At 42.3% G+C, this 288,358-nt stretch overlaps 1 protein-coding gene across 1 annotated transcript; it reads right to left on the reverse strand.

The window, feature by feature from the left end:
- Positions 1 to 35,256: 35,256 nt before the first annotated feature.
- LOC146866644 (leukocyte surface antigen CD53-like) lies at positions 35,257 to 174,307 on the reverse strand. The gene is made up of 7 exons (XM_085616489.1): positions 173,888 to 174,307; positions 113,936 to 114,124; positions 108,145 to 108,219; positions 88,727 to 88,816; positions 78,662 to 78,772; positions 64,655 to 64,738; positions 35,257 to 35,328 (listed from the first exon to the last, which is right to left on the reverse strand). The coding sequence occupies exons 1-7, from the start codon at positions 174,305 to 174,307 to the stop codon at positions 35,257 to 35,259; spliced, it is 1,041 nt and encodes a 346-aa protein (XP_085472615.1).
- Positions 174,308 to 288,358: the final 114,051 nt, after the last annotated feature.

Below are 288,358 nucleotides of genomic sequence, written 5' to 3' on the forward strand. Positions count from 1 at the left end.
TGAACCTGAAGTTTGGTGCTTCCAATATATCTTAGGTCACAAGGGCACGTGAGAACATAAATAGCATATTCGGTTTTACATGTGAGTAATTTTTGTATTTTGTACTCTTTGTCACAAAATGGGGTGGTGTAGGTCTTGGTGTTTTTGCCATGAATACACGCTTTGCACGTTTTACATTTAAAAAAGCCTTTGTGTGTCTGTAGCCATGTAGTACTCTCAATAATTTCAGGGTTAGTGGTGACTAAACTATCCCTCATGGATGGTGCTTTGCTGTACGTAATGGACACACGTTGCGGCAGCAAAGGTCCTATTACTGGATCGTTAAGTACCAGTGGCCAATTATTTTGTACTATCTTTTGAATGGCTTTGTGTTGGCGACTGTAACCTAAAATCAAACGAAATTCTGGGGCTACAGGGCAGGTGGCAGACATGGAAAGGAAAGCTGGAGGTGTCTGTTTGTCTTTCAACAGGCTGTCCCGAGAGCACCTCATGGATTTAGAGATCGCCTGTGAGACAATGTTGGGAGCATACCCTCGAGCGAGGAATCTCTCTTTGCTCTCCAATTGGGCTTTATGTAAATCCACCTCATTGCTACATATGCGTCTTAAACGAAGCATCTCACCGTAAGGTATGCTATTTATCAAGTGCTTAGGGTGAGAGCTCTGGGCATGCAAGGTGGAATTGCCAGCTGTCTTTTTTCTGTGAAGGCGTGTCTCTAATGCATTATCATGAATATAGATTTGGGTGTCTAGAAATTCAACCTCAATTGCACTGATGGTGGCAGTAAATTTCAAATTCAAAAGATTGTGATTAATACCAGACACAAAATTAGAGGCTTGTTCTTTGGTACCCCGCCAGATAACAAAAAGATCATCAATATAACGAAGCCATTTGATGATATGGCTTTCAACAATGTACTTGTGTTCAGTTTTGAGTACCAGCTCCTCCCACCACCCCATGTGAAGACATGCGTAGCTGGGGGAGAAGCTGGCACCCATCGCTACACCCTGAATTTGCTGGTACAGTAAGTTATTAAACATAAAGATGTTATTGTACAGACAATATTCCATCATTGATATAATCATATCGCTATGTTGCAGATCATATGAAGGATTTTTTGCCAAGTAGTACTGGACTGCATTGATGCCATCAGTGTGTTGGATGCTGGTATAGAGCGAAGATACATCTAGAGTCATTAGTAAATAATCTTGTTGCCACTTTACATCCTTTGTTTTCCTGATGAAGTCACCTGTGTCACGCACGTATGACTCTAGATTTTTGACATGGTTTTGTAAAAAATAGTCTACATAGATAGATGTATTTTCCAGTAATCCATCCTTGGCTGTAATGATCGGACGACCTGGCGGTTTGTCTCTATTCTTATGAATTTTAGGAATAAAATAGATAGATGGAGTTGTAGGATTGTCTTTCTTGAGGAATCTATATTCATCTTCGCTGATAAGGTCTTTTCCTTTCCAAATTGCCAATTTTTTGTAAAATTTAGAGTAAGTGTCTTTAAGAAGTGCTGTGCTGCTGCGACTATAGCATTGTCGATCATTAAGCTGGCTGAATGCCTCTTTTTTGTATTCCTCCTGGGGCCAAAGGACAATATTACCACCCTTGTCGCTGTTGCGTATAACAATATTTTTATTTTTTTGAAGTTTTTGAATCAAGGTCGAATACTGCTGGTCTTGTTTGTTATATTTTTTCTTAGTATTCAACATTGATTTATTTAATTTTTTGATGTTTGCCGTGACTGTTTCATGGAACACGTCTATTGCATCTCGTGGGGCAATCGGATTGAATTTGGAGGTTGGTTTAAAGGGAGTCCGGATTTTTTGATTTCCTTGTGGTGGAATTTCCTTGACAGAAGGGAGATTCCCAAGTTCTTGTGTGATGTTACATTCCCATAGGTCAGTGAGGTCATTGAATAATGGTACATCTGACTGGGTTAGTCTGGATTGGAAATTGTCATCAACTTCAGAGATGTTATGTTTGTTCCGAGGGTTGTCATTCTGAAGAAGGAAATATTTTTTTAATTTTAGTTTTCTCACCCCTTTGTAGATATCCATCCTGGTTGATACATAATTGAAATCATTTTTTGGGCAGTAAGAAAGACCCAGACTTAAAGTACGGATTTCTTCAGAAGTGAGCTCCAGTTGAGAGAGGTTGATTACTGTGTTATCGTTGATGGTTGTAATGTTTATCATTTCCTCCAGTATCCCCGACCTCTTTTTTTGTTGTTGAAGGCGGCGTTTCCCTGCCTTCCGTCTCTGTTTTCGCTTGTAGTTTGCAGTTGTGCGGCGTGCTCTCTTTGTGGCCTCGGGCGAAGAGTCTGTCTTCTTTCTTCGCATAAAAAATTAAATTCTTCTCCTGGAGATGGTTTGACCTTTTGTTGTTCTCCCTGAGGCTGCCGCATTTCAGATTCAGATTCACTTCCTCCCGTTGAGCTGAGATCAGAAAAGGTGGTATCATTGGTAGTTCCTACTCTTTTTGTTGGATTGGATACAGCATTTTGTTTGTTGTGGGATTTGTTGATCTTAGAAGCCCGAAGTGAATCATACTTTCTGGCAAATGTAAAGATTTGTCCAAGTTCGTAATCCGTTTTGTCTCTGAGAAATTTAAAAGCTTTACGTTCTTTTATTTTCTCCTCTTCTTTTTTAAGTCTGGATATCATGTCTGTACGAAGTTTGATAACCTCCTCTGTTTCCCCGAATTTGTTGATTTCTTCATTGAGTTCATCAATTTCTTTCAAAAGCCTTGCCCGGTCTATATCAGCATATTTAATTAAAATTAGGACGAGTTTGCGTGAGGAATCCAGATTACATTCCGCCCACTCCCGCATGAGGTCAGGATTGGGATCTTCATACGTGGGGGCAGTAAGTATACGAAGGCCACGGGGGATACGTTCCACATCAATGTATCTTTGCAAAGATCTAGATTCCCACCATTTACTTTGCTCCATACGCATCTTTTTTTCAAGTATTTTGAATTTTTGTTTTGCCGAATTAGATTCGTTACTGTCAGTGTATTCAACTGTTGTGGCACTGCGAGAAGCCGCAGGGGCGTCCGAAAACATTTCCATGGCGGCTGCTTCTCTCTCTCGCATTGTGTCAGCCGACATCGTGAAGGAGTTGAGTTAAATGAATACAATATCACTTGACGCTTGCTCTGCACGTAAGGTACGGCTTGCTAAGCGTGTGATGCACTCTCCACCACCCCAGAATACCCAGCGTCCTACCTGATTCGGTCCGTAAACACCCGAGTCCTCCGACTTGCGTATCACCGACTATACAGGTTTCTGGATATAACGGGTTCTGGGGGGGTCCGACGCGTGATTCCTTTCTCGGACAAAGATGGCTCCAGGAAAACCTGGAACGGTGTTCTACTGTGCGCGTCGACCGTGCAACCAGTGGAGGGGTCCGTGGGTGACCGTGTAGAACGGGAACGGTCAATCACATTACTTCGATTCCAATTCGGTGACAATACTCCGCCGAACAAAACAGGACACAGACCCAAAGTAAGTGCTCAATTTGTTGTTTACTCCTTCATCGCCATGATGCGTTTCAGCTCGTCAAAGCCTTGTTCACATGACATGTCGGAGCCAATCCGTGTAAGTTATTTAAAGTGCAAATACAATTACGTAGCCACCTCACATGATTTAAAAGCCATGGAAATAGAAACAGTAAAATTGCCATATATATATATCAACAACAAGGTGCCTCTGAACACGAAGACGCCACTCCGATGGTGCAGGTTATAACTACAGCACCCAGCATGCCTCACTGGAGAGAGCATGCAATGGAAGGGGTATAAATTAACTGCTGTGGTTCGCGCCGTCATGTGCTGCCAAACTGCCCCATGAGGAAGAAGCAGTGGCTTTGAAACGCGTTGGGGAATTTGTTTAAAAACCGGACACCAATTGCAGTCTCAGAAATAAATTGGGTTTGTAACCTGCACCATCGGAGTGGCGTCTTCGTGTTCAGAGGCACTTTGTTGTTGACATTATACGCGGCGGCCTCAGCCGCGGAGGATGCACCGCCTGTCAGCAGGTCTGTGACGGCTGGGATCTCCCGGCCTGAAAACGGCGTTGGTGATTTCATAAATGTGACACTGCATTGGATGCCTGGGAGCCCACTGGAGGGCTGGAAATGAAGATGAAGGCATATATCGAAGCACAGTAACGGACCCCACTGGAGGGGACAGAATATAACTACAGCACCCAGCATGCCTCACTGGAGAGAGCATGCAATGGAAGGGGTATAAATTAACTGCTGTGGTTCGCGCCGTCATGTGCTGCCAAACTGCCCCATGAGGAAGAAGCAGTGGCTTTGAAACGCGTTGGGGAATTTGTTTAAAAACCGGACACCAATTGTAGTCTCAGAAATAAATTGGGTTTGTAACCTGCACCATCGGAGTGGCGTCTTCGTGTTCAGAGGCACTTTGTTGTTGACATTATACGCGGCGGCCTCAGCCGCGGAGGATGCACCGCCTGTCAGCAGGTCTGTGACGGCTGGGATCTCCCGGCCTGAAAACGGCGTTGGTGATTTCATAAATGTGACACTGCATTGGATGCCTGGGAGCCCACTGGAGGGCTTGAAATGAAGATGTAGGCATATATCGAAGCACAGTAACGGACCCCACTGGAGGGGACAGAATATAACTACAGCACCCAGCATGCCTCACTGGAGAGAGCATGCAATGGAAGGGGTATAAATTAACTGCTGTGGTTCGCGCCGTCATGTGCTGCCAAACTGCCCCATGAGGAAGAACCAGTGGCTTTGAAACGCGTTGGGGAATTTGTTTAAAAACCGGACACCAATTGCAGTCTCAGAAATAAATTGGGTTTGTAACCTGCACCATCGGAGTGGCGTCTTCGTGTTCAGAGGCACTTTGTTGTTGACATTATACGCGGCGGCCTCAGCCGCGGAGGATGCACCGCCTGTCAGCAGGTCTGTGACGGCTGGGATCTCCCGGCCTGAAAACGGCGTTGGTGATTTCATAAATGTGACACTGCATTGGATGCCTGGGAGCCCACTGGAGGGCTGGAAATGAAGATGAAGGCATATATCGAAGCACAGTAACGGACCCCACTGGAGGGGACAGAATATAACTACAGCACCCAGCATGCCTCACTGGAGAGAGCATGCAATGGAAGGGGTATAAATTAACTGCTGTGGTTCGCGCCGTCATGTGCTGCCAAACTGCCCCATGAGGAAGAAGCAGTGGCTTTGAAACGCGTTGGGGAATTTGTTTAAAAACCGGACACCAATTGCAGTCTCAGAAATAAATTGGGTTTGTAACCTGCACCATCGGAGTGGCGTCTTCGTGTTCAGAGGCACTTTGTTGTTGACATTATACGCGGCGGCCTCAGCCGCGGAGGATGCACCGCCTGTCAGCAGGTCTGTGACGGCTGGGATCTCCCGGCCTGAAAACGGCGTTGGTGATTTCATAAATGTGACACTGCATTGGATGCCTGGGAGCCCACTGGAGGGCTGGAAATGAAGATGAAGGCATATATCGAAGCACAGTAACGGACCCCACTGGAGGGGACAGAATATAACTACAGCACCCAGCATGCCTCACTGGAGAGAGCATGCAATGTAAGGGGTATAAATTAACTGCTGTGGTTCGCACCGTCATGTGCTGCCAAACTGCCCCATGAGGAAGAACCAGTGGCTTTGAAACGCGTTGGGGAATTTGTTTAAAAACCGGACACCAATTGCAGTCTCAGAAATAAATTGGGTTTGTAACCTGCACCATCGGAGTGGCGTCTTCGTGTTCAGAGGCACTTTGTTGTTGACATTATACGCGGCGGCCTCAGCCGCGGAGGATGCACCGCCTGTCAGCAGGTCTGTGACGGCTGGGATCTCCCGGCCTGAAAACGGCGTTGGTGATTTCATAAATGTGACACTGCATTGGATGCCTGGGAGCCCACTGGAGGGCTGGAAATGAAGATGAAGGCATATATCGAAGCACAGTAACAGACCCCACTGGAGGGGACAGAATATAACTACAGCACCCAGCATGCCTCACTGGAGAGAGCATGCAATGGAAGGGGTATAAATTAACTGCTGTGGTTCGCGCCGTCATGTGCTGCCAAACTGCCCCATGAGGAAGAAGCAGTGGCTTTGAAACGCGTTGGGGAATTTGTTTAAAAACCGGACATCAATTGCAGTCTCAGAAATAAATTGGGTTTGTAACCTGCACCATCGGAGTGGCGTCTTCGTGTTCAGAGGCACTTTGTTCTTTATATATATATATATATATATATATATATATATATGTATATATATATATATATATATATATATATATATATATATATATATATATATATATATATATATATATATATTATCTACTGGCGACCGCTAGTAGATAATGATAATATATATAGGACCGAGTTCCCATAGGAAATCTGTAAATTCTATTTTGAATAACTTTGGCGCCGGTTGACTTATCTTCGTCAAATTTTCAAAACTAATGGGGCGCTCCGCTCAACTCCTACCCTGAAAGTCTCGGGGTGATTTGTCAAGCGGGGGCTGAGAATAAAGGGGGGTCCCAAAATGCATTTTCCCCATGCATTTTCCCATAGGACGTTTAGTCGAAGGTACAGCCCGAACCGCTGAACAGAATTACTTGAAATTTGGAAAAGAGGTAGTCCTCAGGTCAGGCATGTGCCTTTTACTTAAATGGTGTAAATCCGTTCAGTAGTTCCTGAGAAAATCAAAAGTAAAATCACATATATATCTGGGCGGAGCCTAACCACACATCTCATTGTGAGATCTGATTGGCTGTCACCACTTCATCCAAGAAGTGTTGGCAGCCATCTTGGGACCAATATACATGATAACACCTCATTAAAAAGCATTGCAGTTAATAGAAGGTTTTAAGACTTTAGTTACATTATAAATCATTTGTTGATGGTACCATACTCATTTTAGGAATTGTGGTGTGTTCTAAGGTGATTTTACCATGTGAAAAAGCCTTCTGCTGTGATATCATGAATCATGTTTGAGAGAAAACTATTTTCTCATGCTTTTCCCACAGAGGTTTGGAAGGTGATCTATAAGCTAACTGAGAGCATATTTTCTGTAAATTCACATTATCTTTCTCAGTCATGTGAGAATGAAGTCTGACAGTCTCTGTAAAACATGTACATCCAACAAGGGCAGAGACTGTCAGTTGATTCCTTTGTGTTCTACTGCAGCTTCCCAGAGTGTTCTAAAGAACAACTAGATCGCTAACAGTCCTACTTATGACAAACGTATGGCACACCTGAAGCCATCTTGGTTGGAATAAAGTGGTAATTCTTAAAACGTTTAATTTAAAAAGGAACAAAATGAGGGGGTTCATTTTGCCATAGAAAGTATGATTAGTGCTGCAGAAAGAAAAATTAGGGCACATTTTGAGTGACTTCTCAAATCCTCTTCTATTTCATTAAACAATTCTGACATGCAGACTGAAACATGCACTTTCGATACCAGCAGCAGACTTCCCTGGTGAGCAGTAGCTTTACTACAGTGATCTAATAAGCAACTAGAGTGATAATATTCTGAATTTATGGCAAATTTGTGACACATCTGAATGCCTTCTTGATGGAATCAAAGTAAAAAACTGAAAGTATTTCCTACTGAGGAGACTGTAGTAAATGAGGAAATTAGGAAACATCATAACAAATAAGTCTCCCAAAATGGCCACCAGAGACAAAAGAGCCCAAATGTAGCCCAAATATCACCCAGATGTAGCCCAAGTATAGCCCAATGACAGAATGTCCCAGAGTGTTCTAACGAACAACTAGAGCGCTAACAGTATTACTTATGACAAAAGTATGGCACACCTGAAGCCATCTTGAATGGAATAAAGTAGTAACACTTAAAACATTTAATTTACAAAGGAACACAATGAGGGGATTCATTTTGCCATACAAATTATGATTAGTGCTGCAGAAAGAAAAATTAGGGCACATTTTGACTTCTCAAATCCTCTTCTATGTCATAAAAAAATTCTGACATGCAGACTGAAACATGCACTTTTAATACCAGCAGCAGACTTAGTGGTGAGCAGTAGCTTTACTACAGTGATCTAATGAGCAACTAGAGTGCTAACATTCAGAATTGATGGCAAATGTGTGACATATCTGAATACCTTCTTGATGGAATCAAAGTAAAAAACTGAAAGCATTTCCTACTGAGGAGACTGCAGTAAATGAGGAAATTAGGAAACTTCATAACAAATAAATCTCCCAAGATGGCCACCAGACACAAAAGAGCCTAAATGCAGCACAAATATCACCCAGATGTAGCCCACATGTAGCCCGATGACAGAAGTGTGCAAAACACTTATTTTTTGTGTATTTGCAGTTTTATATAGTGCAGACTTGTCAGGTATTGGAATGCTTTACATGAGCATTGGTTACATCACACAAGATCAAATTCATTTTGGTTGTAGACATGGGGAAATTAAGTGATTTGACCACAATCACAGAATAATGAGCTGAAGCAGAAACTCCAACCTGGTTCCCCAATTGCAAAGTCTGCAGCTCTGGAAGTAACACCACATCCTCTCGCCAAGGTGCAGCATTTAATCAAGTGGTCAACTGGATAAAAAAACATAAAGATTACAAATAATTTAAAAGTTCTTTGTCGCTATTTGAAAACTCAGAAAATATGTCCTCATTTTAGATTTTAGAGCACTAACCATAATTTTGATGCAAATAAGACCCTCTCATATAAGTAATTTCGAAAGGAAATACTCTAGGTATTACAGTTTTGATTACATCAAGATGACGTCAGGCGTTCCACACTTTTGTAATAAATATAGAATGTTAGCAATCTAGTTGTTCATTGGGATACTGTTGAGAGGCAGAGGCCAGGGGCACGGACTCTGAAAATTGAAGGCAGGTAGGAGAGTGCAGAGGCAACAATTTGACCACACTGGGCAGGCAGGAAGGGCAGTGGCAGCACAACAGACTATGGAGGGCAGTGGAAAGGGGGGCAGGGGCAACAAACCAACAATACAGGACTGGCAAGAGAGGCTGTGGCAATATAATAGACCATTTGGGGCAGAAGGAAGAGGCAGTGGTAGTACAACCATACATGCCAACAGACCCGTTTCAGCCAGGAAACGTCCAATGTTTTTAAGCTCAAATGGGCTTTATTTGATCTGTCTCCTGTCTACAATCTCCTCTTTTTCAAGGTAACTCAAAGGGAAAAATCAATACCCCAGTTTTTTTTCAAAATCTCCCTCTTACCAAGTTCAAAATGTTCGCAAGTATGGTACATTGAATCATGGTAGGCAGGAGGAATTGGGGTAGGGACATGGACTCGGATAACAGAGGACAGGAGGGACATGGAGAGGTGCACCAAACTGACCCTACAGGGCAGGCATCAGGGTTTGCAGCAGCACAATACACCACACAGCGCATGCGGGACGGGAGTGCAGCACAACAATCCATGGAAAGCAATAGGTAGGGGACAGGACCATGCACATGGACAACAGAGAACAGAGGGGAAACAGGCAATGGTAGCTAGCTGACCATAATGGACAGACAGGAGAGAAAGCTGCAGAATAACAGACCATAAAGGGCAGGAGGGACGGATCAGGGGCATTACAATGGAACAGACAAGCCAGGAGGGAGGGAATAGGGGGTCTGCACATGGAAACAGAGGGCTGGGGGCAAGGTGGCAGGGCAGGAGCAGCAAGATGACCATGGAGGTCAGGCAGGATGGGCACTAGAAACAAGACACACCATGGAGAGCAACAATGAGACTATGGTGGCATACACACAGACCATGGAGGGTAGGTGGGAGGGGGTCAGGGGCAGCTAGCTGACCACACAGGAAAGGTGGGAGGGGCCATGGCAGCACAGAAGACCATGCATGGCAAGCGGGAGGGTTAGTGGCAGCACAATGGCTATGATGGGCAAGAAGGAGGGTGCAGGGGCATGCACAAAGGACCATGGAGGATAGAAGGGAGGGTCAGGACCTGGGCACAGACAAGAGAGTTCAGGGGAAGGGGCCTCACAACAGACCGCGCGGGGCAGGCAGGAGGAGAAGTTGCAGCACAACAGATCAGGGAGGGCAGAAGGGTGTGGCAGTAAAATAGACCATGGAGGAAAGGAGGAAGGGGATAGGGGCATGGCATGTGGACAGGCAGGGTGGAGGTGGCAGGGACAGGTTACAGTCATCTGACAATGCTAGGCAGGTGGGAGGGGTGTGGCAGCTCAACAGAACACTCAGAGTAGATAGGAGTGGCAGGTCCATGGAACATAGTGGGCAAAAAGGATGGTGCAGGGGCATGCACAAAGACATCGGAGGGCAGGGGGAAGGAGAATAGGGGCAGCAAGCTAAGCACAGAGGCTAAGCAGGAGGTCAATGATGGGCCATAGAATTGGGCCATGGAGGGCAGGAGGAGCGGACTGGTACATCATGCTAAATGGAGGGCAGTGGCAGCACATCAGACCATGCATGGCAGGATGGAGGAGGCTAGTCCATTGATTCAGACAACAGAGGATAGAGGGGAGGTGGATGGGGCAGCAAGCTAACTGTTCAGAGAAGGTGGGTATTAGGAACTTTATTGTTTTTAAAATGTGTGTCTGTGCAAACTACTTAAAATATGAACAAGTATGCAGCATAATCTCACTTTTATTCAGGAAGAAGAGGACGTTTGTGACTGTGACTCCGGGCTCACTTGGCAGAAACACCCCCTGACCCTCCACCCCCATCACAAAATGTAATGCCCGTGAAAAGGGTAGGTGGACGCAGTGTTATATATAACATAGTCCTGAGAGCACGATTGAAAATGAAAACTAGATGTAGTATATGGTATAAACTATGCACCAAAAAGTGTGATATAAGATGAACCGGGGCGTGAAATATAATATGCAATATATTGTGCGCAATGACAGATTCATTGGAGAGCGCGAGATAGCACAGGCACTAGCGCGTGCTATGCGATATGCGCCTTGGAGTGTAATATGCACAGGGCAGTGTTGTGTAACATAACTAGTCTCTAAAGTTGTAATATAAAATATGTGCTGGCGAGTGTAACGTTGCATATGCACTGTGACAAAGATATGGATCCCAGATTGTAATATGTATGGCATAGCGCTGTGCGTTATAACATACACATCGAGGAAGGCACGTTAGATGGTGCAATATAACCCGTGCGAAGGCAAGTGTGGCATGACATATTCACGGGGTGGTGTTACAGTGCACATGGGCTAGAGAGTGTCATAGCATACGCACTAGCTGGTGGAATACAACACAGAGGTGTGAGGCAATCGGCGGGCACTGGTGGGTGTAACACAGCATTGGGCTCAGCCAGGAGCACGCTGTGACTCTCAAGTGAGGTTCGTCTCCTTTCCAGAGAGTAAAATAAAAAGTATTACACATCCGGCGGTGGATGTGTTTTTTATTAACCGTGAGGGGGGTTTCTTGCATAGTTTGGTCGAATTTTTGTCGAATCCCCTTTGAATGGCTTGGTGTGCGTGTATATTAAATGTGCCCGTCAATAGCTACCTATGTATGTATAAATAAACGACAAGGGTGTCTACTTAGAGAGTACCAACCGGCGGGGGCGCCGGGATTAGGCACGGTAGGGCGTCAGACACGTCAGAGCTTCACTAGCGGTGTAAATACATTCCATGTGGATTCATTCTATGCATAGTCGCCTTTTAATAAATATCACGCAAATCCTCATGGTGATAGGTACATACGGTTTGTCCAGCATGTCCTAGGTGTTTCTATAAATATATATATTTTTAAAATAATAAAAAACAAAGGCCGGCCCCGGGGGATGGGGTCCCCGGAGCCATAAGTGGCCTGAGGAGGGGGGCAACGCAGCCCCCTCCTAAAGAACTTAAATTAAAAAAAAGACCATGACCCCGGGGTTGGGGTCCCCGGGGCCGATTAAGGCCTTGGGAGGGCCAATGAGGGTGCAGGCCCTGGGGGATGGGGACCCCAGGGCCAGTAAATTAGAAAAAGAAGGGGGGCCACACAGCCCTCCTTCTTAAAAAAATAAAGTAAATAAAAGACCGGCATCGCGCTGGAGGCCACGCCCCCTCCTTGGAGCACTCTGCAAACGCGCCCCCTGGCCAGTTGTAAGTTGGGGAATTAATTCCCCTTCAATATTGAGGGTCCCTGAGGGCCAACTAGCCCAACAGGTATCTCCAGTGTGCGCCAGGGAGCTGCGTTGCAGACAGGTGTTCTGAGGCCACGCCCCTTTTTACACCTCTATGCAACGCAGCTCTGTGGCGCTTACTGGAGGTACCTAGTGGGCTAGTTTGACCCTAGGGACCCTTAGGATTCAAGGGGACTTAATCTCTCAACTTAGAACGGCCACAGGGAGCGTTTACACAGTGGTGAAGGGAGGGGACGGGGCCTGAGGTGACGTGTGCAAACACGCCCTATGGCGCGTTTTAAGTTGGGGAAATAATTCCCTTTCAATCCTGAGGGACCCTGGGGGCCAACTAGGTGCTTCCAGTAAGTGCCACTGCTCTGCGTTGCAGAGAGGTGGTGCAGGCCGTGCCCCTTTTTACACCTCTCTGCAATGGCGCTTACTGGACGTACCTAGTGGGCTATTTTGCCCCTAGGGATCCTCAGGATTCAAGGGGACTTAATCTCCCAACTTAAAAAACGGCCACAGGGCATGTTAACACAGTGGGGAAGGAAGGGGACGGGGCCTGAGGTGACGTGGCGCGTTTTAAATTGGGGAAATAATTCCCCTTCAATTCTGAGGGCCCCTGGGGGCTAACTAGCCCACCAGGTGCTTCCAGTAAGCGCCACTGTGCTGCGTTGCAGAGAGGTGGTCCAGGCCGTGCCACTTTTTACACCTCTCTGCAACGCAGCTCTGTGGCGCATACTGGAGGTACCTAGTGGGCTAGGTGGACCCTAGGGACCCTCAGGATTCAAATTAACTTAATCTCCCAACTAAAAACGGCCACAGGGCGTGTTTACACAGTATTGAAGGGAGGGGACGGGGCCTGAGTTAACGTGTGCAAACAAGCCCTGTGGCGCGTTTTAAGTTGGGGAAATAATTCCCCTTCAATCCTGAGGGACCCTGGGGGCCAACTAGCCCACCAGGTGCTTCCAGTAAGCACCACTCTGCTGCGTTGCAGAGAGATGGTCTAGGCCGTGCCCCTTTTTACATCTCTCTGCTACGCAGCTCTGTGGCGCTTACTGGAGGTACCTAGTGGTCTAGTTGGACCCTAGGGACCCTCAGGATTCAAGGGGACTTAATCCCCCAACTTAAAACGGCCACAGGGCGTGTTTACACAGTGGGGAAGTGAGGGGACGGGGCCTGAGGTGACGTGTGCAAACACGCCCTGTGGCACGTTTTAAGAGGTAGTTTTAATCCCCTGCCCTATAATATACTAGGGGCTTACAGAGGAGGTCATGCTGATCACAGGGGGACCCCAATGCATAGTGTTCCCTAGTGTATGTAGGTGTTTTCACTGTATTCTGAGTGTCTTTTAACATAGCACTGGCTCTAGAACTGGTTAGTCAGACTCAGTTACCACCAGTATCCGTCTGAAAAAGTTGAGGGTACAGGATGATTTTGCATCAAGGCTTCTTTCTGCTCTTATGTTTGTTCTTTCTGCACGTTATCCTTCTTCCTGCACTTTTCTTCGTCTTTGAGGACTTCTGTTGCTTCTTTCTGCATTTCTTTTTTTTCTTTCTGTGCGTTTTTTCTTCTTTCTTCACATGTCCTATCTCTGTAGGCATAGTTAGAAATTAGCTTTTAAAAAACCTTTAAAATTCACTGAAAAAAACATAGGTTTCAGGCACGTTATAGTTAGGAATTAGCATTTAAAAAACCTTAGAAATTCACTGAAAAAACCATAGGTTTCAGGGGCATTATAGTTAGCTGGACTTTTCACTCGTACAAAACCATTGTAATTCCCCCGTTATAGTTAGTTCAGCTAACTATAACTCGCGCGCCCGCAATGCACTGCTGATGACGTCACATATTACATCACTCATGACATGGTCAGTGACATCACTCATGACATCACTGATGACATCTCAAATGACATCACTAATGACATCACTGATGACATCATCCTTGTGATAGAGTGGCAGACCTCCTCTTCCCCTAATATAACCTTTGATATACACATTCAAAAATAGACACTACAATGTTCAAAACAATGGACATACCAATACCAGTTACAACAACCTATTCAGTAATTCTAAGATCCACATACACATCCACTCATTCACCAACAGTCCTATACAGTCACTCATACATGTACTCACTCATCATATGTACTCACACACCTATGCATCCTGTTACACAACGCCACTCATCCATAGAGTTACTCACACACATAGTCACTCATGCTAATAAAGAATCAAACATCCATTTACTTGCATACAGTTATACACACACCACCACACTTACTTCTACAGAAACTTACACATACTTAGTCTTTTAAACAATCACTTATAGAAACACATACTTATTCATACAGGAACTCTTTCAATCTCTCACTCTCACATATACTCACTTATATACACCAATAGTCACATATACTAGTTTAAAACATATGTAGTTACTCATAAAGACACTATTGAGACAGTCTATCACTCACTAACACACCCATGCACACACTCATCCACCCATACAGTCCTGCACACATGCTGTCTTCAACACATACAAACAGTGAGTCACTCATTCATGCACCTATGCACTACGTAATACCCCCACCGAACCATACAAACACTCAGACACTCATACTGATACTCAAAAAACCAACTAATAATCTATATAGACACTCATGTAGCTACTCACCAACCCATGCAGCCACTTATACACAAAGTGAGAGACTGATACAGATATTTACACATTTAAACATTACTCACTAAGCCATGTATTCACTAAGATACACTTAATCAGTCAGTTATACAATCAATTTTTCAAAAACAAATCATCCATTCAGACACTTATATACCCATTTATTCTTCCATCGACCTTGAGATATACATATATAAAACATATGTAATTTTCAGAAAAACACACATTCACTGGATGATGTCATCAGTGATGTCATTTGAGATGTCATCAGTGAGGTCACGAGTGATGTCACTGACCGTGTCATGAGTGATGTAATATGTGACGTCATCAGCAGTGCATTGCGTGCGCGCGAGTTATAGTTAGCTGAACTAACTATAACGGGGGAATTTCAATGGTTTTGTATGAGTGAAAAGTCCAGCTAACTATAACGCCCCTGAAACCTATGTTTTTTTCAGTGAATTTCTAAGGTTTTTTAAATGCTAATTCCTAACTATAACGTGCCTGAAACCTATGGTTTTTTCAGTGAATATATATATATATATATATATATATATATATATATATATATATATATATATATATATATATATATATATTATCTACTGGCGGTCGCCAGTAGATAGTTATAGTTAGGACCCTGTTTCCATAGGAAATCCGCAACATTCTATTTGGAATAACTTTGGCGCCGGTCGATGAATCCTCGCGAAATTTTCAAAATAGGTGGGGCGCTACGCTCTGCTCCTACCCTGAAAGTCTCGGGGGGATTCGTCAAGCGGGGGCTGAGAAAAAAGGGGGGTCCCAAAACGCGTTTTTCCCATGCATTTTTCCATAGGACCTTTAGACACAGCTACAGCCCGAACGGCTGAACAGAGTTACTTGAAATTTGGCAGAGAGGTAGCCCTCAGGTCAAGGAAGTGCCTTTTGTAGGTCTGGTGTAAATCTGTTCAGTAGTTCCTGAGAAAATAGCATTTAAATCAATATATATATGTGGGCGGAGCCTAACCACACATCTCATCCTGAGATCTGATTGGCTGTCAGCACTTCATCCAAGAAGTGTTGGCAGCCATCTTGGGACCAATATACATGATAGCACCTCATTAAAAAGCGTTGCAGTTAATAGAAGATTTTAAGACTTTAGTTACATTATAAATCATTTGTTGATGGTACCATACTCATTTTAGGAATTGTGGTATGTTCTAAGGTGATTTCACCATGTGAAAAAGCCTTCTGCTGGGATATCATGATTGAGAGAAAAATATTTTCTCATGCTTTTACCACAGAGGTTTGGAAGGTGATCTATAAGCTAAACTGAGAGCTTATTTTCTGTAAATTCACATTATCTTTCTCAGTCATGTGAGAATGAAGTCTGACATTCTCAGTAAAACATGTACATCCAACAAGGGCAGAGACTGTCAGTTGATTCCTTTGTGTTCTACTGCAGCTTTCCAGAGTGTTCCAAAGAACTACTAGAGCGCTAACCGTCCTACTTATGATAAATGTATGGCACACCTGAAGCCATCTTGCTTGGATTAAAGTGGTAACTCTTAAAACATTTAATTTAAAAAGGAACAAAATGAGGTGGTTCATTTTTCCATAAAAAGTATGATTAGTGCTGCATAAAGAAAAATTAGGGCACATTTTGAGTGACTTCTCAAATCCTGGCATGCGGACTGAAACATGCACTTTCAATACCAGCAGCAGTTTTCCCTGGTGAGCAGTAGCTTTACTACAGTGATCTAATGAGCAAAAAGAGTGCTAACATTCTGATTTTATGGCAAATGTGTGACACATTTGAATGCCTTCTTGATGGAATCAAAGTAAAAAACTGAAAGTATTTCCTACTGAGGAGACTGCAGTAAATGAGGAAATTAGGAAACTTCATAACAAATAAGTCTCCCAAGATGGCCACCAGAGACAAAAGAGCCCAAATGTAGCCCAAATATCACCCAGATGTAGCCCAAGTACAGCCCAATGACAGAATGTCCAAGAATGTTCTTAAAAACAACTAGAGCACTTACTGTCTTCATTATGACAAAAGTATGGCACACCTGAAGCCATCTTGATTGGAATAAACTGGTAACACTTAAAACATTTAATTTAAAAAGGAACACAATGAGGGGGTTCATTTTGCCATAGAAATTATGATTAATGCTGAAGAAAGAAAATGAGGGCACATTTTGAGTGACTTCTCAAATCCTCTTCTATTTCATTAAAAAATTCTGACATGCAGACTGAAACATGCACTTTTAATACCAGGAGCAGACTTCCATGGTGAGCAGTAGTTTTACTACAGTGATCTAATGAGCAACTAGAGTGCTAACATTCAGAATTCATGGCAAATATGTGACATATCTGAATACCTTCTTAATGGAATCAAAGTAAAAAACTGAAAGTATTTCCTACTGAGGAGACGGTAGTAAATGAGGAAATTAGGAAACATCATAACAAATAAGTCTCCCAAAATGGCCACCGGAGACAAAAGAGCCCAAATGTAGCCCAAAATCACCCAGATGTAGCCCAAATATAGCCCAATGACAGAAGTGTGCAAAACACTTATTATTTTGTGTTTTTGCAGTGTTATATAGTGCAGACTTGTCAGGTATTGGAGTGCTTTACATGAGCATTGGTTACATCACACAAGAACAAATTCATTTTGGTTGTAGACATGGGGAGACTAAGTGATTTGACCAGAATCACAGAATGTCGAGCTGAAGCAGAAACTTCAACCTGGTTCCCCAGTTGCAAAGTCTGCAGTTCTGGAAGTAACACCACATCCTCTCCCCTATGTGCAACATTTAATCAAGTTGTCAACTAGATAAAAAAACATAAAGATAACAAATAATTTAAAAGTGCTTTGTCGCTATTTGAAAACTCAGAAAATATGTCCTTATTTTAGTCTTTTAGAGCACTAACCATAATTTTGATGCCAATAAGACCCTCTCATATATGTAATTTCTAAAGGAATGCTCTAGGTATTACAGTTTTGATTACATCAAGATGATGTCAGGCGCTCCACACTTTTGTAATAAATATAGAATGTTAGCAATCTAGTTGTTCATTAGGATACTGTTGAGAGGCAGAGGCCAGGGGCACGGACTCTGAAAATTGAAGGCAGGTAGGAGGGTGCAAAGGCAACAATTTAACCACACTGAGCAGGCAGGAAGGGCCGTGGAAGCACAACAGACTATGGAGGGCAGTGGAAAGGGGGGCAGGGGCAACAAACCAACAATACAGGACTTGCAAGAGAGGCTGTTGGAGGGAAGATCTATTACGGGTCAAGGAAGCTAGGGGCGGTCCCCAGAGCCCCGGGAGCCACCACAGAACTGAGCAGGAGAGTGAGTCAGGGACAAAAGGGGCACCTTAATTTGAGCCGGGGTGCCTAGGAACGCTTGCTCCAAAAATGAAGAAAACAGACATATGAGACATGGAATTGGAGGCAGAATACAATGGCAGTTTAATGAGAAGATGCAACTTCAAAGAAACCGCAGAATAGAGACCTAAAGTACAAAATACAGAATCCAGATAATCATACAGCTGTCATGATATTCTCTGTATCTCAATTAATGGACTGACAGAGAGAGAGAGAAAACACATCTATAAATGCATCATGAGAAACAAGTTACACCAAGGAAAATGTTACCTAGGGACACTCACATTTACTCTTAGAGCAAGCATTCCTGCAATTACAATACAACATCTTTTAAATGCAAAAGTAAAGAGAACAATGGTTAAACATAACATGACATTTCATATAGGTAAAATAGAATAAGATACTTCAAGCAAAGCCGAGCAAGACATTTTAAGCAAAGGAAGACAAGAGCTCCCAGTTCTTGGGGAAAACCTGCACAGCCTGTTAACCTACATACAGACGGCGAGGTTGTCCGTCGATATCTGTGGGTGCTCCCTTTTTATATCATTTTGTGGGCTCCTTTGCACGCTACATCTACCTACGTATGCTACCCAAAAGCTTCGTCTGCAGATTTTACCAGACATTTCGTCATTTACCCACTTAATGCTGACAATGGACTGGGTGAAAAGGTCAGTCTCTCAGGCCAATCGCTTATCGTAAGTTCCATAGAGCAAGCAGAAAATAATGGGTATTGTACAGGAATTCAATATATTCATGTATAAAATCTCCTCAGTTCTCCTAACTTGACGCTCTGCGGTTGCCACTTCCTTAAAAGCGGGAAACCTGCCCAGGAAGCAAGTACCAGTCCAGGATGCAGCCTACTGTATGTCGACAGCTTCAGGGGGATGTTGAACTTTGATACCGAGCACGGAGCACTCGGGTAGGGTGGGGGCTACTAGTTTGGAGCAGAAGGCCTCGCAGACCTGCCTTCAGACTGCTATACACTAAAATTGCAGAGCTATGGTCAATTTAACAAAGAGGCCTACATATTGAACAGAAGGGCCTACACAGGGGTTTTATGCTGGCTGAGTGGTAAGGATGTCTCAGGATAATTATATAGCAACACAGGACCCGCTGGTCAATTTAATACGGCCTACAAATGCGGCTGGCAGGGCAAGGACAAGGGTCTCATACTTCAGGTGTGGACAGAACGGGCCAGGGGCCCCCTGTGATACAAAATCTACCCTCCTTCAAGGCTGTGGCAATGTAATAGACCATTGTGGGCAGAAGGAAGAGGCAATGGTAGTACAACCATACATGCCAACAGACCCGATTCAGCCAGGAAACGTCCAATGTTTTTAAGCTCAAATGGGCTTTATTTGATCTGTCTCCTGTCTACAATATCCTCTTTTTCAATGTAACTCAAAGGGGAAAATCAATACCCCAGTTTTTTTTCAAAATCTCCCTCTTACCAAGTTCAAAATGTTCGCAAGTATGGTACATTGGATCATGGAAGGAAATGGGATAGGGACATGGACTTGGATAACAGAGGACAGGAGAGACATGGAGAGGTGCACCAAACTGACCCTGCAGGGCAGGCATCAGGGTTTGCAGCAGCACAATACACCACACAGGGCATGCAGGACGGGAGTGCAGCACAACAATCCATAGAAAGCAAGAGGGAGGGGACAGGACCATGCACATGGACAACAGAGAACAGAGGGGCAAGAGGCAATGGTAGCTAGCTGACCATAATGGACAGACAGGAGAGAAGGCTGCAGCATAACAGACCATAAAGAGCAGGAGGGACGGATCAGGGGCATTACAATGGAACAGACAAGCCAGGAGGGAGGGAGTAGGGGTCTGAACATGTAAACAGAGGGCTGGGGGCAAGGGGGCAGGGCAGGAGCAGCAAGATGGCCATGGAGGTCAGGCAGGATGGGCACTAGAAGCAAGACACAACATGAAGAGAAACAGTGAGACTGTGATGGCATACACACAGACCATGGAGGGAAGGTGGGAGGGGGTCAGGGGCAGCTAACTGACCACACAGTGAAGGTGGGAGGGGCCATGGCAGCACAGAAGACCATGCATGGCAAGTGGGAGGGTTAGTGGCAGCACAATGGCTATGATGGGCAAGAAGGAGGGTGCAGGGGCATGCACAAAGGACGATGGAGGATAGAAGGGAGGGTCAGGACCTGTGCACAGACAAGAAAGTTCAGGGGAAGGGGCCTCACAACAGACCACACGGGGCAGGCAGGAGGAGCAGTTGCAGCACAACAGACCAGGGAGGGCAGAAGGGTGTGGCAGTACAATGGACCATGTAGGACAGGAGGAAGAGGATAGAGGCATGGCATGTGGACAGGCAGGGTGGAGGTGGCAGGGACAGGTTACAGTCATCTGACAATGCTAGGCAGGTGGGAGGGGAGTGGCAGCTCAACAGAACACTCAGAGTAGATAGGAGTGGCAGGTCCATGGGACATGGTGGGCAAAAAGGATGGAGCAGGGGCATGCACAAAGACATCGGAGGGCAGGGGGAAGGAGAATAGGGGCAGCAAGCTAAGCACAGAGTTTAAGCAGGAGGTCAATGATGGGGCATAGAATTGGGCAATGGAGGGCAGGAGGAGTGGACTGGTACATCATACTAAATTGAGGGCAGTGGCAGCACATCAGACCATGCATGGCAGGAGGGAGGAGGCTAGTCCATGGATTCACACAACAGAGGATAGGGAGGAGGGGGATGGGGCAGCAAGCTAACTGTTCAGAGAAGGCGGGTATTAGAAACTTTATTGTTTTTAAAACATTTTGTCTGTGCAAACTACTTAAAATATGAACAAGTATGCAGCATAATCTCACTTTTATTCAGGAAGAAGAAGACGTTAGTGACTGTGACTCCGGGCTCACTTGGCAAAAACACCCCCTGACCCTCCACCCCCTATCTCAAAATGTAATGCCCGTGAAAAGGGTAGGTGAACACAGTGTTATATAGAACATAGTCATGAGAGCACGATTGAAAATGAAAACTAGATATAGTGTATGGTATAAACTATGCACCAAAAAGTGTGATATAAGATGAACCAGGCGTGAAATATAATATGCAATACATTGTGCGCAATGACAGATTCATTGGAGAGCGCGAGATAGCACAGGCACTAGCGTGTGCTATGCGATATGCGCCTTGGAGTGTAATATGCACAGGGCAGTGTTGTGTAACCTAACTAGTCTCTAAAGTTGTAATATAAAATATGTGCTGGGGAGTGTAACGTTGCATATGCACTGTGACAAAGATATGGATCCCAAATTGTAATATGTATGGCATAGCACTGTGCGTTATAACATAGGCATCGAGGAAGGCACGTTAGATGGGGCAATATAACCCGTGCGAAGACAAGTGTGGCATGACATTTTCACGGGGTGGTGTTACAGTGCACATGGGCTAGAGAGTGTCATAGCATATGCACTAGCTAGTGGAATACAATACAGAGGTGTGTGGCACTCGGCAGGCAATGGTGGGTGTAACACAGCATTGGGCTCTGTCAGGAGCGCGCTGTGACTCGCAAGTGATGTTCGTCCCCTTTCCAGAGAGTAAAATAAAAAGTATTACACATCCGGCAGTGGATGTGTGTTTTATTAACTGTGAGGGGGGTTTCTTGCATAGTTTTGGTCGAATTTTTGTCGAATCCCCTTTGAATGGCTTGGTGTGCATGTGTATTAAATGTGCCCGTCAATAGCTACCCATGTTTGTATAAATAAACGACAAGGGTGTCTACCGGGATTAGGCACGGTAGAGCATCAGACATGTCAGAGCTTCACTAGTGGTGTAAATACATTCCACGTGGATTAATTGCATGCATAGTCGCCTTTTAATGAATATCACGCAAATCGTCATGGTGATAGGTACGTACGGTTTGTCCAGCATGTCCTAGGTGTGTCTATAAATATATATTTTTTTAAAATAATAAAAAACAGTGGCCGGCCCTGGGGATTGGGGTCAAAAAAATATAATTAGGAGACAGGCCCTGGGGGATGGGGTCATCAGGGCCAATAAATTAGAATAAGAAGGGGAACCACACAGCCCCCCTTCTTAAAAAAATAAAATAAATAAAAGACTGGCATCGTGCCGGAGGCCATGCCCCCTCCATGCAGCACTCTGCAAACGCGCCCCCAACAGGCATCTCCAGTATGCGCCAGGGAGCTGCGCTGCAGACAGGTGTTCTGAGGCCAAGCCCCTTTTTACACCTCTCTGCAACGCAGCTCTGTGGCGCTTACTGGAGGTACCTAGTGGTCTAGTGTGACCCTAGGGACCCTTAGGATTCAAGGGGACTTAATCTCTCAACTTAGAACAGCCACAGGGCGCGTTTACACAGTGGTGAAGGGAGGGGACGGGGCCTGAGGTGACGTGTGCAAACACGCACCATGGCACGTTTTAAATTGGGGATATAATTTCCCTTCAATACTGAGGGCCCCTGGGGGCTAACTAGCCCACCAAGTGCTTCCAGTAAGCGCCACTGAGCTGCATTGCAGAGAGGTGGTCCAGGCCGTGCCACTTTTTACACCTCTCTGCAACGCAGCTCTGTGGCACTTACTGGAGGTACCTAGTGGGCTAGTTGGACCCTAGGGACCCTCAGGACTCAAATGAACTTAATCTCCCAACTAAAAACGGACACAGGGCGTGTTTACACAATGGTGAAAGGAGGGGACGGGGCCTGAGTTAACGTGTGCAAAAACGCCCTGTGGCCTGTTTTAAGAGGTAGTTTTAATCCCCATGCCCTATTATATACTAGGGGCTTATAGAGGAGGTAAGGCTAATCACAGGGGGACCCCAACGCATAATGTTCCCTAGTGTATGTAGGTGTTTTCACTGTATTCTAAGTGTCTTTTAACATAGCACTGGCTCTAGGACTGGTTAGTCAGACTCAGTTACCACCAGTATCCGTCTGAAAAAGTTGAGGGTACAGGATGATTTTGCAACAAGGCTTCTTTCTGCTCTTCTTTTTGTTCTTTCTGCACGTTATCCTTCTTCCTGCACTTATCTTCGTATTTGAGGACTTCTGTTGCTTCTTTCTGCACTTCTTTTGTTTCTTTCTGTGCATTTTTTCTTCTTTCTTCACATGTCCTATCTCTGTAGGCATAGTTAGAAATTAGCATTTAAAAAACCTTTGAAATTAACAGAAAAAACCATAGGTTTCAGGCACGTTATAGTTAGGAATTAGCATTTAAAAAACCTCAGAAATTCACTGAAAAAACCATAGGTTTCAGGGGTGTTATAGTTAGCTGGACTTTTCACTTGTACAAAACCATTGAAATTCCCCCGTTATAGTTAGTTCAGCTAACTATAACTCGCGCGCCCGCAATGCACTGCTGATGACGTCACATATTACATCACTCATGACATGGTCAGTGACATCACTCATGACATCACTGATGACATCTCAAATGACATCACTGATGACATCACTGATGACATCATCCTTGTGATAGAGTGGCAGACCTCCTCTCACCCTAATATAACCTTTGATACACACATTCAAAAATAGAGACTAAAATTTTCAAAACAATGGACATACCAATACCAGTTACAACAACCTCTTCAGTAATTCTAAGATCCACATACACATCCACTCATTCACCAACAGTCCAATACAGTCACTCATACATGTACTCACTCATCATATGTACTCATACACCTATACATCCTGTTACACAATGCCACTCATCCATAGTTACTCACACACATAGTCACTCATGCTAATAAAGAATCAAACATACATTTACTTGCATATACAGCTATACACACACCACCACACTTACTTCTACGGAAACTTACACATACTTAGTCTTTTAAACAATCACTTATAGAAACACATACTTATTCATACAGGAACTCTTTCAATCTCTCACTCTCACATATACTCACATATATACACCAATAGTCACATATACTAGTTTAAAACATATGTAGTTACTCATAAAGACACTATTGAGACAGTCATTCACTCACTAACACACCCATACACACACTCATCCACCCATACAGTCCTGCACACATACTGTGTTCAACACATACAAACAGTGAGTCACTCATTCATGCACCTATGCACTACGTAATACCCCCACCGAACCATGCAGACACTCAGACTGATACTCAAAAAACCAACTAATAACCTATATAGACACCCATGTAGCTACTCACCAACCCATGCAGCCACTTATACACAAAGTGAGAGACTGATACAGATATTTACATATTTAAACATTACTCACTAAGCCATGTATTCACTATGATACACTTAATCAGTCAGTTACACAATCAATTTTTCAAAAACAAATCATCCATTTAGACACTTATATACCCATTTATTCTTCCATCGACCTTGAGATATACATATATAAAACATATTTAATTTTCAGAATAACACACATTCACTGGATGATGTCATCAGTGATGTCATCAGTGATGTCATTTGAGATGTCATCAGTGATGTCATGAGTGATGTCACTGACCATGTCATGAGTGATGTAATATGTGACGTCATCAGCAGTGCATTGCGGGCGCGCGAGTTATAGTTAGCTGAACTAACTATAACGGGGGAATTTCAATGGTTTTGTACAAGTGAAAAGTCCAGCTAACTATAACACCCCTGAAACCTATGGTTTTTTCAGTGAATTTCTGAGGTTTTTTAAATGCTAATTCCTAACTATAACGTGCCTGAAACCTATGGTTTTTTCTGTTAATATATATATATATATATATATATATATATATATATGTTCAAGTTACATCAATAAAGGTAAGAATAGGAAATCTATACTTACCGGTATATACTTACCTTCATGATATTCTGGAGTCAGTATTCTAACACAAATTATGTTCTCCTACTTATGTGCTGAAAAAATCGCCTGAGGTGAGTGACCTCACAAATCACTTGTTAGTATCAGCTTTATATAAAAAACCAAATAAGACCAGTTGTGGTGTAAAACACTGGTTTTTAGAAAATTTATTGCTTTGGTAATAATATAGCTTGAACAAGACACTGTATATGTTGTCTTAAATATATGTTATTAGCATTTTATTTACATTATTGGTCTGCCATGGTCTCTGTTAAACATGCTACAGGAAGGTTTCAGTAATGTCCAGGATCTGAGCCTCACATATCATTCAGTTGCTAAATGGCTCCATGAGTCAGACATGGTGAATTATTTGCCATATACCAGTAAGGAATGAGTTAGTCTCTCAGCAAGAAAACCATAGCATATCACAAGAACACTGCTGGCATTGAAAGTCTGAAATTTATAACACTTAGGGCTAGATGTTTGAAGCATTTTTGCAGTCGCAAATGACCCGATTCGCAGAATAGGGCCATTTCTGACCACAAAAATGCATTTTGGTAGTAGTAATACTTTATTTGGTTATAATTAAACAAACCAAAAATACAATAACACTGAAAAATATACTTTAAAAATACATATCAGTCCATTTGACTTCATCCCACATCACAAAAAATAAAAAAATAAAATGTATAAAATCATCTCATGTTGTATAGTAAAATCAAGTAAAAATACATCATCGTAAGATAAGAACGTCCATATTGCATTATACCGTTTCATAAAACAGCATTCCCAGAGAAGCAACATAAAACAGTACAATAGATCCAAAAAGTGGCCTTGCATTGTGCAACCAATAGTCATGTCCAAGAGACAAAAAAGTTTACAATTACTATGTCACAGTAAGGGTTCTCACTATAAATATGTTATATAAAAAAGTCACTGTAATCTAGGAGAAAGAGAAAAGAGTAAAAAGATATTTAAAATGCTTGATCGGTTAGCACAACTTTAACCAGTAGGCTTTAGAATTTATTGCATTTCATATGTATTAATCCCAAATTGGGATTCGAAAACATGTTGCTGAATTGCAATTTGGAGTTGCGAATACATACTGATTGGGTATTTGGAAGGGGCATGTTTAGGCCATCCCTTCCAAATACCAGCTCAGAATGGGATGTATGAATGTTTTGTGACTTTGGTGGCAAAATATTCGCACTGGGACCCCTTCCCCTTTGAGAATGTTTAAAAAAGGTTTTTTTAACAGCAGGCGGTGGTCTCATGGACCACTGCCTGCTTCACTGCCTGCTCTTTATAAAACAAAAATGAAACTTTTTATTATTATTATTTATAAACACATCCCGTTTTCCGTTAAGGTAAACGGGGTGCATTTATAACAAATTATTGCTTAATTTAAAAGCGTTCACAGACATGGTGTTCTGCTGACCCCAGCAAGCCCCCATCCCTGTGATTGCAGGGAATCCTAGTAGGTCACAGATTGTGACCTACCTCATTAATATTCATGAGGTAGGTCTATTTGCGACCCTCTACAAATCACTATTTAGGGAATAGGGGCTAGATAACCTATTTTTATATTAGTAATAGAAATGACCAAATAGCAATTCTCACTATTTGGTAATCGCAATTACTAATGTTCGTACGTCGAGCCCTGTATCATTTTTACTGTGGCTATTATGACTCATGCTAGAGCTTTGTGTTTGGTATGAAATGTATAAACAGAAGCAACTTTGGTTTTTGTCTATCACAAGACTGTCGGGTCACAGTGGAAGTCACCGGGAGGGTGACTCACTTTTGTACACCTCCTTTTAAGAGCAGCCACCATGTTAGACACGATGTTTGGAGGTAGGGACATGAGGCAATGACTACTAGGTGCAGTGAGCCTGAATGTCTGGACCATTGCTATTTTGTTCTGCAAGGACAGAGCTCTAGTTTGAGAGTTTGCTTTTGCATAGAAAAATACCATACAAGACACCTACTTGGCAAAGGTTCCTTGCCTTCATTTGAGCTACCAATGGATAGGCTCCATTGAGGAAAGAGATATTCGGTCAGGCGGGTGGAGAGATCTAAATCTAGCAGGTGGTCCTCATCCAGGGAACCAAAGGCAATGGTCACTGCTTATCTGGTGGTTCAGCGGGCCCCAACTAGATGTTAAAAGAAGTCCATAGTAACCTAGCAGTTCCAACACAGAGCAGAGATGCAATTTTACCTGTCAGTATTTAACTAACCATTGTTGAACCAATTATTTTCCCTATGGGGATGTAAAGACAAAGATGGTATGGTATTCTCTGCCACGATATCACTCAATTTATCATTTTTTCTTCAATATTAAAAGCTCCTTTATCTTATGCTGATATGGGTAATGGCAATAAAACTGCTTCTCAGCTAATTTACCATCTCCGTCCCAAACCATGTACACCAACGGCACCTAAACTCTGGGGATTATGAATTTATTTATTATTTATTTATTCGTTGAATTTGTAAGGCGCAACAGCTACCCAAGAAGGGTTTCCTGGCGCCAGAGCGGACTGGGTGGAATACAAGAAGCCTGGGGAGTTTGATGGTTGAATAGCCAGGTCTTCGGGGATTTGCGGAAGCGGGTATAGACTGTTTCAGTCCGGATGGCTGGGGGGAGTGAGTTCCAAAGAGAGGAGCCAAGATAGGCAAAAGATCTGCCTCCCATCCTTGATAGTTTGAATCTGGGTACAAAGAAGTTCTCCTGAGTTGATGAGTGGAGGTGTTGAGCAGGCACGTAGGTGATGACCAGGGATTGTAGGTACTGTGGAGCCATGCCGGTTTTAATTTTGAACATGTAGCTCAGGGCTTTGAACTTGATATGGTTCTCTACCCTGAGCCAATGTAGGTCCCGTATGTGGCTGGAGATGGAGGAAGCTCTGGGGACCCTGCAAAGGAGTCTTGCCGCAGAGTTTTGTACCATCTCTAACCTTCGAGCCACAGCCTTGTTGGACCCAAGGTATAGTACATTTCCATAGTCCAGCCTTGAGGTGACAAGAGCTTGGACCACTGTTCTCTGGGTAGGCTCCGACAGCGTCCAGATGATTTTTCTGAGCCACTTCAAAACGGTGAAGCATGTGGCAGTGACCTTGACTGCCTGGTGGTGCATAGTGAGTGAGTCGTCAATGGTTACGCCTAGATTACGGACGTAATCAGACGGCCGTGGTAGAGCTCCCATCTCACTGGGCCAGTGGAGTGGGCCACATAGATCGTTATTTTTTACCAAGGATCAAAACTTTGGTTTTTCACCATTTAGTTTTAGATAGTTGGTGTGCATCTATGAAGCTATTTTCCCTAATCCAAGCTGAAGGGGGGATGAAACACCAGTGTTTGCTTTAGAGAGAGAAACAAAAATCTGGGTGTCGTCAACGTAGGAAAAGAGAGAAAACCCAGCCTCTTCTGCAATGCCAGCTAAGGGTCTGACATATAGGTTAAAAAGCAAGGGGCTAAGGATGGAGCCCATAGGGTAAGCGATGATTGTCTGAGCTGGCAGTTGCTGAGAAAATTTGGAAGGTACGGTTATCCAAAATGGAAATTAACCATTTTTATGCTGTGCCACAGATGCAGAGTGACTTCAGTGTTTTGACTAGTATTGGGTGAGATACTGTGTTGAATGCTGCGCTTAGGTCTAACAGTATAAGCACAACAGTATCACCATCATCCAAGTGATGCCGCAGCCGTTCAGTGACCCCCAGTAAAGTAGTTTCTGTAGAGAAACCCGCTCGGAAACCAGATTGAGACGGATGGAGAATTGTATTGGTTTCTACGAATTTGGAAAGCTGGGAGTGGATGTGTTTCTCCAAGATTTTAGAGAAGGACGATAGCAAGGAGATGGGCCAATAGTTGGAGAATGTTGCGGGGTCGGCATTGGGCTTTTTTAGAAGAGGGGTCACCATGGCATGCTTCCAGGCTGACGGGACTAAAGATTCCAGTAGGGAAGCATTGAGAAGGTCCATAATGATATGCAGTTGGGGTGCCTCAAGCTGTTTGAGCACCGAGATTGGTATCGGGTCCTTGGGTTAGCCGGATTTCACCCTGTCAAGGAGAGTTTTAAAGGAGTCTTCGTTGAGAAGGGACCATGAGTCCAAAACATTGGGTGAGAAACCAAGCACCCTGTCTTGGTCATGGAATGTGTTATCTGCCATATGGGGTGAAGGTGTGAGCTGGGGGGAGAATTTCGGCTGTGAATGAGAGGGACTACCGCAATTAGTGATCTCAATGTCTGAGTAGGTATTCTCTACCTTCTGAACAAAGAAGAGTGCAAGGTCCTCACATTGATGTTTATTAAGGGGAAGGAGGGTCTCGCTAAGGTCTCTGAGAGGCCAACTGCTTGACTAAGCCAAAAGTGTTTTCGGACAGTGCAGAGAATCAGAGATAGTTGTAGAGACAAATGTAGCGCGGGCTGAGTTACAAAGATTATGATACAGTTTTTTGGCCTTTTTGTATATGTTTTTGGATTCAGGAGCATAGTCTCTTCTCCATTTCTGTTCCAGCATTTTACATTTGGCTTTATCTTTTTTAAGAGTGTCGGTGTACCATGGTGCCGGTGGACGATGATTGCTAATTTTTTTATTTGAGAGGGGAAGACAGGTGTCTATAGCAGTCAAAAGCCACTTATGTACAGTGTCAGAGAGCGCATTCACCCTTAAATCAGTGGTGGGTGTATTAGTACATAAAAGGTTATTTAGGGCAGTTAGGTCGAGGTTTTTCCAGTCCCTTTTAAATACACGTATAGAGGGAAAGGAGGTCTCAGAGTTGACCAAAGGTTTTAGACTGAACTTGGTTAAAAAGTGGTCCGACCAGGATAATGGTAGTGCAGAGGCAGGCTCTAGGAAATGACCTGCCTTGTGTGTGGGACCAGTGTTAAGTAGATTGATGTTCATGGCAGCTAAGTCAGAGACAAAGTTCGTACAAGACGAATTTCTAAGGTCGTCTAAGTGTATGTTTAGGTCGCCCAGAATTGAAAAATTGGCCGAGCTCATGATTAGAGGGGTTTGAAGATTAGGAAAGGAAGCCGCCCAGGGAGCTGAGGGTCCGGGAGGGCGGTAGACTAATATACCCGAGAAGGTAAAATTCGGGATTAGGCCCAGTTTAAATGGTGCTGCTTCGCAATTCGTGAAGGCTAAGGGTTCGAATTTGCACTGGAAGTCTTTTTTAAATATGATGGCTATGCCCCCTCCAATTTTATGACCTCTGTCTTTCCTAACTATGGCATAATTCGATGGCAGAGCAGTGGCAACATCAGGGCCCGTGCTCTCATGCAGCCATGTCTCAGTTAGAAATAGTGCGTCAGGTTGCTCGCTGGTCAGGAGGTCGAAAATGTCAGCTTTGTGTTTCGGGAGTGAGTGGCAGTTAGTGTTTAAAAAGGAAAATCCCTTGCCAGTTGGGGCCGCTTGACATGTTTTATTGGTTTTGCTTGGTGGTGTAGTTAGTGCTCTTAGGGTCACATCAAAAGAAAAACCACAAAGGGACATTTCCCCACCCTGCCGTCTGTTTGAAGAAGGGTACAGTCCCGGCAAACAAGGGAGCGGTGAGCGAGTAATTGGCAGGATGTCAACACTAGTCTGTCTGTTGGAATTGGGATAGGGTTCCTGGCTCCTGGTCCCGTTCGGGCGCGGGCAGGCACAAACGGGCTTGCCTTTGGCGCCCTTTTGGCGCACCCACTGCGCGCATCCGCTGTGCATAGCGAGTGGCAATATGTTAATGAAGGGGGAAGGATCAGCTGCACTTCATAGCTGGAAATCATGCAGCACAGAGGACACAGAGTAGCCTTGTATGTAGGGGCACAGTTGTACCTAACCTAAATTATTTTCTTTCTTGGAGGGATACATACAATCTATACAATTATTCGATCATTCTTTTCATATGGTGGATCTAGTTGCAAGAATGTGTATGTTGTGGTTGGTGCTGTTTTACCAGAATTCACAGATTTAATTATATAGCTAGTTCATACCACTCTTCAGGAGCTTGCTAGTGTACATATTTTACACATATGTGTGTATGTTGGTATGAGGCATAGAGCCTTCACGGTTAGATAGACTTGACATTTTGGTCTCTGCCACAGGGTTGCAGACAAGGGATGGAGATTACTGGGTAGGTTGGCATTGCCCAGGTGACGTTCTATCACATAGCTACAGTAGGCTCACCTCTTCAAGCCTATTAAGGCAGGGACAGCGTGAAACAAGCAGGTGTATTCATTGTTTCTCCAAATATACCAGTGAAAAATTAAACGTTTATTAGTTTATAATTTATTATTTTTCTTTATTTTATTGACAGCGGCTTCCATATGCTAAAAATATAATATTGTTTATTGCTTTAAAATGTTATAAAATAATCTGAAACTTGTGTAGACTGCAACAAATGTTAATCGTTTCCATATTATAATATAATGAAACAGTTATCAACCACTCAGAACATTAATATAAAAATTAAAAAATAACCTGTCGAAAGACCAGAGAAGGCATGAAACTGCACTGACATAAATACTATGTGCACTCATGCCTAGCAAAAACTCAGTCAGAAAACCTCTCCCACCCGACAGATTTCCCACAAGTCTAACATGGTGAAAGCTTTGGGGTGTGCATGCTCAGCTGTGCATGTTCCTACTGTTACAGTTCTGTAATGAGTGCTATCCACAGCATGAAAAGAAATGCTTTTCAAACTATACTCAAGGTTTGGATTAAGCACCCACTCTGCCAAAGTTGTGTTTACGGATTTAGAAAATTTGACTTCACTGCAATGGATCAAAATATTTGCCTCCCTTGGGGAAATTTCTTTCCCCACGGTGACACCCTATCCCCTGCACCTCCTCCAAATGTGGGTGTGATTCGTTCCCCTTTCGATCTTGAAAAGAGATTTGCTTCAGCCTTTGGAAGGGTAAAATTCATATTGTTTCCAGGTTGGAAATGGGACTGAGAGGAGTTTATGAAGGTCATTTTCACACTCTACAACAAAGAGAACCAGGAGTTATTCATGTCCAGCACACATGCTCCAAGTATCAATGATCTATTGAGGAAAGGGGTGTGGAGTTCCTCAAGGCAAGTGAACTGCAAAAGATTCAAGTTACAGGAAAAGGAATGTGCTCCAATAGGAGAATGGGCCCTCACACACCCAAATGGGTGTCATGCTTAATCATTGGGCTAGCTCCTTGTCGGGCCGGCGCTGCAGTGCACCCACTAGAGATCTTTTTCTTAGCTCTCTGGTGAATTGGGGATGTGGGCTCAAGTGTAAAGTGTTTAGTAGTGGTAAAGGGTGGTTTAAAATAGGTATGGTGATGCTCAGGATCAGACTATTTAATGATTGAGTTCACTAGCCTAATTAAAATGTTAACGTTAATTTAGGATATGATGGTCCTAGTTAGCTAGGTGAGTAAATTGATCTAAAACAAGGTCAACATGTTTCTCGCCTCAATATGTCAGGAAACGATCATGTGGCGATTCTTCAGGACCTAACAGAAACAACCTACACTACATTCTGACTGAATTCAATTGAGATGATTAGTATAAGAGTAATCAGTCACACAAGAGGGCAAACAGTAATATTGTACCTTAGAGTATCGAACAAGACCCCTTGAGATAGTAGCAGAGGAAACGCCTATTTGCATATTGGATGTGTAGTAGTGTCCGCCGTTAGACCTACCCCAGCTCGGAACTGCACAGTGCACACCCCTTTTTCAAAAGGTCATTTTCCCACCCCATGAGTGCAGATCACTCTGCAGTCTTGGCAGAGATCTCCACGCACATAAATGCAGTGCTTTATTTGTGAAGTGCTGATATCCAAGACGCTGCTCAGACACACTGTCTTACAGGTTTCTGTTTGCTCCCTTGGTGACAATTTTCTGTCTTTCTCTTCCTTCTTCTTTCCTGTTTGTGAGTTTTCTCCTTTCTTGCTCTTGGGAAACGTCTGATGTGGAGAAATAAGTGCCGGTTCCGAAAAACACCGGCTCAAATTAAGCACTGCATAAATGGATTTCCACATGGTAGGAGCCCTTTTTATGACTTCCTGGAAGATGTAAAACAGGAAAATTCCCACATAAGCTTATGCTTAAAACTTAGTCCTCCTGATCATTAAAAATTATGAAAGTGCTAGAAACCTGAAACCCAATGAGATGTGGTGTGCAAAATTATTAAAATAGCGATTATTCTATTTAAACAAAGGTTCCACCTTTTTTCCATGAAGCTGCACATGTTTTCAAAAAGTACGAAGGGTCAGATTTACAAGCCCCATGCGCCACGTTTGCGTCTCTTTTAACATGGGAAAAGTGACGCAAAAGTGGCACAAGGGGCTTGTAAATAAGCCCCGAACTACTTAAGTACTTTGTTTATGACTTCCTAGGATCTGTACTCATTAGTGTGAAGATTAGAACTAGGCAGCTTCTGTTCACCACGTTTTGATGTATTTCATCTGCTGACCAGTTTATTTGGGGTGCTATAGGTGGCCTCACTTAAGCTATATTGTGTTGTCCTTTCTAGGACGCCTAAATGTTTACTACAAAATATATGCTAGTTCAATAATAGCCATTTCTAGGTAAACAAAAACAAATTAGACCATTGTAGTTTGGTGATAATTACAACTGGTGAATTTACCAAATTGATAAAATGTTTTTATTAATGAAAAGATGACGTTTGTCATCAAACAATACGACTTAGTATGGATAGGCAGCTCGGAATGGAAAAAGAATCACCTTCAAAGTTCTTGCAAGTCTGACATTAATAATAATTGTAACAATAAATACTTTAAAAAATAAAGGACGGAAGTGGGTTTTGGGACAAAAAAAAGTGTCTTTGAAGTCTACCTTCTATTTCTATCCTGGCAGAAGAATACAGGAAAACATGGAAGGTCACTGAATAAAGAGGAACGCCTAGGTGGGTACAGGTTAATAAAAAAAGATAAAGGATGAGACAGTTGGGAAAATGAGGGGTTCCAAGCTGGTAGGTGAAGGCAGAACCAAAGTACAGAAACAAAAATGGAGCAACAAAAACATCATGGTTGCGGGAGGTAAGAGGAACAGAAGGAAAATGGAAGCGAAAACAAACGAAAATACAGGGTGAAGGAAGGGAACCACCCACTATCCTGTCACACCACAAAAAATAATAAAAGGAGGAAGACCAGGAGGAGAGCCCATACATTATTAAACACTGCTGATGAGGTGAGAGAGACATGCGAGGTCAAGGAACGATAAGGGATCTGGGAGAGGAGCAACAGCAGCAAACCACTTCATACCAGAAACAAATGTTTCGAATAGGAGGAAGTGCTGTAGGAGAAGGGTGGAAAGTTAAGATACATGTGAGATAGCCAGTTGTGTGAAGAGGGACAATGATACATGACATCTCAATGAACAACGTTTATGTGCAAACATTTGTAAAGGTGGGAGATTTTGCAAATGCACTGATGGGGGAAAGGCAGGGTGTTAGAGATGCGGGAACATATTCAAATTCTATAGGAAAACTAATGAATTCTCATAACTTCTGCTCTTTTAGATGTCTGTTGCAGCCAGCCATTCACAGGCTGGATTTTTAAAAATACCATTAATTTTTTGTAAAATTGAGAACATGGGTTTGATAGAAAGGATTCATCAGAATGGGGTTTCACAAGTCGTATTTCCATCCATATCACATACACCAATGCATAGCTCAGTAGATTAAAGCAACTACATTTAATTTGAAGATTTACTGTTTGAGTACTGGTGGGTACAACACAATACACTCTATGAATTTGCCAATTATTCCTCTCTGGATTTACCTTAGCATGGAAGTCAATATTACCTAGTCTGTGTTGTATCACTAGTACCATTGGAAAAGTTGTTAGGCCCACAATGCACTTGGGTGCTGTGTATATCTCATCTTCCACCACCCCTGCTGCTTTCCCAATTAAATCACTTTTTTTGGCCTCTGTATATACTGATGAGCTCTGACAATTTAGCAATTTGATGTTGTTTATGAGCCCTTATCTTTTAAAACGCTCACATTTGAATGAATGACAGTAGCTGTGGTTGTTCTCAATCACTTTTGTGTGCCCAAAAAGTATTAATTGCCCTGCTTTTATATTTCGGATACATTCACAAAGTATTGGAGTAATTATTGGACTCCTAAAGCACGGCCCTTCTGACTCCTACACAGATATCAATCCTTTAGCTTGGAAGTTCAATGCAGCTGACGCGGCCAATAGGAAAGGTATCTTGAAGAACTCGGAAGGTTTAGATTTTCATAGAACACAGTGGGATTGTAAATGAAGGGCTTCTGATCTTGGCTCTATTTTCCATATGATCTGCTGGTTTTGGCAATCTGGCAGTAGACTGTGAGTGCAAAGGACATGCCCAGCACCTGCAAAGACACAGAAACACACTAAAGTTACTGACTGTAAAGGCACTGACAAGAGCTCAGCACCATAAGGGGAAAATGGTTGCACCATTCAGGCAATGTTGGATTTTCACGCTAATTCCATAATTTAGATATTAGGTTACCAATGCGGGTTTCCACATTTTAAGTTACAAAGTTACCACCACCTCCGTTATGTTCTGTAATGTTGTATAATTGCATTTTTGCTGCAGTAATATCACTGGAATTTAAATTACAAACTCCTGGTAGATGCATAAACATCTGCTTCCACACGTTGTTTTTCTACCTCTCAAACTAATCCAAATGATCCCCTTCAAACCGGATCTAGGTCCGTGTTTCAATTTATGGATTTGAAAGTCACAGAGGAACCATTGCCTGGTTGATAATCCAGGCAGATCTCTTTACAGAACACTACATCACAAAGAAGTAACAGTTTACCTCCTGCGCTCTTAGACTCCAGCCCGCATGTGTCTCTGTCATACGAAGCAATTGTAAATCATGCTAAAATCATGAATCTGTGTATGAGGGATTAATGATACAATGGTATAGGGATTCACTTTTTACTCTTTGTGTGCACTCCTGCACTGTCAGGATACCTTAAACTCCCAAGACTAGGCTAACTGATAGAGCGCCACGTTATTCAGAAAATTGTAGGGGTGCACCATATTCACTGTTGGTCCGCACCCACATATTAATCGAAATTGTATCAAAGTGTGACTTAGTAATGTATCACTCAAATCTTCTTATATTAGTATGATTAGAATTGTAACCATACTTTTCATGAAGAGCAATATCGTAGTTTACTGCAAATGTATTTTAGTCAATGCATAATGATTGGTTTTCATGTAATGCAATGCATTGGGTTTAAATGTGCACCATATTAAAGTCTGCACATGTAGTTTGCTTATTCATATATAAAGTGTAATGAAATTAATGCTTGCAGTGTGATTTTAGAAGTGTGTGTTTAAACTGTGTAAAGGCCTGATCGCATATACGTTTAAAGAGAAAGGCCTGTTAATTTCTTATGTTAGCTAAATGCTGTAGGCCGAAAATGATTTCCCTTGGTAAGGCTTTGGGTTTCAGGATGTTAGCAAATCTTAGAGAAGTGGAAAGTTTCTCGATCTCATGTTTCTGTTGCAGGTTCAAGGACACTTAGCTCATTAGAGAGACTAGGCCTTTGTTTTAGGTGTTAGGATGGTACGAGAAGCCAATATGGGTGTACACCGGAATTTAGGGATGATACTTTCGGCAGAGAAGGTGCCTGGGACCCAATGTCAAGGTAACCGTCGTTGGATGGGATACAAGTTTCACTGGAAAAGTACTGGAAGAGGACCTGGCTGAAGAGGTGTGCCGGAGGGCATGTTTTATGTTTTTGGGATTAGAGACAGTGCCCCGAGGGTTGAGCAGTTGAGGCGTAGATGGGAAGCTAGTAGGAGCATCTTAGAGCGATCTCTGACTAAGTGAGTGCACTTCTAAGGAAGTCTTCACTGCTGACACCTTTTTACTCTCTTGCCTGGAAAGGAAAATGCTAAGTAAGGATGTCACCTTAGAGATATAGTAAAGATAGACTAACTGATTTTCTTTTAGGCTAATGACTTCTAATATAGAGACTAGAGTAATTATCGCATTTCTGATGTCACTGGAATTGATTATTATTCTTATTCTGAGTCGGATGAGACTCCTGCATAGAATTTCGTTTGTATTAGTGCCCATTTATTTTCTTCACCTTGTATTGAGGTGTTTGCACGTGCAGTTATTTTTGGTCGTAATAAATTCCTAAAAATTTTGATTTGGAGTCAGTGGTCCTTTCAGAGAATAAATTCATATATTGGTTATGTGTTAAAATTTGATTTCCTCCCCTCTACACTATTTAGTAGATAAAAAGATCCTGGCGACCTCAGAGGATTCTTGGTGATGGTAAGATAGATAAGAATCCAGCGTCATCAGTTGGTACCAGAGTAGGATGGTTATCTCTGATAGTGAGGGGAGATCTAGATCAAGATAAGAGATTCTAGAGGCCCATAGAATTCGAGGGATGGTGACCCATCAGATGGTGAGCGGCAAATGATGGCAGTTGACGGAGATTGATTGAAAGTAGCGGTGCGGCGGAAAGCAGCAGTTCGTGGAGGAGTAAGTATGAATAGGGTGATGTGTTTTGTAGATTGCGGTGTTGATTTGATTGTGTGATGTCTTGCGGAGTTGGAATGAGAGTTGAGTGATTGTGAGATCAGGCTGTGAGCGCGCGCGCGCAGCCTGGGGATTCTGAGACTCGACGAGTAGTCTGAGAAGTTGTGGTGTAGAAGACACCCAAGGTATATTTTGTTGACCATTGAAAGGGAATCGTGAGACGTCATCGATTACCCAGACCGAGATAGGGGGAGCGAATGCGTGAGTGCGCGAGTTACCGACGCTGGTCGTGGGTTGTTGTATGTGGAACATTGAGCGTTTGAAGCCTATCAGTTGAGGCGATAGTCCGGTCATTTCGCGGACAGACAGTTGCTAGGTTTGAGGTCAACAATTTCGAGAGACTGTCGTAGGCAGTCAGAGAAGTGATTGTCCGGTCGTTTGTGGACAGATAATTACTTCAGAGTGTGAAGGGGACAAATGCAAGGGTGAGACGTGAATTGTGAAGGAGGGGAACTGCTGCGAGCGGAGGAAGTGTGACGTCAGAAGGTGTCGCGCTGCGATAGGTAGGTTGGTGTGAGTCGCACTGCTATTGGTGGATTGACATCAGGAAGTGAACGAAAACATTGTGCGCGATCAAAAATGTGTTCATCATGAAATGTTTTAAGGTTTTCCGAGAATTATGTAGAGGTGATGAACATGTGGTTACTTGAGGGGGAGAAAAAGCCCCTCCCCAGGACACTTCAGCGCATAATATGGCAAAGAATGTGGGATTGCATACTATAATTTGGCTTGAAAATTGGCATAAGATGACTCATGGTGAAGGAGAATTGACTTTCCCATGATACGGTACTTTCAGGTTGGATGTGTTGTATCAGTTGAAATCTGTGATGTCTTCCTTGCGAACTCTGCCTAGACCAACACAGTTTGAGGCATTACATGCATGGATCAGAGCAGCGTATGACAGGAAAAGAGACAAAAGTCAAGAAAGAGTGAAGAAGTCAATCAGGGCATTCCAGGATGCAAGGTGGGATGCGCTAGAGAAGAGGTGGAGAGTGGAAACAATTGAGGGGGATAGATTGTACCCACTACTAGAGAAAACAGACAGCGCGAAGGCAAAGAGTGTAGACGAGGATGATAGCGATACGGATGACAGCTTGGTAGAGAGGTTGATGTCTGAAAGACCGCCTCCGTTCAATCCAGATTCCTATGAAGGAAAGTCGGCTCCAGCAGAAGGGGGCTAGTGGATTACAGACTCAGTCAGAGGTGAGAGTAGTAGGGAAAATCTCGACAAGAACGGAGGACATGAGAATTCAGTCTGTAGCGAGTACAGAAGATGGGAGAGGTGTGAGGTTACCGGATGCTTTAAAAGTACTGGTTACCATTGGACCCATTGTTTCGGTTTACGACCCAGCTCAAGAGAGAGTTGGTAGTCTAGCACAGTCAGCTGCTGGATCAAGGAGTGTGGTTGAGGGAAACGGGACAGTGAGCGGGATGGAGCAGACTCCGAGACCTATAGAATGGAGTATGCCATTGCCAGCCACCGCAGATTCCTCTAGGGGACAGGTGGATGCGAGACCGACAAGACCAAGGTCTTTGGCCGAGTCGAGATCAGATTTGAGAATGTGGGTACCGCCTGCGAGGAATCAGTGTGAGAGAACTGTAGAGAGTGAGGAACAAGATAATTCATGAAACCGACCAGTCTCTAGGAACATGACAGAAAAGAGTAGGTTTCGAGATCAGAGCTGCGAGTATAACAAACGGAATGGTGCATCTTGTCGAGAAATATTGAAAGGTGCCCTGAAAGGGAGGATGTTAGATGTAGTGAGAATGAAAGCAGAAGTAGACGAAATAATTAATGGAAATTTGCCTCTTGAAAGGATAGATATGTATGAACAAGATGAGTTACTTTTTGTAGCGAAGGATGTGATTCGCAAGGCAAGAAACTGACAGTTGGCCAAGAAGTATGAGGTGGATTTGTCCAAAATGAAGGCATTACAGGGAAACCATAGGTTGCAGTATGGTGGCCAAGAACTGGAAGAGAAAAGGGTCATGGGGCTGAGAACCCATATCAGAGACTTGATTATAGCGATGCGTGCATGGATCATGCTTTATAAATGGGAGGAAAGATGGTCCAAGAAGAAGAGTTCCAAAAAGATAGGGACGGTAGGCATAGGGAATTTTGAGAGGTACAGAATGGAGGGTACGTGCATGTGCCTTGGAGTAGGGGTGATTTGGCTGCATTCACGAACGATTTCCCTCGGCTGAAGGAGAAGCCTGTAGAATGGTACAAACAGGTCAATCCCTTTGTCAAGATCTCAAAAGTGTTGTGGATTGATTTGAACACGTTGTTTGACATCATGGTTCCAGGGGACTTATGGTCCGCATGTAATATTGCTGTTGAATGACCGACTTCAGAGCCAGAAAGGAATCCTATCACGAATGGTCCGTCACCTCTAGTTATGAAAAAGTTTGAACAGGTGATCACGTGGTTAAAATAAAAAATTTCGCCTCTGGATATTGATTGGGTAAAGATAGATCGGACAGTCCAAGAACCAAGAGAGACGGTACATGAGTACTATGAACGCCTGTTACAGGCCTTCAAACAGTACAGTGGATTAGATGCCTGAGACACAAAAGACATGGGACAGTTTGTTTCAAAGTTTGCGTTAGGGTTGAGGCCAGAAGTCAGTCTCATGATACAGCAACATCTGATTTGTTGGCAGAACAAGCCGATGGATGATATCTTGCGGTATGCCAGATACTGCAGTGATGAGATAGATTCTAGGCACAGGAAGTTAAAAGACAAATTGATGCTTGTTCAAATGCAAGCAGCTCAAGTTCAGCCTAGCGGGGGACGTTAGGAAGGAGACAGGGAAATAACCAAGGAGGAAATCAGGAGGAATCAGGGAAGACCAAAGCTAGTTGATCCTAAGACAGGAATGGATGTGGCGACATTGAAAAAGACCACTGCGTGTCATCTTTGTCACCAGACTGGACACTGGAAACATGAGTGTTCCTTGAATCCGATTAACCAAGTGCAACAGGAAGTAGAAACAATTCAGGTGCCTGTACCTGAAGCAGTCCCTACAGTGACTAGACCCAGGTCGATGAAAAGGGGAATGTTCAGTCCACAGGTACAAGTTCCCCAGCCACCTAGAGTTCAATATGTCCAGCAGGGAGCTCGGACTTATCAACAGATGCCCTTGTTCGAAGGGTATGAGAGGTTCAGCCCAGACCCGTTGGCATGACGGTGCCTGAGAGGGGAGGAGGACTGCACACTTGGAGCAGTCTTGGAGGTAGACCAGAGGGAACCATTTGTAGAAGCAGACGTTGATGGTCACCCTACCACCTTTTTGGTTGATACTGGTGCTACCCGGTCTACTGTGAGATCCGCAGTAGTCCCTAACCTACCCCACTCGGGACAATCGATCCAAGTTGTTGGAGTAGCAAACAAGAAAATGACCAGCACATTGACCGAGCCAATTCCTGTGAGAATAGGAACTTTCCAAGACCGACACCAGTTTGTTGTGTTTGACTCGAGACCAGTTTGCCTGTTAGGAAGAGATCTGTTGTGCAAATTAAATTGCACCATCTATTGCACACTGAAGGGAGTTGAAGTACAGACAAAGGATGATGATGCGACTTTTAAAGTTGCAAATCAACATTTGTGCATAGAAATGTACCCAGCGCTGACAGTGGAGGAACTTCCACTTGACTTGAGGGATTCTGTGTCACCCGAGGTGTGGGACTTCACCGGAGAAGAGATTGGGTTGATCAAAGTTATAGAGCCAGTGAAGATTCAGGTCAAACAGAACGTAGAATTCCCTAGGACACCCCAGTACAATTTGTCACCCGAGACTATTGCAGGGATCAAACCTGTAATCAAGTCTATGATCAAGCAGGGAATTCTGAAGGAGATCATGGGTAGCCCATGTAATTCACCTATCATGGGACTACAGAAACCGAGTGGGAAATTCAGGATCATGTAGGACCTGCGAAAGGTCAAGACGATAGTTGTTCCATGCTGTCCGGTGGTACCAAATCCATCTGTGATTCTGTTTCAGATTCCGTGTGAAGCTGAGTGATTTACAGTGATTGGCCTGTGTCAAGCCTTCTTCTTGATCCCACTCCATGAGGAGAGCCAATTTCTTTTTGCTTTCCAGCTGGAAAACCATGTGTTAACGTGGTGTCGTATCACCCAGGGGTACACAGAGAGTCCTTCGATCTTTAATCAGATCTTGAAGAAGAATCTTGAGAGTCTCGTATTGCCACAGCATTCCGTTCTGGTGCAATACATTGATGACTTGCTCATTGCCTCAGAAATAGAAGACGCTTGCAGGATTGATACCATTGCTTTACTGAATAATTTGGCAGAGAATGTGTCACCAGATCGCATTGAGGCAATCATGAACATGCCTGTGCCTACCACACAGAGAGAAGTCAGAATGTTTTTGGGGATGGTTGGCTACTGTCGCCAATGGATTCCCAACTTCTCCTTTGAAGCAAAGCTTTTACAGAGGCTGACGCACAAGGATGTGAGTGATCCGGTACCATGGGACAACGACTGCTTAATGTCGTTTTTAAGGCTGAGAGAGGCTATGTGTCGTGCTCCAGCTTTGGGAATGCCTGATTACAACAAGGCTTTCTCGTTGTTCTGTTGCGAGAGAGAAGATTGCGCATTGTCAGTTTTGACTCAGAATCATGGAGGTATCCGTAGACCAGTTGCCTACTTTTCAGCTACTTTAGTTCCAGTAGCTTCTGCGTTGCCCGGATGTCTCAAATCCATTGCTGCAACAGGTCTCAGTATTGAAAGGGGTGAGAGTATTGTCATGGGACACCCACTTACAGTTTATGTACCACATTCTGTTGAACTGTTGATGACAAGGACCAAAACACAGCACCTCACAAATAACCAATTAACACGCTATGAGCAAGTTATACTTGCCGCAGAAAATGTGACGTTGAAGAGGTGTTCTGTTTTGAATCCGGCAACATTGATGCACATTCCAAATGCAGATGGTGAAGATTATGAGGACCATGATTGTCTCGATGTGACTGAACTATGCACCAAACCGAGACTAGACATTGTTGATGAACCGCTCCCTGATCCTGATGAAACTTTCTTTGTGGACGGTTTGTGTTTGAGGGACAATGTTGGTCGACTAAGAGCAGCATTTGCTCTATGTACCATCACTGGAGTTGTTGAAGCTGTTTGTTTAGAGGGAGTACACTCCGCACAAGTAGCTGAGATCATTGCTGTGACCTGTGCTTATTTGGCTGCTGATCAGATTCGGATAACAATCTACACTGACAGTCAGTAAGGGTTTGGTGTGGTTCCTGACTTCGGACAGCTATGGTCACAGAGAGGTTTCATGACATCTTCAGGTTCGCCCATCAGAAATGGCGAATATGTGAGACAATTGTTGGAAGCATTACAGTGTCTCAAGGAAACTGCAGTTGTCAAATGTTCTGCTCATAGTAGGGGGATTGATTTTGTTTCACTGGGTAATAACTATGCAGATGAGGTTGCTCGTTTCTGCGCAGAACAAGGATGTATATTTACAGGAGGTTACACTGGAGAAAGCCAAGAAAGAACCGAGCTCAGCATGATGTTAGCCATGGCAGACACTTGGGAGGAATAAAACGATTGCAGGATGAGGTTACTGACCATGAACGAGATGGCTGGATGAGGTCGGGATGTGAGAAGGGAGATGTGGATGTGTGGGTCTCGAGAGATGGTCGAGCTGTGTTGCCGGAAAGTCTGTTGAGCCCAATGGCAAGATTGATACATGGTGCATTACATCTTGGCAGAGATGCAATGGTACGAGTGTTTAGACAGACGTGGTACAATCCAAAGTTTTGTGCGGTTGCTGAAGCTGTATGTCAGAGGTGTGTCACGTGTCAACAGATGAATGCAGGAAAGAAGACTGCCGTAACTTTGAGTCACATTGGGAGGTCAGGAAGGCCTTTCAATAGAATGCAGTTGGATTTCATTGAGATGCCAAAGTGTAATGGGCTGAGGTACATCCTAGTTGTGGTATGTGTGTTTTCAAGGTGGGTGGAGGATTACCCGACACGTAGATGTGACACACTCACTGTAGCTAAGCCATTGTTGAGGGAGCTTATCCCGAGGTTCGGTTTTCCGACCTCTTTGGAGTCGGACAGAGGCACACATTTCCACAGCGAAATCATGAAATTGCTCTGTGCTGCCTTGAATGTGGATCAGAGGTTACATTGCAGCTACCGACCAGAGGCTTCTGGGATTGTGGAGCAGGTTAATGGAACTTTGAAAGCACGGATGGCAAAAGTGTGCACTTCGACATCTCTGAAATGGCCTGATGCACTGCCCTTGGTTCTCATGAGCCTTAGGAGTGTTCCAGATAGGAGAACAGGGTTGTCACCTCATGAGATCCTGATGGGGAGGGCAATGCGATTACCAGCGATGCCTGGTACTGCTCTAATTAGCATCACTGATGACTTAATTCTCGACTACTGTAAGGGACTGGCTGACATAGTCCGTTCTGAGTCTCAGCAGGTACAAGCAGCAACTGTTCCAGCCTCAAGTGACCTGTGCCACGACCTGTGCCCGGGAGATTGGATGCTTGTTCGCAAACATGTGAGGAAGAGTTGCCTGGATGTCCGTTGGCGTGGCCCGTACCAGGTAATGCTGGTCACGGAACACGCCAGTGAAGTGTGGAGTGTTGCCGAACTGGGTGCATGCCTCCCATACCCGAAGAGTTCCAGCACCCTTGGAAGAAACAGCCCCTCTCGTAAATGAAAATCCAGCTGAGGTGGCAAGGCCATCTGAGAAGGCGGTCACTATAGGAGCTAAAAGAGCTTTACTAATCGAAGAGAGTCGTAGATTTCACATAGATTTGTCTAGAGGTGATTTTAAGCTTAATGCGTATGCGAGGCTGCTATACAAATATGTGGACGCGATGGATACGAAAGAATGTTATGTGTGCATGCAGTTACCTGCCTCAGTGGATGAGGGTATCAGATATCATCATCTTCCACTGACGTATGGAATTTCCTGCAGCTTGTTGCTTAGTATCTTCTATGACAGAGGTCAGTTTGAGTAGTTCTTTTCCAATTACGAAGCAGTGCTTCCTGAAGTTCCAGCTTACAAGCATTTTTATAAGTATGAGTATTACAAGTCAGAAGACAGACTCCGGAAGTATTTCATACCGTCTTTGGAACTGGATACGGCTTATGCTCATCGGCATAATTTGACCTGTTCATTGTCAGATGTTGAGAAGAAATTTGTAGATCTGGCAGAAGATAGATATAGAAAACTAACTCAACCACGAGATACAGGAGACAGTCCAGTAGATTGGACTAATGATGAAAGATTACACAGATCCAAAGGGAGTTATGGTCCCATAGCATTGGACAAGGAACAGAGAGGGAAGCTGTGTGTGAGACGTTATCAGACCTATTATGAAAAGGTTCCGGTAGGCCAGAGTACGTGTGATCATGTCTTCGCCATGGAAGATTCTGCTAAGAACTTTCTGCAAGGCTCAGTGCAATTGATTCCAACTGTTTATTATGTATGTGGAAAGAATGCCTATGTCAGGTTGCCTGCGAATTGGTATGGTACATGCTATTTGGGAATTATCTTTCCGAAAATCTACCATGCAGAAGATTTGGAGCTTTTGGAGAATGGACGGCATTCGAGAGCAAAGAGGGCTGCGAGTGCAGGAATTGTGATTGGAGACATCTTTGGAGCAATGATACAGAGTTTGGGTGTGGTCTTGAATGATATGAAGATCAGAAGATTGGCGACTGTGGTTGATGAGTTGTCAATGAATGCAGCAAAGTCATTGATACTTGTGGATGGAGAGATGTTATCGATAAGGACGATGGGTTTGCAGAACCGCCTTGCTTTAGATGTGTTATTAGCAAAAGAGGGCGGAGTCTGTAAATAATTGAAAGTTCAGGAATGTTTTACGTATATTCCAGATAACAGCAAGGATCTGGAGAAATATATAGACAACATTACCACGATCCATCATGAGATAGAGGATCTGACCGAAGAGGGTGTGTGGAAAAAGATCGGTAAAGGATTTGGTCGCGTGGGAAGTTGGTTTGCCAATTTGGGGAAAGGGTTCCTTGGCTTAATGCTAAAACCCCTCATCATTGTTCTGGTTTGTGTGGTTTGCTTGTGGGGATTCATCAGAGCTTATAAGTGGTACAGAGGAAACAGAGTCGAGAGAGCTCTCAGAGCGAGTGAAATGCGAATGGCCAGACTGCAGCACAGTCAATATCAGAACCTTAAGAATAGAGAGAGACTCCAACGGGGGAGGATGGCGACAAGTACTGTTTAGGTCGGTTCTTTCTCCAAGGGAGTTGTGAAATGGTGTGATGACATTTGTCATCAAAAGGGGGAACTGATAAAGCGCCACGTTATTCAGAAAACTGTAGGGGTGCATCATATTCACTGTTAGTCCGCACCCAAATATTAATCGAAATTGTATCAAAGTGTGACTTAGCAATGTATTATTCAAATCTGCTTATATTAGTATAATTAGAAATGAAACCATGCTTTTCATGAAGAGCAATATCGTAGTTTACTGCAAATGTATTTTAGTCAATGCATAATGATTGGTTTTCATGTAATGCAATGCATTGGGTTTAAATGTGCACATATTAAAGTCTGCACATGTAGTTTGCTTATTCATATATAAAGTGTAATGAAATTAATGCTTGTAGTGTGATTTTAGAACTGTGTAAAGGCCTGATCGCATATACATTTAAAGAGAAAGGCCTTTTAATTTCTTATGTTAGCTAAATGCTGTAGGTCAAAAATGATTTCCCTTGGTAAGTCTTTGGGTTTCAGGATGTTAGAAAATCTTAGAGAAGTGGAAAGTTTCTCGTTCTCATGTTTCTGTTGCAGGTGCAAGGACACTTAGCTCGTTAGAGAGACTAGGCCTTTGTTTTAGGAGTTAGGATCGTACGAGAAGCCAATATGGGAGTATACCAGAATTTAGGGAGGATACTTTCGGCAGAGAAGGTGCCTGGGACCCAAGGTCAAGCTAACCGTTGTTGGATGGGATACAAGTTTCACTGGAAAAGTACTGGAAGAGGACCTGGCTGAAGAGGTGTGCCGGAGGGCGTGTTCTATGTTTGGGGGATTTTGTATTAGGGACAGTGCCCGAGGGTTGAGCAGTTGAGGCATAGATGGGAAGCTAGAAGGAGCATCTTAGAGCGATCTCTGACTAAGTGAGTGCACTTCTAAGGAAGTCTTCACTACTGACACCTTTTTACTCTCTTGCCTGGAAGGGAAAATGCTAAGTAGGGATGTCACCTTAGAGATAGAGTAGGGATAGACTAACTGATTTTCTTTTAGGCTAATGACTTCTAATATAGAGACTGGAGTAATTATCGCATTTCTGATGTTACTGCAATTGATTCTTCTTCTTATTCTGAGTCGGATGATACTCCTGCGTATAATTTGGTTTGTATTAGTGCCCATTTATTTTCTTCACCTTGTATTGAGGTGTTTGTACGAGCAGTTATTTTTGGTCGTAATAAATTCCTAAAACTTTAGATTTGGAGTCAGTGGTCCTTTCAGAGAATAAATTGAAATATGGATTATGTGTTTAAATTTGATTTCCTCCCCTCTACACTATTTAGCAGATCAAAAGATCCTGGCGACCTGAGAGGATTCTTGGAATCCGGCGTCATCATAACCATAACTTTGTCAATAATTTAGAGAACATAGGGAATGATGACGCTGCCCTATGGCATGGTATAGTTTGTCGTACATGGGTGAAAACAAAGACAGTATATTTAGGAACGGCAAAGCACATTAATGGGCTACTCAGGCTGATATACAAAAGTTGGATTTTTTATTTGAGTTGCATTTTATACAAAACAGGGTAGTATCTTTCCAAGTAATTTCCAAGTACTGGCTTATACATTCATCTTCAGCCTCTAAATACAGGCATCTGTAGATCTCACAATACCTTCTCAGCCCCTACATTCCACAACCTCATTATACTCTCAGCCATAACATGGAGAGGAGGGCCGGGCTGGAAGCCTAAATCAGCCCTGGCAAAAACGTTCCACCCAGTCCGACAGTACAGGAGGCCAAGAAAGAATTGGGGCATGAGGGCATGGTAGGGTCATGGCAGCCATCCTGCTCTTAAAGCCTCCATTTGCCAGCAGGCCATCTCGAAAAGGCCAGCATGACACATTGACCAGACCGGCCCTGCACACCAGGATATTATAAAGAATGTGAAGGTGTAGAGAGTTCATTATCATGCTTATAATATGTTCAGGATCAGTCATCGCAAGGACACACAATCATCCTGGCTCCTTTTCTTCTCTACTCTTCAAGGAGCTGAAACCCATCTCTTCAAGCAACTCCTACTCCATGGGTAACCATCCAACTATGTAGAGCTCACCCTCACACCCTTTCCAACAGCTGCTCTACTCCTCTCACTGCATGCCCCCTCCACCCCTGTAAGCCTCACTAAGCACCTTCCACTCTCCACTGCCAATCCCCACCATTGATGTTGTAAATGTTTTCCCCCTGTTTCTCTCCTTCTTCTGGGCTACCACCCTTAAAAAAACCTCATGTGTACAAAATTTGTACAACACTCCATTGCTTTATAGCTGTGATTGCATTATATAAGTAACATAGAAAGATAGAAACATGCATGAATATATGTATATGTGGATATATAATTCAGTTTTCCCTTATTCGAGGACTCCACGGCACTCCGATGCAAGTTGGTACTTCCTTGCACCTTGGTGACCAAGGTGCAAGGAAGCACCGAAACGCATTGACATTACTGCTTACTGCCGGAGGTCAGGCAAATAAACATAATTGTACCATCTTGCACCTGAGTGCTGTGCAGTCCTTGAATAAGGGAAGCCGGAATCATAGATGCAAAGTCAGCGCACGGTGGTACGCTAAAACTGAGCATCACCGACGATCAAGCTGCTCGAAGGAAACATGCTGAAAACAGAGGACAAAAATGTATATATATATATATATATTCACTGAAAAAACCATAGGTTTCAGGAGCGTTATAGTTAGCTGGACTTTTCACTCATTCAAAACCATTGAAATTCCCCCGTTATAGTTAGTTCAGCTAACTATAACTCGCGCGCCCGCAATGCACTGCTGATGACGTCACATATTACATCACTCATGACATGGTCAGTGACATCACTCATGACATCACTGATGACATCTCAAATGACATCACTGATGACATCGCTGATGACATCATCCAGTGAATGTGTGTTTTTCTGAAAATTACATATGTTTTATATATGTATATCTCAAGGTAGATGGAAGAATAAATGGGTGTATAAGTGTCTAAATGGTTGATTTGTTTTTGAAAAATTGATTGTATAACTGACTGATTAAGTGTATCTTAGTGAATACATGGCTTAGTGAGTAATGTTTAAATATGTAAATATCTGTATCAGTCTCTCACTTTGTGTATAAGTGGCTGCATGGGTTGGTGAGTAGCTACATGAGTGTCTATATAGGTTATTAGTTGGTTTTTTGAGTATTAGTATGAGTGTCTGAGTGTCTGTATGGTTTGGTGGGGGGTATTACGTAGTGCATAGGTGCATGAATGAGTGACTCACTGTTTGTATGTGTTGAAGACAGCATGTGTGCAGGACTGTATGGGTGGATGAGTGTGTGCATGGGTGTGTTAGTGAGTGATAGACTGTCTCAATAGTGTCTTTATGAGTAACTACATATGTTTTAAACTAGTATATGTTACTATTGGTGTATATAAGTGAGTATATGTGAGAGTGAGAGATTGAAAGAGTTCCTGTATGAATAAGTATGTGTTTCTATAAGTGATTGTTTAAAAGACTACGTATGTGTAAGTTTCTGTAGAAGTAAGTGTGGGTGTGTGTGTAAATCTGTATATGCAAGTAAATGGATGTTTGATTCTTTATTAGCATGAGTGACTATGTGTGTGAGTAACTCTATGGATGAGTGGCATTGTGTAACAGGATGTATAGGTGTATGAGTACATATGATGAGTAAGTACATGTATGAGTGACTGTATAGGACTGTTGGTGAATGAGTGGATGTGTATGTGGATCTTAGAATTACTGAATAGGTTGTTGTAACTGGTATTGGTATGTTCATTGTTTTGAACATTTTAGTTTCTATTTTTGAATGTGTGTACCAAAGGTTATATTAGGTGGAGAAGAGGTCTGCCACTCTATCACAAGGATTATGTCATGAGTGATGTCATGAGTGATGTCATTTGAGATGTCATGAGAGATGTCACTGACCATGTCATGAGTGATGTAATATGTGACGTCATCAGCAGTGCATTGCGGGCACGCGAGTTATAGTTAGCTGAACTAACTATAACGGGGGAATTTCAATGGTTTTGTACGAGTGAAAAGTCCAGCTAACTATAACGCCCCTGAAACCTATGGTTTTTTCAGTGAATTTCAAAGGTTTTTTAAATGCTAATTTCTAACTATGCCTACAGAGATAGGACATGTGAAGAAAGAAGAGAAAACACACAGAAAGAAAAAAAAGAAATTCAGAAAGAAGCAACAGAAGTCCTCAAAGACGAAGAAAAGTGCAGGAAGAAGGATAACGTGCAGAAAGAACAAACAGAAGAGCAGAAAGAAGCCTTGTTGCAAAATCATCCTGTACCCTCAACTTTTTCAGACGGATACTGGTGGTAGTTGAGTCTGACTAACCAGTCCTAGAGCCAGTGCTATGTTAAAAGACACTCAGAATACAGTTAAAACACCTACATACACTAGGGAACACTATGCGTTGGGGTCCCCCTGTGATTAGCATGACCTCCTCTGTAAGCCCCTAGTATATAATAGGGAAGGGGATTAAAACTACCTCTTAAAAGGTGCCACAGGACGTGTTAGCACACGTCACCTCAGGCCCCGTCCCCTCCCTTCCCCACTGTGTAAACACGCCCTGTGGCCATTTTAAGTTGGGAGATTAAGTCCCCTTGAATCCTGAGGGTCCATAGGGTCCAACTAGGCCACTAGGTACCTCCAGTAAGCGCCACAGAGCTGCGTTGCAGAGAGATGTAAAAATGGGCGCGGCCTAGACCACCTCTCTGCAACGCAGCGCAGTGGCGCTTACTGGAAGCACTTGGTGGGCTAGTTGGCCCCCAGGGTCCCTCAGGATTGAAGGGGAATTATTTCCCCAACTTAAAACGTGCCACAGGGCTTGTTTGCACACATTAACTCAGGCCCCGTCCCCTCCCTTCACCACTGTGTAAACATGCCCTGTGGCCGTTTTTTAAGTTGGGAGATTAAGTTCATTTGAATCCTGAGGGTCCCTAGGGTCCAACTAGCCCACTAGGTACCTCCAGTAAGCGCCACAGAGCTGCGTTGCAGAGAGGTGTAAAAAGTGGCACGGCCTGGACCACCTCTCTGCAACGCAGTTCAGTGGCGCTTACTGGAAGCACCTGGTGGGCTAGTTAGCTCCCAGGTGCCCTCAGGATTGAAGGGGAATTATTTCCCCAACTTAAAACGCGCCATAGGGCGTGTTTGCACACGTCACCTCAGGCCCCGTCCCCTCCCTTCCCAATATGGGTAAACACGTCCTGTGGCCATTTTTTAAGTTGGGAGACTAAGTCCCCTTGAATCCTGAGGGTCCCTAGGGGCAAAATAGCCCACTAGGTACGTTCAGTAAGCGCCATTGCAGAGAGGTGTAAAAAGGGGCACGGCCTGCACCACCTCTCTGCAACGAAGAGCAGTGGCGCTTACTGGAAGCACCTGGTGGGCTAGTTGGCCCCCAGGGTCCCTCAGGATTGAAAGGGAATTATTTCCCCAACTTAAAACGTGCCACAGGGCGTGTTTGCACACGTCACCTCAGGCCCCGTCCCCTCCCTTCACCACTGTGTAAACGCGCCCTGTGGCCGTTCTAAGTTGAGAGATTAAGTCCCCTTGAATCCTAAGGGTCCCTAGGGTCAAACTAGCCCACTAGGTACCTCCAGTAAGCGCCACAGAGCTGCGTTGCATAGAGGTGTAAAAAGGGGCATGGCCTCAGAACACCTGTCTGCAACGCAGCTCCCTGGCGCATACTGGAGATACCTGTTGGGCTAGTTGGCCCTTGGGGACCCTCAGTATTGAAGGGGAATTAATTCCCCAACTTACAACTGGCCAGGGGGCGTGTTTGCAGAGTGCTGCAAGGAGGGGGCGTGGCCTCTGGCGCGATGCCGGTCTTTTATTTACTTTTATAATTTATTGGCCCTGGGGACCCCATCCCCCAGGGCCTGCACCCTAATTTTTTTTGTTGAAAAAAATAAATTTGGCCCTCCCAAGGCCTTAATCGGCCCGAGGACCCCAACCCCCGGGTCAAGGCCTTTTTAAAAAAAAATTCTTTAGGAGGGGGGCTGCGTTGCCCCCCTCCTCAGGCCACTTATGGCCCCGGGGATCCCATCCCCCGGGGCCGGCATTTGTTTTTCAATATTTATTTTTAAAATAGATTTATAGAAACACCTAGGACATGCTGGACAAACCGTATGTACCTATCACCATGACGATTTGCGTGATATTCCTTAAAAGGCGACTATGCATACAATGAATCCACGTGGAATGTAATTACACCGCTAGTGAACCTCTGACGTGTCTGACGCCCTACCGTGCCTAATCCTGGTGCCCCCGCCGGTGGGTACTCTCCAAGTAGACACCCTTGTCATTTATTTATGCAAACATGGGTAGCTATTGACGGGCACATTTAATACACACGCACACCAAGCCATTCAAAGGGGATTCGACAAAAATTCGACCAAACTATGCAAGAAACCCCCCTCACGGTTAATAAAACACACATCCACCGCCGGATGTGTAATACTTTTTATTTTACTCTCTGAAAAGGAGACAAACCTCACTTGAGAGTCACAGCGTGCTCCTGGCTGAGCCCAATGCTGTGTTACACCCACCAGTGCCCGCCAAGTGCCACACACCTCTGTGTTGTATTCCACCAGCTAGTACGTATGCTATGACACTCTCTAGCCCATGTGCACTGTAACACCACCCCGTGAATATGTCATGCCACACTTGCCTTCGCACGGGTTGTATTGCCCCATCTAACGTGCCTTCCTCAATGCCTATGTTATAACGCACAGCGCTATGCCATACATATTACAATCTGGGATCCATATCTTTGTCACAGTGCATATGCAATGTTACACTCCCCAGCATATATTTTATATTACAACTTTAGAGACTACTTAGGTTACACAACACTGCCCTGTGCAGATTACACTCCAAGGTGCATAACGCATAGCACGCGCTAGTGCCTGTGCTATCTCGCGCTCGCCAATTAATCTGTCATTGCGCACAATGTATTGCATATTATATTTCACTCCCCGGTTCATCTTATATCACACTTTTTGGTGCATAGTTTATACCATATACTATATCTAGTTTTCATTTTCAATCGCGCTCTCAGGACTATGTTCTATATAACACTGCGTCCACCTACCATTTTCACGGGCATTACATTTTGCGATGGGGGGTGGAGGGTCAGGGGGTGTTTCTGCCAAGTGAGCCCAGAGTCACAGTCACAAACGTCCTCTTCTTCCTGAATAAAAGTGAGATCATGCTGCATACTTGTTCATATTTTAAGTAGTTCGCACAGACACACATTTTAAAAACAATAAAGTTCCTAATACCCACCTTCTCTGAACAGTTAGCTTGCTGCCCCATCCACCTCCTCCCTATCCTCTGTTGTCTGAATCCATGGACTAGCCTCCTCCCTCCTGCCATGCATGGTCTGATGTGCTGCCACTGCCCTCCATTTAGCATGATGTACCAGTCCACTCCTCCTGCCCTCCATTGCCCAATTCTATGGCCCATCCTTGACCTCCTGCTTAGCCTCTGTGCTTAGCTTGCTGCCCCTATTCACATTCCCCCTGCCCTCCGATGTCTTTGTGCATGCCCCTGCTCCATCCTTTTTGCCCACCATGTTCCATGGACCTGCCACTCCTATCTACTCTGAGTGTTCTGTTGAGCTGCCACTCCCCTCCCACCTGCCTAGCATTGTCAGATGACTGCAACCTGTCCCTGCCACCTCCACCCTGCCTGTCCACATGCCATGCCCCTATCCCCTTCCTCCTGTACTCCATGGTCCATTTTACTGCCACACCCTTCTGCCTCACTGGTCTGTTGTGCTCTAACTGCTCCTCCTGCCTGCCCCGCATGGTCTGTTGTGAGGCCCCTTCCCCTGAACTCTCTTGTCTGTGCCCAGGTCCTGACCCTCCCTTCTATCCTCCATGGTCCTTTGTGCATGCCCCTGCACCCTCCTTCTTGACCATCATAGCCATTGTGCTGCCACTAAACCTCCCGCTTGCCATGCATGGTCTTCTGTGCTGCCATGGCCCCTCCCACCTTCCCTGTGTGGTCAGCTAGCTGCCCCTGACCCCCTCCCACCTTCCCTCCATGGTATGTGTGTATGCCATCATAGTCTCATTGTTGCTCTCCATGGTGTGTCTTGTTTCTAGTGCCCATCCTGTCTGACCTCCATGGTCATCTTGCTGCTCCTGCCCTGCCCCCTTGCCCCCAGCCCTCTGTTTCCATGTGCATACCCCTATTCCCTCCCTCCTGGCTTGTCTGTTCCATTGTAATGCCCCTGATCTGTCCCTCCTGCCCTTTATGGTCTGTTATGCTGCAGCTTTCTCTCCTGGCTGTCCATTATGGTCAGCTAGCTACCATTGCCTCTTTCCCCTCTGTTCTCTGTTGTCCATGTGCATGGTCCTGTCCCCTCCCTATTGCTTTCTATGGATTGTTGTGCTGCACTCCCGTCCCGCATGACCTGTGTGGTGTATTGTGCTGCTGCAAACCCTGATGCCTGCCCTGTAGGGTCAGTTTGGTGCACCTCTCCATGTCCATGTCCCTACACCAATTCCTCCTGCCTACCATGATCCAATGTACCATACTTGTGAACATTTTGAACTTGGTAAGAGGGAGATTTTGAAGAAACACTGGGGTATTGATTTTCCCCTTTGAGTTACATTGAAAAAGAGGAGATTGTAGACAGGAGACAGATCAAAAAAAGCCCATTTGAGCTTAAAAACATTGGACGTTTCCTGGCTGAAACGGGTCTGTTGGCATGTATGGTTGTACTACCACTGCCTCTTCCTTCTGCCCAAAATGGTCTATTATATTGCCACAGCCTCTCTTGCCAGTCCTGTATTGTTGGTTTGTTGCCCCTGCCCCCCTTTCCACTGCCCTCCATAGTCTGTTGTACTGCCACTGCCCTTCCTGCCTGACCAGTGTGGTCAAATTGTTGTCTCTGCACTCTCCTACCTGCCTTCGATTTTCAGAGTCTGTGCCCCTGGCCTCTGCCTCTCAACAGTATCCCAATGAACAACTAGATTGCTAACATTATATATTTATTACAAAAGTGTGGAACGCCTGACGTCATCTTGATGTAATCAAAACTGTAATACCTAGAGCATTTCCTTTAGAAATTACATATATGAGAGGGTCTTATTTGCATCAAAATTATGGTTAGTCCTCTAAAAAACTAAAATGAGGACATATTTTCTGAGTTTTCAAATAGCGACAAAGAACTTTTAAATTATTTGTAATCTTTATTTTTTTTATCCAGTTGACCACTTGATTAAATGTTGCACCTAGGGGAGAGGATGTGGTGTTACTTCCAGAGCTGCAGACTTTGCAACTGGGGAACCAGGTTGGAGTTTCTGCTTCAGCTCAACATTCTGTGATTCTGGTCAAATCACTTAATCTCCCCATGTCTACAACCAAAATGAATTTGATCTTGTGTGATGTAACCAATGCTCATGTAAAGCACTCCAATACCTGACAAGTCTGCACTATATAAAACTGCAAATACACAAAAAATAAGTGTTTTGCACACTTCTGTCATTGGGCTACATGTGGGCTACATCTGGGTGATATTTGTGCTGCATTTGGGCTCTTTTGCCTCTGGTGGCCATCTTGGGAGATTTACTTGTTATGAAGTTTCCTAATTTCCTCATTTACTGCAGTCTCCTCAGTAGGAAATGCTTTCAGTTTTTTACTTTGATTCCATCAAGAAGGTATTCAGATATGTAACACATTTGCCATAAATTCTAAATGTTAGCACTCTAGTTGCTCATTAGATCACTGTAGTAAAGTTACTACTCACCACGGAAGTCTGCTGCTGGTATTGAAAGTGCATGTTTCAGTCTGCATGTCAGAATTTTTTAATGAAATAGAAGAGGATTTGAGAAGTCACTCAAAATATGCCCTAATTTTTCTTTCTTCAGCACTAATCATAATTTCTATGGCAAAATGAACCCCCTCATTGTGTTCCTTTTTAAATTAAATGTTTTAAGTGTTACCAGTTTATTCCAATCAAGATGGCTTCAGGTGTGACATACTTTTGTCATAAGTAAGACAGTAAGCGCTCTAGTTGTTCTTAAGAACACTCTGGGACATTCTGTCATTGGGCTATACTTGGGCTACATCTGGGTGATATTTGGGCTACATTTGGGTTCTTTTGTCTCTGGTGGCCATCTTGTGAGATTTATTTGTTATGAAGTTTCCTAATTTCCTCATTTACCGCAGTCTCCTCAGTAGGAAATACTTTCAGTTTTTTGTTTTGGTTCCATCAAGAAGGCATTCAGATGTGTCACACATTTGCCATAAATTCTGAATGTTAGCACTCTAGTTGCTCATTCGATCATTGTAGTAAAGCTACTGCTCACCAGGGAAGTCTGCTGCTGGTATTCAAAGTGCATGTTTCAGTCTGCATGTCAGAATTTTTTTATGAAATAGAAGAGGATTTGAGAAGTCAAAATGTGCCCTAATTTTTCTTTCTGCTGCACTAATCATAATTTCTATGGACGAATGAACCCCCTCATTTTGTTCCTTTGTAAATTAAATGTTTTAAGTGTTACAACTTTATTCCAATCAAAAGGGCTTCAGGTGTGCCATACTTTTTTCATAAGTAAGACTGTTAGCGCTCTAGTTGTTCGTTAGAACACTCTGGGACATTCTGTCATTGGGCTATACTTGGGCTACACCTGGGTGATATTTGGGCTACATTTGAATTTGAAGTTAAAAGCATTTATTAAGCGCGCTTTTACCAAGCGGTTTCATGGCGCTTTATGTGATGCAGTGGTCATCAGCAGCGAAAGGCTAGGCAGTGTAAGCTCGCACAAATAGGAAGGTTTTGAGATCCTTCCAAAACTGTGCATAAGAAAGCGATGTGCGGAGAGCAGCAGGAAGGGAATTCCAGAATACTGGAGCGAGAACAGCGAACCTCGCTCCACCAGACTTCTGTTTCTTAAAGCGGGGAGTGGCCAAGAGAGCCATATGGGTGGAGCGAAGTTCTCTGCCCGGGAGGTAGGGCTTAATGACTGAGCATATGAACTCAGGAGCGGTGCCCGACCTAGCCTGGAAGGTGAGGCAGCCAAGTATAAAAAGGGCGCGCTCTCTCACCGGAAGCCAGTGCAGTGCTTTGAGCAGTGGAGTGGCCCGATGGTATCTAGGTAGGCCATGAATCAAGCGGGCAGCCTGGTTCTGTATCAGCTGTAAGCGGTGAATCGCATAAGCAGGAGCCCCATTATAGATTATGTTGCCATAGTCAATGCGCGATAGTACCATGGCCAACACAATAATCTTTAAAGCAGAGAAAGAAAAAAAACGGGAAACTTTCCTAATTATCCTAAGGGAAAAAAAACAAGAGGAAACCACTGAACCAACTTGTGAGTGAACAGAGAGTTGTGAGTTCAGGAGAATCCCAAGAGTTTTGACTTTAGGTACGGGAAGTGGGGGGGCACCGAGTGACAAAGGCCAGCAGGAGGGAGACCACGTACTGCAACCACCTCCGGTCAAGACCAACTCGGTCTTGTCCGGGTTGAGTTTGAGGTGGTTGCAGTTCATCCAATCCTGAATGAATGTCATAACTGTCTGGACATTAAGAGCAGATGAGGAAGAATGGGAAAGGTTGAAGATTAGCTGGAGGTCATCGGCGTAATTAAACACCGTGACCTCCAGCTGTTGTAACGAAAAAATGAGGGGGTAAATATATAGGTTAAATAAGAGAGGGGAAAGTGATGAGCCCTGAGGAACCCCGCACTCCACCTTACGGGAGGCCGCGGTGAAGTCGGCCAAATGGACCGCTTGAGCCCTCCCAGCTAGGAAGGACTCAATCCATGAGAAGGCCAAGCCTTCTATGCCCGCCGCCCTGACACGGTTAAGGAGGATGGAGTGGTCCACCGTGTCAAAGGCGGCGGACAGGTCCAGGAGGATCAGGGCTTGCGGAAGGTTGATGTCAATACCTTCACGCAGCTCGTCCATTACCGAGATCACCACCTTCTCCGTGGAGTGCAGGGGGCGAAAGCCAGCTTGACAAGGAGAGAGGCAATGGTTAGCCTCTACATGGGTGCTTAAGGTAGTCGTGACGTGGGTTTCAAGAACTTTTGCTAGGTAAGGCAGGAGGGAGATGGGGCGGTAGTTGGAGGGGGAGGATGAATCGGCGTCAGGTTTTTTTATGATGGGTATGACAACCGCTGATTTGTGTAAACTGGGGACAATTTCCTTCCTTAGTGAATCGTTAAGGAGAGTCAAGGGTGGGGTAGGGCAGGCTAAATAAATTTCCCTGAGGATATGGGCTGGGGCAAAATCCAGGGGGGAGACCGATTTAATCCGATGAAGCAGCGGGGGAAGTGTGTCATTGGTTAACAGCGGAATGAAGTTTAATTTAGGGGCCGTGGAGGGCGGGGAGGGATTGACAAATGTAGGGAAAGGCGGGGGAATGTTAAGTTTGATTTTGGCAACTTTGTCAATAAAGAACTCGTTGAGCGAGTTACAGAGGGACTGGGAGGGGGGAATAGTAGCCGTAGCTCTGCTGGATGATGCCAGTTCATGGACCGTAGAGAAAATTTCCTTCGAATGGGACTCTGCTGCCATTATCCTGCTCGTATAGAACTCGGTTTTGGCCTCAAGAATGCCCTTTTTATAGGTTTGTAAAACAGACAAATAGAGTGTCTTTAACACGGGACTATAAGTTCTTCTCCAAGCTCGCTCGGCTCTCCTTGCAGCTAATTTCTTTCCTTTTAGGTCTGGAGTAAACCACCGATTGGCTGCATGGGCCCGCTTGACTGTAAGCTGCCTCAGGGGGGCGAAATCATCACCCGCCAGGGTCAGCCAGTTGTTGATAGCGGCCAGTTGGGAAGTAGCTGCAAGGCCTGCAAGATCGGGACTAGTTTTGGCCAAGGTCGAACAGAGAGAGGGCATGTCGATTTTGCCCCATTTCCTAACCCAGGTGTTTTTGGGGAGCTGGGGTTTGGCCATCGGAGTCAGTGCGAGGAAAAAGGTAATAATGGAATGATCTGACCAAGAGCACGGGGATATTGTAGGGGATGTAGATGGAATGTTCAATGCCCAGATTTGATCCAACATATGACCATGTATGTGAGTGGAACTTTGAATGAGCGATGAAAAATTCAAACTGATCATAAGATCAGTAAACTCTTTAGATTGGGGACTCTCAGCAGGGTCATTGGGCCAGAAGTTTAGGTCCCCTAAGACTAGTACTGATGAGTTGTTAATCACCAGGGTAGCCAGGAGAGCCTGAATACTTGGGAGAAAAAAAGGGGTTGGTTGAGGAGGACGGTAAATTAGGACAAAAGTAAGGGGTGCCTGATGGAGAGTCGAGCGGGCTACGAGGTAGTCTACATCAGGAATAGAAGGGGAAGGGAGAATCTGAAAGCTGAAATCAGTCCGAGCTATTAGGGCCACTCCACCACCCCGTTTGCCCTCTGAGCGGTCCGCTCGAATGGCGGAATATGAAGAGGGCAATGCGGCTAACACATTGGGTAGGGAGTCAGCATTGAACCAGGTCTCTGTTAGAAATAAGAGATCTGGTTCATGAGTGTCAATGTAATCGAATAGCTCGTACTGATGATTGACGCAGACCTGGTGTTTAGGAGCGTAGCTGAGGTACTACATAGCGGAACAAGAGGGACTGATGGGGGTAGGGGAGTGATAGGAGGCATAATGGGTGATAAAGCTAAATGTGGAGAGATCGTGGGAGGAAGGTGAGGAGGGGGAGTAAATAAACCGAGCTGTCTCAAGTATGTAGTTACTAGGGGGTCAATGACTCCTGGGGCCCAATAAGAGCATAGTTGAACTGGCGGATACGTAATTAGACAGGCAGCGTCTCGTGCCCCTAGGCCCGTCCGGCCGCGGACGGGCGCAGACGGGCTTAACTCAGGCGCAACTCCGGCGTGCCTTCGTCGCGCCCGCTGCGCTCGTCCGCTGCGCTGACACATACTGCCCGATTAAATAGGGGCGGAGCGGTGGTGGAGGGGCAGGGCTGGGATGGAAAGTCAGCCCAACCAAAGATGGCGCACGCTGCCGCTGGGAGCCCGCAAGCACGACCAACCCAAGCTAGCAACCCACCTCTGAAAGCAGAATTAGGTTAGAACCTGCACAAACTTTGAAAAAAGTTAGTGGCAATTTAAAAATGCAGTGCAAACTTAATAGCGCCTCCGCTCGTAATCAGCGGGGCGGAGTGCAGGGAAGTGGTAACGAAGCTCTCCTAGCGTTCACCAGTCAGCCCACTGCCACCGGGCCACTGGCAAACACGAAGGGAGAGAGGATCGCGCTCCTAAATAGGGGCGGAGCGGTGGTGGAGGGGCAGGGCTGGGATGGAAAGTCAGCCCAACCAAAGATGGCGCACGCTGCCGCTGGGAGCCCGCAAGCACGACCAACCCAAGCTAGCAACCCACCTCTGAAAGCAGAATTAGGTTAGAACCTGCACAAACTTTGAAAAAAGTTAGTGGCAATTTAAAAATGCAGTGCAAACGTAATAGCGCCTCCGCTCGTAATCAGTGGGGCGGAGTGCAGGGAAGTGGTAACGAAGCTCTCCTAGAGTTCACCAGTCAGCCCACTGCCACCGGGCCACTGGCAAACACGAAGGGAGAGAGGATCGCGCTCCTAAATAGGGGCGGAGCGGTGGTGGAGGGGCAGGGCTGGGATGAAAAGTCAGCCCAACCAAAGATGGCGCACGCTGCCGCTGGGAGCCCGCAAGCACGACCAACCCAAGCTAGCAACCCACCTCTGAAAGCAGAATTAGGTTAGAACCTGCACAAACTTTGAAAAAAGTTAGTGGCAATTTAAAAATGCATTGCAAACGTAATAGCGCCTCCGCTCGTAATCAGCGGGGCGGAGTGCAGGGAAGTGGTAACGAAGCTCTCCTAGCGTTCACCAGTCAGCCCACTGCCACCGGGCCACTGGCAAACATGAAGGGAGAGAGGATCGCGCTCCTAAATAGGGGCGGAGCGGTGGTGAAGGGGCAGGGCTGGGATGGAAAGTCAGCCCAACCAAAGATGGCGCACGCTGCCGCTGGGAGCCCGCAAGCACGACCAACCCAAGCTAGCAACCCACCTCTGAAAGCAGAATTAGGTTAGAACCTGCACAAACTTTGAAAAAAGTTAGTGGCAATTTAAAAATGCAGTGCAAACGTAATAGCGCCTCCGCTCGTAATCAGCGGGGCGGAGTGCAGGGAAGTGGTAACGAAGCTCTCCTAGCGTTCACCAGTCAGCCCACTGCCACCGGGCCACTGGCAAACACGAAGGGAGAGAGGATCGCGCTCCTAAATAGGGGCGGAGCGGTGGTTGAGGGGCAGGGCTGGGATGGAAAGTCAGCCCAACCAAAGATGGCGCACGCTGCCGCTGGGAGCCCGCAAGCACGACCAACCCAAGCTAGCAACCCACCTCTGAAAGCAGAATTAGGTTAGAACCTGCACAAACTTTGAAAAAAGTTAGTGGCAATTTAAAAATGCAGTGCAAACGTAATAGCGCCTCCGCTCGTAATCAGCGGGGCGGAGTGCAGGGAAGTGGTAACGAAGCTCTCCTAGCGTTCACCAGTCAGCCCACTGCCACCGGGCCACTGACAAACACGAAGGGAGAGAGGATCGCGCTCCTAAATAGGGGCGGAGTGGTGGTGGAGGGGCAGGGCTGGGATGGAAAGTCAGCCCAACCAAAGATGGCGCACGCTGCCGCTGGGAGCCCGCAAGCACGACCAACCCAAGCTAGCAACCCACCTCTGAAAGCAGAATTAGGTTAGAACCTGCACAAACTTTGTCTCTGGTGGCCATTTTGGGAGACTTATTTGTTATGAAGTTTCCTAATTTCCTCGTTTACTACAGTCTCCTCAGTAGGAAATGCTTTCAGTTTTTTACTTTGATTCCATCATGAAGGTATTCAGATATGTCACACATTTGCCATAAATTCTGAAAGTTAGCACTCTAGTTGCTCATTAGATCACTGTAGTAAAACTACTGTTCACCATGGAAGTCTGCTCCTGGTATTAAAAGTGCATGTTTCAGTCTGCATGTCAGAATCTTTTAATGAAATAGAAGAGGATTTGAGAAGTCACTCAAAATGTGCCCTAATTTTCTTTTCTTTCTGCAGCACTAATCATACTTTCTATGGCAAAATGAACCCCCTCATTGTGTTCCTTTTTAAATTAAATATTTTAAGAGTTACCACTTTATTCCATTCAAGATGGCTTCAGGTGTGCAATACGTTTGTCATAAGTAGGACTGTTAGCGCTCTAGTTGTTCTTTAGAACACTCTGGGAAGCTGCAGTAGAACACAAAGGAATCAACTGACAGTCTCTGCCCTTGTTGGATGTACATGTTTTACTGAGAATGTCAGACTTCATTCTCACATGACTGAGAAAGATAATGTGAATTTACAGAAAATATGCTCTCAGTTTAGCTTATAGATCACTTTCCAAACCTCTGTGGAAAAAGCATGAGGAAATGGTTTTCTCTCAAACATGATTCATGGCATCACAGAAAAAGGCTTTTTCACATGGTAAAATCACCTTAGAACACACCACAATTCCTAAAATGAGTATGGTACCATCAACAAATGATTTATAATGTAACTAAAGTCTTAAAACCTTCTATTAACTGCACTGCTTTTTAATGAGGTGCTATCATGTATATTGGTCCCAAGATGGCTGCCAACACTTCTTGGATGAAGTGCTGACAGCCAATCAGATCTCATGATGAGATGTGAGGTTAGGCTCCGCCCAGATATATATGTGATTTTGATTTTGATTTTCTCAGGAACTACTGAACGGATTTACACCATTTAAGCAAAAGGCACGAGTCTGAACTGAGGACTACCTCTTTGCCAAATTTGGTGTAATTCCGTTCAGCAGTTCGGGCTGTAGCTGCGTCAACAGGTCCTATGGGAAAATGCATGGGGAAAACGTGTTTTGGGACTCCCCTTTTTTCTCAGCCCCGGATTGATGAATCACCATGAAATTTTTAGGATAGGAGCGGACCGGAGCTGGCCAAAAGTTTGGAAAATTTCGCGAAGATTCGTCAATCGGCGCCAACGTTATTTCAAATAGAATGTTGCGGATTTCCTATGGAAAATAGCTCCTAACTATAACTACCTACTGGCGACTGCCAGTAGGTAATATATATGTATATATATATTCACTGAAAAAACCATAGGTTTCACACATGTTATAGTTAGCGGAAATTTTACTGATAAAAAACCAGTGAAATTCCCCCGTTATAGTTAGTGTAGGCAACTATAACTCACGCGACCGCAATCCTCTGCTGATGCTAATACTGTATTTAGACACTTATTTGCCCATGTCTTCTTCCATACATTTTTAGCTATACATATATTTCAAATATTTTTTTTTCATAAAGACACATATGTCATCAGCAGAAGATTGCGGTTGCGTGAGTTAAAGTTGCCTACACTAACTATAACGGGGGAATTTCACTGGTTTTTTATCAGTAAAATTTCCGCTAACTATAACATGTGTGGAACCTATGGTTTTTTCAGTGAATTTGCAAGGTTTTTTAAATGCTAATTCCTAACTATAACGTGTGTGAAACCTATGGTTTTTTCAGTGAATTTGTACGGTTTTTTAAATGCTAAGTTACTTTACGCCATTCGTGGCGTGCGCGCTCACTTAACGCAGTTCGTTCCGTGCGCGCACGGTGCGCTTCGCGCACCGTGCGCGCACAGTAAGCACGCGGTGCGCTTCGCGCACCACGCGCCCACTTTACGCAGTTAGTGCTGTGCACGCACGGTGGGCACGTGGTGCGCTACGCGCACCGCGTGCCCACGTTACACTAGATGGGCCATGTACGCACGATGCGCTTCGCGCACCGTGCGCACATGGAGGACATATGATGCACTTCGTTTTGAAAGGTAATATTTTAATTTTTCGTAATTTTTATAAGTGGGGTGGAGAGAGTGTTGTTAATTTTTTCTTTTATTATTTTTGTTTAAAATATTGTGGTTTTTCACACCTCTGATAAGCCCTGCACATTTGTTGGCCTGCGGCCACCAAAAGCACAGGGGGTGGGGTGAGTGTGGATAGTGTTTTTTTTTTTACATTTTTTACCGTACGCGTACGGTAAGCGTAATCGGCGAAATTAGCGAAAAAATAAAAATTGCATTTTTGGCCTTGGGGGGTCTTTGGGGACTCCCTCAACATGGCTATGTGTGTGGGAGCTGTCTAAACAGCCCCTTTACATGTTTATTGGTTTTATTTAACAACCTAGCTCTCAGTGCGAGAGAGAAAATGGCGGCCGCCGCTTCCTGGTTTCGGCTGTTTGGAATGTTTACTAAGATCTAAGAGCCAATCAGAATCGCGCTCGCGCACGCCACCGTACGCGTACGGTAAGCTTACGGTAAGCGTACCGTAAGCTGGCTCAGATATATATATTGATTTAAAGGCTATTTTCTCAGAATCTACTGAACAGATTTACACCAAACCTACGAAAGGCACTTCCTTGACCTGAGGACTACCTCTCTGCCAAATTTCTAGTAATTCTGTTCAGCCGTTCGGGCTGTAGCCCTGTCTAAAGGTCCTATGGAAAAATGCATGGGAAAAACGTGTTTTGGGACCCCCCTTTTATCTCAGCCCCCGCTTGACGAATCCCCCCGAGACTTTCAGGGTAGGAGCGGAGCGTAGCGCCCCACCTATTTTGAGAAATTCGCGAGGATTCGTCGACCGGCGCCAAAGTTATTCAAAATAGAATGTTGCGGATTTCCTATGGAAAAGGGGTCCTAACTATAACTACCTACTGGCGACCGCCAGTAGGTAATATATATATATATATATATATATATATATATATATATATATATATATATATATATATATATATATATATATAGTGCAGTAGTACAGGTTTCTTCATTCTTACCTGAATAATAGAAATACAGATTATTCCGATTCCAACATATAGAAAGTTCGATTCAAACCATCTTTTCACTTGCTCCAGGCAACCCTAAAATAAAGAGATAGTTACGTTGCTGGGCAAAACACAAACATATGGCAACATGTATATGCCATAACATCCTCAAAGCACTGGGTGTGTCAGCAATTTATTAAGTAATAACACTGGTATTTTGGTTAACATTGACGTTTGTCATTTCCTTCTGTGGTTTCAGTCTTGCTTAATGATACTGATCAGATGGAAAGGTAGGAGGTGGGCGGGCCAATGGTTTTGTGTTTGGGGAAAAGAAAACTCTAGAGAAATGACAATGGAGATGAGGGGCATATAATATTCGGAATGAGTACGGGCAAGGGGTCTTTGGTTTCAAGTATGATGCAGAGACAACTGAACAAGAGGTACAAGACTTACTTTTGGAAAAACAGGAAGGACGGAGACCAATTATACAGTATAACAAGCACGAGAAAGAGCAGTACCGTGGGACATGGGGCAGGCGGACCTGGGGGAGGAACATATAAATTGGGACGAGGCCATTGTTCTGCAGTTGGTTTTGCAACATGAAATCTATCCTTTTGATTGGGTGTGTGTTTACCATTTCTGGAAAGTTTAATTACTCTTTTGCATCCCCTATAGAACATGTAAGGATTCACCAGTTCTGCTAAATGGCAAAAACCATCTCTTTTTCTCATAATAATATTAGTTTCAGCTGAATTTTCCCACAGGGAAATACATTATATTAAAAAAGCTATGAAAAGCACTAATGAAGTATTTCTGATTGTTAACAACACTAGGCCAAAATAAGGTTAGTCTCAGTGGCAGGGTTATACAATTTTGTTTTTAAAAGTGGGATGGTGCGTTCAAAGGTTAAAACAAGAATTATGTCACCTAAAAATCTCAGCATTTTAACTATTTTGAAAGATTCTTTATAACTTTATAAACAACGTGCTCAAGTAAAAACATGCATAAATAGTACAAAATAAGAGTAATTTTAAAAATGCCAAGGTTGTTTTTTTTAATAGCTGGATTTTTTTTTACAACCAGTGCCATTTTTTTAATTCCTAGATTATTTTAGATCTCGGTAACAAACAAGTTGAAATATTGAATAAGACTGGACTTATTTATCTGCAAACAAGATAAAGCTTTAGAAACAATTGTGCAAGTTTTCCAAAAAAGGCCCTTATGGGCATTTTTACCAACCCCATAGCACCACAGGAATGTCACTTTTTATGATGTTCATGTGGCAATAGGGGCTTTGCCTTATTTACAAGGTGGCGTTAAGCCACCTAACGTGGCTTAACACCGCCTTGTAAATAAGGCACCCTCTTACAGTATACTTATCGTGAAAGGGGTGGGCAATGGGTGCTGCGGTGGACGTTCTTCCGCAACACCCATTCATTTAGATGCTGCCCCCTATTTACAAAGGTGACGTAAGTAGGAGGCAGCACCAAAATTAAGACCATTTGGTTTTAACATGCTCCTCTCAAATCTGCCTTCAAAACTGTAGCAGCTGATGCCTCTTTTAGAGCTTTTCTCAAAAACACAAATCATTAATCAGAGCTTAAAACCTAAGCGTTTCTGAGAGAGTTCTAATTGGTTTACTAGGGGTTCTGAACGGTGAACAGTGGCACGTGCATTACCACCAAGTTGTTCTCGTGGAATGAAGATCCTTCTGAGAACTCTGAAAATGCGTCCAGCTTCTTTAAACTGTTTGTGGTCCTCATCTGGGCTGTTACAGTGAGGAAGTCTTCATTGTGCAGAAAGCACAAGTGCTGGGGCAACATTCCATTTATATCCGCTGCTGTCAGCCACACATCTCCCCTAACTTCTGAAACACGCTGGAAACCTTCAAACACTCTAGACCCATGGGAAAACCCCTTGCTGGAAAGTCCTCTTGCTGGAAAGCCCCTGACTGCAGGAACATGCTGGAAACCTTTGAACACTCTAGGACCAGTGAAAAAACGCATGCAGGAAAACCCCTACAAGCTTCAAGCTGTTATCAAGCATTGGCAGAGGCAAATTGAAACATAGTAAACACAATATGGCAAACTGCATTAGTAGATGTCTAAGACATATACCAGTTTTCCTAGTCATAAATGGTGGGGCACCATGATGTTTTTGATTGGTTCTTGGAGTTTTTTGCAGGCCCGAAAGCTTCATCCTGCTAATCATGGGTCATCACTACAGTCATAAGTGACTCATGGTTTCTTCACCCAGTAGATCTATTTGCTACCTCTGAAAATACTAACTGTCTGCCTTCTGCACTGTGAAGTAACTTTCTAAAGAATGTCTAGGAGATGCATTCCACCTTTGGAAATATGCATTTCAGCGTACTGGTAACACCAGCGAAATCGGGGCAAAAGCTTGGGATCATATTCGATTACCATCTCTCCCTTTGTGGCAATTTCAGCCAACTGTGTTACTTTAGTCAGATCCATTGGAAAGACTTCAGATATATTTCCTGCCTCTGGACACAAAGAAGTGGTGCATGCTATTGTCACACCCAGGCTTGATTACGCCAATGCTTTTTATGTTGGTGTCCCCAAATAGTTGATCAGGAGGATTCAACTGTTACAGATCATGGTAGAATGCCTTATTCTCAATATCCCTTGTCGACAATCCATCCCCGCTCAGATTCAATAACCTCACTGGCTCCTTGTTCACAATACCATCTAATTTACAGCTCCGGCAATCACATATAAAGCCCGATGGGCAATAGGACCCTCCCATCCATTCATTCATTTCCATATCTGCTGCTGACCACCTGGACCCTGAGGAACATAGCTCTTAGAGCTGTTGGTATGCCAACCTTTTAACACTCAGCAATATGCCCTCCTAGTTGACTGCTTTTTGGAGGACTCTGCTGTACTAGCAACAAGACAAGGTTTTACACTTGAATCTCCACAATTTACACCTCCATGCAGGGAGATTGAACAAAATCAGCTAAGGTTTAGATCTTCCACTGAATGAGATGAAGGCCATTCTTGGTGCTTCCCGCTCCTCCACTAAGTCTGTATATTCAGGCCTTCGGGCTACATTTGATGCCTTGTGTGCAGAGAAAGAAGTTGACCCACTACAGGCAAAACTATCTGATAATCCCTTTTTAATTTTTTTGTGTTTGGCCTGGCAAGGCTTTGCTTTGGGCACTGTTCATTTTGCAGCAGTGGGCCCCTAATTTGATCATAGCTTTTCTAATGTATGCTCTTTTCGAGCCCTTTCACAATTGTACACTTAGACCCTTGACCTTGAAAATTGTCTTTCTCACTTCAGTCACTTCTGTGCATTGCACAGTATGCTGCAGATCTTGTCAGTTCAATCACTGTATGCTGCCATTTTCATTGACAAGCTGTACTTAGGACATTTACATCCTTTCTTCTGCAAGTGCAGCTATCTTTATATGCGGGCAGTCCATCACGCTCCCTGCATTTTTTTTCCTCCACATTCATCTACAGAGGAAGAGACGCTCCACTGCTTAGACCTATAATGTATCCTTATTTTCTATCCAGACAAAAATAAGGACTACAGGGTAGATAAGCTGTGTGTTAGGTTTGCCGGTGCTGAGAAAATAATGGTAGTTCATAAACATACCTCATCTTGATGTATTGTTTTGAGCATCAAACTGTGTCATGCCCTGTCAAAAAAGAAGCCCCGGTCTTAGGGCATATCCCAACAGAGCAAAGCCTGCTACCACTGCCCCCACTAGAGATGTTCCAGTTTTTAGCATCTGCTATTGGGCCACCTGCACATATGCCCTTACTTTCATGAGGCATTACTGCATCTATTTTTAAGTCCACATGGTGGGCCATTTTGCCCACTCGGTTCTGCATGACTTCCTTCACTCCTCAACTCCACGTCCTTGGAGGAGTCATTGCTTTAGCTTCGATTCACAAGGTAAGGATTCGCAGACAACAATTTCCATTCTGTGAGTGGACTGTCAGGAATAATATGGTTCCAATCTATTTTTCGTACACTGCTACTAAAATAAATTTCTGTCACTTTTATTCTGTGTCCTTGGGTGAGGAATGGATGAATGATAAACGGGAGGTTGAAAAAGAAATAAAACAGCACAGGATCATAATGTTATTGATGTAATAGCAGCATCCATTTGGCTTATAGTAAAGTGTGATAAACAGAGGTGCAATGTCTGGCACTTTAGGATATTTCGCAAATATATTCAGGACCAAAGGACCAAGAGTTAAGTGCATTGAAGGAGAAGAGAAATCATCCTCTGGACAGAAAGACCAACCTAGTGTTGCTAACAATTTCAATTTTAAAGAAAATATTATTTTGAATACAGGTGATGGTGGTTAGAAATATTACGCCATATGACAATTGGGGGTGTGAGTATTTGGTAATAATGTATTCTGGCTCACCATATATGAGTATTGAGGAGGATGTTTGGAGGAAATCATTTGTAATAAGCTATGTAATAAAAAAATAGAATTAGGTACCAGACCTGAGAGTATAATGGAGAAGCAGTAGAAATGTTAGGTTACATAAATCTGCGTTTCAGACTTAAAAATTGAAGAGCAGTAGAAACATTGTATATTGCTCAGAAATGGCCATCCATATTAGAATGGTTTAACCAAGATAATCCCCACATTGTCTTAGGGCCCGATTCACAAATGTATTTACTTGTAGTAAAGTTACAAGTGTGGAGTTTACGCACTCAGGGTGGTGTGGCGATTCCACCAGAAGTGCGGAGACTCAACTGTTGTTACTTTAGTACATGTAAATGCCTTTGTGAATCAGGCCCAGTAATTTTAGCAGTGGTGAACAGGTACTGATTGCTTATGAAGAGGAAACTACAAGGAGTTGATTGCAAAAGACGTGTCTGATGGTGTTTAATGGAAAAACTGGGATAATGATGGGGTTTGACCATAACATTTTATTGAAGGAAGATGCCTGCTTCAAGGTCCACAAAGTTAGGCCTGTAATGACATTGTTGAGGGAGGGTGTAGTGAAAGAGCTGGAGAAGCAGATTTGATTGAGCCTGTTAAGGCTTCTGATTGGCTTGCCACCTTGGTGATTGCATGGAGGGCCTATGGCAAAATTGGGTTATGTGTGGATCTTTGCTACCTTAATAACAACACTCCATTGGCTAGGTTTACGTTACCTAAAATTAAGGAATTTTCAGCTACGATCTAGGGTGCTAAATGGTTTTCCATAGTAGATCTGTCATCCACTTACCACCAGATTCTGCTACACAATGACAGTAAAGGTTACCACATTTATTACACCTGGTGGATGTTTTCAGTTTAAGTGAATGCTGTTTGTATTGGCATCCACTGCTGCTGTCTTTTGTATGTGCTACCTTTTTGGCAAAGAGAAGGGTGTTTCCAGGACGATATTTGGACAATTGGAAAGGGGAAGAACATGATTCGAGATTGGTTAAGATTCTAAGCATTTTAAAAAAGAATTGTTCAACTGTGAAATATTCAAAATGTAAATTTGCGGAGAATAGAGTAACTTATCTGGAGCATGAAATCTGCGGTGTGTCAATGAAACCTAAGGCAAGCATTTTTGGGATTAGCAGAATTTTATGCTACGCATGTGTGGAAATGTGCAGAAAAATGTTTCACATAAACAATTATTGAAGAGTATAGTCAAGCTCAAATGGTCTGAATAATGCCAAAACAACTTCAAACTAATTGACAATGCTGTTGTTAATGCCCTTGCATGTCCTGGATTTATCCATCAGTGCCTTTAATATTATCACCACCAATACAAATAACAAGGATTTAGGTGCAGTTCTGACACAGTGTGGCAGCACTGCAAAAGAGGGTGTCCTAGCTTTCGCTTTTAGTCCCCTTTCCTTTCTAAAGAAAAATACTCAGTGATAGAATAGAATGCCTTAGCATGTGTATGGGCTTTGCAACACTTTAGAGTGTTTATTTGGGGACTACCATCACAAACCATTAAAAATTAATTAATCACAGAGTGTACAGTGAATACTTCATCAAGTATTCTAAGGATGGCTATGAACTTGCAAGATTATGTGTATAAGGTGGTGTAGGTACCCGGAACTGAATAAAAGCATGTATGGAAGATGATTGGGATAACTGCCATTACTGGTGCATTACAGTCAGTTAACAGCTATCAAATTAAAAGAATTTGTTCAAGAACATGAGAACAACCTTGTTTTGTGGAAGTTATGGAGCACACATTGAATGGCAGCCTAAAAAGAAATGTCTGAAGAGGATTTTAAACTAATCTGGGGAGCAAAAAATGATCACAACATTACTTAAATTAACTTATTAAACATCATTGGCAGTGCTCATATATAAGTGATCATTTTTTTAATAAGCATTAGGATTACAGGCCAAAACGAATTAGTCCAATAACCCATCAATCCATTACTTACGCCTGAGAAGCCTCCTTTATTGTACGGCAATACAATTTCCTAAAGAGAGGGCAGAGATGATGACACTGAGCACCAAGCAGGCTTTAGAAGGCACAAGATATCTGCCAGACTGTTTTTCTCATAAAGGTTACACAAGTACCAGACCCCGCAGCCTGTAATTCATAGATTTTATTTCTTCTGGATTTGTTTAAAGCAAATATTTAAATAAAGATTGACTTAATATAGTGTAAAAATTAAATATATAAATGTGTTTCTGATTGCTATAGTCTATAAGATTATTTAAAAATCTTGTTCTTGGTCTGTGAGTACTGAGCTTTTACTACCTTTATTAAGTCTTCCCATGAGTTCTATTTATTATATCGAGGTTTCTCAAAAAGGCAGCCTATTGCTTTTCCTGGTTGGGATAGTTGTACATTTCTGTAAATTAATTTTCATAATGATACTCATTAGCCTTTTCTCAGGGCTCAAAATAGCACAAATATTGATTGTCGGACTTGGCCCTTTCAGCAGGTTCAACACTGTTTTTTGCATTTTTCTGCCTTCCATGGTTGAACCCTTTTTTGTTGGCATTATGACTCTGTGCACTTTACCCCTGCTAACAAGTGGTAAAGTAATTGTGTGCTCTCCCTAAAACGTGGCCACCACCTAATTGGTACATTTAGTTTACCAATCAGCTGTAGGCCCTAGTGTGAGGGTGTAAGTCCCTGGTAAATGGTACTACATGTACTCAGGGCCTGTAAATTGAATGCTACCAGTGGGCGGCAGCACTTATTGTGCCACCCACTAACGTATTACCTCAACACTTGACTCAGGCCTGCTACTGCATCCTGTGGTGCAGTTTTAAACCAGCATTTTGACCCAGCAAAATAAACCTTTTGCCAGACCTAAACATTTTTTTTAAATACTTATAAATTACCTCAAGATATGCCCCAATCACCCGTAGGGCAGAATGCATGGCATTTAAAAAGTAGGACTTGTAAACGTAAGTTTTACATGTCCTAACAGTGAAAAACTCCTAAAGTCGTTTTTCAGTCGTGAAAGGCTGTCTCTCTCATAGACTAACACTGGTTTACCTAATAAATAATAAATTCAGTATTATTATTATTTAAATTATTATTTAAAATCTTATATAGCGCGCAGCTACCCTTGGGCATCCCGGCGCTTCCAGACAAACATCCGATGAGAGGTGGAGGACAGCGTTGACACATTATCCGGGAAACAAAAAGGTTTTAAGACCTTTGCGAAAGCGCAGTGTACAAGGCTCAGCGCGTAGTTTATGAGATCAGATAGAGAAATGTTGTTTTCATTCAAATTAATTGTAATATAAAATCCCCTTTAATGGTAAAGTCGGATATTAAGTTTCTATTTTGACAATAACACTTTTAGAAGGTTGGCATTTTTTCACCTAAACCTAACGTGCCTTTCTGCCAGTATACAGTGTCACAGGACTGTGAATGGCTCTCCTTTAGTGTATTGTGTTTTTCTTTCAGACATGGAAACAATAAAGGCCAAGGTGTAGGGGGTGAGTCTCCTTTACAGGATGGCTGAGGAGGAGTTGTGCCCTGCAACGGTTACACTTCAAAAGACCCTGCATGTAGAACACACAAAAGAAAAAGACTCCAGGTTTCTCATTGCCTTTGTCACCCTAGGCAGTGTGAAGCCAAACCCAGTGGAAGGGGAAGGACTGATCAAAATTCAGTTTGGGGGGGAAAAACAGGGACTTCCTCCACAGAAAGACTAGCACCTGGTATAAACGTGGCACCTTCAGAACCTCTTATCAGAATACTCCTGGATGTGTGTAAGACTCAGAAGAAGGACTGCCCTGCTGTCTGAAGAAGGAAGACTGGACCTGCTTGCCTTGAACCCAAGGTCCCCAGAAGTGACTCCAAAGGTCAGTTGGCTAATCTTCTGTCTGAGTTATAGGGACACAACGAGCTTCCAGAGGTCTCCCTGCAACTTCCCAGGTGACCAGCACCAACTTGACTTTCCTGAGCCGTGCCACTGGCCTCTGCTGGAGTGAGTCTTGGTTCACCAACAGTTTCTCCAGGTCCTGGACCCTTGGCTGGGGTCAGAGTGTACTACTGAACTTCAGGTGAATAATACAGACGTTTGGGCTCCTCGTGACCACAGAGTGGGCTCTTTGCATTGAAACGACCGTCTATGATGACCGCCCACATGAAGCTCAGGGGACACCTGCACTTTGAGCTGACAATGACAACCCATGACTGCCAACAGGAAGCTCTGGTGATAATTGGCTCTTCCTACCAAAATACAGACTGTCCACGACAACAACCTCCTCCTGACCCCCGCTAACGTGAATGCCAGGCCCTCCCGTGGACTTCAGAAGGTAACTCTTGAGGAGATTAACCTGGTCCCTGTATCAGACCCACAATCTATCACACTCAGCCTGAGCTTGAAACTGTGGCCCAGACCAGCATGATCAGATAACCATAAATGCTGTTTTCTGCTTTTTGATGCTATTTTCAACTAGAACTTTAAAAACTTATATTGCTGTTTCAACTCATTTTTGTTGTTTTGGTGCCATTTTATTTATTAAAATAAACTTGATTTGTCGAAATTGGAGTGTGATTTTTCTTGTGTTGTGTTTTCATTTTATTACTATTTGAGTGCTGCATAATTACTTCATACATTTCCTCTAAGTTAAGCCCGACTTCTTTTGTGCGAAGCTACCACAGGGTTGAGCACAGGTCTTTTAAGTGGCTTTTGTGGTTCACCTTTGACAAGGATTGTGTTTATTATTTGAGTGGGGCTTCAACCCCTCTCAACTAATAAGTAACTAGATTTCTTAAACTGATCATTAGCTAGAGCTGACAAAGGAGAAGTTCCAGGCCTATCCTTATTTGATAATGTGGGGGTTAGGAATTTAAGTGTAGAAGATTTTGGATACATTGAAATCCAATTTCATCCAACATGTTGCTTGCTGCCATTGTCATCATACCATAACGCAAGATAGAGTTGACCCTCATTTATAGGACATTCAATGATTTCCCAATTATATGTCCATCATAGGCTAGCATGAATCTTTGGAATCAGTTTGTCTCCATCAATGCATGTTCAGAAGAGTTGGTCATATGTAATTTCCATCTAAAATTGGAACCTGTTAAATGCCTAAACAAGGACTGACATTTCCATTTTCAATTTTTCTGTCATCAATGAACCATGGAAAACATTACTTCAAAAGCCATGGTCTTGATCTTGGTCTTAATTAATATCCCGATTGCTTGCTTTGTTGCAGACCTACCATGCTCTCAGCAGCCTCTATAGGCCTTCATGTGTCTATGAGAAAAGCATTCAGTCGTCAGATCATATGTCCTACTCATCCTTTCTTGGCCTAGTTTGGAGACTAGCGTTTGACTGAATGCAAGAGTTCCAGAAACAGCTATGTACTGTGAAAATAGAAGAGAGTATGTGAAAGACCATGGTTACTGCAAAGCTTACCTCTGACCCAATGTAGTTTGACTAAATAGTATAATAAGGATGCATCTGTACTTAGTTTTTTAAGTTCAGTCCAAAGCCAAAATATAATAAATCTAACAAAGATATGTAAGTGGTGATCAACCAAGCTCACCTTCAGATGCCAACATAGAGAAAAACACCACAATTCACTTGTTGAGCAGCCTTTTCATCTACTACTTCATGGCCAGATATAGCCTCTTCTCGCCCATCAATAGAGTCTTTCCCAATAACAGAAACTTCCACTGAATTAACTTCCCATTGATTTACAGCAGCTTTTCTAGAGAAAGACTGAACCTGCTGTATATTGGACAGAACTCTAAAGAATTATCAATGTGCTTCTTACAACCAGAACAATCAAAAGAAGGGGAAATAGTCTGTTGCTTTGAGGAGTTTTTGTTCCCACTCCCAACTACATTAATGTTTTAAACTTCACATACGTCATTTCCAACATTAAGATCAGTACCTAATTTGATTGAGTCAGCATTATAATTTCTACTTTTCTGAAAATAGAATAACATGTGAAAAGATATTACCAACTCTTCAAAGTTAGCTGCTGACTTTAATCAGTAAATGCACATGATTACACCCAAAAAATATAAAATGTTACAAGCAATCACCAATCAGCATGCAAAGTTGAAAATGTTTCTTTTAATATAATATTTGAAAGTACCACTGTTCAGCAGCCTACCTCCAAGCCTAACTGACCAACAGCTGATAGCCTTGGAGCAATTCATGCACCAATTGCCGTCTTCAAGTTGCTCCTCCCAACAAGGTTTTTTTAAGCACCCCTTCCAATCAAGTTCAGACCCACTTTTTGCAGCACACTCACACAATGCCCCAGTGCCGAGGGTATTACATGGGAGTGCCATCAAAGGAAACAGGAAAAGGTAAGCAAGAGGGATTCTGGAGCAATCCAATAGCACTAAACATCTGAGGAATTTAAGTGTATTTGTACTTATCACAAAGTTAGTGTATCATACTAGGAATGCGAAGCCCCAAGTCCCAAATTAAAGCGATGTGGGCCTAGAAGTCAGATCTAGCTAATGTAGCCACTTCTTAGTTTTGAAGAACACCCATTCAGGTGTGTGCCCTACAGAGTGTACATATAACCTCTACTTCTGCTTTTGTAGCTTATGAAAGAGGAAGGGTTGGCGTTAAAGTTTCAACCTTGGAATTTTTATCTATGTACTGTGGAGGTTCAGATGTGAATCCCATATTGTCACAGACTGTGCCGTTTCATAACAAAGACATTAACTATCTCATTTATATCAACCATGTGTTGATCTAAGAGATGTATTTGTAGCCACAGATTCAAGCCATCGCAGATGAATCAGGAACATCTGTACATGCTGTTTGGCTACCTACAAAGTGTCCCACATACATGTACATTCCGTTCACATGCCTTCAACTTTCACCTCTAGTCTCCTCACAGTTGAGGATCCACTAAAATGAAAAAGTAAAAAAAAAAAACAATTGGAGTCAAAGAGAGGTGTGCATTCATACATTCTATTGAAAAAGATGTATGTAGAATAGTTTCTCAGGGTACAAGGAATACAATTAATAAAAATTACTCATCTTAGGACTCGGAATTGGGATAGACACTTAAATAAGTGGAAGGTGAGAATGGGCATCCAAGTGAGTAAATATAAGTGAAGACTATGTTTTGCAGATAGTTTGTGTGGAGTCACAGATGTGCTATGTTATGCAGGTCTGAGCATCTCCCGTGTTATTATTTGAAGAGCTAGCCTTCTCATGAACGATTAACCATGTCATATACATAGGAAACTGAGTTTTTGATTGAGGGGGGTGAAGACCCTGCTTACACAACAACCACAATCACTGTCGGGATGAACAACAAAAGTCACTAAATTGACCTGTACTTAACCTTCTGGTAGCTTGGCGCAAAAGCAGTCAGGCTTAACTTAGAGGCAATGTGTGAATAATTTATGCAGCACTCTGACCGTAGTGAAGTGATAACACAACACAAGAATGATCCAAAACCAATTTGGAAAAATAGACCAAATTTTAATAAAAGTACATAAAAATAGAAAACATTCAATCAGCAGTAGAACCGGAGATATTCAACTTTAAAGTGTTAATATATATACAACCTAAAAGCAACAAGCACCACATGTGGTTATCTGGTTGTCGTAGACCGGGGTAAAACCACAATTTCAGGCTGACCGCTATGGAGCGTGGGACGGATACAGGGACCAGGTTAGTCTAGCTCAAAAAAGTTACCTTCTCAAGTCCGATGATGATGGAGAAGGCTGCGAGCAGCAGGGAGAGTGTCACAGATGTTTGTCTCTGTAGTGCGACGAGCAGGCCTGGCATCGCTGATGGTCTTCATTGAAGTGCGAATATTTGGCCAGGCTTCGCAGGCAGTGGTTGATGCAGGTTGTTGTTGCTATAGCGGGAAGTACAGATCTTGTGTTGCTGATTGTTGTTGGTGGTTGCTGTGGTGTGAAGAGTCGGGTTCACCAGAGCGTAGCGTTGGTGGTCGTCAAGGGCTGCAGAATCTCGGCATGAACCGGCTTTCTTTGCAGGGGAGTACACTCTGATGCCAGCCAAGGGTCTAGGACCTGGAGAGGCATTGTTTGGTGATCAGAGACTCACTCTAGCAGAGATCAACAGAACTCAGGCAGGTCCAGTTGCAGGTCAGGTAGGTCCAGTTGCAGCAGATTAGCTATGCAGTTGTAGGGAGGCCTCTGGAACTTGTTGTGTCCCTGTTGCTCAGAACAGGAGGTCAGCCAACTGACCCTTTGAGTCCCTCAGGTTAGCCTGGGATTAAGGGAGCAGATCCAGTCTTTTTTCTTGGAAAGCAGGGAAGGTCTCAAGCAGCAGATCAGTCCTCTGGAGAAGAAGGCAGGCCTCAAGCAGCAGGGCAGTCCTCTGGTAGCAGCAGTGCAGTCCAGTGAAGATAAAGGCAGGCCTCAAGCAGCAGGTCAGTCATCTGGGAAACAAGGCAGTCCTTCTTCTATGGTCCAACGTCCCCGGAGTGTACTGAAGATTGGTTCAGGAGGTCCAGTATTCATGCCTGGTGCCAGCCATTGAAGTGGGGGTGACATCCTGGATGCCTTCACATCTGGTACTGGAAAGGTCTTCCCTTCTCTTGTAAAGGCTCAAAGCAGTCTAGGATGACAAATGGCTGGTGTCAGGTTCCTTTGTGGGTGTGCTGGAGACAGTCCTTCAAAACGTAAGTGGGTCAATGAAAAGCTCCCCACCCTTCCATCCTAGTAAGATGACCTATTCTGCCAACATCTTGTCCCCCTTTGTCTCACTGTTGTGGAGGAAATACATGAAGGACAACTGCCAACTGTTCACAGTCATGTGGCTCAGGACACAGGCTGCAGACACAAAAATGGTTAGGACAAGAAAATGCCAACTTTTCTCACAGTGCCACTGAGTTAAAATCCCATTTTAACATTAAATTACAATTCTTTTGAGACCAAATGTGACATTTGTACCTGTTTCCAATCAAAAATGAAATGAGCACTTATTAAAAGCAATAAGGTAACCCTATGTTATCCTGTGATAGAGGTAGGTCTCACAGTAGTGAAAAATGGATCCAGTGAGTTTTTTGCTACCAGGACATGTACAACTTAAAAACACATGTTCTAACTTTTAAATCCTGTGCACCCTGTGATGTGGGCTGTTTAGGGCCTACCTTAGGGGTGACCTATATGTACTAAAAAGGAAGGTTTAGGTCTGGCAAAAGGTTTATTCTGCTAAGTCGAATTGGCAGATTAAAACTTCACACAGGCTGTGGCGACAGGCTGAGATATGTTTAGAGGGCTACCCAAGTGGGTGGCACAATGTGTGCTTCAGGGCCCCCAGTAGCATTTAATTTACAGGCCTTGGGAACATATAGTACTAGCTTAAAAAGAACTTTCATGTAATTTAAATGTGCCAATTGGGAGTTAGTCAATTTCACCATGTTTAAGGGAGAGAGCACAAGCACTTCAGCACTGACTAGCAGTGGTAAAGCGCACAGAGTGCCAATGCCAACAAAAACGAAAATGAGAAAACAGGATTGTTGACGACAAAAGGTTTGGGGGTGACCCTGCAGTGAGGGCCACGTCCAACATATATAACAAAAACAAATGTACATTTTACCAATATTTAGTTATTTTTCTCACCTCTTTGAAGTACTTTAGTGTAGAAGAGCAGTTTGAGACATTGTCTTCACAACACGATGATGGAATCTCAGATATCCAGTCAGACACGTTATACACACCACAGCACTTCAGCTGAAACAAGAACATAGTGCAAGGTTATGGCAAGTAAACATGTGAGACGGAAGGGGATGCATTTAAATCTGCAAGGTTTCAGAAAAAGATCCAGTAATGGACAGCACTGTCTGTAAATGTGTTCTCTGAATAAGTACGTTAGGTACTGAGTGAGAGAGTGCCAGAAATTAATGAGTTAAATGTGGGTTGTCAGTGAGAGTGCATACCAGATAGATAATGGTTTCTAGTGAAGAAATCTCACTTGACAATTGTCGCCATCCATATAGGAGTCATCATTATCAAATGGCCCATAACGTTGAAGGTCATCCTATTAATGCTTCATTGCATTTAAATCCAAATTGCTGGCAAAGGGTCCTGAAGCGACAATGATATTTGAAGACAATTTGAACAAAAAGTGGAATCTGGATGATTTCCAGTGGAGCCACGGTTTGGTAGTTGACTTTATCCACCACGCAAAGGATATGCGATAATGTTAACTGGTGATAATTGCTAACCATTTTCTTAGTGAAGATACTGAGCGTCAATCTATTTATGTGCAGATTAGCAACTGGATGAAAAACAACTGGATTAAATTAAACAACAAGAAGACACATTTTGATAAGCCTCCTGATAGGAAGCTGATTGATTGGAGCATCCATTACCTCAGATTTAAACTGTCTGACACTGATGATGCGTCTACATATCTGTTAAAATCTTATGTGTTTTCAATTGATCCTCCCCAAAATGTGCAGGTTCAGGTCAACGCAGCTATTATTACTGAAAGATCTTTTTTGGTGTCAGCCTTTTGTACAACAAGGTTATTTGTCCACAGATGCTATGTTCATTGTCTTGTCTGAACTGGTCTATATAATGCTTTATACACAGGTATTTTAAATGGTTTGCACAAGTTGCAAAGGAGTCAAACCCAGATGGCATGCACTGTGGCTAAATTGCCGTCTAGATCGTGCCTCATCACCTATGAGACAGCTGCACTGTTTGCCTTTGCAGTCTGTATGTCTTTCAAAATCTTGCCTATTACCCACAGGGCTGTCTATGATTTTCCCCTTCCTACATTAGGGTCAAGCTCATGTTTTGTGCATTTTAGGTTAGTCCTTTTTATATTTCTCCTGTCCGGTAGATGCGGCTGCTACCGGACAGGAGAAATATAAAAAGGACTAAGCTAAAATGGACAGATGGCAGCCTCTCCTCCGTCCTCTTCATCTTCTGGTTTCAGTCCTGGTTGGCAGCAGCAGCAAGAATCACCTGGGCAGCAGGCTCTCCTGAGCCAATCGCAACGGCTCCCCATTGCCGCATTGTGATTGGTCGGAGCACGACGGGTACAGGGAGGCTTTGCATGTTCCGCACCAGGCTGTGTAATGCAGCCTGGTGAGGCACATGCAAAGTGCACAGGATTGCTTGGCCGGCGCAAGAGGGCCTGCCAAGCAGTCATGCACACTTAGGGAATGCAAACCACTCCTTCTTCCTCTGCACTGCTCAGTCCCATCCCACACCGCGAGCCACTGACTTCCATAGGAAAAATACAATGATAATAACGATATGTTATTATCATTGGATTTTTCCTTTGGAGCAGTGGGGAGAGGCTCCTTTGCCTTAGCGGAGGAGCCGCCACTGCGTACTGAGATCTCTAGAGGTGGCTCTAATTGCTGCTTCCTTAGAACCCAAGTAAGTGGTCACAGTCCATGCCACTTAGTTATGGAATGTCTGACTGGATCCTGTCAGGAATCTATCAAGATTCTCACAAAAAGGACCGTACCATCAACCCTAGAACGATTAAGAACAGGTGATCTTACGAAAGATATAATTTTAGGGTGGTTTGCATTCCTTTCCTGGTCTTCTTGTGTTAGCACTTGGATACCTCTCATTCAGGTTACTATGTTGTTCATTTTATAAGTTTTCTGGCCATGCAAAAAAATGTAATGATAATTTACCAATAGCCCTGTTCAATGACTAAATCTACATCCAGGCTTGTGATGCAGCCTACATTTGTCTGCCTTTAATTCAGGGAGCATAAGTGGTGAAACACCCCATGTGTACACCTTTAATGTACAACAAATGTTCAGATCACTCCACTCCATCAAGCTCTAAACACCTCTCACACTTCATGTTCGCCTATTGGGTCCTCTGTGATCAAATGGGAAGCACAAGTGCAGCAACCCGCAAATAGATCAGGAACACTGCCTGATGCTGCATGTTCCCTTGCACCCCACTCCACTCCAGCACCACAGTATTAGGATGGAGATTTAAATGGTCTGCAGAAACCGCATGCTGCTGGGTGTAACATGTTCCCCTTTCTTATTTCTGCTGTGTTGCACAGAGCTGCACTGCTGGATTTCACACAGCCTTGTAAGAATGCGGATGGTTAGGAGGAGGTGGCGCGGTGGTTAGGGCAGGGCTGTGAGACTAGTGATGCGTTGTTCTCATGGAGGTAATGAATAGGAAGAATATATGATGGCACGCAATGTTAACCACCTAAAAGTAACCATCAAGGACACACCAAAGTCACTTGGGGATCCCCCGACTAGTCAGCTAGAGACTCGAGAAAACTATTCAAACTAGGAACAGCCTCTGGGTCGCCACCTGAAAATTATGACCCATTCAACTCTGGTCCTTGCCCACAGGGAGTTGCCAGCGATCGTCAGTAACCCAAAATTCTCCTCGCACCTGAATACAAATCAAAAGGACAGCAGGATGTCCTCAACAGAGCTAACATCATTAAATTATTAAAAGGAGTATCGGGACACAATACATTGGTATCTGAAGACATCGAGTACATCGAATTTCTCCCTCCAAGAGGGTTACAACCCTCAGAAGTAACATTTAAAATCTTCAACATGGGCCCAAGCTTTTCTAGCTAGCAAAGATATCTTCCGGTCATGGGGAATCAAAATCTACCCACATCATAAACCAGGCTATACTATAGTGCTAGCCAAGTTACCAGTAACCCAGCCAAGTTCTCGCCGGACCCCGAATGATGACAGAAACAAGCCGTACTCAATCTTAAAAAATGCTGTAGGCGATGCAGCCACAAAAGATAGATCATGGACCACACCCTCGAATTTCAATAAAGTTCAAGATTGGGGATGGTTGCCAGCAGCTCTGTCCCACAAAAGCTCAGCTTGACTGGATGGGCATTGCTCGCTAAAATTAAAACAAAATGAAGTTGTTAAACTTAGCAATCCCTACCCTCCACCTGTAACTCTTAACAACCTGCAGTTGCAGTCTTGCTCATCTCTATGCTCCTGGAACATTAGCGGTCTTCACCATAAAATGGCCTCATTAGAGACCCGAAATGTTATTCTCAGACACAACCTACTTGCCCTCCAGGAGACATGGGCTACTCACAACTGCCCCATAGTAGGATGCATCGAATACTGGAAACCAGCTGTAAGGCACTGTAACTATGGACGTCCCAAGGGGGGTCTGTCCATTTACATTTCTTGCAGTCTAAAAGGCCCAATTGAGTTACTAAACTTCAATGAGGACTAGCTGCTTGGAGTTAAAATCAATTCATGGAGACAACAGCACCCTCTGCTGCTTCTCAATGTTTACATTAATCCAAGCACACAAACAAAAAGGTCTCACTTAAACCGATTGCTCAAACTTTTGTTTGACCTGGCTGGGAACTTCCCTCATGCAGATTGTTTGCTTACCAGGGACTTTAATACCAACCTTTTCCAGGGAAATCTGGCGGATTCGGGAGGTCTCCTACCATTTCCAACGCCGGTATTAAAGGACCAGACCAAACCCACATCCCAATCATATTGTGGTTTAGGGGAGCACTGTGTGTTGTAACTTCACAGTGTCGGTTTCATCTTAATGAACGGTAGGTTCTCACAGGACATCCCACCGAATTGAACATGGACAAATGGTCGAAAGCATTCTTACTATACCATCTGTAACTTAGCCCTGTTTCCAAACTTAGAAAATTACAGCATCATAGCGCGATCTGAGAGTGACCATTGTCCACAAGTCGTTACTGTGACCCTAAACTCAGTCCATCATAATCCTGCTCCAATTACTCCCAGGGGTGTTCATACTGAAAACCTAAAATGTTTAAGATGGAACGACGACATTAGCATAAACATTATGAAGGAATGCCTCTTACTTACTGCAGGTTGTTTCCTGTTGACAGCCTCCCCCATCCCTGATTGGACAAACTTCTGTTCTCATCTGTTAAGCCAATTTCCATCCCCACCGCATTTCCATACCGATCTTCGCAGCACTCAGACCCCCACTTCAAATCAAACTGTGGTGTTAAAGAAGATCAGAAACACCGCCCTAAGGGCAGCCAGGAAGCACTGTGAATCTAAAGAACTATTGAACGAGTATAAAATTGCACCCAAAAATTACAGATGGGCATATCAAAAGGACAAGCAACATCACCTTGAACAATTTTGGTGCATGCTACTCTGGGAAAGTAAAAATCGGAACTCAAGAAAATCCTGGGCGCTAGTAAACAGTCAATCCAACGGAAACATCAGCCAGGGGAGTGCAAACATTGCCGAGGCAGAATGGGTAATATTTTTGACTGGCCATTTCTGGGCCAATGGAGGAGTGGAAACTACAGAAATCAACAATTCCACACTGATTAAAGATGCCCCTAAGGAGTGCCAGGACTGCTCACAAGAGTTGCGGCAACATCCCTGCGAGAAAATCTCTATCACCTAAACAAGGCTGGCTAAAATACTATCGAAAACAATATCAGATGGAGTGCCAGGTCCAAATGGCCTGCCACAGATCCTGTTTAAATCGAATATCCCTCTCTGGTCAAAGCAGCTAGCAATCCTCTTAGAATACTCACTAAGGAGTTCAATTATACCTGCTCCGGGCGGGGGGCAATAATCCACTTAATCTACAAGTCTGGCTCTCACTCGTCCCCAGACAACTACAGGCTGATAGCCTTACTGGACAGTGAGGTGAAGCACTTTGCTAGTATTCTACTCGAAGAACTGAGCTCTTGGGCTGACCTGAAAGGACTGATTCCAAAAAATCAAACCGGCTTCATCGCAAACTTTGGCACCATGTCTATTTACTGGCACTATCAATACTTAACGATAATGCAATAGTTTCATCCAAGGTGGTTTACTGTTGTTTTGTTGACTTTAAAGCTGCCTTTGACCGGGTCCCAAGGGAAGCACTTAGGGCCAAGCTAACAAAATGGGGAATCCCGGTCAAACTCTAGGAGGCACTAGTCAAATTACACACCAACACCAGTACAAGTCAAGCTTGGTACCAGCTCACATCTGTAACGAAAAATCATGATGACAAGGGGAGTCAAACAGGGATGTGTGCTAGCTCCCCTGCTCTTCAATCTATTCATTGCCGATCTCTCAGCGGAGCTAGATGCAATAAATACCCATCCCCCTAAGATTGGTGGTGTTCAGTTAAGCAACCTCCTGTATGCCGATGACCTCGCTCTCTTCAGCCTCACCCGAGTTGGGCTGCAACGACTGTTAAACAAAATATATAGTTACACCGCCACGAACAACCTGGAGGTAAACCTAAAGAAGACTCAAGTGGTCATATTCGGCAGGAAGCACCATGGGGGTGGTGGCTGGTTATATAACAACTCTGGACTCGCGGTAGGAAAATCATATAAATACCTGGGGATCAACATCGACTCTAGGGGCACTTTTGTCAAACATCGCAGTGACATCGCAATGAAAGCCATGGCTCTTCAAGGGAACCTTTTAAAACTTTCTAAAATATTGACAGGTCCGAGTTTAACTCCAATGTTGGACGTCATGAGAGCCAAAATAGGCCCCATGTTGTCGTAGGGCTTCGAAATTTCCCTGGGCAAACTCAGTACTACACTAAACCAACATGTGACCAAGATTTATAAAAGGATCCTACAGCTGCCATAATCTGCATCTGTTGCACAGATCCGATTAGAACTGGGCCTCCTAAACTACAAAATTCTAAGCACAGGTGCTTATTTAAAAATGTGCCACAAGCTAAGGCAGGCTGGAGCTGGTTCCCCCGAGTCATTGTTATGGTCAGATATTAGCTCTAGCAATGGTGGGTCACACAGTTGTTTTTTTAACGAATGCGTACAGCAATTATTAGCAAGCGACTTCTGGATCCTCAACCCAAGCAATACAGTTTTTAAAATAAGTATCAAGAAGCGCATCCGCATGTGCTCCTGTTCTTCTGATAAAGTGTCCCTCGCCAAACGCAAGCACGCATGGGCAGTAATCAACTCTTATCAGTTGGCCTCTCTTCCATCATACCTGCCCTGCACATACCCTGTGCATCTAAAACTGTGGTTTATGGCACTCATATTGGGGGAGTGGCACTTCCTGAAACATTTACCACTTTGGCGTCGCCCATCAGATGAGCTTCTGTGTAGGGGCTGCAGGGAATCGGTTGAGTCTCTGGAGCATGTTGCATGCCTTTGCCCAGCATTGCTGTTTTTGCGCAGACTAAAACTGAGGCCAGAGTGGAACAGATTGGAAGTTCGGTCTTGTAGGCAGGCTATCATCGCGGCATTGAATCCGGTGAACACTGCTTTAAATATTAGCTTCACACTCTTTATCCACCTTGCAAATCGCAAGCTTAACCAATAAATTCCAGGCCCTCTGTCAAAACCAGGGAGCGAGCATAGGTGGTTATAATAACTGTATATCTTTGAAGCTGCTCCCTAGCAAAACCAGTGTACTCTGCCCCAGCCACAATACGGAACTCAAATTCAATGACCTGTCATTGACTATTGACTGTTGTCACTTTGAACTGTACATTAATTTAGGGATGCTCTTTTATACGTTGGTGTTTTATCTGCCGCTTTTACAAGTAACCTCTATCTTTTATTAATCGTTTTTAATTGATACTACGCCGCCACGTGGTTTCACTTAAGCGATGGTTACTTTGTAGTAGAAGAAATTTTACATTAACAATTTTATTCTTTTATTTCAATTGAGAATGATGGGTGGAGCTTAGTGAAAAAGTCCTCCTTAAGTTTCGATTTTCTATACGTGGATTGTAATGATTTAATTAATGAAACAATAAAATATTTATACAACGGGATCTTGTAAAAGAATATTTCTGTCATCAGTATGCACTTGTAGTAATTACCGCCTTCTTATGCAAACCCGGTCAACGATGGTCTAGCCCCTGATTAATGGATTCATGGAAGGTGGAATAAGCACCAGAGGCCATGTTTGGTGGTATATAGACTACAGTGATATAGCTGCTATTTGCTGGGTATCTTGCATGTACTCTGGCTCTTCAGTGAGTCACCATGATTTCTTCATGCTATGAGAAAGCATCTCAGGGGTTCTCTAAGTTGTCTTGTTGTCTTTATCTTTGTTGTAGCATTCACTATTCCACTGGTGAGGTGAGCAGGACCTACAGAAAGGTTTATAAACACAGGTTTCAGGGGTTCACTCCCTGCGTCCTTCGCATGCTCACAGTGGTAGGTGATATTAGGCTAGGGGTGCTCTGATAGGGTCATGCCTGACTGCTGAGCTACTGGAAGGCTCCACTTTGCCTGGACCAAACTCAAAACTGCTGTTAGGCCAAGTCCCCCGACAAACAGTAGTGATAAGGCCTGTCTCATACTACTCTAAGGACTTCACTCCGCCTGTGATTTTCCTACAAATATTCTATTTTAGATAGAGGAGTCCACTGCTCTCTGGTTTAACAATTTGCTGGTGTCCCATGTGCCCTCTTTAAGTTTATTCAAAGGTATTTTCTCTTTCGGGCACAGAAGTGAAAATATCACATGCATTTTACCATGTTGTGTTGAGGAAACGCTCTTGGCGAACACTGAGGGCCAATTCAAAAAGGGGCTCCACACTCATGGCAGATGCTCCGCAGCCATGGCAGGGTTCCCGCACTCATGGCTGGACCTCCGAATTGCATTTTCTCAATGTGGAGGTCCTGCCACAAGTGCAGGCTCCCCGCCACAACTGTGGTCCCCTGCCACAACTGCGGGCAGCCTGCCACGACTACAGACCCCCCACCATGACTGGAGGCCCCCTGCTACGAGTGTGGAGGCTCTTTATGAATCAGACCCTGAGTCAACTTTAAAGTGAGAACTTGTTAGTTTACAATTTACGTTCATTACCAAAACGTACTACGTAAATGCTTTTCATTTGTAGTTTAAATATCAAGAAGTATTGTCCATAATAAAGTTTTCTTTTAAGGCTCCATGACCTAAATTTATTCGGATTTTATAGGGCTCCATTGTTAAATTGACGCTTCTCAGCCTTTTTATTAATATAATCAGATGAGTATTTCACGGCCCTTAGTAAGAATACACCTATTTTAGACACCTAAACGACGAAGTATTAAATATAAATAGTAAATAATGTACTAATAATGCATAACTGCATGGCATTGGCGAAAAACAGAGCTTGATATATTTGTTCCTTAATTTGTGACACTGACGCCCAGTGGTGGTTGGATTAGGGATGCGCAACCTCACTCCCTCTTTATCTTTTGGAGTTGTGAAGGGCATCGAAGAACACTGTATCCTTGTGAAGTGCTGGTTTCTTACAGTCTTGGTCATGTTTTTAAAGACAGTCAAAAGTAATTTGTAATTAAACTTATTACTAACCACTCCTTATTGTCCTCTGGCGCATATGAATGCTCACATTTACATGGCTGTAAATAGCTTGAACTTCAGTAACAAGATACCCTGACACCCTTAGATGTAATAAAACAATAAAAAAACAATATATATCGAAGGTCTAAGTACTCTAGTAATCAGAGCTCTGATGGGCATATTTACAAGCCCCTATCGCCACAGGAACGTCACTTTTAGTTACGTTCCTTTGACGATATGGGCTTCGCCTTATTTACTAGGCAGAGTAAAGGCACCCTTTCACGCTATACTTATTGATTTTGATGCTACTCCATATTTACAAGGGCAGCGTAAATAGGAGGCAGCGCCAAAATTAAGACCAGGAAAAGCCTTGTCTTAAACAGACAACAAATAGACATTTTTCATTTCTCCTCGTTTTTGCTGTTTCTATGTGTGCTACATTGTGCGCCAGCGCAGGAGGAAACGCACAGCTGCAACATATCCTTGTAAATACGGTGCAGCCCTGCGTTTTGGAAGTGTCGGAGCATGGTGTTAAACCAAGGTGGCTAACACCGCGCTCTGCCACTCCCTAGTAAATATGCACCTGAGTATGTTTGTGTTTTTTTGTATCAGGAGCAGAACTTTGCATGAGTCTGGTATTAACCATGAAGAGAATTACCAGTGAGTCAGTGTATTTTCAGAGGTTCAGCACTGGGTCAACTTGGAGAAAACTAGCTGGGACGTGGATGGCCTCAAGGAATCCGTTCGCTGGTGGAAGTGTGATCCCCCCAGGAACTCTGTCCATGCTGACTTTGCCCTGGCATACAGTTCCACTGTCCCAAAGTCCGGTCCCTCTTCCAGGATGAGGTGCTTTAGGCTATTGCCTGATTCACCGATTGTCCTCTCGTGCATTTCCCCAGTAGGCGCACATAGGGGTCTGCTGTCAGAGCTGGACGGGCTGCCATGACTTAACCACATTCCTGTGTCCCCATCCTCCTGCAGCGTGGGGCTGGATTGAACATTTTAGCAAGGAGTGATTTTCGTTTCCAGTCCTGCACTCGCCAGGGTCCTCCTGAAGGGAGATCTTTGCTCTCATACACATCCATATCAGAGTGATTCATCTGTGAGGTCCACTCTGGCTTGTGCTGAGACACACGCTCAACCCTCACTTCACACACACAGAGCACAGCATATGCCTCCCTCATCCGTATGTCCTGACAAGAGATCGAAACCCTGCGCCCCCTTCACTCCCTCAGAGCTCAGTAGCACTGGATACCGAGGGTCCTGCACAAACAGTGCACCTTCTACAAACACACATCCACGCATAAACCCCAGACTGTGGAAGAGAACCCTGTGTAACCATGCACTAAGGCAACACTCATGGCAGGACACAACTTTGGTAAAAATCTGGTGATATTGTCTCTACTTACTTTCTGCTGGATGGAATTCCACACTATCAGCGTGTCGTTTTTCTGCAGCTTGATGCTTTCCGGGAGTTCTTTTCCTAAATATTTTTCTAGCTGTTCGACCAAAGCAGACACAGTTGTATCAGTTAGGTAGAAAAAGTTAATGTTTTGCTAATGTTAAAGATGTGCCACCATACAGCTGATTCCCAAGCATTCTAAAAAACATATGCAGCTCCGCAGTAAGTCTGGGCAAACGTTATAAAAAACGTTCAGCAAATCTTGCAATGCAAAGCAGATGAAACTTTGAAGTATGCAGCAAATGGTTTTCCTGCAGAATGGGCGAAACTGTGCACAGTCTGCTCAGTCAGTCATTCCTGTCCATGTGGCACTGAGGCCAGCATAAAATGGTAATGCAATTTAAGGCCATTTCATAGATGGTATACAAATTGGCCTCAAACCAGTCAATCAAACACTGCATGTCTCGCTTGACTAAGAGTGAACACTCAGAGATTGCATCATCACTGAGCCCATCAAAGGCAGTGGAGTTGTGGAGTGGGCATGGACTCCCAAAGCAGGGCACTTGACTGCTGCTGGAAGAATGGACATGACACTTAATGAGAGTACTTCGGAGGCACTGTCATCCATTAGAATAATCCAGTGGCTGTATATCTATATCTATATCTATATCTATATCTATATCTATATCTATATCTATATTCACTTAAAAAACCATAGGTTTCACACATGTTATAGTTAGCTGGACATTTCACTCGTAAAAAACCAATGAAATTCCCCCGTTATAGTTAGTTCAGATAACTATATCTCGCGCGCCCGCAATCCACTGCTCATGACGTCACATATTACATCACTCATGACATGGTCAGTGGCATCACTCATGACATCACTGATGACATCATCCTTGTGAAAGAGTGGCGGTCGCGCGAGTTATAGTTATCTGAACCAACTATAACGCTGGAATTTCATTGGTTTTTTACGAGTGAAATGTCCAGCTAACTATAACATGTGTGAAACCTATGGTTTTTTAAGTGAATTTGCAAGGTTTTTTAAATGCTAATTCCTAACTATAACATGTGTGAAACCTATGGTTTTTTAAGTGAATTTGTAAGGTTTTTTAAATGCTAAGTTATGTATGTATTATTATATTTTTTATATATTTATTTTACAATAAACTACCTATGTATATAGTTATAGATTGACTGTATCCTGTAATATGGAATGGCTCGTTTAAAATGTTTTTTTTTTTTTAAGGTTTTTTACCGTGCGCGCACGGTGCGCGCACTCCGCGAATTTTTGAAAAAAAAATAAAAAAAATGTTCACCCCTCGGGGTCCTTCAGGGACCCCCTGACAAAGGCTAGGGTGTAAGGAACTCTCTACCCTGTCCCCTTTTCACGTTCTCAACCTTTCTTTTTCACTGTCACACACCAAACACACAAAATGGCGGCCGACACTTCCTGATTGCGACCGATTCGAATGTTGACTGACATGTAACCACCAATTAGATTTGCGCTCGCGCACGTTAGGGTGCGCGCACTGTGCGCGCTTATAGATATTTATGTACTTTTAAATGCAATTTTCTCAGGAACTACTGAACAGATTGACACCATATATGCAAAAGGCACATGCCTGACCTGAGGACTACCTCTTTGCCAAATTTCAAGTAATTCTGTTCAGCCGTTCGGGCTGTACCTTCGACTAAAGGTCCTATGGGAAAATGCATGGGGAAAACGCGTTTTGGGACCCCCCTTTTTTCTCTGCCCCGCTTGATGAATCACCCCGAGACTATCAGGGTAGGAGCTGAGCGGAGCGCCCCATTAGTTTTGAAAATTTCGCGAGGATTCGTCAACCGGCGCCAAAGGTATTCAAAATGCGCGGTGCGTGCACTCCGCGAATTTTTGAAAAAAAAAATAAAAAAAATGTTCACCCCTCGGGGTCCTTCAGGGACCCCCTGACAAAGGCTAGAGGGTCAGGAACTCTCTACCCTGTCCCCTTTTCACGTTCTCAACCTTTCTTTTTCACTGTCACACACCAAACACACAAAATGGCGGCCGACACTTCCTGATTGCGACCGATTAGAATGTTGACTCACATGTAACCACCAATTAGATTTGCGCTCGCGCACGTTAGGGTGCGCGCACTGTGCGCGCTTATAGATATTTATGTACTTTTAAATGCAATTTTCTCAGGAACTACTGAACAGATTGACACCATATATGCAAAAGGCACATGCCTAACCTGAGGACTACCTCTTTGCCAAATTTCAAGTAATTCTGTTCAGCCGTTCGGGCTGTACCTTCGACTAAAGGTCCTATGGGAAAATGCATGGGGAAAACGCGTTTTGGGACCCCCCTTTTTTCTCAGCCCCCGCTTGATGAATCACCCCGAGACTTTCAGGGTAGGAGCTGAGCGGAGCGCCCCATTAGTTTTGAAAATTTCGCGAGGATTCGTCAACCGGCGCTAAAGTTATTCAAAATAGAATTTTCAGATTTCCTATGGAAACATGGTCCTAACTATAACTATCTACTGCCGACCGCCAGTAGATAATATTTATATATATATATTCACTGAAAAAACCAAAGGTTTCAGGGACGTTATAGTTAGCTGGACATTTCCCTCGTACAAAACCCTAGAAATTCCCCCGTTATAGTTAGTTCAGCTAACTATAACTCGCGCCCCTGCAATGCACTGCTGATGACTTCACATATTACATCACTCATGACATGGTCAGTGACATCACTGATGACATCACTGATGACATCTCAAATTACATCACTGATGACATCACTGATGACATCATCCAGTGTCTGTGTGTTTCTATAATCTTTAAATATGTTTAATATATATAGGGAAAGGCATATTGAAGAATGAGTGGGTGTATAAGTGTCTGAATGGATGATTTACTAGGTGCGTGACTGCCTCTATAAGTGAGTGATGAAATGTATCTTACTGAATGCATGGGTTAGTGACTAAACTGTGTGAATGTCTGTATCCGTCTGTCTGTTGGTGTGTAAGCGGCTGCATGGGTTTGTGAATAGCTACATGAGTGTCTATATGAGTTATTGATAGGTTCTCTGAGTATCTGTATGGCTTCCTGGGTGTTTGTGGGGGTGGGGTGTGTGTGACTCTGTGCATAGATGTGTGAGTGGGTGATTCACTGGGTGCATGGTTTCAAGAGTGCATCTGCTGGTGCCACATGCCAGATGGCATATGCAGGCTCTGCAGTGGGACCTGAAGTTCCAGTGGTGTATAGGTGTGTTAGTGAGTGAATGTATATATCAGTGGTACATGTGTGAGTAACTACATATGTGAAAGGCAGTATATATGTGTGTTGGAGTATATAAATGGCTATAAGTGAGAGTGTGTGATTGTGAGAGTGGCTGTATGGATGAGTGTATGTTGGTATCAGTGATTGTATAAGAGCGTAAGAATGTGCTGGTATTTGAGTAATTAAGCTGTGTGTGTAAAACTGTGTAGGTGAGTAAATGGCAGTGTGATTAATTATTTGCATGACTGACTAGGTGTCTGAGTACCTCTATTGATGAGTGGTGGTGTGTGAGTGTCTATATAGGTGTATGAGTGCATATGATAGTCCTGTACTGAGTGACCATACGTATGAGTGACTGTACGGGTGAGTGAGTGGATGTGTGTGTAAACCTAAGAATCAATGAGTGGGTATGTAGTTATTGGTGTTGGAGTGTTTCTGGTTTTGAGAATGGCAGTCTGTAATTTAGAGTGGGTGTATGAAAGGTTATATTAGGGTGTGAGAATTTGCATCAATTTATCACATGTATGATGTCATCAGTGATGTCATCAATGATGTCATTTGAGATGTCATCAGTGATGTCATCAGTGATGTCACTGACCATGTCATGAGTGATGTAATATGTGAGGTTATCAGCAGTGCATTGCGGGGGCGCGAGTTATAGTTATCTGAACTAACTATAACGGGGGAATTTCTATGGTTTTGTACGAGTGAAATGTCCAACTAACTATAACTTTCCCTAAAACCTATGGTTTTTTCAGTGAATTTCTAAGGTTTTTTAAATGCTAATTTCTAACTATAACGTGCCTGAAACCTATGGTTTTTTAAGTGAATATATTTTTATGTATACATATATGTATTTATTATCTACTGGCGGTCGCCAGTAGATAGTTATAGTTAGGACCGAGTTCCCATAGGAAATCTGAAAATTCTATTTTGAATAACCTTGGCGCCGGTTGACTTATCTTCGCGAAATGTTCAAAACTAATGGGGCGCTCTGCTCAGCTCCTACCCTGAAAGTCTCGGGGTGATTCGTCAAGCGGGGGCTGAGAAAAAAGGGGGGTCCCAAAACGCATTTTCCCCATGCATTTTCCCATAGGACCTTTAGTCGAAGGTACAGCCCGAACGGCTGAACAGAATTACTTGAAATTTGGCAAAGAGGTAGTCCTCAGGTCAGGCATGTGCCTTTTGCTTAAATGGTGTCAATCTGTTCAGTAGTTCTTGAGAAAATCAAAAGTAAAATCACATATATATCTGGGCGGAGCCTAACCACACATCTCATCGTGAGTTCTGATTGGCTGTCAGCACTTCATCCAAGAAGTGTTGGCAGCCATCTTGGGACCAATATACATGATAGCACCTCATTAAAACTCATTGCAGTTAATAGAAGGTTTTAAGACTTTAGTTACATTATAAATCATTTGTTGATGGTACCATACTCATTTTAGGAATTGTGGTGTGTTCTAAGGTGATTTTACCATGTGAAAAAGCCTTCTGCTGTGATGTCATGAATCATGCTTGAGAGAAAACTATTTTCTCATGCTTTTCCCACAGAGGTTTGCAAGGTGATCTATAAGCTAAACTGAGAGCATATTTTCTGTAAATTCACATTATCTTTCTCAGTCCTGTGAGAATGAAGTCTGACATTCCCAGTAAAACATGTACATCCAACAAGGGCAGAGACTGTCAGTTGATTCCTTTGTGTTCTACTGCAGCGTCCCAGAGTATTCTAAAGAACAACTAGAGCGCTAACAGTCCTACTTATGACAAACGTACGGCACACCTGAAGCCATCTTGGTTGGAATAAAGTGGTAACTCTTAAAACATTTAATTTAAAAAGGAACAAAATGAGGGGGTTCATTTTGCCATAGAAAGTATGATTAGTGCTGCAGAAAGAAAAATTAGGGCACATTTTGAGTGACTTCTCAAATCCTCTTCCATTTCATTAAAAAATTCTGACATGCAGACTGAAACATGCACTTTGAATACCAGCAGCAGACTTCCCTGGTGAGCAGTAGTTTTACTACAGTGATCTAATGAGCAACTAGAGTGCTAACATTCAGAATTTATGGCAAATGTGTGACACATCTGAATGCCTTCTTGATGGAACCAAAATAAAAAAATGAAAGTATTCCCACTGAGGAGGCTGCAGTAAATGAGGAAATTAGGAAACTTCATAACAAATAAATCTCCCAAGATGGCCACCAGAGACAAAAGAGCCCAAACGTTGCCCAAATATCACCCAGATGTAGCCCAAGTATAGCCCAATGACAGAATGTCCCAGAGTGTTCTTAAGAAAAACTAGAGCGCTTACTGTCTAACTTATGACAAAAGTATGGCACACCTGAAGCCTTCTTGATTGGAATAAACTGGTAACACTTAAAACATTTAATTTAAAAAGGAACACCGTGAGGGGGTTCATTTTGTCATAGAAATTATGATTAGTGCTGAAGAAAGAAAAATTAGGGCACATTTTGAGTGACTTCTCAAATCCTCTTCTATTTCATTAAAAAATTCTGATATGCAGACTGAAACATGCACTTTGAATACCAGCAGCAGACTTCCGTGGTGAGCAGTAGCTTTACTACAGTGATCTAATGAGCAACTAGAGTGCTAACATTCAGAATTTATGGCAAATGTGTGACATATCTGAATACCTTCTTGATGGAATCAAAGTAAAAAACTGAAAGCATTTCCTACTGAGGAGACTGCAGTAAATGAGGAAATTAGGAAACTTCATAACAAATAAATCTCCCAAGATGGCCACCAGAGACAAAAGAGCCCAAATGCAGCACAAATATCACCCAGATGTAGCCCACATGTAGCAAAATGACAGAAGTGTGCAAAACACTTATTTTTTGTGTATTTGCAGTTTTATATAGTGCAGACTTGTCAGGTATTGGAGTGCTTTACATGAGCATTGGTTACATCACACAAGATCAAATTCATTTTGGTTGTAGACATGGGGAGATTAAGTGATTTGACCAGAATCACAGAATGTTGAGCTGAAGCAGAAACTCCAACCTGGTTCCCTAGTTGCAAAGTCTGCAGCTCTGGAAGTAACACCACATCCTCTCCCCTAGGTGCAACATTTAATCAAGTGGTCAACTGGATAAAAAAACATAAAGATTACAAATAATGTAAAAGTTCTTTGTCGCTATTTGAAAACTCAGAAAATATGTCCTCATTTTAGTTTTTTAGAGCACTAACCATAATTTTGATGCAAATAAGACCCTCTCATATATGTAATTTCTAAAGGAAATACTCTAGGTATTACAGTTTTGATTACATCAAGATGACGTCAGGCGTTCCACACTTTTGTAATAAATATAGAATGTTAGCAATCTAGTGGTTCATTGGGATACTGTTGAGAGGCAGAGGCCAGGGGCATGGACTCTGAAAATTGAAGGCAGGTAGGAGAGTGCAGATGCAACAATTTGACCACACTGGGCAGGCAGGAAGGGCAGTGGCAGCACAACAGACTATGGAGGGCAGTGGAAAGGGGGGCAGGGGCATCAAACCAACAATACAGGACTGGCAAGAGAGGCTGTGGCAATATAATAGACCATTTTGGGCAGAAGGAAGAGGCAGTGGTAGTACAACCATACATGCCAACAGACCTGTTTCAGCCAGGAAACGTCCAATGTTTTTAAGCTCAAATGGGCTTTATTTGATGTTTATGTTTATGTTTATGTTTTTTCAATATTTTATTGCGCACGAATACCCTAAGGTGTCTCGGCGCATACAGAACATCCTACTGACCAAGGCATCCAAAGGGATTATTGGTTGAATAACCAAGTCTTCAGGATTTTACGGAACATGATAAGTGTAGGGGCAGTTTTTATGACAATGGGGAGGGAGTTCCACAGCCTAGGAGTTGCTACCAAAAAACGTCTGTCTCCTGTCTACAATCTCCTCTTTTTCAATGTAACTCAAAGGGGAAAATCAATACCCCAGTTTTTTTTCAAAATCTCCCTCTTACCAAGTTCAAAATGTTCGCACGTAAGGTACATTGGATCATGGTAGGCAGGAGGAATTGGGGTAGGGACATGGACTCGGATAACAGAGGACAGGAGGGACATGGTGAGGTGCACCAAACTGACCCTACAGGGCAGGCATCAGGGTTTGCAGCAGCACAATACACCACACAGCGCATGCGGGACGGGAGTGCAGCACAACAATCCATAGAAAGCAATAGGGAGGGGACAGGACCATGCACATGGAGAACAGAGAACAGAGGGGAAAGAGGCAATGGTAGCTAGCTGACCATAATGGACAGACAGGAGAGAAAGCTGCAGCATAACAGACCATAAAGGGCAGGAGGGACGGATCAGGGGCATTACAATGGAACAGACAAGCCAGGAGGGAGGGAATAGGGGTCTGCACATGGAAACAGAGGGCTGGGGGCAAGGGGGCAGGGCAGGAGCAGCAAGATGACCATGGAGGTCAGGCAGGTTGGGCACTAGAAAAAAGACACACCATGGAGAGCAACAATGAGACTATGATGGCATACACACAGACCATGGAGGGAAGGTGGGAGGGGGTCAGGGGCAGCTAGGTGACCACACAGGGAATGTGGGAAGGGCCATGGCAGCACAGAAGACCATGCATGGCAAGCAGGAGGGTTAGTGGCAGCACAATGGCTATGATGTGGAAGAAGGAAGGGGCATGCACAAAGGACCATGGAGGATAGAAGGGAGGGTCAGGACCTGGGCACAGACAAGAGAGTTCAGGGGAAGGGGCCTCACAACATACCGCGCGGGGCAGGCAAGAGGAGCAGCTGCAGCACAACAGACCAGGGAGGGCAGAAGGGTGTGGCAGTAAAATGGACCATGGAGGACAGGAGGAAGGGGATAGGGGCATGGCATGTAGACAGGCAGGGTGGAGGTGGCAGGGACAGGTTACAGTGATCTGACAATGCTAGGCAGGTGGGAGGGGTGTGGCAGCTCAACAGAACACTCAGAGTAGATAGGAGTGGCAGGTCCATGGAACATGGTGGGCAAAAAGGATGGAGCAGGGGCATGCACAAAGACATCGGAGGGCAGGGGGAAGGAGAATAGGGGCAGCAAGCTAAGCACAGAGGCTAAGCAAGAGGTCAATGATGGGCCATAGAATTGGGCAATGGAGGGCAGGAGGAGTGGAGTGGTACATCATGCTAAATGGAGGGCAGTGGCAGCACATCAGACCATGCATGGCAGGAGGGAGGAGGCTAGTCCATGGATTCAGACAACAGAGGATAGGGAGGAGCTGGATGGGGCAGCAAGCTAACTGTTCAGAGAAGGTGGGTATTAGGAACTTAATTGTTTTTAAAATGTGTGTCTGTGCAAACTACTTAAAATATGAACAAGTATGCAGCATAATCTCACTTTTATTCAGGAAGAAGAGGACGTTTGTGACTGTGACTCCGGGCTCACTTGGCAGAAAAACCCCCTGACCCTCCACCCCCCATCGCAAAATGTAATGACCTTGAAAATGGTAGTTGGACGCAGTGTTATATAGAACATAGTCCTGAGAGCACGATTGAAAATGAAAACTAGATATAGTATATGGTATAAACTATGCACCAAAAAGTGTGATATAAGAGGAACCGGGGCGTGAAATATAATATGCAACACATTGTGCGCAATGACAGATTCATTGGAGGGAGAGCGCGAGATAGCACAGGCACTAGCGCGTGCTATGCGATATGCGCCTTGGAGTGTAATATGCACAGGGCAGTGTTGTGTAACCTAACTAGTCTCTAAAGTTGTAATATAAAATATGTGCTGGGGAGTGTAACGTTGCATATGCACTGTGACAAAGATATGGATCCCAGATTGTATTATGTATGGCATAGCGCTGTGCGTTATATCATAGGCATCGAGGAAGGCACGTTAGATGGGGCAATATAACCCGTGCGAAGTGTGGCATGACATATTCACGGGGTGGTGTTACAGTGCACATGGGCTAGAGAGTGTCATAGCATACACACTAGCTGGTGGAATACAACACAGAGGTGTGAGGCACTCGGTGGGCACTGGTGGGTGTAACACAGCATTGGGCTCAGCCAGGAGCACGCTGTGACTCTCAAGTGAGGTTCGTCTCCTTTCCAAAGAGTAAAATAAAAAGTATTACACATCCGGCGGTGGATGTGTGTTTTATTAACCGTGAGGGGGTTTCTTGCATAGTTTGGTCGAATTTTTTTAGAATCCCCTTTGAATGGCTTGGTGTGCGTGTATATTAAATGTGCCCATCAATAGCTACCCTTGTTTGTATAAATAAACAACAAGGGTGTCTACTTGGAGAGTACCCACCGGCGGGGGCGCCGGGATTAGGCACGGTAGGGCGTCAGACACGTCAGAGCTTCACTAGCGGTGTAAATACATTCCATGTGGATTCATTCTATGCATAGTCGCCTTTTAATGAATATCGTCATGGTGATAGGTAAATACGGTTTGTCCAGCATGTCCTAGGTGTTTCTATAAATATATATATTTTTTAAATAATAAAATACAAAGGCCGGCCCCGGGGGATAGGGTCCCCGAGGCCATAAGTGGCCTGAGGAGGGGGGCAACGCAGCTCCCCTCCTAAAGAAGAAAAAAAAAAAAGGCTATGACCCGGGGGTTGGGGTCCCTTGGGAGGGCCAAATTAATTTTTTTCAACAAAAAAGATTAGGGTGCAGGCCCTGGGGGATGGGGTCCCCAGGGCCAGTAAATTATAAAAAGAAGGGGGGGCACACAGCCCTCCTTCTTAAAAAAATAAAATAAATAAAAGACCGGCATCGCGCCGGAGTCCATGCCCCCTCCTTGTAGCACTCTGCAAACGCGCCCCCTGGCCAGTTGTGAGTTGGGGAATTAATTCCCCTTCAATACTGAGGGTCCCTGAGGGCCAACTAGCCCAACAGGTATCTCCATTATGCACCAGGGAGCTGCGTTGCAGACAGGTGTTCTGAGACCACGCCCCTGTTTACACCTCTATGCAACGCAGCTCTGTGGCGCTTACTGGAGGTACCTAGTGGGCTAGTTTGACCCTAGGGAACCTTAGGATTCAAGGGGACTTAATCTCTCAACTTAGAACGGCCACAGGGTGCGTTTACACAGTGGTGAAGGGAGGGGACGGGGCCTGAGGTGACGTGTGCAAACACGCCCTGTGGCGTGTTTTAAGTTGGGGAAATAATTCCCTTTCAATCCTGAGGGACCCTGGGGGCCAACTAGCCCACCAGGTGCTTCCAGTAAGCGCCACTGCTCTGCGTTGCATAGAGGTGGTGCAGGCCGTGCCTCTTTTTACACCTGTCTGCAATGGCGCTTACTGGACGTACCTAGTGGGCTATTTTGCCCCTAGGGATCCTCAGGATTCAAGGGGACTTAATCTCCCAACTTAAAAAATGGCCATTAGGGCGTGTTTACACAGTGGGGAAGGGAGGGGATGGGGCCTGAGGTGACGTGTGCAAATACGCCCTATGGCGCGTTTTCAGTTGGGGAAAATATTCCCCTTCAATCCTGAGGGCCCCTGGAGGGCTAACTAGCCCACCAGGTGCTTCCAGTAAACGCCACTGAGCTGCGTTGCAGAGAGGTGGTCCAGGCCGTGCCACTTTTTACACCTCTCTGCAACGCAGCTCTGTGGCACTTACTGGAGGTACCTAGTGGGCTAGATGGACCCGAGGGACCCTCAGGATTCAAATGAACTTATTCTCCCAACTAAAAACGGCCACAGGGCGTGTTTACACAGTGGTGAAGGGAGAGGACGGGTCCTGAGTTAACGTGTGCAAACAAGCCCTGTGGCGCGTTTTAAGTTGGGGAAATAATTCCCCTTCAATCCTGAGGGACCCTGGAGGGCCAACTAACCCACCAGGTGCTTCCAGTAAGTGCCACTGCGCTGCGTTGCAGAGAGGTGGTCTAGGCCGTGCCCCTTTTTACATCTCTCTGCAACGCAGCTCTGTGGCGCTTACTGGAGGTACCTAGTTGTCTAGTTGGACCCTAGGGACCCTCAGGATTCAAGGGGACTTAATCTCCCAACTAAAAACGGCCACAGGGCGTGTTTACACAGTGGTGAAGGGAGGGGACGGGTCCTGAGTTAACGTGTGCAAACAAGCCCTGTGGTGCATTTTAAGTTGCGGAAATAATTCCCCTTCAATCCTGAGGGACCCTGGGGGCCAACTAGCCCACCATGTGCTTCCAGTAAGCGCCACTGCGCTGCGTTGCAGAGATGTGGTCTAGGCCGTGCCCCTTTTTACATCTCTCTGCAACGCAGCTCTGTGGCGCTTACTGGAGGTATCTAGTGGTCTAGTTGGACCCTAGGGACCCTCAGGATTCAAGGGGACTTAATCTCCCAACTTAAAACGGCCACAGGGCGTATTTATACAGTAGGGAAGTGAGGGGACGGGGCCTGAGGTGACGTGTGCAAACACGCCCTGTGGCGCGTTTTAAGAGGTAGTTTTAATCCCCTGCCCTATTATATACTAGGGGCTTGCAGAGGAGGTCATGCTGATCACAGGGGGACCCCAACACATAGTGTTCCCTAGTGTATGTAGGTGTTTTCACTGTATTCTGAGTGTCTTTTAACATAGCACTGGCTCTAGGACTGGTTAGTCAGACTCAGTTACCACCAGTATCCGACTGAAAAAGTTGAGGGTACAGGATGATTTTGCAACAAGGCTTCTTTCTGCTCTTCTGTTTGTTCTTTCTGCACGTTATCCTTCTTCCTGCTGTTTTCTTCGTCTTTGAGGACTTCTGTTGCTTCTTTCTGCATTTCTTTTTTTTCTTTCTGTGCGTTTTTTCTTCTTTCTTCACATGTCCTATCTCTGTAGGCATAGTTAGAAATTAGCATTTAAAAAACCTTTGAAATTCACTGAAAAAACCATAGGTTTCAGGCACGTTATAGTTAGGAATTAGCATTTAAAAAACCTTAGAAATTCACTGAAAAAACCATAGGTTTCAGGGGCGTTATAGTTAGCTGGACTTTTGACTCGTACAAAACCATTGAAATTCCCCCTTTATAGTTAGTTCAGCTAACTATAACTCGCGCGCCCGCAATGCACTGCTGATGACGTCACATATTACATCACTCATGACATGGTCAGTGACATCACTCATGACATCACTGATGACATCTCAAATGACATCACTAATGACATCACTGATGACATCATCCTTGTGATAGAGTGGCAGACCTCCTCTTCCCCTAATATAACCTTTGATACACACATTCAAAAATAGAAACTACAATGTTCAAAACAATGGACATACCAATACCAGTTACAACAACCTATTCAGTAATTCTAAGATCCACATACACATCCACTTATTCACCAACAGTCCTATACAGTCACTCATATATGTACTCACTCATCATATGTACTCACACACCTATACATCCTGTTACACAACACCACTCATCCATAGAGTTACTCACACACATAGTCACTCATGCTAATAAAGAATCAAACATCCATTTACTTGCATATACAGTTATACACACACCACCACACTTACTTCTACAGAAACTTACACATACTTAGTCTTTTAAACAATCACTTATAGAAACACATACTTATTCATACAGGAACTCTTTCAATCTCTCACTCTCACATATACTCACTTATATACACCAATAGTCACATATACTAGTTTAAAACATATGTAGTTACTCATAAAGACACTATTGAGACAGTCTATCACTCACTAACACACCCATGCACACACTCATCCACCCATACAGTCCTGCACACATGCTGTCTTCAACACATACAAACAGTGAGTCACTCATTCATGCACCTATGCACTACGTAATACCCCCCACCGAACCATACAGACACTCAGACACTCATACTGATACTCAAAAAACCAACTAATAACCTATATAGACACTCATGTAGCTACTCAACAACCCATGCAGCCACTTATACACAATGTGAGAGACTGATACAGATATTTACACATTTAAACATTACTCACTAAGCCATGTATTCACTAAGATACACTTAATCAGTCAGTTATACAATCAATTTTTCAAAAACAAATCATCTATTTAGATACTTATATACCCATTTATTCTTCCATCGACCTTCAGATATACATATATAAAACATATGTAATTTTCAGAAAAACACACATTCACTGGATGATGTCATCAGTGATGTCATTTGAGATGTCATCAGTGATGTCATGAGTGATGTCACTGACCATGTCATGAGTGATGTAATATGTGACGTCATCAGCAGTGCATTGAGGGCGCGTGAGTTATAGTTAGCTGAACTAACTATAACGGGGGAATTTCAATCGTTTTGTACAAGTGAAAAGTCCAGCTAACTATAACGCCCCTGAAACCTATGGTTTTTTCAGTGAATTTCTAAGGTTTTTTAAATGCTAATTCCTAACTATAACGTGCCTGAAACCTATGTTTTTTTCAGTGAATATATATATATATATTATCTACTGGCGGTCGCCAGTAGATAGTTATAGTTACAACCTAGTTTCCATAGGAAATCTCAAAATTCTATTTTGAATAACTCTGGCGCCGGTTGACGAATCCTCGCGAAATTTTCAAAACTAATGGGGCGCTCCGTTCAGCTCCTACTCTGAAAGTCTCGGGGTGATTCGTCAAGCGTGCGCCGAGAAAAAAGGGGGGTCCCAAAACGCGTTTTCCCCATGCATTTTTCCATAGGACCTTTAGAGGCAGCTACAGCCCGAACGGCTGAACAGAATTACTTGAAATTTGGCAGAGAGGTAGCCATAAGGTCAAGGAAGTGCCTTTTGCAGGTCTGGTGTAAATCTGTTCAGTATTTCCTGAGAAAATAGCATTTAAATGCATATCAATATCTATACGCGCGCACCGTGCGCGCACTGTGCGCGAGAGCGAGCGCAATTCTGATTGGTTGTTAGATGTCGGTAAACATTCGAATCGGTCGAAACCAGGGAGTGTCGGCCGCCATTTTGTCTCTCGCAGTCTGAGGGGGTGAAAAACAAAGGTGGAGAACGTGAAAAGGGGGCAGAGTGGACAGTTCCTGACCCCCTAGCCTTGGTCAGGGGGTCACAGAAGGACCCCCAAGGGAGAAAAAAACAAATGTATTTTTTTTTTTAAATCGCACACGGTCAAAAACCCTTCAAAAACTAAAAAAATGTTTAGAGGTTTATAGAAGATATTAACTATGCTCTTCAACTATATCCAAAATAAAAAAAAAAGCTGAGCCATTCCATATTGCAGGATACAGTAAATCTATAATTATATACATAGGTAGCTTATTGTAAAATAAATATTTAAAAAATATAATAAACATTCATATATTAGCATTTAAAAAACCTTGCAAATTCACTGAAAAAACCATAGGTTTCACACACGTTATAGTTACGAATTAGCATTTAAAAAACCTTGCAAATTCACTTAAAAAACAATAGGTTTCACACATGTTATAGTTAGCTGGACATTTCACTCGTAAAAAACCAATGAAATTCCCCCGTTATAGTTACTGCAGGCAACTATAACTCACTCAGATATTACATCACTGATGACATATGTGTCTTTCTGAAAAATAAATATTTGTAATATATGTATAGCTAAAGATTAATGGAAGAAGACATGGGTAAATAAGTGTCTAAATACAGTGATGTAATATCTGACGTCATCAGCAGAGGATTGCGGTCGCGTGAGTTATAGTTGCCTGCAGTAACTATAACGGGGTAATTTCATTGGTTTTTTACGAGTGAAATGTCCAGCTAACTATAACATGTGTGAAACCTATTGTTTTTTAAGTGAATTTGCAAGGTTTTTTAAATGCTAATTCGTAACTATAACGTCTGTGAAACCTATGGTTTTTTCAGTGAATATATATATATCTCAGGTCATCTCGGGCACTAAAAAACAGGAGAGATGTGTTTCTGCAGTTACGCTGCCTTTCGTAATCTGAAGCGCCATGATAGTGCTTGTATTTAACCATTAGGGCAACAATAGACATAAACAAATATACTTAAACAATATACTTCTCCTCACAGCAGGATAATACACCAATGGGAACATATTTCCGCATTTAAAACATTCCTGTAGCTCTTCAGTTATACGGCAACAACAATTATAACTCTAAATGAGTGCTCTTTAAAATAACGTCCAGCCAATGCCACTGAGGTGCTTTTCTTGTATTTAATTATTAAAGTTTGCTTTGTTTTAGAATTCCATTTAACATCTTGATGGTACACGTAAATACTGGACTGGAATCTAACTTGAGTCCTCCGCATGCTACATAACTATATAAAATTACACACTTAAAGCTACTTGTTTAAAAACAAACTTTAAGCAGAGTAATGTCGCCTTCCACACTTCTCCAGGGATTCTTGTCTCATAAATCATGTCCTGATCATCGAGGGTTACTCAGCCCTCGTAAATATCATGCTTTGCATTCAAAGTCTTATGAAAACGCTTCCCACTGGCATATTTTCAAAGGTGACAACTTTAAACTTAACTTAAATTCCATAATAAGTATTTTCAATGTGGCAATTTGGTGTGAACCAATGTTAACCTGTTTTAGGGAGTGAACACACATACTTTAGCACTGGTCAGCATTGGTAAGGTGCACAGAGTCCTAAGGCCAACAAAAAAGAGGCCAGCAAAAAGGAAGGAGTAAGGGAAAACATTTGGGGGAAAGACCACCCTAAGGCCAACAGGTTTAACACTGGTCCATTCTTTCTGTGGGTATTGTGGGGGTACAGATTCCAGGGTGAACTGTCCTTTAGTTTTTGTGGTGAATGTGAGGATGGTTTACCTATAATGATAAAAAACCAAAGGAAATGATGGACGGAGTGTTGACTGGGGGTGAGTGCTTGCAATGTTCAACACTCCGTCCATCATTTACTTTGGTTTTGCTTACCTATAATGATGCCAACAATACAAACATAAGAGATATCTGTTGCTAAATGTGGAGGGGGCAACTTTTTGAGGGGGCACTGTAAATTGGAAAAACATAAATACAGAGCCCCAAATGTGTTCTTAGGGTGCCTTTACCTTTTATATTCACTACCTTACACTTGCTTTGACTTTATCTTATTCTTCAAAGTATTGGTTCAATCCACATTTCTGTCCTCATCATTGTTTTCCTATCTCTCTTTCTCCATCTTTCTTCCCTTTCTGTCTTTCTCTCTTACTCTGAAACATTATCTGTTAATGAAAAATGAGCCTCAATCTTCTAAAATGAGCGCAGGTGCCTACCACAGACACATTAAGTGTTGGGTACGGCTGGGTAAGCATACCTCACACAGAGAGCACAGGCTGCCAAAGCAATAAGATCTACGTGGAAATATGCTGCACGTGGAATAGAACTTCTGGTGGAGTGGGCTGGTAAGTTTGTTCAATCCTTGGGTAAAGGAATTTTTGCACTGAACAAAGCAAACATTCTTTTAAGTGTAGCTTACAAAAGTCTGAGTCTTCTGCCTAAATCAGGAGTGTAAGCATGTGTACTTCTTGGCCCTTGGTTTCATAATCAACTTCACAATATCTGCAACTGTGCTGGATATTTTCCAAACATTGCAAGGATGCCATTCACTTTGTGTCCCATGCCTTGACCACTAATCAGTCTGACAAGTTTCAGCACTGTTTTCTGCAGTTGTTTGGGTCTCCCGTCACTCAATGCACCTGCCTCATATCTTTAGATGTTGCTTATTCAACTATGCGTTTCTAGTTACATCAATTTTTCACAATGGTGAATGTCTGAGGTGGTGCTGCTATGACTGAATTGTATCTTCATGCCACACAATCGCTGCAGTAGTAGACTTTTAACTAACTAACTTTTAACTCCAACAGCTCAATGATCGGTTCAACATTGTTCAATATTTTACTTGATATATTTAAGCCTTTTAGGGATTTAAAATTCCCCCAGTGTTTTATATATTTTCTTTACTGATGTCACCCACTTCATTTTTGAATGCAGAAATGTTCCTCCTGTCTTCTTTTATTGATTTTTTAGGACATTGTGAGGTGCTGGGTTATAGCTAAAGTGTTCGCGCCCACACAGGCACAGTCAGCTTACGTATGCTCGGCTAGTGCTGGCTGTCCATGTACCGAAGGACCCTATTTACACTAATGTCTGCAAAAAACTATTCTAGCAGGCCTCTCAGACAAAGGCAGAAGAGAGCAATTTTGAGAGTGTGTAGTTTGTGTTATGACTTGTGCAAGAGTTTCTCTCTTAATTATAAACTCCTATCCAAAGTTTTCAGAGACTATATTAAGAATTTTCAGAATGAGATTACAGATTAACCGCAAGCTGTTTTGAGGGCCATAAACACACTACCAGTGACCTCAAGTGACTGTGAAAATTGTTTCTGCAACATGAACTTGATAACGTCACCCATACAAAACTATCTTGGTATTGTATGTCTTTCTTCACTAATGTTCATAGATCTCATGAGCCCTCCTCTGCCTCCTTGAATTCCATTGCCATATGCTAACAGGTGGCTGACTGCTCATTACCATGTGGATAATACTTATTCTAGGAAGGTAGATCCTACTCGCCATCACAATAAAAGTACCTTATACATGGAAGTTTGTTTAAGTGAGTTTGTTAACCACATGTTCGGGATTCAATCATTTTAAAGGTCTCCGTATTACTCATTTCTTCTGGTTAAACATCCTGCTACACTATAGCATGGTCTGGTCTACAATCTCTGTGCTAATACAAGTGCAGAATATCCAGTTATAACTGTATCTTTCCTAGGGAATATTATTTACCATGCCCAGAATACCAAATACAGTTGCAACTTACATTTTTTTAGAATGGTCACAGTTGTACAATTCTCAGTGTATAGAATGGTGGTATGTTTTTAGGACAATATAACTTTATAGCCCCCGTAGCAGGCTATACCGGCTATTAAAGGCCCGCTCCAGCGTTAAAGGCCCGAGCCGAAGGCGTGGGCCTTTAACAAGGGAGCGGGACTTTAATGGCCGGTATAGCCCAGCTACGAAGGACTATAAGGCTATTAGAACATTCTGCCACTAGAGGGCAGAATGTTCTAACTAATTAAACAAAGGCCTCTCGGAGCCCGAGGGGATTCAAATCCCCTAGCGCTCCGAGCGGCCTTTGTTTAAACACCATTGCAATGTTGCTCTGCAGGCCTTACCGGCCCGTAGAAGCACGGAGCACTCCATTGTCTGCAATGGAGTGCTCCACCTTCCAATGTTCTAATATAGTTTTTAGTTTTGATATTCACAAATGCAGTTTCTAGTTTTGTTAAAGCAATGCATGAACTGTGCTTTTTTCTTAGTGCCATGTTTTGCATGCCTAGTTTGTAGATCTTAATGGCTTGTCTATTGTAGTTAGCCAGGCACAAAACTTCATACACATTTGGCTGTTCATTTCTTCAGACACGGAGCTCAAGTCACAGGTTAAGTACTGATCAGTTCTCATTTGTTAAATCTTGTAATGCTCTCAAATGTGCTCATGATGGACCTGCTAACCATATGTGTAAGGTCTTAAGAGCTGATGTAATTTCTTGTGATGACACTTCCTGTGATGCCAGGGGCAATATCATGTGCCAAGATGCCACTTTCATACTGCCTAACTTAGTTAGTCATCTCCAAGGGTCAGCACGTACTATTTGATAAGGGAAGGGGGGGTTGTATGGCCCACTTCCTGGGAAATTTTCAGGCCCTGGGGACCTCATCCCCCAGGTTTGAGTTAAAGATTGAGGGGAAGGGGTGAGCGGCCCCAATCCTTAAACCTCCTTGAGGCCCTGGGGGACCCCATTCTCTGGAACCAATTTAAAAATTAGGTGGAGGGGCATGTGGCCCATCTCCCCAAGCCTTTATCAGGCCCGCGGACCCCATTTCATGGGGCCATTTAATTAAAAGGTGAAGAGGTTTGCACGTCTTTGTCCCGGAGCCATTGCATGGCCCCAAGGAACTCCCCGCTATGGCCAGCTCTGTTATGGTGCCCCGGGCCTCCAGCCCGAGACCCTGGGCATGGTAGTATTATGCACACCTACCCTGCAGGAACAGAAAGCTGTTCAAGAATTAAAGCCATAGTTTTAAAAAAAAAGTAAAAACAACTATCAAACTGTCCCTCAAAAATCCCTTTAGAAGACTGTGAATCATGTTACGTCAATGAGAGTGGAAGACCCATTTTTCTGTTTGCATTTTAGGTAATTATTGCAAGAACTGCCTCCTAACCTTGCACAACTAATGGTCAGATATTTCAACACTCACCTGTGGCTCATAGATGAAGCGGCATACAGCCAGTATTACCTCTGCTAAGAGGATGATCAGGAACAAGATAAAGAACTAAGAGGAAACAAAGAGTACATTGGTTAAGAAGTTGATATGCCTCAGACCACTATATTCTGGGTTTTCAATGACTTACATACGGTGACGACAAAATATCTTGGCTACATTTCATGATATTCAATCCAAACATGATGCTCAAGAAAACATAGAATGCTTAGACGCATTATGAGCATGTTGACATGATTGCAATGAAAAACTCCCCATTGATAAATACCTCCTATGACAGAGATTGTGTTTTTTTCTTGCTATTTAATTTCAACTGTTTGGCACAGGGATTCGCTAGGTTAAAACAAGCTTGGTTATCTAGAGTGGACTGCACACAACCAATGAAAGAGAAAGCAACCCAATATTTATTTTGGATGGACACCCCGGAATGTTAAGATGGTTAGGATCATAGAGCTACTTGCTGACAATAGAGCAGATTCACAGGCTTGTGCCTCTGACATTGATACACTTTATATGAGATTGAAAAAATACATTGGGGTCTATGTATGAAATTTCCAGAAAAATGCATTTATTTAAGGTTACTGGGTACTGCTGACCATAAATCAGCCGATTTTGCCCTGTCATTTCTTTTTTGCACCTGGACATCATTTCTCCAAATGAATAAATCCCTTCTAATCCAGATCCATTAAATGTTTACTGTTTGAGTGTTTTCCATACCCTAATTTGCGCACTTATTTTGGCTTTTTGGGAACAAAGATCCTCAAAAAAAGATTTTGGTTATGTTGAAGCAGTAAGTTATCATCCCAAATTATCAATACCACCAGGATCGGTAATGTCCCATTTTGGGTTTCCACTGTATTCACCTGCAAACCCAAAAATTCTATTTTCTGAGATGGCCCTAAAATTGATTTCTTTATGTTTATCAAAAATCCTAAAACCTTCAATTTCTCCAAAATTTCCTTTAGATCTTTCTTCAGTCCTATCTGGTCCAGTGACATTAAAAAATTGTCGTCCAAATATATATATATATATATTTTTTTTTTTAAAGAATATAACTAACAATAAGAAACCTAGTCACACTTCCATCTATTACAAGAAGTGGCCCTCACAATACTCTCTTCACACTCATACTCTCAAAACTCAAACCGGAAACTAAACCAATTAACATTAAAATAGACGAATTCTAAAGGTACTTATCTCTCTTGGAGCAGCAATTAAAAGAGGAAGAATGTTCGGGTTTATGCATATTTATGGACTATTGTGTTCTGGTTGTAGTATTTCTAATTGTTATAATGTTCTTTAAAGGTGCTGCAGAGGAATAGCATTAAAAGATATAATGCACAATGTTAGCCTCCGCGTCTTTAATGAAAATTTGATTCTCATTACACTTTGTTTGGAGAATCGCTATTCTCTGAGACATATCAGGAGCAGGAATGCCCTGTAAAGAGACATCCAGAAGGCTTTGAGAAACAAAAGGAACGCTATCCGAAGGAGAAGAGAGCTGAAACCTGATTATGCCACTATGGCTCAAGAGAGAATGATTGTTATCGAGGAGCAGAGAGAAGTTGAAGCCGCCGGAAATACAGTACACACTGCTGAGTAGCTCCCCTAATACTAGCCAGAATGATTGCCTGATTACCCTACAGTCACATTTGCACTGGGGATCTGGTTAGGACTCTGTTACATCTTCTAGCACTGTAAGGGTTTTTTACCAAAGGCAAAATCCAATTGTTCTGATCCTCCATCCACTGCACCGTTAATTGTGAGTGTTGAAGTAATATAATAACCACTCTCATACAGCTTATATGTGAGTAACTCATAAGCACTATTAGGATATAATTAGCCATGCATGGCCTTGACTTGGCAACTGGAGTTGGTGACCTGACAGTGCTGTGAGTCTTTGTGCCCATCCTGATCCACGGATCATGTGCCAGCATCCTTTTGAGACAACCACAAGTTCCAGAAACATATCTTTCTAACACATCAGTGATCATCTGCAAGACCAGCAAAGCATTGCAGAGGCAGCACCCTGTGACTGCCATCTACCCGCACACGCATTTCAAGAAGTAGCTGCATCTTAAAAGGAAATCTCCTTCTGAAAGACAGTCACTGGCACTGATGCCAAGTGAGCCGACTCACCACTGAGCCATCAGCCCACTTCCTGAGGCCCTGAAGAGAACCTGAGCATTTAGCTAGTAAAGTTGGCTATTCAGGTTAAATTCTGCTGTGTTTGTAACCCTAAGCGTACCCACTTGTCTCTCCTCATACCCCCTGGCTGCACACATAAAGGTTGTAGTCTATTTACTGGACTAACCCAAAGCATTACAAGTGCCATAATATGTCTTAAAGTAACTGAATACACTGACTTCACAATATTAAAAGTCACCTTTTGATAAAAGAATAACACTGGACATTAAATTTATTGTGCATAATACATATGGTGCCTGAACTAGATATCCCATATCATCAAACCCTCCAATAGTAATGCTTGATTGTGCTCTTCTGGAAGTCAGACCTGAAAAGGAGGTCTTGACAATTTATGGAGCTCAGTAGAACATGGTTTCAGCATTTTCAAAGCCAGTGGCAGTACTAAAGAGAATGCTTGCTTAACTACCAACAGCCATATATGCACTGACGTACTGGTTAAGACTCAGTTATGACTTCCAGCAGCTAAATGGTTTTTGGTCAAGGTCAAATTGAACTTTTCTGCCCCACCATCGGCGTTATTGTTAATTGCCAAGACTGCAGTAGTGACCACTCCTGTATAGTTTATATGTGAGCAAATCAGGAGCACCAATAGTGTATCATAAGTATATTGTAACACAATTAGATAACAAAAATGTTCATAACCTGATAATTCGCAAAATACTATTATAACTGTTACCCGACTTGGGCGCAAGGGACTAAAGAATTGTGACAGCCTGGTATAGGGTACCAGGTATTGTTGGTAATTAATGCAGCACAATGAGAGCAAACAATGTTTGCACACACTCTGACCACGATCACCCTGTTTTTCACATTTTATCACATCATGCATGGGCAGTTTCCTGCTTGTGGAAAAATTGTGAGTCAGAGGACTCTAAACTGCTCAAACTGGGATCAAGCTCTAAAATAGGAACACATTACATTTGCATCTGTTTTAGCACTTAGCGGTCCAGATACCAATGTAAGTACACATCAGGGGGCTTTCCTGAGCTCTGAAGGCATGGAGTGTCACAATTTCTACAAAGGGGCTCGAGGGGGAATAGAGATCAGGTCTCCCCTCACTCATAACATGTCACACCACAAAATGGACCTGATCAATTACCAGAACAGTCAAAATTGGATTTCCTAATATCACTGTTTAGCCCCCACAAATGTGTGTGCTATACTGGCAGTTATATATATATACTGTCTCTTTCTGGAAATCCCTGTCCTTTTTCTATTACAATTTCTCTAAGTCTCCCCCTGCCTATAACCCAACATATGGTGTACCAAAGAGTGGTAAAAGTATAGAAAAAGTGATGAAAGGGTTTGGAGTGCCTCACGGAAGTAACCCAATGGGGACCCACTGATAGGTTCTCACAAGTAGGCTCAGGTTCTCATCATCAGCAACTACCAAACCGTAACAGAAAACTTGCAATAGATATGAAAGAAACACTGTGAATGGTGTGGTGAGTGTAAAACAATTGTGACATGAGCACTAGGATAGCTGATCACCGTTTCTGACCCCTAAACAATAAAGTGGGACCCAATCTTGGGGACCACCTTATCTAATTAAGAACGAGCTAAACGGCCACTAGCTATACTTTTTTATTCTGTGCCGTGGGTCTGCTCACATTTAAAAGACACTCTGTTGCCTCCTATCTATTTCTTCATAGAGGGCCAACGTGTTTCATTGCCTAATCAATCTTATGACAATTTCTTCAGGGCGAGGGTCAGTTGTCACCACACTGCAATAATATCATGTGTATATTTTACCTGGGGGAGACAAAGACAATAAAAACAAACAACACACCGTCAGGACATCATTTAGGAATCAACAGATCCCTTATCAATTACCATTGAAAACTCATCCTGCTGATATATATTTACCACTTGATTACCCAACATAGGCATACCGGCGACCCCCCTCTCATTTAAACTTTTATATATGTACGGTCACACTCCTTAGACATTCCTCCTCGACTGCTTGTCGTCAGCCTGGAAATCAATAAAGATGGACTATTGATTATCACTCCCAAATTCGTTGGTTATGTCCCCGGTGCTTTAATCCCATTTTACTCAAGAAACGGGTCACATAAACCCGTCTCACAGAGCAGAGTAGGGAGCTTATTATATTCATCTCCGTTATCGGGAATGCTTAGACCTCTAATCAAAAAACTTGTGTTGGAAGAAGTCGCCACCCCCTACCCGTGACTGCCGTAACACTGCAGGGTCCCTCACATACTTGTTACAATCCCATCGTGCTCTAAATGCTAGACCGGGTATCCCTCTGACCTATTCAGAGACGTCTGCCCGCCCAGAGTTACCCTGCAGTGTTACGGCAGTCACGGGTTGGGGGTGGCGACTTCTTCCAGCACAATTTTTTTGATTAGAGGTCTAAGCATTCCCGGTAATGGAGATGAATATAATAAGCTCCCTACTCCGGTTTGTGAGATGGTATTATGTGACCCGATTCTTCAGTAAAATGTGATTAAAGCACCGGGGACATAACCAACGAATTTGGGAGTGATAATCAATAGTCCATCTTTATTGATTTCCAGGCTGACGACAAGCAGTCGAGGAGGAATGCCTAATGAGTGTGACCGTACACATATAAACGTTTAAATGAGAGGGGGTCGCCGGTATGCCTATGTTGGGCAATCATGTGGTAAATATATATCAGCAGGATGAGTTTTCAATGGTAATTGATAAGGGATCTGTGGATTCCTAAATGTTGTACTGACTGTGTGTTGTTTGTTTTTATTGTCTTTGTCTCCCCTAGGTAAAATATACACATGATATTATTGCACGGTGGTGACAACTGACCCTCGCCCTGAAGAAATTGCCATAAGATTGATTAGGCAATGAAACATGTTGGCCCTCTATGAACAATAGATAGGAGGCAACAGAGTGTCTTTTTAATGTGAGCAGACCCACGGCACAGAATAAAAAAGTATAGCTAGTGGCCGTTTAGCTCGTTCTTAATTAGATAAGGTGGTCCCCAAGATTGGGTCCCACTTTATCGTTTAGTGGTCAGAAACGGTGAGCACGCGGATCAGCTATCCTAGTGCTCATGTCACGATTGTTTTACACTCACCACACCAGTCACAGTGTTTCTTTCATATCTATTGCACGTTTTCTGTTACGTTTTGGTAGTTGCTGATGATGAGAACCTGAGCCTACTGGTGAGAACCTATCAGTGGGTCCCCATGGTGTTACTTCCGTGAGGCACTTCAAACCCTTTCATCACTTTTTCTATACTTTTACCACTCTTTGGTACACCACATGTTGGGTTATAGGCAGGGGGAGACTTAGAGAAATTGTAATAGAAAAAGGACAGGGATTCCCAGAAAGAGACAGTATATATATAACTGCCAGTATAGCACACAAATTTGTGGGGGCTAAACAGTGATATTAGGAAATCCAATTTTGACTGTTCTGGTAATTGATCAGGTCCATTTTGTCGTGTGACATGGAGTGTCACAACACAAGCCAAGGACAGCAGTACTTTACTCAATAGGTGTTATCTTCCATCTGAGTTTAAGACACAGTATTCATAATAAAAAAAAGCGTGGGTACTTACTGACATGAGCAGGCACCTGTTTTCCTTAATGGCGCCCATGGAACCTAGGAAGGCCACAACCATTATAATGGTGCCAATGCTAACCAGGACATTCCCAATAGATATGGAGGGACTGTTTGGAAGTAGGACTCCATAGATATTGTGTATTAAAATGTAAATCCCAAAACCAAGGTTGGAGCACCCAGTGAGCTGTAAGAGAGAAGACACAACCAATGCAGATTATTAGTTACATTGTTTGATTGATGTAGACAACACATTTCTTTGGAAGGCAGTGCCGCAAAGGGGCTCGCTGTGATGGAATCTCTTGCTTTCCCGACAAGGCTGTGATGCTCTGTTACAGAACGTAAAGCCAGGTTTTTAAAGGGGCAGAGCTTAGTCAGTGAAATGGGGGGATATGAGGGGGCTAGAGTCTGAGATTTCCCAACAGTCACCGTAGTGCATCCTGAGTAAGGCCCTGATTTACTATTAATTTGCGCAAGGCTAAGGAGTGTCAGGCCTCCTGTTATCTATGCAGAGGGGGCACAACTGGGTAATAATAGCACTAGCACAAACACTCATACAATTTCACATAAAGTCAGATCCACAAAAATAACATGGTATGGGCAGCAGGAAAAGGTCCTGACAAATTAAACCAGGCGCAAGCAGAATACAGAATGTGATTCCCATCTCAACAGGGGTGGCTCCTCCACGTGTGCGGAGGAGCGTTGCCCCACTGCTTTCTCGCAGTGCGAGAAGCAGAAACATAAAATGATATTATGAATACCATTTCATGTTTCTGCTTGCACTGCAAGAAAGCAGAAGGGTTTGGTTGGGGGCGGGCGGGTGTGAGGTCCTGCTCCAGGCAGGGGAGGAGTGGCTTGCCCACTGTTGTGGGCGCTGACTGTTTGGTCGGCCCCTGGGCTGACCAAACCAGTCATGCACACTTTCCTGTTTTCTCCATGGAGGCTAAAACGGCCTCCCCATAGACGGCTGTGTGGTCGGTGTCCCAGCCAATCTCATCGCTGCCATTGCAGCATTGGGATTGGCTGAGGGGAGGAGAGGGAGGCTGCCTGCTTCCTGTGAGGAGCAGAGAGAGGAGACGAAGGTAAGTTCAATTCTTTTTTTTTTTAATTACCCCCCACCACTCCCAGCGCAACTCCCCCACCCCCTGTATCCCACCTGCCAGTCATGCCAGTCGCGACTGCATCTCAATCATGTTTAATTTTCACAAACATTTTGTGCAACCTACTTTTGAGAGGCTGCCATTGCGTCAAATTTATTTTAGATGGTGTCCCTTAAGTACAAATTTCAAGCAGAAAAACGGGGCTTGCCTTTGTGCCAAAGCTCAATGCTTAGTGTCGGAAATGACCATCTTTTGCTTGGTGTACCCCTGCATTTTTGCCTTGACTGTTTTTGCTAGCTGTAGAACTCTGTGCACTTTAATCGTGCTGATCTGTGGTAACATGCCTGTGCTACTCCTTTCAACATGATGATTTGGCATACCCATAATTGTCATATTTAACTGAACTATAATTCCCTGCTATGTGGTGTAAGAGTGTCCCAGTATCTGTAAGTTAAGTCTCACCAGTGGGCTGTAGGACTCATGGTGCCACCAACTGCATTGACAATGAACACATAACTGCAGGCCTGCCATATGTAGCACCACTCTGCAGGTTTAAACTGCAAATTCGACCTGTCAGAATAAACCCCATTCTAAAGGCCTGCAACCTCCTTTAAAATATTAATAAGTCACCCCAAGCAGGCCTTGCTACCCATAAATGAATTGTTTTGATGGGGGATTTATAAAGTGCAGGGCTACTGATAGCAAACAAAAAAAATTACATGTATCCAGGCACAGGTGCCCTAGCCCTAGAAGAGAAGAGACAAGTTTTCAATTGCCTTCTAACGATGGTCTTAGGAGGAATCTTATGCTCAGCATCGCACATAACATGTTGGAACGCAGCTCTTGACTCTTTGTAAATATGAGGCTGCACTATTTTTCCAATTGCACAATGTAGTGCTGCAGATATCACCTCAGTGCCACGCTCCAGGGATATTAGCCAATCTGATCCCTCAAGAAATGATTAAATGAGCAGGAGATCGGAGTACTTAAGAAGTTAGGAGGGTAGAAAGCTGGGTCCATTTAGGGGAGAAAAGTGATGTTTTGAAGAATAAACAACAGTGTTGAGGTCTTTCAATGTATCTAAGCGTTTGGGTGCCCGTGCATTGTACAAAACCAGCTAATTCCCCACCAATTGCAAAGCAAAGCGATCATACTTGGTATCCGTGCCTCCACAACTGTCCCTGACATCTGCCCACAAAAACCCCCAACAAGTAAAAATTGGTTGCTCTCCACACAACTTTTACATGGCCTGGAGGGGAGATAGTGCTCATGCCGCCACCTCAGAAGTAGTGGCAGTTCCGCAAATGTGTCCTTAGCCAAGGAATCCCACAGAAGTTCCATGGCTGGTGCATCTCAGGGAATTTCCATTGATTCCCTGAGCTCCAATGTGTGGGAGAAAGGGCTATTGTTTCTCCAGCAATCCACAGCATTTTAGGAATTTTTAGGATCACCATTCCTGGGGTATGCAAGAACCCCCTGACCAAAGCAGAATCCTGGTAATACAGTGAGTGCGCACTGTACTCACAAAGCAACCCACTGGATTTACATTTTATATGGGGGGGGGGATGCATTTGTGTACTATTTGTATCCTCAAAGAGGATAATCTTAAGGATTGCAAAGGTTCCTTGGAACCAGTGAATGGAAGAATCCCAGGAATATATCACGGCCCAAAGGGGCCAGAGTTCCCTGCAAGGTACGTTTTCTGCCAAGTGGTCATTCAGGGCAGTTAAGTAGAAGTAGTTTAGTTGAAAGCAGGTTTTCAGAAGAAATATGATGTACCTTATTCTTAAAGTTATTTGTGCATTTAAATCAAAGTTACGCACTGAAAAGGCTTTATTTATGAGTGAAAATATGCTTTTTTTTTAAAGTCACAGTAATTAGTTTTGCAAGTATATGGTTTTATTTACTCGAATATTTTTGTGTGGTAGGAAATCTGCTAGAAGCTTTGTTGAGGGGGCTGGGTATGCGTGTTATAGGTTGCAAATCCCCCCAGAGTTAGTAAACACCCACGAATGTACATGTTTGTTAGAGTTCACAAACTCCTCTCCAACTCCCTTCCCACCCAGAAACGTTTGGAACTACACTCCTGTTTAAGGCACGAGTAAATACATATCCTTAGTGTGAATACCCAAAAACTGGTGGGGATTGAGGCAAAATGTTTTTCCATGGGGGAAACATTTCTCTGTGGAGAAAAAAGTTATTAAGTGTATTTGCACTTCTTCTGAATTGTTTTACAAGTAAAAACGAAAGCACATATACCTGAAAATGCAAAATTAGAATGAGTACACCTGGAAACCTGTGCCTGGGGCATATTTCTAAGTGTAACCCAAAAACGGTTGTGAATTCCGAAAATTAATCGATATACATGCGAGGCTGTAAACCTCAGAGTGCGGCGTTATTACATTTTTGTAAATTAGGCTCAACATGAGGGGCAGGTGTTAAATAGCTTTATGTTTCGAAAAAAGGGTTAGAAGGTATTGATATTTATTCATTCATTCCTTTGTTTTCCCCTTTATTGTTATGTGTGTGTGGTTAGGGAGATAAATGAGAGCTTAGCATAGATGCTTCAAACAATTAGATGGACATACCATCGTGTCTCCAGTGTTGATAATGAGTAGGGCTATCTTATGCGTTGGTAGCGTTTGGTGCGAGAATATTTGTTGGCGACCCCCCCACCCTTCCATGACCTCCTTCTACATGGATTCCCTCACTGTCACCCTTCAATAGTGCCCCTCATATCTAGCCCATCTCTCACATGTATTTATTTTATGATATGATGTATATTAACCCGTTCCCAGCACATGACGGAACCTCTCCGTCGTGAGCCACGGGTGCGCTGTGCTCATGACGGAGTGGTTCCGTCATGCTGCGGCCGTTGGCGGCCGCTCCTCCCACGCGGCGCTAATTCCCCGCCTGTGCGGGCGATGAGCGCAGTGGGTGGAGTCATGACGGAACCACGCCGTCATGAGCAGAGCTCGCCCGTGACTCATGACGGCGTGGTTCCGTCATGAGCACAGCGGCGCCGTCAACCCCCCCAAACCCCCCCAGCGCTGCGGCGGAATTCGCGCCGCAGCGAAGGGGTTAAACACTTCTAAAGCGCACTTTTATTGGGAGGCATCTTGGTACTGAGACAGACAGTCCTGACACTTTCATATGTGTAGGGAAAAGAGCTAGGTTTGAATGACTTTCCGAAATCGAGAATGGTTTATCATGACTTTCATCTTGCTGGGTAAACATTTCAGCGGTGAGGAAGGAGAATGCTTTACCTCCAGTGGCGCAACACAGGACCCCCCCCCCCGCAGTCCCCGTGGTGCGGGGAGCCCCCAAGCTCCAGGAGTCCCCTCAGCACAGAACTCTGGCCAGAGACCTCCCGATTTAGTCCAGATGGAGCCCCTCCATGTACCTTGCAGGGGGCCCCCTCAAGTTTCGTTACGCCAGTGTTTACCTCCCCATCTGGGAACCACAACATCCCTCATTTTGAGCGATATGAGAGGCCTTCTCGACACCTACCAGCCATACATGTCCTTGATGGAACCGGGCCTGCAACGTAACGTTATGTGAATTCATACACAGGACCTTAAACATAGACTGTTTCCAGATTGGCAACAAATGTAGCCATTTTATAGTCTCAGAAATTGACTGGTGTCTTAATACCCACAGAGCCAAGCAGGCCTCTGCATTTTATGTCACCTGCAGTCTTGTGTACGGTGTCTAATTAATTCCCAAATAAAGAGCATTACAATAATCAAGATGTGATGATATAAGCGCGTGAACAACAGTTCGCCGTGATGAGACTAGGATGAAGGATTTTTCTTTTCTTAAGATATGTAAAATATAAAATCAATTTGCTGACACCTGGTTAATATGAGTGTTGGACTTAGCCCTTTCAGCAGGGTCACCCCCAGACTTTTTGCCCTCACCCTCCTGTTTTCTGAATTTGTTTTTGTTGGGTTTTAGGACCCCTCATGCTTTACCACTGCTAGCCAATGCTACAGTGATGGAGCTCTCTCCTTTAATCATGGTGAAATTGGCTTACACCCAATTGTCACATTTAATTTACTTGTAAGTCCCTAGTAAAGTGGTACTATATGTATCCAGGGTCTGTAAATTAAATCCTACGAGTGGACCTGCAGCACTTATTGTGCTACCCATTTAAGTAGCCTTATAAAACATCTCTCAGGCCTGCCATTGCAGCCTGTGTGAGGAGTTTTAAACTGCCATTTTGACCTTGTTGCAGCTAACATTATCATGACCTTCTGCTAAACATGAGTCTATCAGGAAATTTTATTTCTTTCAATTGGGGCTGCGGTAGTACCCATCTGCTGCACCGCACTGCTTCCATACTCACGTGCATCCTGACGGGGCAACAGAGGTCAAGATGGCCGCCACGTTAGCACTCACAGACAGCAGACCTCACATAGCCATGTGGCATTGTCACGTGGTGTCCCAGCAATCCATTTAAGCAGGGAACACCGGCCGCAGCTCACTTGACTGTGAGTTGGTGAGAGACACTCGAGAATACAGGTAAGTAGACTATGACTGTTGTTGGGATGCGGGTAGGCGAGAGCATGTAGTTTTGCACCGCTGAGGGCTTAGTTAATTAATTTTATGTCCATGTTGCTTTCAGTATTTAAGGAGGCTTGGGAAGCAAGCACTGATGGACTTTGCCATCTCTACATGACGATCTCTAAGGACTGAATATTACTAACATTTTGAACCCACTACCCCCTGAAGGCCGACAAGCACATCCAGAGGGGTAAGTTTCCAAGACAGTACATTGAAGTGTCATCTTTGGGAGTCCATGTGTGGACTAGTTTTATTAAAGGGAGAGGAGTACACTTAGTCTTTCCCTCTCATTACGGGTACACAGCTAAAGTTTGAAAAGCTGGTTCATTGGTAAGTACATGTAATAGATGCAGCAACTGCATAGAGTAGTAGCTAATCACATGTAGGGATGTAGGAAGTAACTGGCAATCTCATAATTTTGCAGATGATCCTTGAAAAATAACTCCTTCTGGGCTCAGAGAAGTTAATAGATTTATTCTTGTGAATTCCCAACCACCAAGTGTGAGTACCCCAAGAGTATGGCGGCTCACACATTGTACATTTTTTATTCCACACCATACTAATAAGAATTTTGTTTTCCTTTGAATAGGCTGTCACACTTCCTTCTTTTGTCCTAAAGAAGACTCTACTTGATGTATCTACAAACACATATATGTACAGGGTCGAAACGTCGACATACAACCATCTCATGTCCTGGCTCACTATAGTAATTATTTTAAAAAATAGGACTAGCTGAAGTGAAAGACCTGAAAGGGATGGAGGATTTATATTATTGTCTTGTTTATTGTTTGAATTTGAAAGGTCACCCATTTGTACTATATGTTACCACAGTCACCCATTGAATTGTCTATGTATTTGTTATTGTGTTTTCTTTGTCAGACAGCCCCTATTGGTATTATCTTTTTGTATAAAATTGTTTACACAATTAGCAAGAAAAATAGAAAAACAACACAAATAATTTAAAAAATATATATATTTTTGATAAAAACTTACAGAGGTGTGGTGCATTTATAGAAGTCTAGTACAAAATCACTATTTATTGTGAAACAAATAATCAGGTTCTGAACCAGTACCCCATGGTACTTACCCAACGGAACCTTTATAACTATTAAACCAGGTTCCGAGGGATACAGGGTACCCCATTGATATTAATGATAGTAGTGGACCTGCAGCACTTATTGTGCCACCCATTTAAGTAGCCTTTTAAAACATGTCTCAGGCCTGCCATTGCAGCCTATGTGAGGAGTTTTAAACTGCCATTTTGACCTGGCAAAATAAACCTGTTTTCGGACCTAAACCCTACTTTTTAATACATAAAAGTCAACCACATGGTAAGCCCTACACAGTCCAGAGGGCAGAGCATAGTGCATTTAAAATCTTGGACATGTGCTTTTAAATTTAACATGTCCTGGTCATGAAAAACTCTTACATTTTTTTCACTACTGCATGAACTTTCTCTTCCATAGGTCAACATTAAGTTAACATTGTAATTTAAAAATCATCTTTAATGGTAAAGTTGGATTTTAAGATACAATTTTTTTTTAAAATGCCACTTTAGAAAGGTGGCACTCTCCTGCCCTAACCATTTGGTGTCTTTAGCCTGTTCCTTGGTCACATGACTGGGTGTAGTTGACAGCTGGGCATTGTTTATTCCTCCCACGCACAGCCACACAATAGAAGAATTAGATGTGCCTGGTTGGGCCATCAACTGGGAGGATGAAGGTGGCGGAGCTGAGCACAGCCCCACTTGCAACTGAATAGGCGGTGCCCTGCCTTAAAACAAAGAACTTGTCACCACAACATTCGCTCATACAGCCAGCTTGGAGCCAGGGCAAAGGAGGCAGTAAACTTCCAGACCTTCAAAGGAAATTCTGTAGAAACTTCTCCTACTTCAAAGAAGGTACCAGGTATAAATATTGGACCCTCAGGCCCAGCTCTTCAGTACACTCCTGGACCTGTGGATACTATAAAAGAAGGACTACTGTGCTGCTCTGCTGACAAAGGGAGTGCTAAACTGCTGCCCTGCTACTTTGCTGCCCATCTGCCTGCTTTCCTGCTTGCTGAGAACTGGACCTACACCCTTCACCGAGGCTGAAGTGACTCCAAGAGTCAGTTGATTGACCTCCTATTCTAAGCTAAAGAGACATAACAAGCTCCAGAGGCTCCCTGCTGCCTGGACCTGCAAATGGACCTGCCTAAGCCTTGTTTGCCTCTGCTGGAGTGAGATCCTGATCCCCAAGAGGAGTTCCTCAGGTCCTAGACCATTGGTGTGGCATGAGTTGAGCTCTCTCCTCTGAAGTTTTGGAATCTTTGCAGATGTGAAAGGGCTAGTTCATGCCAAGATCTTGCCGCTTGTCAACGCAAAGCTCCAGTGAACTCGACTTTTCGAGCCACAGTGACCACCAGTGACTTCAAACAATATGAAATCTGCACTTCGTGTTTAAGCATCTACAACTCACAATGAATGCCAATACAAAGCCTCAGCAACGACAGCCCGGGATGCCCAACATGATCTTCGCACTATTAGTTAAGCCTGACTGCTTCATGCCAAGCTACCAGAGGGTTAAGCACAAGCTTGCTTCACCCTGACAGAAAGTGTGGCTGCTGATTCAGTAGGGTTTCACCCCCTCAACCAGTAATCCAATTTCCAACAACAAGCCATAAAACAAAGTTTTATAAAAAATTACTCCCAAATTTCTTGCAGAATCCATAGTCATGGGGAGAGATCCAAGATCAGCTGGCCACCACAGGCTGGGCCATACTTTAGGTGCTTTACGAAATGTCAAAACCTCAATCTTACAATCTTCTCTGCATTTTATTTCAAGCAATTTGCTTTCATACATGTTCCTGCCTCTCTCTTACAGTACTGAAAACAACACTGCTACTGCTGGAGCAGGGTTTTCTATTTAAACTCAAACTTCAGTTTATGTTTTATATGTCATAATTAAAATTACTAAGAACTACTTATTAAGTATTAATTTTGTCGAGTGTTTTGACTAATCAACCTCACTAATGAAAGAATTACACGTGGGAATGCAATTGTGTGGCTTAATTAATAAGTGAACTAAGTTGGTGAGCAAATTAATTAAATACGTGTGGCTAAAAGTGCTATCTGTTATGTGTTTGCGCTTTAAAATAATATGCTTTAATGCTTCTTTGTGTCGCAAATGGTTTGATAATTACATACACATAAGGGCATTAGTGGGAATTAACACTGTATAATCAATACGATGTAGTAACGTTGTTTTGTGTTTCTTTTAATTAAGATTGTCCATTTTGGCCTATTGAGAAATGGCCGACATCTACAGCCTGCATTTGAGTAGATGAAATATGAAGAGAGGCCTCGCTGAATATGGTTGAATGACCTCGGCCTCTGTCTGAGCTAAAAGTTATGAAAGGACAGCAGCTCTGGGCTTGACGCCAGATATCCTTGGAGGAGAGCAATTGTCACAAATGAACATTTTGATAAAACTGCCGGTGGCTTCACTATAATTCCGGAGAAGAGCATCCATGGATGTTGCGAATGTAGTTTGTGCTTCCTTTTTCCGTGTTTTTATTTTTGAGATATTCGAGAGCGGAGATTTTTCTAAATGTTGCGAGCTAACATCCTTTCCTGCCCGCTCTGCTCAGCGGACGCTTGGAGCTTGTTTGTAACTTTTAATGTGTAAGTTTTGGTATAAATATTGTTAGACTAGAGAGGGTCTAAGGCCACTTCTTCCTGAACTTATGCTCAAGAGGATCGATGCTGATTGAGAGGACGGCGACTCGGGAGACTTTACTGAGAGACCTGTCCTGACCTAAATACGACATTTAGCTAGAATAGGTAATTATGAGAATAATGATTTTACAATTGAATAACTTTTCATTTGAACTAATTTAGATAAAATAACTTTTGTTTGAATTCCAGTGTCGGGTGGTTATTTCTTTGTCATTTATTGAGATCTCAAATGTGTTCTTATTGTTTAAATCATGACTCGAGGCAAATCAATTAGGTTGCATTGACCTCAGATTAGATGCAGATTGATTTAGGAGTTCTCTCGTATATTCAGTGTGGATAGAGTAATAGAATGAATGTTAGTGTGATGGGCCCTAGCGTATGGTGAGTGTATGTGCGTATGACTGTGAAATTACTCTGTCCGTGGAAGTAGGGAGAATTTATAAGCTCCGATCTGCAGCAGTTTCCTGGTAGCAGTATGATGGTTTTGATTATTGTCTTGTTCTGATAGATTGCTTGTACATAGGCTTTCGGATTTATTGATTTATTGATTGATGTTGATACATGTACTAATACTAAATGTTGAAGTTGTTGTATTGAGTTATATGTAGTGTGTACGGCTTCTGGAACGAAGGGAGCTGGTGACGGTTCCGTAGTAGGGCAGAGGGAAGTGAGTGCTGCTCTCGGGAAAGACGGGATTGTTGGCCCTGTACGAATGCAGGGAAAAGCGTGTGACAATTGAAGTTGCGCGTCGCATTGTCTGGGTTCGATTCAGTGACATCGCCGTGTGTTACTACTAGAGACATATTTTCTGTATAAAAGGAGTGTGTATGGTAGCAAAGGTTATCTGTGAAACTCTGGTCTTAAGTCCCAGGGATCCGTAAGGTTTGCCGTTAAAGCTTACCGCTGGAGAAGTAATAGGTATTCTCTGAGCTTGTTTGAAGGACTGGGCAGAGGTAAGCGCTGCTTGGTTAATGTGTGTTATAATTCTGTAGTAGGACAGATTGTTCGCTGTTCTCGGGAAAGGCAGGATTCTGTGTAAATGTGCTACATTTTGTGGTGTGAAAGTGCGTGAATGTATGAGCATTTAGTTGATTGTGAAACTCTTAGGAGCAGTCCGGGAGAAAACAGTTAATGGATGCATGTTAGAAGGGCAGAGTAGAGGGATGTGCTACTGTGTCAACAAAAGTAATAATTCCGTGGTAGAGCAGAGGTAAGCACTGTTCTAGAGAGAAGCGGGATTCTTGTGAGAAAGGTCTTTTACTATTCTGTGGTTAGCGGAGCAGACAATGGAGATGTTTATATGTTGTAACTAATAGATTTTGTAGAATCTGAAACAGAGCCTACTGAGAAGGCTTTGTAAAGGAGGGGTAGATGAGTGACAGGAGACAGGAGTAGAAGCGACTGCAGCGACTACTGACGTCAAAAAGACCGCGCTGTGATTGGACAGTGGGTTAGAACAGCGAAAGCGTTGTGATTGGTGCGTTGGTGTGAGCCGCGCAGGGATTGGAAGGAGTACAGGGTGACGTAGACGCTCCGGGATTGGTGCGTTAGTGTGAGTCGTGCTGTTATTGGACAAAAGATCGTACAGTTGTAGTGAAGAATAGAGGGTTGTGGTAAACGCGAAAATGTATTACCAAACAGAGGAAAAGAAGAAGAAATCCTTGTTCAGTAAAATTAAAAAGTGGTTCGACAAGGATAAGGACATAATAACTAGAGAGGGTGAATTACTACCTCCGACAAGAACCCCTGCATCCTTCATGGTTGCGAAATATGGGTATCATACTTGTATTTGGTTAGACAATTGGGCTAAGTACACTAAAGAAGATGGTGTTCTAGCGTTCCCGGAACATGGTTCATTTAATCTGGCCGTGTTAAGAAATTTACGGGAAAAGATGATGTGTCTAGAGCCTAGACCAAGGCCGACACAGTTCGAGGCATTGGTAGAATGGGAAGATGAGGTGCATGAGCGGGAAAAGCAGAGGAGTGGAGGTAATTATAGTTACATTTTTGGGAGAAAATATGATCGTGAAACTCATCATGATCGGATGAGGAGATGGCGAGATGCTAGTATGTCAGAGGGATTGTATCCTATGAGAACTGTTGAGGAGACGGAAGGGAGGAAAGGTACGGAAAAGGTACCTGAAGCAGAGTTGAGAAGGTATGGGGCTAATGACTATGAGGATGAAGTCTTGGATGACATGATTTACAAGAGACCACCTCCATATAGACCAGAACCAGAAGTGAGAACACCAGTTGCTACTCCGATTAGAGATACTTTGAAAATCATTAAAACAGAAGTTGTGACCCCTGATCTGAAAAGTGGTAGCTCTTTCACGGAAAGGGAGAGAGAGAGAGAGCAAGAGACAGAGAATCAAATCGGGAATGAGAAAACAAGAGAGTTAGCAAGAACGACATCTGAGCTGACAGAGAAAATTAGAGAATTAACCAAGAATCTAGAAGCTGTTACAGTGCCTGTAACCATAGGTCCGGTTATGCCTATTTTTGATAAGCAAAGAATGGGTGAAAATGGTTTGACAGTTCCATATGTAGGAAATGGACTAGTTGATTCTTCGGGAGAGTCAGGAATGAGGACGGGAGAAAATCATTTGAGACAGTTGAGACATGACACATGTGGTGGAGAGTCAAATGTACAGCCTAATTCAGGATTGAATATGGGTTGTGTAGAAAGAAATATTATGATGGGGAAATCCATATTGGAACCACAGAGGATGGCAGAAAAAGTGAGTACAGTGAAAAGGTCTACAGAAATAACGGCTGAGGATTTGAATGATTGGTTGAAGGTTCTTCAAAAGAAGGATAAAGATTCTCAGGCAATTGATGTAGCCAGATTGCGTATAGAACTGGAGGAGCTCATAGCGGGAACAATTCCTACAGAAATGTTGAAAAATCATCATGATGGAGAGTTGTTATTCATGTGCAAGAGTATTACCTGGAGGGCTAAGAGTACACATGATAGGTTAAAAGGAATAGTGAGTGAAATGGGAGTTGACATGGATAAGGTGAAAGCTTTGCAGAAGCCTTACCGAGTGGATTTTTCTGATAAGGACATTGAGAATCTAAATGATGTTGGCAGAACAGGGCAGATTAAGGAAATGATTTCCTTATTGCGAAAATGGGGTGATGTGGAAAAATGGAAGGATAGGTGGTACAAGAAAAGAGAAGATTCAGTGGACAGGACTTACTCAGCATTTTCCATGAGAGAAAAGGAAAAAACAGTGGATGCCTATCCTATGAGAGAGATTCCGGGAGGAGGATATGTACATGTCCCATGGACTAGGCAGGATATTTTGTCATTTACGAATGATTTCCCTCGACTGAGAGAAAAGCCCGTTGAGTGGTATAGGCAGGTAGATAGGTTTGTGAAATTGTCAAAAGTGCTGTGGATTGACCTGAATAGTCTGTTTGATATAATTGTTCCAGCAGACTTGTGGGCAGAGTGTAAAATAGTTGTGGATTGGCCTGCTAAGGAATACCCGAGAGATCAGAAAACAGGGGCTCCAGACCCGGAGGTTATGAAAAAGTATGAGCAGGTTATTGTGTTCCTGAAAAATAAGGTACCCCCTAAAGAGACAGATTGGGTTAAAATAGATCGAACACATCAGGAAGCAAAAGAATCAGTTCATGCTTTCTATGAAAGGCTGATATTGGCTTTTAAACAGTTTAGTGGAGATGAATACCTGGGTGATAAGGATTTGAGTCATTTTGTATACAGATTTGTATATGGCTTGAGACCTGAAATCAGTGAAATGATTCGTGAGCACACAGTTGATTGGCAGAGTAAGAAGATTTATGAGATCTTGAGACATGCGAAATACTTCAGTGATGAAATTGAGGCGAAGCAAAGAAAACTGAAGGAGAAAGCAATGTGGGCACAGGTGAAAGTTGCAGAAAGACTTGAAGCACAGCTGGTTGAACAAGCAAATAATCCAGGAAATAGGCCTAGATATGGTACAGGGAAAGGAAAGGGAAACTTAGAAGAGGCGAAGAAGAGATTCCCATGTCACAACTGTGGACAATTGGGGCACTGGAGATCCGAGTGTACGAATCCACCATTAGTGAGTAATGAGAATAAATCATTGAATCAACAGGTGCAGAACGAGGGGTGTAATCATCAGCAGCAACAACAGAAGGTTGTCAAGCAGCAGAATCAAGAGCCAAAACCGCCTTTGCCACAGAACAGAGGGTCTCAAAAATATGAGAAGGACTCAGGTTTCTACAATGATGAACAGGTAAACAAACCGAGACGTACTAGTCCAGTACAACAATACTGGTTAAAGAATGAGGGGAGTGAGTCTGAAGGGGACTACTGACGGTGCCGAAGAGAGGAGGAAGAGTGCATACTTGGAGCAACTCTAGAAATAGACCAGGCAGGACCATTTGTAGATGGGAAAATAAATGAGGAAAGTGTTACTTTTTTAGTAGACACAGGAGCGACGAGATCAACTGTCAGGTCAGCAGATATAAGAAATCTTCCTCTCTCGGACGAAGCAATCCAAGTGGTTGGTGTAGCTAATACACATATCAAGACTCGTCTTACTGAATCAGTAAGGGTGAGGATAGGGACATTTTAAGATATGCACAGATTTGTGGTGTGCAACACTAGTCCAGTGAACTTGTTGGGTAGGGACTTATTGTGTAAAATGAATTGCACAATTTTTTGTACTCCGGATGGAATAGCCTTTGAGACACCGGATGAGGATGTCTTATAAAGGGTGACTCTGGATAATAGAGAAACTGAGATTGTTGGAACATATGCTGTGTTTAATCCAGATGATTTGCCTCAAGAGTTGAGAAACACAGTAAAGGCAGCAGTCTGGGATTTTACTGGAGAAGATGTGGGTTTGATGAATAATGTAGATCCAGTAAAAATTACAGTGACTTACCCTAATATCCCACAGTACAGACTGACACCAGAGATAATTGAAGGAATAACACCTATAATTGATAAGATGATACAGCAAGGTGTTTTGAGAGAATTACTGAGTAGCCCATGTAATTCACCAATAATGGGGCTGAAGAAACCTAATGGGAAGTTCAGGATTGTGCAAGATTTGAGAAAGGTTAACAAAATTGTGGTATCATGCTGTCCCATTGTACCAAATCCATCAGTGATTTTGTATCAGATTCCTCATGATGCTGAATGGTGCACAGTAATTGATTTGTGTCAGGCTTTCTTTTCAATTCCCTTGCATCATGATAGTCAGCCGATTTTTGCATTTCGGTTTGGACAGCGTATTTTGGCATGGTGCCAAATCCCACAGGGGTATACAGAGAGTCCTTCAATATTCAATCAGTTGCTGAAAAAGTCTTTGGAAAGTCTGATCATGCCTGAAAGCTCAGTACTAGTACAGTATATCGATGACCTACTTGTGGCATCGAAGACACGTGATGCTTGTGAAGTAGATACCATAGCTTTACTGAATCATCTGGCAGATGGAGGATTAAAGGTATCTCCAGCCAAATTGCAGTTTTGCAAGAAAGAAGTACATTATCTTGGACACAATATTGAAAAAGATCTGAGAAAGGTGACTATGGACAGGATCAAAATTATCAGAGGAATGAGAGCCCCAATGACCCAGAGAGAAGTGAGAATGTTTTTGGGGATGGTGGGGTACTGTCGTCAGTGGATAAGTAATTTTTCACTGATAGCAAAGCCATTGATTAAATTGACCAAAAGTGAAGTAAAGGACCCATTGGAATTGAATGCAGAACAAATGGCAGCATTCGAAGAATTAAAGAGCAGATTATGTGAAGCTCCTGCTCTGGGAATGCCAGACTATGAGAAGGAGTTTGAACTGTACTGTAGTGAGAGGAATGGATGTGCACTTTCAGTGTTAATCCAGAAACATGGACGTCTGAGAAGGCCAATTGCGTACTTCTCATCAACACTTGACCCAGTAGCTGTGGGTTTACCAGGTTGTCTAAAAGCAGTAGCTGCTACATGCAGAAGTTTGGAACAGAGTGAAGGTATAATAATGGGATATCCTGTAAGGGTGTTCGTACCTCATGATGTGGCAATTCTTTTGACAAGAAGCAGAACTCAATATATGTCACATAGTCGGCTGACTAAATATGAGAAAATCATTCTGGGGGCATCAAATGTGACTCTTGAGAGATGTGTGAATGTGAATCCAGCGACACTGTTGCCAGATGCTGATAATGTGAGTGTGAGAGATGATGTTGATCATGATTGTTTGGATGTGCTTGATTACTGCACAAAACTGAGACCAGACATAAGAGATCTGCCACTACCTGAGAGTGATCATGTGTTGTTTGTGGATGGATCATGTTTGAGAACAGAGGAAGGTGTGCTGAGTGCAGCATATGCGGTGTGTAAAGTCTCAGAAGTTATGGAAGCTTCATCTTTGAAAGGAGTAAAATCTGCTCAAGTAGCTGAATTGATAGCATTGACAAAAGCTTGCAAGATTGGGAAAAATATGAGAGTGACTGTGATGACTGATAGTCAATACGGATTTGGAGTTGTTCATGACTTTGGCCAGCTTTGGCTACAGAGAGGTTTCCTGACCTCGAGTGGAACTCCTATAAAGAATGCTGAAGTGATTGGGAAATTGCTTGAGGCGATACAGCTGCCTAAAGAACTAGCAGTTGTAAAATGTGCTGCTCATGGACAGGGAAATGATTTTGTTACCCTTGGTAATCGGTTCGCAAATGACATAGCACAGTCTTGTGCAAAGAACAATCATTCGATTAACAGGGGAAAAGAGAAGGAGATGTCTTTTTGTTCAGTGATGTTTACTAATGTCCTGGAAACATGGGATGAGGTGAAACAGTTGCAGGATGAAGCAGGAGATGAGGAGATGAGAGATTGGATCAAAGCAGGTTGTGCACCAAGAGAAAAAGATCATGTTTGGATCTATAGAGATGGAAGACCAGTTATGCCAAATTCTATGTTGTCAACAATGGCAAGAATGTATCATGGCCATGGGCACCTGGGGAGGGATGCAATGATTAGGTCCTTTAAACAAACCTGGTACAATGCAAAGTTCAGGCTGATTGCAGAGAGCATCTGTCAAAGATGTTTGATTTGTCAGCAATTCAATACTGGAAAGAAAACAGTGGTGAGCCTAGGAACAATAGGCAGAGAAGGAGGTCCTTTTACCAGAATGCAAATAGATTTCATTGAAATGCCCCAAGTCAATAGATTGAGGTATGTTCTGGTGGTAGTTTGTTTGTTCTCAAGGTGGGTGGAAGCATATCCGACTAGGAGAAATGATGGAATAACAGTGGCCAAGTTACTGTTAAGAGAGTTGATTCCTAGGTACGGGTTCCCAGTGACAATTGAGTCAGACAGAGGGGGACACTTCTACAATGAGCTGATGAGTTTAATTTGTGAAGCATTGAGCATACAGCAGAAGCTACATTGTGCATACAGGCCAGAGGCTTCTGGCGTTGTTGAACAGATGAATGGCACAATAAAAAACAGAATTGGCAAGATGTGCTTAGCTACTGGAATGAAATGGCCTGATGTCTTGCCTCTAGTGCTAATGACTATTAGATCTACTCCAGACAGAACTACAGGGTTGAGTCCACATGAAATATTGATGGGACGTGCAATGAGGCATGCATTCGTGCCTGTCAACAAGTTGATGACAATAACTGATGACATGATTTTGGATTACTGTAAAGGCCTGGCTGACGCAGTTCATTCTGTGTTTCACCAGGTTGGAGAAGACGCCACTACACTTGAAAAGAAGCAGGCCCATGATCTGAGTCCAGGGGACTGGGTGAGAATAAAAGTGCACAGAAGAAGAAATTGTTTGGTTCCAAGGTGGGGAAGGCCAAGACAAGTCATTCTGACTACGACGACTGCTGTGAATTGTGCTGGAGTGAAAAACTGGGTTCATGCAAGTCATACTCTGAGAGTTCCAAATCCAAAGGATGGGACTGGGAAAGAGTACTTTGAAGAGTCAGATTCCAGTGATGATGCAGATACTGAAACAGTGAGAAGAAAAAAGAATCCTGAAAGGGGGGAAAGAGAGTCAGAAAGAGAGTCAGGTGATTCTTTTTCTTACCAAGAGAAGCTTCAAGAGGAACACTGCGAACCTCAGAAGAGAGTTCAGATTCTGGAAAAGTGCTTGAGGTTCCGACGAGCAGTGAAAAAGAAAAAGAGAAAGAAAGAGAAGAAAAGAGTGATTCCACAGAGACCACACCTGAGTCAGATGAAGAGATTGAGGATCCACCTGAGATTACTTCTAGAGAAGTAGGGTCAGAAGAAGATAGAGAGGGACAGATTGAGGAAGATCCCCGAGGAGGTGTAGGGAACATTCATGATAAGCTAGGTGAAGGGACAAGTAGACAGCAAGAAGATTGCGTGTCGGAGACCCGAGGAGGGACAGTAGCAGGGAAATCTCAATCGGTGGAAAAGAAGACTGTGGAAAAAGAGAAAATCGTTGATGAACAAGAAGCAAATGAGACAGAATTGGATGAGAGTGAGAATGAGATACCAGCGGGTCGAGTTCTGAGAAAGAGAACTTGGATCGGAGAAAGAAACAATAGAGAAGTGAAACAGAAAAGAAGTGTAAAAGGAGATCTTTGGCCTAATAAGATAAAGAGGCTAAGATATCGACTGACACGAGTGAATTCATCGAAAGCTGTACAGGTGAACGAGGTGTCGAGTCAAAATCAAGCGAAAGAAGAAGAACGAAAAGAACCAAAAGAACCAGAGGAGATCAAAAGAATCAGAAAACCCAACCAGAAGTATAGGTCACCGGAATGGACGTATAATGCACTGTCTGAAGAAGAAGAAGAGGCAGAAAGTCAAGGAAATCCAGAGGGGACCTTACGGCGAGTGGTTGAGGAAGAGAAAACTGTTGGAATCCTGAAAGTTATCTTGACTGACATTGGAGAAGAGTCAGATGCTCAGGATATTGAGGATTTGATACAATTTGATGTTGCTGAAGAAGAAGTGAAAAGTGATGAAAATCCAAATTGAGTGAATTAGAGAAGTCACTTGGAGAAGAGTGAAGAAGAAGAAAACTAAAAAATTAACTAGAGATTCAGTAGTGGAGTAGTAGAGGCTAAGTCAAAAGACACTGTCAAAGTAATAAGATGGCTAACTCAGAAAATAATCAAAGTAGATGTACCTTCTTGAAAAGATGGTGTAGAATGTGCTGCTGCTGTACAGGACTATTAATGCTACTATGGAGTGTACTTGCTTTATTAGTTACTTTTAGAGTTACAATAGACACCTTTGGAATACATACTGAGAATATGACTAACATAGGGAAGAGTTCACAGAAAGTAGTGCCAACTAGAATTAGCAATATATACATACATAAGGATAGGTCAATTAATGATTTTTCTAGCAATGTTTTTTCAAACTTATTGTACGAATATGTGAAGACAATGGAGGTAAGGGATTGCTACGTCTGTATGCAATTGCCTGCATCTGTTTCAGAGGGAGTTACTTATCATCATCTTCCAGCTACATATGGGATTTCATGTAGTGTGCTAAGTAGTATTTTTTATCTGTTAGGGAAAATAGATTATGAGATGTCTAATAAGGATAACATTTTTGGGCAATTGCCTAGGAATAAAAAACTGAATCCTGCTAAAGAAGCTAACATTTTTGGTGAGATTTTTATTGAAACAGAAGAATTAACATTAGATTACATTTTTAGATACAATTTAAGTTGTAGTTTGAAAGAGGAGGAAAAAACTTTCCTAGACATGGTAGAAAAGAGGAGAATGAGCATGCATGAAAAGGCAGGAGGATATAAAATGAGTGAGACAGTGTGGGACATTGAGATGGGAAAGGAATTGAAGAATGGGGCCAGTCCAACTTTGGCTTTAGATGCACCACAGAAGGGTAAACTATGCATTACCAGAAGGAAATCTCTCTTTTTTTTTTTTAATGATTTTTATTGGCAATTTTCACAAAATTAAGAAGGAAATCTCAATATGATTATCATTTTGTTGGGACTAGTGAGTGCCATGATACATACTTTATTGCAACAGGATGGGGATTCAAAGGAGGAGAAGATCCAGTTTTCCCGGGAGTGTATTATATTTGTGGGAATAAGGCTTATTACAGGTTGCCTGACCATTGGTATGGCACATGTTATGTTGGCCTGGTCTTTCCAAAGATTTTTCATATGGATAGAATAGAAGATGCAGAACAAATTAATCTACTAACACGCTTTAAGAGAGAAACTTGGTCAGAAATTGTAGGAGATATTTTTGGAGCTTTGATTCCAGCAGTGGGAATTTCATTAAATGCATATGGAATTCGGAAGCTGTCAACAGTGGTGGATCGCTTATCGACAAGCACCGCTGGAGGGTTTCTATTGGTGAATACAGAGATGGTTGCCTTACGCGCCATGTCAATGCAAAATCGACTTGCCCTTGATATTCTATTGGCAAAGGAGGGTGGAGTCTGTGGAATGCTGAAAGTTCAACATTGTTGCACTTATAATCCTGATGAAAGTAAAGATCTGAAGGTCTATATCAAAAATATTACTGATTTGCACGAAGAATTAGTACCACTGGAAGCTGAAAGTATCTGGACTAAAATGGATAATAAGATGATTGCTGTTAAGAATTTTATTGCTAAGATAGGTAGTACCATTTTTGGTAAGATATTATTTCCATTGACTTGTGTGATTGTTGCTTTATTGATTCTTAGATTAGGGTGTTTATGTTGTAAATACAGGAGGAATAAAAAGAAAATAATGAGAGAAAATACTGAAAAGAGACAAAAGAGGTCAAAAAGAGACCCACAAGAAATTGAATTAGAAGAATTTAGAGAGAGCATGTATTTAGAAACTAAAAGAGATGATGAAAAAGAAACTGGTGTTTAGTAAAGCAAAAAGACATTTGATTTTCTCCTAAGAAAAGGGGACTACATTTTTTGGGTTGGATTTTTGTGGTGATCATATATCACCAAAGGGGGGATTGCTGGAGCAGGGTTTTCTATGTAAACTCAAACTTCAGTTTATGTTTTATATGTCATAATTAAAATTACTAAGAACTAATTATTAAGTATTAATTTTGTCGAGTGTTTTGACTAATCAACCTTACTAATGAAAGAATTACACGTGGGAATGCAATTGTGTGGCTTAATTAATACGTGAACTAAGTTGGTGAGCAAATTAATTAAATACGTGTGGCTAAAAGTGCTATCTGGTATGTGTTTGCGCTTTAAAATAATATGCTTTAATGCTTCTTTATGTCGCAAATGGTTAGATAATTACATACACATAAGGGCATTAGTGGGAATTAACACTGTATAATCAATACGATGTAGTAACGTTGTTTTGTGTTTCTTTTAATTAAGATTGTCCATTTTGGCCTATTGAGAAATGGCCGACATCTACAGCCTGCATTTGAGTAGATGAAATATGAAGAGAGGCCTCGCTGAATATGGTTGAATGACCTCGGCCTCTGTCTGAGCTAAAAGTTATGAAAGGACAGCAGCTCTGGGCTTGACGCCAGATATCCTTGGAGGAGAGCAATTGTCACAAATGAACATTTTGATAAAACTGGTGGTGGCTTCACTATAATTCCGGAGAAGAGCATCCATGGATGTTGCGAATGTAGTTTGTGCTTCCTTTTTCCGTGTTTTTATTTTTGAGATATTCGAGAGCGGAGATTTTTCTAAATGTTGCGAGCCAACATCCTTTCCTGCTCGCTCTGCTCAGCGGACGCTTGGAGCTTGTTTGTAACTTTTAATGTGTAAGTTTTGGTATAAATATTGTTAGACTAGAGAGGGTCTAAGGCCACTTCTTCCTGAACTTATGCTCAAGAGGATCGATGCTGATTGAGAGGACGGCGACTCAGGAGACTTTACTGAGAGACCTGTCCTGACCTAAATACGACATTTAGCTAGAATAGGTAATTATGAGAATAATGATTTTACAATTGAATAACTTTTCATTTGAACTAATTTAGATAAAATAACTTTTGTTTGAATTCCAGTGTCGGGTGGTTATTTCTTTGTCATTTATTGAGATCTCAAATGTGTTCTTATTGTTTAAATCATGACTCGAGACAAATCAATTAGGTTGCATTGACCTCAGATTAGATGCAGATTGATTTAGGAGTTCTCTCGTATATTCAGTGTGGATAGAGTAATAGAATGAATGTTAGTGTGATGGGCCCTAGCGTATGGTGAGTGTATGTGCATATGACTGTGAAATTACTCTGTCCGTGGAAGTAGGGAGAATTTATAAGCTCCGATCTGCAGCACTACCACCCGGGGGGCTTTCAGGAGGTTGATAATTATCAGGGTATCATCAGCATAAGATGATACCTAAAACCATGGGCTTGCACCAACTCAGCTAACAGGGACATAAAGATTAAAAAGAGTAGTGTTGAAGGCAGAGCCTTGAGAGTCTCCACAGGGTAGGGTGAAGGATTTCATTGTAACAAGTTTTCACGCTACCGTTTACATTCTCTCTGTCAGGAACATTGAGAGGAGTTTAAGGGGCATGCCTTTGATTCCCAGCTGGGATAGTGCTACTATATCGAATATGGCTGAGAGGTCTAACAGGATCAGAGCCGCTGACTCTCCTTCATACAAAATGTTTCTGATGTGATCAGTGACTGACACCTGGACCGACTCTATGCTGTGGCCCCTCCTAAAGCGGGAGTGGGTACTATCTGGAAAGTTCTGACCTTTCAGGACTAGTTAAAGGTTTTGATTGAGGCTGGTAATGGCAATAATGAAAGAGGCATATCGTTTTTCAAAACTTTATGATGATGGGCAGTAGTCTTTATTAGAAGAGGAATTATTGTCACTTCTTTCCAAGCTACAGGGAAAATTGCACTCTCTATGACTTTGTTCAGGAGTGACGTAAGATTCTTAGTGATGACATCAAAAACCAAAGGTCTCCTCATCCCAATGTAGAGTGTCAGAGCAGTGTACCTCACAAACACATTATACAGAGTCAATGAGTCATACATGTGTTTAAATCAATCTATAAGAAATGTTACTTATGAAAATGACAAGGTGTAAGAGTCACATGTCATTCACACTGGTATGCATTATAAGTTAAGATTGCTTGGTCTGGGGAAATGAAGGAGCAGATTCACTAAGTTTTCACACAGCACAGTAACCAAAGTTGCTGAGCTGCATGAAAAAGAGAGAGACCAACAGCACCATTAATACTAAAATATGGTGGTGGTGCTCTCTACTCTAGTGCCGATACACCTTAGACTGCCTTGTGCCTATGCCCACACTTGCATCACAGTGTAAAGGTGTGTGTGTGATTTCAAGCATGTTTTATACTGGAAAGATACCCTTCCAGGACAAAATTCAATGCTTGGACAAAATGTAACACCTTTTAACGTTGTTGTACAGTGCAGCACACATGCAAATTTGGAAAGGTTTGAAGAAAATACATCTTTTCTCCAACTTTATGCCTGCCTCGAGTAGACATAACTTGTAGACAAAAATCCCTTACTTCCAAAGTTAGTAGATAAGGTTAGTGTCAAAATCCATGGGTACTCTGTGTACCATCTAAAACACAACAAGAAGCTACCCTGATTTTAGTGTCTGATCCTTAGTGAAAGTTAAGGCACATTGAGCCGATGATTCAGGTGGTGTTGTATATCTCAAAAAAATGTATGGACTGGCCTCACACACTACCAGGTGTCATGCTTCATCATCGGCTGTCTTCGCCCTTTAAAAACCACGTTTGATAAAGGGCGGGCCTACACCTGGACACAGGGAGGCACTTCTAAAACTAAGTGGGGGCCCGTGCTCGAAAGAAGTGAGTGAGTGATGTCTAAAAATCAATCCACAGTCCTGCGTGAAATTTAATGATGCCAACTGTGCTCAATATTAAAAGAAATGGTGGAGACTAGGGGGTCTAGTACCCCATCTCCATATGTGTTGCCAGCATGTTTTTGCCACTACAGCCAGGAGGGTCCATGGCATTCATCAGGGTGTGAGTGAGACAGAGGGCTCCTATCCTGTCTCTAAGAGACAAAGATAAAACCACTTACATAGGCTGGCTTCTAGTCCAACTCTACCAAAACCTTTTTTCAGAACTCCCTATTGTAGGTGTAGGAATTCCTGGTCACCAGCGGGGGAGCAGCGAGGAAGGACCATAGGAACATCGCGAGGGACGCACCTTGGAGTAAGTTTGACCACAGGGGTCCCTCTACCCCTCCCTCCCCATGGGACATCCCTACACCTAAGCTGGAAAATAAAACTCCTGCCTTGCTGTGCCCTTTGAAATGACGAGAATGCTTTTCCCATCAAGGGCCCCACTGAGGTGTAATTTGTTTAAAAACTGTTGCTGGTGTAAGGGATCCCACGGGGGGAATACCTGGTTCATGTATTATGGACTACAGGCACCAGCATGCCATTATCCAGCCCAGGTGCGGGCTATAAAATCAGCGCCTGCGTGATTAAGTGCCTGAGAGCAGTGCTGTCGTTTACAGTAATTTTTCCTCTGATGAAGGAGCATTCATTGCCCTGAAACGCGTTAGGAAAAGATATTGACTCTGAACTTGGCAAGTTGGTTTCCTTAATAAATGACTTCATCCAGCAGTGTGCGTCTTTTCGCCTCAGGGCATTTTTTTGGATGGATATATATATATATATATATATATATATATATATATATATATTCACTAAAAAACATAGGTTTCAGGGGCGTTATAGTTAGCTGGACATTTCCCTCGTACAAAACCCTAGAAATTCCCCTGTTATAGTTAGTTCATCTAACTATAACTCGGGCCCCCGCAATGCACTGCTGATGACGTCACATATTACATCACTCATGACATGGTCAGTGACATCACTGATGACATCACTGATGACATCTCAAATGACATCACTGATGACATCACGGATGACATCATCCAGTGAATGTGTGTTTTTCTGAAAAGTTTAAATATGTTTTATATATTTATAGTGAAAGGCCTATGGAAGAATGAGTGGGTGTATAAGTGTGTGAATGGGTGATTTTCTAGGTGCGTAACTGACTCTATAAGTGAGTCATTAAATGTATCTTACTGCAGACTAGTGACTAAACTGTGTGAATGTCTGTATGTGTTTGTGTGTTGGTGTATAAGTGGCTGCATGGTTTTGTGAATAGCTATATGAGTGTCTATATGGGTTATTGATTGGTTGTATGAGTATCTGTATGGGTGCCTGAGTGTTTGTGTGGGTAGGGTATGTGTGACTCTGTGCATAGATGTGTGAGTGGGTGATTCAGTGGGTGCATGGTTTTAAGAGTGCATCTGTGATGGACTGTATGGTTGGGTGACTGTATGTAAGGGTGTGTTAGTGATTGAATGTATATCTCAGTTGTACATGTGTCAGTAACTACATATGTGAAACGCAGTGTATATGTGTGTAAGAGTATATAACTATTTATATGTGAGAGTGTGTGATTTTGGGAGTGGCTGTATGGATGAGTGTGTGCTTGTATCAGTAATTGTATAAGAGCGTCAGAATTTGTTAGTATTTTTATGAGTAAGTGAACTTGAGTGTGTTTAACTGTATAGGTGAGTAAATTGGACTGTAATTAATTATTTGCATGACTGACTAGGTGTGTCAGTACCTCAATGGATGATTGGCGGTGTGTGAGTGTCTATATAGGTGTATAAATGCATATGATTGTCCTGTACTGAGTGACTGTAAGTATGAGTGACTGTACAGGTGAGTGAGTGGAGGTGCTTGTAGACCCAAGATTCAATGAGTGGGTATGTAGTTATTGATATTGGAGTATCTATGGTTTTCAAAATGGCTGTCTGAAATTTTGAGTCGGTGTATCAAAGGTTATATTAGGGTGTGAGAAGATGCACTAATTTATCACATGGATGACGTCATCAGTGATGTCATCAGTGATTTCATTTGAGATGTCATCAGTGATGTCATCAGTGATGTCACTGACCATGTCATTAGTGATGTAATATGTGACGTCATCAGCAGTGCATTGCAGGGGCGCGAGTTATAGTTAGCTGAACTAACTATAACAGGGGAATTTCTAGGGTTTTGTACGAGGGAAATGTCCAGCTAACTATAACGCCCCTGAAACCTATGTTTTTTTTAGTGAATTTCTAAGGTTTTTTAAATGCCAATTCCTAACTATAACGCCCCTGAAACCTTTGGTTTTTTCAGTGAATTTCAAAGGTTTTTTAAATGCCAATTCCTAACTATAACGTGCATGAAACCTATGGTTTTTTCAGTGAATTTCAAGGGTTTTTTAAATGCTAATTCCGATCTATAACTTATCTCTAAAGATATCATGTTTAATGATTTTCATTGGATTTCTATATTTTTCAAATTCAGTGTGTCAATTTCATTAATTATGTTTTTTTAAAATTCTTTTTTATCACCATTTTTTAAATTAATTTTTTTAATTAATTCTTTTAAAAGTTAAAAAATATTATTTGTTTTTATTGGGTTTTTCAAACATATTTTTTTATATTTTTAAAAATATTTCTTTAACTATATGTTCAAAACTTTATTTTATATTTTTCCATGTTTTTGGATCCGCGCACCCTATACGCACCGTTCTCGATTCATACGCGTTAGCATCCGGGCATGGTATGTGTTGGGTACGTGTTTAGTGCGCGATCGCAATGCGACAGGTATGCGACTCCCAGCCTATACGCGACACGTTCAATGTACGTAACGCGACGATTACGCGCTTCCGCGATGCGTCATCTGCGTCTATGACATGGTAGGTGCGCAGATCCCGCGAAATATTTAACATTTAAAAAAACATATATATATGTATTTCATGTGAATATTAATTGAAGACAAACTCTAAACTAGTCTTAACACTAATATATTTTTACATCTAACCCTATAATTTTTTTGTAATTCAATTTCGCGGATGCGCGCTAGGTGCGTGCTGCGTAAGCGCACGGTGCGCGGATCCCATGTGACCTGCAAAAAAGGAGATTTGATTGGTTCATTACACTTCCTGTTCTAACTATTGAAAGACCCCACCCAATTCAATCATTCTTCTTTGACCTTCTTTGGAGGAGCATCTCTTTGCAGAGAAGAAGACTTTTTAGACTAAGTTTACACTTAGCTCTAACTTTTTTCAACTAAAAATGGCTTCAGGGCAGCAGGCATCACCTGCATCTCCTCATACATCTGAGGATGAATTTTTGGAGGAGGCACCACGCAAAGAACGTTTTTCTTCAGTGGTGTGGACATTTTTTACTTTTCCTGAGGGGCAGAATAAGACCAATGCCACCTTGGTCACATGCAAGATTTGCAAAAGAGTGCTGTCGCGAGGGGATCCTAACAAGAAATACTTGTGCGGCACGGCTAGTATGATGAAGCACCTAAGGACCCTTCATCCAAACAATCTTGCACGAGAAGAGTGCAAACGGATGAGAAACACTCCTGCTCCTGCGCCTTCCACCTCATCGCAGCCGAGCACTTCAGGAGTGCATCCATCAGCCCAAAATTTGGACATCCGTCCTCAATTTCAATTTTTAAAAGTGCTCTGCACTAAGTGCAATGTGACTTTGTGCTACGGTGAGCAGTCGATCGATCTGATCTGCCGCCGGCGAGAAAGTCACATTTGCTATTTTTTTTTATTTTTTTTTATTGTTCCCTGAAGTTCATTGTTTGGTTCCTACTGTTTTGGTTTTTATTTTTGTTTTGCAGAAAAACCCCAAAAAATTAAAAATTGTTCAGAAAACCCCCCCAAAAATATAAAAGAAGAATGAAGAAGAAAAAAAGTTCTTGTAAGAACTAACTTTCCTGGTTTAAAAAAAGAGCTAAATTTCTTTGTTAGTGTGTGAAAGTTTAGATAAATGTATGTGTAGTACGTAATTGACTGAATGAATGCATTAGTAGCGTATGGTGAATGTATAAGTGCCGAACTATGAGGAAGTGCTGCAGCATCACACAGTAACCTCTTTAAGTACGGTGTGCTGTAGTACTTCCGAAGCACAGGTATGCAACATATGTACATAAATATGTTGCAAATCTATGCTTCTCTCTGCATGGCTACTTAAACTGCAGCCATGTGGTGACACAGGCACCCTTGCACCATAGTGCAAGGATATCTGTGTCATGTGCTGTTTGTTTTTGTGCAGGAAGACACACCTTCCTGCACAAAAACAATCAGTAAAGGCATTTTTCTCCTTCAATGTATGCTGAGCATTGTAGCATGCATTGAAGATATAAAAATGTGGAGAAATGAAAACAATTCTCCTTGGTGTGCTTTCCTACACCAATTTTAGGATGGTGCAGCATTCACACACATATCGAGATTTATGATTTCTGATAAATTTAGACATTTGTCTTGTTCTATGAGTATTCAGTGCAATCATGCACAACAACACTTATGGAACACCCTTTCAACGCAAACTGGTGTGCATAATGAGGTTGTATTTACATGAAGTATAAAAAGTGCACAAAGTGCAATAACTATGTTACAAAAAGTGACATATTTCCAGTTTTAAAATTCCTTGCGAATGATAGAAGGTAAGCACAGAGTTTTGTCTGCAAAGATGTTCAAAGAAGAATGATTGAAATGATTGCGGTCCTTCTATAGCTACAATGGGAAATATTATGAACTCCTCAAATCTCTTTTTTTGCAGGTCACATGATATCTGATTATGGTCAGATTTTAAAACGACATAAGTATAAACAGAGTGTTTTTACAAACGTGTTTCAACTTTGTAGCTTTTTGAAGACCTCCTCATTCTGCATAGTGAGACTTAGTTAAACTTACCTTCACGGTAATAGCAATAAAAAATGGTATACATTTTTTTCAGATTTTCATTGCAATCTAAATTCATATGAATTGCTTATTTTAAAATTTGGATCTGTGAAAGAAAAGAAAAAAAAATTATAACATGTAAAAATACATTTTTAACAACAAAGCATAATTTCCACAAAGTAATTTGTTTGCCTTTTTTGCTGTTCTCAGAATATATTGAATTTCACTAGAAATAGTGATTTCAATCGTACTCATCACTGAACAGCGGGCAAAGAAAAAACAATCAGAAAGATTGTTAAAAAATCCCGACATGCTATTCTCAGTAAAATACCAGAAAATACAAATTACACATATATGAAATGCTTACGGCTAACAAAATTTTATAACTTTAACTTATAAAAACTGTAAATATTGCTGCATTAAAATATTCACTGAATCAATGACCACCAAAAAGTTCATAATTCAAAAATATACCTTTCCTTGAGGCCAAATGGTATTTTTGCACTCCTTCTTTATGTAAATTGTCCAATGGTTGTCCTATTAAATTATAATATTAAATTCCTCAGAGAGTGAATTATCTTCCTAAAACTTTGACTTAAAAAATATTAGGTAGGAATTTTGTAATTTCCTAGGCAAACGTTGTTTCAAAACTAACTGGGAATCATTACAAAGTGTCCAGCCTTTCTCACATTTTAGATAGGCAGTGTAATGTCCAGATGTGGTGGAAGGACCATCATGGAAAATTATTGCAATTGCTACAAAAGTCCTTCCTGATATTGATAGTTGTGCTGCTACAAATTGCTTTATTAAAGTATCCAGTTTTCTTCCGTCAGCTGTACAACGTTGCATCACTAAAATTATGTATTTTCCATATTTTGTTAATAATAATGTGGATAACATTTCTGATTTACATTGGCTACACTCCATGTTTTGATTTGTACCTTTAACTAATTTATTGAAAGACACTGATTTACAGTCTGGTAATGTTAAATACAGAAATCTCTCAGTGTCTACATTGGTGCTACATGTATACATGTAATTTTCACAATGATGTTCCCATTTGTAAGAAAGACCAAAAATATTTTCTATTTCTACACCTTCATTTTCAAAAATGGTAAGCATATACATTAAAAATTCCTGAGCATCTTGTTGGATATTTTGTGTAAATTGTGTAGAACCAGAACACACATCCAAAACACTACGAACATCTGAAACAGATTGTATTTTACTTCTATCTGTTGTAAATTTTTCATAAACAGAATGCAACAGAGAACAAAATCTTTTTTCCTGATTCTGCATAATTTGTTCTTGCAAACCTTCCAGATAAAAAACAACATTGACCACTACATTAGCATAGCAGTTGACACCAGAATTATTTTCAAACTGATAACCAACAATCTCTTCAACAGTGTCCAATTTCTTTTTACATGCAATCACAACATTATCTTGTTCGTATCCCTTCTTCACACCTTCAGAACAGATATTCTCTAACCTTCTTTTTCAACCAACCACACGCTTTTCAAATCCAGGATATTGACCTAAATTTGGTGCATACGCCCTTCTTAACCTATTATACTCTTTTACACAGTTTGCATCTGCAGTAACCTTTGTCTCATCAAAATCAATCAAAAACAAACCAGATAATGTTCTGACTCGCGACAAAGCAACATATGCCATACCCTCTTTAAATACAGTAGATCCAATGTTCACCAATGCACTGTCTACACTTAATCCTTGAGATTTATGAATAGTCACTGCATATGCCAGCGAAAATGGAAATTGTTTCCTACGAACATATAAATCTTTAACAAGCAAAAAACGAACTGAACAACGACCAATTTCTCTAACTTCATCAATCTGATCAAATTTAATTTTTAAAAATTCAATTCCTTCTTTTTTCTGATATTTCACAAAATCCACCACTTTATCCATTGCACCATTAACTAAACCTTTCTCTACATCCAAATTAGGCCTTAAAATTACCCGACAGTTTACACACACATATAGTGTCTTTTCTAAACCAGCAGTATTAGATATTTTTTTTTCTAAACAATCCAGTTTTGATCTCAACTTTTCCGTCAAAATATTAGTGATTCCTTCATGCCGTATTTTATCGATGGCTTCCATTTTTACAATTTCTTCATTTTCCAGTTTCAATAATTCTTCGTTGAATATGGAACACTCACACAGTTAAGCAAATCACTGATTTATTTTTAGCAATTTCCACGTACAATTTTGCAGGAACTGCATTTTCATTTGGAAAGACATTGCAAAGTAATCAACTCTCCAAAGCTTGTTTTCCTTGTTTTGAAAGAATTCCAATTCTTATATCTTGAAGAATACTTCCATATTCAGTATCATTTGCCTGTCGCATATTTGTTGTCAGTTCTTTGTATTCAAAATGAGTCCAAATGTTCACATTACCAACACTGCCAAGAGACTTTCTAGTATCTTCATGGGCTAGTGTTTTAAATACCAGTTGTCCTTTTACCCGAGTCAGTTGCAGTAGATCTCAAAAAACTATGACGTGTTTTCCTCCAAATAACACGTCATACTCTGTTTTAAGAATTTGATGCATTCTTAAATGCACAAAGGCACGCATAAAGTTTGAGACCATGCTCACCTCATCAATAATGAGAAGTTTCATTTTCTTCAGGACACTTCACAACAAGCTTCTCCAGATAGCTTGTGGTATTCCAATTTGTTCTCATGCTCTACTGGCAGCATTAGTAAACAATGTAAAAGTAATTCCTTTAATGTTATGTGCTGCCAACCCAGTTGGAGCAGTGACAACACAAGACACATGCGAATCAGTTGTTTTCTGTAGATAACTTGTAATTACCTTAATTAAGAAACTTTTTCCTGTTCCAGCTTGACCACTCACATACATTCGGATAAGTTGAAATGATGTACATGAGCACCCTCTATTTTCATGAAGTAATCCATGGTCAATCTGCTCTTTCACTTGCTGATATATTTGTTTCTGTTCAACATTTAGTTGTTCTTCCAAGTTTCCTAACTGTATTGCATCTTCTTGAGCTTGATACATTGCTGTTTCCACCTCATTCATTGCAATCGCTGCTTCATTTTCAACAATTGGTTGTCCTAGTGGATCTTGACTCAGTGCAGCAGAACTTTGACTGTCTTGAGAACTGTCTCTAGGAATTTCAGCTGCAATTGCAGCTTCTTGATCAATTTCATCATTCAACATTTTGACATAATTTACGAAAGCACTGCATTGTATGCTATCTTCAGAAGCATTAAATGAATCTTCATAGCTGGGAAAATCTCCAAGTAATTCCAGTTCTGAACGCCATGGTTTGAACATTTGCAAAAGGGCTAAATAGTAAAATTCCCTTTTGTCAGCAGTGTCGCAACTCAGTTTCGTGTGATTAATTACATTTCCTTTCCTTTGTTTCACCAGACATCCTTCGGAACCAATAACTGCATATTTTCCATCGTTGATGTTCTCTGTAGTATTACGTTTAAAAGTGTAGTTTTGCAGCACTTCATAGAGACACATGTTCTCAAGATGATGACTTCTATTTGGGTAGTATGTGTCCAATATATTCGTTTTCAAAATATCTGTACTTTCTGGTTCATTTTCTGCTAAATATTCAATTTCTTGAACAGATTTCAGTACCCGATTTCGCATTCCTGCAAGACCTAGACTCACACAAATGATTCTTCTACTTTTGGAATATAGACTTGCAGATGATAACCGATCTGAACATTCATATGCTCCAATTTCACGATGCGATAACATCTTCAAACTGAAACTGTATAATTTCTTACTTAGAGTTTTCTCGTGAGGAATCTCTTCCCACATTTCTTTCAATTCCGTCTTTTCTGATTTAGTAATGTAAGACGTTACATATCGAGCAACAGCGATGGAATTGTCGCAACATACTGAATATCCATGTTAGCGTTCCACATGGATAAAATAACTGGATTGTAGTCATTTATGTATTTCGATTCGTCGCTTCTTCTTAAGTTGTAGGTGTTTTTCGGAGACTTTCTTGTGATGGTATGTCGCATAGCTGACATAAAACTGTTCACTCTGCCTTTGGATAATACAGGACGTGGAAATCCAAAACGACATTTGGTATAGAACTTATCCTTTGACTTGTACTTTCGTCGACAGTATTTTTCACACCTGTGGCTTTGAAATCGTAAGACTTGTTGTTTTAAGTATTTATCTTCTCTGCTATTGGGAAGAGCACATGTAGCATAATCTTCAATGAAAGACAAAACAGTTTCATCTGAATCTGTTCCAAATTTGGGGGCGTCCTTGATCCATAACAACATATGTATGTGAGGAGCACCTCTTGCTTGATACTCCTTTCTCCAAAAGAAATCCACAACTTCTCTAAGAGGAGGATTCTTTTTATTGCATATGAAAGACATCATGGCTTCAAATCTATGATTGAAATATCTGCATACATTGACAGGATCCAAAGAGCACAATTCTCCAGGTGTCTTGTATTCAATATTTTTTATATGGAATTTGCCTCTCGAAGAAATTCAAGTAAATCATCCCAAGCATATTCAGCACAGCTTAGTGTAACAAACCATGTAGGAGTTCCCAAGTTCCGTAGCATACATTTCAGTTCTCCATGTCGACGGTACCAATATTCATTAGTCCCACGCTGACATGCCATCAGATTAATCAACTGAGATTCTAAATGATCATCTCTCTGATGCACTTTATCCATAAAATCCTTTGCAGTTACATTTTGAAGATGCATTCCAGTTTTTAAAATGTGATTTACTGCATATGAAAGTCCAGATAAGTCACTTTCAAACAGAAGATGAAACATATAAGGGACACATTGTCGAAATCTTGGATCTTCTGCATATAATCTTGTTGTGCGATATTCAGATACAGGAATCTGCACAGGACGTTCATCATATCGTCCACCTATTCCTGTTGGAAACAACTGCGGGAAACAACGAGCTTCCAAGCTCTCATCCCATACACTCATGGGACTTCCTGTTGCTTTTTTCATTTGAAACAACTCAATTGTATTCCCCATCACCTCTTTGGAATGAAGTGGATGTACACTGTAATGTTCATAGATCTCTTCACATCTGGACATGTCCACTTTTTCTATTTGTCCACTTATTGTTTCAGTATCTTCTGCTAAATCTATTTCTTCTTCTCCAACAAACACATTTCTATAGTACTCATTATTAACATTATTAACAGATACAATGACGCCTTTTGCACTTTTCTAACATCCACTAACTCTTGCCAAATGTTCTTATTCTTAGTAGGAACACCATTAACTAGAATGACTAGTGGCTCATTTTCTGCATGGTCTACACCAATAGTCTCAATATTTTTCCTTAAATCTAACGGTAAATACACAAATCTTCCTTTCAATCCTCTTTGCAACACTGATGGAGGTAATTTTCCTGTTTTGGGCTCCATATGAACAATAGCCTGAAACGGGTGAACACATTGTATGAGAATAGACTCATACGTATTTAAATCTATCAGCTCTGATGGAATAGCAACCAACTCTAGATTATTATGAGCAGCTCTAGCAGGCATTTTATTCTCATCTAATTTGTTATAACAATATTTGCAAATACGCTGTTCAGATCCCAAATCAAAACAATCCTCTACCAACAAATAAGTTGCAAATTCCATCCACTTATCATTACCTTCTATTTCACTTTTTAAATACAGATTGACACCCCTAGACTGATTTTTATAGTGACTTCGCCGACAACAAATACAAGAAACAGTTGGTCTTTCACCTGAAATTACCTTAAACTTTGTGATTTCATCCTCAAATATTTCTGTAATTATGGGTTGTTCATTGTCTTCAACATTTTGTTCTACTAATGTGTCCGTTTCTTCACTCTCTTGCTGAGGACCAAAGTAACACAACTCAATATCATCACAGACCTGCTTCACATCTGATGCTGACCCACGCAAAAGAGCACTGTTCAACTCACTTAACTTTAGTGCTGGACTTTTTGCATAATGCAACCTTCTCACTAACTTCCGCATTTGAGTATGATGTACTGCCAGCATTCTGAAATGGTGAAAAACACTTTGACAAACTTTCCTAGAAAGACAAGCCAGAGAATGACCTTGCAAACCAGTATGTTTCCTCACTCTGTAAGGGTCTAGTCCTTGCAACAGCTTAATCTTTTGTTTTACACTTTTTTTAGTATAGGCACGTAAAAAACTACATTCGTTTTCAATATATTCCTGTCGTACACTGCAAGTACTACTGCAATCCCAAGTGTACACAGGGTTTTTAGCACATCTCCCTAAAACTTCATCAGCTATAACTTCTTCTGCATTTCTTTCAACCATTTTCTCTTTCTCAATTGGACAACCGTCTCTAACCTCATAACCTCTACCACTGGTGTCAACTGCATACAATAATTTTTCTGTGAATAACTCTCTTCGTTAAAAAAAGGCTATGAACTGGAACTGTGTTTCCATTCTCCCATAAAAACATCACAACATTTTTTATTAATAACTCTTTTCCTCCTACTTTTGGCCTTCATTACATGGATTGGTTTATCTAGTGATTGAATTCTGTTTAATACTAAAATAAACAGTTTCCTTTTTATTTCAAAAGCCTTTTCCACAATGTTTTCAATATGCTTTTTCTTTTTATAAAATAAAGCTCCCTTTTTATATTTCTTTACATCTTTCAGCAAATTATGCACTACTCTCTTGTAAAATATTTTTTTGCGTAATTCCTTATACTGATTTTGTCTTCTTTTACCATACTTTGTCTCCTTCGACTGACCATTTGCATTTGTGCTTTTCCTCTTATTTTGAATTTTTTTCTTACTTGAAAACCTCTCAGTAGTTCCAGCATTATGTACATTTTGTTTGGTCCTACAAACATTTTTTATTTATTGCTTTGTAATCTTACCAGAAGATTTTTTCCTTTTAGCCACATTATCTTGTACATTCAATACTTGTGGTTGATGTTTCTTCAAGTAATCCTCCTGTCTCTGTTCTTTTCTTTTTCTTTTTTTTTCTGGCATGATTTCTCTATTTTAACGTTGAAAGACAGTATCTGTAAAAAAGAATCACAAATAAATGTATATTAATAAATTTCAAATTTATACTATTCTATTACTGTAGAAACACATTTTATATAAAAACTGACTAAGAAACTATAGCCCTGAAGCACAAGTGTGACAATGGTTAAAACACTACATGCATAGTGCATACTACTTTGAAGCAGTTCATGCGTCTAAAGCCTACCTCACTAAAAGACTACATGCTAACTGACTGAATGATTACAGTACTATAAGGAAACACACTGGGTGAGTGACAGGGTGTTTGCTAGAAGTGTATGAATACTGACTGGGGAATTGAAGGTGTGAAAGACAAGTGTGTAGGTGGTTAGAGGACTGCATGCATAGTGGATAGGGGTTTGAAGCAGTCCATGTGCTAAGGCCTGGATCGCTAAATGAGTACTTGGGTACTGATTGAATGATTACAGTACTGCAAGGAGCGTGCATGGGTGAATTTATAAGTGTTTGGGTTTTGGCACAGTGAATGGATTAGTACATGGTGCAGAATGGGTCACTAGAGGAGTAAAAAAGGAGTGACAGGGTGTTTGCTGGAAGTGAATGAATACTTACTGAGGAATTGAAGGTGTGAAAAACAACTGTGTAGGTGATTAGAGGACTGCATCCACAGTGAATAGGCATTTGAAGCAGTCTATGTGCTAAGGCCTAGCTCACTGCATAAATACTTGGGTACTGACTGAATGATTAGAGTACAGCAAGGAGAGTGCCTGGGTGAATTTATAAGTGGTGGTCTTTTGACACAGTGAATGGATTAGTACTTGGAACTGAATGGGTCACTAGAGGAGTGCAAAGGGAGTGACAGGATGTTTGCTGGACTATATGGATACTGACTAGGGAATTGAAGGTGTGAAAGACAAGTGTATAGTATGTTAGAAGACTGCATGCATACTGCATAGACATTTGAAGCACTCTATGTAGTAATGTATGGCTCACAACATGAGTACTTGGAAACTGACTAAATCATCAGACTACTGCTAGGACAGTGCCTGGGTAAAACTTTTAAATTTTCAGTTCTGGTGCAGTGAAGAGAATACTACATGGTACAGCACTTTAGTGTCAAACCCTCACTCATTTTATCAATGCATAACAAAAGACTAGCTTCTAATGCTACTAAAACAGTTATCTATGAGCAAATACACGATCTACCAAATGCTTATCTCACAGTGGTTCCCAAATGCACACAGACTCACAGTGTGATTCTAGACAACAACCACTATCCCAAGGAGTTTACAAAAACTCATTCACTACTGTGGAAGTGGTAAGGGAACTGCACACAATCTACATATTTCAGGACTACACTTTTGTGTCAAAGCCTGACTCATTTAATCAACGCATAAGCAATGGTGCCAATATCGGCAACAGTAGTCAGTTATCATGCAGAAAAAATACATCAATAAACCACATGACACCTTGTTAGTGGAGAAAATTGCTGCAGGTTTATTTGCATAACAAATATGCCAACATGGTGGGTTATCTTACGGGCGATCCCGGGGCAGGCCAACCCTTATGCCGCCTGCCCGCCTGATGAGCCAAATTACACCGTGGCCGTCGCCAATCGGTGTTTACCAATTCTTGGGAGGGGCCACCCCTCCCATCAGTGGACCACCAGTCCACTCCCTTACTCACGCCCCCCCCCAAAAGGTGGGCGGAGCGTTCCAGGCAGCCCCCGGTTGCTCAGGCCTACAACTGCCCGTAGGACTAACGGGGCGCCGTAGTACTTCCAGGGGACAACGCTAAGACATCCCTGGGTATCCTTGGCTTAGCACCCTTGTTGTGCTGCTGCATAAAGTACCCCTTGGTATCTTGCAGACTCTGGATCACCCTGTAACTCCTCCTGCAACACAAAACAATAGGTTAGAAATTATCCCCCCCAATCCTCTTAATTGTCCGTCCACAGGGTACGCGGTGGGGTGGGAAAGGCGAGACGGGCAGCGGACAAGAGACCGCCTAGTGGGTGGGGGACAGTATATGTACCCCTGCCCCCCCTCTCACTACCGGAAGTGGCCGGCAGGGAGTCCCCCTGGTCCCACGCCCAGGGAGCCTAGAAGGCCGACTCCAGTGCCTTCCTGTGGCACTAAGGCGGCCGCCCTGTTGAGGGGCCACTACATGGCCCCCCCGGGCAGCCTTGACATAGTACCAATATCGGCAACAGTAGTCAGTTATCATGAAGAAAAAATACATCAATAAACCACACGACACCTTGTTAGTGGAGAAAATTGCTGCAGGTTTATTTGCATAACAAATATGGCAACATGGTGGGTTATCTTACGGGCGATCCCGGGGCAGGCCAACCCTTATGCCGCCTGCCCGCCTGATGAGCCAAATTACACCGTGGCCGTCGCCAATCGGTGTTTACCAATTCTTGGGAGGGGCCACCCCTCCCATCAGTGGACCACCAGTCCACTCCCTTACTCACGCCCCCCCCCAAAAGGTGGGCGGAGCGTTCCAGGCAGCCCCCGGTTGCTCAGGCCTACAACCGCCCGTAGGACTAACGGGGCGCCGTAGTACTTCCAGGGGACAACGCTAAGACATCCCTGGGTATCCTTGGCTTAGCACCCTTGTTGTGCTGCTGCATAAAGTACCCCTTGGTATCTTGCAGACTCTGGATCACCCTGTAACTCCTCCTGCAACACAAAACAATAGGTTAGAAATCATCCCCCCCCAATCCTCTTAATTGTCCGTCCACAGGGTACGCGGTGGGGCGGGAAAGGCGAGACGGGCAGCGGACAAGAGACCGCCTAGTGGGCGGGGGACAGTATATGTACCCCTGCCCCCCCTCCCACTACCGGAAGTGGCCGGCAGGGAGTCCCCCTGGTCCCATGCCCAGGGAGCCTAGAAGGCCGACTCCAGTGCCTTCCTGTGGCACTAAGGCGGCCGCCCTGTTGAGGGGCCACTACGTGGCCCCCCGGGCAGCCTTGACATAGTACCAATATCGGCAACAGTAGTCAGTTATCATGAAGAAAAAATACATCAATAAACCACACGACACCTTGTTAGTGGAGAAAATTGCTGCAGGTTTATTTGCAGAACAAATATGCCAACATGGTGGGTTATCTTACGGGCGATCCCGGGGCAGGCCAACCCTTATGCCGCCTGCCCGCCTGATGTGCCAAATGACACCGTGGCCATCGCCAATCAGTGTTTACCAATTCTTGGGAGGGGCCACCCCTCCTATCAGTGGACCACCAGTCCACTCCCTTACTCACGCCCCCCCAAAAGGTGGGCGGAGCGTTCCAGGCAGCTCCCGGTTGCTCAGGCCCACAACCGCCAGTAGGACTAACGGGGCGCCGTAGTACTTCCAGGGGACAACGCTAAGACATCCCTGGGTATCCTTGGCTTAGCACCCTTGTTGTGCTGCTGCATAAAGTACCCCTTGGTATCTTGCAGACTCTGGATTGCCCTGTAACTCCTCCACAGCTCTGGGAGTGGCCACCGTCACAACCAGGACCCCCCACCAAGGCATATATTCCTACTTACATCCTGATGCTTCCAAGGCCTCCCCTAGGTCTAGTAAGAATAAGTCCATGCCCAACCCTGAGAGGTGCACCCCATCCACCTCCCAGCATCCTGTGGACTTGGCATGGAGTAAACCATGTCTGAGAAAGCCACATCCCCTTTGCTCCGTGAATGTACGCATGGCGCTGTTTACTTTCCTATGTGATATCTCAATGGCGTCCCCAGAGCGCGCACCTGCATGGCTGCCAGCCAAGGCATAGGGCTGGAGAACCTGCCCATGTTATTGTTACTCAACTCAATGGTACTAGTTTCATCGACCTCAGAAGGATGAACTGCTAAGTGGACCTGCCAGGATCTGAACCTCTGACCAGAGGTCGAACCCAAGCCCCTTTCAGTTCTGCTGCTCCACCTGCCTGTGAACTTGTATCCCAGGGCAGACTCCAGGCACCATAACCCATACTTGGACATGCCTGAGCTAGAAACACACATCTAAATGGCCTGCCAACCGGCTAACCACCAACATTGCAGTCCGAATGTTCGCTGACCACTCCCAAGGCAAATTGGCTTAACTGAAGCCACTGGTAGCATGCCAACAATTCAATCTTAACTATTACTGCAAAAAGTGCTCTGGTAGTTTGCCCGTATTAGTGCTCCATCCCCTCCATATCAGCTCTAACAAGGCAGCGTGCACCCTCTTGGGAATGGCACACTCACGCCCCAGCTGACAGAAAGTGCCTATTCGTGTGTAGCCCATGACCTTACGTTTATCACTGACGGTATACCAGGCTTATGTAGAAACTTAGCTGGCTCTACTGCTGAGTGCGCGTTGCACCATCACAAGTATGTCTTTGCCTCTTTAGTTTCTGGCTGCAAAGTTTGAGGACATTGCCAGCCCCAATCACAGGCGAAATAAAAGGACGCTTTACTGCTACCCATGTGAGCCGCTGCTGGTGCTAAAGAGGTACCAATAGCACCAGTAAACTAGATGCTGTACTATAGCATTAGAGGGCCATTGCAGCACTTCTTAAATTCCATGGCTAACCTACTCACAGTATGGCTGAGACAAGAGAGGCTTCAAATTTAAAGCCCAAAGAGATGATTGTTAGATAGACCCAACGGAATGGTCCTGTGAAATGAGTTAGGGACCACCACCACCACACCCGCCTGTGGATCAGTCCCGGTTTACTTTGTCATGTGCAGTAGCATAGCCAAAATTTGCTGGCATCTAACCTGTGCAGTGACCTGTTCTGTGCAGTCCCCCCCATGTTTCCACTGGGCACCTCTGCCTGCTGTGCCTGACCTAGTTACATAGTCCCCTAGCATGGTGGACTGCCAGTGAGACAATACATCACATGCTCCATAAGTACCGCTACCTGCCTTCGCTAGAATCTAGCCTGGCATCCCTCATGCCCAGATAAACCAAGTGATAGTGGCTGAACTCAGTTAAATGACCCGAGCACACATAAAACCCACAGGGACAGATGCGGTCCGTTAACCTGCCCCGCTAATCTGTGGATAAAAGCATGACTGTCATCAAATAAGTATTGCTACCTGTCTTTGTGCCTTTGCTAAAATCTTGCCTGGTATTCCTACCTGCCAAGATATACCCAGCGAAAATGGCTGTACTCGGTCAATTGACCCGCCCAAACATCAAACCCAGCAGTTTGGGCCAGCTAACCTGCCCCAAACTCTGCGGAAACAACAAATAAGCAGGAACTGACATAAAGGAGGGGGATCCCTGTTTGTACTTTAATATTTCATACTGCCCAACCCGATATGCCCCTTGGAAAGATCCCACAAACGCTTTGGATTTGAGCCTCACTCAGCACAACCTTTCATCCTGGACCTACCTCCAACATGACGTGTATATGAGCGCGCTGTCACCCTAGGGGGCCGCTGGCACTGACAGAAGTGACAAGCTGATGCATGATAACCTGCCCCCAAACTCCTCCGAACACCCATGTGTGCGCGCTAACCATCAACGTCTGCAAAGTTTCCCAACCCATATAATGTTTTACTTCCCTTTGCTCGAGGTGGGGCAGTCCTGTCCAAAGGAGTGTGTATTGAACCATATGTGTCCTGTAAGACCTATGATTTGAGTACCACTGACTAATTCATAGTACCTAGTGTTTTAATAACTAATATCAGATCTAACAACTTCAACAGGCATCCTCCGCTTACTTTAGGCGTGTTGGATTAAGGGTATCCAGTGAAAAGGAAGATATCTCCCTTGGCATGCCATCCCTTTAGTCCACATTTACAGCTTTATGCAGGTCGCTTAAATAGTATGTGTTTAATGCTAGTTAGTTTGAGTTCTGCTCTTGACCACATCCCTTCTAACCAACAGTGTTGGAAACCATTCATATTTGATTCTAGTAAAATTCGTCCCGGTTAACCTGGCACTGTTAGACCAAATGAACCTTTTAACAAACTTCCTAACCAAAAGTATATCATGTTGCGCAACATGGGACACTGTTATTTCATCCGTATGTACTTCTGGCATGTCGATACTGCCAAAGGTATCCCCCATAGTCCTGTTTAACCACTAAATGGAGCTGTACGAGGGAACAAAAAGTTACCAGTGCACCTCGCCCTGGGCCTGAGTATGGGGATGAGTCTATGTCAGATATAGCTGAAGCACGCTCCGTTGCATGAAAATTCTCCTCATATGCAAAGCTAAGTACTAGGGCAGGAATTGATTTTCATAGGAATAAACATATACCCCCAAGTCTTCATTCTATACGAGCGTCGTGTTAGTGTCTCAGGCTTGGGGAGGGGCAGCTCATACCTTATGAACACCCTGCTGTCTGAAGTCGCAGCTAAACTTCATTACAAGTGTGTGCTCGGACCTGTCTAAAGAAAATGTAAATCCATTACTACTGTTGTTCTGGAACCCAGAACCACTGCTCTCCATGGTTAAATAGCTTCCTGCTAATAATGGCTTCCTTGAAGAATGTTGAAAATTCTTGTTCTGCAATGAAGGAACTGCAAGAACAATGAGTTCCTTGCAAGCTACAACCTAGTTCAACACTCCACAAAATTACAACTATATCGCCATAAGCATGAGTAAGGGCAACCTGTCAAAGTATCCAAACGCACTAAGAATTCGAACCTTACCCTGAAAAGTAACATCACTGGCCTAGAAACGAGGCAAACAATGCAAGGGCCTCTCAGCCGCAGCCAGCATCCCGATGGGGCCCAGCTCACACATGTGCAACCCACATACCTCTGCCCAGCACTCTCGGAGTGTCCGGGGAGTCAGGCAGTTTTACCCCTTGCAGAGGTTAATCTTCTCCAAAGTAAGTGTGGCAATTAGGCCCATTCCAAAACACGTGGCCCAACACGCTCCCCACGGGCGAAGTGCCCTCGAAATGCCCGAATGCCCGGCTCCACACACCATACCCGTATGGGAAAGTGACAATCAACTTCCGTATTGAAAAGTAGTGATCCTTCCAATGCAAACGTATCTGTGGATAACAAACAATTGAGTAACTCCACCCTGTTACCAATTACTAACTTTAAATAAGGCGCTTCCTGAACAAAATCACTCTAAACAGCATCGCACCATCTCTGGAAATTAACAAATTCCTCACCGTGAGGAGATCTTGCCCCCCCTGCTTTGCCTTGAACCCTGACTTAGAGGGACTAGTCGCACCAAATGCTGTAGACCTTGCCTCTGAGGCACGTTTGCTGATTACTCTCAGCAGACCCGAACTGCTGAGCCCCTCAAAATAACTGCACTCTGTATGCAGATTAAAAGGTAATGGCGGTGCATAGCAAAGCATTTCATAGGAACCCGCTTACTGCCACTGGTCCAGCATAGCTGTGAGATTCAATTCACTTGCACCCTTACAATAAGTTAATAGTTGGTGTCTTTGTCCTCCCCCGGCTCAAAGGTCCTTCGCTAGCATGATTATACTGAGGAACGTGACCTGCCCTGCGCACCTACCGAACTGCTGGGGGAATCGCAGCGGCATTGGTGACCCGATCACAGCTGTGCACATGATTTGAATAACAATCAACCTTGGCATCACAGGGCGTGCTGTGTGGCCCAAGGACCGGCTACCAGGGTATCATCGGTTACGTTCATGACCGAGTGAGTGCAGCAACGTGAAAGCCTAGCCCAGAAGTGCGCCACTGGAGAGACCTGTAGGGTGAGAGATGACTCTAACTGTGATGGAACAAGCTATCAAATAGTACGACATTGTTAACCAAGTGTTAATCAGAGTGCTGGTGCCAAGCCAGATAAATATCTCACAGCAAATTGCCCAGTAATGATACAGGATATGAAAGGATCCTCACAGGTCAGATCGGCAGAGCAACATTACTCGTTCTCTCCCCCCCTTTTTGTCAGGACTCTATGACCTTAACTTACACCTGCCACGTCTGCCATAATGGCGCCCTTGCATTTCCTCCTCCTACAGCGGCACCACTGGCGGACATCACACTTAACGACCGTGGTGCCTTTCATCGCTTTCTTTTCCCGACTGTTTGGGCTCTCCTTCGGGTTTTTCTTAACTACCCCATAGTACGGACATCCATGTCAGTGAGACGCTCTGGAATTATACCACTCACAAGGTGACCACAATTGGTAACCGCTTGACCTATTTGTTGTACACAATTAAAGAATATATTGTTGTTGTCCGCACCATGAACATTATAAGCTGGGTGATATATAGGAACAGCATATCCTGGCAGGATATTCATGTTGTTCCTAATGTCCTTAATTGTGCCCATACAGTGGACATGGCTGTGGCCCAATAGCTTGTATGTGATGCACATGATGCACCTCTAACGTGTAACAAGACTGTAAGCACCACAAATAAATCCCTCCTCCTGCTGTATTCAATATCCAATAGAAATACTATATACTATTCTGTGAATGAGTGAATGTACTCATAACATTGTACATCACGATGTCAAACCCTTTCAGGTACAGGCGACTGAGGTGTCATTTATGCCTTTACATTTCCATGGTATCAGTTCATCCCTTTGTGGAATTCTACACTACACACCCCGTTTAAGTCAACAGATTTGCTGAATACCTGGCACGTACCAGCTGCTCACCCCCTCTAGGGATCAGCTTGATGTTCGTGCCCCACCCCCACAGATGTTATAATGTGATACCATGTAAATCTTAGGCGTTGTAGTGCAGTGAGGCAATAACAAAGTAGCAAGTCCTGCAAGCAGCTGAGTTGACGCCTCCGCAGGCAGGGTACAATGCTCTTAAATTAAAACTGCGAGTAGTTCTAGGTTCCGCCTATGAACGATCCAGCCAGCAGAAATCCAGAGGGCATCCTGCTCCCTGTTTCTACCTCTAGTATTGAGAGGCGCTTTCTCAAAGTCCCTCTCAGATCTACCTTTATCTCTACGCCTACGCAATGGCATAACGTGTATTTGTAGAGCGCGCCTACCCCGTGGGTATCTAGGCTCTGAATAACAGATGTTTCTTGTTGCCCAACACGAAGGTACTCTTTTATCACTATATCGTTGGTAAAGCATTGGAAGGACATCTGATCCCGGAGTCTGAGGGGCGCGTCATCCCATGGCATTCTTGACCAAGGGTTAGAGGAAACCGACCAAGAAATCTAGCGAGACGGGGGGTTAGGTGCCTTTTATCAAAATGGCCAGAGTAATCCGGTACTGCAGATACCGCGTCGGCCTCGCATGGCCTGCGGTCCACACGTGGCAATGCTTTGGAGTGATGCCAGGAGCATGAAATACAGCCCATTAGTTAGGCAGGGCCAAAATGACCAGAACATTTCATTTTCCTGAAGACTGCAATGCTACTGAAATCAATACTAAATAATGGAAGCTACACATATACCGAGTAGACTGGAAATAAGCTTGGACCCAGATTGCTTTCCATTTCCTTGTCCCTTGCAGGCCCCCCCCACACACTCCTCCTGGCGGAGCTGCAAGGGGAAGGACTGTAAGTTAAAATTGTGTGGTAAACTATACCCTTGATTTCATCAGAACGAACTGGCAGTGCCCCCACTGGTAAAGCGGGTGCTGCGTTGCCATGGCAACCGTCATGTATGTGTTAGCCTATTACTCGGGTTTGTCAGAAAGAACTGGTGTGTGCCGCCACTGGCAAGGCAGGATGATGCGGTGCCGTGGCAATCGCCGCGCGCCATGCCTCGTCGCTTGCGGCGCAAGTGGGCTTTTCCTAGCGGTGGTGGCACTTGTCCCTCTCCCTATGCCCCTCCTTCTGCCTGGAACGCAACTCATGGCACCACATGGGGAAACCAGTGCTAACTGTAGGCACGGGGAAATGGGTGATTTGTCCAGAGTCACCGGACGAAGAATGGACGCAACGCTCGAACCTGGCATTCCAGCTCCAAGTCGGCAGCTCACTAAATGCAATGTGCCATAGGTATGAAGGCATCATGGCGATTATTGCGGCAAGGACGGAATCACAAGCAATATTCAGTTATGTGCCTATAGGTGCTAGCCGTGTACAATACCATAGTCCGACGACGGGCGGAGCGCTGCACCTATAAACACTCACACGAGCCTTCTATCGGCCCCCTCGAGTCGGCCAGGTGCCTGGTCAAAAGTGCTCCCCCCCCGATCGACCCCGTAAGGCGCTCCAGCATGAGAATCGTTGAAGGCCCAGAGCGCCTCTTAGGCTCTGGCCGCGGTGTAGGGCTTAAGGCCTCTCACGGCTTTGAGCCCTTGACCGCTCCCTTGCGTTACCAGGGGGCATGGCACTTCCGGGGCACCAGCAGCAAGCACCGCTGGCCATGGACCAGGCCCGATTCCTACACCAGCGGGGGAAGGAGAGCCTTGGAGCATGGCTACTTCCAGCCCGCGCGGTCAGAAAGGTATCACAGCGGCCCCTGCCACCCCCACAAAGCAAGCACCGAGTCGAGGGAGGCCCCGGTGGGGGGTTTAGATAACCGTAGAGAGGGAGGGCTGCAGCGGCATGAGAACAAAAGGAGCTGTAAGCATGGCCTCCGGCAGGCCAAGGATCAATGCACAGCGCCGAAAGCGCGAGAGCAATGGCGGTCATGATAAGCTTGCTGCCCTCCAACCCTCCCCCGATCCAACCCACTGGGCACCCGCTGGGCCGAGTCCCGGCACGCCCAGAGCTGAGAGGCCAATACACTGCCCATCTGCTCCTGACCTCCTGGATTCCCAGCAAGAGGGCAGCGTGGCCCTGCTGTCCCCCAACCGCAAGATACCTGCAGGGGTTCATGTGCCACTAGGCACGGTGAAAGACGGCCCGGTTGGCGGGCGCTAGCACTTGCCCAGACACTTGCCTAGTGAGACGCAGCTATGGCCTATGTGTCAATCCCTTTCTGCACTCTAAACTGTAAACTTGTGGAGGAGGAAGGCTCGCGACGTCCCTGTGGGCCTCTGCTCACACCACACGGGGCTGGAGAAGGGGGGATAGCACGGAGCACAATTGGCTCTCCCCAACTGCAGCCCCAGCTCCCACAGACCCACACGGGGCCGGGGGCAGCCCGGCGGAGACGCCCGTGAGCCGACCAAACCTCCCCCCCTCCCCCCAAGGCCGCCCACAACCATGACCGGGCTGCCCTGCCCTGGACACAACCCCCAATGGGGAGATCGGGCTGGGGGGAGGGCAATGGTATGCACTCACCGGCGATGATGTGCAGCACCTCCCGGGAGACGTTCAGAAGGTGAGACGGGCAGCGGACAAGAGACTGCCTAGTGGGCGGGGGACAGTATATGTACCCCTGCCCCCCTCCCACTACCGGAAGTGGCCGGCCGGGAGTCCCCCCGGTCCCACGCCCAGGGAGCCTTGAAGGCTGACTCCAGTGCCTTCCTGTTGCACTAAGGCGGCCGCCCTGTTGAGGGGCCACTACGTGCCCCCCCGGGCAGCCTTGACATAGTGCCAATATCGGCAACAGTAGTCAGTTATCATTGACAAGATTGGCTTCTAATGCTACTAAAACTTGACAACATGACAAGTTTTAAAAGATTTATCTGTCAGAAAATACATGATGTTACCAAATGCTTCTCTCACAGTGGTTCCCAAATGCACACAGACTCACGGTGTGATTCTAGACAAGCACCACTATCCCTAGGAGTTTACCAAAACTCATTCACTACAGTGGAAGTGGTAAGGGAACTGCACACAATCTACATATTTCAGGACTGCACTTTTGTGTCAAAGCCTGACTCATTTAATCAAAGCATAAGCAAAAACTGCCTTCTAATGCTACTAAAACTTGACAACATGACAAGTTTTAAAAGAGTTATCTGTCAGAAAATACATGATGTTACCAAATGCTTCTCTCACAGTGGTTCCCAAATGCACACAGACTCAAAGTGTGATTCTAGACAAGCACCGCTATCCCTAGGAGTTTACCAAAACTCATTCACTACAGTGGAAGTGGTAAGGGAACTGCACACAATCTACATATTTCAGGACTGCACTTTTGTGTCAAAGCCTGACTCATTTAATCAAAGCATAAGCAAAAACTGCCTTCTAATGCTACTAAAACTTGACAACAAGACAGGTTTTAAAATAGTTATCTCTCAAGCAAATACACGATGTTACCAAATGCTTCTCTCACAGTAGTTCCCAAATGCACACAGACTCACAGTGTGATTCTAGACAAGGAACACTATCCCTGGCAGCTTACCAAAACTCATTCACTATTGTGCAAGGGGTAAGGAGACTACACACAATCTACATATTAAGATACAGCACATTAGTGTCAAAGCATGACTCATTTTATCAATGCATAAGCAAAGACTGGCTTCTAATGCTACTAAAACTTGACAACATGACAGGTTTTAAAACAGTTATCTGTCACCAAATACACAATGTTACCAAATGCTTCTCTCACAGTGGTTCCCAAATGCACACAGACTCACAGTGAGATTCTAGACAACAACCACTATCCCTAGGAGTTTACCAAAACTCATTCACTACTGTGGAAGTGGTAAGGGAAGTGCACACAATCTACATATTTCAGGACTGCACTTTAGTGTCAAAGCCTAACTCATTTAATCAACGCATAAGCAAAGACTGGCTTCTAATGCTACTAAAACTTCACAACATGACAGGTTTTAAAAGAGTTATCTGCCAGAAAATATATGATGTTACCAAATGCTTCTCTCACAGTGGTTCACAAATGCACACACACTCACAGTGTTATTCTAGACAAGCACCACTATCCCTAGGAGTTTACCAAAACTCATTCACTACAGTGGAAGAGGTAAGGGGAATGCACACAAACTACATATTTCAGAACTGGACTTTAGAGTCAAAAACTGCCTTCTAATGCTACTAAAACTTGACAACAAGACAGGTTTTAAAAACAGTTATCTGTCAGCAAATACACGATGTTACCCAATGCTTCTCTCACAGTGGTTCCTAAATGCACACAGACTCACTGTGTGATTCTAGACAAACAACACTGTCCCTTGCACTATACAAAAACACATTTCTTCATCTAGAAGGAGTACTACATTTTAGTGTAGAAACATAACTCATTTCACAAATTTATAAACAATGACTGTTTTCTAATTCTACCAAAATATAAAAACAGCACAGTTATCTGTCTGCAACCACATGAAAAACACAAGATTGTAGAGAAAAAAAGTACTCCCTACACTTTAGCAGGAGAAATACATTAGTCTGATTAAAATCAAAATGGTCTACATACATCCCCTCACAATTAAATAACTCACATTTCAAGTTGTTTTGTAGATTAAGAAGTATATCAGTCACACACCAGATATCAGTCACACACCAGATTTTGTTATACAGAATCTCTGCACTGTGCACCTGTCAGCAGAACCAAAGAATGGCAAAGTTTCCCTCTCATTTTCCCCACATGTAAACATCAAATCACATTCCTTCCCACATAAATTCAAAACCAAAAACACATTTCTATTGGTTAAACATTTCAACCCTTTCCAAATGACATAAATTTGAACCCTTCCCCCAATCTGCCTTCTGCCTGTTACCATAGAAACAGGTCATGGAACACTGTACTGAGCACACAGGTCACAAGTTCAGCACACAATGTTGCTAATCACGACAGCAAGTGTGCTTGACTTTTCAACATATCAGCTTATCATATATAATGTTCCTTACAATCAGTTTTTGTTAACCAATAAGAATCATACGTTTAAAAAACAGAAATATGCACCCTACCTTTCAGTGTAGAAGGTTGTCAAACATCCAATGATTTCTTGTCTTTTTTCAAAACTGCATATTAGCCACCATTTTAGAAACATCTTACTTTCCAAACTGCCATTTCATTTACAGAGACCATCTGGGTGCATCCAGACCTCCTTTCAAGATGCTAAGAGTGTGGATTGTGGGACACAGCTATATTTTCTGGAGCCAAAGGTATGCAGAAAACAAAGGCATTCACAAAGACCTAGGTTTGCCAAATGTAGACATTAAATGGATTGGACAGAGTGGGTTAAAGTGACACCAATTGATGCCATTGGTGAAATCCTTCATGAATATCCAACACCCTGACCTCATAACAGTGCACTGTGGTGGCAATGACCTAGGCACTATGACTGGGGTAGGTCTGGAAATGCTTCTGAAGGACACCTTTGCAGAACTGATTTCACTTTTTCCCAAAACTGCCTTTGTGTATTCTAACATATGCCAAAGGCAGAAATGGAACTGGTCCGATCATTTTTGTCCACAAATTGAGAAAGCTAGGAAACATGTGAATACATCTGTTTCTGCTTTTCTCCGAGACTATAGAATGGGGTCCATTTACAATAACAATCTGCGCTTTCATATGCAAGAGATGTATAGGAGAGATGGAGTACACTTTACTGATGAAGAAAACAGAGTCTTCCTCAACAACTTTAGACTCTGTATAGGTACTTACTTATAAGTACCAAAAACTCTCAATTAACACAACGGCTCTTTTTAGAACCACTAAAGAACCAAACACTTAAGCTTGATGTTTATCTCCCAAAAATTTCAGTTTTATTTCCTTGGATCCGCGCACCCAACGCGTTAGGAACCGCGCACCCAACGCGTGAGAATCCGTGCACCCAACGCAGTAGGATGCGCGCATTTTGCCGTTTTTTTTTTAGAAAGGGGGCCCCAGGGGGTCCTTCTGGGACCCCCTAAGCACCTCTAGAGGGTCAGAGTATTTCCACTCTGCCCCCTTTATATGTTTTACACACTTATTCCCCTTGCTTCTTCAGCCTCGCTTCTACCGAGGCAGAAAATGGCCGCCAACAGTTCCTGGTTTCGAATGTAGACAGACACTCGACAGCCAATTAGCATTCAGCGCGCGATCGGGAAGGTGCGCACTCAGTTCGTGGAGGGTGCGCTTACGGTGCGGGTAGGGTCCGCGGATCCTCCCCGGCCATAGATATCACTAACTTTTTTACCCTAATTTTCTCAGGAACTACTGAACAGATTCACACCATTTATGCAAAAGGCACGAGTCTGAACTGAGGAGTACCTCTTTGCCAAATTTGGTGTCATTCCCTTCAGCGGTTCGGGCTGTAGCTGCAACAACAGATCCTATGGGAAATTGCATGGGGAAAACGCGTTTTGGGACCCCTCTTTTGTCTCAGCCCCCGCTTGACGGATCACCGCAAAACTTTCAGGGTAGGAGCGGAGCGGAGCTGGCCAAAAGTTCGGAAAATTTCACGAGGATTCATCAACCGCCGCCAGACTTATTGGGAATAGAATGTTGCGGATTTCCTATGGAAAATAGGTCCTAACTATAACTATCTACTGGCGACCGCCAGTAGTTAATATATATATATATATATATATATAGATATAAAAACTCACTATAATGCTTCCAACAGGAACAACAGCTGTTTGTGTTTTTGTTTACAGAGAATGCCACCTGTGATCTGTCAGAAGAAAAGCTTAAGAGCGAAAGTATCTTTGTCCTCTGATCAGCCCACTTGGTCACGATTTCTTCTCTTTTTTGACCTTTGAATACTTACTTAGTTGGAGTGATATATATATATATATATATTGATAGAGACAAGCACCTAACATGGAAGCCTACTTGGGCAATATTTCACATGAGAAAGCGATCTTTTGTAATCGTTATGCTTAGTGTTGAGAAAGCACGTATTGTGTCATCATCCAACTTTATTGCGCATCATCAAATATTCAGGTCTTTTTTATGGTCAGTGCGCAAGCGTGAATCGCATTTCAGCCGATGTGCTATAGACCTTGTTCATTTAGACAATTATTTTTATGCTTTGATTCAAATTATTTATTTCTGACAGAAGCGGCACAAGGAAATAATTCATGTTGTTTAAATGCGCACAAATGCACTATCCTCTGTAAGCCCCTAGTATATAGGAGGGCAGGGGGATTAAAACTACCTCTTAAAACAGGCCACAGGGCGTTTTTGCACACGTTAACTCAGGCCCCGTCCCCTCCCTTCACCACTGTGTAAACACGCCCTGTGTCCGTTTTTAGTTGGGAGATTAAGTTCATTTGAATCCTGAGGGTCCCTAGGGTCCAACTAGCCCACAAGGTACCTCCAGTAAGTGCCACAGAGCTGCGTTGCAGAGAGGTGTAAAAAGGGGCTTGGCCTCAGAACACCTGTCTGCAGCCCAGCTCCCTGGCGCATACTGGAGATGCCTGTTGGGCTAGTTGGCCCTCAGGGACCCTCAGTATTGAAGAGGAATTAATTCCTCAACTTACAACTCGCCAGGGGGCGCGTTTGCAGAGTGCTGCAAGGAGGGGGCGTGGCCTCCGGCACGATGCCAGTCTTTTATTTATTTTAATTTTTTAAGAAGGGGGGCTGTGTGGTTCCCCTTCCTATTCTAATTTATTGGCCCTGATGACCCCATCCCCCAGGGCCTGTCTCCTAATTTTTTTTTTTTACCCCAATCCCCAGGGCCGGCCACTGTTTTTTATTATTTTAAAATAATATATATTTATAGACACACCTAGGACATGCTGGACAAACCGTACGTACCTATCACCATGACGATTTGAGTGATATTCATTAAAAGGCGACTATGCATACAATGAATCCACGTGGAATGTATTTACACCACTAGTGAAGCTCTGACATGTCTGATGCCCTACCGTGCCTAATCCCGGTAGACACCCTTGTCGTTTATTTATACAAACATGGGTAGCTATTGACGGGCACATTTAATACACATGCACACCAAGCCATTCAAAGGGGATTCGACAAAAATTCAACCAAAACTATGTAAGAAACCCCAATCACGGTTAATAAAACACACATCCACTGCCGGATGTGTAATACTTTTTATTTTACTCTCTGGAAAGGGGACGAACATCACTTGAGAGTCACAGCGCGCTCCTGGCAGAGCCCAATGCTGTGTTACACCCACCATTGCCTGCCGAGTGCCACACACCTCTGTGTTGTATTCCACCAGCTAGTGCATATGCTATGACACTCTCTAGCCCATGTGCACTGTAACACCACCCCGTGAATATGTCATGCCACACTTGTCTTCGCACGGGTTATATTGCCCCATCTAACGTGCCTTCCTCGATGCCTATGTTATAACGCACAGTGCTATGCCATACATATTACAATCTGGGATCCATATCTTTGTCACAGTCCATATGCAACGTTACACTCCCCAGCACATATTTTATATTACTACTTTAGAGACTAGTTAGGTTACACAACACTGCCCTGTGCATATTACACTCCAAGGCGCACATTGCATAGCACGCGCTAGTGCCTGTGCTATCTCGCGCTCTCCAATGAATCTGTCATTGCGCACAATTTATTGCATATTATATTTCACGCCCGGTTCATCTTATATCACACTTTTTGGTGCATAGTTTATACCATACACTATATCTAGTTTTCATTTTCAATCGTGCTCTCAGGACTATGTTCTATATAACACTGTGTTCACCTACCCTTTTCACGGGCATTACATTTTGCGATAGGGGGTGGAGGGTCAGGGGGTGTTTCTGCCAAGTGAGCCCAGAGTCACAGTCACAAACGTCCTCTTCTTCCTGAATAAAAGTGAGATTATGCTGCATACTTGTTCATATTTTAAGTAGTTCGCACAGACACACGTTTTAAAAACAATAAAGTTCCTAATACCCGCCTTCTCTGAACAGTTAGCTTGCTGCCCCATCCCCCTCCTCCCTATCCTCTGTGGTGTGAATCCATGGACTAGCCTCCTCCCTCCTGCCATGCATGGTCTGATGTGCTGCCACTGCCCTCAATTTAGTATGATGTACCAGTCCCCTCCTCCTGCCCTCCATTGCCCAATTCTATGCCCCATCATTGACCTCCTGCTTAAACTCTTAGCTTGCTGCCCCTATTCTCCTTCCCCCTGCCCTCCGATGTCTTTGTGCATGCCCCTGCTCCATCCTTTTTGCCCACCATGTTCCATGGACCTGCCACTCCTATCTACTCTGAGTGTTCTGTTGAGCTGCCACTCCCCTCCCACCTGCCTAGCATTGTCAGATGACTGTAACCTGTCCCTGCCACCTCCACCCTGCCTGTCCACATGTCATGCCCCTATCCTCTTCCTCCTGTCCTACATGGTCCATTGTACTGCCACACCCTTCTGCCCTCCCTGGTCTGTTGTGCTGCAACTGCTCCTCCTGCCTGCCCCGTGCGGTCTGTTGTGAGGCCCCTTCCCCTGAACTTTCTTGTCTGTGCACAGGTCCTGACCCTCCCTTCTATTCTCCATCGTACTTTGTGCATGCCCCTGCACCCTCCTTCTTGCCCATCATAGCCATTGTGCTGCCACTAACCCTCCCACTTGCCATGCATGGTCTTCTGTGCTGCCATGGCCCCTCCCACCTTCCCTGTGTGGTCGGTTAACTGCCCCTGACCCCCTCCCACCTTCCCTCCATGGTCTGTGTGTATGCCATCACAGTCTCACTGTTGCTCTTCATGGTGTGTCTTGCTTCTAGTGCCCATCCTGCCTGACCTTCATGGCTATCTTGCTGCTCCTGCCCTGCCCCCTTGCCCCCAGCCCTCTGTTTACATGTGCAGACCCCTACTCTCTCCCTCCTGGCTTGTCTGTTCCATTGTAATGCCCCTGATCCGTCCCTCCTGCCCTTTATGGTCTGTTATGCTGCAGCTTTCTCTCCTGTCTGTCCATTATGGTCAGCTAGCTACCATTGCCTCTTGCCCCTCTGTTCTCTGTTGTCCATGTGCATGGTCCTGTCCCCTCCCTCTTGCTTTCTATGGATTGTTGTGCTGCACTCCCGTCCCGCATGCCCTGTGTGGTGTATTGTGCTGCTGCAAACCCTGATGCCTGCCCTGCAGGGTCAGTTTGGTGCACCTCTCCATGTCCCTCCTGTCCTCTGTTATCTAAGTCCATGTCCCTACCCCATTTCCTTCCATGATCCAATGTACCATACTTGCGAACATTTTGAACTTGGTAAGAGGGAGATTTTGAAAAAAAACTGGGGTATTGATTTTCCCCTTTGAGTTACATTGAAAAAGAGGAGATTGTAGACAGGAGAGAGATCAAAGAAAGCCCATTTGAGCTTAAAAACATTGGACGTTTCCTGGCTGAATCGGGTCTGTTGGCATGTATGGTTGTACTACCATTGCCTCTTACTTCTGCCCACAATGGTCTATTACATTGCCACAGCCTCTCTTGCAAGTCCTGTATTGTTGGTTTGTTGCCCCTGCCACCCTTTCCACTGCCCTCCATAGTCTGTTGTGCTGCCACGGCCCTTTCTGCCTGCTCAGTGTGGTTAAATTGTTGCCTTTGCACCCTCCTACCTGCCTTAAATTTTCAGAGTCCGTGCCCCTGGCCTCTGCCTCTCAACAGTATCCTAATGAACAACTAGATTGCTAACATTCTATATTCATTACAAAAGTGTGGAACGCCTGACGTCATCTTGATGTAATCAAAACTGTAATACCTAGAGCATTTCCTTTAGAAATTAAATATATGAGAGGGTCTTATTGGCATCAAAATTATGGTTAGTGCTCTAAAAGACTAAAATAAGGACATTTTTTCTGAGTTTTCAAATAGCGACAAAGCACTTTTAAATTATTTGTTATCTTTATGTTTTTTTATCCAGTTGACCACTTGATTAAATGTTGCACTTAGGGGAGAGGATGTGGTGTTACTTCCAGAACTGCAGACTTTGCAACTGGGGAACCAGGTTGGAGTTTCTGCTTCAGCTCGACATTCTGTGATTCTGGTCAAATCACTTAGTCTTCCCATGTCTACAACCAAAATGAATTTGTTCTTGTGTGATGTAACCAATGCTCATGTAAAGCACTCCAATACCTGACAAGTCTGCACTATATAACACTGCAAAAACACAAAATAATTAGTGTTTTGCACACTTCTGTCATTGGGCTATATTTGGGCTACATCTGGGTGATTTTGGGCTACATTTGGGCTCTTTTGTCTCCGGTGGCCATCTTGGGAGATTTATTTGTTATGAAGTTTCCTAATTTCCTCATATACTGCAGTCTCCTCAGTAGGAAATGCTTTCAGTTATTTACTTTGATTCCATCATGAAGGTATTCAGATATGTCACACATTTGCCATAAATTCTGAAAGTTAGCACTCTAGTTGCTCATTAGATCACTGTAGTAAAACTACTGTTCACCATGGAAGTCTGCTCCTGGTATTAAAAGTGCATGTTTCAGTCTGCATGTCAGAATTTTTTAATGAAATAGAAGAGGATTTGACAAGTCACTCAAAATGTGCCTTCATTTTCTTTCTTCAGCATTAATCATAATTTCAATGGCAAAATGAACCCCCTCATTGTGTTCCTTTTTAAATTAAATGTTTTAAGCGTTACCAGTTTATTCCAATCAAGATGGCTTCAGGTGTGCCATACTTTTGTCATAATGAAGACAGTAAGCGATCTAGTTGTTTTTAAGAACACTCTGGGACATTCTGTCATTGGGCTATACTTGGGCTACATCTGGGTGATATTTGGGCTACATTTGGGCTCTTTTGTCTCTGGTGGCCATCTTGGGAGACTTATTTGTTATGAAGTTTCCTAATTTCCTCATTTACTGCAGTCTCCTCAGTAGGAAATACTTTCAGCTTTTTACTTTGATTCCATCAAGAAGGCATTCAGATGTGTCACACATTTGCCATAAATTCAGAATGTTAGCACTCTTTTTGCTCATTAGATCACTGTAGTAAAGCTACTGCTCACCAGGGGAAACTGCTGCTGGTATTGAAAGTGCATTTTTCAGTCTGCATGTCAGAATTTTTTAATGAAATAAAAGAGGATTTCAGAAGTCAAAATGTGCCCTAGTTTTTCTTTCTGCAGCACTAATCATACTTGTTATGGAAAAATGAACCCCCTCATTTTGTTCCTTTTTAAATTAAATGTTTTAAGAGTTACCACTTTAAAACAAGCAAGATGGCTTCAGGTGTGCCATACGTGTATCATAAGTAGGACTGTTAGCGCTCTAGTTGTTCTTTGGAACACTCTGGGAAGCTGCAGTAGAACACAAAGGAATCAACTGACAGTCTCTGCCCTTGTTGAATGTACAAGTTTTACTGAGAATGTCAGACTTCATTCTCACATGACTGAGAAAGATAATGTGAATTTACAGAAAATAAGCTCTCAGTTTAGCTTATAGATCACCTTCCAAACCTCTGTGGGAAAAGCATGAGAAAATATTTTTTCTCAATCATGATATCCCAGCAGAAGACTTTTTCACATGGTGAAATCACCTTAGAACATACCACAATTCCTAAAATGAGTATGGTACCATCAACAAATGATTTATAATGTAACTAAAGTCTTAAAACCTTCTATTAACTGCAATGCTTTTTAATGAGGTGCTATCATGTATATTGGTCCCAAGATGGCTGCCAACACTTCTTGGATGAAGTGCTGACAGCCAATCAGATCTCAGGATGAGATGTGTGGTTGGGCTCCGCCCACATATATATATGATTTTGCTTTTGATTTTCTCAGGAACTACTGAACAGATTGACACCAGACCTGCAAAAGGCACTTCCCTGAGCTGAGGACTACCTCTCTGCCAAATTCCAAGTAATTCTGTTTAGCCGTTCGGGCTGTACCTTGGACAAAAGGTCCCTATGGAAAATTGCATGGGGAAAACGCGTTTTGGGACCCCCTTTTTTCTCAGCCCCCGCTTGACGAATCCCCCCGAGACTTTCAGGGTAGGAGCGGAGCGGAGCGCCCCACCTATTTTGAAAATTTCGCGAGGATTCGTCAACCGGCGACAAAGTTATTCCAAATAGAATGTTGCGGATTTCCTATGGAAACACGGTCCTAACTATAACTATCTACTGGCGACCGCCAGTAGAATATATATATATATATATATATATATATATATATATATATATATATATATATATATATATATATATGCAAAAAATAAGCAGAGAACTCTGGGTAGTTCTCAAGTTTAGGTGGAAAGCAGTTCCTGTATGGAGCACTCTGAACACCAGCGACACTCTAGATCTGCTCACCTCAAATGTCTGTTTTTCTATCAAAATCTTTAAGCATAGGATTAGCACAGTGCCATCCACGCCGAGATAGAAAAGGACAAAGTCTTTTGCCAGTTGTACAGCAAAGTCTTTAAGCATAGGACTAGCACAGTGCTGTCCTTGCCGAGCTGAAAAATGACAAAAGCCAATTACCACTCCAGGCACAGTATTACAGCTTTGAATTGATAAAATACCAATCAAGCCAACCTGAAATGAGTAAAAGCAACCCCTGACACAGTGTTTCGCTCTAATTAGAGCTCTTCAGAGAGGTATAGTTTTGTCCAGACACAAGGGAGCACCCAGTATAAGTCAAAGAAATCCCCTTTCAGGCATAGAGTGACGAATAAATTATGCAAAAAATAAGCAGAGAACTCTGGGTAGTTCTCAAGTTTAGGTGGAAAGCAGTTCCTGTATGGAGCACTCTGAACACCAGCGACACTCTAGATCTGCTCACCTCAAATGTCTGTTTTTCTATCAAAATCTTTAAGCATAGGATTAGCACAGTGCCATCCACGCCGAGATAGAAAAGGACAAAGTCTTTTGCCATTTGTACAGCAAAGTCTTTAAGCATAGGACTAGCACAGTGCTGTCCTTGCCGAGCTGAAAAATGACAAAAGCCAATTACCACTCCAGGCACAGTATTACAGCTTTGAATTGATAAAATACCAATCAAGCCAACCTGAAATGAGTAAAAGCAACCCCTGACACAGTGTTTCGCTCTAATTAGAGCTCTTCAGAGAGGTATAGTTTTGTCCAGACACAAGGGAGCACCCAGTATAAGTCAAAGAAATCCCCTTTCAGGCATAGAGTGACGAATAAATTATGCAAAAAATAAGCAGAGAACTCTGGGTAGTTCTCAAGTTTAGGTGGAAAGCAGTTCCTGTATGGAGCACTCTGAACACCAGCGACACTCTAGATCTGCTCACCTCATATATATACATATATATATTTTTTTTTTTGCAACAAAGGACGCGGCACTCAAGACTTGACTAATTTAGAAATGTAATCTTGTATCAACAGCTCAGCCCGACGCGTTTCAGCCTATACTTGGCTTTTTTCACGGTAAGTGAGACATCATTCGTTTCCACCATTTATCCCATTTTTGCCTCAATGTGGCATTCTGGGAATTGTAGTGTACAATTATATTTGCAAACAAATTAACAGCTAATCTTGCCCATTTGTTATTTCTTTCGTAAATCATATATCATTGACATTATACGTTCAGGAATATATTACATGTAATTTTACCTTTCTCTGGTTTTATGGTATGTACCAATTAATTACGCTTTTCTTTGTCTGTTACGTGTTTTTCCTGAACAAAAAGCGCAAAACATCCTCAAATAAAGCAAAACATGGATCAAGTCTCCATTCACTACATGTGCAGGTTAATCATAAAGCTTATTTTAACTGCATAAAACATTTTTTGGGTATAGTACCGCTATCGATATTATTTATATCACTGTTTAAGCAATTGAAATCTTATGCGAAGTGACACTACAAATCATTATATGGATGTTAATTTCCTTAATCCAAATGTACAAAAAGTTCTTCCCTCTCGGGTTTTTTGTTTTTAATCGTATGATTAGCCGGGATTCGATTTGCCGCAGTTTTTTCATTCTGTTTCCTCCTCGTTCATCCGGAGGTATCATCCGTATCCCATAGTAGCTCATGGCTTTCCAGTTACTGTTTTGGCAGGATGCCATATGTTTGGCTGTTGCATATGACATGTCCTTATTTTTGACAGCTCTTCTATGTTCCAATATCCGCTTTTTTAACATACACACTGTACTTCCAACGTATTGCATGCCGCATTTACATTCAATCACATATACCACATGGGTTGATGTGCATAGAATTCTTTGTTCAATTTGGATGATTGATCCATTTGCATCATTGATGTTATTTTTGTTTACTCCAATCTTGCAGGCTTTGCAAACATTGCATTTTTTAAAACCTTTTTGTTGGATGTTTAGCCAATTTTTTTCTCCTTCTTCCGGCATTTTGAAATGACTAGAAACAAGTGTATCCTTAAGGCAGTTGGTTCTTCTGTAGGTTATCAGTGGGCGTTCTCCCAACATCTTTCGAATCTCTGGATCGCTGGAGATCAAGTGCCAATACTTCTGAATTTTGGTTGCTAGTATGCCACTTTCCCTGCTGTATGTTGTTATGAATCGCGGAGGCTCATTTTCTGTTTTCTTTTTGGAGTCTTTTGGTGTTAAGATTTCAGTTCTTGTTATTTTGTCAATTCTTTTTTTGCTTTTCTGTAGAATTCTTTCATTGTATCCCCTAGTTCTTAATCTGGATATCGATTCCTGAATCTTATCTTCCGCGTCTGTTTGTTTCGAGCAGTTGCGTTTCATCCGCGTAAATTCCCCATAGGGGATGCTAGCCAGCAATGTTTTTGGGTGGAAACTTGTCCCGTGTATTATACTGTTCGTTGATGTTTTTTTACGAAATAAGGTTGAATGAATTTGATTCTGTTCAATATAGACCTTAGTGTCTAGGAAATCTATTTCTTGCTTGCTTGTGCTGCATGTGAATTCTAAACCAATATTGTTATTACACAATTTTAGGTAGTATTGATTGCATTCCTGTGTTGTGCCATTCCAAATCAAGAAAAGGTCGTCAATGTAGCGTACCCATAGTATTATCTTCTCTAGATCTTCTTGGTTCGCCACATCCCACGCTATGGTTTTTTCCCAGCAGCCCATGGTGATATTCGCATAGTTTGGCGAAAAAGAAATTCCCATGGCTGTACCACAACGCTGTTTGGAAAGTTGCTGATTAAAGAGAAAAACATTGTTTGTCAGGCACATTTCAATCATGTGTAAGAGCATTCGGGTATGTTGTAGCTCGTTGATATTTCTTTGTTTTAAAAAATATCCGCATGCTTCAAGCCCTATTTCGTGTCTAATTGAAGTATGCAATGATACCACATCAATGGTAATCATAAGATATTCCTCATTCCAAGATATTCCATTAAGAATACGAAGAAAGTCACCAGTGTCTTTAATGTATGAGCTCATGTTTCTTGCTATGGGCGCCAGAAATTGATCCATATATCGTGAGACATTCTCATATAATGAGTCGCATGACGAGACTATTCTTCTCCCAGGTGGGTTGACTAGGGTTTTATGAATTTTGGGAAGGAAATAAATCGTAGTTGTTACAGGAAAATCCTTCGAGAGAAATTTGAGTTCATCCGCGTTCAGTAAACCTTTATTGTGCCAATCTTGCAGCTTACTGTCCAAATCCATCACCATTTTATTCATTGGATTTTTCTCAATCCTGCAATAATTTGTAGTGTTGTTCAGTTGTCGTAGTGCTTCACTGACATAGTTTTCAAGATCCATTATAACAATGTTACCCCCTTTGTTGGCGGGTTTTATTATTATTTTCTTATCATTTAGTAATGTACTGATTGCGTTTTGTTGTAAGATTTTCTCTATGATGCGTATTCCTTGTCTTTTGGATTTTCTCAAGTTCTTCAACAATAGCTTCAGAGAATAGATCAAATTTGTTACCAGGTGACAGCATAGGGCAGAACTTGGATTTCTTTTTTAATCCACTGTCTATTCTTTTATCAGTACTTAGACACGAAATAGGGCTTGAAGCATGTGGATATTTTTTAAAACAAAGAAATATCAACGAGCTACAACATACCTGAATGCTCTTACACATGATTGAAATGTGCCTGACAAACAATGTTTTTCTCTTTAATCAGCAACTTTTCAAACAGCGTTGTGGTACAGCCATGGGAATTTCTTTTTCGCCAAACTATGCGAATATCACCATGGGCTGGTGGGAAAAAACCATAGCGTGGGATGTGGCGAACCAAGAAGATCTAGAGAAGATAATAATATGGGTACGCTACATTGACGACCTTTTCTTGATTTTGAATGGCACAACACAGGAATTCAATCAATACTACCTAAAATTGTGTAATAACAATATTGGTTTAGAATTCACATGCAGCACAAGCAAGCAAGAAATAGATTTCCTAGACACTAAGGTCTATATTGAACAGAATCAAATTCATTCAACCTTATTTCGTAAAAAAACATCAACGAACAGTATACTACACGGGACAAGTTTCCACCCAAAAACATTGCTGGCTAGCATCCCCTATGGGGAACTTACGCGGATGAAACGCAACTGCTCGAAACAAACAGACGCGGAAGATAAGATTCAGGAATCGATATCTAGATTAAGAACTAGGGGATACAATGAAAGAATTCTACAGAAAAGCTAAAAAAGAATTGACAAAATAACAAGAACTGAAATCTTAACACCAAAAGACTCCAAAATGAAAACAGAAAATGAGCCTCCGCGATTCATAACAACATACAGCAGGGAAAGTGGCATACTAGCAACCAAAATTCAGAAGTATTGGCACTTGATCTCCAGCGATCCAGAGATTGGAAAGATGTTGGGAGAACGCCCACTGATAACCTACAGAAGAACCAACTGCCTTAAGGATACACTTGTTGAAAAATTGGGTAAACATCCAACAAAAAGGTTTTAAAAAATGCAATGTTTGCAAAGCCTGCAAGATTGGAGTAAACAAAAATAACATCAATGATGCAAATGGATCAATCATCCAAATTGAACAAAGAATTCTATGCACATCAACCCATGTGGTATATGTGATTGAATGTAAATGCGGCATGCAATACGTTGGAAGTACAGTGTGTATGTTAAAAAAGCGGATATTGGAACATATAAGAGCTGTCAAAAATAAGGACATGTCATATGCAACAGCCAAACATATGGCATCCTGCCAAAACAGTAACTGGAAAGCCATGAGCTACTATGGGATACGGATGATACCTCCGGATGAACGAGGAGGAAACAGAATGAAAAAACTGCGGCAAATCGAATCCCGGCTAATCATACGATTAAAAACAAAAAACCCGAGAGGGATGAATTTTGATGGAGAACTTTTTGTACATTTGGATTAAGGAAATTAACATCCATATAATGATTTGTAGTGTCGCTTCGCATAAGATTTCAATTGCTTAAACAGTGATATAAATAATATCGATAGGGGTACTATACCCAAAAAATGTTTTATGCAGTTAAAATAAGCTTTATGATTAACCTGCACATGTAGTGAATGGAGACTTGATCCATGTTTTTCTTTATTTGAGGATGTTTTGCGCTTTTTGGTTCAGGAAAAACACGTAACAGACATAGAAAAGCGTAATTAATTGGTACTATACCATAAAACCAGAGAAAGGTAAAATTACGTGTAATATATTCCTGAACGTATAATGTCAATGATATATGATTTACGAAAGAAATGGCAAATGGGCAAGATTAGCTGTTAATTTGTTTGCAAATATAACTGTACACTACAATTCCCAGAATGCCACATTGAGGCAAAAATGGGATAAATGGTGGAAACGAATGATGTCTCACTTACCGTGAAAAAAGCCAAGTATAGGCTGAAACGCGTCAGGCTGAGCTGTTGATACAAGATTAAATTTCTAAATTAGTCAAGTCTTGAGTGCCGCGTCCTTTGTTGCAAAATTGAAAAAAATTTGGGCCAGGATCCGGCCCCCACGCAGAGCACCCGTTCTTTGGAGCGCATGGAAGGTTAAGGATCACATTGCTGGCATATATATATATATATATATATATATATATATTCAATGAAAAAACCATAGGTTTCACACACGTTATAGTTAGGAATTAGCATTTAAAAAACCTTAGAAATTCAATGAAAAATCCAAAGGTTTCACACACGTTATAGTTAGCTGGACATTTTACTCGTAAAAAACCATTGAAATTCCCCCGTTATAGTTAGTTAAGCTAACTATAACTCGCGCGCCCGCAATGCACTGCTGATGACGTCACATATTACATCACTCATGACATGGTCAGTGACATCACTCATGACATCACTGATGACATCTCAAATGACATCACTGATGACATCACTGATGACATCATCCAGTGAATGTGTGTTTTTCTGAAAATTAAATATGTTTTATATATGTATATCTCAAGGTCGATGGAAGAATAAATGGGTATATAAGTGTCTAAATGGATGATTTGTTTTTGAAAAATTGATTGTGTAACTGACTGATTAGGTGTATCATAGTGAATACATGGCTTAGTGAGTAATGTTTAAATATGTATATATCTGTATCAGTCTTTCACTTTGTGTATAAGTGGCTGCATGGGTTGGTGAGCAGCTACATGAGTGTTTATATAGGTTATTAGTTGGTTTTTTGGGTATCAGTATAAGTGTCTGATGTTTTTATGGTTCGATGGGGGGTATTACCTAGTGCATAGGTGCATGAATGAGTGACTTACTGTTTGTATGTGTTGAAGATAGTATGTGTGCAGGACTGCATGGGTGGATGAGTGTGTGTATGGGTGTGTTAGTGAGTGAATGACTGTCTCTACAGTGTTTTTATGAGTAACTACATATGTTTTAAACTAGTATATGTGACTATTGGTGTATATAAGTGAGTATATGTGAGAGTGAGAGATTGAAAGAGTTCCTGTATGAATAAGTATGTGTTTCTATAAGTGATTGTTTAAAAGACTAAGTATGTGTAAGTTTTTGTAGAAGTAAGTGTGGTGGTGTGTGTATAACTGTATATGCAAGTAAATGGATGTTTGATTCTTTATTAGCATGAGTGACTATGTGTGTGAGTAACTCTACGGATGAGTGGCATTGTGTAACAGGATGTATAGGTGTATGAGTACATATGATGAGTGAGTACATGTATGAGTGACTGTATAGGACTGTTGGTGAATGAGTGGATGTGTATGTGGATCTTAGAATTACTGAAGAGGTTGTTGTAACTGGTATTGGTATGTCCATTGTTTTGAAAAGTTTAGTCTCTATTTATGAATGTGTGTATCAAAGGTTATATTAGGGTGAGAGGAGGTCTGCCACTCTATCACAAGGATGATGTCATTAGTGATGTCATCAGTGATGTCATTTGAGATGTCATCAGTGATGTCATGAGTGATGTCACTGACCATGTCATGAGTGATGTAATATGTGACGTCATCAGCAGTGCATTGCGGGCGCGCGAGTTATAGTTAGCTTAACTAACTATAACGGGGGAATTTCAATGGTTTTTTACGAGTAAAATGTCCAGCTAACTATAACGTGTGTGAAACCTTTGGTTTTTTCATTGAATTTCTAAGGTTTTTTAAATGCTAATTCCTAACTATAACGTGTGTGAAACCTATGGTTTTTTCATTGAATTAGCAAGGTTTTTTAAATGCAAATTCCTAACTATAACGTGTGTGAAACCTATGGTTTTTTCAGTGAATTTGTACGGTTTTTTAAATGCTAAGTTATGTATTTTTTTTTTTTTTTTTCATATTTTTTTTAAAAATTTTCTATCCTTTTTTTAAGACTGTGGTTAAATTTTTAAAATTCTATAATATGTTTTTTTAAAAAAAATTTATAATACAAAAAGGTAAAATTTATTAGCAATACATTTTTTCCTTTTTTTTAATTTTTTTTTTAGTACGCGTACCGTAAGCTTACGGTAAGCGTACGGTTTACGCAACGCCCGTAATTTTTCTACGCTGTTTGCGTATAGTTACGCAATTTGCGTAGCCGCGCGTACTCCGCGTGGGACGCGTACGCGTATACGCTACACGCGCACGTTACGCGGAAGTGTCGGGTAGGGACTGTTATGCGCATGCGCACAAGCGCGTGTCTTTTTTACGCGCATGCGCACTTTTGCCGTAAGCGCACCGTAAGTGTACCGTAAGCGTACGGTAGGTCATGTGATCATGAAACACAACTTTTGATTGGTTGAAACTACTTTCAGTTCTAGAACTCTCCTACACCACACCCATTCCCCTCATTTCTGCTTGTGATCCCTTAGGAGAAGGAGCTGGGTTGTCTTTGTGATACGATGGCAGACCAGCAGAGCTCTTCTGAGAGTGAGGCTAGCACTAGCAGCACTACCTTGAGGCAGAGAGCGAGGAAACAAAAGACCTCTTATGTATGGGATTATTTTACTTTTCCTGAAGGCCAGAAAAAGGTAAATGCACCCTTGGTAACTTGCAAGCTGTGTAAGCGTGTACTTTCAAGAGGTAATCCTGACAGGAAGTATTCCTTTGGGAATCATACCATGAAGAGACACCTCAAGGATGTACACAGAAGGACACATGCTCGACTTTTTGGAGGTAACCCTTCAGAAAGTCAACCAAGCACATCCACAGCAGCTCAGCCTGGACCATCATCTGCAGGGCTGACTCCTTCTTCTGCAGGTCAGGTGAGCCCTTCATCTGTGGGGGGAGCATCTCCTTTTGCTGGCCCTCTGGAAATTAACCCTCGATTTCTGAGGGTTGATATTCGATGTGCCTCTTGTCATGATCTAATTTGTCATAGGGAGACCAGTGTTTCCCTAGTGGACCTCAAAATAGATCAGCACACTTGTCACAGAGACTAAATTTCCCATTCTTTCTTTCCTCTCTCCCTGCATGAACACAACGGCTCTTTTAAGAGCCAACCTTATCTTTCATCTTTTTTTTATAGATATTTTTAAAAACTTTTTTTTTTTTTTTTTACCGTACGCGTACGGTGCGCGTAATTTAAAAAAAAAAAAAAAAAAAAACACTAAAAATCAATAATCACATTACAAGGACTTTGAAACACTACAATTATTATTATTGACTTACCATACCCACTCAAAAAAATATTTATTCATTTGTTTTTAAAAAAAAAAATTCCTTTAAAAATGGGTCTAGTTTTCGAAAATTTTCTATATCAATCTGAAAAAAAAGAAAAAAGTATTAATATTTTTTAAACATTTTAAAATACAGTACTCGTATTTACATATTTTTAAAAAAATATTTTTGCCTTATTTTTGCTGTTTTCAGAATATATTGCATTTCACTTTAAATTGTGAAAGCAATTGCATTCATCATTTAACAGCGGGCAAAAAAAAAATAACAATCTCAAAGATTGTATTAAAAAAGCCCAGAATCTCTTCTCACTTAAACTTAACATTACAGAAATGCATAATATTCTAAAAAAATATCATCAAAAAACAATACTTATTTCTTTAAAATACCGTCTGATATTTTTGTTTCAGAAGTATAATCACAATATTATATCTCAAATAACTCCACAATACATCTGATTCCATTTCCTTTAGGCAAAATAGTAATTTTAAAATTTTTTTTGGATTAAATTTCCAACGGTAATCCAATAAAATTCTAAAGTTTAATTTGTCCAGATCTCACCGATTCTCTGTAACATTTTGGTCCAAGAATTTTTTTTAAATAATTTAATAAGTCCACAATAGAATTGGTTACTTTTCCGCATGGCCAAATAGTAATTTTTAAAATCATTTTTGAAAAAATTTCCAATGGCACTCCAATAACATTCCAAAATTTAAATTGTGCAGATGTTACCGATTATCTCTAAATTATTGGTTTTTGAAAGTTTCATTAAAAATTAAAAAAGTCAACATTACAATTGGTTATCTTTCCATTAGGCCAAATGATAATTTAAAAAATCTTTTTTTTAGAAATTTCCAATGGTAATCCAGTAAAATAGAAAAATTATTTTGTCCAGATCTTGCCAAGTTTCTCTAAAATTTAGGTTTCAGGAAGATTAGATAGGAATTTGCTAAATCAAAAGGCAAACGTTGTTTGAAAATCAATTGGGAATCATTACACAGTGTCCAGCCTTTTTCACATTTAAGATAAACTGTGTAATGTCCAGAAGTAACAGTAGGTCCATCATGGAAAATTATTGCAACAGTTACAAAAGTTTTTCCTGAAATTGATAATTGCTGTCCTGTAAACTTCTTTATTAAAGTATCCAATTTTGAACCATCAGCTCTACATCGTTGCATCATTAAAATTACATACTTTCCGTATTCGTTTAAAATTAATGTTGAAAACATGTCAGATTTACACTCAGCGCATTTCATGCTATGATTAGCATCTTTAACTAATTTTGCAAAAGTGACTGTTTTACTGTCTGGCAATGTCAAATAAATAAACCTTTCATTATCAACATTAGAGCCACATATATTATAACAGTTTTCACAACTATGTTCCCATTTATAAGAGAGACCAAATACATTTTCAATGGGAACCCCTTCTTCTTCCAGTACCTGAAGAAAATACATCAAGAATTCCTGTGCATCTTGCTGTACATTTTGAGAAAACTGTGTTCGTCCTGAACATATATCTAAAAGTTTTCTAATTTCAGTAGCACTTTCTATTTGAGTTTTATCTTTACTCAGCTTTTGAAAAAGGAGACTCAGCTCAGAACAGAATCTTTTTCCCTGATTTACTATTATCTGCTCTTGCAAACTTTCCAGATAAAATGCAACATTCAGCACTACATTTGCGTAGCAGTTGACACCAGAGCTATTTTCAAAATGACATCCTACAACCTGTTCTTCATTTTCCTTTTTCTTTTTGCTTGCAATTACATCACTCCTCTTTTTTTTCCTCTTCTCTACATCTTCATTACAGATATTCTCATTTTTTCTTTTACGAGAAACTACACGTTTCTCCAACACAGGATACTGACCTAAATGAGGAGCATAGCTTCTTCTTAATCTATTATACTCCTTTACACAGTTTGTATCAGCACTAACTTTTGAATCATCAAAGTCTATCATGAATAAACCTGATAATGTTTTCACTCGTGACAAAGCAACATATGCCATACCTTCTTTGAATACAGTTGAACCAATGTTCACAAATGCACAATCTACAGTCAATCCTTGAGACTTGTGAATAGTTACAGCATATGCTAGAGAAAACGGAAACTGCTTCCTACGTACATATAAGTCTTTCACAAGCATGAAACGAACTGTACAACGACAAATATCTTTAACTTCTTCTATCTGATCAAATTTTATTTTTAAACATTCAATTCCATCTTTTTTCTGATAATTAATAAAACCCACAACTCTTCCCATAGCTCCATTAACTAAACCTTTTTCAACATCCAAATTTCTTCTTAAAAATACTCTACAGTTCATGCAAACATATAGATTTTTTTCTAATCCAGCTGTTTTTGAGATGTTCTTCTCTAGTGAGTCCAATTTATTTTTCAGTTTGCCTGTTACTGTGACAGTAATTCTTCCATCCTCAATTTTGTCCACTGCTTCCAATTTCCTGATCTCTTCCTTTTCCAATTTCAAAAGCTCCTCATTAAATATTGAGCATTCACGTAGAGTTGGCATTAAGCAGATGACACTTTTGTTTTCTGCAATGTTCTTGTATATCTTCTCTGCAACTATTTCTTCCTTTGGAAATAAATTATGTAGCAGCCGACTCTGTAATGCTTTTTTGCCAACATCTGTGAGTAGTCCAATTCTGATATCTTTCAGAATACTTCCATATTCTTCATCGCTTGCTTGCCTCATATTAGTAGTAAGTTCCTTGTACTCAAAGAAGGACCAAATATTTGTATTTCCGATGCTTCCCAATGACTTCTTCGTGTCTTCATGTGTGACAGTACTAAACACTGGTTGTCCTTTAACTGGAGTAAGTTGCAAAAGATCTCCAAAAACTATGACGTGTTTTCCACCAAATAACATGTCATAGTCTGTCTTCAAAATTTGCTGCATTCTTAAATGCACAAAGGCAAGCATTAAGTTTGATACCATGCTCACCTCATCAATAATGAGAACTTGCATCTTCTTCAATACTCTTGAAACTTCCAAGGATGCTTCTCCAGTTAGCTTGTTGTATTGTATTTTGTTCTCATGCTCCACTGGTAACATTAGCAAACGATGTAAAGTGATTCCTTTTATGTTATATGCTGCTAACCCAGTTGGAGCAGTAACCACACAAGACAAAGTAGAATCTGTTTTTTGCTGTAGGTAGCTTCTGATGACTTTTATAAGGAAACTTTTTCCAGTTCCAGCTTGTCCGCTTACATACATCCTGATTGGATGAAATGATGTGCATGAGCACTCTTTTTTTTCATGTAGAAATCCGTGTTCAATTTTGCTTCTGATCTCTTCATAAATTTGTTGCTGCTCTTGATTCAGTTGTCTTTCCAAATTTTCTAAGTCTATAAATTCTTCTTGAGCTTGATTCATAGCCGTTTCCACTTCATTCATGGCTATTGATGCTTCATTTTCAACGATTGGTTGTCCTAGGGGATCTTGACTGAGTGTTCCTGAACTTTGGCTGTCCTGAGAACTGTCTCTAGCTATTTCTGCTGCAATTGTAGTTTCCTGTTCAATTTCTTCATTTAACATTTGCAGATAACTTGAGAATGTACTGCATTGTATGCTGTCTTTGCAAGCATTAAAAGAATCTTCATAGCTTTGAAATTCTCCCAGTAGTTCATCCTCTGTACACCATGGTTTAAACGACTGTAAAAGAGCCAAGTAGTAAAATTCATTCTTGTTAGTAGTGTCGCAACTCAGCTTCCTGTGATTTATCAAACTTCCTTTTGTTTGCTTCACCAAACATCCTTCCTCACCAACGACTTTATATTTTCCATTGTTGATGTCTTCTGCGGCTTTCCGTGAATAAATGTAGTTCTGCAGCACTTCATAGAGACACATGTTCTCCAGATGTTGACTTCTCTTGGGATAATATGTGTCCAACATGTTTTATTTCAAAATATCTGTACTTTCTGGGTCATTCTCGGCCAAATATTCAATTTCTCCAACAGATTTCAGTACCCGATTTCTCATTGCTGCAAGGCCTAAACTTGCCCAAATTATTCTTCTTGACTTCGAGTAGAGACTTGCAGAAGATAACCTATCTGAACATTCGTAGGATCCAATTTCTCGATGCGATAACATCTTCAAACTGAAACTGTACAGCTTCTTACTGACAGTCTTCTCGTGAGAAATCTCTTCCCACATTTCCTTCAATTCTGTTTTTTCTGATTTCGTAATGTAAGACGTTACATATCGAGCAACAGCAATGGAATTGTCAGCTACATACTGTATATCCATGTTAGCGTTCCACATGGATAAAATGACTGGGTTGTAGTCATTTATATTTTTGGATTCTTCTTTTCTTTTTAGGTTGTAGGTATTCTTAGGTGATTTCCTTGTGATAGTATGTCTCACAGCTGACATAAAACTGTTGACTCTTCCATTTGAAAGAACAGGTCTAGGAAATCCAAATCGACATTTAGTGTAGTATTTATCTTTGCTCTTGTATTTCCGTCGACAGTATTTTCCACACCGATGACTTTGGAAACGTAAAACTTGCTCCTTTAACTTTTTCTCTTCTGTGCTTTTTGGTATAGCACATGTTGCATATTCTTCAATGAAAGATAACACTGCTTCATCAGTATCTGTTCCAAACTTTGGGGCATCCTTGATCCACAACAGCATATGAATATGAGGAGCACCTCTTGCCTGGTACTCTTTTCTCCAAAAGAAATCTACTACTTCTCCAAGAGGTGGATTTTTTTTATTGCAGATGAAGGACATCATAGCCTCAAATCTATGATTGAAATATCTGGAAACATTAACCGGATCCAATGAGCACAGTTCTCCTGCTGTCTTGTATTCAATGTTTTTAATGTTTGAATTTGCCTCTCGTAGAAAATCCAGTAAATCATCCCAAGCGTACTCCGCACAGCTTAGGGTAACGAACCATGTTGGTGTTCCTAAATTCCGTAACATGCATTTTAGTTCACCATGGCGTCGGTACCAATATTCATTTGTCCCACGCTGACAAGCCATCAGATTGATCAGTTGTGTTTCCAAATGATCATCTCGGTGCTGCACTTTCTCCATAAAATCCTTAGCAGACACATTTTGTAAATGTACTCCACTTTTTAAAATGTGATTTACTGCATAAGACAGTGCAGACAAGTCGCTTTCAAATAAAAGATGGAACAAATAAGGAATACTTTGTCGAAATCTGGGATCTTCAGCATATAGTCTTGTAGTCCGATACTCAGAAGCTGGAATCTGTTCTGGACGTTCATCGTATCGTCCTCCTTTTCCTTTAGGAAACAGCTGGGGAAAACATCGAGCTTCCAAGCTCTCCTCCCATACACTCACGGGAGTTCCTTTTGCTTTCTTCATCTGAAAGAGATCAATATTATCTCCCATAACTTCTTTTGAATGAAGAGGATGTATGCTAAAATGTTCATAAATTTCTTCTTCCTTTGACTTGTCCACTTTTTCAATTTGTCCAGTTGGTGTTTCTGTGTCTTCTTGTAAATCTTCTTCTTCTTCTTCTTCTATATAAATTGATTCATACCATTTGTTATTCCTTTTCAAATACAAATTTGCTCTTTGTACTTTCTGCACATCTACCAGCTCCTGCCAAATCTTCTTATTCTTTGTAGGTACACCATTAACCAGAATAATTAATGGTTCAGTTTCCAAAGTATCCGCATCAATAGTTTCCATATTTTTTTTCAAATCCAAGGGCAAATACACCACTCTTCCTTTTAAACCTCTCAGTAAATCAGAAGGAGGCAATTTACCAGTTTTGGGCTCCATACGTACTATGGTCTGGAACGGATGAACACATTGAATGAGTATAGACTCATATGTATTTAATTCAGAAAGTTCAGCAGGAATAGCATCCAATTCTAAATTATTATGTACAGCTCTGGTCGGCATTCTATTTTCCTCTAACTTGTTGTAACAGTATTTACAAATACGCTGATCTTCACCCAAATCAAAACAATTTTCTAGAAATATATATGTGGCAAAATCCTTCCACTTATAATTATCTTCATTTTCACTCTTTCTGTAGAGATCAACATTCCTAGTTTGTTTTCTATAATGAGTTCTGCGGCAACAAATACAAGTAAAATTTAGTCATTCATTAGAGACTATTGCAAATTTTGTTATATGATCATTAAATGTGTTACTTACAGAGGGTTCTACATTCTCTTCCACTTCTTCCTCATTTACTGTGTCCTTCTCTGCACTGTTTTGTTCAGGACCAAAGTAACAAAACTGAATTTCATCCACAACCTTCTCTACATCTGATACAGATCCTCGGAACAGAGCCCTATTCAATTCATTTAACTTTATTGCTGGACTTTTGGCAAAATACAACCGTCTCACAAACTTTCTCATTTCAGTATGATGAACAGCCAGCATCCTAAAATGATGGAAAACACTATTGCACACTTTTCTAGATAGACAAGCCAGAGAATGACCCTGCAAACCAGTATTCTCTCTCACTCTGCATGGATCCAGACTTTGAAGCACCTTAATCTTCTGTTTTATACTTTTTTTACTATATTCTCTTAGAAACTCTCGAAATTTGTCAATAGATTCCTGACGCACTGTGCAAATACTACTACAATTCCAAGTGTACACTGGGGCTTTAGGACGTCTCCCCATAGCCTCATCTGCAATCACTTGTACCTCATCTCTTGGAACCATTATCTCCTTCTCCATTATGCAACCATTTTTTACTTCGTAAGAACGACCTCTGGTGTCAACTGCATGCAGCAAACTATTACTTTGAAAATAGCTCTCTTCATTAAAAAAAGGTTCACTACTTGAACTATGCATCCACTTTCCTAAAAACACTTTACAAAAGTTTGTTCTGTTCACTACTCTTTTCCTTTTGCTATGTGATTTCAGTACATTAACCATTTTGTCTAATGTACGCATCCTATTCAAAATTAAAATGAATAGTTTCCTTTTTAATTCTAATGCCTTTGCTGCAATGGCTTCTATTTCTTTTTTTCTTTTATAAAACTTTGTCTTTTTCTTATATTTCTTCACATCCTTCATCAAATTGGACATAACTCTTCTCTGAAACATTTTTCTACGTATCTCTTTAAACGCCGTTTTTCTATTTATATAAATCTTTTCAGTTGCTGAAGGTATATTTGCATTAACTACATTTTCAATTTTTTCCTCTCCTTTTTTGTTCAAAACATCCTTTCGAGTACAGACATTTTGTACATTTTTCATTCTTTTGAATATTTTTTTTAGAAATTCTTTTTTCTGCTTACCAGAAGATTTTTTCTTTTTCCCAACATGAGCATCTTCTACTAACTTTGGTCCTCTAGTTGTCTTCAAATATAGGTTTTTTTTGTGCGTTTTTTGAACTCTGGATTTTGTAGGCATCTTAAATTTTGTCCAATGCTCTTCAGCAATACCTGAAAAAAACTAAAAAAAAATCCTTTATTTTATTTAAATATATTACTACATTTCTTTTCACAATAGTCACAAAACGTAATTTCTTTGCCAATTTGAATGCACACTTACTGCTCTTTTTTTTTGGCAAGTTAAAATCACTTTTACAGACTGACACATTATGAAACCACTTTTCAGTTTTTTAAAAAAGCCCATGTCCAGACTGCTTTTTCAGACCACCACCATGTGTATCCTCGGTGACTACCTACACTCCAGCAAGGGCAACCAGCCTTAGTGATGCTGAATGTATTTGCATTACAGACTGAAACCTGAAAACCCCACTCACTTCTAAATACTGTGCATGATTATACATGGAAAGGAGCTGGGTGTGTGCTAAGAGTCTGCTTCTTCCCCCAAAAAATCGCTCCCCCTTTTTCCTACTAATGCAACTGTGAAATCACCAGAGCAAAACGCAATAAATCTCTGCCTGTAATTCCTATTTCCACACAGAGTCATGTTTTCACATTAGTCCCAAAACGAAATTTCTTTGCCAATTTGAAAGCAAACTTACTGCTCTTTTTTTTTGGCAAGTGAAAATCACTTTTACAGACTGACACATTATGAAACCACTTTTTAGATTTTTTAAATTGCACATGTCCAGACTGCTTTTTCAGACCACCACCATGTGTATCCTCGGTGACTGCCTACACTCCAGCAAGGGCAACCAGCCTTAGTGATGCTGAATGTATTTGCATTACAGACTGAAACCTGAAAACCCCACTCGCTTGTAAATACTGTGCATGATTATACATGGACAGGAGCTGGGTGTGTGCTAAGAGTCTGCTTCTTCCCCCAAAAAATCGCTCCCCCTTTTTCCTACTAATGCAACTGTGAAATCACCAGAGCAAAACGCAATAAATCTCTGCCTGTAATTCCTATTTGCACACAGAGTCATGTTTTCACATTAGTCCCAAAACGAAATTTCTTTGCCAATTTGAATGCACACTTACTGCTCTTTTTTTTTGGCAAGTGAAAATCACTTTTACAGACTGACACATTATGAAACCACTTTTCAGATTTTTTTTAAAAAGCCCATGTCCAGACTGCTTTTTCAGACCACCACCATGTGTATCCTCGGTGACTGCCTACACTCCAGCAAGGGCAACCAGCCTTAGTGATCCTGATTGTATTTGCATTACAGACTGAAACCTCAAAACCCCACTCGCTTCTAAATACTGTGCATGATTCCACATGGTAAGCAGCTGGGTGTGTGCTAAGAGTCTGCTTCTTCCCCCAAAAAATCGCTCCCCCTTTTTCCTACTAATGCAACTGTGAAATCACCAGAGCAAAACGCAATAAATCTCTGCCTGTAATTCCTATTTGCACACAGAGTCATGTTTTCACATTAGTCCCAAAACGAAATTTCTTTGCCAATTTGAATGCACACTTACTGCTCTTTTTTTTTGGCAAGTGAAAATCACTTTTACAGACTGACACATTATGAAACCACTTTTCATTTTTTTTTAAATTGCACATGTCCAGACTGCTTTTTCAGACCACCACCATGTGTATCCTCGGTGACTGCCTACACTCCAGCAAGGGCAACCAGCCTTAGTGATGCAGAATGTATTTGCATTACAGACTGAAACCTGAAAACCCCACTCGCTTGTAAATACTGTGCATGATTATACATGGACAGGAGCTGGGTGTGTGCTAAGAGTCTGCTTCTTCCCCCAAAAAATCGCTCCCCCTTTTTCCTACTAATGCAACTGTGAAATCACCAGAACAAAACGCAATAAATCTCTGCCTGTAATTCCTATTTGCACACAGAGTCATGTTTTCACATTAGTCCCAAAACGAAATTTCTTTGCCAATTTGAATGCACACTTACTGCTCTTTTTTTTTGGCAAGTGAAAATCACTTTTACAGACTGACACATTATGAAACCACTTTTCAGATTTTTTTAAATTGCACATGTCCAGACTGCTTTTTCAGACCACCACCATGTGTATCCTCGGTGACTGCCTACACTCCAGCAAGGGCAACCAGCCTTAGTGATGCTAAATGTATTTGCATTACAGACTGAAACCTGAAAACCCCACTCGCTTCTAAATACTGTGCATGATTATACATGGACAGGAGCTGGGTGTGTGCTAAGAGTCTGCTTCTTCCCCCAAAAAATCGCTCCCCCTTTTTCCTACTAATGCAACTGTGAAATCACCAGAACAAAACGCAATAAATCTCTGCCTGTAATTCCTATTTGCACACAGAGTCATGTTTTCACATTAGTCCCAAAACGAAATTTCTTTGCCAATTTGAATGCACACTTACTGCTCTTTTTTTTTGGCAAGTGAAAATCACTTTTACAGACTGACACATTATGAAACCACTTTTCAGTTTTTTAAAAAAGCCCATGTCCAGACTGCTTTTTCAGACCACCACCATGTGTATCCTCGGTGACTGCCTACACTCCAGCAAGGGCAACCAGCCTTAGTGATGCAGAATGTATTTGCATTACAGACTGAAACCTGAAAACCCCACTCGCTTGTAAATACTGTGCATGATTATACATGGACAGGAGCTGGGTGTGTGCTAAGAGTCTGCTTCTTCCCTCAAAAAATCGCTCCCCCTTTTTCCTACTAATGCAACTGTGAAATCACCAGAACAAAACGCAATAAATCTCTGCCTGTAATTCCTATTTGCACACAGAGTCATGTTTTCACATTAGTCCCAAAACGAAATTTCTTTGCCAATTTGAATGCACACTTACTGCTCTTTTTTTTGGCAAGTAAAAATCACTTTTACAGACTGACACATTATGAAACCACTTTTCAGATTTTTTTAAATTGCACATGTCCAGACTGCTTTTTCAGACCACCACCATGTGTATCCTCGGTGACTGCCTACACTCCAGCAAGGGCAACCAGCCTTAGTGATGCTGAATGTATTTGCATTACAGACTGAAACCTGAAAACCCCACTCGCTTCTAAATACTGTGCATGATTATACATGGACAGGAGCTGGGTGTGTGCTAAGAGTCTGCTTTTTCCCCAAAAAAATCGCTCCCCCTTTTTCCTACTAATGCAACTGTGAAATCACCAGAACAAAACGCAATAAATCTCTGCCTGTAATTCCTATTTGCACACAGAGTCATGTTTTCACATTAGTCCCAAAACGAAATTTCTTTGCCAATTTGAATGCACACTTACTGCTCTTTTTTTTTGGCAAGTGAAAATCACTTTTACAGACTGACACATTATGAAACCACTTTTCAGATTTTTTTAAATTGCACATGTCCAGACTGCTTTTTCAGACCACCACCATGTGTATCCTCGGTGACTGCCTACACTCCAGCAAGGGCAACCAGCCTTAGTGATGCTGAATGTATTTGCATTACAGACTGAAACCTGAAAACCCCACTCGCTTCTAAATACTGTGCATGATTATACATGGAAAGGAGCTGGGTGTGTGCTAAGAGTCTGCTTCTTCCCCCAAAAAATCGCTCCCCCTTTTTCCTACTAATGCAACTGTGAAATCACCAGAGCAAAACGCAATAAATCTCTGCCTGTAATTCCTATTTCCACACAGAGTCATGTTTTCACATTAGTCCCAAAACGAAATTTCTTTGCCAATTCGAAAGCACACTTACTGCTCTTTTTTTTTGGCAAGTGAAAATCACTTTTACAGACTGACACATTATGAAACCACTTTTCAGATTTTTTTAAATTGCACATGTCCAGACTGCTTTTTCAGACCACCACCATGTGTATCCTCGGTGACTGCCTACACTCCAGCAAGGGCAACCAGCCTTAGTGATGCTGAATGTATTTGCATTACAGACTGAAACCTGAAAACCCCACTCGCTTGTAAATACTGTGCATGATTATACATGGACAGGAGCTGGGTGTGTGCTAAGAGTCTGCTTCTGCACCAAAAAATCGCTCCCCCTTTCCATCTAATGCAACTGTGAAATCACCAGAGCAATACGCAATAAATATCTGCCTGTAATTCCTATTTGCACACAGAGTCATGTTTTCACATTAGTCACAAAACGAAATTTCTTTGCCAATTTAAATGCACACTTACTGCTCTTTTTTTTTGGCAAGTGAAAATCACTTTTACAGACTGACACATTATGAATCCACTTTTTAGATTTTCTTAAAAAGCCCATGTCCAAACTGCTTTTTCAGACCACCACCATGTGTATCCTCGGTGACTGCCTACACTCCAGCAAGGGCAACCAGCCTTAGTGATGCTGAATGTATTTGCATTACTGACTGCAACCTCAAACCCTTAAAGTATTCCTTATTTTTACCAGTACACCTTAATTTATCATGAAAAAATTGTCCATATTATTTTACATGTTCCTCACATTTAAATTTCTCCCAAAACAGAAAATAATAAACACAACTTCTACAAAAGGAATTCCAATTCTATTATTCATTTCTTAATTTACCATATACATCCCCTCTCAAACTCTAAACTCACCTTTAAAATTAGTTAGTTGTGAAAGAAATGTGGCACTCAAACAGCAGATTATCAGAGCCAGGATCTCTGTTCTCTACACCTCTCTCCTCTCAGCAGAACCAGATAATGGCAAACTTTCCCTCTATTTTTCCACACATATACATGTAAGTTTCAAATCTCAGTGCTTCCCCCTTTTTTTCAAATGTAATCACACATTTCTATTGGTTGAAAACCAAGCCTTTTCCAAAAGTACCCTGCCCCCAACTTGACTTCTGCCTAGTACCCTTCCCCCAACTTGACTTCTGCCTGCTACCATAGCAACAGCTCATGGAACACTGCTGTGTGGAGTTAGGTCAGAAGTTCGCCACACAATGTTTCAATTCCACAGAGCAAGAGTGCTTGACTTTTCAAACCTAACAGCAAATCCATAGTACTGTTCTTTGGTAACACATTTTTTTGTACCAATACAAAACATGCTTCTATTAATTTACACATACAGCCTAGTTTTTATTCTAGAATGGTATGAAACAGCCAATCAGTTCTTTTTGTTTTGAAAAAAATATGTATGCCTCCATTTCCAAACTGTCTTTCTTTTCTTATTGCCATTCTACTGAAAGACACCTCCTGAGTGCATCCAGTTCTCCTTTGAAGATGTTCACAGTGTGGATTGTAGGGCACAGCTATGTCTTCTGGAGTGAAAAGTTTGCAGAGAAAACAGGTATGGTGAGAGACCTTGCTTTGCCAAATGTAGACATTAAATGGATTGGTCAGAGAGGGTTAAAGTGGCACCAATTGATGCCATTGGTGAAATCCTTCATGCAAATCCAACACCCTGACCTCATAATAGTGCACTGTGGTGGCAATGACCTAGGCACTTTGACTGGGGTAGGTCTGGAAATGCTTATGAAGGACACCTTTGCACAACTGTTTTCACTTTTCCCTAAAACTGCCTTTGTGTTTTCCAACATATGCCAAAGGCAAAAATGGAACTGGTCCAATCATTTCTGTCCGCAAATTGACAAAGCAAGAAAGCACGTCAACAAATCTGTTTCTGCTTTCCTCCGTGACTATGGTATGGGTGCCATTTACCACAACAACTTGCGTTATGACATGCAAGACATTTATAGAGGAGATGGTGTGCACTTCAATGATGAAGGGAACAGAGTCTTCCTCTTGAACCTTAGACTCTGCATCGGTACTTACTTGTAGGTACCACTTAAAAAATCACTTCATAAACACAACGGCTCTTTTTAGAGCCCCCTAATATCTAAACTCTTAAATCTGCTTTTCTTTTCTTTTATTTTATTTTTTTTCTACCGTACGCGTACGGTGAGCTTACCGTACGCGTACCCCGCGATTTTTTTTAAAATCAATAAATGTTTTCTTTGTACTTTTCTGTCCTTCTTTGACCCCCTCACAAATGTAAGGGGGTCTGTAACTCTCCTCCTTGCCCCCTTTTCTTGTTTTCACTCTTTTTTTTCTGAGTGAAACACACAAAATGGCGGCCGCCGCTTCCTGGTTTCGGCCGATTCGAATGTTTACTAAGATCTAACGGCCAATCAGAATCGCGCTCGCGCACGCCACCGCACGCGTACGGTAAGCTTACGGTAAGCGTACTGTAAGCTGGCTCAGATATATATATTGATTTAAATGCTATTTTCTCAGGACCTACTGAACAGATTTACACCAAACCTACAAAAGGCACTTCCTTGACCTAGGGACTACCTCTCTGCCAAATTTCTAGTAATTCTGTTCAGCCGTTCGGGCTGTAGCCCTGTCTAAAGGTCCTATGGAAAAATGCATGGGAAAAACGCGTTTTGGGACCCCCCTTTTTTCTCAGCCCCCGCTTGACGAATCCCCCCGAGACTTTCAGGGTAGGAGCGGAGCGTAGCGCCCCACCTATTTTGAGAAATTCGTGAGGATTCGTCGACCGGCGCCAAAGTTATTCAAAATAGAATGTTGCGGATTTCCTATGGAAAAGGGGTCCTAACTATAACTACCTACTGGCGACCGCCAGTAGGTAATATATATATATATATATATATATATATTGTAGATAGTTATAGTTAGGACCGTGTTTACATAGGAAATCTCAAAATTCTATTTTGAATAACTTTGGCGCCGGTTGACGAATCCTCGCGAAAATTTCAAAACTAATGGGGCGCTCCGCTCAGCTCCTACCCTGAAAGTCTCGGGGTGATTCGTCAAGCGGGGGCTGAGAAAAAAGGGGGGTCCCAAAACACGTTTTCCCCATGCATTTTTCCATAGGACCTTTAGTCGAAGGTACAGCCCGAACGGCTGAACAGAATTACTTGAAATTTGGCAGAGAAGTAGTCCTCAGGTCAGGGAAGTGCCTTTTGCAGGTCTGGTGTCAATCTGTTCAGTAGTTCCTGAGAAAATAGCATTTAAAAGCATATAAATATCTATACGCGCATTTCGTGCGCGCACCGTAAGCGTACGGTGCGTGCACCCTAACGTGCACAAGCGAAATTCTGATTGGTTGTTATATGTCTGTAAACATTCGAATCGGTCGAAATCAGGAAGTGTCGGCCGCCATTTTGTCTGTCACACTGAAAAGGAAAGGTGGAGAACGTGAAAAGGGGGCAGGGTAGAGAGTTCCTGACCCCCTAGCATTTGTCAGGGGGTCACAGTGGGACCCCGAAGGGCAAAAAAAAGATTTTAATTTTTTTAAAAAATTCGCAAGGTGCGCGCACTGAGCGCGCACGGCAAAAGTTTTTTTACAAAAAAGAAGATTAAGTGTTTAGATATTGGGTGGCTCTAAAAAGAGCTGTTGTGTTTATTGAGTGTTTTTTGGTACCTACAAGTAAGTACCGATGCAGAGTCTAAAGTTCAAGAGGAAGACTCTGTTCCCTTCATCCTGGAAATGTACACCTTCACCTCTATAAATGCCTTGCATGTTGTAACGCAAGTTGTTGTGGTATATAGAAACCATACCATAGTCTCTGAGGAAAGCAGAAACAGACTTATTGACGTGCTTTCTTGCTTTGTCAATCTGCGGACAATGTTGGTTGGACCAGTTCCACTTTTGTCTTTGGCATATATTAGAATATACAAAGGCAGTTTGTGGAAAAAGTGACATCAATTGCACAAAGGTGTCCTTAATAAGCATTTCCAGACCTACCCCAGTTAAAGTGCCTAGGTCATTTCCACCACAGTGCACAATAATAAGGTTAGGCTGTGGGAGATGTAGAAAGGTTTTCACCAAAGGCATTAATTGGTGCCACTTTAACCCTCTCTGACCAATCCATTTAATGTCTACATTTGGCAAAGCAAGAACTTTCACAATACCTCTTTTTCTGCAAACATTTCACTCCAGGAGACATAGCTGTGACCTATAATCCACACTGTGCACATCTTCCAAGGAGATCTGGATGCACTCAGAAGGTGTCCTTCAGTAGAATGGCAATAGGAAAAGAAAGATAGATGTAAAATGGAGGCTTACATACTTTTTTCAAAATAAAAAGAAATCATTGGCTGTTTCAGACCATTCAACACTAAAACTAGTCTGTATGTTTACATTTTTAAAAACATGTTTTGTATTGGTTCAGAAAAATGTGTTCCCAGAGAACATTAGTTTGGATTTGCTGTTAGGTTTGAAAAGTCAAGCACTCTTGCTCTTTGGATTTGAAACATTGTGTGCTGAACTTCTGACCTCTGCTCACACCAGTGTTCCATGACCTGTTGCTATGGTAGCAGCCAGAAGTCATGTTGGGGGAAGGGATCATTTGGAAAAGGGTTGACATTTGCAACCAATAGAAATGTGTGATTCCATTTGAAAAAATGTGGGAAAAACTGTGATTTGAAGTTAACATGTATATGTGTGAAAAAAGAGAGGGAAAGATTGCCATTTACTGGTTCTGCTGAGAGGTGTACAGTTCAGAGATTCTGGCTCTGATAATCTGTTGTGTGAGTGGCACATTTCTTTCTCAACTAACTACTTTTAAAGGTGAGTTATGAATTTGAGAGGGGATGTATGTGGTGTACTTGGATATAAATAATAGAAATGTGATTCTTCTTATAAAGTTGTGTTTTACATTTTATGTTAAGGAAGATATTTAAGTGCCTTGAACATGTCAGATATTATGGAGTATGTCTTCACCATAAGTTAAGGTGTACTGGTATCACCCAGAAATACTGTTTTGTACCTAGAATCACACCATGAGTCTGTCTGTACACAGGAATTTTTCACAGAGATTTAATTTGTGTTGCTCTTGCTCTGTTAGACTTGCACTCGCAGGAAAGGGGCAGCTTGTTTTCAAGAACTGTGATGGTTAGCATTCAGCAGAAATCACTTTTTCACAAATGAGAGGCAAATGCAAACACATTTGAAAATAGCATGGTACATTTTCCTACCACTTTAAAAGTTCTGTTTTACATTTCATGTTAAGGAAGATATTTAACTGCCTTGAACATGTCAGATATTATGGAGTATGTCTTCACCATAAGTTAAGGTGTACTGGTATCACCCAGGAATACTGTTTTGTGCCTAGAATCACACCATGAGTCTGTGTGCACACAGGAATTCTTCTCAGAGATTTAATTTGTGTTACTCTTGCTCTGTTAGACTTGCACTCGCAGGAAAGGGGCAGCTTGTTTTCAAGAACTGTGATGGTTAGCATTCAGCAGAAATCAATTTCTCACAAATGAGAGGCAAATGCTAACACATTTGAAATTAGCATGGTACATTTTCCTACCACTTTAAAAGTTGTGTATTACATTTTATGTTAAGGAAGATATTTAAGTGCCTTGAACTTGAAAGATATTATGGAGTATGTCTTCACCATAAGTTAAGGTGTACTGGTATCACCCAGAAATACTGTTTTGTGCCTAGAATCACACCATGAGTCTGTCTGTACACAGGAATTTTTCACAGAGATTTAATTTGTGTTGCTCTTGCTCTGTTAGACTTGCACTAGCAGGAAAGGGGCAGTTTGTTTTCAAGAACTGTGGTGGTTAGCATTCAGCAGAAATCACTTTCTCAGAAATGAGAGGCAAATGCAAACACATTTGAAAATAGCATGGTACATTTTCCTACCACTTTAAAAGTTGTGTTTTACATTTTATGTTAAGGAAGATATTTAAGTGCCTTGAACATGTCAGATATTATGGAGTATATCTTCACCATAAGTTAAGGTGTACTGGTATCACCCAGAAATACTGTTTTGTGCCTAGAATCACACCATGAGTCTGTGTGCACACAGGAATTCTTCTCCGAGATTTAATTTGTGTTGGTCTTGCTCTGTTAGACTTGCACTCGCAGGAAAGGGGCAGCTTGTTTTCAAGAACTGTGATGGTTAGCATTCAGCAGAAATCACTTTCTCACAAATGAGAGGCAAATGCTAACACATTTGAAATTAGCATGGTACATTTTCCTACCACTTTAAAAGTTGTGTTTTACATTTTATGTTAAGGAAGATATTTAAGTGCCTTTAACTTGAAAGATATTATGGAGTATGTCTTCACCATAAGTTAAGGTGTAGTGGTATCACCCAGAAATACTGTTTTGTGCCTAGAATCACACCATGAGTCTGTGTGCACACAGGAATTCTTCTCAGAGATTTAATTTTTGTTGCTCTTGCTCTGTTAGACTTGCACTCGCAGGAAAGGGGGAGCTTGTTTTCAAGAACTGTGATGGTTAGCATTTACCAGAAATCACTTTCTCACAAATGAGAGGCAAATGCTAACACATTTGAAATTAGCATGGTACATTTTCCTTCCACTCCCGCAATGGGTGAGGTAGTTTTTACATGTTCAAAAGTCCAATTAACCTTTACCACACATGTAGTCTTACATATATGTCTGCAGTCTTCATGCAGTTGTGCAAGCGGACATGCAGATCTGTGTTGCACCTGACAATACACGGTCTCCAGAAGCACGCTCTTAGCACACAGACAGGTGCTTCTCCTGCACTCTCATGCTTACTATTCAGCTCTGTGTGGTATTTCTGATAGCAGTGTGTAATGCTAACACATTCAACGTCACCAAGGCTCATTTCCTTTGCTCTACTCTAATCACTCACCGTGTAACACATGCTGATGGTCTCAAGTAGCTGTTAGGACATGTACTATTTTCTGTCTCTCTAAAACATAAGGAAAATGTGTCAGGCTGCCATAGTAATTATCACTTACTCTTCCACAGTAGTAAATGTGCTTTGAAATTGCCGAACCAAAATCGTTTTTTGCCTAGAATCACACCATGAGTCTGTGTGCACACAGGAATTGATGTTAGAGATGTAATACGTGTTGCTCTTGTTCTGTCAGACTTGCAGTTGTAGGAAAGGGACAGGTCATATGATAGGATTTGAAAAGCTCTGAAAAAAAATCGTAATGTATTAAAATTACATAAAGGTATTTTTTTTTTAGTTTCTTTCAGGTATTGCTGAACAACAGTGAAATTAATTAACCTCTTCTGTGCCCATGACGAGATAGTCTCGTCATGGAGCACGGTCGCGCTGTGCCCATGACGAGACTATCTCGTCATGAACCCCACCCACTAATGCAACGCCCGGCACAGGAGGGGGAAAGGGCGTGGCACTGAAGGGGTTAAAGATGCCTATAAAGTCAAGAAAGAGAAAAGAACAGCAACAACATCTATATTTGAAGAAAACTGGACCTAAAAAAATAGTTGAAGAACCTCATGTTGGAAAAAAGAAAAAGTCTTCTGGTAAGCAGACTAAGGATTTTTTTAAAAATATCTTCAAACAAAGAAAAAATGTTAAGAATATATCCACTGCAAATAGTGTTTCAAGTACAAAACAACAACAGAGTCGACAGAAAATACGAAAAGCCAATATTGAATCAGAAGTAAGAAAGAGTGACTTCACACGAAAAATAGATTTTAAAAACATTCGTAGAAAAATGTTTCAGAGAAGAGTGATGTTAAATTTGCTAAAGGATGTGAAAAAATATAAGAAGAAAACCAAATTTTATAAAAAAAGAAATATATTGAAACAATTGTTGCTAAGGCTTTGGAAATAAAACGAAAACTATTCATTTTAATTTTGAACAGGATGCGTAGATTAGAAAAATTTGTCAAAGCAATGAAGTCACAAAGCAAAAGGAAAAGAGTAGTGAAAAAAAATAACTTTTGTAAAGTGTTCTTAGGAGAATGGAAGCATAGTTCAAGTACTGAGCCATTTTTTAATGAAGAGAGTTATCTTCAAAGTAATAGTTTGTTGCATGCAGTTGACACCAAAGGTCGAGCTTATGAAGTTAAAGATGGTTGTGTAATGGAAAAGGAGAAAATTGTTCCAAGAAATGAGGAAGAAGTGTTAGCTGATGAGGTTATGGGGAGACGTCCTAAAGCCCCAGTGTACACTTGGAATTGTAGTAGTATTTGCACTGTGCGACAGGAATAAATTACGTGACTTCCTAAGAGAATATAGTAAAAAGAGTGTTAAACAGAAGATTAAGGTGCTTCAAAGACTAGACCCATGCAGAGTGAGAGAGAATACTGGTTTGCAAGGACATTCTCTTGCTTGTCTATCTAGGAAAGTTTGCCAAAGTGTTTTTCACCATTTTAGGATGCTGGCTGTTCATCATACTGAAATGAGAATGTTTGTGAGAACATTGTATTTTGCTAAAAGTCCAGCACTAAAGTTAAATGAGTTGAATAGGGCTCTGTTCCGTGGATCTGTATCAGATGTAGTGAAGGCTACTGATGATATTCAGTTTTGTTACTTTGGTCCAGAGCAAGAAAGTGCAGGAAATGACACAGTTATTGAGGAAAATGTGGAAGAGAATGTCGAACTCACTGTTAGTAAAAATTTTGAAGATGAAATTACAACATTTGCTATCATCTCTAATGAAAGACCAAATATTACTTGTATTTGTTGCCGGAGAAGCCATTATAAAATTCAAACAAGAAATGTTGATCTGTATAAAAAAGTGAAAAGGAAGATAATTATAAGTGGAAGGATTTTGCAACATATATATTTCTGGAAAATAGTTTTGATTTGGGTGAAGATCAGCGTATTTGTAAATACTGTTATAACAAGTTACAAGAAAATAGAATGCCAGCCAGAGCTGTACATAATAATTTAGAATTAGTTGATATTCCTGAAGAACTTTCTGATTTAAATACGCATGAGTCTATACTCATTCAATGTGTCCATCCGTTTCAGACCATAGTGCGTATGGAGCCAAAAACAGGTAAATTACCTCCTTCGGATTTACAAAGAGGTTTAAAAGGAAGAGTTGTCTATTTGCCATTGGATTTGAAAAAAAATATGGAAACAATTGATGCAGCTAGATTGGATGCAGATAGATTGGCAGGAGATGGTAGATGTACGAAAAGTACAAAGAGCAAATTTATATTTGAAAAGAAATAATAAATGGTATGAAACAATTTATATGGATGAAGATGAAGAAGTTTTACTAGCAGACTCAGGAATACCAGCTGGGCAAATTGAAAAAGTGGATAAGTCAAAAGAAGAAGAAATTTATGAACATTTCAGCATACATCCTCTTCATTCTAAAGAAGTTATGGGAAACACTATTGATCTGTTTCAGATTAAAAAAGCACAAGGAACTCCCGTGAGTGTATGGGAGGAGAGCTTGGAAGCTCGATGTTTTCCCCAGCTGTTTCCTACAGGAAAAGGTGGACGATATGATGAACGTCCAGTACCGAGTCCTGCTTCTGAGTATCGGACTACAAGGTTATATGCAGAAGATCCAAGATTTCGTCAAAGTATTCCATATTTGTTCCATCTTTTATTTGAAAGTGACTTGTCTGCACTATCTTATGCAGTAAATCACATTTTAAAAACTGGAGTACATCTACATAATGTGTCTGCAAAGGATTTTATGAACAAAGTGCAACAGCGAGATGATCATTTGGAATCTCAATTGATAAATTTGATGGCTTGTCAGCGAGGAACTAATGAATATTGGTACCGACGCCATGGAGAATTGAAATGTATGTTACGGAATTTAGGAACTCCTACATGGTTCCTTACCCTAAGCTGTGCTGAGTACGCTTGGGATGATTTACTGGATTTTCTTCGAGAGGCAAATTCAAATATTGAAAACATCCAATACAAGACAGCAGGAGAATTGTGCTCATTGGATCCGGTTAATGTTTGCAGATATTTCAATCATAGATTTGAGGCTATGATGTCCTTCATCTGCAATAAAAAAAATCCACCTCTTGGAGAAGTTGTGGATTTCTTTTGGAGAAAAGAGTACCAAGCAAGAGGTGCTCCTCATATTCATATGCTGTTGTGGATCAAGGATGCCCCAAAATTTGGAACAGATTCTGATGATGCAGTTTTATCATTCATTGAAGAATATGCAACATGTGCTATACTTAAGAGCACAGAAGAAAAAAACTTAAAAGAGCAAGTTTTACGTTTCCAAAGACATCGGTGTGGAAAATACTGTCAACGAAAGTACAAGAGTAAAGATAAATTCTACACAAAATGTCGATTTGGATTTCCACGACCTGTTCTTTCAAAAGGAAGAGTAAACAGTTTTATGTCAGCTGTGCGACATACTATTACAAGAAAATCGCCTAAGAATACCTACAACCTAAGAAGAAATGAAGAGTCAAAATATATAAATGACTACAACCCAGTCATTTTATCCATGTGGAATGCTAACATGGATATACAGTATGTAGCTGACAATTCTATTGCTGTTGCACGGTATGTTACATCTTACATCACTAAATCTGAGAAAACAGAATTGAAAGAAATGTGGGAAGAGATTTCTTACAAGAAGACTGTCATTAAAAAGCTATACAGTTTCAGTTTAAAGATGTTATCGCATCGAGAAATTGGATCCTACGAATGCTCAGATAGGTTATCATCTGCAAGTCTGTACTCCAAATCCAGAAGAATAATTTGGGTAAGTTTAGGCCTTGCAGGAATGAGAAATCGGGTACTGAAATCTGTTCGAGAATTGAATATTTAGCAGAGTACGAACCTGAAAGTACAGACATTTTAAGAACAAACATGTTGGACACATATTACCCACAAAGAAGTCATCATCTTGAGAACATGTGTCTATATGAAGTGCTGCAGAACTACATTTATAAACGGAATACCACAGAAGACATCAACAATGGAAAATATAAAGTCACTGGTGAGGAAGGATGTTTGGTAAAACAAACAAAAGGAAGTTTGATTAATCACCGGAAGCTGAGTTGTGACACTACTGACAAAAAGGAATTTTACTACTTGGCACTTTTACAGCTGTTTAAACCATGGCATTCAGAGGACGAACTACTTGGAGATTTTCAGAGCTATGAAGATTCCTTTAATGCTTGCAAAGATAGCATAGAATGCAGTACTTTCTCAACTTATGTTCAAATGTTAAATGAAGAAATTGCACAAGAAGCAACAATTGCAGCTGAAGTAGCTAGACACAGTTCTCAAGACAGTCAAAGTTCTGGGACGTTCAGTCAAGATCCTCTAGGACAACCAATCGTAGAAAATGAAGCTGCAATAGCCATGACTGAAGTCGACACAGCTATGAATCAAGCTCAGGAAGATTTAATAAACTTACCAAATATGGAACAACAACTGAATGATGAACAACAACAAATTTATGAGGAAGTCAGAAAAAAAATTGATCACGGATTACTACATGAAAATAAAGAGTGCTCATGCACATCGTTTCAACCAATCAGAATGTATGTGAGTGGACAAGCCGGAACTGGAAAAAGTTTCTTGATTTAAGTAATTAGAAGCTACCTACAGCAAAAAACAGATTCAACTTTGTGTTGTGTTGTTACTGCTCCAACTGGGTTAGCAGCATATAACATAAAAGGAATTACCCTCCATCGTTTGCTAATGTTACCAGTAGAGCACGGGAACAAAATACAATACCACAAGCTAACAGGAGAAGCATGTTTTGAAGTTGCAAGAGTATTGAAAAAAATGAAAGTTCTCATCATTGATGAGGTAAGCATGGTATCAAACTTAATGCTTGCCTTTGTGCATTTAAGAATGCAGCAAATTCTAAAGACAAACTATGACGTGCTATTTGGAGGAAAACATGTTATAGTTTTTGGGGATCTTCTGCAGCTTACTCCAGTTAAAGGACAACCAGTATTTCAAACCCTTACACATGAAGACACGAAAAAGTCATTAGAAAGTATAGGTAATGTGAATATTTGGACATACTTTGAGTATAAAGAACTCATTACCAATATGCGGCAAGCCAATGATGAGGATTATGCAAGTATTCTGAAAGATATCAGAATTGGACTAGTCACAGAACATGGCAGAAAAGCTTTACAGAGTCGATTGCTATGTAATGTGTTTCCAACAGAACAAATAGTTCCAGAGAAAATATACAAGAACATTGCTGGAAAAAATACTGTAATCTGCTTAATGCCAACACTAAATGAATGCTCTATATTCAATCAAGAACTTTTGAAATTGGAAAATGAAGAGATTGTCAAACTGGAAGCTGTGGATAAAATACAACATGAAGGAATAACTATTATATTGACAAACAAATTGACAAGTAAATTGGATTCTCTAGAGAAAAACATCTCGAAAACAGCCGGTTTAGAAAAGAATTTTTATGTATGTATGAACTGTCGAGTAATTTTAAGACGTAATTTGGATGTAGAGAAAGGTTTAGTGAACGGAGCTATGGGTAAAGTTGTGGGTTTTGTTAATTACCAGAAAAAAGTTGGAATTGAATTTTTAAAAATAAAATTTGATCAGATTGAAGAGGTTAAAGACATTTGTCGTTGTTCAGTTTGTTTCTTGCTTGTGAAAGACTTATATGTACGTAGGAAGCAATTTCCATTTTCTCTAGCATATGCTGTAACTATTCACAAATCTCAAGAATTAACTGTAGATAGTGCTTTTGTAAACATTGGATCTACTGTGTTTAAAGAAGGTATGGCATATGTTGCTTTGTCACGAGTGAAAAAATTATCTGGTTTATTCATGATAGACTTTGATGACTCAAAAGTTAGTGCTGATGCAAACTGTGTAAAGCAATATAATAGATTAAGAAGAAGCTATGCTCCTCATTTAGGTCAGTATCCGGTGTTGAAAACGTGTTGTTTGTCGGAAAATGAGATTTGAGAATATCTGTAATGAGGATGTACAGAAGAGAAAACAAAAAGAGAGTGATCTGACTGCAAGCAAACAGAAAAAGGACAGTGTTGAAGTGGTTGTTGGTTGTCATTTTGAAAATAGATCTGGTGTCAACTGCTACGCAAATGTAGTGCTCAATGTTGTATTTTATCTTCAAATTTTGCAAGAGCAGATAATTCTAAATCATGAAAAAAGATTCTGTTCTCTGCTGAGTCTCCTTTATGAGGAGCTGAGTAATGATAAAACTAAAATAGAAAGTGCTTCTGATGTTAGAAATCTTTTAGATGAATGTTCTGGATGTACACAGTTTACACAAGATGTCCAGCAAGATGCACAGGAATTCTTGATGTATATGCTTATGGTACTGGAAGATGAAGGGGTAGAAATAGAAAATATATTAGGTGTCTCATATAAATGGGAACATTGTTGTGAAAACTGTATGAACACATGCAGCAGTAATGTTGATTCTGAAAGGTTCATATATTTAACATTACCAGAGAGTAAAACAGTGACTTTTAGTAAATTAGTTAAAGATGCAAATCACAACATCGAATGTTCTCAATGTAAATCAGACATGTTATCAACGTTATTTTTACATAAATATGGACAGTATGTAATTTGAATGATGCAACGTTGTAGAGCAGATGGAACTAAAATGGAAACTTTACTAAAGAAGTTTGTAGGAAATCAATTATCAATATCAGGTAAAACTTTTGTTGCAGTTGCAATTATTTTTAATGATGGACCTTCTATAACTTCTGGTCATTACACAGTTTATCTTAAATGTGAAAAAGGATGGACACTGTGTAATGATTCTCAATTGATTTTCAAGCAACGTTTGCCTTATGATTTACCAAATTGTTACTTACTTTTTCTGAAACCAAAATTTTAGATACAAATTCCAGCTTCTGAAGAAACCATTATTTCAATTTTATAGGATTAACATTGGATATTTCACTTAAAAAGGATTTTAAAATTACCATTTGGCTTCAAGGAAAGGTAAAGGTAACAATTGTGGACTTGTTTGACAGATATTATTTTGGTGTACGTGCTTAAGCAGCAAGATTTACAGACGTTATTTATTGCAAATAGTTATTGTTCTTAGAAGGTATTTTTAATATATTTGTGACATTTCTATCAAGGTCTGTTTTAGTGAGAAGAGATTCAGGGCTTTTTTTAAACAATCTTTCAGATTGGTTTTTTTTTGCCCGCTGTTAAATGATGAAAACAATTGATATCACTATTTTTATTGAAATTCAATACATTCTGAAAACAGCAAAAAAAGGGCAAAAAATTGCTTTGATAAATATGAAAAAATATGTACTGCTTAAGAAAATGTATTGTTGAATATTAATACGTTTTTTCTTTTTTTCAGATCTTGAAAGAAAATTTAGGAAATGTAATCCATTTTACTTGCAATTAAAAAAAAACATTTAAAAATGTGTTTAAATTTAAAACAAAGGTGGAGAACATGGAAAGGGGGCATGGTAGAGACTTCCTGACCCCCTAGTCTTTGTCAGGGAGTCCCTGAAGGATCACAAAGGGTGAAAAAAAAGATTATTTTTTTTAAAAAAAATCCTAGGGTGCGCGCACCGTGCGCGCACCCTAAAAAAAAAATCGACAAATAGATTTAAAAAACAAGTTTTTGTGTTTAGATTTTAGGTGGCTCTAAAAAGAGCCCTTTATTTTAATGTAGGGACAGAGGAAGAGAAAAACGAAAAAATGAAAAAAACTATGGCCTGGTGCATAAGTGCTGCTCTAATTTCCTCTCAATGAGATCAATACTGGTCTCACCCAGAGAAATGAGAGTATGACAGTCCATGCACCGTGTATACAGCCTCCCAAAAGAAGGGCGTATATCCAGAGGTGTAGAAGTAGGAGAAGGCACCACCGCAAAAGAAGTGCTCGGCTGAACTGCCAATGGTGTGCTTGGCTGAGCTGTTGCGGATGTGCTCGGATGAGCTGCTGGTGGGTTTTCACTAAAAGCTCAAGCAAAAGTCGCAGGATGCACTTTTTCAACGTGCCTTAACATTGTGTGAATACTAAAAGAGTATTTCTTATTAGAATTTCCACGTGATAAGGTCTGGTGACAAAGAATGCTGATGACTTTTGGTGCATTCACCTTCTTTTGGCCTTCTGGAAAAGTGAAAAACTGCCATATGAAGGAGTCTTTCTGCTTCCTCTGACTCTGTCTCACAAGAGTATCCTGTTCACTTTCAGAAGATGGCTGCTGCTCTGCCATTGAATCTCAAAAACAGATTAGCTCCTTCTCCTAGTGAATAAGAAGTAAATGAGGGGAGTGGGTGTGGTGTTGGAAGAATCTGGAACTGAAACTACTTTGAACCAATGAAAAGTGTTGTTTCTTGATCACATGACTTGCCATGAGGGGAGTGGGTGTGGTGTTGGAAGAATATAAAACTGAAACTAGTATGAACCAATGAAAAGTGTTGTTTTTTAATCACATGACTTGAGGTGCGCGCTCGGTGCGCGCACGGCGGAGCAATTACGCATGCGCGAACGAGTACGCGCGCATGCGCATAGTATTACGCGCGTACGTAGCGCGCATACAAAGCACGCGCGCATGCGCGTATGTATACAAAGCACGCACGCATGCGCGAACGTACTACACGCGCATGCGCATACGAATTACGCGCGTACGTTGCACGCGTAAGAAGCACGCGCGCATGCGCGAACGTACTACGCGTGCATGCCCGAACTCAGCGCGCGTAGTACGCGCGCATGCGCGTACGTACCGTGTAGAGAACGCACGACGTACACATGCGTACGCGGAGAACATACGCATGCGTACGTTATCTACGTACGCATGCGTACTTAGTGCTCGCACCGAGCGCGCACTATGACGTACGCATGCGTACGTAGATAACGTACACATGCGTACATGAAAAACGTACGCATGCGTACTGGGTGCGCGCACCGAGCGCGCACGGTAAAAAAAAACCTTAAAAAAAAAAATGAATGAATTAAAATATATATAAGTTAATAGAAGATATTAACTATACTGTTCAACTTTATCCAAATTCAACAAAAAAAAAAGCTGGGCCATTCCAAATGAAAGGATACAGATAATCTATAAATATATACATAGGTAACTTGTTGTAAAAGAAATATATAAAAAATATAATAAAAAATTCAAAAATTAGCATTTAAAAAACCTTTGAAATTCACTGAAAAAACCATAGGTTTCACACACGTTATAGTTAGGAATTAGCATTTAAAAAACCTTGCAAATTCACTGAAAAACATAGGTTTCACACATGTTATAGTTAGCTGGACATTTCACTCGTAAAAAACCAATGAAATTCCCCCGTTATAGTTAGTTCAGCTAACTATAACTCGCGCGCCCGCAATCCACTGCTGATGACGTCACATATTACATCACTCATGACATGGTCAGTGACATCACTGATGACATCACTGATGACATCTCAAATTTTATAGTTTTTCTAAATTAATAGGGTATTCAAATATGTAATGTGTTTGAAGTAGTATACCTGCTATTGGTTAGACTGGAGTAGAAATAATCAATTTAACCCCACCGAGATCCAATGCTTTCCATACTGTTGTAGAGACTGGATTGGGAATAGTAAATGTAATCCCTTTGAAGTCCAACGCTTTCTCTAATGTTGCACAGGCTGGAGTGGGAATCATAAATCTTACCCTTCCGAGTCCAACACTTTCCCTAATGTTGCACAGACTGGAATGGGAATAGTAAATTTAACCCATTTGAAGTCCAACGCTTTCCCTCCTGCTGCACAGACTAGAGAGGGAATAGTAACCTTAACCCCTTCAAAATACAATGCTTTCCCTACTGTTGCACAAACTGGAGTGGGAATAGTAAATCTTACCACCTCGAAGTCCAACACTTTTTCTAATATTGTGTTGTTTGGAATGGGGATAGCAACTCTAACTACTGTGAAGCTCAACACTTAAACCTACTGTTGTGCTGTTTGGAGTGGGAATAGTAAATCTAACCCCTCTGAAGTCCAATAGTTTCTCTACTGTTGCACTGACTGGAGTGTGAATAGTAAATGTAACCTCTCCAAAATCTAATGCTTTCCCTACTGTTGCTTGGATTGGATTGGGAATAGTAGATTTAACCGCTCCAAAGTCCAACACATTCCCTAATATTGCATAGACTGAAGTGGGAATAGTAAATCTTACCCCTCTGAAGTCCAATGCTTTCCCTATTGTTGCACCGACTGGCAGTGGCATAACAAAAGTTGAGGGCCCCCCCCCCTGCAAGCTACATGGAGGGCCCCCATTCCAGATTTTAGTCGGAGCTCTCAGGCCTGAGTACGGTGCTAGCTCAGCCCCCCCCCGCACCGTCGGGGCAGCGGGGGCCTTTGTTACACCACTGGACAAAGCATGTGTTAAGGCACCTGCCTTAAGCGTCTGCCTCAGGAAATTGGCACAGTGTGAGGGAAACTCTTGCTTTACACCCCTAGTACGGTGTTTATTAAGGCTTAGTGCAGCGTGTGTGCTACAGCCGTGCGAAGAACTTCCAGCACACCCATCAGTAAAAGGAAGAGCAGCAGATGGTGAGGGAAACTTGCTCTTCATCCTGAGCAGAACGTTTAGCAGAGGATATCGCTAGTGTGTCTGTAACTGCTGTACGAAGAGCAAATAGCACTGCTGTGAGTAAGGATGATTTTTCTAGTATTCCGCTACTCTGTGTCTTAGGAGGAGGGGTTAAGAAGTGGCAGCAGAGCGCGTGTAGAAACGGTACAGTTTGCCGTCTGTGTCAGGTGCACTGTCAAAGTTGTGTGCTGCAGTTGGGTGAACTTCGTCAGCTACCCTGTCTCACCACGAGCACGAGTGATGGTTTTGTCGTTCACAGTGAGGCGCAGTGGTAATGAAGCATACACTGGCCTCAACCTGCAGAAGGGTGGCATAAACATTAAAATAAAAAGGGAATTAGTGTAATAATTCCTTTGTTCAAGTCACCTGATCAGGTCAAGTGTTCTTCATTGTGGGTGCTTTGCTACACTCTGGAGTGACTTCCTCTTTTCAAGAACTTCTTGTAAATTTCTCTGTAGTATAACTGCAGCTTCTTTTGGGTACAGTGCCACCATTATCTCCCCTCAGTGTGAGCCTAGTGGTGGGAGTGCCAACGAGGGTGTTTAGATCGTGCTCCAAGGGTCTCAAGATGCGCCCAGGTTCGCACAGTTCCTGATCCTCACAGTGCTCAACGCTCAGCCCATCAGACAGGCACACCATACGGATTAGAACGCTGGTACACAGTGTTCTGTGAAATGAAGCCTAAAATCACCATCCCGCAGCTTTTCAGCAGGGTGGTGTATTTCAGTGCTCTGGCCAAAATGGCTGCCCTATGCCACACTAACAGAGTAAATGTGTAAATGTGTCTGTAATGAAGCTGATCAGCATGCAGGATGGAAAGATAATGGGAAGTGGAATGCAGAACAGCAATAAACAGCATAACCATCAAGACCATTGTTTGGCTAATTGGGGATCATGCCCCTAACTGTCCATTGAAATGTAGGAGAAACAAAGGGTTTGGAGACAAGTTCAACAAAGTAGTAAAATTATGATTTCATGATAGACAACCTCTGAGTGTAGATGAAGTCTGTCTGCACTTGCCGCTGAGTGAAGGTTATTTTTCGAGGATGTGGGCATGGGTGCAGTGGAGGAGCCCACTGTTATATATCACACTGGCACACTCAGCTTTCCTCATAACAAGCAACAATCTGGCTATACCAGAGGTCCACGTGACAGATGCTCAACACCAAGAGGAAGAAGAAGTTGTTCCTTTCAGTACCAATCTGATTTTAATCGCAGTATTAGGTGACATGCTCAATTCCTCGGATGACGGCCACCCTTGTTTTCTCATCTACTATGGTAGTTCTTGACACTGTAGACCATGAAGCTCTCTTAGGTAGTCTCAAAGGCAGGATGTGTTTAGATGACACAGAACTGAAATGGTTTTAATTATACCACACAGGTTGCACTCACCAAATAAAGGTACACTAATCCCCCTCTTTGATTCTACCACAGTGCTCCATACTGGCACCGATTGCGCATCTTCTTAAAAAAGATCTTGACCTATCCTTTCAACAGTATACTGATGACACTCAAGTTTACCTTAAACTGGACGTCACTGAATCTACCTCCATGATTACACCTCCTCTACAAGTCACAGAAATGTGCACGGGGCAGAAATACTGAAGTCACTCAAAGCCTGAATTTCTGTTACTTCCCCCAAAGCTAGCCGTAAAAGCAAGAGTTTGTGGCTTGAAATCATTAACAATGCTGGCATTACTATAAAAGGTCCCCTCACTGCCAAATTCCTAGCATCCTTCTTTGGTGAAACCATTCCTCTCAAGGAGCATATTCAAAGCATGGCTAAACTGACAATATTTCAACTTCACAAACTCAAACACTTAATGCATAGACTCTTCCATAAACCTTGAAAATAACAGCAGTAGAGGATGTGGTCTAATGGCTAGGGCAGTCGACCTCAAATCTGGCAACAGAGTTCGAGTCTCTGCAATGACGCTCAACATCCTGTGATTCTGGGCAAATCACGTAATATACCCGTCCCTAACAAAAATGAATGTGCCCTTGCGTAACACAACTGGTGCTCATGTGAAGTGCTTCAATACCTTCAGGTCGAGTTAGCACTATACAAAATCTCCGAGGGGAAAAAAAAACAGCAGTGAATTTGAAAACTTTGACCACACCATAGCTCTGTTCACTACCCTTCCCAAAACCAGACTAGCTTTACTCAGAGGCGTGCCAAATCATGCTACGTGATTTGTGAGGAGTGCCCAAAACCAAGAACATGTCACCCAACTCTCACTTTCTTCAAATGACAGCACATTAATTATAAATAAACTATGAGAACTGCCTGCCTTGCCTACAACGCTCAACATCCCCAGAAATCTCTCAAAAAATACCATACCTGGGGAGTCACAAAACCTGAGATTCAAAAAAGTTCTCTCTGTACCCCACAGTTCAAGAGGTGTGCCTTGCACAGAGCCTCTCTTTTCAGGCAAATTTCCAAAAGTGCCAAATGCTCTTTTTGTACTCTCCAGTACTCCTTCCTCACCCATTACTGTTTTCAAACACCTCCCAAAACATACTAACTGAGAAACATTTTCATGTGACTGCAAATTGTTTCACCCAGTGCTTCTTTTCCTCCTGGTATTGCACAGCTCTGAAATTGTTTCATTAGTTTCCTCCAATAATACTTTCATTATATCATTTTGTACAGCGGGTGCCGGGTGGGTGGAGCTCAAGCAATAGAAAACACCAGTAAATAAATCAATAAATATCTTAGGTTTACATACCACATTTTAAAGAAACAGTGGTCCCATTCAAAATAGAGTAGCAATAAATATCACAATTACTAAAATAAGAAATTGGAGTTCAAACAATTGATCAGTGCAGATGATGAAATACATTTAATTATGATTAGGAACAAATAATAAACAATTCAATAAGTGAGCTCGCCGTGATGAGGTAAAAGGCAAATCAGCCGATTTCCTTAACCTAGGCTGATGATTTTAAAAAGTGACTTTTTAATGAGCAGTTGCAGATACGAAAAAGTCAGATCAGCGTCTCATACTCAATCAACAAATATACAATACAGTATGGAGTTTAGAGACGTAAGTCGACGACGTTTCGATCCCCATGCGAATAGTGGAATCTCTTCAGGACAAGGCAATGGTAAGGATGCCTGGGAAGTTAGCCTGGGTAGGTAAGGGTAATAAAAAGAGGGGTGGGAAGAGAGGGGAGGAGGGGAGGAGGGGAGGAAGCGTGGGAGAAAAAGGTTAGAATAAAACCTAGATAAGGAGTGGTAGTCGAGAGAGGAATAAGGAGTCATGATGCAGAGGAAGGGAAATGTACCAGAATGGAGAAAATGATAAGAAACCATGTGAAGAACCGTGTAGAAGGCAATATGATCGGGAAGGGAGAATATTGCAAGAAAGTGAAAAGGGAGAGGGTCAAGAATTTCTGGCGAGTAGTTATCAAAAATAGTAGACCGGGTTGTAGGGAAAAAGGTCGGTAGGTGAGAGAAAAGGGTGAGGGAAGAATGGTAGAAAAGGCCTAATGAGAAAGAATGAAGTAGATACGAAAGGTATAATACATCAGGGAGAATGAGGGAAGATTTAGCAGGGACAGTAGTGAGAGGCGGAGGACAGGGTGGACTTACGTGATAGAGATAGAGGAAGGATCGAGGACTGTATGCGGCGGAGGCACGAATGTGCGCACTTGAAACAATAATGAAACAGATATTAGGCAATCCGTGGCGTGTGGAGCCGGCCTATTGAGAAGGAAGGAACAAGGTAGGTAAGAAGGTAACCTGGATCAGGGTATGGGTAGAGATATCAGGGGGGCAGCAATGAGAGGCAGAGTGCAAGGTGGACTTACGTGATGGCAACGAAGGAGTGACCGAAAGCCGAGTAAGGCTCAGGTGCGAGGGCGCGCAAAGAAGGCAGTAACGATAGCGATGATCGGAAGTCCACGGCATTAAAGGCAGAATCGTCAATTCAAGGGTGGCCTCAGAGGGGTGAAGAGATGGATCCCGGCCGGGATCAGAGTACAATTGAGGAGAGAGGCCTTGGGATCTAAAAGGGGGGTGAGAAGGGCAGGGGGGTAGAATCGGACATGCGAGTATAAACGGGAGAGCGGGGAGTGTACAGAGGATAGTGCCGATTACCTTAGGACGGACCCTTCAATGAGACCGGGTCGAAAGCTTCAGTGAGCAGTGAAGTGTACGGGTCACATGACGCGGGCTCGGGGATGCAAGCGAGTAGGAAGAGCAAGGGGAGGGGGCGGGTTAAATAAGAGGGGGAATGGAAATGGTAGAGGTACTGCAGAGAAGGGGCGGCCATGATTGAAAGGTAACGGGGAAGATTGAAAGGAAAAATGAAGACCTGAAGGAGGACAGGTGTCTGGAAATAGAAATAAAGCGAGTGCAAAAGGGAGAGGTATAGAAAAACGGGGGAACTGAGTAATCAAACAGAAACAGGAGTAGTGGTGCACCATGAGGGAATTTGAGCCAAGGAGCGCCAAAAGATGGAGGGGAAGAGAGAAAATTATAATAAAATGAAGGGTTGTCAGGGAGGGGAGAGGCACAAGGATGGGAAAATAATAAGCCAGGTAATAATTAAGGGTGGGTGACAGCAAGGGGAGGGGAGAGTAGGCATAAGGGGACGATAAAAGAGGGCGAAATGGAAAAGCACAAAACTACATAGAATGAAATAAATGATGACAAGCAAAACACAATTAACAAATGCTCATAGGATGGTTAGAGCAAGTTAGACCAGTCCTCCAAACGGTTCAGCCCTGTGTGCAGGCTGTCAGTACGGATTATCCATTTTAGTTCTTCCTTATTCAGAATAGCAGCAATGTTAGTGTTTCTAAAGGGTTGTTGGATCACACTAATGACTTGCCACCTTAAATCATCTTCGGAGTGGTTCAAGCCAGTAAAATGTTCGACAAGTGGAGCATTGGCTGTTTTACAGCGGATCTGGCTTCTGTGTTGACAAATCCGGATTCTGATCTTCTGTGTCGTTTGTCCAATATAAATCAAATTACAAGGGCAAGTGATAGCATATATAACATTGGAGGTGTTACAAATGGAAAACTTACAGAGAGTAATGTCTATATTTGCATGCACAATTTGTTTTGTGTCTGTAGTGAGACTGCAGACACTGCAACCGGCGCATTTAAAGTGGCCGACTAGGGGTGGTAGATTCCAAAGCGTTCTAAGGGTAGTGTCATTTTTGGTGTCGGGGAGAGTAGCCCTAACCAGATGGTCTTTGATGCTTTTGCTCTTCTTGAAGTCGAAAAGAGGGCATTCTAACTTCAGGTTGCCAGCATTAAGTGTTGGCCAATGTTTCAGGATGAATTTTCTCACTATATTCGATAGAGGCGAGAATGTGGTGACACATACTATTTTCTCATCATTTTCTTTTGTTTTGGGACTGAGTAGGGTCTCCCTGGGACAGTACCATGCTCTTTTCAAGGCTATTTTGACTAGTTTGCGGGGATACCCTCTACTGGTCAGTTTCTTTGACAAAATATTAGCTTCTGAGAAGTAGTCTTTCTTAAAAAAGCAGTTACGCCGTATACGGAGAAACTGTGAGTATGGGAGTGAGTCGCGGAGGGCCCTTGGATGGTGGCTGCTGTATGATAGTAGGGTGTTTTTTTCGGTGGGTTTGTGGTACAATGTGGTATAAAGGCCACCATTGTTGGCTATGATGTAAAGATCGAGGAAGGCAATCTGGTGGTTACTGCTGTTGACAGTGAAGTTAAGACCATGGCTATGTGTGTTAAGCCAATGTTGAAATTATAAGAGATTGTCTTCAGTGCTATTCCAGATGAGGAAAATATCATCTATATAGCGTTTCCATTCAAGGATGTGGGTTCTGAATGGGTTATATGGGGATAGTATTATGTTAGTCTCATGTCAATCCATGTAAAGTATACCGAAATTTGGAGCGAAAACTACGCCCATGCTGGTACCTTTGACTTGCTGGTAGAAATGACCGTCAAAAATAAAAAAAGTTCCTAGTGAGGCAGATCTTGAGGAGGTGAAGAATAAAGGATGTCGGGACTGCATGGGGTTGTGATCTTGAGTTGAGGACCATACCAATAACATCAATGCCTTTGTCTTGGGGGATGTTAGTGTATAGTGCCTCTACGTAGAGTGTGCATAGAAGGCTAGAGAGCGGGTCAAATGGATGTTCCTCTACAAGGTTAACCATGGTGTCCTTGATGTAGCATTGTGTGGTAGGAACAAAATCCTTAATGAAGTGATCAATATATCTGACTAGAGGTTCAAGGATAGAGCCACCTCCGGAGACAATAGGACGTCCAGGTGGTATGGTGGCATTTTTGTGTATTTTCGGTAAAGTGTAAATCACTGGTATGCGCGGTGATTTAGTGTTGAGGTACTGGAATTCGTTCTTACTGAGGTAGTCCAGCGCCACCCCTTCTTCTGTAATGTCCAGAATGAGTTTTTGAATCTCCTTAGTAGGGTCAGTTGGAAGTCTTAAGTAATGGTCATGTATGGATAGTTGTCTAAGGATCTCTTGTTTATAGGTGTCAGTATTTTGAAGGACAATACCACTGCCCTTGTCGGCCGGTTTGATAGTCAGGCTATCCATTTGTTTAAGTGCCTGTAAGGCATTCTTTTCCGGTAGTGTAAGGTTGTAGGGGATGTATTTCCGTGTTTGTTCATGGACAGCAAGGTCTTTGAGAATGAGTCTCTCGACGGTGAAGACTTCAGCTGGTAGACTATGGTGTGGAGGGGAGAAGGTTGAAGGGGGCGGACGGAGGTGAAGGCTGTGGACGGTGTGTAGGGTTTGTTCAAAAAGAAAGCTTGGAGGCGTATTTTTCTAAAGAAACGTAACAGCTCATTCTGGAGTTGAAGGTAATCGGGTCTGGTCGTGGGGACAAAGGACAGTCCCTTACTAAGTATTGTGATTTCTTTCTCTGAAAGCTGGTGGTTCAAGAGATTAAATATCGGAATAGTGTTGAGCTCAGGCATAGTCTCAGTGGGGTTGATGTTTTTGGGGTGAGTGAGAGGACTGTGATGTCTCACCACTGGTAGTACATTTGACGTGTTTGTCTGTCGCCAGGGGTGCTGAACCAACGTGGAGGGTGGGACATTCCGCGGTTAGGTTGTCGACCCGGTTCTTGTCTTAAAAAATTAGAGTTGTTAGTTCTAGTTCTGAAAGTGCTTGGGCCTTCAGTGGAGTCAGAATAATCAGAGGATTCTGCCGAGGTATCGGAGAAACCAACTATATTCTGTTGTTTATTGAATCTACCCCAGGGTCGTTGTGTTCTAGGGCCCAAGTATGCTCTGTTTCCGTAGAAGTCTTCAACTAAGTAAGGGTATGTCCTTTCTATTTTGTAGTTTTTGACGTCGCGTTTGACTTTTATGATTTTTTAATTTTTTTCAATTCTATGGAACTCAGAGAGAGTTTTTTCAACTTTGTCTAACAGAGTTTTAGCATCTGTAATGCTACTATTGTCTTTTATCTGCCTTTCAATGTCTTTGATTTCTATCTCTAGGTTTTTTGGCTTTATTCGTTGGCTATGTCTATGCCCAAGACCATCCAGTGTCTTGAGCATGTAGTTCCAATGTGACTAAAACCAGTAAGGTATATTTTAATGTCAGTAAAGACCCCTGGTATATTGCGGACTTGCAGGCCTACGGGGATAGTGTCTGATTTCAGATACTCAGTAAGCATTCGAACCATCAACTGTAGCCTGATGAATTTTTTTGTGGATTTTTCAAGCTGATCAAATATGGTGTTTTCAGATGTACCTGTGTTCTCGGTAGAATCAGTAAACAATGAAGGACCTTCTAGTATTCTTTTAATGTAGTCATCAGAATACAAAGGTGCGTGTTGTGCCATGCCCCCAGAGACGGGGTGAGGAAGGGGGGAGGAAGTGAGCACGGGAGGAGGGGGAAAGGGGGGCCCACTAAGGACTTAAATAGGAGGAATAGTTAGCAATTCCTTGCAATCCAGCGATTGCGCTTAGGTTCAAAATTAAGACACAAGGAAACCCTGAAATTCAGACGGGACCAAGGGTAGACAAGTATTTTAAAGAAACAGTGGTCCCATTCAAAATAGAGTAGCAATAAATATCACAATTACTAAAATAGGAAATTGGAGTTCAAACAATTGATCAGTGCAGATTATGAAATAAATTTAATTATGATTAGGAACAAGTAATAAACAATTCAATAAGTGAGCTAGCCGTGATGAGGTAAAAGGGAAATCAGCCGATTTCCTTAACCCAGGCTGGTGACTTTAAAAAGTGACTTTTTAATGAGCAGTTGCAGATACGAAAAAGTCAGATCAGCATCTCATACTCAATCAACAAATATACAATACAGTATGGAGTTTAGAGACGTAAGTCAACGACGTTTCGATCCCCATGCGAATAGTGGGATCTCTTCAGGACAAGGCGATGGTAAGGATGCCTGGGAAGTTAGCCTGGGTAGGTAAGGGTATTAAAAAGAGGGGTGGGAAGAGAGGGGAGGAGGGGAGGAAGCGTGGGAGAACAAAGGTTAGAATAAAATCTAGATAAGGAGTGGTAGTCGAGAGAGGAATAAGGAGTCATGATGCAGAGGAAGGGAAATGTACCAGAATGGAGAAAATGATAAGAAACCATGTGAAGAACCGTGTAGAAGGCAATATGATCGGGAAGGGACAATATTGCAAGAAAGTGAAAAGGGAGAGGGTCTAGAATTTCTGGCGAGTAGTTATCAAAAAAAGTAGACCAGGTTGTAGGAAAAAAGTTCGGTAAGTGAGAGAAAAGGGTGAGGGAAGAATGGCAGAAAAGGCCTAATGAGAAATAATAAAGTAGATACAGAAGGTATACTACATCAGGGAGAATGAGGGAAGATTTAGCAGGGACAGTAGTGAGAGGTGGAGGACAGGGTGGACTTACGTGATAGCAATATAGGAAGGATCAAGGACCGTATGCGGAGGAGGCACGAATGCGCGCACTTGAACCAAATAATGAAACTGATATTAGGCAATCCGTGGCGTGTGGAGCCGGCCTATTGAGAAGGAAGGAACAAGGTAGGGAAGAAGGTAACCTGGATCCATTACTGTACAAAAACATTTTATATAAATACTGACTAAGAAACTATGTCCCTGAACCACAAGTGTGACGATGGTTAAAACACTACATGCATAGTGCATACTACTTTGAAGCAGTTCATGCCCTAAAGCCTACCTCACTAAAACCCTACATGCTAACTGACTAAATGATTACAGTACTATACGGAGACACACTGGGTGAGTGACAGGGTGTTTGCTAGAAGAGTATGAATACTAACTAGGGTATTGAAGGTGTGAAACACAACTGTGTAGGTGATTAGAGGACTGCATCCATACTGCATAGGCATTTAAAGCAGTCCATGTGCTAAGGCCTGGCTCACTGCATGACTACTTGGGTACTGACTGAATGATTAGAGTACAGCAAGGAGAGTGCCTAGGTGAATTTATAAGTGCTAGGCTTTTCGCACAGGGAATGGATTAGTACTTTGTACTGAATGGGTCACTAGAGGAGTGCAAAGGCAGTGACAAGTGATGGACTGTATGGATACTGACTAGGAAATTGAAAGTGTGAAAGACAAGTGTCTAGGTGGTTAGAAGACTGCATGCATAGTGCATAGGGGTTTGAAGCAGTCCATGTGCTAAGGCATGGCTCAGTGCATGAATACTTAGGCACTGAGTGAATGATTAGAGTACTGCAAAGATAGTATCTTGGTGAATATATAAGTGTTTGGGTTTTAGCACAGTGAATGGATTAGTACATGGTGCTGAATGGGTCACTAGAGGACTGCAAAGGGAGTGACAGGGTGTTTCCTGGAAGTGTATGGATACTGACTAGGGAATTGAAGGTGTGAAAGACAGTTGTGTAGGTGGTTAGAGGACTGCATGCATAGTGGATAGGGGTTTGAAGCAGTCCATATACTAAGGCCTGGGTCACTGAATCAGTACTTGGGTACTGACTGAATGATTAGAGTACAGCAAGGAGTGTGCCTGTGTGAATTTATAAGTGGTTGGGTTTTGGCGCAGTGAATGGATAAGTACATGATGCTGAATGGGTCACTAGAGGAGTGCAACGTGAGTGACAGGGTGTTTGCTGGAAGTGAATGGATACTGACTGGGGAATTGAAGGTGTGAAAGACAAGTGTGTAGGTGGTTAGAGGACTGCATGCATAGTGGATAGGGGTTTGAAGAAGTCCATGTGCTAAGACCTGGCTCAGTGCATGAATACTTAGGCAGTGACTGAATCATTAGAGTACTGGAAAGAGAGTGTCTTTGTGAATTTATAAGTGTTTGGGTTTTGGCACAGTGAATGGATTAGTACATGCTGTTGAATGGGTCTCTAGAGGACTGCAAAGGAAGTGACAGGGTGTTTCCTGGAAGTGTATGGATACTGACTAGGGAATTGAAGGTGTAAAAGACAAGTATATAGTATGTTAGAACACTACATGCATACTGCATAGACATTTGAAGCAATCTATTTGGTACTTAGAAACTGACTAAATAATCAGACTACTTCTAGGACAGTGCTTAGGTAAAACTTTCAAATTTTCAGTTCTGCCACAGTGAACAGAATAGTACATGGTACTGCACCTTAGTGTCAAACCCTGACTCATTTTATCAATGCATAAGCAAAGACTACCTTCTAATGCTACTAAAACTTGACAACATGACAGGTTTTAAAAGAGTTATCTGCTAAAAAATACACAATGTTACCAAATGCTTCTCTCACAGTGCTTCCCAAATGCACACAGACTCCCAGTGTGATTCTAGACAAAAACCACTATACCTAGGAGTTTACCAAATATCATTCACTAATGTGGAAGTGGTAAGGAAACTGCACACAATCTTCATATTTCAGGACTGCACTTTTATGTCAAAGCCTGACTCATTTAATCAAAGCATAAGCAAAGACTGGCTTCTAATGCTACTAAAACTTGACAAAATGACCGGTTTTAAAACAGTTATCTGTCAGCAAATACACGATGTTACCAAATGCTTCTCTTACAATCCTTACCCAAATGCACACAGACTCACAGTGTGATTTTAGACAAGCAACACTATCCTAGGAGTTTACCAAAACTCATTCACTAGTCTGGAAGAGTTAATGGTACTGCACACAATCTACATATTTAAGTACAGCACATCAGTGTCAAAGCATGACTCATTTAATCAACGCATAAGCAAAGACTGGATTCTAATGCTACTAAAACTTCACAACATGACAGGTTTTAAAACAGTTATCTGTCAGCAAATACATGATGTTACCAAATGCTTCTCTCACAGTGATCCCAAATACACACTAACTCACAGTGTGATTCTAGACAAGCACCACTATCCCTAGGAGTTTACCAAAACTCATTCACTACAGTGCAAGTGGTAAGAGAACTGCACACAATCTACATATTTCACGACTGCACTTTAGTGTCAATGCCTGACTCATTTAATCAACGCATAAGCAATGACTGGCTTCTAATGCTACTAAAACTTGACAACATGACAGGTTTTAAAATAGTTATCTGTCAGCAAATACACAATGTTACCAAATGATTCTCTCACAGTGGTTCCCAAATGCACACAGACTCACAGTGTGATTCTAGACAACAACCACTATACCTAGGAGTTTACCAAAAATCATTCACTACTGTAGAAGTGGTAAGGGAACTGCACACAATCTTCATATTTCAGGACTGCACTTTTGTGTCAAAGCCTCACTAATTTAATCAACGCATAAGCAATGACTGGCTTCTAATGCTACTAAAACTTGACAACATGACAGGTTATAAAATAGTTATCTATCAGCAAATACACAATGTTACCAAATGCTTCTCTCACAGTGGTTCCCAAATGCACACAGACTCACAGTGTGATTCTAGACAACTACCACTATACCTAGGAGTTTACCAAAAATCATTCACTACTGTAGAAGTGGTAAGGGAACTGCACACAATCTTCATATTTCAGGACTGCACTTTTGTGTCAAAGCCTCACTAATTTAATCAAAGCATAAGCAAAGACTGGCTACTAATGCTACTAAAACTTGACAACATGACCGGTTTTAAAACAGTTATCTGTCAGCAAATACACGATGTTACCAAATGCTTCTCTCACAATCCTTACCCAAATGCACACAGACTCACAGTGTGATTTTAGACAAGCAACACTATCCTAGGAGTTTACCAAAACTCATTCACTAGTCTGGAAGAGTTAATGGTACTGCACACAATCTATATATTTAAGTACAGCACATCAGTGTCAAAGCATGACTCATTTAATCAACGCATAAGCAAAGACTGTATTCTAATGCTACTAAAACTTCACAACATGACAGGTTTTAAAACAGTAATCTGTCAGCAAATACATGATGTCACTAAATGCTTCTCTCACACTGATCCCAAATACACACTAACTCACAGTGTGATTCTAGACAACAACCACTATACCTAGGAGTTTAACAAAAATCATTCACTACTGTGAAAGTGGTAAGGGAACTGCACACAATCTACATATTTCACAACTGCAATTTACTGTCAATGCCTGACTCATTTAATGAAAGCATAAGCCATAACTGTCTTCTAATGCTACTAAAACTTGACAACATGACATGTTTTAAAACAGTTATCTGTCAGCAAATACACAATGTTACCAAACACTTCTCTCACAGTGGTTCCCAAATGCACACAGACTCACAGTGTGATTCTAGACAAGCACCACTATCCCTAGGAGTTTACCAAAAATCATTCACTACTGTGAAAGTGGTAAGGGAACTGCACACAATCTTCATATTTCAGGACTGCACTTTTGTGTCAATGCCTGACTCATTTAAACAACGCATAAGCAATGACGGCTTCTAATGCTACTAAAACTTGACAACATGACAGGTTTTAAAATAGTTATCTGTCAGCAAATACACGATGTTACCAAATGCTTCTCTCACAGTGGTTCCCAAATGCACACAGACTCACAGTGTGATTCTAGACAAGCACCACTATACCTAGGAGTTTAACAAAAATCAGTCACTACTGTGAAAGTGGTAAGGGAACTGCACACAATCTTCATATTTCAGGACTGCACTTTTGTGTCAATGCCTGACTCATTTAAACAACGCATAAGCAAAGACTGGCTTCTAATGCTACTAAAACTTGACAACATGACCAGTTTTAAAACAGTTATCTGTCAGCAAATACACAATGTTATCAAATGCATCTCTCACAATCCTTACCCAAATGCACACAGACTCACGGTGTGATTTTAGACAATCAACACTATCCTAGGAGTTTACCAAAACTCATTCACTAGTCTAGAAGAGTTCATGGTACTGAACACAATCTACATATTTAAGGACAGCACATCAGTGTCAAAGCATGACTCATTTAATCAACGCATAAGCAAAGACTGGATTCTAATGCTACTAAAACTTCACAACATTACAGGTTTTTAAAAAGTTATCTGTCAGCAAATGCATGATGTCACCAAATACTTCTCTCACACTGATCCCAAATACACACTAACTCACACTGTGATTCTAGACAAGCACCACTATCCCTAGGAGTTTACCAAAACTCATTCACTACAGTGCAACTGGTAACGGAACTGCACACAATCTACATTTTCAGGACTGCACTTTTCTGTCAAAGCCTGACTCATTTAATCAAATCATAAGCCATAAATGTCTTCTAATACTACTAAAACTTCACAACATGACAAGTTAAAACAGTTATCTGTCAGCAAATACACGATGTTACCAAATGCTTCTCTCACAGTGGTTCCCAAATGCACACAGACTCACTGTGTGATTCTAGACAAACAACACTATCCCTTGCACTATACCAAAACACATTTCTTCATCTAGAAGTAGTACTACATTTTAGTATAGAAACATAACATAACTCATATCACAAATTCATAAACAATGACTGGTTTCTAATTCTATCAAAATATAAAAACAACACAGTTTTCTGTCTGCAAACACCTGAAAAACACAAATGCTTATCACAAAATGGTTTCTACATGCACACACACTGTCAATAAGATTGTAGAGAAAAAAGTACTCCCTACACTTTAGCAGGAGAAATACATTAGTCTGATTAAAATAAAAATAGTCTACATACATCCCCTCACAATTAAATAACTCATCTTTCAAGGTATTTTGTAGATTAAGAAGTATATCAGTCACTCACCATATTTTCTTTTACATAATCTCTGCACTGTGCACCTCTCAGCAAAAACAAAGAATGGAAAAGTTTCCCTTTCATTTTCCACACATATACATGTAAACATCAAATCACAATCCTAAACACACAAACTCAAAAGCAAACACACATTTCTATTGGTTAAACATTTCAACCCTTTCCAACTGAAATACATTTCAACCCTTCCCCCAATCTGCGTTCTGCCTGTTACCATAGAAACAGCTCATGGAACACTGCACTGAGCTCACAGGTCACAAGTTCAGCACACAATGTTACTAAACAAGACAGGAAGTGTGCTTGACTTTTCAACATATGAGCTTATCATATATAATGGTTCTTACAATCTGTTTTAGTTAACCAATAAGAATCATACCTTTAAAAAACTGAAATATACACCCTACCTTTCAGTGTAGAAAGCAGTCATACAACCAATGATTTCTTGTCTTTTTTCAAAAAACCTTGCCGTCGATCCGCGCACCCAACGCGTGAGAATCCATGCACCCAACGCGATAGGATGCGCGCACCGTGCGCGTATTTCGCCGTTTTATTTTTAAAGGGGGCCCCAGGGGGTCCTTCTGGGACCCCCTAAGCACCTCTAGGGGGTCAGAGTATTTCCACTCTGCCCCCTTTATATGTTTTACACACTTATTCCCCTTGCTTCTTCAGCCTCGCTTCTACTGAGGCAGAAAATGGCCGCCAACAGTTCCTGGTTTCGAATGTAGAGAGACACTCGACAGCCCATCAGCATTCAGCGCGCGATCGGGAAGGTGCACACTCAGTTCGGGGAGGGTGCGTTTACAGTGCGTGTAGGGTGCGCTGATCATCCGCGGCCATAGATATTTATTTACTTTTAACTCTAATTTTCTCAGGAACTCCTGAACGGATTCACACCATATATGCAAAAGGCACGAGTCCGAACTGAGGACTACCTCTTTGCCAAATTTGGTGTCATTCCGTTCAGCGGTTCGGGCTGTAGCTGCGACAACAGATCCTATGGGAAAATGCATGGGGAAAATGCGTTTTGGGACCTGAGTATCAGTATGAGTGTCTGAGTGTCTGTATGGTTTGGTGGGGGGTATTACGTAGTGCATAGGTGCATGAATGAGTGACTCACTGTTTGTATGTGTTGAAGACAGCATGTGTGCAGGGCTGTATGGGTGGATGAGTGTGTGCATGGGTGTGTTAGTGAGTGAATGACTGTCTCAATAGTGTTTCTATGAGTAACTACATATGTTTTAAACTAGTATATGTGACTATTGGTGTATATAAGTGAGTATATGTGAGAGTGAGAGATTGAAAGAGTTCCTGTATGAATAAGTATGTGTTTCTATAAGTGATTGTTTAAAAGATTAAGGATGTGTAAGTTTCTGTAGAAGTAATTGTGGTGGTGTGTGTGTATAGCTGTATATGCAAGTAAATGGATGTTTGATTCTTTATTAGCATGAGTGACTATGTGTGTGAGTAATTCTATGGATGAGTGGCGTTGTGTAACAGGATGTATAGGTGTATGAGTACATATGATGAGTGAGTACATGTATGAGTGACTGTATAGGACTGTTGGTGAATGAGTGGATGTGTATGTGGATCTTAGAATTACTGAATAGGTTGTTGTAACTGGTAATGGTATGTCCATTGTTTTGAAAATTTTAGTTTCTATTTTTGAATGTGTGTTTCAAAGGTTATATCAGGGGGAGAGGAGGTCTGCCACTCTATCACAAGGATGATGTCATCAGTGATGTCATGAGTGATGTCACTGACCATGTCATGAGTGATGTAATATGTGACATCATCAGCAGTTCATTGCAGGCGCGCGAGTTATAGTTAGCTGAACTAACTATAACGGGGGAATTTCAATGGTTTTGTACGAGTGAAAAGTCCAGCTAACTATAACGCCCCTGAAACCTATGGTTTTTTCAGTGAATTTCTAAGGTTTTTTAAATGCTAATTCCTAACTACAACGTGCCTGAAACCTATGGTTTTTTCAGTGAATTTCAAAGGTTTTTTAAATGCTAATTTCTAACTATGCCTACAGAGATAGGACATGTGAAGAAAGAAGAAAAAACACACAGAAAGAAAAAAAAGAAATGCAGAAAGAAGCAACAGAAGTCCTCAAAGACGAAGAAAAGTGCAGGAGGAAGGATAACGTGCAGAAAGAACAAACAGAAGAGCAGAGCCTTGTTGCAAAATCATCCTGTACCCTCAACTTTTTCAGACGGATACTGGTGGTAACTGAGTCTGACTAACCAGTCCTAGAGCCAGTGCTATGTTAAAAGACACTCAGAATACAGTGAAAACACCTACATACACTAGGGAACACTATGTGTTGGGGTCCCCCTGTGATTAGCATGACCTCCTCTGTAAGCCCCTAGTATATAATAGGTTAGGGGATTAAAACTACCTCTTAAAATGCGCCACAGGGCGTGTTTGCACACGTCACCTCAGGCCCCGTCCCCTCCCTTCCCCACTGTGTAAACACGCCCTGTGGCCGTTTTAAGTTGGGAGATTAAGTCCCCTTGAATCCTGAGGTTCCCTAGGGTCCAACTAAACCACTAGGTACCTCCAGTAAGCACCACAGAGCTGCGTTGCAGAGAGATGTAAAAAGGGGCATGGCATAGACCACTTCTCTGCAACGCAGCGCAGTGGCACTTACTGGAAGCACCTGGTTGGCTAGTTGGCCCCCAGGGTCCCTCAGGATTGAAAGGGAATTATTTCCCCAACTTAAAACGCGCCACAGGGCTTGTTTGCACACGTTATCTCAGGCCCCGTCCCCTCCCTTCACCACTGTGTAAACACGCCCTGTGGCCGTTTTTAGTAGGGAGATTAAGTTCATTTGAATCCTGAGGGTCCCTAGGGTCCAACTAGCCCACTAGGTAACTCCAGTAAGCGCCACAGAGCTGCGTTGTAGAGAGGTGTAAAAAGCGGCACGGCCTGGACCACCTCTCTGCAACGCAGCTCAGTGGCGCTTCCTGGAAGCACCTGGTGGGCTAGTTAGCCCCCAGGGGCCCTCAGGATTGAAGAGAATTATTTCCCCAACTTAAAACGCGCCATAGGGCGTGTTTGCACACGTTACCTCAGGCCCCGTCCCCTCCATTCTCTACTGTGTAAACACGCCCTGTGGCCATTTTTTAAGTTGGGAGATTAAGTCCCCTTGAATCCTGAGGGTCCCTAGGGTCAAACTAGCCCACTAGGTACCTCCAGTAAGCGCCACAGAGCTGCGTTGCATAGAGGTGTGAAAAGGGGCGTGGCCTCAGAACACCTGTCTGCAACGCAGCTCCCTGGCGTATACTGGAGATACCTGTTGGGCTAGTTGGCCCTCAGGGACCCTCAATATTGAAGGGGAATTAATTCCACAACTTACAACTGGCCAGGGGGTGCGTTTGCAGAGTGCTGCAAGGAGGGGGCGTGGCCTCCGGTGCGATGACGGTCTTTTATTTATTTTATTTTTTTAAGAAGGAGGGCTGTGTGGCCCCCCTTCTTTTTCTAATTTATTGGCCCTGGGGACCCATCCCCCAGGGCCTGTACCCTAATTTTTTGTTGTTGAAAAAAATAAATTTGGCCCTCCCAAGGCCTTAATCGGCCCCGAGGACCCCAAACCCTGGGTCATGGCCTTTTTTTTTTGTATTCTTTAGGAGGCGGACTGCGTTGCCCCCCTCCTCAGGCCACTTATGGCCCCGGGGACCCCATCCCCCGAGGCCGGCCTTTGTTTTTTATTATTTTAAAAAAATATATATTTATAGAAACACCTAGGACATGCTGGACAAACCGTATGTACCTATAACCATGACGATTTGTGTGATATTCATTAAAAGGCGACTATGCATACAATGAATCCACGTGGAATGTATTTACACCGCTAGTGAAGCTCTGATGTTTCTGATGCCCTACCGTGCCTAATCCCGGCACCCCCGCCGGTGGGTACTCTCCAAGTAGACACCCTTGTCGTTTATTTATACAAACATGGGTAGCTATTGACGGGCACATTTAATACACACGCACACGAAGCCATTCAATGGGGATTCGACAAAAATTCAACCAAACTATACAAGAAACCCCTCTCACGGTTAATAAAACACACATCCACCGACGGATGTGTAATACTTTTTATTTTACTCTCTGGAAAGGAGATGAACCTCACTTGAGAGTCACAGCATGCTCTTGGCTGAACCCAATGCTGTGTAACACCCACCAGTGCCCGCCGAGTGCCACACACCTCTGTGTTGTATTCCACCAGCTAGTGCGTATGCTATGACACTCTCTAGCCCATGTGCACTGTAACACCACCCTGTGAATATGTCATGCCACACTTGCCTTCGCACGGGTTATATTGCCCCATCTAACGTGCCTTCCTCGATGCCTATGTCATAACGCACAGCGCTATGCCATACATATTACAATCTGGTATCCATATCTTTATCACAGTGCATATGCAACGTTACACTCCCCAGCACATATTTTATATTACAACTTTAGAGACTAGTTAGGTTACACAATACTGCCCTGTGCATATTACACTCCAAGGCGCATATCGCATAGCACACGCTAGTGCCTGTGCTATCTCGCTCTCTTCAATGAATCTGTCATTGCGCACAATGTATTGCATAATATATTTCACGCCCGGTTCATCTTATATCACACTTTTTGGTGCATAGTTTATACCATATACTATATCTAGTTTTCATTTTCAATCGTGCTCTCAGGACTATGTTCTATATAACACTGCGTCCACCTACCCTTTTCACGGGCATTACATTTTGCGATGGGGGTGGAGGGTCAGGGGATGTTTCTGCCAAGTGAGCCCAGAGTCACAGTCACAAACGTCCTCTTCTTCCTGAAAAAAAGTGAGACTATGCTGCATACTTGTTCATATTTTAAGTAGTTCGCACAGACTCAGATTTTAAAAACAATAAAGTTCCTAATACCCACCTTCTCTGAACAGTTAGCTTGCTGCCCCATCCACCTCCTCCCTATCCTCTGTTTTCTGAATCCATAGATTAGCCTCTTCCCTCCTGCCATGCATGGTCTGATGTGCTGCCACTGCCCTCCATTTAGCATGATGTACCAGTCCACTCCTCCTGCCCTCCATTGCCCAATTCTATGGCCCATCATTGACCTCCTGCTTAGCCTCTGTGCTTAGCTTGCTGCCCCTATTCTCCTTCCCCCTGCCCTCAAATGTCTTTGTGCATGCCCCCTGCTCCATCCTTTTTGCCCACCATGTTCCATGGACCTGCCACTCCTATCTACTCTGAGTGTTCTGTTGAGCTGTCACTCCCCTCCCACCTGCCTAGCATTGTCAGATGACTGTAACCTGTCCCTGACACCTCCACCCTGCCTTCCCACATGCCATGCCCCTATCCCCTTCCTCCTATCCTCCATGGTCCATTTTACTGCCACACCCTTCTGCCCTCCCTGGTCTGTTGTGCTGCAACTGATCCTCCTTCCTGCCTCACGCGGTCTCTTGTGAGGCCCCTTCCCCTGAACTCTCTTGTCTGAGCCCAGGTCCTGACCCTCCCTTCTATCCTCCATGGTCCTTTGTGCATGCCCCTGCACCCTCCTTCTTGCCCATCATAGCCATTGTGCTGCCACTAACCCTCCCGCTTGCCATACATGGTCTTCTGTGCTGCCATGGCCCCTCCTACCTTCCCTGTGTGGTCAGCTAGCTGCCCCTGAACCCCTCCCACCTTCCCTCCATGGTCTGTGTGTATCCCATCATAGTCTCATTGTTGCTCTCCATGGTGTGTCTTGTTTCTAGTGCCCATCCTGCCCAACCTCCATGGTCATCTTGCTGCTCCTGCCCTGCCCCCTTGACCCCAGCCCTCTGTTTCCATGTGCAGACCCTTATTCCCTCCCTCCTGGCTTGTCTGTTCCATTATAATGACCCTGATCCGTCCCTCCTGCCCTTTATGGTCTATTATGCTGCAGCTTTCTCTCCTGTCTGTTCATTATGGTCAGCTAGCTACCATTGCCTCTTTCCCCTCTGTTCTCTGTTGTCCATGTGCATGGTCCTGTGCCCTCCTTATTGCTTTCTATGGATTGTTGTGCTGAACTCCCGTCCCGCATGCCCTGTGTGGTGTATTGTGCTGCTGCAAACCCTGATGCCTGCCCTGTAGGGTCAGTTTGGTGCACCTCTCCATGTCCCTCCTGTCCTCTGTTATCCGAGTCCATGTCCCTACCCCTATTCCGCCTGCCTACCGTGATCCAATGTACCATACTTGCGAACATTTTGAACTTGGTAAGAGGGAGATTTTGAAGAAAAACTGGGGTATTGATTTTTCCCTTTGAGTTACATTGAAAAGAGGAGATTGTAGACAGGAGACAGATCAAATAAAGCCCATTTGAGCTTAAAAACATTGGATGTTTCCTGGCTGAAACGGGTCTGTTGGCATGTATGGTTGTACTACCACTGCCTCTTCCTTCTGCCCACAATGGTCTATTATATTGCCACAGCCTCTCTTGCCAGTCCTGTATTGTTGGTTTGTTGCCCCTGCCCCCCTTTCCACTGCCCTCCATAGTCTGTTGTGCTGCCACTGCCCTTCCTGCCTGCCCAGTGTGGTCAAATTGTTGCCTCTGCACTCTCCTACCTGCCTTCAATTTTCAGAGTCCGTGCCCCTGGCCTCTGCCTCTCAACAGTATCCCAATGAACAACTAGATTGCTAACATTCTATATTTATTACAAAAGTGTGGAACGTCTGATGTCATCTTGATGTAATCAAAACTGTAATACCTAGAGCATTTCCTTTAGAAATTACATATATGAGAGGGTCTTATTTGCATCAAAATTATGGTTAGTGCTATTTTCTGAGTTTTCAAATAGCGACAAAGAACTTTTAGATTATTTGTAATCTTTATGTTTTTGAATCCAGTTGACCACTTGATTAAATGTTCCACCTAGGGGAGAGGATGTGGTGTTACTTCCAGAGCTGCAGACTTTGCAACTGGGGAACCAGGTTGGAGTTTCTGCTTCAGCTCAACATTCTGTGATTCTGGTCAAATCACTTCATCTCCCCATGTCTACAGCCAAAATGAATTTGATCTTGTGTGATGTAACTAATGCTCATGTAAAGCACTCCAATACCTGACAAGTCTGCACTATATAAAACTGCAAATACACAAAAAATAAGTGCTTTGCACACTTCTGTCATTGGGCTACACGTGGGTTACATCTGGGTGATATTTGTGCTGCATTTGGGCTCTTTTGTCTCTGGTGGCCATCTTGGGAGATTTATTTGTTATGAAGTTTTCGAATTTACTCATTTACTGCAGTCTCCTCAGTAGGAAATGCTTTCAGTTTTTTACTTTGATAACATCAAGAAGGTATTCAGATATGTCACATATTTGCCATGAATTCTGAATGTTAGCACTCTAGTTGCTCATTAGATCACTGTAGTAAAGCTACTGCTCACCACGGAAGTCTGCTGCTGGTATTGAAAGTGCATGTTTCAGTCTGCATGTCAGAATTTTTTAATGAAATAGAAGAGGATTTGAGAAGTCACTCAAAATGTGCCCTAATTTTTCTTTCTTCAGCACTAATCATACTTTCTATGGCAAAATAAACCACCTCATTTTGTTCCTTTTTAAATTAAATGTTTTAAGAGTTACCACTTTATTCCAATCAAGATGGCTTCAGGTGTGCAATATGTTTGTCAGTAAGTAGGACTGTTAGCGCTCTAGTTGTTCTTTAGAACACTCTGGGAAGCTGCAGTAGAACACAAAGGAATCAACTCACAGTCTCTGCCCTTGTTGGATGTACATGTTTTACTAAGAATGTCAGACGTCATTCTCACATGACTGAGAAAGATAATGTGAATTTACAGAAAATATGCTCTCAGTTTAGCTTATAGATCACCTTCCAAACCTCTGTGGGAAAAGCATGAGAAAATAGTTTTCTCTCAAACATGATTCATGATATCACAGCAGAAGGCTTTTTCACATGGTAAATTCACCTTGGAACACACCACAATTCCTAAAATGAGTATGGTACCATCAACAAATGATTTATAATGTAACTAAAGTCTTAAAACCTTCTATTAACTGCAATGCTTTTTAATGAGGAGCTATCATGTATATTGGTCACAAGATGGCTGCCGACACTTCTTGGATGAAGTACTGACAGCCAAACAGATCTCACTATGAGATGTGTGGTTAGGCTCCGCCCAGATATATCTATCTTTTTAACTCTAATTTTCTCAGGAACTACTGAACGGATTTACACCATTTAAGCAAAAGGCACAAGCCTGAACTGAGGACTACCTCTTTGCCAAATTTGGTGTAATTCCGTTCAGCAGTTCGGGCTGTAGCTGCGTCAACAGGTCCTATGAGAAAATGCATGGGGAAAATGCGTTTTGGGACCCCCCTTTTTTCTCAGCCCCCGCTTGACGAATCACTGTGAAATTTTCAGGATAGGAGTGGATTAGAGCTGGCCAAAAGTTTGGAAAATTTCACGAAGATTCGTCAATTGGCGCCAGTGTTTGCTTATGCATTGATAAAATGAGTCATGCTTTGAAACTAAAGTGCAGTACTGTCTTCACTGCACCAGAACTGAAAATTTAAAAGTTTTACCCAGGCACTGTCCTAGAAGTAGTCTGATGATTTAGTCAGTTTCTAAGTACTTATGTTGTGAACCATTCATTACCAAATAGACTGCTTCAAATGTCTATGCAGTATGCATGTAGTTCTCTAACCACCTACACAGTTGTTTTTCACACCTTCAATTCCCTAGTCAGTATCCATACACTTCCAGGAAACACCCTGTCACTCCCTTTGCAGTCCTCTAGTGACCCATTCAGCACCATGTACTAATCCATGCACTGTACCAAAACCCAAACACTTATAAATTCACCAAGACACTCTCTTTCCAGTACTCTAATGATTCAGTCACTGCCTAAGTATTCATGCACTGAGCCAGCCCTTAGCACATGGACTGCTTCAAACCCCTATGCACTATGCATGCAGTCTTCTAACCACCCAGACACTTGTCTTACACTTTCAATTCCCTAGTCAGTATCCATATAGTCCAGCAAACATCCTGTCACTCCGTTTGCACTCTTCTAGTGACCCATTCAGTACCAAATACTAATCCATTCCCTGCGCCAAAAGCCTACCACTTATGAATTCACCCAGGCACTCTCCTTGCTGTAGTCTAATCATTCAGTCAGTACCCAAGTACTCATGCAGTGAGCCAGGCCTTGGCACATGGACTGCTTTAAATGCCTATCCAGTATGCATTCAGTCCTCTTATCAGCTACACAGTTGTCTTTCACACCTTCAATTCCCCAGTTAATATTCATACACTTCTAGCAAACACCCTGTTAATCATCCAGTGTGTCTCCTTTGCGTACTGTAATCATTCAGTCAGTTTGCATGTAGTCTTTTAGTGAGGTAGGCTTTAGGGCATGAACTGCTTCAAAGTAGTATGCACTATGTATGTAGTGTTTTAATCATCGTCACACTTGTGGTTCAGGGCTATAGTTTCTTAGTCAGTTTTTATATAAAATGTGTTTGTACAGTAATGGAATACTGTAAATTTGAAAGTTATTAATATACATTTATTTGTGATTCTTTTTTGCAGATACTGTTTTTCAACGTTAAAATAGAGAAATTATGCCAGAAAAAAAAGAAAAAGAAAAGAACAGAGACAGGAGTATTATTCGAAGAAACATCAACCACAAGTTTTGAATGAACAAGATAATGTGGCTAAAAGGAAAAAAATCTTCTGGTAAGATCACAAAGCAATTTATTAAAAATGTTTGTAGGAGCAAACAGAATGTAGATAATGCTGCAACTTCAGAGAATTTTTTAAGTAAGAAAAAAAATCAAAATAAGAGGAAAAGTAAAAAAGCAAATGTTCAGTCAAAGGAGATAAAGTATGGTAGAAGGAGACAAAATCAGTATAAGGAATTACGCAAAAAAATATTTTACTAGAGAGTAGTGCATAATTTGCTGAAAGATGTGAAGAAATATAAAAAGAGAGCTTTATTTTATAAAAAGAAGAAGCATATTGAAAGCACTGTGGAAAAGGCTTTTGAAGTAAAAAGGAAACTGTTTATTTTAGTGTTAAACAGAATTCGATCACTAGATAAACCAATATATGTAATGAAGGCCAAAAGTAGGAGGAAAAGTGTTATTAATAAAAAAAATGTTGTGATGTTTTTATGGGAGAATGGAAACACAGTTCTAGTTCAGAGCCTTTTTTTAATGAAGAGAGTTATTCACTGAGTGAAAAATTATTGTATGCAGTTGACACCAGTGGTAGAGGTTATGAGGTTAGTGATGGTTGTCCAATGGAGAAAGTGAAAATGGTTGAAAGAAATGCAGAAGAAGTGATAGCTGATGAAGTTTTAGGGAGACGTGCTAAAAACAGGAATCTATTGAAAAATTATGTAGTTTTTTACGAGCCTATACTAAAAAATGTGTAAAACAAAAGATTAAGCTGTTGCAAGGACTAGACCCTTGCAGAGTGAGAAAACATACTGGTTTGCAGGGTCATTCTCTGGCTTGTCTTTCTAGGAAAGTTTGTGAAAGTGTTTTTCTCCATTTCAGAATGCTGGCAGTACATCATACTCAAATGCGGAAGTTAGTGAGAAGGTTGTATTATGCAAAAAGTCCAGCACTAAAGTTAAGTGAGTTGAACAGTGCTCTTTTACGTGGGTCAGTTTCAGATGTGAAGCAGGTCTGTGAGGATATTGAGTTTTGTTACTTTGGGCCTCAGCAAGAGAGTGAAGAAACTGACACATTAGTAGAACAAAATGTTGAAGACAATGTAGAACCTGTAATTACAGAAAAATTTGAGGATGAAATCACAAAGTTTAAGGTAATTTCAGGTGAAATACCAAATGTTTCCTGTATTTGTTGTCGGTGAAGTCACTATAAAAATCAGACTAGGGGTGTCAATCTGTATTTAAAAAGTGAAAAAGAAGATAATGATAAGTGGATGGAATTTGCAACTTATTTTTTGGTAGAGGATTGGTTTGATTTGGGATGTGAGCAGCGTATTTGCAAATATTGTTATAACAAATTAGATGAGAATAAAATGCCTGCTAGAGCTGTTCATAATAATCTAGAGTTGGTTGCTATTCCTCCAGAGCTGATAGAGTTAAATACATATGAGTCTATTCTGAGACAATGTGTTCACCCGTTTCAGGCTATTGTTCGTATGGAGCCCAAAACAAGTAAATTACCTCCATCAGAGTTGCAAAGAGGATTGAAAGGAAGAGTTGTGTATTTACCATTAGATTTAAGGAAAAATATTGAAACTATTGGTGTAGATCATGCAGAAAATGAGCCACTAGTCATTCTAGTTAATGGTGTTCCTACTAAGAATAAGAAAATCTGGCAAGAGTTAGTGGATGTTAGAAAAGTGCAAAAGGCATCATTGTACCTGTTAAAAAATAATGAGTACTATAGAAATGTGATTGTTGGAGAAGAAGAAATAGATTTAGCAGAAGGTAGTGAAACATTAAGTGGACAAATTGAAAAAGTGGACATGTCCAGATGTGAGAAGAACTATGAACATTACAGTGTACATCCACTTCCAGAGGTGATGGGGAATACGATTGAGTTGTTTCAAATGAAAAAAGCAACAGGAAGTCCCATGAGTGTATGGGAAGAGAGCTTGGAAGCTCGTTGTTTCCCGCAGTTGTTTCCAACAGATAAAAGGTGGACGATATGATGAACGTCCTGTGCAGATTCCTGCATCTGAATATCGGACAACAAGATTATATGCAGAAGATCCAAGATTTCGACAATGTATCCCTTATATGTTTCATCTTCTGTTTGAAAGTGACTTGTCTGGACTTTCATATGCAGTAAATCACATTTTAAAAACTGGAATGCATCTTCAAAATGCAACTGCAAAGGATTTCATGGATAAAGTGCATCAGAGAGATGATCATTTAGAATCTCAGTTGATTAATCTGATGACATGTCAGCGTGGGACTAATGAATATTGGTACCGTCGACATGGAGAACTGAAATGTATGCTACAGAACTTGGGAACTCCTACATGGTTTGTTACACTAAGCTGTGCTGAGTATGCTTGGGATGATTTCCTTGAATTTCTTCGAGAGGCAAATTCCAATATAAAAAATATTGAATACAAGACACCTGGAGAATTGTGCTCTTTGGATCCTGTCAATGTATGCAGATATTTCAATCATAGATTTGAAGCTATGATGTCTTTTATCTGCAATAAAAAGAATCCTCCTCTTGGAGAAGTTGTCGATTTCTTTTGGAGAAAGGAGTATCAAGCAAGAGGTGCTCCTCACATACATATGTTGTTATGGGTCAAGGACGCCCCCAAATTTGGAACAGATTCAGATGAAACTGTTTTGTCTTTCATTGAAGATTATGCTACATGTGCTCTTCCAAATAGCAGAGAAGAGAAAAACTTAAAACAACAAGTCTTACGATTTCAAAGCCAGAGGTGTGGAAAATACTGTCGACGAAAGTACAAGTCAAAGGATAAGTTCTATACCAAATGTCATTTTGGATTTCCACGTCCTGTATTATCCAAAGGAAGAGTGAACAGTTTTATGTCAGCTGTATGACATACCATCACAAGAAAGTCTCCGAAAAACACCTACAACTTAAGAAGAAGCGAAGAATCAAAATACATAAATGACTACAATCCAGTTATTTTATCCATGTGGAACGCTAACATGGATATTCAGTATGTTGCGGACAATTCCATTGCTGTTGCTCGATATGTAACGTCTTACATTACTAAATCAGAAAACACTGAATTGAAAGAAATGTGGGAAGAGATTCCTCACGAGAAAACTCTAAGTAAGAAATTATACAGTTTCAGTTTGAAGATGTTATCGCATCGTGAAATTGGAGCATATGAATGTTCAGATCGGTTATCATCTGCAAGTCTATATTCCAAAAGTAGAAGAATCATTTGGGTGAGTCTAGGTCTTGCAGGAATGCGAAATCAGGTACTGAAATCTGGTCAAGAAATTGAATATTTAGCAGAAAATGACCCTGAAAGTACAGATATTTTGAAAACCAATATGTTGGACACATACTATCCAAAGAGAAGTCATCATCTTGAGAACATGTGTCTCTATGAAGTGCTGCAAAACTAAACTTTTAAACGGAATATTACAGAGAACATCAACGATGGAAAATATGGAGTGATTGGTTCTGAAGGATGTCTGGTGAAACAAAGGAAAGGAAATTTAATTAATCACAGGAAACTGAGTTGCGACACTAGTGACAAAAGGGAATTTTACTATTTAGCCCTTTTGCAAATGTTCAAACCATGGCGTTGTGAACTGGAATTACTTGGAGATTTTCCCAGCTATGAAGATTCATTTAATGCTTGTAAAGATAGCATACAATGCAGTGCTTTCGCAAATTATGTCAAAATGTTGAATGATGAAATTGATCAAGAAGCTATAATTGCAGCTGAGATTGCTAGAGACAGTTCTCAAGACAGTCAAAGTTCTGCTGCACTGAGTCAAGATCCACTAGGACAACGAATTGTTGAAAATGAAGCAGCGATTGCAATGAATGAGGTGGAAACAGCAATATATCAAGCACAAGAAGATGCAATACAGTTAGGAAACTTGGAAGAACAACTAAATGTTGAACAGAAACAAATATATCAGCAAGTGAAAGAGCAGATTGACCATGGATTACTTCATGAAAAGAGAGTGTGCTCATGTACATCATTTCAACCTATCCGAATGTATGTGAGTGGTCAAGCTGGAACAGGAAAGAGTTTCTTAATTAAAGTAATTACAAGTTATCTTCAAAAAACAACTGAGTCGCATTTGTCTTGTGTTGTCACTGCTCCAACTGGGTTGGCAGCACATAACATTAAAGGAATTACTTTACATCATTTACTAATGCTGCCAGTAGAGCATGAGAACAAATTGGAATACCACAAGCTATCTGGAGAAGCTTGTTGTGAAGTTTCAAGAGTGCTGAAGAAAATGAAACTTCTCATTATTGATGAGGTGAGCATGGTTTCAAACTTGATGCTTACCTTTGTGCATTTAAGAATGCAGCAAATTCTTAAAACAGAGTATGACATGTTATTTGGAGGAAAACATGTCATCGTTTTTGGAGATCTACTGCAACTGACACTGGTAAAAGGACAACCAGTATTTAAAACACTTGCCCATGAAGATACCAGAAAGTCTCTTGGCAGTGTTGATAATGTGAACATTTGGAGTAATTTTGAATACAAAGAACTGACAACAAATATGCGACAGGCAAATGATGCTGAACATGGAAGTATTCTTTCAAAAAAAGGGAAAGAAGCTTTGGAGAGTCGATTACTTTGCAATGTCTTTCCGAATGAAAATGCAGTTCCTTCAAAAGTGTAAGTGGAAATTGCTAAAAATAAGTCAGTGATTTGTTTAATGCCAACACTGTGTGAGTGTTCAATATTCAACGAAGAATTATTAAAATTGGAAAATGAAGAAATTGTATAAATGGAAGCCATCGATAAAATACAACATGAAGGAATCACTATTATTTTGACGGGTAAGTTGAGATCAAAACTGGATTGTTTAGAAAAAAAAATATCTAAAACTGCTGGTTTGGAAAAGACACTGTATGCGTGGGTAAACTGTCGGGTAATTTTAAGGCGTAATTTGGATGGAGAGAAAGGTTTGGTTAATGGTGCAATGGGCAAAGTGGTGGATTTTGTGAATTATCAGAAAAAAGAAGGAATTGAATTTTTAAAAATTAAATTTGATCAGATTGATGAAGTTAAAGAAATTGGTCGTTGTTCAGTTCGTTTTTTGCTTATTAAAGATTTATATGTCCGTAGGAAACAATTTCCATTTTCTCTGGCATATGCAGTGACTATTCATAAAGCGCAAGGATTAAGTGTAGACAGTGCATTGGTGAACATTGGATCTACCGTATTTAAAGAGGGTATGGCATATGTTGCTTTGTCGCGAGTCAGAACATTTTCTGGTTTGTTTTTGATTGATTTTGATGAGACAAAGGTTACTGCAGATGCAAACTGTGTAAAAGAGTATAATAGGTTAAGAAGGGCGTATGCACCAAATTTAGGTCAATATCCTGTATTTGAAAAGCATGTGGTTGGTCGAAAAGGAGGGTTAGAGAATATCTGTTCTGAAGGTGTGAAGAATGGAAAAGAACAAGATAATGTTGTGATTGCAGGTAAAAAGAAATTGGACACTGTTGAAGAGATTGTTGGTTATCAGTTTGAAAATAGTTCTGGTGTCAACTGCTATGCTAATGTAGTGGTCAATGTTGTTTCTTATCTGGAAGGTTTGCAAGAACAAATTATGCAGAATCAGGAAAAAAGATTTTGTTCTCTGTTGCATTCTGTTTATGAAAAATAGATAGAAGTAAAATACAATCTGTTTCAGATGTTCGTAGTCTTTTGGATGTGTGTTCTGGTTCTACACAATTTACACAAAATATCCAAGAAGATGCTCAGGAATTTTTAATGTATATGCTTACCATTTTTGAAAATATAGGTGTAGAAATAGAAAATATTTTTGGCATTTCTTACAAATGGGAATATCATTGTGGAAATTGCATGTATACATATATCACCAATGTAGACACTGAGAGATTTCTGTATTTAACATTACCAGACTGTAAATCAGTGTCTTTCAATAAATTAGTTAAAGGTGCAAATCAAAACATGGAGTGTAGCCAATGGAAATCAGAAATGTTATCCACATTATTCTTAACAAAATATGGAAAATACATAATTTTTATGATGCAACGTTGTACAGCTGACGGAAGAAAATTGGATACTTTAATAAAGCAATTTGTAGCAGCACAACTATCAATATCAGGAAGTACTTTTGTAGCAATTGCAATAATTTTCCATGATGGTCCTTCCACCACATCTGGACATTACACTGCCTATCTAAAATGTAAGAAAGGCTGGACACTTTGTAATGATTCCCAGTTGTTTTTTAAACAACGTTTGCCTAGGGAATTACAAAATTCCTACCTAATATTTTTAAAGCCAAAGTTTTAGGAAGATAATTCACTCTCTGAGGAATGTATTATTATAATTTAATAGGACTACCATTGGACAATTTACATAAAGAAGGAGTGCAAAAATACCATTTGGCCTCAAGGAAAGGTATATTTTTGAATTATGGACTTTTTGGTGGTCATTTATTCGGTGATTATTTTAATGTGGCAACATTTACAGTTTGTATAAGTTAAAGTTATAAAATGTTGTAATCTGTAAGCATTTCATATATGTATGATTTGTATTTTCTGGTATTTTACTGACAATAGTATGTTTTTTTTAACAATCTTTCTGATTGTTTTTTTTTTGCCCGCTGTTAAGTGATGAGTACGATTGAAATCACTTTTTCTAGTGAAATTCAATATATTCTGAGAACAGCAAAAAAGGCAAACAAATTACTTTGTGGAAATTATGTTGTGTTGTAAAAAATGTATTATTACATGTTATAATTTTTTTTCTTTTCTTTCACAGATCCAAATTTTAAAATAAGCAATTTTTAAGAATTTAGATTTGAATGAAAATGTGCAAAAAATGTGTACCATTTTTTTCCTATTACTGTGAAGGTAAGTTTAACTAAGTCTCAATATGCAGAATGAGAAGGTCTGCAAGAAGCTACAAAGTGGAAACATATTTCTAAAAAAACTCTGTTTATACCTATGTAGTTTTGAAATCTGACGATAATCAGATATCATGTGACCTGCAAAAAAAGAGATTTGAGGGGTTCATATTATTTCCTATTTTAGCTATTGAAGGACCGCAATTATTTCAATCATTCTTCTTTGAACATCTTTGCAGACAAAACTCTGTGCTTACTTTTATCATTCGCAAGGAATTTAAAAAACGGAAATATGTCACTTTTTGTAACATAGTTATTGTGTAAGATACTGTGTCATATTTACAAAGAGAGGAAAAGGCACTCTGTGCACTTTTTATACTCCATGTAAATACAACCTCATCAAGCACACCACTTTGTGTTGAAAGGGTGTTCTATAAGTGTTGTTGTGCGTGATTGCACTGAATACTCATAGAACAAGACACATGTCTAGATTTATCAGAAATCATAAATCTCGATATGTGTGTGAATGGTGCACCATTCTAAAATTGGTGTAGGAAAGCACAACAAGGAGAATTGTTTTCATTTCTCCACATTTTTATATCTTCAATGCATGCTGAAATGTTCAGCATACATTGAAGGAGAAAAATGCATTTTCTGATTGTTTTTGTGCAGGAAGGTGTGTCTTCCTGCAGAAAAACAAACAGCACATGACACAGATATCCTTGCACTACGATGCAAGGGTGCCTGTGTCACCACATGGCTACAGTTTAAGCAGCCGTGCAGACAGAAGCATAGATTTGCAACATATTTATGTACATATGTTGCATCCCTGTGCTTCGGAAGTACTACAGCACACTGCAGTTAAAGAGGTTACTGTGTGATGCTGCAGCACTTCCTCATACTTCTGCACTTATACATTCACCATACGCTACTAATGCATTCATTCAGTCAATTACGTACTACACATACATTCATCTAATCTAACACTAACAAAGAAATGTAGCTCTTTTTTTAAACCAGGAAAGTTAGTTTTTACAAGAACTTTTTTTTTTCTTCTTTCTTCTTTTATAATTTTTTGGGGGTTTTCTGAACAATTTTTAATTTTTTTTGTTTTTTCCGCAAAAAAACAAAAAAAAAAAAACAGGAGAAACCAAACAATGAACTTCAGGGAACAATTAAAAAAAAAAAACTAGCAAATGTGACTTTCTTGCCGGCGGCAGATCAGCTCGATCGACTGGTCACCATAGCACAAAGTCTTATTGCACTTAGTGCAGAGCACTTTTAAAAATTGAAATTGAGGACGGATGTCCAAGGTTTGGGCTGATGGATGCACTCTTGATGTGCTCGGCTGCGATGAGGTGGATGGCGCAGGAGCAGGAGTGTTTCTCATCCGTCTGCACTCTTCTCGTGCAAGATTGTTTGGATGAAGGGTCCTCATGTGCTTCATCATACTTGCCGTGCCGTATGAGTATTTCTTGTTAGGATCCCCTCTCGATAGGACTCTTTTGCAAATCTTGCACGTGACCAAGGTGGCATTGGTCTTATTCTGCCCTTCGGGAAAAGCAAAAACATTTCCACACCACTGAAGAAAAACGTTCTTTGGGTGGTGCCTCCGGCAAAAATTCATCCTCAGAAGTATGAGGTGATGCAGGTGATGACTGCTGTCCTGAAGCCATTTTTGGTTGAACAAAGTTAGAGCTAAGTGTAAACTTAGTCTAAAAAATCTTCTTCTCTCCAAAGAGATGGTGCTCCAAAGAAGGTCAAAGAAGAATGATTGAAATGGGTGGGGTCTTTCAATAGTTAGAAGAGGAAGTGTAATGAACCAATCAAATCTCTTTTTTTGCAGGTCACATGGGATCTGCGCACCCTGCGCATACGCAGCACGGACCCAGCGCGCATCCGCGAAATTGAATAAAAAAAAGATTATAGGATTAGATGTAAAAATATATTAGTTTTAAGACTAGTTTAGAGTTTGTCTTCAATTAATATTCAAATGAAATACATACATATGTTTTTTTAACCCCATCTCGTAATGAGACCCACCCTTGGGGGAAGCGCTGGCGCTCCCCCCGTGATTGGTCGATCTTTTTATTTTTTACTGGGGAGGCAGGGGAAGACCTTCCCCTGCCTCCCCCTGCCCCCCCGCCCGCGTCATCAATGACGTCAGCGCGCGAGGCGCGCTGACGTCATCGGAGGCTTCCCCTTTGCTCTCCGAGGCGCAGGAAGCCATTTGCTTCCTGCTCGTCGAAGAGTAAAGGTCAGTTTTGGGGCTGGGGAGGGGGGCTATATTGTGATCGGTGGGTGCTGGTAGCGTAGGGGGGTGGGGGGTGAAATGAAATAAGACAGAGGGGTTGCAAAGTGCCCTGATTTTTTTTTTTCATATACAAATACACCAGCATCACAGAGTTCGCCATTGAAGTGCTACTTTCGTTTACTCGTCTAACGTTGAAGAGCATTGTTGTTCCCAGGGGGGGCAAAATAAAGTAAGACAGAGGGGTTGCAAAGTGGCCAGATTGGTTTTATTTGCTTCCAAGTACACCAGCATCAGAGTTTGCCAGTGAAGTGCTACTTTCGTTTACTCGTCTAACTTTGAACAGCATTGTTGTTCCCAGGGGGGGCGAAATAAAGTAAGACAGAGGGGTTGCAAAGTGGCCAGATTGATTTTATTTGCTTCCAAGTACACCAGCATCAGAGTTTGCCAGTGAAGTGCTACTTTCGTTTTCTCGTCTTCCTTTGAACACAGTATTGTTGTTCCCAGAGGGGGCGAAATAAAGTAAGACAGAGGGGTTGCAAAGTGGCCAGATTGATTTTATTTGCATCCAAGTACACCAGCATCAGAGTTTGCCAGTGAAGTGCTACTTTCGTTTTCTCGTCTAACTTTGAACAGCATTGTTGTTCCCTGGGGGGGCGAAATAAAGTAAGACAGAGGGGTTGCAAAGTGGCCAGATTGATTTTATTTGCATCTAAGTACACCAGCATCAGAGTTTGCCAGTGAAGTGCTACTTTCGTTTTCTCGTCTTCCTTTGAACAGTATTGTTGTTCCCAGGGGGGGCGAAATAAAGTAAGACAGAGGGGCTGCAAAGTGGCCATATTGATTTTATTTGCATCCAAGTACACCAGCATCAGAGTTTGCCAGTGAAGTGCTACTTTCGTTTTCTCGTCTAACTTTGAACAGCATTGTTGTACCAAGGGGGGGCGAAATAAAGTAAGACAGAGGGGTTGCAAAGTGGCCAGATTGATTTTATTTGCATCCAAGTACACCAGCATAAGAGTTTGCCACTGAAGTGCTACTTTCGTTTTCTCGTCTTCCTTTGAACAGTATTGTTGTTCCCAGGGGGGGCGAAATCAAGTAAGACAGTGGGTTTGCAAAGTGGCCAGATTGATTTTATTTGCATCCAAGTACACCAGCATCAGAGTTTGCCAGTGAAGTGCTACTTTCGTTTTCTCGTCTTCCTTTGAACAGTATTGTTGTTCCCAGGGGGGGCGAAATAAAGTAAGACAGAGGGGTTGCAAAGTGGCCAGATTGATTTTATTTGCATCCAAGTACACCAGCATCAGAGTTTGCCAGTGAAGTGCTACTTTCGTTTTCTCGTCTTCCTTTGAACAGTATTGTTGTTCCCAGGGGGAGACGAAATAAAGTAAGACAGAGGGGTTGCAAAGTGGCCAGATTGATTTTATTTGCATCCAAGTACACCAGCATCAGAGTTTGCCAGTGAAGTGCTACTTTCGTTTTCTCATCTAACTTTGAACAGCATTGTTGTTCCCAGGGGGGGCGAAATAAAGTAAGACAGAGGGGTTGCAAAGTGGCCAGATTGATTTTATTTGCATCCAAGTACACCAGCATCAGAGTTTGCCAGTGAAGTGCTCCTTTCGTTTTCTCGTCTTCCTTTGAACAGTATTGTTGTTCCCAGGGGGGGCGAAATAAAGTAAGACAGAGGGGTTGCAAAGTGGCCAGATTGATTTTATTTGCATCCAAGTACACCAGCATCAGAGTTTGCCAGTGAAGTGCTACTTTCGTTTTCTCGTCTAACTTTGAACAGCATTGTTGTTCCCAGGGGGGGGCAAAATAAAGTAAGACAGAAGGGTTGCAAAGTGGCCAGATTGATTTTATTTGCATCCAAGTACACCAGCATCAGAGTATGCCAGTGAAGTGCTACTTTCGTTTTCTCGTCTTCCTTTGAACAGTATTGTTGTTCCCAGGGGGGGCATAATAAAGTAAGACAGAGGGGTTGCAAAGTGGCCAGATTGATTTTATTTGCATCCAAGTACATCAGCATCAGAGTTTGCCATTGAAGTGCTACTTTCGTTTTCTCGTCTTCCTTTGAACAGTATTGTTGTTCCCAGGGGGGGCGAAATCAAGTAAGACAGAGGGGTTGCAAAGTGGCCAGATTGATTTTATTTGCATCCAAGTACACCAGCATCTGAGTTTGCCAGTGAAGTGCTACTTTCGTTTTCTCGTCTAACTTTGAACAGCATTGTTATTCCCAGGGGGAGGCGAAATAAAGTAAGACAGAGGGGTTGCAAAGTGGCCAGATTGATTTTATTTGCATCCAAGTACACCAGCATCAGAGTTTGCCAGTGAATTGCTACTTTCGTTTTCTCTTCTAACTTTGAACAGCATTGTTGTTCCCAGGGGGGGGGGCGAAATAAAGTAAGACAGAAGGGTTGCAAAGTGGCCAGATTGATTTTATTTGCATCCAAGTACACCAGCATCAGAGTATGCCAGTGAAGTGCTACTTTCGTTTTCTCGTCTTCATTTGAACAGTATTGTTGTTCCCAGGGGGGGCGAAATGAAGTAAGACAGAGGGGTTGCAAAGTGGCCAGATTGATTTTATTTGCATCCAAGTACACCAGCATCTGAGTTTGCCAGTGAAGTGCTACTTTCGTTTTCTCGTCTAACTTTGAACAGCATTGTTATTCCCAGGGGGAGGCGAAATAAAGTAAGACAGAGGGGTTGCAAAGTGGCCAGATTGATTTTATTTGCATCCAAGTACACCAGCATCAGAGTTTGCCACTGAAGTGCTACTTTCGTTTTCTCGTCTTCCTTTGAACAGTATTGTTGTTCCCGGGGGGGGCGAAATAAAGTAAGACAGTGGGTTTGCAAAGTGGCCAGATTGATTTTATTTGCATTCAAGTACACCAGCATCAGAGTTTGCCAGTGAAGTGCTACTTTCGTTTTCTCGTCTAACTTTGAATAGCATTGTTGTTCCCAGGGGGGACCAAATAAAGTAAGACAGAGGGGTTGCAAAGTGGCCAGATTGATTTTATTTGCATCCAACTACTCCAGCATCAGAGTTTGCCAGTGAAGGGCTACTTTCGTTTTCTCGTCTTCCTTTGAACAGTATTGTTGTTCCCAGGGGGGGCGAAATAAAGTAAGACAGAGGGGTTGCAAAGTGGCCAGATTGATTTTATTTGCATCCAAGTACACCAGCATCAGAGTTTGCCAGTGAAGTGCTACTTTCGTTTTCTCGTCTTCCTTTGAACAGTATTGTTGTTCCCAGGGGGGGCGAAATAAAGTAAGACAGAGGGGTTGCAAAGTGGCCAGATTGATTATATTTGCATCCAAGTACACCAGCATCAGAGTTTGCCAGTGAAGTGCTACTTTCGTTTTCTCGTCTTCCTTTGAACAGTATTGTTGTTCCCAGGGGGGGCAAAATAAAGTAAGACAGAGGGGTTGCAAAGTGGCCAGATTGATTTTATTTGCATCCAAGTACACCAGCATCAGAGTTTGCCAGTGAAGTGCTACTTTTGTTTTCTCGTCTTCCTTTGAACAGTATTGTTGTTCCCAGGGGGGGGCGAAATAAAGTAAGACAGAGGGGTTGCAAAGTGGCCAGATTGATTTTATTTGCATCCAAGTACACCAGCATCAGAGTTTGCCAGTGAAGTGCTACTTTTGTTTTCTCGTCTAACTTTGAACAGCAATGTTGTTCCCAGGGGGGAGCGAAATAAATTAAGATAGAGGGGTTGCAAAGTGGCCAGATTGATTTTATTTGCATCCAAGTACACCAGCATCAGAGTTTGCCAGTGAAGTGCTACTTTCGTTTTCTCGTCTTCCTTTGAACAGTATTGTTGTTCCCAGGGGGGGCGAAATAAAGTAAGACAGAGGGGTTGCAAAGTGGCCAGATTGATTTTATTTGCATCCAAGTACACCAGCATCAGAGTTTGCCAGTGAAGTGCTACTTTCGTTTTCTCGTCTAACTTTGAACAGCATTGTTGTTCCCAGGGGGGGGCGAAATAAAGTAAGACAGAAGGGTTGCAAAGTGGCCAGATTGATTTTATTTGCATCCAAGTACACCAGCATCAGAGTATGCCAGTGAAGTGCTACTTTCGTTTTCTTGTCTTCCTTTGAACAGTATTGTTGTTCCCAGGGGGGGCGTAATAAAGTAAGACAGAGGGGTTGCAAAGTGGCCAGATTGATTTTATTTGCATCCAAGTACATCAGCATCAGAGTTTGCCAGTGAAGTGCTACTTTTGTTTTCTCGTCTTCCTTTGAACAGTATTGTTGTTCCCAGGGGGGGGAAAAATAAAGTAAGACAGAGGGGTTGCAAAGTGGCCAGATTGATTTTATTTGCATCCAAGTACACCAGCATCAGAGTTTGCCATTGAAGTGCTACTTTCGTTTTCTCGTCTTCCTTTGAACAGTATTGTTGTTCCCAGGGGGGGCGAAATCAAGTAAGACAGAGGGGTTGCAAAGTGGCCAGAATGATTTTATTTGCATCCAAGTACACCAGCATCAGAGTATGCCAGTGAAGTGCTACTTTCGTTTTCTCGTCTTCCTTTGAACAGTATTGTTGTTCCCAGGGGGGGCGAAATAAAGTAAGACAGAGGGGTTGCAAAGTGGCCAGATTGATTTTATTTGCATCCAAGTACACCAGCATCAGAGTTTGCCAGTGAAGTGCTACTTTCGTTTTCTCATCTTCCTTTGAACAGTATTGTTGTTCCCAGGGGGGGGACGAAATAAAGTAAGACAGAGGGGTTGCAAAGTGGCCAGATTGATTTTATTTGCATCCAAGTACACCAGCATCAGAGTTTGCCAGTGAAGTGCTACTTTCGTTTTCTCATCTAACTTTGAACAGCATTGTTGTTCCCAGGGGGGGCAAAATAAAGTAAGACAGAGGGGTTGCAAAGTGGCCAGATTGATTTTATTTGCATCCAAGTACACCAGCATCAGAGTTTGCCAGTGAAGTGCTCCTTTCGTTTTCTCGTCTTCCTTTGAACAGTATTGTTGTTCCCAGGGGGGGCGAAATAAAGTAAGACAGAGGGGTTGCAAAGTGGCCAGATTGATTTTATTTGCATCCAAGTACACCAGCATCAGAGTTTGCCAGTGAAGTGCTACTTTCGTTTTCTCGTCTAACTTTGAACAGCATTGTTGTTCCCAGGGGGGGGCGAAATAAAGTAAGACAGAAGGGTTGCAAAGTGGCCAGATTGATTTTATTTGCATCCAAGTACACCAGCATCAGAGTATGCCAGTGAAGTGCTACTTTCGTTTTCTCGTCTTCCTTTGAACAGTATTGTTGTTCCCAGGGGGGGCGTAATAAAGTAAGACAGAGGGGTTGCAAAGTGGCCAGATTGATTTTATTTGCATTCAAGTACATCAGCATCAGAGTTTGCCAGTGAAGTGCTACTTTTGTTTTCTCGTCTTCCTTTGAACAGTATTGTTGTTCCCAGGGGGGGCGAAATAAAGTAAGACAGAGGGGTTGCAAAGTGGCCAGATTGATTTTATTTGCATCCAAGTACACCAGCATCAGAGTTTGCCATTGAAGTGCTACTTTCGTTTTCTCGTCTTCCTTTGAACAGTATTGTTGTTCCCAGGGGGGGCGAAATCAAGTAAGACAGAGGGGTTGCAAAGTGGCCAGATTGATTTTATTTGCATCCAAGTACACCAGCATCTGAGTTTGCCAGTGAAGTGCTACTTTCGTTTTCTCGTCTAACTTTGAACAGCATTGTTATTCCCAGGGGGAGGCGAAATAAAGTAAGACAGAGGGGTTGCCAAGTGGCCAGATTCATTTTATTTGCATCCAAGTACACCAGCATCAGAGTTTGCCAGTGAATTGCTACTTTCGTTTTCTCTTCTAACTTTGAACAGCATTGTTGTTCCCAGGGGGGGGGCGAAATAAAGTAAGACAGAAGGGTTGCCAAGTGGCCAGATTGATTTTATTTGCATCCAAGTACACCAGCATCAGAGTATACCAGTGAAGTGCTACTTTCGTTTTCTCGTCTTCCTTTGAACAGTATTGTTGTTCCCAGGGGGGGCGAAATGAAGTAAGACAGAGGGGTTGCAAAGTGGCCAGATTGATTTTATTTGCATCCAAGTACACCAGCATCTGAGTTTGCCAGTGAAGTGCTACTTTCGTTTTCTCGTCTAACTTTGAACAGCATTGGTATTCCCAGGGGGAGGCGAAATAAAGTAAGACAGAGGGGTTGCAAAGTGGCAAGATTGATTTTATTTGCATCCAAGTACACCAGCAACAGAGTTTGCAACTGAAGTGCTACTTTCGTTTTCTCGTCTTCCTTTGAACAGTATTGTTGTTCCCAGGGGGGGCGAAATAAAGTAAGACAGTGGGTTTGCAAAGTGGCCAGATTGATTTTATTTGCATTCAAGTACACCAGCATCAGAGTTTGCCAGTGAAGTGCTACTTTCGTTTTCTCGTCTAACTTCGAACAGCATTGTTGTTCCCAGTGGGGGCCAAATAAAGTAAGACAGAGGGGTTGCAAAGTGGCCAGATTGATTTTATTTGCATCCAAGTACTCCAGCATCAGAGTTTGCCAGTGAATTGCTACTTTCGTTTTCTCTTCTAACTTTGAACAGCATTGTTGTTCCAAGGGGGGGGGCGAAATAAAGTAAGACAGAAGGGTTGCAAAGTGGCCAGATTGATTTTATTTGCATCCAAGTACACCAGCATCAGAGTATGCCAGTGAAGTGCTACTTTCGTTTTCTCGTCTTCATTTGAACAGTATTGTTGTTCCCAGGGGGGGCGAAATGAAGTAAGACAGAGGGGTTGCAAAGTGGCCAGATTGATTTTATTTGCATCCAAGTACACCAGCATCTGAGTTTGCCAGTGAAGTGCTACTTTCGTTTTCTCGTCTAACTTTGAACAGCATTGTTATTCCCAGGGGGAGGCGAAATAAAGTAAGACAGAGGGGTTGCAAAGTGGCCAGATTGATTTTATTTGCATCCAAGTACACCAGCATCAGAGTTTGCCACTGAAGTGCTACTTTCGTTTTCTCGTCTTCCTTTGAACAGTATTGTTGTTCCCAGGGGGGGCGAAATAAAGTAAGACAGTGGGTTTGCAAAGTGGCCAGATTGATTTTATTTGCATTCAAGTACACCAGCATCAGAGTTTGCCAGTGAAGTGCTACTTTCGTTTTCTCGTCTAACTTTGAATAGCATTGTTGTTCCCAGGGGGGACCAAATAAAGTAAGACAGAGGGGTTGCAAAGTGGCCAGATTGATTTTATTTGCATCCAACTACTCCAGCATCAGAGTTTGCCAGTGAAGGGCTACTCGTTTTCTCGTCTTCCTTTGAACAGTATTGTTGTTCCCAGGGGGGGCGAAATAAAGTAAGACAGAGGGGTTGCAAAGTGGCCAGATTGATTTTATTTGCATCCAAGTACACCAGCATCAGAGTTTGCCAGTGAAGTGCTACTTTCGTTTTCTCGTCTTCCTTTGAACAGTATTGTTGTTCCCAGGGGGGGCGAAATAAAGTAAGACAGAGGGGTTGCAAAGTGGCCAGATTGATTATATTTGCATCCAAGTACACCAGCATCAGAGTTTGCCAGTGAAGTGCTACTTTCGTTTTCTCGTCTTCCTTTGAACAGTATTGTTGTTCCCAGGGGGGCAAAATAAAGTAAGACAGAGGGGTTGCAAAGTGGCCAGATTGATTTTATTTGCATCCAAGTACACCAGCATCAGAGTTTGCCAGTGAAGTGCTACTTTTGTTTTCTCGTCTTCCTTTGAACAGTATTGTTGTTCCCAGGGGGGGGCGAAATAAAGTAAGACAGAGGGGTTGCAAAGTGGCCAGATTGATTTTATTTGCATCCAAGTACACCAGCATCAGAGTTTGCCAGTGAAGTGCTACTTTCGTTTTCTCGTCTAACTTTGAACAGCATTGTTGTTCCCAGGGGGGGGGGCGAAATAAAGTAAGACAGAAGGGTTGCAAAGTGGCCAGATTGATTTTATTTGCATCCAAGTACACCAGCATCAGAGTATGCCAGTGAAGTGCTACTTTCGTTTTCTTGTCTTCCTTTGAACAGTATTGTTGTTCCCAGGGGGGGCGTAATAAAGTAAGACAGAGGGGTTGCAAAGTGGCCAGATTGATTTTATTTGCATCCAAGTACATCAGCATCAGAGTTTGCCAGTGAAGTGCTACTTTTGTTTTCTCGTCTTCCTTTGAACAGTATTGTTGTTCCCAGGGGGGGCAAAATAAAGTAAGACAGAGGGGTTGCAAAGTGGCCAGATTGATTTTATTTGCATCCAAGTACACCAGCATCAGAGTTTGCCATTGAAGTGCTACTTTCGTTTTCTCGTCTTCCTTTGAACAGTATTGTTGTTCCCAGGGGGGGCGAAATCAAGTAAGACAGAGGGGTTGCAAAGTGGCCAGATTGATTTTATTTGCATCCAAGTACACCAGCATCAGAGTATGCCAGTGAAGTGCTACTTTCGTTTTCTCGTCTTCCTTTGAACAGTATTGTTGTTCCCAGGGGGGGCGAAATAAAGTAAGACAGAGGGGTTGCAAAGTGGCCAGATTGATTTTATTTGCATCCAAGTACACCAGCATCAGAGTTTGCCAGTGAAGTGCTACTTTCGTTTTCTCGTCTTCCTTTGAACAGTATTGTTGTTCCCAGGGGGGGGACGAAATAAAGTAAGACAGAGGGGTTGCAAAGTGGCCAGATTGATTTTATTTGCATCCAAGTACACCAGCATCAGAGTTTGCCAGTGAAGTGCTACTTTCGTTTTCTCATCTAACTTTGAACAGCATTGTTGTTCCCAGGGGGGGCGAAATAAAGTAAGACAGAGGGGTTGCAAAGTGGCCAGATTGATTTTATTTGCATCCAAGTACACCAGCATCAGAGTTTGCCAGTGAAGTGCTCCTTTCGTTTTCTCGTCTTCCTTTGAACAGTATTGTTGTTCCCAGGGGGGGCGAAATAAAGTAAGACAGAGGGGTTGCAAAGTGGCCAGATTGATTTTATTTGCATCCAAGTACACCAGCATCAGAGTTTGCCAGTGAAGTGCTACTTTCGTTTTCTCGTCTAACTTTGAACAGCATTGTTGTTCCCAGGGGGGGGCGAAATAAACTAAGACAGAAGGGTTGCAAAGTGGCCAGATTGATTTTATTTGCATCCAAGTACACCAGCATCAGAGTATGCCAGTGAAGTGCTACTTTCGTTTTCTCGTCTTCCTTTGAACAGTATTGTTGTTCCCAGGGGGGGCGTAATAAAGTAAGACAGAGGGGTTGCAAAGTGGCCAGATTGATTTTATTTGCATCCAAGTACATCAGCATCAGAGTTTGCCAGTGAAGTGCTACTTTTGTTTTCTCGTCTTCCTTTGAACAGTATTGTTGTTCCCAGGGGGGGCGAAATAAAGTAAGACAGAGGGGTTGCAAAGTGGCCAGATTGATTTTATTTGCATCCAAGTACACCAGCATCAGAGTTTGCCATTGAAGTGCTACTTTCGTTTTCTCGTCTTCCTTTGAACAGTATTGTTGTTCCCAGGGGGGGCGAAATCAAGTAAGACAGAGGGGTTGCAAAGTGGCCAGATTGATTTTATTTGCATCCAAGTACACCAGCATCTGAGTTTGCCAGTGAAGTGCTACTTTCGTTTTCTCGTCTAACTTTGAACAGCATTGTTATTCCCAGGGGGAGGCGAAATAAAGTAAGACAGAGGGGTTGCCAAGTGGCCAGATTGATTTTATTTGCATCCAAGTACACCAGCATCAGAGTTTGCCAGTGAATTGCTACTTTCGTTTTCTCTTCTAACTTTGAACAGCATTGTTGTTCCCAGGGGGGGGGCGAAATAAAGTAAGACAGAAGGGTTGCCAAGTGGCCAGATTGATTTTATTTGCATCCAAGTACACCAGCATCAGAGTATACCAGTGAAGTGCTACTTTCGTTTTCTCGTCTTCCTTTGAACAGTATTGTTGTTCCCAGGGGGGGCGAAATGAAGTAAGACAGAGGGGTTGCAAAGTGGCCAGATTGATTTTATTTGCATCCAAGTACACCAGCATCTGAGTTTGCCAGTGAAGTGCTACTTTCGTTTTCTCGTCTAACTTTGAACAGCATTGGTATTCCCAGGGGGAGGCGAAATAAAGTAAGACAGAGGGGTTGCAAAGTGGCCAGATTGATTTTATTTGCATCCAAGTACACCAGCATCAGAGTTTGCAACTGAAGTGCTACTTTCGTTTTCTCGTCTTCCTTTGAACAGTATTGTTGTTCCCAGGGGGGGCGAAATAAAGTAAGACAGAGGGTTTGCAAAGTGGCCAGATTGATTTTATTTGCATTCAAGTACACCAGCATCAGAGTTTGCCAGTGAAGTGCTACTTTCGTTTTCTCGTCTAACTTCGAACAGCATTGTTGTTCCCAGTGGGGGCCAAATAAAGTAAGACAGAGGGGTTGCAAAGTGGCCAGATTGATTTTATTTGCATCCAAGTACTCCAGCATCAGAGTTTGCCAGTGAAGGGCTACTTTCGTTTTCTCGTCTTCCTTTGAACAGTATTGTTGTTCCCAGGGGGGGCGAAATAAAGTAAGACAGAGGGGTTGCAAAGTGGCCAGATTGATTTTATTTGCATCCAAGTACACCAGCATCAGAGTTTGCCAGTGAAGTGCTACTTTCGTTTTCTCGTCTTCCTTTGAACAGTATTGTTGTTCCCAGGGGGGGCGAAATAAAGTAAGACAGAGGGGTTGCAAAGTGGCCAGATTGATTGTATTTGCATCCAAGTACACCAGCATCAGAGTTTGCCAGTGAAGTGCTACTTTCGTTTTCTCGTCTTCCTTTGAACAGTATTGTTGTTCCCGGGAGGGCAAAATAAAGTAAGACAGAGGGGTTGCAAAGTGGCCAGATTGATTTTATTTGCATCCAAGTACACCAGCATCAGAGTTTGCCAGTGAAGTGCTACTTTCGTTTTCTCGTCTTCCTTTGAACAGTATTGTTGTTCCCAGGGGGGGGCGAAATAAAGTAAAACAGAGGGGTTGCAAAGTGGCCAGATTGATTTTATTTGCATCCAAGTACACCAGCATCAGAGTTTGCCAGTGAAGTGCTACTTTCGTTTTCTCGTCTAACTTTGAACAGCATTGATTTTCCCAGGGGGGGGCAAATAAAGTAAGACAGAGGGGTTGCAAAGTGGCCAGATTGATTTTATTTGCATCCAAGTACACCAGCATCAGAGTTTGCCAGTGAAGTGCTACTTTCGTTTTCTCGTCTTCCTTTGAACAGTATTGTTGTTCCCAGGGGGGGCGAAATAAAGTAAGACAGAGGGGTTGCAAAGTGGCCAGATTGATTTTATTTGCATCCAAGTACACCAGCATCAGAGTTTGCCAGTAAAGTGCTACTTTCGTTTTCTCGTCTTCCTTTGAACAGCATTGTTGTTCCCTGGGGGGGCGAAATAAAGTAAGACAGAGGGGTTGCAAAGTGGCCAGATTGATTTTATTTGCATCCAAGTACACCAGCATCAGAGTTTGCCAGTGAAGTGCTACTTTCGTTTTCTCATCTTCCTTTGAACAGTATTGTTGTTCCCAGGGGGGGCGAAATAAAGTAAGACAGAGGGGTTGCAAAGTGGCCAGATTGATTTTATTTGCATCCAAGTACACCAGCATCAGAGTTTGCCAGTGAAGTGCTACTTTTGTTTTCTTGTCTAACTTTGAACAGCAATGTTTTTCCCAGGGGGGAGCGAAATAAAGTAAGACAGAGGGGTTGCAAAGTGGCCAGATTGATTTTATTTGCATCCAAGTACACCAGCATCAGAGTTTGCCAGTGAAGTGCTACTTTCGTTTTCTCGTCTAACTTTGAACAGCATTGTTGTTCCCAGGGGGGGGCGAAATAAAGTAAGACAGAAGGGTTGCAAAGTGGCCAGATTGATTTTATTTGCATCCAAGTACACCAGCATCAGAGTATGCCAGTGAAGTGCTACTTTCGTTTTCTCGTCTTCCTTTGAACAGTATTGTTGTTCCCAGGGGGGGCGTAATAAAGTAAGACAGAGGGGTTGCAAAGTGGCCAGATTGATTTTATTTGCATTCAAGTACATCAGCATCAGAGTTTGCCAGTGAAGTGCAACTTTTGTTTTCTCGTCTTCCTTTGAACAGTATTGTTGTTCCCAGGGGGGGCGAAATAAAGTAAGACAGAGGGGTTGCAAAGTGGCCAGATTGATTTTATTTGCATCCAAGTACACCAGCATCAGAGTTTGCCATTGAAGTGCTACTTTCGTTTTCTCGTCTTCCTTTGAACAGTATTGTTGTTCCCAGGGGGGGCGAAATCAAGTAAGACAGAGGGGTTGCAAAGTGGCCAGATTGATTTTATTTGCATCCAAGTACACCAGCATCTGAGTTTGCCAGTGAAGTGCTACTTTCGTTTTCTCGTCTAACTTTGAACAGCATTGTTATTCCCAGGGGGAGGCGAAATAAAGTAAGACAGAGGGGTTGCCAAGTGGCCAGATTCATTTTATTTGCATCCAAGTACACCAGCATCAGAGTTTGCCAGTGAATTGCTACTTTCGTTTTCTCTTCTAACTTTGAACAGCATTGTTGTTCCCAGGGGGGGGGGGCGAAATAAAGTAAGACAGAAGGGTTGCCAAGTGGCCAGATTGATTTTATTTGCATCCAAGTACACCAGCATCAGAGTATACCAGTGAAGTGCTACTTTCGTTTTCTCGTCTTCCTTTGAACAGTATTGTTGTTCCCAGGGGGGGCGAAATGAAGTAAGACAGAGGGGTTGCAAAGTGGCCAGATTGATTTTATTTGCATCCAAGTACACCAGCATCTGAGTTTGCCAGTGAAGTGCTACTTTCGTTTTCTCGTCTAACTTTGAACAGCATTGGTATTCCCAGGGGGAGGCGAAATAAAGTAAGACAGAGGGGTTGCAAAGTGGCAAGATTGATTTTATTTGCATCCAAGTACACCAGCATCAGAGTTTGCAACTGAAGTGCTACTTTCGTTTTCTCGTCTTCCTTTGAACAGTATTGTTGTTCCCAGGGGGGGCGAAATAAAGTAAGACAGTGGGTTTGCAAAGTGGCCAGATTGATTTTATTTGCATTCAAGTACACCAGCATCAGAGTTTGCCAGTGAAGTGCTACTTTCGTTTTCTCGTCTAACTTCGAACAGCATTGTTGTTCCCAGTGGGGGCCAAATAAAGTAAGACAGAGGGGTTGCAAAGTGGCCAGATTGATTTTATTTGCATCCAAGTACTCCAGCATCAGAGTTTGCCAGTGAATTGCTACTTTCGTTTTCTCTTCTAACTTTGAACAGCATTGTTGTTCCAAGGGGGGGGGGCGAAATAAAGTAAGACAGAAGGGTTGCAAAGTGGCCAGATTGATTTTATTTGCATCCAAGTACACCAGCATCAGAGTATGCCAGTGAAGTGCTACTTTCGTTTTCTCGTCTTCATTTGAACAGTATTGTTGTTCCCAGGGGGGGCGAAATGAAGTAAGACAGAGGGGTTGCAAAGTGGCCAGATTGATTTTATTTGCATCCAAGTACACCAGCATCTGAGTTTGCCAGTGAAGTGCTACTTTCGTTTTCTCGTCTAACTTTGAACAGCATTGTTATTCCCAGGGGGAGGCGAAATAAAGTAAGACAGAGGGGTTGCAAAGTGGCCAGATTGATTTTATTTGCATCCAAGTACACCAGCATCAGAGTTTGCCACTGAAGTGCTACTTTCGTTTTCTCGTCTTCCTTTGAACAGTATTGTTGTTCCCAGGGGGGGCGAAATAAAGTAAGACAGTGGGTTTGCAAAGTGGCCAGATTGATTTTATTTGCATTCAAGTACACCAGCATCAGAGTTTGCCAGTGAAGTGCTACTTTCGTTTTCTCGTCTAACTTTGAATAGCATTGTTGTTCCCAGGGGGGACCAAATAAAGTAAGACAGAGGGGTTGCAAAGTGGCCAGATTGATTTTATTTGCATCCAACTACTCCAGCATCAGAGTTTGCCAGTGAAGGGCTACTTTCGTTTTCTCGTCTTCCTTTGAACAGTATTGTTGTTCCCAGGGGGGGCGAAATAAAGTAAGACAGAGGGGTTGCAAAGTGGCCAGATTGATTTTATTTGCATCCAAGTACACCAGCATCAGAGTTTGCCAGTGAAGTGCTACTTTCGTTTTCTCGTCTTCCTTTGAACAGTATTGTTGTTCCCAGGGGGGGCGAAATAAAGTAAGACAGAGGGGTTGCAAAGTGGCCAGATTGATTATATTTGCATCCAAGTACACCAGCATCAGAGTTTGCCAGTGAAGTGCTACTTTCGTTTTCTCGTCTTCCTTTGAACAGTATTGTTGTTCCCAGGGGGGCAAAATAAAGTAAGACAGAGGGGTTGCAAAGTGGCCAGATTGATTTTATTTGCATCCAAGTACACCAGCATCAGAGTTTGCCAGTGAAGTGCTACTTTTGTTTTCTCGTCTTCCTTTGAACAGTATTGTTGTTCCCAGGGGGGGGCGAAATAAAGTAAGACAGAGGGGTTGCAAAGTGGCCAGATTGATTTTATTTGCATCCAAGTACACCAGCATCAGAGTTTGCCAGTGAAGTGCTACTTTCGTTTTCTCGTCTAACTTTGAACAGCATTGTTGTTCCCAGGGGGGGGCGAAATAAAGTAAGACAGAAGGGTTGCAAAGTGGCCAGATTGATTTTATTTGCATCCAAGTACACCAGCATCAGAGTATGCCAGTGAAGTGCTACTTTCGTTTTCTTGTCTTCCTTTGAACAGTATTGTTGTTCCCAGGGGGGGCGTAATAAAGTAAGACAGAGGGGTTGCAAAGTGGCCAGATTGATTTTATTTGCATCCAAGTACATCAGCATCAGAGTTTGCCAGTGAAGTGCTACTTTTGTTTTCTCGTCTTCCTTTGAACAGTATTGTTGTTCCCAGGGGGGGCAAAATAAAGTAAGACAGAGGGGTTGCAAAGTGGCCAGATTGATTTTATTTGCATCCAAGTACACCAGCATCAGAGTTTGCCATTGAAGTGCTACTTTCGTTTTCTCGTCTTCCTTTGAACAGTATTGTTGTTCCCAGGGGGGGCGAAATCAAGTAAGACAGAGGGGTTGCAAAGTGGCCAGATTGATTTTATTTGCATCCAAGTACACCAGCATCAGAGTATGCCAGTGAAGTGCTACTTTCGTTTTCTCGTCTTCCTTTGAACAGTATTGTTGTTCCCAGGGGGGGCGAAATAAAGTAAGACAGAGGGGTTGCAAAGTGGCCAGATTGATTTTATTTGCATCCAAGTACACCAGCATCAGAGTTTGCCAGTGAAGTGCTACTTTCGTTTTCTCGTCTTCCTTTGAACAGTATTGTTGTTCCCAGGGGGGGGACGAAATAAAGTAAGACAGAGGGGTTGCAAAGTGGCCAGATTGATTTTATTTGCATCCAAGTACACCAGCATCAGAGTTTGCCAGTGAAGTGCTACTTTCGTTTTCTCATCTAACTTTGAACAGCATTGTTGTTCCCAGGGGGGGCGAAATAAAGTAAGACAGAGGGGTTGCAAAGTGGCCAGATTGATTTTATTTGCATCCAAGTACACCAGCATCAGAGTTTGCCAGTGAAGTGCTCCTTTCGTTTTCTCGTCTTCCTTTGAACAGTATTGTTGTTCCCAGGGGGGGCGAAATAAAGTAAGACAGAGGGGTTGCAAAGTGGCCAGATTGATTTTATTTGCATCCAAGTACACCAGCATCAGAGTTTGCCAGTGAAGTGCTACTTTCGTTTTCTCGTCTAACTTTGAACAGCATTGTTGTTCCCAGGGGGGGGCGAAATAAACTAAGACAGAAGGGTTGCAAAGTGGCCAGATTGATTTTATTTGCATCCAAGTACACCAGCATCAGAGTATGCCAGTGAAGTGCTACTTTCGTTTTCTCGTCTTCCTTTGAACAGTATTGTTGTTCCCAGGGGGGGCGTAATAAAGTAAGACAGAGGGGTTGCAAAGTGGCCAGATTGATTTTATTTGCATCCAAGTACATCAGCATCAGAGTTTGCCAGTGAAGTGCTACTTTTGTTTTCTCGTCTTCCTTTGAACAGTATTGTTGTTCCCAGGGGGGGCGAAATAAAGTAAGACAGAGGGGTTGCAAAGTGGCCAGATTGATTTTATTTGCATCCAAGTACACCAGCATCAGAGTTTGCCATTGAAGTGCTACTTTCGTTTTCTCGTCTTCCTTTGAACAGTATTGTTGTTCCCAGGGGGGGCGAAATCAAGTAAGACAGAGGGGTTGCAAAGTGGCCAGATTGATTTTATTTGCATCCAAGTACACCAGCATCTGAGTTTGCCAGTGAAGTGCTACTTTCGTTTTCTCGTCTAACTTTGAACAGCATTGTTATTCCCAGGGGGAGGCGAAATAAAGTAAGACAGAGGGGTTGCCAAGTGGCCAGATTGATTTTATTTGCATCCAAGTACACCAGCATCAGAGTTTGCCAGTGAATTGCTACTTTCGTTTTCTCTTCTAACTTTGAACAGCATTGTTGTTCCCAGGGGGAGGGGGGCGAAATAAAGTAAGACAGAAGGGTTGCCAAGTGGCCAGATTGATTTTATTTGCATCCAAGTACACCAGCATCAGAGTATACCAGTAAAGTGCTACTTTCGTTTTCTCGTCTTCCTTTGAACAGTATTGTTGTTCCCAGGGGGGGCGAAATGAAGTAAGACAGAGGGGTTGCAAAGTGGCCAGATTGATTTTATTTGCATCCAAGTACACCAGCATCTGAGTTTGCCAGTGAAGTGCTACTTTCGTTTTCTCGTCTAACTTTGAACAGCATTGGTATTCCCAGGGGGAGGCGAAATAAAGTAAGACAGAGGGGTTGCAAAGTGGCCAGATTGATTTTATTTGCATCCAAGTACACCAGCATCAGAGTTTGCAACTGAAGTGCTACTTTCGTTTTCTCGTCTTCCTTTGAACAGTATTGTTGTTCCCAGGGGGGGCGAAATAAAGTAAGACAGTGGGTTTGCAAAGTGGCCAGATTGATTTTATTTGCATTCAAGTACACCAGCATCAGAGTTTGCCAGTGAAGTGCTACTTTCGTTTTCTCGTCTAACTTCGAACAGCATTGTTGTTCCCAGTGGGGGCCAAATAAAGTAAGACAGAGGGGTTGCAAAGTGGCCAGATTGATTTTATTTGCATCCAAGTACTCCAGCATCAGAGTTTGCCAGTGAAGGGCTACTTTCGTTTTCTCGTCTTCCTTTGAACAGTATTGTTGTTCCCAGGGGGGGCGAAATAAAGTAAGACAGAGGGGTTGCAAAGTGGCCAGATTGATTTTATTTGCATCCAAGTACACCAGCATCAGAGTTTGCCAGTGAAGTGCTACTTTCGTTTTCTCGTCTTCCTTTGAACAGTATTGTTGTTCCCAGGGGGGGCGAAATAAAGTAAGACAGAGGGGTTGCAAAGTGGCCAGATTGATTGTATTTGCATCCAAGTACACCAGCATCAGAGTTTGCCAGTGAAGTGCTACTTTCGTTTTCTCGTCTTCCTTTGAACAGTATTGTTGTTCCCGGGAGGGCAAAATAAAGTAAGACAGAGGGGTTGCAAAGTGGCCAGATTGATTTTATTTGCATCCAAGTACACCAGCATCAGAGTTTGCCAGTGAAGTGCTACTTTCGTTTTCTCGTCTTCCTTTGAACAGTATTGTTGTTCCCAGGGGGGGGGCGAAATAAAGTAAAACAGAGGGGTTGCAAAGTGGCCAGATTGATTTTATTTGCATCCAAGTACACCAGCATCAGAGTTTGCCAGTGAAGTGCTACTTTCGTTTTCTCGTCTAACTTTGAACAGCATTGATTTTCCCAGGGGGGGGCAAATAAAGTAAGACAGAGGGGTTGCAAAGTGGCCAGATTGATTTTATTTGCATCCAAGTACACCAGCATCAGAGTTTGCCAGTGAAGTGCTACTTTCGTTTTCTCGTCTTCCTTTGAACAGTATTGTTGTTCCCAGGGGGGGCGAAATAAAGTAAGACAGAGGGGTTGCAAAGTGGCCAGATTGATTTTATTTGCATCCAAGTACACCAGCATCAGAGTTTGCCAGTAAAGTGCTACTTTCGTTTTCTCGTCTTCCTTTGAACAGCATTGTTGTTCCCTGGGGGGACTAAATAAAGTAAGACAGAGGGGTTGCAAAGTGGCCAGATTGATTTTATTTGCATCCAAGTACACCAGCATCAGAGTTTGCCAGTGAAGTGCTACTTTCGTTTTCTCATCTTCCTTTGAACAGTATTGTTGTTCCCAGGGGGGGTGAAATAAAGTAAGACAGAGGGGTTGCAAAGTGGCCAGATTGATTTTATTTGCATCCAAGTACACCAGCATCAGAGTTTGCCAGTGAAGTGCTACTTTTGTTTTCTTGTCTAACTTTGAACAGCAATGTTTTTCCCAGGGGGGAGCGAAATAAATTAAGATAGAGGGGTTGCAAAGTGGCCAGATTGATTTTATTTGCATCCAAGTACACCAGCATCAGAGTTTGCCAGTGAAGTGCTACTTTTGTTTTCTCGTCTTCCTTTGAACAGTATTGTTGTTCCCAGGGGGGGCGTAATAAAATAAGACAGAGGGGTTGCAAAGTGGCCAGATTGATTTTATTTGCATCCAAATACACCAGCATCAGAGTTTGCGAGTGAAGTGCTACTTTCGTTTTCTCGTCTAACTTTGAACAGCATTGTTGTTCCCAGGGGGGGGCGAAATAAAGTAAGACAGAAGGGTTGCAAAGTGGCCAGATTGATTTTATTTGCATCCAAGTACACCAGCATCAGAGTATGCCAGTGAAGTGCTACTTTCGTTTTCTCGTCTTCCTTTGAACAGTATTGTTGTTCCCAGGGGGGGCGTAATAAAGTAAGACAGAGGGGTTGCAAAGTGGCCAGATTGATTTTATTTGCATCCAAGTACATCAGCATCAGAGTTTGCCAGTGAAGTGCTACTTTTGTTTTCTCGTCTTCCTTTGAACAGTATTGTTGTTCCCAGGGGGGGCAAAATAAAGTAAGACAGAGGGGTTGCAAAGTGGCCAGATTGATTTTATTTGCATCCAAGTACACCAGCATCAGAGTTTGCCATTGAAGTGCTACTTTCGTTTTCTTGTCTTCCTTTGAACAGTATTGTTGTTCCCAGGGGGGGCGAAATCAAGTAAGACAGAGGGGTTGCAAAGTGGCCAGATTGATTTTATTTGCATCCAAGTACACCAGCATCTGAGTTTGCCAGTGAAGTGCTACTTTCGTTTTCTCGTCTAACTTTGAACAACATTGTTATTCCCAGGGGGAGGCGAAATAAAGTAAGACAGAGGGGTTGCAAAGTGGCCAGATTGATTTTATTTGCATCCAAGTACACCAGCATCAGAGTTTGCCAGTGAATTGCTACTTTCGTTTTCTCTTCTAACTTTGAACAGCATTGTTGTTCCCAGGGGGGGGGGCGAAATAAAGTAAGACAGAAGGGTTGCAAAGTGGCCAGATTGATTTTATTTGCATCCAAGTACACCAGCATCAGAGTATGCCAGTGAAGTGCTACTTTTGTTTTCTCGTCTTCCTTTGAACAGTATTGTTGTTCCCAGGGGGGGCGTAATAAAGTAAGACAGAGGGGTTGCAAAGTGGCCAGATTGATTTTATTTGCATCCAAGTACATCAGCATCAGAGTTTGCCAGTGAAGTGCTACTTTTGTTTTCTCGTCTTCCTTTGAACAGTACTGTTGTTCCCAGGGGGGGCGAAATAAAGTAAGACAGAGGGGTTGCAAAGTGGCCAGATTGATTTTATTTGCATCCAAGTACACCAGCATCTGAGTTTGCCAGTGAAGTGCTACTTTCGTTTTCTCGTCTAACTTTGAACAGCATTGTTATTCCCAGGGGGAGGCGAAATAAAGTAAGACAGAGGGGTTGCAAAGTGGCCAGATTGATTTTATTTGCATCCAAGTACACCAGCATCAGAGTTTGCCACTGAAGTGCTACTTTCGTTTTCTCGTCTTCCTTTGAACAGTATTGTTGTTCCCAGGGGGGGCGAAATAAAGTAAGACAGTGGGTTTGCAAAGTGGCCAGATTGATTTTATTTGCATTCAAGTACACCAGCATCAGAGTTTGCCAGTGAAGTGCTACTTTCGTTTTCTCGTCTAACTTTGAACAGCATTGTTGTTCCCAGGGGGGGCCAAATAAAGTAAGACAGAGGGGTTGCAAAGTGGCCAGATTGATTTTATTTGCATCCAAGTACACCAGCATCAGAGTTTGCCAGTGAAGGGCTACTTTCGTTTTCTCGTCTTCCTTTGAACGGTATTGTTGTTCCCAGGGGGGGCGAAATAAAGTAAGACAGAGGGGTTGCAAAGTGGCCAGATTGATTGTATTTGCATCCAAGTACACCAGCATTAGAGTTTGCCAGTGAAGTGCTACTTTCGTTTTCTCGTCTTCCTTTGAACAGTATTGTTGTTCCCAGGGGGGGCAAAATAAAGTAAGACAGAGGGGTTGCAAAGTGGCCAGATTGATTTTATTTGCATCCAAGTACACCAGCATCAGAGTTTGCCAGTGAAGTGCTACTTTCGTTTTCTCGTCTTCCTTTGAACAGTATTGTTGTTCCCAGGGGGGGCGAAATAAAGTAAGACAGAGGGGTTGCAAAGTGGCCAGATTGATTTTATTTGCATCCAAGTACACCAGCATCAGAGTTTGCCAGTAAAGTGCTACTTTCGTTTTCTCGTCTAACTTTGAACAGCATTGTTGTTCCCAGGGGGGGGGCGAAATAAAGTAAGACAGAGGGGTTGCAAAGTGGCCAGATTGATTTTATTTGCATCCAAGTACACCAGCATCAGAGTTTGCCAGTGAAGTGCTACTTTCGTTTTCTCATCTTCCTTTGAACAGTATTGTTGTTCCCAGGGGGGGGCGAAATAAAGTAAGACAATGGGGTTGCAAAGTGGCCAGATTGATTTTATTTGCATCCAAGTACACCAGCATCAGAGTTTGCCAGTGAAGTGCTACTTTTGTTTTCTCGTCTAACTTTGAACAGCAATGTTGTTCCCAGGGGTGAGCGAAATAAATTAAGACAGAGGGGTTGCAAAGTGGCCAGATTGATTTTATTTGCATCCAAGTACACCAGCATCAGAGTTTGCCAGTGAAGTGCTACTTTCGTTTTCTCGTCTTCCTTTGAACAGTATTGTTGTTCCCAGGGGGGGCGAAATAAAGTAAGACAGAGGGGTTGCAAAGTGGCCAGATTGATTTTATTTGCATCCAAGTACACCAGCATCAGAGTTTGCCAGTGAAGTGCTCCTTTCGTTTTCTCGTCTTCCTTTGAACAGTATTGTTGTTCCCAGGGGGTACGAAATAAAGTAAGACAGAGGGGTTGCAAAGTGGCCAGATTGATTTTATTTGCATCCAAGAACACCAGCATCAGAGTTTGCCAGTGAAGTGCTACTTTCGTTTTCTCGTCTTCCTTTGAACAGTATTGTTGTTCCCAGGGGGGGCGAAATAAAGTAAGACAGAAGGGTTGCAAAGTGGCCAGATTGATTTTATTTGCATCCAAGTACACCAGCATCAGAGTTTGCCAGTGAAGTGCTCCTTTCGTTTTCTCGTCTTCCTTTGAACAGTATTGTTGTTCCCAGGGGGGGGCGAAATAAAGTAAGACAGAGGGGTTGCAAAGTGGCCAGATTGATTTTATTTGCATCCAAGTACACCAGCATCAGAGTTTGCCAGTGAAGTGCTACTTTCGTTTTCTCGTCTTCCTTTGAACAGTATTGTTGTTCCCAGGGGGGGCGAAATAAAGTAAGACAGAGGGGTTGCAAAGTGGCCAGATTGATTTTATTTGCATCCAAGTACACCAGCATCAGAGTTTGCCAGTGAAGTGCTACTTTCGTTTTCTCGTCTTCCTTTGAACAGTATTGTTGTTCCCGGGGGGGCGAAATAGAGTAAGACAGAGGGGTTGCAAAGTGGCCAGATTGATTTTATTTGCATCCAAGTACACCAGCATCAGAGTTTGCCAGTGAAGTGCTCCTTTCGTTTTCTCGTCTTCCTTTGAACAGTATTGTTGTTCCCAGGGGGGGCGAAATAAAGTAAGACAGAGGGGTTGCAAAGTGGCCAGATTGATTTTATTTGCATCCAAGTACACCAGCATCAGAGTTTGCCAGTGAAGTACTACTTTCGTTTTCTCGTCTAACTTTGAACAGCATTGTTGTTCCCGGGGGGGAGAAATAAATTAAGACAGAGGGGTTGCAAAGTGGCCAGATTGATTTTATTTGCATCCAAGTACACCAGCATCAGAGTTTGCCAGTGAAGTGCTACTTTCGTTTTCTCGTCTTCCTTTGAACAGTATTGTTGTTCCCAGGGGGGGGCAAAATAAAGTAAGACAGAGGGGTTGCAAAGTGGCCAGATTGATTTTATTTGCATCCAAGTACACCAGCATCAGAGTTTGCCAGTGAAGTGCTACTTTCGTTTTCTCGTCTAACTTTGAACAGCATTGTTGTTCCCGGGGGGGGGGCGAAATAAAGTAAGACAGAGGGGTTGCAAAGTGGCCAGATTGATTTTATTTGCATCCAAGTACACCAGCATCAGAGTATGCCAGTGAAGTGCTACTTTCGTTTTCTCGTCTTCCTTTGATCAGTATTGTTGTTCCCAGGGGGGGCGTAATAAAGTAAGACAGAGGGGATGCAAAGTAGCCAGATTGATTTTATTTGCATCCAAGTACACCAGCATCAGAGTTTGCCAGTGAAGTGCTACTTTTGTTTTCTCGTCTTCCTTTGAACAGTATTTTTGTTCCCGGGGGGGCGAAATAAAGTAAGACAGAGGGGTTGCAAAGTGGCCAGATTGATTTTATTTGCATCCAAGTACACCAGCATCAGAGTTTGCCAGTGAAGTGCTACTTTTGTTTTCTTGTCTTCCTTTGAACAGTATTGTTGTTCCCAGGGGGGGCGAAATAAAGTAAGACAGAGGGGTTGCAAAGTGGCCAGATTGATTTTATTTGTATCCAAGTACACCAGCATCAGAGTTTGCCAGTGAAGTGCTACTTTCGTTTTCTCGTCTAACTTTGAAGAGCATTGTTGTTCCCAGGGGGGGGGCGAAATAAAGTAAGACAGAGGGGTTGCAAAGTGGCCAGATTGATTTTATTTGCATCCAAGTACACCAGCATCAGAGTTTGCCACTGAAGTGCTACTTTCGTTTTCTCGTCTAACTTTGAACAGCATTGTTGTTCCCAGGGGGGGCGAAATAAAGTAAGACAGAGGGGTTGCAAAGTGGCCAGATTGATTTTATTTGCATCCAAGTACACCAGCATCAGAGTTTGCCAGTGAAGTGCTACTTTTGTTTTCTCGTCTTCCTTTGAACAGTATTGTTGTTCCCAGGGGGGGGCGAAATAAAGTAAGACAGAGGGGTTGCAAAGTGGCCAGATTGATTTTATTTGCATCCAAGTACACCAGCATCAGAGTTTGCCACTGAAGTGCTACTTTCGTTTTCTCGTCTAACTTTGAACAGCATTGTTGTTCCCAGGGGGGGCGAAATAAAGTAAGACAGAGGGGTTGCAAAGTGGCCAGATTGATTTTATTTGCATCCAAGTACACCAGCATCAGAGTTTGCCACTGAAGTGCTACTTTCGTTTTCTCATCTTCCTTTGAACAGTATTGTTGTTCCCAGGGGGGGCGAAATAAAGTAAGACAGTGGGTTTGCAAAGTGGCCAGATTGATTTTATTTGCATTCAAGTACACCAGCATCAGAGTTTGCCAGTGAAGTGCTACTTTCGTTTTCTCGTCTAACTTTGAACAGCATTGTTGTTCCCAGGGGGGGCCAAATAAAGTAAGACAGAGGGGTTGCAAAGTGGCCAGATTGATTTTATTTGCATCCAAGTACACCAGCATCAGAGTTTGCCAGTGAAGGGCTACTTTCGTTTTCTCGTCTTCCTTTGAACAGTATTGTTGTTCCCAGGGGGGGCGAAATAAAGTAAGACAGAGGGGTTGCAAAGTGGCCAGATTGATTGTATTTGCATCCAAGTACACCAGCATTAGAGTTTGCCAGTGAAGTGCTACTTTCGTTTTCTCGTCTTCCTTTGAACAGTATTGTTGTTCCCAGGGGGGGCAAAATAAAGTAAGACAGAGGGGTTGCAAAGTGGCCAGATTGATTTTATTTGCATCCAAGTACACCAGCATCAGAGTTTGCCAGTGAAGTGCTACTTTCGTTTTCTCGTCTTCCTTTGAACAGTATTGTTGTTCCCAGGGGGGGGCGAAATAAAGTAAGACAGAGGGGTTGCAAAGTGGCCAGATTGATTTTATTTGCATCCAAGTACACCAGCATCAGAGTTTGCCAGTAAAGTGCTACTTTCGTTTTCTCGTCTAACTTTGAACAGCATTGTTGTTCCCAGGGGGGGGGCAAATAAAGTAAGACAGAGGGGTTGCAAAGTGGCCAGATTGATTTTATTTGCATCCAAGTACACCAGCATCAGAGTTTGCCAGTGAAGTGCTACTTTCGTTTTCTCGCCTTCCTTTGAACAGTATTGTTGTTCCCAGGGGGGGCGAAATAAAGTAAGACAGAGGGGTTGCAAAGTGTCCAGATTGATTTTATTTGCATTCAAGTACACCAGCATCAGAGTTTGCCAGTAAAGTGCTACTTTCGTTTTCTCGTCTTCCTTTGAACAGCATTGTTGTTCCCTGGGGGGGGCGAAATAAAGTAAGACAGAGGGGTTGCAAAGTGGCCAGATTGATTGTATTTGCATCCAAGTACACCAGCATCAGAGTTTGCCAGTGAAGTGCTACTTTCGTTTTCTCATCTTCCTTTGAACAGTATTGTTGTTCCCAGGGGGGGGGCGAAATAAAGTAAGACAATGGGGTTGCAAAGTGGCCAGATTGATTTTATTTGCATCCAAGTACACCAGCATCAGAGTTTGCCAGTGAAGTGCTACTTTTGTTTTCTCGTCTAACTTTGAACAGCAATGTTGTTCCCAGGGGTGAGCGAAATAAATTAAGACAGAGGGGTTGCAAAGTGGCCAGATTGATTTTATTTGCATCCAAGTACACCAGCATCAGAGTTTGCCAGTGAAGTGCTACTTTCGTTTTCTCGTCTTCCTTTGAACAGTATTGTTGTTCCCAGGGGGGGCGAAATAAAGTAAGACAGAGGGGTTGCAAAGTGGCCAGATTGATTTTATTTGCATCCAAGTACACCAGCATCAGAGTTTGCCAGTGAAGTGCTCCTTTCATTTTCTCGTCTTCCTTTGAACAGTATTGTTGTTCCCAGGGGGTACGAAATAAAGTAAGACAGAGGGGTTGCAAAGTGGCCAGATTGATTTTATTTGCATCCAAGTACACCAGCATCAGAGTTTGCCAGTGAAGTGCTACTTTCGTTTTCTCGTCCTCCTTTGAACAGTATTGTTGTTCCCAGGGGGGGCGAAATAAAGTAAGACAGAGGGGTTGCAAAGTGGCCAGATTGATTTTATTTGCATCCAAGTACACCAGCATCAGAGTTTGCCAGTGAAGTGCTCCTTTCGTTTTCTCGTCTTCCTTTGAACAGTATTGTTGTTCCCAGGGGGGGGCGAAATAAAGTAAGACAGAGGGGTTGCAAAGTGGCCAGATTGATTTTATTTGCATCCAAGTACACCAGCATCAGAGTTTGCCAGTGAAGTGCTACTTTCGTTTTCTCGTCTTCCTTTGAACAGTATTGTTGTTCCCAGGGGGGGCGAAATAAAGTAAGACAGAGGGGTTGCAAAGTGGCCAGATTGATTTTATTTGCATCCAAGTACACCAGCATCAGAGTTTGCCAGTGAAGTGCTACTTTCGTTTTCTCGTCTTCCTTTGAACAGTATTGTTGTTCCCAGGGGGGGCGAAATAAAGTAAGACAGAGGGGTTGCAAAGTGGCCAGATTGATTTTATTTGCATCCAAGTACACCAGCATCAGAGTTTGCCAGTGAAGTGCTACTTTCGTTTTCTCGTCTTCCTTTGAACAGTATTGTTGTTCCCAGGGGGGGCGAAATAAAGTAAGACAGAGGGGTTGCAAAGTGGCCAGATTGATTTTATTTGCATCCAAGTACACCAGCATCAGAGTTTGCCAGTAAAGTGCTACTTTCGTTTTCTCGTCTTCCTTTGAACAGCATTGTTGTTCCCTGGGGGGACTAAATAAAGTAAGACAGAGGGGTTGCAAAGTGGCCAGATTGATTTTATTTGCATCCAAGTACACCAGCATCAGAGTTTGCCAGTGAAGTGCTACTTTCGTTTTCTCATCTTCCTTTGAACAGTATTGTTGTTCCCAGGGGGGGTGAAATAAAGTAAGACAGAGGGGTTGCAAAGTGGCCAGATTGATTTTATTTGCATCCAAGTACACCAGCATCAGAGTTTGCCAGTGAAGTGCTACTTTTGTTTTCTTGTCTAACTTTGAACAGCAATGTTTTTCCCAGGGGGGAGCGAAATAAATTAAGATAGAGGGGTTGCAAAGTGGCCAGATTGATTTTATTTGCATCCAAGTACACCAGCATCAGAGTTTGCCAGTGAAGTGCTACTTTTGTTTTCTCGTCTTCCTTTGAACAGTATTGTTGTTCCCAGGGGGGGCGTAATAAAATAAGACAGAGGGGTTGCAAAGTGGCCAGATTGATTTTATTTGCATCCAAATACACCAGCATCAGAGTTTGCGAGTGAAGTGCTACTTTCGTTTTCTCGTCTAACTTTGAACAGCATTGTTGTTCCCAGGGGGGGGCGAAATAAAGTAAGACAGAAGGGTTGCAAAGTGGCCAGATTGATTTTATTTGCATCCAAGTACACCAGCATCAGAGTATGCCAGTGAAGTGCTACTTTCGTTTTCTCGTCTTCCTTTGAACAGTATTGTTGTTCCCAGGGGGGGCGTAATAAAGTAAGACAGAGGGGTTGCAAAGTGGCCAGATTGATTTTATTTGCATCCAAGTACATCAGCATCAGAGTTTGCCAGTGAAGTGCTACTTTTGTTTTCTCGTCTTCCTTTGAACAGTATTGTTGTTCCCAGGGGGGGCAAAATAAAGTAAGACAGAGGGGTTGCAAAGTGGCCAGATTGATTTTATTTGCATCCAAGTACACCAGCATCAGAGTTTGCCATTGAAGTGCTACTTTCGTTTTCTTGTCTTCCTTTGAACAGTATTGTTGTTCCCAGGGGGGGCGAAATCAAGTAAGACAGAGGGGTTGCAAAGTGGCCAGATTGATTTTATTTGCATCCAAGTACACCAGCATCTGAGTTTGCCAGTGAAGTGCTACTTTCGTTTTCTCGTCTAACTTTGAACAACATTGTTATTCCCAGGGGGAGGCGAAATAAAGTAAGACAGAGGGGTTGCAAAGTGGCCAGATTGATTTTATTTGCATCCAAGTACACCAGCATCAGAGTTTGCCAGTGAATTGCTACTTTCGTTTTCTCTTCTAACTTTGAACAGCATTGTTGTTCCCAGGGGGGGGGGCGAAATAAAGTAAGACAGAAGGGTTGCAAAGTGGCCAGATTGATTTTATTTGCATCCAAGTACACCAGCATCAGAGTATGCCAGTGAAGTGCTACTTTCGTTTTCTCGTCTTCCTTTGAACAGTATTGTTGTTCCCAGGGGGGGCGTAATAAAGTAAGACAGAGGGGTTGCAAAGTGGCCAGATTGATTTTATTTGCATCCAAGTACATCAGCATCAGAGTTTGCCAGTGAAGTGCTACTTTTGTTTTCTCGTCTTCCTTTGAACAGTACTGTTGTTCCCAGGGGGGGCGAAATAAAGTAAGACAGAGGGGTTGCAAAGTGGCCAGATTGATTTTATTTGCATCCAAGTACACCAGCATCTGAGTTTGCCAGTGAAGTGCTACTTTCGTTTTCTCGTCTAACTTTGAACAGCATTGTTATTCCCAGGGGGAGGCGAAATAAAGTAAGACAGAGGGGTTGCAAAGTGGCCAGATTGATTTTATTTGCATCCAAGTACACCAGCATCAGAGTTTGCCACTGAAGTGCTACTTTCGTTTTCTCGTCTTCCTTTGAACAGTATTGTTGTTCCCAGGGGGGGCGAAATAAAGTAAGACAGTGGGTTTGCAAAGTGGCCAGATTGATTTTATTTGCATTCAAGTACACCAGCATCAGAGTTTGCCAGTGAAGTGCTACTTTCGTTTTCTCGTCTAACTTTGAACAGCATTGTTGTTCCCAGGGGGGGCCAAATAAAGTAAGACAGAGGGGTTGCAAAGTGGCCAGATTGATTTTATTTGCATCCAAGTACACCAGCATCAGAGTTTGCCAGTGAAGGGCTACTTTCGTTTTCTCGTCTTCCTTTGAACGGTATTGTTGTTCCCAGGGGGGGCGAAATAAAGTAAGACAGAGGGGTTGCAAAGTGGCCAGATTGATTGTATTTGCATCCAAGTACACCAGCATTAGAGTTTGCCAGTGAAGTGCTACTTTCGTTTTCTCGTCTTCCTTTGAACAGTATTGTTGTTCCCAGGGGGGGCAAAATAAAGTAAGACAGAGGGGTTGCAAAGTGGCCAGATTGATTTTATTTGCATCCAAGTACACCAGCATCAGAGTTTGCCAGTGAAGTGCTACTTTCGTTTTCTCGTCTTCCTTTGAACAGTATTGTTGTTCCCAGGGGGGGGCGAAATAAAGTAAGACAGAGGGGTTGCAAAGTGGCCAGATTGATTTTATTTGCATCCAAGTACACCAGCATCAGAGTTTGCCAGTAAAGTGCTACTTTCGTTTTCTCGTCTAACTTTGAACAGCATTGTTGTTCCCAGGGGGGGGGCGAAATAAAGTAAGACAGAGGGGTTGCAAAGTGGCCAGATTGATTTTATTTGCATCCAAGTACACCAGCATCAGAGTTTGCCAGTGAAGTGCTACTTTCGTTTTCTCATCTTCCTTTGAACAGTATTGTTGTTCCCAGGGGGGGGCGAAATAAAGTAAGACAATGGGGTTGCAAAGTGGCCAGATTGATTTTATTTGCATCCAAGTACACCAGCATCAGAGTTTGCCAGTGAAGTGCTACTTTTGTTTTCTCGTCTAACTTTGAACAGCAATGTTGTTCCCAGGGGTGAGCGAAATAAATTAAGACAGAGGGGTTGCAAAGTGGCCAGATTGATTTTATTTGCATCCAAGTACACCAGCATCAGAGTTTGCCAGTGAAGTGCTACTTTCGTTTTCTCGTCTTCCTTTGAACAGTATTGTTGTTCCCAGGGGGGGCGAAATAAAGTAAGACAGAGGGGTTGCAAAGTGGCCAGATTGATTTTATTTGCATCCAAGTACACCAGCATCAGAGTTTGCCAGTGAAGTGCTCCTTTCGTTTTCTCGTCTTCCTTTGAACAGTATTGTTGTTCCCAGGGGGTACGAAATAAAGTAAGACAGAGGGGTTGCAAAGTGGCCAGATTGATTTTATTTGCATCCAAGAACACCAGCATCAGAGTTTGCCAGTGAAGTGCTACTTTCGTTTTCTCGTCTTCCTTTGAACAGTATTGTTGTTCCCAGGGGGGGCGAAATAAAGTAAGACAGAAGGGTTGCAAAGTGGCCAGATTGATTTTATTTGCATCCAAGTACACCAGCATCAGAGTTTGCCAGTGAAGTGCTCCTTTCGTTTTCTCGTCTTCCTTTGAACAGTATTGTTGTTCCCAGGGGGGGGCGAAATAAAGTAAGACAGAGGGGTTGCAAAGTGGCCAGATTGATTTTATTTGCATCCAAGTACACCAGCATCAGAGTTTGCCAGTGAAGTGCTACTTTCGTTTTCTCGTCTTCCTTTGAACAGTATTGTTGTTCCCAGGGGGGGCGAAATAAAGTAAGACAGAGGGGTTGCAAAGTGGCCAGATTGATTTTATTTGCATCCAAGTACACCAGCATCAGAGTTTGCCAGTGAAGTGCTACTTTCGTTTTCTCGTCTTCCTTTGAACAGTATTGTTGTTCCCGGGGGGGCGAAATAGAGTAAGACAGAGGGGTTGCAAAGTGGCCAGATTGATTTTATTTGCATCCAAGTACACCAGCATCAGAGTTTGCCAGTGAAGTGCTCCTTTCGTTTTCTCGTCTTCCTTTGAACAGTATTGTTGTTCCCAGGGGGGGCGAAATAAAGTAAGACAGAGGGGTTGCAAAGTGGCCAGATTGATTTTATTTGCATCCAAGTACACCAGCATCAGAGTTTGCCAGTGAAGTACTACTTTCGTTTTCTCGTCTAACTTTGAACAGCATTGTTGTTCCCGGGGGGGAGAAATAAATTAAGACAGAGGGGTTGCAAAGTGGCCAGATTGATTTTATTTGCATCCAAGTACACCAGCATCAGAGTTTGCCAGTGAAGTGCTACTTTCGTTTTCTCGTCTTCCTTTGAACAGTATTGTTGTTCCCAGGGGGGGGCAAAATAAAGTAAGACAGAGGGGTTGCAAAGTGGCCAGATTGATTTTATTTGCATCCAAGTACACCAGCATCAGAGTTTGCCAGTGAAGTGCTACTTTCGTTTTCTCGTCTAACTTTGAACAGCATTGTTGTTCCCGGGGGGGGGGGCGAAATAAAGTAAGACAGAGGGGTTGCAAAGTGGCCAGATTGATTTTATTTGCATCCAAGTACACCAGCATCAGAGTATGCCAGTGAAGTGCTACTTTCGTTTTCTCGTCTTCCTTTGATCAGTATTGTTGTTCCCAGGGGGGGCGTAATAAAGTAAGACAGAGGGGATGCAAAGTAGCCAGATTGATTTTATTTGCATCCAAGTACACCAGCATCAGAGTTTGCCAGTGAAGTGCTACTTTTGTTTTCTCGTCTTCCTTTGAACAGTATTTTTGTTCCCGGGGGGGCGAAATAAAGTAAGACAGAGGGGTTGCAAAGTGGCCAGATTGATTTTATTTGCATCCAAGTACACCAGCATCAGAGTTTGCCAGTGAAGTGCTACTTTTGTTTTCTTGTCTTCCTTTGAACAGTATTGTTGTTCCCAGGGGGGGCGAAATAAAGTAAGACAGAGGGGTTGCAAAGTGGCCAGATTGATTTTATTTGTATCCAAGTACACCAGCATCAGAGTTTGCCAGTGAAGTGCTACTTTCGTTTTCTCGTCTAACTTTGAAGAGCATTGTTGTTCCCAGGGGGGGGGCGAAATAAAGTAAGACAGAGGGGTTGCAAAGTGGCCAGATTGATTTTATTTGCATCCAAGTACACCAGCATCAGAGTTTGCCACTGAAGTGCTACTTTCGTTTTCTCGTCTAACTTTGAACAGCATTGTTGTTCCCAGGGGGGGCGAAATAAAGTAAGACAGAGGGGTTGCAAAGTGGCCAGATTGATTTTATTTGCATCCAAGTACACCAGCATCAGAGTTTGCCAGTGAAGTGCTACTTTTGTTTTCTCGTCTTCCTTTGAACAGTATTGTTGTTCCCAGGGGGGGGCGAAATAAAGTAAAACAGAGGGGTTGCAAAGTGGCCAGATTGATTTTATTTGCATCCAAGTACACCAGCATCAGAGTTTGCCAGTGAAGTGCTACTTTCGTTTTCTCGTCTAACTTTGAACAGCATTGTTGTTCCCAGGGGGGGCAAATAAAGTAAGACAGAGGGGTTGCAAAGTGGCCAGATTGATTTTATTTGCATCCAAGTACACCAGCATCAGAGTTTGCCAGTGAAGTGCTACTTTCGTTTTCTCGTCTTCCTTTGAACAGTATTGTTGTTCCCAGGGGGGGCGAAATAAAGTAAGACAGAGGGGTTGCAAAGTGGCCAGATTGATTTTATTTGCATCCAAGTACACCAGCATCAGAGTTTGCCAGTAAAGTGCTACTTTCGTTTTCTCGTCTTCCTTTGAACAGCATTGTTGTTCCCTGGGGGGGCGAAATAAAGTAAGACAGAGGGGTTGCAAAGTGGCCAGATTGATTTTATTTGCATCCAAGTACACCAGCATCAGAGTTTGCCAGTGAAGTGCTACTTTCGTTTTCTCATCTTCCTTTGAACAGTATTGTTGTTCCCAGGGGGGGGCGAAATAAAGTAAGACAGAGGGGTTGCAAAGTGGCCAGATTGATTTTATTTGCATCCAAGTACACCAGCATCAGAGTTTGCCAGTGAAGGGCTACTTTCGTTTTCTCGTCTTCCTTTGAACAGTATTGTTGTTCCCAGGAGGGGCGAAATAAAGTAAGACAGAGGGGTTGCAAAGTGGCCAGATTGATTTTATTTGCATCCAAGTACACCAGCATCAGAGTTTGCCAGTGAAGTGCTACTTTCGTTTTCTCGTCTTCCTTTGAACAGTATTGTTGTTCCCAGGGGGGGCGAAATAAAGTAAGACAGAGGGGTTGCAAAGTGGCCAGATTGATTGTATTTGCATCCAAGTACACCAGCATCAGAGTTTGCCAGTGAAGTGCTACTTTCGTTTTCTCGTCTTCCTTTGAACAGTATTGTTGTGGTCCCAGGGGGGGCAAAATAAAGGAAGACAGAGGGGTTGCAAAGTGGCCAGATTGATTTTATTTGCATCCAAGTACACCAGCATCAGAGTTTGCCAGTAAAGTGCTACTTTCGTTTTCTCGTCTTCCTTTGAACAGCATTGTTGTTCCCTGGGGGGGGCGAAATAAAGTAAGACAGAGGGGTTGCAAAGTGGCCAGATTGATTTTATTTGCATCCAAGTACACCAGCATCAGAGTTTGCCAGTGAAGTGCTACTTTCGTTTTCTCATCTTCCTTTGAACAGTATTGTTGTTCCCAGGGGGGGCGAAATAAAGTAAGACAATGGGGTTGCAAAGTGGCCAGATTGATTTTATTTGCATCCAAGTACACCAGCATCAGAGTTTGCCAGTGAAGTGCTACTTTTGTTTTCTCGTCTAACTTTGAACAGCAATGTTGTTCCCAGGGGTGAGCGAAATAAATTAAGACAGAGGGGTTGCAAAGTGGCCAGATTGATTTTATTTGCATCCAAGTACACCAGCATCAGAGTTTGCCAGTGAAGTGCTACTTTCTTTTTCTCGTCTTCCTTTGAACAGTATTGTTGTTCCCAGGGGGGGCCAAATAAAGTAGGACAGAGGGGTTGCAAAGTGGCCAGATTGATTTTATTTGCATCCAAGTACACCAGCATCAGAGTTTGCCAGTGAAGTGCTCCTTTCGTTTTCTCGTCTTCCTTTGAACAGTATTGTTGTTCCCAGGGGGGGCGAAATGAAGTAAGACAGAGGGGTTGCAAAGTGGCCAGATTGATTTTATTTGCATCCAAGTACACCAGCATCTGAGTTTGCCAGTGAAGTGCTACTTTCGTTTTCTCGTCTAACTTTGAACAGCATTGGTATTCCCAGGGGGAGGCGAAATAAAGTAAGACAGAGGGGTTGCAAAGTGGCCAGATTGATTTTATTTGCATCCAAGTACACCAGCATCAGAGTTTGCCACTGAAGTGCTACTTTCGTTTTCTCGTCTTCCTTTGAACAGTATTGTTGTTCCCAGGGGGGGCGAAATAAAGTAAGACAGTGGGTTTGCAAAGTGGCCAGATTGATTTTATTTGCATTCAAGTACACCAGCATCAGAGTTTGCCAGTGAAGTGCTACTTTCGTTTTCTCGTCTAACTTTGAACAGCATTGTTGTTCCCAGGGGGGGCCAAATAAAGTAAGACAGAGGGGTTGCAAAGTGGCCAGATTGATTTTATTTGCATCCAAGTACTCCAGCATCAGAGTTTGCCAGTGAAGGGCTACTTTCGTTTTCTCGTCTTCCTTTGAACAGTATTGTTGTTCCCAGGGGGGGCGAAATAAAGTAAGACAGAGGGGTTGCAAAGTGGCCAGATTGATTTTATTTGCATCCAAGTACACCAGCATCAGAGTTTTCCAGTGAAGTGCTACTTTCGTTTTCTCGTCTTCCTTTGAACAGTATTGTTGTTCCCAGGGGGGGCGAAATAAAGTAAGACAGAGGGGTTGCAAAGTGGCCAGATTGATTGTATTTGCATCCAAGTACACCAGCATCAGAGTTTGCCAGTGAAGTGCTACTTTCGTTTTCTCGTCTTCCTTTGAACAGTATTGTTGTTCCCGGGGGGGCAAAATAAAGTAAGACAGAGGGGTTGCAAAGAGGCCAGATTGATTTTATTTGCATCCAAGTACACCAGCATCAGAGTTTTCCAGTGAAGTGCTACTTTCGTTTTCTCGTCTTCCTTTGAACAGTATTGTTGTTCCCAGGGGGGGGGCAAAATAAAGTAAAACAGAGGGGTTGCAAAGTGGCCAGATTGATTTTATTTGCATCCAAGTACAACAGCATCAGAGTTTGCCAGTGAAGTGCTACTTTCGTTTTCTCGTCTAACTTTGAACAGCATTGATTTTCCCAGGGGGGGCAAATAAAGTAAGACAGAGGGGTTGCAAAGTGGCCAGATTGATTTTATTTGCATCCAAGTACACCAGCATCAGAGTTTGCCAGTGAAGTGCTACTTTCGTTTTCTCGTCTTCCTTTGAACAGTATTGTTGTTCCCAGGGGGGGCGAAATAAAGTAAGACAGAGGGGTTGCAAAGTGGCCAGATTGATTTTATTTGCATCCAAGTACACCAGCATCAGAGTTTGCCAGTAAAGTGCTACTTTCGTTTTCTCGTCTTCCTTTGAACAGCATTGTTGTTCCCTGGGGGGGGGGCGAAATAAAGTAAGACAGAGGGGTTGCAAAGTGGCCAGATTGATTTTATTTGCATCCAAGTACACCAGCATCAGAGTTTGCCAGTGAAGTGCTACTTTCGTTTTCTCATCTTCCTTTGAACAGTATTGTTGTTCCCAGGGGGGGGCGAAATAAAGTAAGACAGAGGGGTTGCAAAGTGGCCAGATTGATTTTATTTGCATCCAAGTACACCAGCATCAGAGTTTGCCAGTGAAGTGCTACTTTTGTTTTCTCGTCTAACTTTGAACAGCAATGTTTTTCCCAGGGGGGAGCGAAATAAATTAAGATAGAGGGGTTGCAAAGTGGCCAGATTGATTTTATTTGCATCCAAGTACACCAGCATCAGAGTTTGCCAGTGAAGTGCTACTTTCGTTTTCTCGTCTTCCTTTGAACAGTATTGTTGTTCCCAGGGGGGGCGAAATAAAGTAAGACAGAGGGGTTGCAAAGTGGCCAGATTGATTTTATTTGCATCCAAGTACACCAGCATCAGAGTTTGCCAGTGAAGTGCTACTTTCGTTTTCTCGTCTAACTTTGAACAGCATTGTTGTTCCCAGGGGGGGGCGAAATAAAGTAAGACAGAAGGGTTGCAAAGTGGCCAGATTGATTTTATTTGCATCCAAGTACACCAGCATCAGAGTATGCCAGTGAAGTGCTACTTTCGTTTTCTCGTCTTCCTTTGAACAGTATTGTTGTTCCCAGGGGGGGCGTAATAAAGTAAGACAGAGGGGTTGCAAAGTGGCCAGATTGATTTTATTTGCATCCAAGTACATCAGCATCAGAGTTTGCCAGTGAAGTGCTACTTTTGTTTTCTCGTCTTCCTTTGAACAGTATTGTTGTTCCCAGGGGGGGCAAAATAAAGTAAGACAGAGGGGTTGCAAAGTGGCCAGATTGATTTTATTTGCATCCAAGTACACCAGCATCAGAGTTTGCCATTGAAGTGCTACTTTCGTTTTCTTGTCTTCCTTTGAACAGTATTGTTGTTCCCAGGGGGGGCGAAATCAAGTAAGACAGAGGGGTTGCAAAGTGGCCAGATTGATTTTATCTGCATCCAAGTACACCAGCATCTGAGTTTGCCAGTGAAGTGCTACTTTCGTTTTCTCGTCTAACTTTGAACAGCATTGTTATTCCCAGGGGGAGGTGAAATAAAGTAAGACAGAGGGGTTGCAAAGTGGCCAGATTGATTTTATTTGCATCCAAGTACACCAGCATCAGAGTTTGCCAGTGAATTGCTACTTTCGTTTTCTCTTCTAACGTTGAACAGCATTGTTGTTCCCAGGGGGGGGCGAAATAAAGTAAGACAGAAGGGTTGCAAAGTGGCCAGATTGATTTTATTTGCATCCAAGTACACCAGCATCAGAGTATGCCAGTGAAGTGCTACTTTCGTTTTCTCGTCTTCCTTTGAACAGTATTGTTGTTCCCAGGGGGGGTGTAATAAAGTAAGACAGAGGGGTTGCAAAGTGGCCAGATTGATTGTATTTGCATCCAAGTACATCAGCATCAGAGTTTGCCAGTGAAGTGCTACTTTTGTTTTCTCGTCTTCCTTTGAACAGTACTGTTGTTCCCAGGGGGGGCGAAATAAAGTAAGACAGAGGGGTTGCAAAGTGGCCAGATTGATTTTATTTGCATCCAAGTACACCAGCATCTGAGTTTGCCAGTGAAGTGCTACTTTCGTTTTCTCGTCTAACTTTGAACAGCATTGTTATTCCCAGGGGGAGGCGAAATAAAGTAAGACAGAGGGGTTGCAAAGTGGCCAGATTGATTTTATTTGCATCCAAGTACACCAGCATCAGAGTTTGCCACTGAAGTGCTACTTTCGTTTTCTCATCTTCCTTTGAACAGTATTGTTGTTCCCAGGGGGGGCGAAATAAAGTAAGACAGTGGGTTTGCAAAGTGGCCAGATTGATTTTATTTGCATTCAAGTACACCAGCATCAGAGTTTGCCAGTGAAGTGCTACTTTCGTTTTCTCGTCTAACTTTGAACAGCATTGTTGTTCCCAGGGGGGGCCAAATAAAGTAAGACAGAGGGGTTGCAAAGTGGCCAGATTGATTTTATTTGCATCCAAGTACACCAGCATCAGAGTTTGCCAGTGAAGGGCTACTTTCGTTTTCTCGTCTTCCTTTGAACAGTATTGTTGTTCCCAGGGGGGGCGAAATAAAGTAAGACAGAGGGGTTGCAAAGTGGCCAGATTGATTGTATTTGCATCCAAGTACACCAGCATTAGAGTTTGCCAGTGAAGTGCTACTTTCGTTTTCTCGTCTTCCTTTGAACAGTATTGTTGTTCCCAGGGGGGGCAAAATAAAGTAAGACAGAGGGGTTGCAAAGTGGCCAGATTGATTTTATTTGCATCCAAGTACACCAGCATCAGAGTTTGCCAGTGAAGTGCTACTTTCGTTTTCTCGTCTTCCTTTGAACAGTATTGTTGTTCCCAGGGGGGGGCGAAATAAAGTAAGACAGAGGGGTTGCAAAGTGGCCAGATTGATTTTATTTGCATCCAAGTACACCAGCATCAGAGTTTGCCAGTAAAGTGCTACTTTCGTTTTCTCGTCTAACTTTGAACAGCATTGTTGTTCCCAGGGGGGGGGCAAATAAAGTAAGACAGAGGGGTTGCAAAGTGGCCAGATTGATTTTATTTGCATCCAAGTACACCAGCATCAGAGTTTGCCAGTGAAGTGCTACTTTCGTTTTCTCGCCTTCCTTTGAACAGTATTGTTGTTCCCAGGGGGGGCGAAATAAAGTAAGACAGAGGGGTTGCAAAGTGTCCAGATTGATTTTATTTGCATTCAAGTACACCAGCATCAGAGTTTGCCAGTAAAGTGCTACTTTCGTTTTCTCGTCTTCCTTTGAACAGCATTGTTGTTCCCTGGGGGGGGCGAAATAAAGTAAGACAGAGGGGTTGCAAAGTGGCCAGATTGATTGTATTTGCATCCAAGTACACCAGCATCAGAGTTTGCCAGTGAAGTGCTACTTTCGTTTTCTCATCTTCCTTTGAACAGTATTGTTGTTCCCAGGGGGGGGGCGAAATAAAGTAAGACAATGGGGTTGCAAAGTGGCCAGATTGATTTTATTTGCATCCAAGTACACCAGCATCAGAGTTTGCCAGTGAAGTGCTACTTTTGTTTTCTCGTCTAACTTTGAACAGCAATGTTGTTCCCAGGGGTGAGCGAAATAAATTAAGACAGAGGGGTTGCAAAGTGGCCAGATTGATTTTATTTGCATCCAAGTACACCAGCATCAGAGTTTGCCAGTGAAGTGCTACTTTCGTTTTCTCGTCTTCCTTTGAACAGTATTGTTGTTCCCAGGGGGGGCGAAATAAAGTAAGACAGAGGGGTTGCAAAGTGGCCAGATTGATTTTATTTGCATCCAAGTACACCAGCATCAGAGTTTGCCAGTGAAGTGCTCCTTTCATTTTCTCGTCTTCCTTTGAACAGTATTGTTGTTCCCAGGGGGTACGAAATAAAGTAAGACAGAGGGGTTGCAAAGTGGCCAGATTGATTTTATTTGCATCCAAGTACACCAGCATCAGAGTTTGCCAGTGAAGTGCTACTTTCGTTTTCTCGTCCTCCTTTGAACAGTATTGTTGTTCCCAGGGGGGGCGAAATAAAGTAAGACAGAGGGGTTGCAAAGTGGCCAGATTGATTTTATTTGCATCCAAGTACACCAGCATCAGAGTTTGCCAGTGAAGTGCTCCTTTCGTTTTCTCGTCTTCCTTTGAACAGTATTGTTGTTCCCAGGGGGGGGCGAAATAAAGTAAGACAGAGGGGTTGCAAAGTGGCCAGATTGATTTTATTTGCATCCAAGTACACCAGCATCAGAGTTTGCCAGTGAAGTGCTACTTTCGTTTTCTCGTCTTCCTTTGAACAGTATTGTTGTTCCCAGGGGGGGCGAAATAAAGTAAGACAGAGGGGTTGCAAAGTGGCCAGATTGATTTTATTTGCATCCAAGTACACCAGCATCAGAGTTTGCCAGTGAAGTGCTACTTTCGTTTTCTCGTCTTCCTTTGAACAGTATTGTTGTTCCCAGGGGGGGCGAAATAAAGTAAGACAGAGGGGTTGCAAAGTGGCCAGATTGATTTTATTTGCATCCAAGTACACCAGCATCAGAGTTTGCCACTGAAGTGCTACTTTCGTTTTCTCGTCTTCCTTTGAACAGTATTGTTGTTCCCAGGGGGGGCGAAATAAAGTAAGACAGTGGGTTTGCAAAGTGGCCAGATTGATTTTATTTGCATTCAAGTACACCAGTATCAGAGTTTGCCAGTGAAGTGCTACTTTCGTTTTCTCGTCTAACTTTGAACAGCATTGTTGTTTCCAGGGGGGGCCAAATAAAGTAAGACAGAGGGGTTGCAAAGTGGCCAGATTGATTTTATTTGCATCCAAGTACACCAGCATCAGAGTTTGCCAGTGAAGGGCTACTTTCGTTTTCTCGTCTTCCTTTGAACAGTATTGTTGTTCCCAGGGGGGGCAAAATAAAGTAAGACAGAGGGGTTGCAAAATGGCCAGATTGATTGTATTTGCATCCAAGTACACCAGCATTAGAGTTTGCCAGTGAAGTGCTACTTTCGTTTTCTCGTCTTCCTTTGAACAGTATTGTTGTTCCCAGGGGGGGCAAAATAAAGTAAGACAGAGGGGTTGCAAAGTGGCCAGATTGATTTTATTTGCATCCAAGTACACCAGCATCAGAGTTTGCCAGTGAAGTGCTACTTTCGTTTTCTCGTCTTCCTTTGAACAGTATTGTTGTTCCCAGGGGGGGGCGAAATAAAGTAAGACAGAGGGGTTGCAAAGTGGCCAGATTGATTTTATTTGCATCCAAGTACACCAGCATCAGAGTTTGCCAGTAAAGTGCTACTTTCGTTTTCTCGTCTAACTTTGAACAGCATTGTTGTTCCCAGGGGGGGGGCAAATAAAGTAAGACAGAGGGGTTGCAAAGTGGCCAGATTGATTTTATTTGCATCCAAGTACACCAGCATCAGAGTTTGCCAGTGAAGTGCTACTTTCGTTTTCTCGCCTTCCTTTGAACAGTATTGTTGTTCCCAGGGGGGGCGAAATAAAGTAAGACAGAGGGGTTGCAAAGTGGCCAGATTGATTTTATTTGCATCCAAGTACACCAGCATCAGAGTTTGCCAGTAAAGTGCTACTTTCGTTTTCTCGTCTTCCTTTGAACAGCATTGTTGTTCCCTGGGGGGGGCGAAATAAAGTAAGACAGAGGGGTTGCAAAGTGGCCAGATTGATTTTATTTGCATCCAAGTACACCAGCATCAGAGTTTGCCAGTGAAGTGCTACTTTCGTTTTCTCATCTTCCTTTGAACAGTATTGTTGTTCCCAGGGGGGGGCGAAATAAAGTAAGACAATGGGGTTGCAAAGTGGCCAGATTGATTTTATTTGCATCCAAGTACACCAGCATCAGAGTTTGCCAGTGAAGTGCTAATTTTGTTTTCTCGTCTAACTTTGAACAGCAATGTTGTTCCCAGGGGTGAGCGAAATAAATTAAGACAGAGGGGTTGCAAAGTGGCCAGATTGATTTTATTTGCATCCAAGTACACCAGCATCAGAGTTTGCCAGTGAAGTGCTACTTTCGTTTTCTCGTCTTCCTTTGAACAGTATTGTTGTTCCCAGGGGGGGCGAAATAAAGTAAGACAGAGGGGTTGCAAAGTGGCCAGATTGATTTTATTTGCATCCAAGTACACCAGCATCAGAGTTTGCCAGTGAAGTGCTCCTTTCGTTTTCTCGTCTTCCTTCGAACAGTATTGTTGTTCCCAGGGGGTACGAAATAAAGTAAGACAGAGGGGTTGCAAAGTGGCCAGATTGATTTTATTTGCATCCAAGTACACCAGCATCAGAGTTTGCCAGTGAAGTGCTACTTTCGTTTTCTCGTCTAACTTTGAACAGCATTGTTGTTCCCAGGGGGGGCCAAATAAAGTAAGACAGAGGGGTTGCAAAGTGGCCAGATTGATTTTATTTGCATCCAAGTACACCAGCCTCAGAGTTTGCCAGTGAAGGGCTATTTTCGTTTTCTCGTCTTCCTTTGAACAGCATTGTTGTTCCCAAGGGGGGCGAAATAAAGTAAGACAGAGGGGTTGCAAAGTGGCCAGATTGATTGTATTTGCATCCAAGTACACCAGCATCAGAGTTTGCCAGTAAAGTGCTACTTTCGTTTTCTCGTCTTCCTTTGAACAGCATTGTTGTTCCCTGGGGGGGGCGAAATAAAGTAAGACAGAGGGGTTGCAAAGTGGCCAGATTGATTTTATTTGCATCCAAGTACACCAGCATCAGAGTTTGCCAGTGAAGTGCTACTTTCGTTTTCTCATCTTCCTTTGAACAGTATTGTTGTTCCCAGGGGGGGGGCGAAATAAAGTAAGACAATGGGGTTGCAAAGTGGCCAGATTGATTTTATTTGCATCCAAGTACACCAGCATCAGAGTTTGCCAGTGAAATGCTACTTTTGTTTTCTCGTCTAACTTTGAACAGCAATGTTGTTCCCAGGGGTGAGCGAAATAAATTAAGACAGAGGGGTTGCAAAGTGGCCAGATTGATTTTATTTGCATCCAAGTACACCAGCATCAGAGTTTGCCAGTGAAGTGCTACTTTCGTTTTCTCGTCTTCCTTTGAACAGTATTGTTGTTCCCAGGGGGGGCGAAATAAAGTAAGACAGAGGGGTTGCAAAGTGGCCAGATTCATTTTATTTGCATCCAAGTACACCAGCATCAGAGTTTGCCAGTGAAGTGCTCCTTTCGTTTTCTCGTCTTCCTTTGAACAGTATTGTTGTTCCCAGGGGGTACGAAATAAAGTAAGACAGAGGGGTTGCAAAGTGGCCAGATTGATTTTATTTGCATCCAAGTACACCAGCATCAGAGTTTGCCAGTGAAGTGCTACTTTCGTTTTCTCGTCTTCCTTTGAACAGTATTGTTGTTTCCAGGGGGGGCGAAATAAAGTAAGACAGAGGGGTTGCAAAGTGGCCAGATTGATTTTATTTGCATCCAAGTACACCAGCATCAGAGTTTGCCAGTGAAGTGCTCCTTTCGTTTTCTCGTCTTCCTTTGAACAGTATTGTTGTTCCCAGGGGGGGCGAAATAAAGTAAGACAGAGGGGTTGCAAAGTGGCCAGATTGATTTTATTTGCATCCAAGTACACCAGCATCAGAGTTTGCCAGTGAAGTGCTACTTTCGTTTTCTCGTCTTCCTTTGAACAGTATTGTTGTTCCCAGGGGGGGCGAAATAAAGTAAGACAGAGGGGTTGCAAAGTGGCCAGATTGATTTTATTTGCATCCAAGTACACCAGCATCAGAGTTTGCCACTGAAGTGCTACTTTCGTTTTCTCGTCTTCCTTTGAACAGTATTGTTGTTCCCAGGGGGGGGCGAAATAAAGTAAGACAGTGGGTTTGCAAAGTGGCCAGATTGATTTTATTTGCATTCAAGTACACCAGCATCAGAGTTTGCCAGTGAAGTGCTACTTTCGTTTTCTCGTCTAACTTTGAACAGCATTGTTGTTTCCAGGGGGGGCCAAATAAAGTAAGACAGAGGGGTTGCAAAGTGGCCAGATTGATTTTATTTGCATCCAAGTACACCAGCATCAGAGTTTGCCAGTGAAGGGCTACTTTCGTTTTCTCGTCTTCCTTTGAACAGTATTGTTGTTCCCAGGGGGGGCAAAATAAAGTAAGACAGAGGGGTTGCAAAATGGCCAGATTGATTGTATTTGCATCCAAGTACACCAGCATTAGAGTTTGCCAGTGAAGTGCTACTTTCGTTTTCTCGTCTTCCTTTGAACAGTATTGTTGTTCCCAGGGGGGGCAAAATAAAGTAAGACAGAGGGGTTGCAAAGTGGCCAGATTGATTTTATTTGCATCCAAGTACACCAGCATCAGAGTTTGCCAGTGAAGTGCTACTTTCGTTTTCTCGTCTTCCTTTGAACAGAATTGTTGTTCCCAGGGGGGGGCGAAATAAAGTAAGACAGAGGGGTTGCAAAGTGGCCAGATTGATTTTATTTGCATCCAAGTACACCAGCATCAGAGTTTGCCAGTAAAGTGCTACTTTCGTTTTCTCGTCTAACTTTGAACAGCATTGTTGTTCCCAGGGGGGGGGGCAAATAAAGTAAGACAGAGGGGTTGCAAAGTGGCCAGATTGATTTTATTTGCATCCAAGTACACCAGCATCAGAGTTTGCCAGTGAAGTGCTACTTTCGTTTTCTCGCCTTCCTTTGAACAGTATTGTTGTTCCCAGGGGGGGCGAAATAAAGTAAGACAGAGGGGTTGCAAAGTGGCCAGATTGATTTTATTTGCATCCAAGTACACCAGCATCAGAGTTTGCCAGTAAAGTGCTACTTTCGTTTTCTCGTCTTCCTTTGAACAGCATTGTTGTTCCCTGGGGGGGGCGAAATAAAGTAAGACAGAGGGGTTGCAAAGTGGCCAGATTGATTTTATTTGCATCCAAGTACACCAGCATCAGAGTTTGCCAGTGAAGTGCTACTTTCGTTTTCTCATCTTCCTTTGAACAGTATTGTTGTTCCCAGGGGGGGCGAAATAAAGTAAGACAATGGGGTTGCAAAGTGGCCAGATTGATTTTATTTGCATCCAAGTACACCAGCATCAGAGTTTGCCAGTGAAGTGCTAATTTTGTTTTCTCGTCTAACTTTGAACAGCAATGTTGTTCCCAGGGGTGAGCGAAATAAATTAAGACAGAGGGGTTGCAAAGTGGCCAGATTGATTTTATTTGCATCCAAGTACACCAGCATCAGAGTTTGCCAGTGAAGTGCTACTTTCGTTTTCTCGTCTTCCTTTGAACAGTATTGTTGTTCCCAGGGGGGGCGAAATAAAGTAAGACAGAGGGGTTGCAAAGTGGCCAGATTGATTTTATTTGCATCCAAGTACACCAGCATCAGAGTTTGCCAGTGAAGTGCTCCTTTCGTTTTCTCGTCTTCCTTCGAACAGTATTGTTGTTCCCGGGGGGTACGAAATAAAGTAAGACAGAGGGGTTGCAAAGTGGCCAGATTGATTTTATTTGCATCCAAGTACACCAGCATCAGAGTTTGCCAGTGAAGTGCTACTTTCGTTTTCTCGTCTAACTTTGAACAGCATTGTTGTTCCCAGGGGGGGCCAAATAAAGTAAGACAGAGGGGTTGCAAAGTGGCCAGATTGATTTTATTTGCATCCAAGTACACCAGCATCAGAGTTTGCCAGTGAAGGGCTATTTTCGTTTTCTCGTCTTCCTTTGAACAGCATTGTTGTTCCCAAGGGGGGGCGAAATAAAGTAAGACAGAGGGGTTGCAAAGTGGCCAGATTGATTGTATTTGCATCCAAGTACACCAGCATCAGAGTTTGCCAGTAAAGTGCTACTTTCGTTTTCTCGTCTTCCTTTGAACAGCATTGTTGTTCCCTGGGGGGGGCGAAATAAAGTAAGACAGAGGGGTTGCAAAGTGGCCAGATTGATTTTATTTGCATCCAAGTACACCAGCATCAGAGTTTGCCAGTGAAGTGCTACTTTCGTTTTCTCATCTTCCTTTGAACAGTATTGTTGTTCCCAGGGGGGGGCGAAATAAAGTAAGACAATGGGGTTGCAAAGTGGCCAGATTGATTTTATTTGCATCCAAGTACACCAGCATCAGAGTTTGCCAGTGAAATGCTACTTTTGTTTTCTCGTCTAACTTTGAACAGCAATGTTGTTCCCAGGGGTGAGCGAAATAAATTAAGACAGAGGGGTTGCAAAGTGGCCAGATTGATTTTATTTGCATCCAAGTACACCAGCATCAGAGTTTGCCAGTGAAGTGCTACTTTCGTTTTCTCGTCTTCCTTTGAACAGTATTGTTGTTCCCAGGGGGGGCGAAATAAAGTAAGACAGAGGGGTTGCAAAGTGGCCAGATTCATTTTATTTGCATCCAAGTACACCAGCATCAGAGTTTGCCAGTGAAGTGCTCCTTTCGTTTTCTCGTCTTCCTTTGAACAGTATTGTTGTTCCCAGGGGGTACGAAATAAAGTAAGACAGAGGGGTTGCAAAGTGGCCAGATTGATTTTATTTGCATCCAAGTACACCAGCATCAGAGTTTGCCAGTGAAGTGCTACTTTCGTTTTCTCGTCTTCCTTTGAACAGTATTGTTGTTCCCAGGGGGGGCGAAATAAAGTAAGACAGAGGGGTTGCAAAGTGGCCAGATTGATTTTATTTGCATCCAAGTACACCAGCATCAGAGTTTGCCAGTGAAGTGCTCCTTTCGTTTTCTCGTCTTCCTTTGAACAGTATTGTTGTTCCCGGGGGGGGCGAAATAAAGTAAGACAGAGGGGTTGCAAAGTGGCCAGATTGATTTTATTTGCATCCAAGTACACCAGCATCAGAGTTTGCCAGTGAAGTGCTACTTTCGTTTTCTCGTCTTCCTTTGAACAGTATTGTTGTTCCCAGGGGGGGCGAAATAAAGTAAGACAGAGGGGTTGCAAAGTGGCCAGATTGATTTTATTTGCATCCAAGTACACCAGCATCAGAGTTTGCCAGTGAAGTGCTACTTTCGTTTTCTCGTCTTCCTTTGAACAGTATTGTTGTTCCCAGGGGGGGCGAAATAAAGTAAGACAGAGGGGTTGCAAAGTGGCCAGATTGATTTTATTTGCATCCAAGTACACCAGCATCAGAGTTTGCCAGTGAAGTGCTCCTTTCGTTTTCTCGTCTTCCTTTGAACAGTATTGTTGTTCCCAGGGGGGGCGAAATAAAGTAAGACAGAGGGGTTGCAAAGTGGCCAGATTGATTTTATTTGCATCCAAGTACACCAGCATCAGAGTTTGCCAGTGAAGTACTACTTTCGTTTTCTCGTCTAACTTTGAACAGCATTGTTGTTCCCGGGGGGGAGAAATAAATTAAGACAGAGGGGTTGCAAAGTGGCCAGATTGATTTTATTTGCATCCAAGTACACCAGCATCAGAGTTTGCCAGTGAAGTGCTACTTTCGTTTTCTCGTCTTCCTTTGAACAGTATTGTTGTTTCCAGGGGGGGCGAAATAAAGTAAGACAGAGGGGTTGCAAAGTGGCCAGATTGATTTTATTTGCATCCAAGTACACCAGCATCAGAGTTTGCCAGTGAAGTGCTACTTTCGTTTTCTTGTCTTCCTTTGAACAGTATTGTTGTTCCCAGGGGGGGCGAAATAAAGTAAGACAGAGGGGTTGCAAAGTGGCCAGATTGATTTTATTTGTATCCAAGTACACCAGCATCAGAGTTTGCCAGTGAAGTGCTACTTTCGTTTTCTCGTCTAACTTTGAAGAGCATTGTTGTTCCCAGGGGGGGGCGAAATAAAGTAAGACAGAGGGGTTGCAAAGTGGCCAGATTGATTTTATTTGCATCCAAGTACACCAGCATCAGAGTTTGCCACTGAAGTGCTACTTTCGTTTTCTCGTCTAACTTTGAACAGCATTGTTGTTCCCAGGGGGGGCGAAATAAAGTAAGACAGAGGGGTTGCAAAGTGGCCAGATTGATTTTATTTGCATCCAAGTACACCAGCATCAGAGTTTGCCAGTGAAGTGCTACTTTTGTTTTCTCGTCTTCCTTTGAACATTATTGTTGTTCCCAGTGGGGGGCGAAATAAAGTAAAAAAGAGGGGTTGCAAAGTGGCCAGATTGATTTTATTTGCATCCAAGTACACCAGCATCAGAGTTTGCCAGTGAAGTGCTACTTTCGTTTTCTCGTCTAACTTTGAACAGCATTGTTGTTCCCAGGGGGGGGCAAATAAAGTAAGACAGGGGGGTTGCAAAGTGGCCAGATTGATTTTATTTGCATCCAAGTACACCAGCATCAGAGTTTGCCAGTGAAGTGCTACTTTCGTTTTCTCGTCTTCCTTTGAACAGTATTGTTGTTCCCAGGGGGGGCGAAATAAAGTAAGACAGAGGGGTTGCAAAGTGGCCAGATTGATTTTATTTGCATCCAAGTACACCAGCATCAGAGTTTGCCAGTAAAGTGCTACTTTCGTTTTCTCGTCTTCCTTTGAACAGCATTGTTGTTCCCTGGGGGGGGCGAAATAAAGTAAGACAGAGGGGTTGCAAAGTGGCCAGATTGATTTTATTTGCATCCAAGTACACCAGCATCAGAGTTTGCCAGTGAAGTGCTACTTTCGTTTTCTCATCTTCCTTTGAACAGTATTGTTGTTCCCAGGGGGGGCGAAATAAAGTAAGACAGAGGGGTTGCAAAGTGGCCAGATTGATTTTATTTGCATCCAAGAACACCAGCATCAGAGTTTGCCAGTGAAGGGCTACTTTCGTTTTCTCGTCTTCCTTTGAACAGTATTGTTGTTCCCAGGAGGGGTGAAATAAAGTAAGACAGAGGGGTTGCAAAGTGGCCAGATTGATTTTATTTGCATCCAAGTACACCAGCATCAGAGTTTGCCAGTGAAGTGCTACTTTCGTTTTCTCGTCTTCCTTTGAACAGTATTGTTGTTCCCAGGGGGGGCGAAATAAAGTAAGACAGAGGGGTTGCAAAGTGGCCAGATTGATTGTATTTGCATCCAAGTACACCAGCATCAGAGTTTGCCAGTGAAGTGCTACTTTCGTTTTCTCGTCTTCCTTTGAACAGTATTGTTGTTCCCAGGGGGGGCAAAATAAAGTAAGACAGAGGGGTTGCAAAGTGGCCAGATTGATTTTATTTGCATCCAAGTACCCCAGCATCAGAGTTTGCCAGTGAAGTGCTACTTTCGTTTTCTCGTCTTCCTTTGAACAGTATTGTTGTTCCCAGGGGGGGGCGAAATAAAGTAAGACAGAGGGGTTGCAAAGTGGCCAGATTGATTTTATTTGCATCCAAGTACACCAGCATCAGAGTTTGCCAGTGAAGTGCTACTTTCGTTTTCTCGTCTAACTTTGAACAGCATTGTTGTTCCCAGGTGGGGGCAAATAAAGTAAGACAGAGAGGTTGCAAAGTGGCCAGATTGATTTTATTTGCATCCAAGTACACCAGCATCAGAGTTTGCCAGTGAAGTGCTACTTTCGTTTTCT

Source organism: Triturus cristatus, chromosome 1_2 (genome assembly GCF_964204655.1).
Source record: "Triturus cristatus chromosome 1_2, aTriCri1.1, whole genome shotgun sequence".
NCBI classification, from domain to species: Eukaryota; Metazoa; Chordata; class Amphibia; order Caudata; family Salamandridae; genus Triturus; species Triturus cristatus.

Coding starts and splice junctions, on each gene's coding strand:
- LOC146866644 (XM_085616489.1), bottom strand. CDS start 174,307: ATGGATCTTGAAAACTATGTCAGTGAAGCACTACGACAACTGAACAAC. Junction 108,220..113,935: donor ACAGGTGCCTGCTCATGTCA/GTAAGTACCCAC, acceptor GTTTCCTCTTAG/TTCTTTATCTTGTTCCTGAT. Junction 35,329..64,654: donor TCTGTATTTCTATTATTCAG/GTAAGAATGAAG, acceptor GTGTCTTTGCAG/GTGCTGGGCATGTCCTTTGC.